This window comes from Trichogramma pretiosum, unplaced genomic scaffold (assembly GCF_000599845.2).
Source record: "Trichogramma pretiosum strain Unisexual culture from Peru unplaced genomic scaffold, Tpre_2.0 scaffold29, whole genome shotgun sequence".
Classification (NCBI taxonomy): Eukaryota; Metazoa; Arthropoda; class Insecta; order Hymenoptera; family Trichogrammatidae; genus Trichogramma; species Trichogramma pretiosum.
In genome coordinates, this window is record NW_019641669.1 from 290,099 (window position 1) to 560,742 (window position 270,644).

Here is a 270,644-nt window from a genome sequence, read left to right on the forward strand (position 1 = left end):
GGTTGCGCGCGCGAGCTCGAGTCATGAAATTCACACTTGAATTGTGTATTTGCGGATAAGGGATATATAGCTGGAGAATGGCCCAAGGAATCCTTTGCTCTCTTTTTCTCACTTTCTCTCTCTTTCTCTCACTCTTGCAACGGGATTGAAGATACTTTGGCTCGAGCTTCTCTTTCTCGCTCCTCTCTTTGGCTGTGTGTGTGTGTGTGCAGCCAGTTCCCTGGCTCTCTCGATATAATATCGCAGTGAAATTATATAAGAGCCCCGGCGATGATTTCTCTCTATGTAACTTTATCTACGACTTTTTGCTTTTTACTATCGCTTAGCTTACGTATTTTTTACACCCAAAGTATCGTAATATACCGACTTTTATACACACGTACACTTTACAGACGTATACACACACGCTCGTACTCACGCGCGCGCACGTATCCACACATTTGAAACATTTATAAGCCATTCGATTCGGCGATTGTATAAGCCATAAATATTTTTGTTACCTCGTATAATTTATGAAATAAACGTCGAAAGATCAGAAGAAAAACTATATATTAGTCTTCACACGGCCGACGTTATCCATCTATACGTACGCCCATAATCTGGATTGTGAGAAAAATATTCGTCGATATCCATTCGGAGATCATAAGAAATTACGAGAAAAAATACTTCATAATTATAACGCGCATATTTTTTAGTTATTTCGATCACTACATTTAATTTCAATATTCACCACACACGTGAATCAGTCCATCACATAATTGTAACTGCTATAATTCATTATAATATAACTACAAATGTTTATTTTTTCATATTTGGAATCGATTGTGACATCTAACGGTTTAATCCGAAACTGCAATAACAGAACTGAAATTACTTGAAATATTGATTCACGGGCAACTTTATCAGGTAAGTTGAGCTTTTGAAAAGTGAGTCTATCACCTGGTTGAAAGTCATGCATTTGTCGCATGACTTGCGATTATTTTATAAAGGGCAGCAATGCATTTAATGAATTATAATAGTGATTTGCAACAGTTTTGTGGACTAAATATTTAACCAAAAAGAAATGTCATTAAAATTATCCAAAAGAATGAGCGATGAGCAGAAGTTAGATTTGAAGTTTTTTGAAACTCTTTTACCAGAAGTCGCCCAAATAAAGTCTGAAGAAAAGTAGAATTTTTTATTGAGGTACAATTCAAGGAACTGTAGATTGATATTTATATACTATTTGGAACATTTTACTTTTGATTTTGCAACACGCCATCTATTAACAGATCCAACAAGGTCAACTTCAGAGATTTATTAATTCTTTTCTTTATGTTGAATATTGCAACTAGTATGTATCAAAAAGTCAAAATTTAACTTACATTTAAATGAGCCCTTTTTTACAACTGATGTGTGTATAAGTATATAGTACTCAGTGTTTAATCCAATCTGTTGTATGTGATGCCTTTAAATTACACGTTATGTATACTATCCAAGGTGCAGGTATTCTGGATCGCATGCATACAAAACAAACTTGTTTATTACATTATCTAATGTTTTATTTTATTGACACTGCTTCTTTGTAAAAGAGAAAAAAATCCTTGCTAAGTATTGTTTAATATTATATGGTTATTTTTACTTATATTCGAAAGTTTTGTGGTAGCTAACGCGCAACTGTATATCAATAAGAATCTTTATACAAAACCGCTGCTGTGACTCGAGGGCCAAGCTCAACAACAAGTTATCCGCGCGTATACAAACTTTCACGATTTAAGTAAAACTGGACAACAGTCCGCGACTAGCGTAGCGCATTTTTTTCATCTTGAAGACGCTAAAATATTAATGCTCTTGCGGCAAAACTTATGTTTTCGATATTGCCTTGAAAAAAAGGCTCTGCTATATCTAAAACGGTAGGTACTGTACTACCGGGTCTTGCGCGCGGGCGAGCTCGAACGAGAAAAAAAGCTCCCAGAGCGTGGCAAAGCTTATGTTCGCGAAAATTCACATATCCTGCTCTCTCTCTCTCTCTCTCTCTCTGCTACTCCTACATATCCTTTTGCCACTCAGTCAATGTTCAAAACGAGGTTTCTTTTAATTAAAGCATCGCGTACAGTTTATACACAAGCCATTACGCATCAGATGCTGAAAAAAAAAGACCGAGCCTGCAGCAACTATCGCTGTATATGTATACTCCGAGAGAGAGAGAGAGAGAGAGAGAGAGAACGTAACAAAATTCGACCCGGTCTATACGGACGTATATGTACGCCGTGTGTGTTATGTGTTATCAGCCTTCAGCAGCAGCAGTAACAGCAGCAGCAGATCTCCTTTCTATTCTCATATCCTTTTTTAGCAAAGCTAACGTGGAATTCTATCTTAATTTTTTTTTTGCTCTTCCTCTTCCACATTTTGGTCGTGTGCGAAATGAACTGAATTAGTATGTGTATGTGTGTATGGTCCATGTGTAGACCCTTCGTTTGGCCAAGGCGCGCACACGCGATATCGGCCTCAAGATTTTGGGCATCGATGCTATGTTTGTGCGTACGTATACGTAGGTACATTTACACACGAAACGCGCGTTGTAGGCAGAGAATGAGAGAGAGAGAGAGAGAGAAAAAAAATCAAGGAGATGCGATAGCCAGAAAAGAGTCTAATTATATGACGATGACGACTCGACTTACCCGCTCGTATAAGAGGAACGATTTTGCTTTCTTTCGCTGCTTACACCCGTATATAGATATGCTCTCGAGAATGTCTGGCTCGTTGTTGTCCTCGTCGTCGTCCTGTATATAGCTCTGCCCCCTGTGCTCCCTATTGCTCGTCGCTTAGCCGCTCCAACGGGTCATCTGAAAATTGATATTGGCATCGTTATGAACGCCTGCTGCAGTAACATTATATCCCAACGTCGTATACGCTCGACGTCGGCTCTCTCTCTCTCTCTCTCTTTCTTTCTCTATCTTCGCGATCCCGATGTCGCATATCGCAGCAAGATGCTGCCCCGCACGCCCTCAACGTGTATACCCCCCAGCTCGTGGTAGTCTCATATTGGTGAACGCGGATATAATTGCAGCTAAAGCGCGGATCCGTTTATATTCGATTTATCGATCATTAATAATAATTTTTTGCAAGCTCTTTGTTAAAATCAATCGAAGGATTTTCGAAATAAGGCCGAAAGATGCACGCGATGAATTATAAGACGTCGAAAATTTTGGAGGAGGAGTCGCAGCTAATTTGGACCGAGCGTGAAATTAGCCGAGGAAAGCCAACTATATATAAGGGATGCTGGAGGCCTGTTAGTGCGGAGTCTTCGACTTGTGCCGTACGTAAGGGCGCAATTGGCAGAGAAATCCGAGTATCCATGCATCACTCGTCTAATCGATGTAAGACGCTAATCTCACGAACGATGTGAACGACGATGTATAAAACGAGCTTTTGAAGCATCCCGACGATCGGATGAAACAAAATCTTTCGTTATTGTAATATAAATACAATTACAACGAGTATGTTGAATTGCGCTCAGCAAATATTTTCCAAAAGTTATATAGATCATATCTTCCAACTGAGCTCACCGAGGAAAAAATAATGCAAAGCTCACGCCGTAATATCGACGCAGAAGCGAAACGAGAGTAAGGCATCAACAGCTTATTACGGGAATTCTTTGTGTAGATGCACAATATTTTCCGAGTTAATTGCGTTTCGGGAGTTAGTGACTGCTACTACTGCTTCTACTACTCGGGGCCAAATGATTATTTTCAAGGCAAAAGTACTATTAAGCGGCAGAAGCTGCTGTGCAGAAACGAGGAGGGAAAAACGACAGAAGTAAGAAGTAAGAAGAAGAAGAAGAAGTAACGGCCGGGCAGGGTCCGGACGCGCGCGCGAGTGTACGACCATTGCAAAAATCTCTCTGTGATCCTTTGGCCGGCTCGGTACATACATACACTGCAGTAGCAATGGGTACTTGGGCGCTCTTTCGCTCGCGTATATATACCGATCTAATACGCGCAAAAGTCACTCGAGCGTACTCACTTAATTCCCGCTTCGAGATGTAATTTGTGTCGCGCTTTGAAGCTGCGCAACTCGGAAGAGAGAAAGAGACGAAAGAGAAAAAGAGATCCTCGCTCTCTCGCGAGCGAGCGCAGAATATAACGAGAGCGACTCTCTCTCTCGTCGCTCGTTTCCAGCAACAGCTTTTCTATACACTGATTTACCTCCTCGTTTACCTCCCCTTCATAGCTTCTTCGTGTTTTCTTGCCTCGCAGCTCATTTCTCTCTCTCTCGCTCGCTCTTTCCTTCTTTCTTTTTTTTTTATTCTTCCTTTCCGACGACCCGCAGCTCTCTTTGCAAACACAACATTAATTGCTTCTTGTACACTGCAGACTAAGTAATTTCAATTGTATTGAACTGCGAGACTTTGTGTACGACTCGAGCTCGTCGCTCTATTTCGTCTTATAAGTTAGCGACCGCGAATTCGTGCAAAGGAAGAAAGTCGAGTTAAAATCAAAGGGATCGTCTGCTGCTGCTGCGGCTAATAAAGCCACTAAAGGTACACAGCCCGATGTTACGAGCGTTAAACATAATTTCCTCTTTCGCGAGAAAGAAATACTTACATATTTATCGATAATTCTTTTACGCGATACACCGCAAAAAAAGCAGGTCAATCGCGTGCCCAATTGGGCGGCAGCAGGAAGAAAAGTAGAGAGAGAGAAAGAAAGGCGAGCAAAGGTCGATCGAACAAATATCGTAGATTATATACATAGCGTGGATTACGAGTAGATTTAGATTTTTTCGACGAATACGTAATATATATAAATACTCTCTGCAGAGAGTAAGAAATCGAGTAGTTGGCTGCGATGCGGCTTTGGGTGGTACTATATATAATATAACTCGCTGTGCACGCGGGCCTTCATATTGATCTCTTCGAGGAATCATCACAATTGCCCTTGCTTTGCTGCGCGCGCGTGCAATATTATTTTTTGCCCAAAGGGCGCAGTTTGTGTGTAACTTGCGAGAGGCGAACACAAAATGACTCGGACTTACGCGCGCGTGCACTCGCGCCGAGCTTTGTCCTCGATTTATCGATGAATAAATTGACGAGACAATTTAAATAATTGCAAACAATCGCGGCGCGGCAATAATACCGAGAAATTCTGCCGTAATTCTCTCGGTAAAATCACGGTACACGTGAGCCCCGTATATAACGATGGGCGAGTGCTCGTGCACCTACACGCGTTGCCAGTCGAAGTTACTCAATAAATCAATTAACATTTAAATTCAAGCCGTGTGAGAAGCAAACGAAAGAAAGAGAGAGAGAGAGTCTCGACGACGCTAATTATTGCTGCCTCTGCGACTCGAAATACCGAGCACTCATATACGCGTACGTGAACGGAGTTGCAATCATTGTAGTGTTCGCTGCTTGCGAATATGCTTTTGACGGTGGACGACGCAATTCGAAAGCAAAAAACTCGGGCCCCGAAAAGAAGAGTGTGCGGAGGAGAGAAGGAGGGCAAGGTGTACGAATATTACAGAAAAAATGTTTCAAAATTCGTTTCATATCCTTGTGAGATTGATCGTAGTCAAAGGTGTCTTATTCGACTATGAGCTTTCTGATTCCACCGATAGATGGAGTATTGTAAACTCGCAAGTGGCAAAAAAATGTCCGATTAGTATAAATTCGAAACTTTTTCATAGACATTAGACATTGTGTACCGTATTTTTGTGTGGCACCAGCTATGCCAACACTGACGATAATCAGCGATACTATTACATCAATTATTATGTATTATGGTATCTAACCGGGCTGCTAAATAATTTCTCAGTTTTTCAGTCTCTCAATTAGGCAGCCCCTCATTGTGCTGCTTTAACTGTAGCTCCATCAATTTGGATTAATTCATTCATCTTTATCTAAGATGTAAGCTTGCAATCTATTCGTTCTGAAATAAGGACCATCAGCTTCTCTTCGATGCTGGCATCACCAACAAGATAAGCGAGATAAATTTAATTATCAAATTTTAATGATAGGAGCAAGTTTTTCTGTGAAAGCTTACACAACTCACCAAGACACCGCCAATTAGCTTACCGCTAAATATGTCAGTGCAATAATCTCTTTAGATTTATCAAATGTTTCGTTTTATTTGTACTGAATCGACAACTTTCGGAATAAAATCAATCGAAACGAAGGTTATTATTGATCTTTTTTTTTCATTCGAAGCAATCACACGAATCAATTTTCTCCTCCTTCGGTATATAAGGACAGTACGACAACGCGGCGCATCCAAAGCGAGAAAGCATACAGCAGCAGCAGCAACGAATGGCTAAAGCATCTCTTCGCGCTGACACTAAGTCGACATTTGCGGGAGCAACAGCAGCAGCTACAACAAAAAGCGCTACGCGCGCTTTTATATACGTGTGGTGCGGTGCGGCGGTATACAACCAAGGTGAAAATGAAGTCGTAAGGCGCTCAGCGAAAGCAATGAAGAGAGAGAGAGAGAGCCGAAAATAAAGAGAACATCAAGAAAAGAAGAAGAGGAGGAGGTGGAGAAGCAGAATTAGGAGGATGGCAAGTAACAGTGTAGTAAGAAGCTATGCTCATTCTCGATGAATTTCCATTGGCTTCCCTTTTTTCGCGGCCCGTTTCGCGGAACCCCTTCCTCCTCCTTCGTCGTATTCGGCTTGGTATCTCTGCATATATGCATAGGGGCTTTACGTTAACCCAGTGGGTAGAATACTACCACGAGGACTGAAGATCAATTTTTAGTCTTGATACTCAATACTATCGTAAAGGGAAAAATTCGCATCATCAAATGGGTATGAAATTTTATGCATGAACATTGTATGATATAATGTATCAAAATCATCCCTGGTAGAAATGCTCAAGATTAATAATAGCCTAATAATAAAAAGTAACATAAAAAATGTTTATAATCATAGTTATATTGATTAGATTATTTCTAGCATATTTTCATAACGAGAAAAATATTAAGCGAATTTGAAATTAATTGATTATGAAAATTTGTGTTCAAAACTGTTTCGAAAAATTTAGATCAGTTTTCTAAGCTATAAAATGTACCACTAAGATCTCCAATAGCTTAAACTTTGTAAATTTGCAAGCGGCTAAGTAAAAATAATTGTAGTAGTCAAAGTACGGTATTGAAAAAATGTAGTGCGTTGAATACGTCAATATTATTTGAAGTCTTCGCCACTAGATGGCGAGTATCTTTATCTATTGGAAACCACAAGTGAAAAGTAAAATTAATTGTACAAGTGCAAAGAACATAATTATAAAAATATGTTCTATTTTCGGAAATATTTTTATTTTCAATCTGTCAGCACATTAATTTAACAATAATTGAATAAACAAATATTGGTGGGTATTTACATAAATGGCAAGTGTTAGAGGATGGGCCAGCGTCTATCTCTTACAAGCTTCAGGTTTATAGGATATTATGTTCATATGTTCAATATTAAAAAAAAAAAAAGAAAAGAAAAGACAGACGGAAGTCATAGGGATAGCCGAGTTGTCGTATTTTCAGGGCTGGAGTCAGCGTTGCCAGTTTCAAGGCGTGCGAGTCGGAATGTTCACCGATTTTTGTTTTTTATTTGAAGAACATGCGATCTCCTTTCAAAATGTTGGAATATGCAAATCACTACGGATCACTTTGTTTGACACGTACCAGGCGTCGTCCATCATGCTATACATTGTATTTTAGATTGAAAGTTTTTTATAACGTCTAAGCTAGATTTGGCAATGGCTCCCCAAAGCTGAATGCCATATGGCCTTATAATAGATTTGTAAATTTGTAAGAAGCCAGTATAATTTTGTAAGTTTGAGGCCGAGCGGTTTCCGTATTGTCTAAATGTGAGTTTTGTACGTGAATCGGCGATCGAGGTGCATCCTCAGTTGTTTAACCTGGTCCGATTGTTGAATTGGTGACTAGTTTAGATTAATTTGCGGGCAGTTTTCTTTTCTCAACGTGAACGTGATCAACACATCTCATTGTAAATTAGAGGTCTGAAATAAATTTACGTTTATAACAAAATAAATACATTTATCTTGTATTTATGCAGACACGTTTGCACAGCTTTCGTAAGCAATAATATGCAACCCCGCTCGTTAGCACGTGAATATTCATAAGAATCATCACTATATCGTCGCTCTCGTGCACACTTCTTTTTGTCGCGGCGATACTTGCGGGGATAGCAGCAGCTATTTCAGACGCAGTCGAAGAGGCTTGTTAAGCTTGTCGCGCGCACGAGCCGATGCGAAAGAAAAATGAAAACAAATAAAACGAGAGAATGCCAAAAGACAAAAGACAAAATGGAATGACACACGCCTCGTTTTCCTAAGAAGCTGCTTGGTCCAATTTTGCTTCTCTCACTCTCATTCTCGGGTGTTTTGTATTATTAAGCGAGTGCGAGTGTGCGGTGCATGTGCGCGCCCAGCGCAGCGGAGAGTCAACTTTTGCCGAGTCCCAACCGCAATTTCGAAGGTATTTTCAACGGAATATCGCCTTTAGCTCATCGTCGTGCTCGTGTTTTGTTTCCGAGCCGATCGTCGCTTCGCCACGGTGGACGGCCAGCGCCGAGGTTGCCAAACGTAAAAACTCGAACTGCAGCGGGGTGATTAATAAAAATGCTCGTAATGACTCCGGGCTCGGAGTTGGATGTATGTATACACATGCAGCCAACTGCCATCATCGAGCTTTCTCGGAACTGCGGGCTTAGCTTGCAGCACGAGGCCTCTCGCTCAGCACGTCGATATGCGGTCGCTTTAGCTATGCAGATTGTGAGCAAAAAAATCCTCGTTTCAAGATGTAAAATACCAACGACTTCTTCTATTTGTCCTGCGCTGTGCGTGCGTGCGATGCTGCCAACAGAGAGGAACAAGGAGAGAAAAAAAACACATTAAACGATCGATTTGACTCTCTCTCTCTGCCCACTATTACTGCTATATATATATAGTTCACAAATGTACACGAGCGTGCGCGCGCGTAAAAAGACATGAAAACGATGCAATTTCGATTTCCTATAGACACAAACAGGCCGAGGTTTTACTAAAAAGAGGGTTTTCAAAACCGCAGAAAGCCCCCGGAGGGACCTACGATATCTGCGGTTATATATATATATTTTTTTCCTTGCACCGACATCAATACGAGTCTCATTGTTCCTCGGCCCGATCCGTTTATCCACGCTTTGATTATATCATTCAAGCTCCGGGGCCCAGTCTGTTATTACCATGAGCTGCATTATGTACATTCCTAAACTTCCGAGAAAATCGATATTCCAAATGTACCTCGGGATCGCTTATTGAGTAGGTAGTTAAATTTACCCGGCACGAGATATTGCCGCGTTTAACGCGAGAAGATACGAAACTGAAAATTTATTTCGACGCGGGGCAGTTTTTCGAATTTCTCGTATTATATATACTTTGTGCCGCGCGGCGGGGGGAGGGAGTTTAATTGACCAGTTTCCAATCGGCTGATTTTCCATCGTCGTTGTCCACGTTGGACAAATCCACACAAAACGAAGCAATCTTGGCGAATACACAACGACGACGAGGATCGACCGAACCGTGTCCGAGGTCCTTAAAGAAATTCAATTAATTCCCTCTATTATGAGATCTGTGTATTTGCCTCGCTGATAATCGTCGTCCGAAACCGCAAGCTTCAGCTCAGACGCTGGTCTCAAGAGCAAACGGAATCGCTCGTCGTTTTATTTGCCAATGTAGCTGCTGCTACAATGTAAAATGCCCGATACTTTTCAGTTAATGTACATATATAGACATCTGTATGTATAGAGAGATAGGAAGAGAGAGATAGAGAGAGAGGGAAAGAGATAGAAGAAGAAAAGCTCATACACGTCCTGAAAATGGAAGCTTCGGACATGTTGACGCTTGTGCCGAAAATAAAGTTTGGTTTTGGGTGGATGGAGAGACAGCAGTGGCAGCAGCGGCTTCGACATCATCGTGAACCGATACAAAAGTGTTTTCTTGCCGTTTCCTCGGAGGCAACCCCCCTTGCGTACATACACGGCATATCTACAGGACTTTTAAAAGTCGTACATAGCTTCGACTCGAAGCTCCTGCTGCTGCTCCCGGGGGAGGGTCTCGCCAAATATTTGGTTAACTGAGAGACGAATGCGGACTCTCGCAGTATACACATACACGCGTGTGCGGCACCGATGTATTGGCGAATCTTCGACGTCACGAATGTGCGACGAGAAAGCGAGAGAGAGAGAGAGAGAGAGACGGAAAGAGGGATGGGGAGTGCGGGAATGAAAAACGTAAAAGTCGGTCGACGGGAATCAAGACTCGAGCGAGCGACGAGAGAGAAGCGAAATGGGGAGGAAAGAGAGAGAAGGACACGCGCCCTCGCAAAGTAAAAAAAAACTCTACGCTACCACGTTTACACACTTGTATGCAATAGACGAACAAATTGTGTTGATGCTTATATATACACACACGCACAGACAGAGACTCGCGCGCTCCCAGGAAAGAGAATGTCGAACATTTTTATTGGTTCCCAGGACCCCCGGTAAGCCACACACACACCGATACACATACAAGGAGCAAAAGCGAAGCTGCTCTATACACTATACGAGCTGCTGCTGCCTAGTATATGTGCTGCTTCGTATTCTGCTGCGCCCGACGACGAGCCTCTCTCCCTGCGTATACGTCGTGCCGGAGAGCGAGAGAAGATTCGCGCGCGCAAAAAGCTTTCTCAAAGGAGCTTTTGCTTGGCTGGCCTCTTGGATCTTGGCCTATACAGCGTAGTACGCCCAGCGCACGGACATATTGCTACGCAGCGAGAAATTTCATTCGTTCGAGAAGATCTTCGCCCCCGAAAAAAAAGGGACTCTCTCCTATCGGCACTCGAAGTTTGACATACACAGACGCTGCAGGATCGTGTACGCGCGCGCGCTCGCCTATATAAAGATTCGCTCGAGCGCTGGGCTGCTTTGCCGAGATAAACGCGGGCACGCGCGCGAATGCCGATGGTGGCATGGGCCAAAGGGATCGCTGTCGTACACTTTGACAGCTCGACTAGCCTTTGATTGTTATTTCGTTTTCGTGGCGGAGTTTAAAGTCCGATGGTGACTATCCCTCGGGACGGTGGAGGAGGAACGATGATAAATAATTAACTATACCCTTGGTGGAATTACAAATATTGAGCGCATTTCAAATGGCAAAATTAGCATGAATTCGAAAAGTAGATATTATTTTTGAACCGCTTGAAATACAACAACACTACTTAAAGTCTTCACCACTAGATGGCGAGTGCCTGTATTGCTGTAAATCTGCAATTGGAAAAATCAAAATAACTGCTTATAAGTCAAAGCTCAGTTTTAAAAAAGTATTATTCCCATTAATACGAGAAACTAAATTTTTAAGTTTATTAGAAAGATCTATAACAAAACAATACAATGAGCGATAATGGGAAAATAATTAGTATAATATGGCACACGAGTATACAATATGATACGAATGGTTAAAAAGAAGTCGGCGAATGAATCGCGAGACGTTGAATGACCCGACGATACGAAAATACATGAATTTCAGCTCAGAGGAGCTACGCTGCGAATATAGCAGCGCAATCCGCGTATATATAATACACATCCTACAGTACGCGCGGCGTGCACGCGTATATAAGATAGCACGAGAACAGCGCCTTGACGCTGATCCTTCGGCCCGGCGCGGATACAATAACATTTTTCTCTCCTCCTTCCGCTTTATATATTTTGTGAGTCAATTCGAAACATGAATCGTATAATAATTCAAGACTGCGAGCCAGAGAAAGAGAGAGAGAGAGAAGAGAAAAAATACACCGCGCACATACACACAAGCGTACCGCGCGCTATATAGCACGGCCATCTCCGCGATATTATATTCGTCTGAGCTGCAGTCTGCAGCAGCAGCAGCAGCAGAGCAGTAGCTCGAATATTTATTCTGCGCCCCGATATATACACACACATAGAACGGTGGTTCCGAAGCGAAATGTATTTTTCAAATTTTCGCTCCGGCGGTATAAGTTTCATTCCGCGATATTATACGCGCGTCTATATCGCGATACGCGCGCTGCTTCATATATCGCGCGTCTTATTATATAAAAACAAAAGCAGCACGAGATATATATAGTGTTAACGTTAATATAAAAGGATATCATTCACTCGGATTTTCAATTCTCTGCTTATAACGATTGTGCATGCGGCGATCTGCAAAAGCGTTTTATAAACGAGTTTTCTTCCAATACCATATAGAGGATAGCGCTATAACGCGCGCGCGAGCGCAGCTTCATTTTCATTTAGTTATAATTAGGAAAACTTTCACAATTATACTTTTAAGGCGCGATTAAGGCTACTTATAAATTTGCAGCGCGCGGCACTTAATGATCATCGCGTTGAAAAGTTTTCGCCGAATCTAGCGAGTATGTAATTCATGCAACCGATAAAATTGTGCGATTTCATTACGAAACGACGAAAAGTCGTGGCTTATTATTGTTGAAGAAAAAAATATTGTCATTCCACGGTTACATCAGTCGCAAATCGCATGTATAATATAAAAATATGCGCGTGCCTAAGTTATTCGCTCGTTTATGATACGCATGTATAATACGGGCATGTGTGCGCAAGACTGCAGCAGCGGTAGACATTACCACGATCATCGTTTCCCTAGAGCAGGAAGCAGCAATTGCACATACAAGCGTGTATGTAAGCCAGCCATTTATCATTAAACGCTCGATTTATTATATCAAGCTAGTGTATGATTTTTACTTCAACACGAATCGTCCGCGTGTATTATACATATTGCGTTGTATTTACTGTTTATATAGCGAGCACCACAACGTGTAAAATATAATCATCGAGAAATATGATCGAGAGAGAGAGAGAGAGAGAGAGAGAGAGAGAAAGAGAAAAAAAACGTTATAATTACGCGTTTTTTCTTTATCTTATGCATCTGCGATAATGAATCGTTTATAATACGTCCGTGTGCGCCCGAAGCGAAAGGTTTCTAAGAAAAATGTTGCGCAGTGCAAAACATCTTGCGAGAGAGAGAGAAATCGCGAGGATTCGTGAGCCGATCTTAGGTACGAATGAGCCAAATAAACGAAAACGTATATCTTTAATTGACTCGTGTGTGTATTTTTAATCGTTGATGACTTTTGATGAAAATTCCAACATTCTTTATCCATGATGAGTTTGATTGTAAATGCCAAGTACATGCCAGATACCGATCCGAGAATATGTAATAGATCGACACGAACGTGGCTTACGTACACCGACGAAAATCGCCCAATGGCTCGGAATAATGGCAACGAGTCATAATACATGCCTCGATCTTTGTTGCGATTCATTTTTTTGGGGGTAAAAAGAAAGGGATAGGTCGATCGAGGCGCCCCGAGACTCCTTCTTTTATATATGCGCTGCTGCAGACATTCATAGAGCAAAGAGCGAGCAGCACAGAGTTCAATGAAATGGAAAACTTTTACGGCTAATTTATGCCCATAGCGTATTGCGCTTGGCATATTATAATACTCTCACGCGAGCACTCAAGCTGTTCCGTATACATTTGATGCAGCTTCGAATTATATAGATGACCTCTGAGTTACGTGCAAATCGAAAATTTCAATTGCGACGGATGAACTTCAAAGACGAAAAAAAATTATCTATTGTTGCTGCGTAGTCTTGGCGATACTAGTAAATATTGATAAAAATCAAGTAGACTCTGGTCTATAATTTTAAAACAAAGTGTTTGACGCAACACGAGTTTTTTGGAGAGATGGGACAAATTAAGCAGCAGTTTGTAATAAATACATGATCGGATTTGAGCGAATTTGAATATTTCCAATCGGAACATAAAATTCTAGTACAACTCATTAATTACATGAATCGATGACGGAAGCTGTTTATTGCACACGTCGTTCAGATCGCAGTCTAAAAAAATTCCTACGCGAGCTTTCGACTATTTCGATAAACGATCCCAGTGATACAAGCAAGTGCAATGCATAATGCACGAAAATAAACGACAGATAAGGGCGTTTTTATTCACGGCGAAAAAAAAATATTAGGGGACTATAATATAATCTGCAGAGAAAGATATACACACAGCTGAGCGAGAAAAGTTTACATAAAGGAAAATAAAGAGAAGATGCGCGTCGTAAGTGTAGCGTGTACTTGCGAACGAAGGCTGTATAAAGGGGCTGTCGAGCCGGCTGACATATATATACGCATTGCTCTCACTGTATCAAGCGAAATGGAGTGCTAGAGCGCATACGTGTTTACTATATTTATACAGAAAAAGGAGACAGACAACTCGGCTCGACGGATGGGGCTGTAGAGAGAGACGACTCCTCGACACCCCCGCGCGAGTATTCGACGTCTGCAGAGACGGCATACGACACATCAAAGGGCAACGCGCTTATAAATTTGAGGGTATGTATAAATCTTTGATGCTCCGTACTTGTATCCGAAAAGCCGCTTACAAAATCATACCGAACGTTTCTTGGTAAAAATTATCAGAATCGCGTTTCAACTTTCATAGCAATCTCATAGCAATTTTTGTATCATCTCATCAGCGTGCTTTGGATAACAAGGATTCGTTTATTTTTCATTTGTTAAAAAGTTTCGTGAGTAAAGCCTTTGACACTTAACGCAGCACTATATTATTATATCAGTATACAATTAAATTTAAAATTATACAAATATTTTGATTAAATTTAAACTTATACAAATATTTTGACTTCGCCACTTGCAGATTTATGTAGAAAATGGTACTCGCTATCTATCGGTGGAGACCTAAAGTTGTGCTATCGTATTGAAATCGCAGTTGATAACTTTTCTACATACAGTTGTCGTGAATTTCAACAAATTTTAAATGATCATTTTTGATCATTAACGTATTATTAATAATGATGAGAACTTCTACGCAGTACAACGCGTGTACGCTTACAAACGAGAAAACGGCGAAAGCTCACATTTGCGCTTGTCTTTCGTTACATTCTACTTGAACCGTGTCTCCGATACAATACAGCCAGATGCAAGGTGCGCGCCGCCTTTGCGAATATACATGCGAAGAAAAAAGAGTGGCAATACTCTTAAGTGGCCCTCGTGTTGCCCAGGAGACAGCTCCGACTCTGTTGCTGCTGCTGCTATACAGTGGCAGTAACAGCAATTCGGTGTCTTATATGCTACAATAGTGTAGTAGATTCTTTGTCGTACGCCGCCGCCGCCGAGTGGTCGAATACGAAAGTCCGATCTCGCTCTGTGCATCCAGCATATATACACTGTATATATGCACATCGAAGTACACACGATCAGTTCGTCTCTCTCTCTCGTCGTCGTGCGACAACGTCTATTTATATACAAGGGCTGAGCTTGCGAATTTCTATGGTGTTTTGTCAAGACGAAATGGAAATATACCCTGCCAATCGAGCTCGTACAGCTCGAAAGCTTTTTTATACGTGGATCCAGAATGTATCTATTTTTTCCGTTCGTTCGTCAATCTGTATTGAGATACGGATCGCGTCGACAACCCTTCGCGTCTCGTGCGCTACAAATTGAAAGTAGAATGGCGCATATAATATATAGATCGCGTATACACCCGAGATGAAAAGTGCATACGGCAATTCTCGAATCGATTAATCTCTCTGGCTGAACAAAATCGAGCGGGCGTAAGAGAGAAAATCTCGCGTCGGGCGCACGGCGCTCGAGACTCCGTGTATATTTATAATACACGCACACACCTGTCGCAATCGTTCAAGCCCGCGCGCGCCTGACGCGAGGCCGAAATTACGTTTCGCGCAAGCTGCAGCTATACGGCCGTGTATTACTTATATACCGTATATAAAAAGCTCGATCGCCGATACGTGCGCCGCGCGCGCAACGGGATCGAAAGGCGATCGATTGATTAAAAATGGAAGCTTATTTTGCTCCCCCATTGAAAAATAGCTTGGCTCGCTCGCGCGCCAATGTATAATGTAAGATGTAGTAGCGCAGCGGCATGAAGGCCTCGAGCGCGCGCGCGTACTCCGTTCCCTGCAACAACCCCCCGTATAACTGGATCAATAATACCACCCACTCGTGCTGTACACCCTTGCACATCCGTGGCCGGTACGCTATATACTGACCGGTCGGTGCTGTTGCGTATGGCGCATGCGCCGCCTCATACATCCCTTCTACTGCTGTATACGCTAACGCGCGTCTATCTTTCATATTCACACGCGAGACAGATCTCCGTGTGTATGTGCTTGTATGTGTGTGCTGGTGTCGTATAATATGCGAGCCTGCCTACAGGATGATAAGTACCGAAAACTTGCCTATATACGTATGGGGTGACGGTAAAAAAGTGTTTTTCAGGCCTCCCATTGTAGTCGCCCAGTGCCCCGAGTCGTTACGGCAGCCTCGAGCCTGATAAATTATGCGTGTAAATGCTCTCTTCTCCCATGTATGTAGATGCTCACGAGGCCAACCAACGCCAAGCCCATACCCAAGCCAAGCGCGACTTTGCGAATGGTCCATGTCGCTTCTCGAGATCCAAATGGGGCATACAGCCAAGAATCCTTATCGTATGCGCGCTTATGTATCCCCTCATTTCTCAACTATACAGTACCCACTCTACGATGACTATACGTCTTTATAATGGAAATAAAAGTTGACACATTTGTTCTCCGTCATGCAGATCGTACATGTAGTGCAATTTCGCAAATTGAATTTTTAATTCGTGTACAAGGAGAGATAATTTTTGACCGCATTCGACGAGACTTGGCTGACGAATAAAGTTTCGACCGAAAAATCAGAAGATATACAACGATTTCGATCGTTGAATCACGTGTGGTAAACCAATGCATCGAAGAATTCGTAATTTCGTGTCTCTATTTCGCGAGATAATACTTATCTGTTTATAAAAAAAAGGAGACGAAGAGGCACTGCGCGCACATGTATGTATCGCACGCGTTTGTGCAATTCAACGTTATGTAAATCTTTTATGCGAGACCTCGGAGTTAAGCTTGTTGATTTCTCTCGCACTTGATCTCTGCGCGTCAATGAGCGTGACTCGTTGAATTCTATCGTCGAAGTGTCTCTAAGAAATAAGCAAGATCATTTACATTGAGTTTACTTGAAAATTACTATTATTTATTAGTTAATGAACTAAAAATAAAGACTTGTGATATTTTCGATAAGAAGTGGCAACATTTTAATATTAAAAAGCGTGATGTGAATTGAAAATAGTAATATTCCCGGACATCATATAGTGTAAACAACATGGCAAGTAAATTGAGAAGTTATTTTGCAAAAAAAGAAACTAGAGATTACTTTATGAGGTGCGTGCTTCATTTAATAAAAGTATTTCAAAAGTTAAACAAACACCACATCATTGATTAAAATTTCATTTAGCACGCACTTTTGGGGTCCTTTTTGTAATTGGACAATACCAATAGCAGCAATATCGGACACACAAAAAGATCCAAAATTCATTAGCGGGACAATGACAACAGGTAAGGTTTGCAAATAAATAAGAAAAATCTAAAGCCGTAATTTAACATTTTAATTGTTTGCAGCTCTTTCGTTTTATTCAATGGCATTCTTGAGATTTTCAGTAAAAGTTCAACCGAAGAATATGCTATTGTTTGCTTGTCACGTTGTGAATCTAAGTGCACAGTTGACACAAGGATTCAGACTTTTGAAGTATAAGTATTCTTTAAAATCGTCGTAGGAAACAAAGAATAACATATTACTTCATTATAAGAATCAAAAAAATACAAAATTGAACGAAACAACAAGGAATCGCATTTGTAACTTATAAAGCATGTTTCTCTCTTAAAAAAATAATGGCATGATTGTGCCATCGAAATAAACATGTTGCAATTGGTCGTGACCATCTTTATGTTGAGAATGAGTTTAAAATTCATAATATTGTAATGTCTTTTTAGTCATTTGCATATTATATGCATATTATATGCAAATGTCATTATAGATTGTGAGTGCAAAGAGCATTGAATAGAGGATATAGTATAAATCGATCATAGGTAAAATTGTTATAATTTTTGGAATTGAGAGCTAGCACGCTTGTAATCACGAATTATAGTCACGCAAATTGCGTTGGAAAGGGCGCATATATTATAAGAATATTAAAATTGATTCAAATCATGTAGTATAGTTGCAATAAATCTTTAAATTAGATTTTTGAACAAATACACTTGATCATACGTTAAGAATCGGATACAATTTAACATAAATGTGATACATTTATCAGGTCGAAATGCGTAAGTGATGCGCCATATCGACATGCTTTTTCAGTTTATTTTTTTTGTGAAAACTTTTTTCCGCATGTATCACATGTATGGGTGATACCTGGATGCGTCGATCGAACATGCCTATTCAGATGAATCTTATAATTAAACGTCTTTTTGCATAGATCACATGCATGTGTCACGCCATTGTGCTTTGCATTTATGTGAACTTTGAGATAACCCTTCTGTACGAATGTCTTTCCACATATTCGACATGCATGGGTCATATCTTAATGCACCGCGTTTTGAGCTTTGAGATTTCCTTTTCGTGAAAATGACTTTCCGCGTTTATCGCACGTGTATTTGGTACCCTTGTGCAACGCATCTATGTGGTACTTGAGGTAGTTCTTATTTGTGAATTTCTTTTGGCATAGATCACATGTATGTTTTATACCCATATGCGACGATTCGATATGCCTTCTGAGATTACCTTTTTGAGTAAATGACTTTCCGCATGTATCACACGTGTATTTGACACCCTTGTGCAACGTATCTATGTGGTACTTGAGGCAGTCCTTATTTGCGAATGACTTTCCGCATAAATCACATGATAGTGTGACACCATCGTGCACTGATTGAATATGCCTTCTGAGTTTACCTTTTTGAGTAAAAGACTTTCCACATGTATCACATGTGTGGGTGATACATTCATGTATTGTCTCGAAGTGGACTTTGAGACTGCATTTGTGTAGGAATATCTTTCCGCAAGTATCACATGTATAGGTGACACCATTGTGCACTGAATCGATGTGAGTGCGGAGTTGACTCTTATATATGAATTTCTTTTGACATAGATCACATGCGTGGGTGATTTTATGATGAACCGAATCGATGTGGGATTTCAGATTGCTCTTCTTCGAGAATTTCTTGTTACATATTTTGCATTCTTTGTCGCTACCACTACGCGTCGTTTCGTTGTGCATTTTGAGTCTATGTTGATCATTAAACTTTGCATCGCTCGCAAATGATTCTAATTTTACTGCTCCGGCAGTTTCTACTTTAATTATATTTTCAGCTTGATGGCCATTTCTATCATCCATACCCTCCAAGTAATTTTGAGGCCAATTTTCAATTTTCATTACTCCTAATAGATCCACATTCAACTTAACGTCTTTGCTTTCAAACTCAATTTCCAAATCGTTGAGTTCACCATTTTCGTCAAATTTTTCCAGCTTATGTAGCTGAATAAGAAATATGCAAAATTTGTTTATGAATACATAATTATCATATGAATAGTATGCAATCATCATATCTTACCGGTTTTTCTTGCGGAGATCCGAAGAATTCAAAAATATCGGGTGTCTTGTCAATTATATTATAATCAATTTCAGTGAGCGACACTTCAACCGGTTCCTCCTTCACTCTGAGTTATTTGAAAAACGATTGAGTATCATGTTTTAAAATTTTCACACTACGATTGAAATAAAATAAAAATTACCTGACAGGACAGTTAAATGTATTACTAGATTCCATCTTACGGGCTTACAGCTTTCGTAACGACTAATTTTTCTGGTATAATCTTACTACACATCGAGTTAACTAACTTTGATAATATTTACAAATGTAATGAAAATTAAGTCAAACTAATGTAAACAGTAAGGCATTACAATGTATTATTGAAGAAATAATATCATCGGAACGGCCTAATGAGCAATAATCATTTTCTCGTAACTAATATTTTATAAGAAAGAAATTTTAAAATGTTTAAAAATGATTATTCGGCTTGCTAAGCTACAGATTGTCCTACTGACTTTAACATCACAAAGTTAGTTTATGATGGATTTATAGAGCTGTGCGATTTCAGTTTGTTGTACACCGCGAAACGTGCGGTATTTTTCTGAAATCAAAATACGCCATAAATTATACTGAAAATCACTTCTTTCCTAACGAATTTTAATATTTATTTATTTAATATTTACTATATTGAGTCTAAGGACCCAAGTCCACCATAGCCCACAGGCAGCTAAGTGTACAAGAGCTAGGCAATGCTACTTGTAAAAAATCACGTCCATGTATAGATTCTTCATTCCTTCACTTTATTCATTCTTAGGTAAATTATTTGTAATCTTTCGAAACATTGGGAAGCTACTATTTAAATTTATTTGAATAAATAAAATTAATATCACTGTGCGATTTATTAGTAAACAAGATCTATATTTATTTTGAAGGTGGTTAATTTTCCACTTTTCCCCCTCAACCGAATAAGTAAGTAATGAAATTTATGGAAATATCATTTTTTCAAACTTCTTTTATCGAGAAAAAATCTTTCTTGAAAAAAAGTATATAAAAACACAGAAAATCCATCCAATTTCTTTTCTGAAAAAATACGCCACACATTATTCCGGACTTTTCTCTGCGGGAACAAGTTTCGAATTCGTACAATTGAAATCAGTGACTTGATTGAACATCTCATTTTCCGCGACGCTACACAGAACAAAAACGTATATATAGCCATGCCCCGCGTACGTACGGTACGCGCGCGCGAGCGAGCGACAACGTAAGTGGAATGAAAAAAAAAAAAACGTGTACGTGCAATCGCAAAAATGTGAGACCAGCCCCCCTGCGAATCCGTGTGTGTGCGTATGCGTTCCGCCTGGCTGACGACATGGCTGGCTTTTTCGAATATAAGGAGGCTGCCGCCACGCAGCGAGCACCCAAGTAGCTTTATTTGCCTTTCCCTATGCTGCTGCCGAGCTATATATGCTGTACTGCTGCTCTCTTGCCTTTTCTTATATTCTTTTACAAATTTTCTTCTACTTTTTTCCTGCTGCGACTGCTCTTTTTTCATTTTTGCCAGTGTAATGGAAAATAACTTTTATTCTGTTTTTTTTTGTTAAAAAAAAGCACACGCGACTCGATTCGAAAATTTTTCGCAAGCAGGCCAAATGGCGAGATTCAGCGCTCTTCGCAAAAGTTCACCTCAAACCCCGTACCGAATTTCCATTAAACCCAAAATGCACTGCCTCGTGTGATTCATCGCGGATGCCTCCCACACATGCTTCACGTCTAGTTTTATTCCGTTTCCATGTATATCGAGTTTGTGCCCTCGCTAGAGCTCAAATGAATGTATAAAAGCGAACGATAATTTAACTTGGGACGTGTGCGCGTGTATATGTGTGTGCGAGCTTTGACACTCGTCACACCAATGCCACTGCCTTCGTCGTCTTTTCCTCAATTAAGGGGAAAAACTGACTGACTTTGGGGATGCTGCTTGGCTGCCGCTGGCGGTGACAGGGTTACTTTATGGGCTCTTTCGCGCGCCGATTCGCATGTGCCTGGATAATTCCTTGGACTGCGACTATATAAGCTAAAGCTCGGCAGAGACACGTCCAATCGCGCACACACACGCATACTACGGACTTCCATGGGGACACAGCTCGATGATTATGCTTATTTTATTTCTGAGAGCCCAGTGCTCGTGAGTTTTACGATATACCACGGCATATATCGTTCGCATTACAATACGTCGCAGTTGTAATATAAACTTTACGACGGTCTTTGCGAGTCGTAGAATTTATCCGCGTATATAATTATAAAACAAATTCGGAACTTTTCTTTATCTTATTCTGGAGCGACAAAAAAAAAGGGCAGAAATAAAAATAAATAAAAGTATTTGCGATGGATAGAAAAGTCATGCAGATGGAAGAAAAGCTTAGGTATATATAGGCAAGCACGTATATATGTAAGTCCGCTGCGCGCGCGCGCGGGTGCACAAAGAAAACGAGAAAGAGAGCGAGCAAAGCGAGAAAGCCTCGAAATCGTATTCCATATTATGCGAAAGCCCAGTGAATACGACGCTCGGAGTTCTCTCGGCCGGCCAAAGCCTCGCAGAGCACATCTAAAAGGGAGAAATAAAGTGGAATACTGCTACGGATCTCCTCCAGCAGCAGCGGCAGCAGCCCAGCACACCCACCCCGCCGCAGGCTCAGACGTTGCTAGCTAGCTATATATATGTATCTTGTGTACTGGACTTGCATATATACATGCTACACACTATAAAAGCCGTCGTCCCCTGGCCGGCGCTGAATATAAATATAAACGACCTTATTAGGCTGGAAGGCGAAACGACGATATACATGTATAGAGGTAGTATATATATGTACGAGGAAAAGAAAATGTCGCAGCTTTGCATTTTTTTTCTACCGCCGCGTTGAGACGAGTAATACGTAAAATCCGCACTTTCCGCGGACGAGATGGAATTGACGTCAGATCGCTCGACGTATCGGTAGTGTATATAAACTTCTGAACTCGAGTATAAGTCCGCAGAAGTATAATGTGTGTAGAGAGCTTATACCAGGCCGCGCGCTCAGATGCATAAAAAGTTGAAATCAAGATAATTCACGAAACGACCGATTACAAGCCTATCCGCGAACGCACGAGATTCTAAAAATAATTCTCAATCTCTCTCTCTCGTTACGCGAATCAATCTCGCCGCGATGTACGCACGACGAGGCCGCAATCATGCAAAATTCAACGATTCCTCGACGCGCCTCTCGCTCGTGTGCAGCCGATCGACCGCTGCGGCTCGACCATACTACGACTACTACCGCAGATAAGCCAATAAGACAAGGTGCATAATTTTTTCCGCGCTCGGTGTGTTTTCTATATATAAAAAGAGGCTGCTGCTGCTGCTACTGCAAACAAGAAAAAAAAGAGGAAGCGAGAGAGAGAGAGACAGAGACGGAGGCAAGCAAGTCCTTCGGGACTGATTTCACAAACAAATGCCGACGATTGAATCCTGGCAAGTAGCAAGATGGATCGCTCTCTTTGAATCGCAGATTACCCGCCCTGCTCGCCTTCGATTTAACCTCCTTTCCTTCTCTTTCTCTGTTTTACGTATATATATATAAAGTGCACACATGCACACGCGCGCAAGGCCTCGCGAGATCGACAATTTGCCACATGCCTCTCTCTCTCTCTCTTTCTCTCAGACTTCGAGTTCTCTCTCTCTCTTTCTCTAAAATTAAGGGGACGCATGTCTCGAAATTTTATCTTTCTTTTCGGTGATACGAGATCTCATTGTGGAGCTTTCCAGACTCTGTTTGTTCAACGTGGGTTTACGTATATCTAAATTGTTCAATATTGACCGTTGCTACCGATACTGTCTATACTTTACAAACTGTTTCGAGCAAATAAAGTCAATATCCCGATTTCTCTAATGTATTATTTCTTCAATTCATTTATTTTTAAACAGAATTGTGGGAGATAACGTAGCTTCGTAAAGAAATTATAAAAAAATCATTATTACAAATCATACATTAACTTCCATTACTAATAAATTGGAACATTTAAAATTACAATCAACAATAATTATAAATATGTCAAACAACAATTGAGAAATTCTGAATAAACGGCGCAAATAACGAAAGCTAAATGAACTGTTAAGAGATACTTTGGACTGTAAAAGTAGGCATATATAGATTCGAGGGTCGTCGCGATTCTTTTTTGGAGTACGTCCCCCAACGTATATGACATACGCGCACAAAATGTAAGAAAAATATTTTCCATTTGCTTCACGATCTTTAAATTAAGTGAACTGGCTTATGACGCCCGTGTAAAGTCACCACGACAGAATTTCTTTTACATGAAGTGAAATGAAGTGAAAACACGCATTGTGGTCGCTTTGAGGGATCTCATACGATAACTTTGTGACCAATTTCATAAGAGAATAAATTTTCAAGATTCCATAGGGTCCGAAAAATGCAAACTCAGATTGGACCCCTTAACATTTTTCAAATGCATGAATGAAAATACATCTCTATGAAAAATATTGGTTTGTAAAATGAACATTTTATTTGGACAGAGCACTAAAATTTTTTGTTTAAAATATTGATGATTATAAGTAAACAATACTTGTGATCAACAGTTTTCGATTCAAGAAGGGATTAGCACAAACTATTGCTTCCTCTATTAAACTGTTTACATGTAAAGAAATTCAATGCATAAAATCTAATTTAATAATCAGCGTGGTTTTAATAAAAAAAAATCTAAGATGAAAATGTTTAAATGATAAAAATATCACTCAAATACTGCCCTTATGTAAATGTTAAAATGCTCTGATAAAATTGTTAAAATATAGAAAAGCTGTAGAGAATTCAATTTTTAATTGAACACAAGTTATTAAAGGGTACAGTGGGAGCGTAATAATAATCAAAAATCTCGCGACAAAGATTAAGTAACATACATCTAGCTAAACTAGGTTGTGGTAGTACTTCAGCTACTTTATCCATCATGTTAACAACCATTTGTAATAAATCTTTATCAATCCTATATTGTCCAGAAATAATTCTATCCCTTAATGGTTCGATTGTACCTAAAAAACCAACTTCTGTAAGATACGTTAATTGCTCAAATTTCATTTTATGAGCCATGAATTCCTGATCTACACCTGGGTACATAAGAGAAGGCCAATCTTCCTCACAAGCAATACATTTGCACACAAAAGCTTCATTACATTGTCTTCTAAATGTTAGAGAGTAATCGTAAAACCAGACAGTGTATGAATCAAAAAGCTGTAAATAAATTTAAGAACATGTACAGATAATTCAAAAAATATTTATAACCATGAATATTAATAAATACCTGTGTTCCACTAGCAATTGGTTCCAAGGCATAATAAACATATTTCATATCATCTGTAATAAATCTTTTAATATTTGGTGCACAACTGTGATTAATCATACTGCTGATAAGTCCTATGCTAGATCCTTTAGTTTTGGTATCTTTTTTAGTTAAGAAAGTATTAGGTTCTGATGGATTGTTTGACACAGGTAAGTTCAAAAACTAATGATTAAAAACAAAAAAATGTAAAAGTAGATTAAAATTTTATATGTAAATAAATTCAATATAAAAAAAATTTTTTTCTTACGGTATGACTATTAACAGCACATATTTTCACCAATCTCAAAAGCAAAGATCCAATAAAAAGAAAATCTTCATTTTTTGAAAAATCATCATGTTGCTTTACTTTTAATATTGTAGAAAAGAAAGACGCAGACTTCACTAGGATAAACAATGATGGACAGGTGTGCATTGTTAACATATCCATTATATTCTTTGGTAATTCATGAGATAAACTCATCAGTTTATTGAATAAAGTAATTATTGGTTTAGCTTCATCATTTACTATTCCAACTGAAAACAATGAAATAAAACCCAGATGAATTGAATTACTTTAGAAAATTTAAATAATATTTTAAGTTATATTTACCTTGATTATTTTTGGAAATTTTAAATTTCGATTTAAGCTTGTCAATCGTTTCATAGTCTTTCATCAACATTATTATAATTTTAAGACTCATGTGAACATATTCGGGAATTCCTGGGTCACATATAATAAGATATGGTGTTATAGAACATTCAATGTGATGATAATCTTTCCAGGCTGTATTTTTACATTTTGAAGAACAAAAAATATAATCATGGCATTTTTCGCATGGAATTCCATTCCATGCAACTTTAAGACAGTGCGAGCAGAATGCATAATTATAAAAATGGGACCCAATTAAACATGATTGTTCTACTAATACTAAATCTCCAGTTTTAAAATCAGTTTTGGCAAACAGGCCTCTGCCCATATTTTTTGCTAATTTTATTTCAACAAAATCAAACGGATCAACTTTTTCTTTCTCTGTAACAATTTTATTGAACTCTTCTTTTTCATGCAATAATTTATCATTGGTTGGTTCATATCGCTTCTTTGATGCAACTTCAGATTTTGTTTTCTCAATAATAATTGATGTGAGGGTTGTATCTTCTATAGATAATTTTGATTTTCTAAAAATTTGATCCATCTGTTCCATTACATCATCTTTTGTCGAGGAGCCAAGCGCAGCAAGGCATTTGACTTTTTGGCAGTACAGTTTCAATTTCATCTTGTCTGAATTTGTCAATTGTAAGGCTCTATCTACGCTACTGATAGCCTCATTATATTTATTGAGATGCATTAAGAAAAATGCTTTATTACTATAAGCATACATCAGTTCTTCAGATTCACTGGGAGCATAAGCTATACTCTTGTTATAAAAATGTGTAATCATTAGATGATCTTCAGTTGTATGCTTTTTCTTGATATAAATGGCATTCCCTTCTTTTCGGGCTCTAATAGATTCTTCTACACTTTTCACTTGATAATTTAATTTTACAGATAAGTTTAGCAAGTGAAACAAAGAATCTTTTATCTTAGGTCGAGACAAAAAGTCAATTATAGCTGTACGTTCAGCTTCCATGATGCAGTTAATCTAAATTAATAAATAAGTGATAAATTCATGAATAACTTGAGGATTATTCAAAATCAATTTTATCTCATCAAGGATGATGAAAACTAGTCTAATTTGAGGGTAAGATATATTAAACCAACTGCCAAGTAGTACACTAGGATGTCCAACACTCACTAATCACTACTTGTCGGGCAACGATCGTATTGTAACAGCTATGCCACCAGAAAGACTTCGTTATATACGCGCATTGACCTGCTCACAGTGATCTCAAACTCGCAGGTTTTCCCGGTAAGAACAGATTCCTTTGTTTGTTCGCGCGCCGCAACTGCAAACAGCAAGTGCCACCGCGGCCCGCGCGCTTTATGCCTTGCGAATGTATTTTTGCGATGCTTTCGTTGGCAATACTTTCGAATGACATAGGTTAACTCACGGACGGTTGCGCGTAAATCGCGTTTTTTCGAGATCTTTTAACGAATAATAACACCATCAATGTTTTAATTCACATGTTTACATGTTTATTATTACGCAATTTTTGTACTGGACACAAAGATCCTCAATCTCGATTTTATAAATTTTATGTTTCAATCAAAATCCCAAGTGTAACATAAATTAGCATTCATACCTATAAAAACAGGAATAATCACATTTCTTCGAGAAAAGTCTTTGACAATGTATTGGCATCAATTTTTTTTCTTTTTATAAAGAAAAGATTAACAGCTTCTCTCATAGGTAGACGAGTGTAACGCGAAGATAAGACGTATCTTCCGAGGCACGCATCACTTTTTGCTTCCTCGTTTCTTTTTTTTTACTATTGGCTGTACGTCCAGCCCCCCGACATCGGAGATTATATTACCGCGTCCACGCAATGCCGGGCGCACTTTTACTATTGGCAATTCCAGTCGAGAGAAGCTGCGATCGTGGATTAAATTCACCCCACTTTGAATTTCTTCCACTTGGATTAAGTATTATTTCGTCCTAAAATATGCACCGGTACCTGTCACGGCTATTCGCTGGACGATGCTTTGATCAGAATTTACGCTTGAAGAGTGTGTAGAGACCTACCCCCCGTATACTATAATGCTCCACGATAAAACCAAGAGGCCAATGAATCAATCCAATGAATTCAAAATCCAACCGCTTGAAAAAAAAAAATAGTTCACGCGAACGTTAAATCTAAATCTTCAACCACTATCCAGATATCTCGCAATCATATTATTACTTTTGTAAAAACAAAGGAAATACACTCGGCCGCTTGAATTTCGCATTCGGAACAATGACAACCACTATACGGGATACTTTATGACCCGTAACGCGCACGCATACAATTTCCTTCATTTTTCGCGTACAATACACATAGCAGCAGCAGCGCACACATTTATTGAGAGAGTCGCTCTCTCTCTCTCTCTCTCTCTATACACCCCCGCATATCGTGTTTACGCGCGCGTGTGCTGCGAAATTCTTTTTCTCCCTACATATAACAGCAAGTTCGATATCGCCTCTGACCGCGCGTCTAATATATTAGGGTTATAGTGCACTGAAAAGTCTATATCCCATGTGCTGTAAGCGTGCGTGTGCGCCTTGGACTATGACCAGTGCCGCGCGGCGCGTTATACGCTGCGTATATGTACGACGAATACTGCATAAATCATCGAGGGTGTGATCTTAAAATTTATACGGTTCTACTAAGAGAAACCATTGGCTCTCTCTCTCGTTCTCGCTCTCCTTTTCTCTCTCTGCATAAGATGTCCTGCTGGGTTGTACTTCAAGTATGAAATTAAATTACATTATTTTCAGACTCGTATCGGCATGTAACTTGCGCTTTTTTTCTATATAATGTATTACTTCTTCTTCCTGTGATGCGTCAATATTATTGTCATGACGGTTTGTTGTTTGATCATTGATTGTTTGATAAAAAAGAATTTCACGTTATTACCTTTGGCCAATTATATTTAAACGTCACTTATAAGATCAAGTTTATACATCATTCAAAGATCAAAAAAAAAAGAAATAGCCTATCGCTGCTAAGTTTCCTCTCCCCCTATACGTTTAGCTTAGCTGGCGCGCGAAGCTTATTTCGTATGAAAAAACTCTGATGCGAAATTCAAGCGGCTATATAAGTTTATCGACATGCAAGCACCACTAGGCTCTTTTCGGACGCTACGTGTATGTGTGCGAGAGGGGAATTGCGCAGTATAAGCCGTATTTGAACTGTCAATTCAAACCGCTCGCTTCTTTTCTCGAATATGAACTGAATAATGGAAGTGTCTGCCGTGTACTACACGAGAGAGAGAGAGAGAGAGAGAGAGAGAAAAAGAGGATGAGATAGAAGTTGCTTTTTGGATATTCACGCGCTCGCGCAGATCGCCGAGGCCCTCTTGAATTTTCCTGTAACAGCAAAGCCGATCTTATACCGAGATAAAAAAGAGGCTTTTTCATCCAAGCGCGGACCTGCTATCTACAATAGCGGCTGCTGCTGCGATGTGTATACGTTATATTTTATATGTAAGCGCGAGAGAGAAAGAGAGGGGTTCCGCGCGATCTATAAGTTTGAAGGATATTTTTTATTCATGTGACCGGTTCGAGGGCGTGGAAGAAAATACATTTCTGCCAATCTTATATACGTATAAGCCCGTCCGTACGTACATATATATGCGGATAGATCGCTCGGGATGCGGTGAATTCATCCGACTGCGAGCATCTCCATTATAGAGATGAGGAAAGAGACGCGCGCGACAACCACGACGATCCTCGGCTCGAGCTTTCAACATTAAAAAAAGAAGATAAAATCCATACTCCCGATTCGCGAAAATATCAAAGTTGAATGCACGCTCGGGTATGTATAGATAAGCGACACAAAGTGTAATTAAATTTCATAACGAAGTTGCGCGCGTGTTGCTTTTGATATGTTTGATCAATCGGTACAAGGAATCACTAAGGACCAAAGGGTGGCGAGCTTTCTTATACTTCGCATGATTATTATTATTATTATTATTATTGTTATTATCAGTTTTACCCAAGTAAAACTTTACCCCTCGCTCGCTCGCCAACGACGACGACGCCATGCACGAGAAAATGTGTGTACGAGAGGCGATAATAATTATTACATATAGAAAAGAATAAACTCTGGCGACTACTGCGTATACTGCTGTGCTGTCGCTTGCGCGCGCCCGCGTGAAGAAAACGGAAAACGCCTGCGAAAGCTGCGCTACTATAGGGAAAGAATCAGCAGCAGCAGCAGCAGCCAAAGGGACAAACAAGCACGTTTTGCAGGCCTTGCAGATCGATATTTTGGCTCTCTTTCTTTCTCCTAGACACGAGAGTATTCGCAGACTCTCGCATGATTTATACTATGTATGCTGAATGTGAAGGAGCCTTGAGTCAAGTTTCATACCAGCAGCAGCGGCAGCTCCACGTGCGAGAGTTAGAGGTGCTGCGCGACACACAAGATTTATACGGGACTTTCAAAAGTTAGATTATTATACTTGCCGAGCTTGTATTGGATTTTCGTCCTCTCTGTGTGTATGTGTGTCTATATGTCTGCACGACGGCAACTTGACTTTTTTTCGAAACTTTATGTCATTATAAAAGTTATTTTATTCTTTCAAGACTCTCACGAGGAAATTTGAACGGATCTTTTATGAATTTTTATTGCAGCTGATTCGAATTATTTTAAGAAGTAAAAAAATGACGCTGAAAATTTTTAAATCGATTCTATGCATCATAATAATTAGACAATTTTTTGGGGTACAGTATTATGTAAAAATTTTCCTATTATTCGGATCTCTACTCAAGTTGCTATGAAGCACAAGATTTTTTTGCTCGATATATCATTGCATCAAATTAAAACAATTATAATTAAATTACAATTATAATTATTCAAAAAGCAATTTTGAATAATTACAATTAATTATTACAATTATAATTTATTAGCAGAGATTCGTTCGACATACGAAATAAGCTTGTAAGGCGCTGTAATCATAGAATGAAAATTTATAAACTAGTTGTATACAGTTGCCAATGTTTTTCGGGTATCAATAACGACAGTGAGTAATCTGCCCAGCCAAAGAGTGTGTTTACCTATTTGGTATTCAAAATATGAAATAAAGAAAGTCGTGCGTAAACAGTAGCTCGTCTTCTCGTGCTCGAGAAGAAAATTAAAAAAAAGTGTAAAATTGCGTGAAAGCTACGCTTACGGACAAGATGGTCAAAGTCGAGAGTGACTCGAAAGAGTTGATGATAAAGACTTACGACAGCTTGAAAAAAGCATGGCTGTCCGATCATCCGACCAAGGGCATCGACCAGGACTTCATCGTCAGGCACATAATCTGGATCCTGAAACGAGCCATAGATCACGACGACTACGACGTGTGTCGCTCCATCATCGTGCAGCAGGTGTCGAGGGTGCGCGCCAGGGACCAGTGGGGCAACACTCCGGTGCACTACGCGGCCCGCGAGAGGAACCCCATGGCCCTGCAGTACCTCTTCCGCATCTACGACGGCGCGCAGAACTTCGAGGGCCAGCGCGAGCTCACCCACTTTCACGCGGCCTGCGCCTCGGGCCAGCATCTCGTGGTGCAGACCTTCGTCCGGCTGGGCGTCGACGTGAACAGGCCGTGCATCGACTTGGAACGATTTCCCATACTGCTGGCGGTCAGATACTACCTGGACTATCTGCCGGACATGGAGAAGGCGGCGGAGCCCCTGGAGATACTGCTGCTGGGCGGCACCAAGAGGCTGCGCAAAAACGCCCTGAAGGTCGTGCAGATACTGATGCAGAACGGCGCGGACCCGAGCGTCAAGGACCACGAGGGCCGCACGCTGCTCTGGAAGTGCATCGTACAGGACTCGCCGGAGCTGCTGAGGGTCTGCCTGCTGCACGGCCTGGATCCGAATCTGCCGGTGGACGAGACCGGGGACTACGGGCTGCATCTGGCGGTGGCGCTCGAGCGCTTCGAGCTGGCCGAGCTGCTCATCAAGCACGGCGCCGACATGTCCGTGTTGTACGGCCGTTTGCCCTTGTACGCGATCTACAAAAACGTCGAGAGAGACAGCGAGGAGTCGAGGCTCGTCGTCGAGTTGATCCTTCGGAGAGGCCACGATCCGAACGTTCACCATCACCAGGGACTGAATCTCGTGCACTGGGCGATCATCAAGCGCAAGCCGCGGATGCTCGAGCTGCTGCTGTCGCTGGGCGCCGACCCGAACTATTCGGCCGCCAACAACATGACTCCTCTGCAGGTGTGCGTTGCGACCGGCCACTACGAACTCATGGAGACTCTGTTGAGCTACAAGGCCGACCCGAACGTGACCAACGTCGACGGGATACCCATACCGATCAGCTTCGCCGTGACCGGTCATATCCAGGTTACCGGCCTGCTGGTCGAGTACAAGGCCGACCTGAACAGACGGGACTTTTTCGACCAGACGGCGCTTCACAGCGTCTTTCGATGCGGCATCAATCTGCCCTACATAATCGGTATGCTGCTCGAGGGTGGCGCCGATCCGAATCTCACCGACGTGTGGGGTAAGACGCCGCTGCATTACGCCGCGGCGCTCGAGCGCCTGGACGCGGTCGAGCTTCTGCTGAGCTACGGCGCCAATCCCGACGTGCTCGACCGCGACAAAAGGACGCCGCTGTATTACGCTTCCGCCGCGAGGAATGGACACGTGGCCGATGCGCTTATTTATCGAGGACGCGCAAATATGTTACTGGGCGAGAGTTTTAAGCGTTGCAGGAGCCCCTCGGACGACGAAGCGAGTGAAGATGAAACGAATGAAAATGAAGTGAATGAAAATAAAGCAAATAAAAATGCAGCTAATGAAAATGCAGCGAATGAAAATGTAGTGAATGGAAATTGAGTGAATGAAAATGAAGAAAATGAAATTCAATGAATTTTCTATGACGAAATTTATCTTTGAAAGAAAGTCGCACTTGAAATTCGTACTTTTTAATCATCGCGGACGATGAGAAATTGTTTGAAAATTATAATAGAAAGTTGTTACGGCAAAAAAATAATCGTATCAAATGCTCGTACATACACTGAGAAAAAAAATCATTGATTCAATGAAAATTTAATTAAATGCAATCTATGAAATAATTCTATTGAAATAATCTTTTTTTATTTCATCCAACAAAATATTTAGTTGTTTTTACCAAAATTTGATGAAACTAAAGAAAAAAAAGATTATTTCAATGAAATTATTTCATATATTGTATGTAATTAAATTTTCATTGAATCAATGAATTTTTTTTTCTCAGTGTATAGCTAACGAACCTTCGATGAAAAGTGCCGCAAAATTAGTTTTTGTGCCACCCCAACCTAAAGTAACATTTTACTCCCGCTGAGCGAAATGAAAATGTTACTTTAGGCTGAGGGACTCACAAAAAATTGTATTTGCATCTATTTAGCGAAAAAAGAAAGTCTCAGAGCACGTGCTTATCAACCTCGGCTTCGCCTCGGATGATAAATTCCAGTTTTTCACTCCCTAGGTGCAAAATATACTATTTATCACTATTGACCACATGATCAATTATCATCAAATTGAAAGAAATTGTATAGCAGTATGAACTGTTAAATTGTACATATGATACCCTTGACCACCGTTAAACAAACATGTAAATAAAAGTATGTCGAGATTACTTTACTATTTTTATACAAAATTTGTATTATTAGTGCTGAATTCATGTTACTTTTGAATCGAATTCATTTTATTTATTTATATTAAATAAAGCATAGAACATAGAAAAAGCTATCTTTTTTTATTCGAGATGCAGGAAACATTCGCCCGAGGGTGTTTTAAAAACAATGAAACAGCCGTAACTGTCTCGTATTTTACAGCTAAAAAAGGCGTGCGACGAGGCCTCGACACGCACACACGACACGACGCGGAGCTTACACGAGAGCTCCGGGCGCAGCAGAAGCTCGATCTTTATTACCGGCCCTCGCAATATACACACGTAGAAGCCGGCTGGCTGCTGGCGTGTCGTCGCGCAGCCTTGATGTCTTATGCTTCGAGTCAGCACGCGCAATTGGTATTCCGAAGCGTCGCGTCAAGTCACGACGGCTTTCAGCACCCTCCGAGCAGCACTAGCAGCAGTAGCAGCAGCAGCATCCCTCTATATTATATATAAAACATCGCATGCATAAGAGCTTGAGCGAAAGAGAATACGTGATTCGGAGCTTCGACCGACGAGCCCAGTATTGTATTATTTTAAAGATGCGCGTCGTGCTCCCTCCCTTCCACTTTCCATCACGCTTCGATGATTCCTCCGTGCGACGTTAACTTTTTTTCTCGCTCGTACGTATTATTTAGTGTACGAAGGATTTTTTCGCGAATTCGATATCTTAGGATATATCAGCGATAGAAATGGCCGTGGAGAAGACGAGCATTGTGTTGTTGACATAGCTGCCCGATGAATTGACACACGAGCACACACATACCGACACATTATACTCGCGCGCGTATTTGATGTTGCCATTGACGTAGTGTATACGAAAATAAGAAACTTTTGACAGCTCAATATAACTATATCTATGAGTGGCCGTATATTTTTTGCTTATATTATTTTTTACAATGTCTATTCTATTAACTTTTTTCTTAAATAAATAGAAATATGCAATGAAGGTACTATCACCGCTTCAACCAGTAACTACTTGTAAAAAAATACTCCTAAATGCACATAACTATTATTAATCTTTAGATTTTAACCCCATTCTACGTCGATTTCTTATGAAACTTACGAGAGAGGCTCGCGTCGCAAATGTGAACTCTGTTTCCGCTTCCGACTTCGTGATTTTCGCTCCGTCAATCTCATTCTTTCTTTTCTTACGCGAATTTCGTACTTTTCTGCTCTCTCTTGCACGAAACTTTTCCATTGTTGATGGATCCCATTGCGAATAAAAAAAAAAGAGAATACGTTTTCTTCGTAAGCGAGTGTTGCTATCAATCTGATTCGTACTGTTGAATTTAATAATTGCATTTCATTATTTTTCATTTATTCAACAACATTTGTCCTAAAGTAATAGTTATGATTCAATAAAACTATAATGTAAATAATTAATATCAAAATTCAAAAAATTCATTTAGGTTTAATTTTTAATCCGTTTTCAATAATAATGGAAATTTGAAAATTTATAAAAAGTTACTGATCAGAGATTTTTACTTCAAAATACAGAAAAATTTTTGAAGAATTATAAAGCATATTCAGAATGGCTAGCAGTATGCCCTCGAAAACAGCAGAAACATTAATCACAGCAACTATTCCTAACGGATTTGTAACACGCAGTCATAACTTTTTTTTAATAACGCGCAGAGCGATAAAAGAATGAAAGTCGAGTTTGAAAGATTTCTTTCCGTCGAGCAAAAAAAAGGGGGAAAAAGACCGAAAAAATCGAAATCTGCTGGCTATGAAATTACACGAGACAATCCCAAGAGAGATGGAAATGCAAACGCGTATATGCGAGAGGGAGAGAGAGAGAGAAAGAGAGAGGAGAAACCGATGACTCTCCGTACGCGTAGGAATATAAATCGTTCCTTTGAGGATTTTTACCCTAGAACGCGCCAAGTTTGCAATTTTCTCGAGCTTTTTGAGGCCTCGAAAAAGTATTACGTGCAAATCGAAGTTAGTTAATCGAGTTCTCTTATCTAAAACCATTTTGATTATATTTTTAATTTAATAATTCCAATTACTGATTACTCTGTAAGAATAATTAATGGCTACTTGTTAGAAAGACTATAATTGATTATAGCTTTTGTTTAATATTTCTAATATGCAGTTTCTCAAAAAAATTGCATAGTATGTTCAAGTCATTGAAGATCGGTTGATCAATTGTTCATTATAGCAACTCATCGCAACAAATTACTAAATAATACGTTTCAAAAAATTTTTTCTAATATAATTATTTTAAAATAATTCGCCTTTGGAACTTTTGAAAATGTGGACATGTGTTACTGTGCAAAGTATTATCAAGTACTATTTTCAAACATTACGCAAAAATTCTATGTAATTAAATATGCAAAGAGTAATAATTTATTTCATCTTGAATTCAGAAAGTTTATGAAAAATTTTTTAAAATTGCGATTAAAAATAATTTCAAATGCAGGGTAAAAACTTTCCCTATGAGGTTTCCCTCTATAAAACTGTAATAGTAGCGACATCCCTAGGTTAACAAGAGAAACAGAACAGTACAGTTTACTGCTTGGGTAACTTAAGTGTAGGTTTAGTATTTGATTAATAAATTGAATCAAATTTTTACTTATTTTACACTTTTTTGTCATCTTGTAAAAATGTATAAGAATATAATATAATAATTGTTTGAATTTTTTCAAATTTCATTTCTTTTACCTTCCAATGATATTCTATTTTAAGAGATCATTCAAAATGTTTATTAACGCGTTACAGCAAGTTATTTGACATATATAAGAGACAGATTTACTCAAAATATAGTGTTATTCACAATTTTAATTCATGCAAACAAAGCCTACTTTGCAATATTCGCTTAAAATTATCAACACATTTTGCTAAGCTCCCCAGTCGATAAAGTTTGATAGATAAAAATAAACTTCATGAAAAGGAAATAAGAATTGCTTTGTTTGATATAATTACTAAATATAAATAAGTTAATGATTATGTTGGAAAATAAAATTTGTTATTTTTTTTTACAGTTCGCTTGTTCCAATGTAGTTCTTGTGTATGAAACAAATACTCAGCAATTTCAAAAATCAATTAATAACAGTTGGTTTCAAAATACCGACCAACGTAGTTTTTGAATTTCGTTATATCATACAATATTAAGGAAAATAAATATTTGGAGTAATTAAAATTCCTTGGTTGCATTTTAATTAAGCTTATAGTTCTATTTTAAAATTGATTGTTGAATGGGTATATTTATGTAATAATTATAAATTTATGATATTTATAAGGACCATTAGAACTGAAAGTATTCTACCCAAAAGTATAACCGGGTTTCCACATTTTATAGCCTTATAATGAAATATAAGTCAATTTTCATTGAATTTGTTACTAAGATTGTAATTGTAATAAAATTGTCGTTGATCCTTACACGTGGAGATAAATCTAACAACGGTGCGTTTCGATGCCTCTTAGCAGCAAAATACTAGTTGACAGAGCAGAGCAGCATCGTGCCAATTTAATTTTTATTCAGTCCAATGCTACTTTGGCTAGCCTTTCAGCTAGATTCTACTTCAGCATTTCGTTCTGCGGAATACTACTTCGACGTGCTGCGTATAAGGAAAAAATGAGAAGAATCGAAGTTATGCTAAAGATTGCTTGTAATTGTGAAGACAATTTTAAACGGCGCCTGTATAATCTCTAAAGAGTAAAACTGGTACCACTAATGAGCTGTTCGAGATAAAAATGTTGGAATAAAACTCGTTCCGATGAAGCTCTAGGATTCAAAGGAGTAATCTGTAAACATTACACCTTTCCTAAAAGTTATTAACGCCGATTTTTTTTTTTCAAAAATAAACCTAAGTAAGGAAAATAGCAATTTATTCAAATTACTTTTTTCGAAAAAGGGTAATCTGCGATCTTAATTTAAATCTTAGCGCTTCGTCGGAAAAAGTTTCATGACAATATTACTCTATAGAGTAGATTCGAATTAATTATTTTAAGTTTGAAGGGTGTAAAGTTTTAAATTCTCTTCGCTAAGGGTAACCTACAGAAAGGTTTCGATTTTTATTATGCAAAGCACCGAAGTAGCATTGTACTGAAAGAAGCTCCGAGATAGCATTTTGTTGAACCAGCATATAACTTTGTATAGCGTTTATTACTTTTTTACTCAAGCAACAACATAAAACGTGCAAGCTCTTGAGTCGCATGTAAAACTACATTTTTTTTGTTTTTCAGTTTCCTGCATTTTACACATGCTAGACAAAGGTAGGCCGAAAAAGTGATTATATAGCCTTAAAGAGCACAAAATTTCCTTTAATTTGGTGTATTAAAAAACCCTCTTAGTCCTCTATAGAAACGAAGATACAGCTATTTGAAGTTTTACTGAACATTAAAGTATCATGTCAACTGGTCTATGAAAATGACAGATTTTATGCTTTAATTCTCAGTGAAACTTCAAACAGCTGTATCTTCGGTTTTAGAGGACTTAGAGACTTTTTACATACGCCAAATTAAAGGTAATTTTGTGTTCTTTAAGTTTATGTACTTATGTTTGAGGTTTGAGTTTGCCTAACATGTGTAACATGTAAAGATCTAAGGCTATACTCTGCTTTAGGGGCCTTTTTGCCCGTTTTTCGACACATATTAGTGTCTCCAGGGCAAACAAAGGCTCAAACCATTATAAAAACTTACAAGGGAGTAGTTGACATGTTGAGGAAGCTTCTTAAATAGTTATAGAAAGGAAAGTCCGGATCATACTTGATTAGATTTTGTGTTTTTTGTTTTTTCTTGGTTATTAATTCTATTGTAAAAGCCTCCAGAGTGCTCAGATCGCTTCGGGACCCATTTTTTCTGAAAATTAGGAAAATTTCCAACAAAAACCTTCCGGGCACTTTTACTTTTGAGTCATTCTACGCTGAGCTAGAGCTTAATGAAATATTTGCGATCTTTGATAAATTACGAAAAAATGCGAAAAAGGCCAACTCTGGAATTCTGAATAAGGGTGATAGAAGGCCCCAATCGCTCTATAAATTTTTTTGTACATTCCTGACATCCCAAATAATGTTTTCATCGTATTAGATATAGAAAAAAAATTTTGACCGGTTGAGTTGTCAGAGAATCTGCCCTATATAAAAAAATCAACCATATTCATTTGAGCACAAAATTATATCATTAAAAAAATCATTATAAACCTTTAAAAATACCTATAAAACCTATAAACAATTCATTATTAACCCTTAAAGAACCCCCCAATTATAAATCCTTAAAGAAATACCTCTCAATAGTAAATAATCGTATGGTACCATCAGAGATACAATTTTTTTCTTGTACATGAAACTAAAAATTTTTGATATTGGACACAGAAACCTCCAAATATCGAACGCTTCAAAGGATGTTCTTTTCGTACACTTAGGTTTCGTAACTTTTTCGCAGCTGTTAGTTTAATAGTATTAGTTAAAATTGTAAGATAGCTAGATGTGAAATTCTTTATTATGAATTTCTGAATTGAACTTGATTAGATTTGAACTTTTATAAAGTTCTATTTGAAATATTTTTTTGGTAAAAGTTCAAACAAGTTTTAGTAAAAAATCTCTTCAGCGATTTTTTCAAGTGCATTGAGCTAGAAATGTCTTGAATATTAAAAATAATCATGAATTTCAGATAAATCGAGTCTGAGTCTCTTAAAAAAGGTCATAGACGGTCCCTAAAATTCTAATGAAATTTGGGAACATATATGACATCGAAACGGCAATTTTTCATGTCAACGGGATAAAAAATTGTATAGTCATTCGACGCCAGTAACAATCCGCCTTGCAAACTTCACAAAATCCAATTGAATAATAAAGAAATGAACAAATATTCATAATGCAATATGTTATTGAAGGCTCATTTATGATTAATTATGAAGTATTTGTTTGGTCGAAACTTCTTCGTCTTGCAAAGACATTCCGTGGTTAATTTATTATAAAAAAAAATTACAACAGATTTGTTTATAGTGAGAAAAGACCCCAAGGCAGAAAGCTCACTCTTTATTTTAATAATGAATTCGCACGATTTAATCTAGAATCGGCCGGGGCCCCAAATATCAATTATCAGTCGAGATGATTGCGTAATGATCAAAAAGAAATGAAAACGATAAATTTTTCAGTCTTGTTAATATCCGTTATTGGTAAATTTTACTTTTTTTCTTTATGTTCGTTATGAAAATTGTATTTTTTCCCATTGAAGTAATATACAATTATAAAACCTGCTAATAAAACTACTTTTAGAGGAGAAATAAAAAATGAGCTACCTAAAAAATAATGATATTCCTGTAACCATGCATGGTTGCATGATCATGCATCATTGCATATTTCAATAATGGATAAGTCACACGAGTGAAAAACATTGAAAATTTTGACATAATAACCATGACGATGAGAAAAATATTTGGCTACGAATATTAACAAAAAATATACAAATCCTAAGAACTCAAATTCATGAAAGCAATGTGGAAAAGATCATTCGATCGTGTGGTTACCAATTTTAATTTCATTAATTTTCAGAATGAGACACAAAGTAGGACCAAACTATATACAACTTAGAAAACTGCAAGGATTCGATTAATTACTTACTTAAAAAAACGACTACACGTTTCTGAGAGTAACAAAGTTTTTAGGCTTTACATTATAATATTTTTAAACGAATATAATATTTCAATCTTCCTCCAAAAGTTTTGTGAAAACGCAGTTGCTACTTCTTTAACAATGATTTATGATTTTTAATGGTTGTATAGAATTGATTTCAATGTCTATAACGAAAGTAGCGACGGAAGCACCGAAGTAAGCTTGTGGCTTTCTTATACTGGTTGTACGTCACATTTTGTGTTCAATTAAAATTCATTCAACATTTTATTTGATGATTTTGAACAGAATATTTTTCATTTACGTAGATATATATTTTTACATATTTTCATGACCAATTTAAAAGTAATTTAAAAGTAGCTCATTCATAGTTTTTTTTTCAAGATTAGAGTACTTTTAAATAATTATAAATTGGTTAACTCCAGATGATTGTAAAATTTTACTCTATGATTATCGCCAAAAATGAAACCTTTTTTTCTAGATAATCATTTGCAAGCGGCTTCCTATTAAATTCTATTAACTCGTAAAAAAATGAGTTACAAATCATTTCATTATGTCACCTTATATCTTTCAAACAAATCTTACAACAAAAGATTTCAATAATTTCATTTTGAAGGTAAACTGAGAACTATACAAATTTTTTGTAAAATCTTCAGCATGAGTTTAAATTTTACATTTAAACTTCTTAGTTATTATTATGATTAGTAATTTAAGTAATTATTGATTGACATTATAACATGAATCATTAACTTAATTTTAATATTATATTATGTTACTTACATGCTATAGGAGCAATTTTAATTCACTTTTTGCATTTACGGATCTTCTTATAATTGAATTTAATCACTGAAATTTAGAACAATTAACTTTGTGATGGTTTTAGCTAAATTTTTGTGTTGAAATAAACGTAAAATAATGAATTTGATTAAACTGATGCTATTCACTCGATTTGTAAAATAATCAGATAAAATAAAAAATATATAACTTCAAACAAATCACTACACACAAACTGATACACATTCACAACTGACGAAGGTCTCTTACGAACAGATAATATGCAAAATGGCAGGTAGTGATTTTAGCTCCACCCATTGAATATTCATTTTAGCTGTATATTAAAAAAACAATTTCAAGTACTACTGTTCATTTGTATCATGTTTACTTAAAGTAACCTTCTTGGTCCATATTATCTCATAATTTATCTCAAAACTGAAATGAATATCTGATATAGACAAAAATGATTTTATTTTTTTTACAAAATGAATAATTATAAACATAAATATAATATTTTTGAATTAAAAAAATCAATATTTATACTTTTTCTGTAAATCTAAAATTAAAATCCAACAATCCAGCAATATTTGAAATAGCAATATTTAAAAAAAATCTAGCTGGAGTTGAACAAAAATATTTAAATTTTGAAGTGAAAATAACTTTTATCTTAATGAATTTTTTATATAAAAAATACAAAAACAAACTTTAACCCTTCTAATTTTTTGTGTAAAATTTCGTTTTTAAATTTCTTGCACTAATAGAAAAATTTTTTCTTATTAATTTAAAAAAAAAAGAATTGTTGACTACAATGTGCAGCTTGTGAAGGCTTAAACATGACTGAATCCTTCTATCCTTTAACTGAGACCTATAGATATAGCTTTAAAGCCTCAGCTTACGATACTCACGGAGAGCTCCTATTGGTTGGTACCATTCCATATAACTACTCTCAGGGTAGCCAGAAAGAGATGCAAGCCTCCCTACTTTGTATTCGTTGGTCCATGTTTTCCTTCCCTCGTTTTATATTTAAATACTTCGAAAAAGGGGTACACCCTGGTTGTACTTATCTGACTTGGAAGAGAAAAAATTGTCACCCTACCCTTTATTTTTTATTTTTCGTTTGCCATTGTGACATGATCGAATCAGGTAAAATTTTTACCGGTTGGTAACAACTGAATTTTTAACAAACAATATAAAATGCGATTTTTAGAATTTGAACAGAATTATTACTATTTTGTATTATTGACCTAGCAATAGTGAATGATCGGACAATAGTTCTACCGTTTCGAAACCCTTTATAGTTGCTTTTTTACGAAAAAGGGGTGAGGCTACCCTTTTTTTATCTGAAAGGGGTGGAGGTTCCCCTTCTCAAAATACATACATACTGTCCTTGCTTTCGGCGTATTTTTTCATTCTCATATACAAAAGTCTGAAACACTTGGCAAAGATTGTCAATAAATTTTCTAAGAAATAACATTAATCATGTATCGTAATATCGTAAAATGCATCTGTTCAATATTTGAGAAATAATAATTTTTGCCTCAAGTATTCAATATTTATTTAAATACAGTATTGAATCAATTGTATCTATAGAGCTGTTCTATTTTATTTTGTACATAATGTATTAAAAAATAATAATAAAAATAAATAAAAATTTTTTAAAAAGCCACTTTCATTATTCACATTAATTAATGTGAATACCTTAATTCATTGTTGATATAATATCCACTGGATCCCAGAAGTATTCATTTATAACACGATATCATTGATGAAATTTTTATTAAATATTTTTCAAATACATATTGGTAAAGTGGAATAATGAAACCTTTCTCATAACTTTATTTTCCCATTTAAAACATTCAAATCTTTTTCAAAACATTTTTATAAATGTATGAAAATTTGTATGACATGTGACATGAGTGCGAGTGTCTTGAATTTGATTGAGACAACCGCTCGTTTCAATTTATGAATAAATTTTTTCATACCCTAATTGTATCCTTAAACTATCCACTTTAAACTCAAAACTTTATTATTGGATTTTTCCTTTCCTTTCCATTGCATTCGTCACAACTGAAGCTATTTTTAAAAAAATATCGTGCAACAAGTGCACGAAGCAGATAACTTAGTCCTATGGATTAGACATTATCCTTGATAACCTATATTGTTTTGCACCGATGCATTTCGGCAGAATGACGATCTTCTTCGACTCTTTATTTCCTTCATTTTAATTTTAAGTTTAACTTTTTATGAACAGGAGTACATTTTGAAGCAATCTATTTATTTTTCTTCACTAGAAAACTGTTGCGCGCAAAAGCATAATAGATGACATAGCAAAAGAATCATTTTAGGAGAGACCTAGGCAAAGTAGGCATTAAGTACGTATATTAATGTAAAATAAATTAAAAATCTAAAAATAAATGCATCGGCCGGGAATCGAACCCGGATCGCCCGCGTGGCAGGCGAGCATTCTACCATTGAACCACCGATGCTGATGATGCCCGAACAGAAACAGCCTCTCAGGCCAAGATCCGGCCCGGATCTTCAAATAAGCGCCCGGATCAGGGTAAAATCAGGGGAATTTTACGGGTGTAATCACTATCTTATCCGGCCCGGACCTTGCCCGGAGTATAGTGTAAACATAACCCTTCGCGACATGATTGTAGCGCCATTAGTTGCTCAAAAGTCTGCATGTTTTGAGCGATCGGATGCAAGTATATACTCGCAATCGAATTGCTTTTCAATTCATACTTATAATATAGTATGAATATTATGAGTAACTTTCAACAATGTATTGAATGTTGTATGATGAATAATTCTTTCAAAGCATTAGCAATCACAGATGAGCGTATTTTATCTACACAGACTTCAACGACATCATTTTCATCAAAACATCATTGAAACTTTCGTCAAGACTATCGCTTTTAATCATTTTTCAAACGATGTATATTCAACTTTTCGTCTATTCTTACTATTACAGAAATTACAGACGGACTACATTAATCAAATTAGACGAAATATATAAATCAAATTAAGTTGTGCTCGTGGTTCATTGCCAACTGACACTGTCAACATGTGCACGGTGTTAAAAAATAATATAATCATGCTAGCTACATTCATAGGATTCAATCGCATAGTGGAGGTTATGTTCACACTATCCTCCGGGCAAGATCCGGGCCGGATGAGAACATGATTACCCCCGCTCTACGGGCCGGATCGCCAGCTTGATACGGGCCGGATGATCAGATCAGGCTTGAGTCAGGCTTTTTCTGATCGGGTGAAATTGACGGATAATTCGAAAAAATTTAAAAATATTTAGTAAATTTCATGCAAGTTTATTTTTCCTGACTTTTTCTGTTTCCCGGGAAAATTTGAGGGAAACCTTTAAAGCCGATTATCTCAAAAACCTACATTTTAAAATTATTTAAAGTAATTTAGATAAAAAAACAGGACATTTTTCATCGATATTGACATTTTTTGAAGGAGCGTTGTAGAATTTTAACGATATTTACGAGAGAAAGAAAAAAAGGTGTGGTTTTCACGCGCTTTATGCCGGCTAATCGGCCAATACTTACAAGTCCTGAAAATTTTTTTCTGGTCTCTTGGTATCTAATAATAAAGCCCCCTATGCTTAGTTTGATCCAATAGGCCTTAGAGCCCATTTTAAAAATCATTTTCTAGTTTATTGAAAAATCTTTGTGATTTTTTAACTCGTAATAGGACATATTAAACGGGAAATTGCACAATGTACAAGTCTTAGAATTAGTCAAAGAATACATTTGAATTTTTTCGGAATTTTCGAGACCTGCTATCACCTATTTTCAAAGGCCCAAATTTAACGCGTTTTTACTTTTTTCTTAAGAATTTCAGAGACCTTTGAAAATAAGTGATAGTAGGTTTCAAAATTTCTGAAAAAATTCAAATGTATTCTTTGACTAATTTTAAGACTTGTACATTTTGCAATTTTTCGTTTAAGATGTTCTGTTACGGGTTAGAAAATCACAATGATTTTTCAATAAATTAGAAAATGATTTTTCTAGTGGGCCCTAAGGCTCATTGGACCAACCTAAGCATAGTGGGCTTCATTATTAGGTACCAAGAGACCAGAAAAAAAATTTCAGGACATTTGGTGACCCGCATCTCATGTGGTCTCCTTGTTAATGAAACTGAAATAAAATTAAAACAAAAAAGTCATGAATTCAATTTTTATACAGATTTAATTTTATTATAACATTCATTGTTAAAGGAAACTTCGGAAGCTGACAGAGACGTGTTACGGACAAAACGAAGTTATCATTGTACCAAAACTAACACATGTATCCAATCTTAAGTTACAAGTAGTTAGTTAAGAATGATTCGATATTGTCCCGGGCGTTGACCTGCACCTTTTGAGATTTTTCGCCGATGACCTCGAAGAATAGCCTTGCCATGGCACAACCTTTGGAGTAACCCTGGCAGATAATGTGCAGAGGAGTCTCTCCTTTATCGTTAGCCGAATTTGGATTTGCGCCTTTTCTTAACAACAATTCGGCCAATTTCATGTTGTTGTTGACCACTGCCGTGTGCAACGGCGTATTACCCACGTTGTCGCAGGCATCAAGCTCCACGTGTCGATTTAATTTGTTAGTGATCTCGAATAACATATAACCCAAACGGTGATTATCTTCCGTTTTGCAAATAATATGCAGAGGAGTCAATCCCATTGCATTGGCTAAATTTGGATCCGCACCGTTTTTCAGCAGCCATTTGGACATCCACAACCTTTGGCGAGCTAAAGCCAAGTGCAACGGTGCGTTGCCCACCTCGTTCCTGGCATTGACCTTCACTTTCAGATTCAATTCTTCGATGATCCCGAAAAATGTATATGCGCAGTTACCCGTCTGGCCAATAACGTGCAGAGGCGTAAATTTGTGCTCACAAGGCGAATTCGGGTCAGCCCCGTTTCTCAGCAGCAACTCGACCACCGCTTCCCGGCCACAATGCAGAGCCAAGTGTAGTGGTGGAACGACCGATTTTCGTCCCAGACAATTGACATCTTGACCCAGCCCGATAAGTTTCTCAACTGCGTCGTAACATCCTACCATGCAGGCTATGTCGAAATAAGTGTAGCCAAACTCGTCGGTGTAATGCACTTCCGATCTGACGTATATTTTAAGGAGGCAATAAATCACGACAGACCATTTATGGAACCTGCGTCTGAGTGCGTAATGCAGTGGTGTGGTGCGACGCAACAATGGCTTGCCGTCTTCTCCAACTTTAGGTTTGTCCTTGTAGCCAGCGAGAGCCACATACGTAATAAAATTTTCTGCTTGATAGGTTTTGTTGTCTCTCAATTTTAAATTTATACAATCAAAGAGAAGTCGTTCGATTACTATGGGGTGTAATACGTCGCAGAGATTTGGAAGTTCGCCTTTCCAATTGTAGATCAGTGTATTAAATTCATGAAGAAATTGATATCGGGACTCTCTGCAATCCCAGTCAATCGAAGCAAGCATATCCTCAAATTCAAAAAAATTGTCACCGTTGAGGTCACGCATGATTTTTTCTTTTTTTGCTCTTTCTATTTCCATCATGAGATCGTTATTACTTTGAGCTGCCTCTGGGTGATCCGTTGATTCATACATAGTTCTGCAAGCTAATATACAAACACAGTATTATTATGCGGCAATATTAAAAACGCTTACAATATAAAATTAGTAGATTTAGTCCGGACGCTGAGGGGGTTTTGGTAGCCGATTGAGGTTCACAAGAACGAACAATGGTTTTCGACGTATTTTGGCCTGTTGAATCCGAATATGTAATCTATAATTATTCGAATATGTGAATTTCACAGATTTTTTAAAAACAATTTTATAAATTATTAACACTAAAATTGTTAATAATTTTTTTTTGCACACGTTTTCGAAAAAAACGAGTTTTATATTTGAATTCAGCAGGCCAAAATACGTTAAAAACCATTGTTCGTTTGTGTGAAGCTAAATCGGCTACGAAAACCTCCTCTGTGTCCGGACTAATTATTGACCGACAGATGATGACAGATTTTGCATAACGATTTTATTATTCATGCCTCTTGAAGTACTTAAAGTATGTCCAGAGACAAGACTAAACCTAAAATTTTATCGTGATCCCATGTAGATATTAATGTACAGGCGTCCTTGTGTTTACAATAAATTAAAGCCTTGAATATTTATTTTTCATACCTTTTTCATAAAATGATGATTTTATAAAATAATTTGAATAAGTGCACATAGTAGCCTCAAGTATACAAGTCTAGGCTAGAAATGTAAAAAAAGTAATTTGAAGATATTCATTTTTTAATTTATGCCGTTGAAAAGTATAAAATTTATTGACGAAAATAGTTGATAAAAAAAATACTGGGATAAGTGCAGGTAGTAGCGCTACCCAATTTAATGCGCTGAAAAGGTGAGCATTTCTCAAAAGTCGTTTTTAGGATAACCATTTCTAAACTTATGCTATTTCTCTGGGAGGTAAGAAACGATGACATAAACTTTTTTGGAAAGATGCATATTTGTGCTTCGTGTTGCTACCATAGTTAGTACCATGAGATAAATAATCATTATTATCATAATTTTCTCATGATACTCTCAGACTTTATTTTGAGTAGCTAGTACCTGTACTTATGCTAATATTTTTTATCAACTATTCTAGTCAATAAATTTCATACTTTTCAAAGGTAAAAGTTAAAAAATGAATATCTTTGAATTACTTCTTTACATGTCGAGCCTAGACCTGTACATTTAAGGCTACTAGGATAAAAGCACCTATTCCTGTGCCTGTCCGTATTACTGGATTTTAATATGTAATCAAATGTCCAGTAATAGGAATATTGAAGATTATGTCTTGGGTACAGTAATAGGTGTTTTTACCCTATCTGCACTTATGCCTTGTTCAAGATAAGCTGGGCTAATACTTTACAATCATTATATGAAAGAGGTATAAGTTAAAAAATAAATATCCAAGCCTTTATTTGTTGCAAATGAGAATGCAGCTAGACATTTTTATCTACATGGGATCACGTTAAAATTTTAGGTTTACTCTTGTCTCTGGACATACTTTGAGTACTCCAAGAAAGGATTGAAAATAATCAATTAAAAAAACGATAAATCATAAATCCAGTTGATTTATGAATTAAAACTATTTTAATTCACGAATAAATTTTAATTTTTGCAGAGCACATGTTCATCGGCTTCGGACGATAAATACACGTGCTCTGAGACTTTCCAGTTTTTCGCTTCCTAAGCACGTAATGTACTAATAATAAAATAAAAATGAATATTAATTACCTTTTTTCGAAAACCACAGTTAATGTAATATTTCCCACTGTATAGCACTGATTTATTGCAATGGACTTTAGCAGTATACGCTATGATTTATAATATATGACACATAAAAACACGTGGGCGAAGCTAATTACTATAGAAGCACATGTAGCTACTTAGGAGCACATCACGTGAATGAACTATTTCGGTTATAATCCTAGCGTGTAAATACTGCTCATACGCATCTAGTACCTTACGATACGAGTGCCATAAGTAACGCTTTTGGTACGGCGTAGTTTAGGACTCGAGCGCAGCGAGGGTTCTAATAGCTGGGCCGAAAAGTGTCCCCATGATACGAGTATCGTACAACATTTTATAGCACTGTGTTAAGGATGTTCCCTCAGACCTAACTGAAAAATTTGGGCATATTTCTAAAAAAAATCTGAAAAAATTCATACGCTTTCCTTGATAAATTCTAAGACTTTTTTGTTCTTTTAAAATTTTTCGTAGAGTTCATGATTATTGAGATAAAAAATCGCAAAGATTCATTGCTTGAAATTGTTTAAATTTGAATCGTTTATAGCTCGTTAACAATCGATTTTAGAGAAAATTTGCAAGAGCACTTTTTTGTTTAAAATGACCCTAAAAACCTTAAAAAGTGGGTTTCAGGTCAAAAAATTTAAATTTTTACTTTTGCAATGTTTTTACATTAACTTTTCTCAAAAACTATTTGGTCAAGTTTTTCCAGGTTTTGAGCCATGTTTTAGTACATACTGAACAATCATCTCCTAGTTTTTGAAAAGATTTTATCGATGCGTTTTTTTATAATCACGCAAAATAGAGTCGTTCTGCAAAGCTGAAAACATTGGGCAACACCGTTCAAAATTTTGCTGAAAAATAGTAGCTAAGATTTATTCAGTCAATTTATATTGACTAAATGCTTTTATTGCCGATACAACACACAAAAAAGCCAATAGAAAGACTTTTTAATTTTAATTCATATTAGCATTGATCGAGTAGAGTCGGTAAGGTAGTTCCATATGGGAATATGGGATAACTTGTCAATTTGTATAAAACTCCTATAAGCATGTTTACGTTCTGCTACGCGAGCGTTTTGCGCTGCAATCAGGAAGCGTTTCAGAATATAATACCGAGCCTAAAGAAATATAAAGCATTGCCACGCGTGTTGTGTGTATTGTATATCAAATGCCAGCGCATGACGTTTTTAAACTTACGTAAGCAAAAATTTATTGCCACGGCTAATGATAGTCAAAGTCAAGTGCGCACCAAGATATAATGTCAGTTTATCGGAGCTTCTCGTTCAATGAGGTTAGTGCTTTATTTTAATAATAGTGGACTTTAACAGCTTTTGGGTAATTCGCACTTTTGCACGTGTGCATCTGACAGTTTAGTTTATAACAAACATAACGAGAATCACAGTTTTTTTTTTATCATTGACATTTATCTCTTGAGCTATTTAGGTTGATACCTTATCTATCTCGCACACTTATCAATACTAACAACTGTTGTGAACATTCTCTGTAACTTATGTTTTGTAGATTGGATTCTCTGTTGAGTAGTGGCATCTTGTAAGTTCAAAACCATGACTGATGAAAATCGTAATATTTTGGTAACGGGCGGTGCTGGTTATATTGGCTCACATACTGTTTTGGAGCTTTTGAATGCTGGTTTCAAGGTGGTAGTTATAGATAATCTATGTAATGCCTTCAAAGGTAAACTATTGTATAATTGCAACATTTGAAATTTCTCAAATTGACTATTATTATTTTGAATAAATTATTAAAGTTAAAATTTAAATTTTCAGGTAAAGACAGTCAAAAACCAGAAAGCATCGTAAGAGTTGAAAAGTTGACTGGTAAACAAGTAACTTTTGTGGATTGTGACATAACAAACAAAGGAGCCTTAACCGAAATATTCAAAAATGTAAATATACAATTTTCATATGCGTCTTTTCTTGTGTTGATTACCATATTCTATAATTTTAATATATTCTAGCATCAATTTTTTTGTGTAATACACTTTGCTGCTCTCAAAGCTGTTGGTGAATCATGCACAATTCCACTTCAGTATTACCAAGTAAATGTTGGAGGAACATTAAACCTCTTAGAAGTCATGAAAGACTACAATGTAGACAAATTTATTTATTCAAGCAGCGCTACTGTATATGGAGTACCTGAAAAATTGCCACTTACTGAAGAAATGAAAACTGGTGACTGTACAAATCCTTATGGTAAGACTAAATTCATGGTAGAAGAAATTTTAAAAGATCTATGCCAAACCAAAAAAGTAAGAAAATCTGATAACTTAAAAATATATTTTGAAACAGATATTTAATACATTTTTTGTTAAATGCAGGATTGGTCTGTAATATCTTTAAGATATTTTAATCCAGTAGGAGCTCATCCTTCTGGTGAAATCGGTGAAGATCCAAATGGTATCCCAAATAACTTGATGCCTTTTATTGCTCAAGTATCTGTTGGAAAGCGTGAAAAACTTTCTGTGTATGGCAATGACTACGACACTCCTGATGGAACTGGTACTATTTTACTTCAATCTCTAACAATTTAAAATTCTCTTTTCAAAGGCACTATTTAAAAAATTTGTTAATATAATTAGGAGTTCGTGATTACATACATATCATGGATTTAGCATCAGGTCATGTAAAAGCATTGGTTTATCAAATTCAAAAAAGTCCTAAGGGTTTTCAACCAATCAATCTTGGAACTGGCAAAGGATTATCTGTGCTACAAATAATAGCTGCATACGAAAAGGCCTCTGGAAAGAAAATACCTTATGAAATTGTAGGCCGTCGACCTGGTGATATAGCATCGAGTTACGCTGATGCTAGTTTAGCTAAAAATTTATTAGACTGGGTAGCAGTTAAAGATATTGATGACATGTGTAAGTTTTATTGTTTGATGATCTATTCATTCTTATCACTATAAATTATTCATGGAAATTTCTTCTCATAGGTGCTGATACCTGGAAATGGCAACAAAATAATCCTAATGGATTTAACAAAGCTTAATTCTGTACTTTTAGTATATGTTATTATTTATTAGTTATTTATTGATGTTATATTATACAGTTGTTGAGCATTTAATTAAAAAATATAATTCTAATTGAAATATTGTTGGTGGTTCATAGTTACCAAAGTTCAACCAAAGCATTCGGAAATGATAACGGAAGAAAATAAAACTTCCATGTTTTCTAAATAAATCAAACTTTCTGTAAAAATATTTCAGTTTGTTAAATTTATTTGAGAGAATGAATATTACTTGTACATTTCATTAATAAAATAATAAAAAAATGAAATTTCAAAACTGGTTGTATAAAATCGATATAATTCTTAAAAATTCAATGAGTTTGATGATTTCTTTAAATCGTGTTTTAATTACTTAAATTGACAGCTCTAATGATACACTTTCTGGAAAATTTGAATTTATATGTGCATTGATGATGCTTCACTGGCATTTTTTACTACAGTATTATAAGATAGTATAATATTGCGAATCGTATGTCGGGTGGCACTCCGCAAGGCGCGTGTTTGTACCGATCGAGCATCATAAAACCGCCCTCTGCAGAGTTCTGAGCAAAATTTTTGTCAAGCAGTAGCTATGCCATTCGTATATTCGTGTGTATTGCTAATATGCTTATATTCCGCGCAAGTTTACATGAATGAAAGGCAAACATGGATTTTGTAAACAATGTACAATTAAGCGTAGTTATGTGAGTGAGTGGGATCATTTCTTCATCCAAGAATAATATTAAAATGAATAGTTTACATCACCATCATTTACGAAGGTAGCACAGCAAAAATGACTCCAAAACGAAAGGTGAGTGCACCATGGTTATTGAGGTTATGTTTTTCAAAACAAGTCCATAAACTATAAAGTATAAATATTTACTTAAAGTAACGAACTGGCCAAATTTGAAAATTTCGAACTTTTTGCAGCATACAAGTTCGGAGTCATCATCTTCTAGTAGCTCTGGCTCATCATCTAGCAGTTCTTCCAGTTCTGGCAGCGAATCTAGTTCTTCAGATTCTGAAAATTCTAGCAGTTCTGCAGCTAGTCAAAAAGCATCTGATTCTGAAAAATCAAAGAAAAAAGTACCAGTTTCTACACCTCGAAATGTCAAAACAAAGACTGATACAACACCATCGACAAATGAAGCAAGGACCAAGGAAAAAATTAACTCTAAATCTAAGTCTGCTGTTTACTCTTCTGAATCTGAAGAATCTCCAGGTAAAACTAAACAATCACCTACTAAACGGAAAGCTCCTGCTAGAGCTAAAGCTACTGCTGCAATTGCTCCGGTTGTAAAACAACAAAAGCCCATCAATAAAATTAGTCCAGTGACTTCAAATAAAAATTCATCGCCACCAAAATCATCTAACAAAACTAATAAACTACCTTGTATGTTGATAATTTCAATACATTTATACATGTTTTATTTATAAGGTATATATTATATGATTTTTTTAATAAAATTTTATTTCAACTTTAGCAACGATAACATCGGCGGCCAAAGCATCAGACAAAAGTAATAAATCATTTGAACCACCTGCAAAAAAATTAAAGAAAAGAAGTATCTTCAGCCCTGAGAATAGTAGTGAAAGTGATTCTGGAAGTCCACAAAAATCTAATGTTAAAACAAATAGCACTGCTACAGCTTCACAAAAATCTCAAGCACAACAAGCCAAAGCAACCCCTGAATCTAAACCACGCGCTCCTGCAGCTACTAGATCTAGTAAGTTTCAATTGCATATAAACGTGCCCATTATAGATTAAATTCTTTGAAATTAATGAATTCAATTAATATCTTCAGGTATAGTCACAAGACAAGTTGCAAAATCTGATAGTTCAGCAAGCTCTAAAAGTTCAGGTTCAGAGTCAGGCTCCTCCGGATCATCAGATAGTAGTTCTGACTCTGATTCATCCGACAGCGAAGATACTTCTTCACCACCTCCAAAAAAGAAAGACATACCACCTACTCCTAAACCTACACCAACTGCAACTCCAAAACGTCCAGCAGCATCAGTTGCTGCAGTAAAACCACAGAAAAATGTTAAAAAACCAAGTAAATATCTTAAAATTGATTCAATTTTTTTATAAACATCGTTACCAAAATTCTAACATTGTAATTTAAATTACAGATACAGTTAAAAATGAAATTAAAAGTGAAGTTAAAAGTGAAATTAAAAGTGAAATTAAGAGTGAAAATGATAGTGAAAATATGGACACAGATAAAGATGCAGAAGAAGAAGGAAAAAGAAAAGCTTCGTTAAAAGAAAAGAAAAAGCCTCCAACAAGAAGAAAATCAAAAGCTCTAATACAGCCTAAAGTAGCAGGAACAGACTCTGAGTCTGATGCAGGTAATATTTGTTTAACTCAATTTATGAGAAAATCAAAAAATAAAAAAAATGAAATCAAGTAACGAAATCTTTTTTATTTTAGCTGATGTTAAAAGACATGCTTCAAAATCTCCTAGTAAACGTCCATCGTTATCCTCTAAACAACTAGGTTTAAGTCGTTCCACATGTAGTAGTAATTTTTCTTTGAAAAGTCACAGCACTACAAGTAGAATGCGCTCTGCCCATGTTATTTCGAAGGAAAGAGAATGTCCGCTTTCGCCAGCTTGCGATTCTCGTGGTCATCTTTCTGGTAAATTTGATGCTCACTTTACTTTAGAAGCATGTCCTTTGTACCACAACACAACTGCACAAGAATGTTTGTAAGTAAAAAATATTCAAAAAATTGTGATTATGCCATAGTTTGACTCTTTGAGATAATACCTATTAAAAATTGTTACTTCAGAGAGTCCTACAAAGAGAAGAAAAAGAAAGATGAAGAAAGAAAACGTATGCTGCAACTTCAAGGCAAAAAGTCCCCGAAAGGTGGTATTCAAACCAATGATCAACGTAACTATCACAATAAAATCAAAGATCTGCGAAGTAAATTCAAAGGATTATCGACGGATGGAAATGAATCTGACAGCAAAGAAATTCAAAACGTTGATAAAACTCGACAACCAGATCTAATTGGTTTGACTCCCGATTATGATTTGAGACTTTTTATGGAAGCTCAAGCTGCGTCCAGCGAGAAAATCGTAATACCCAGTTTATTTTCTATCTTGAAAAATTGTTTATGATAAAAAATTTCCGTCATAAAAATATTTCATACACTTAGGAAAAAGATCTCAAGGACTTGTTGGACAATGATAAAGAGGGTAGTAGGAGCAGCGGCACGCGTTGTATAGAAATGGGAAAATGGGAAATGGAGGTATGGTATCAAAGTCCTTATCCAGAGGAGTTCAGTCGTGCACCAAAACTCTACTTATGTGAATATTGTCTGAGATACGCCAAAAGTCCACAAGTCTCTCGGAGGCACAAAGAAAAATGTGTTTGGAGGCATCCGCCCGGTCACGAAGTTTACCGGTAAATATAACGTTCAATTTTTAATTAACGTAACACGAGAAAGCAAGGATGAAATTTAAAAGCGTCAATTTCTACTAAATATTCGTTTTGTCGCTCTGGGAACATTCATGTTTAATTAAAATTTATAGAAAAATGATTGCTATTATGTCAGTGAACGTGTTCGACAATTTTAATTTTTATCCTTGGTTCAGTGTGTAATCTTTGTCATCCAAGCAGATTATTTTCATTGATAAATATTCAATTACAGGAAAGAAAAAATAGGAGTGTGGGAAGTAGACGGAAAAAGATACAAACTCTACTGTCAAAATCTTTGTCTTTTAGCTAAATTTTTCTTGGACCATAAGACATTGTATTATGACGTGGAACCTTTTCTGTTTTACGTAATGACACTTAATGATTCTGAAGGCTGTCACACTGTTGGTTATTTCAGTAAGGTAAGAATCACATTTATGATAGTATAAAGCGTATTGGGAACACCCCGTAAACATGAGTTTAATGAATAGGCACTGTCAGTATATTTTATTTTTTGATTTATACTTTGATGGAGTATCATAAACATATGAGTAAGAAATAATATCTAAAAAAACAATACTAATGGGCTCTTGATTCCAACACAAACAGTTCCATTCAACGAACAAATTGTAAAAATTAGACAGGTGTTTATTGAATAGTTAGTAAACAGTACTAATCGATTGTTCATCTTATGTTGACATCAATCTATCAAATAAAATAGAATTTTTCATGCGACACGTTTATCGCTCATCACAGTAATTATATCAAATGACTTATTTCCCGTTTCACCGGCCGGTGTCGTGCTTAAATAAATTCTTTTAAACACCATTTTAATTCCAATAAGTCTACGAAATAATCGAGAGGCACATTCGAGAGCCGAACTCGCGATAAGCAAGTCTATATAATATTCGTTCGCACGATTCGGTATAAGGATATGTTGTCGAACGCGAGCGCTGTGTCGCTGGCCTGGCCCCGCATGGAGAAATGTCGCAAGAGCGAACGAGACAGCGAGTTATTTTATGCGGAGAAGTCGCGAGTGGGCAGGTATTGGCTCGAATGTACAATCGCTCCTATATTTCATACGATCGCCCATGTACGTGTGCCGTGGTATTGTTTGAATTTTCCATGTATGCACGTGCGGAATGGTAGCGGCATAGGCTGCGTGTGTACGTCTGTGCAGGTACACGCAGATAGCGTCTGGTTTTTCCAAGCTCGGGCATCGATCGATCCTCTCTCTCTCTTTCTGCATGTATACATAGATATATGTATTTGCAGCACCAACGCTTATACTCGCTCTCTCTCTCGGCTTATCTGAATTCCCATGCAGCCGGGCAGTATAAATGTCCTTGGAGCCCAGTTCGTTAAATCAAATTTATCTATATTTGCATAGATTATATCCGTTCTGCTCGATGCCCGGAGTGTTGCGCAAATTTCCAGCTGAAATAATAAAAATAAAATGAAATAGTACAATGAGGAAAAATAAGCCAACTGGCCCAGCTATGCTTTATCGACGGCAGAGATAATAATAACGAGACGTGTATATACACACACGATAATAAAGCGAATATTGGACGTTATGAATTCAGAGCGGCGGCGCAGATACGAGAGGCGTACGTATGATATGTAAACGCAATTGGCCGTTGAGGCTCGTATATAGCCTCTTCTTGCCTTTAAATATCACAATGCACGAGGCATGTGCACATTCAATGCGCGCCATATACATGCCGTGCGCGTGTATACATAAATGTATATATGCACTCGCACACATACACACTTGTATTGAGACAGTGACAGTAGAGCGGCAAGTCGTTGTCGTTGTCGTCGTCGTGTGAATGGCATTGTAATGTCGCGTCGTTTTAAAGACCATCAGCCGCGCGCATCTCGACTACCGATGCTGATGCTGCACACATTCACGTCTATCTATTATGTACATTAATGTTTACGCTCATGACGATTTGTATACTCTCTGATGCAAGTGTGTATATAGTACCTTAATTCGGTTCTCTCTCAGTCCTCGTCGACTATTATTATTACTACTGCGCGCGGATCTAGTCTCGTGGCACATGTGCTGCACAGCAGCTATACGCGTTAGGTCGTTCGTTGCCACGCTTTCCACTCCGGATCATTGCGATCGGAGTCGTGCGTCAACGCATGCCTGTATATTAAATATGCGGGTGACGTTTTGAGAAAGTTCTCGTCGATGAATGTGCAGAGCTCGCACCGACTAAATAGAAACTAATTTTGCGAAAATGTGGTCGTCATTCGGGCCGTTTATAGTACATAAATAGATGTACGTGTGTATGTGTACATTATCGACAGATTTCAATCTCGTCAATTTGTACTCGTCGAATTATTCGAGCGGTGCATGAATAAATTACATCGTATTTAGCTTATACAGTATATAATACAGAGACGCATCGAGCTCTCCTCTCTGCACTGACGAGTGACTCACTCGCTCTCTCGTGAACTCGCGTTATTTTAATTTCCGCAATTTCGTCGTCCCTCCGCGTGGCTCTGAAAAATTAATAAAATATACTCGGGTTAATCCCGTGCGAACGGCTTCTTCGTGGTTCGTTTTTAATGAATATATCCCATTCGCGTTTTACGATAATACCTCGAGCGTTTGTACGCGTACGACTGTCAAAATCCGCTTGGCGTTTTTCGACCGTAGCCGAGGCCCGATAAATTACTCGTGGATCATGTAAAGTAAGGCTCGATCTCGTTGCACATGCTTGGGCTAAAAGTGTATACGCGTCTCTATCCGTAGCTACATGCAACGGGACGATCGCTGGGTTGGATGGACGCAATATCAATATATAGGGAGAGAGAGAGAGAGAGCGAGGATTTCGAGAGTTGTCATCGAAACGGTCGCGTCGGGCAGCCAAAGCGTGAGATGGTTTTACAAATGCGATTATCGCAATGAACGCAAATTCGCTCGCTCGTTCACGATTCCCTGCAGTTGTATTATATGGTAAAATTAGCAGTGGTAGTGGTACTGCGCCAACGTGCATACATATCCATGCATACGTAATTTTCCTCCTTTTCTGCGTATGCACAGATGCACGTATGTGTATGTATGTATAATGTAGGCAGAGGGTGTACGTCGAAACACACAGACACCTACGCATGTAGCACACACATCGACGAGTGAAAATCCCTCCCAAAATGCGGTATCGGCACAGCGGCCCAGCCAATCAGCCCTGCAGCTTCCCTTTGAACTGCAGCATCTCTCCATCTCTCTCTTCCCTGCATACACACACCCACACCCACATGGACAGTCGTTTCCGAATCGAACGTTTCCAGTCGATCGGACGAAAAATATATATAGATATATACATTTGAAAGGCCAGCGCGACGATACATCGACTCGAGCGGAAGAATAGCCGCAACAGTTCTCTCGCGAAAAATAAGAATCGAAAGAAATATATATACGATATATATGAATGAAAAAAGGAGCCGAGCCGAAGAAAAGAAGAGAAAAGAGATAAATAAAAGAAAAACCACGCAAGAAGATCTACGTTTGTGTATGCGTATGTGTATGTGTGCAGCAGAGTACCTACATATATAAATGGGTGTAATAGAAACGAGCGCGACGCAACGGAAGAAAAAGTATATACGCTATATAGCGCGCAGCGGCGGTGGTAGCGATGGTGGTAGTGGTCGCGGCGACGCTGGTGGTGGTGCTGCTGCTGCTATATATACATATAACGAATCGCGCCGCCGCCGCCGCCGACGGTGGCATTGTCGGCCTCGCAAAATCTTTATCGACGTTCAACGACCCCGACCCTGGCTAGACGCCCAAAAGGGGGTGGCTTGTAGTACGTAGCGGCAGCAGCAGCAGTAGTACTACTACTAGTACCAGTAGTATAGGTATATAATATCTACGGCCCGCACACGATATGGTGGGAAGGATATGCCCGCCCGCCTGCTCAGCAGCAGCAGCAGCGCAGAGCAGAGTCGGCAGGAGAGACAGAGCCTGCGAGAGCAAAAGAGAGAGAGAGAGTTGAACATCATCCCCCTACTGCAGCCTACCACCGTCGCTGTCGCCGCCGCCGCTGCTGCTGCTGTTGACTATATAGCACTGGCAGTAGCAACGCGAGCCGAGGTCGTTGAACTCCTCGTTTACTCTCTCTCTCTGTATATATCTGCTCTGCCTGTGTGTTGTGTATATATATACAGCACATGTACCAGTACGAAGCCGCGGCGCAGTGCGACGTCGACGTCGTCGTCGTTATTATTTCCCACCGCCCCTTATGGTGAGCCTCCTTCTAGCTTCAGCGTACATAGTAATAGCGTATACACATAGATGTATATAATACGAATGTGCTTTCGCGCGCACTGCGCTCTATGCGAAAAACGAGTTCGCATGGAAGCTAGAACAGCAGCAGCAGCAGCAGCAGCAGTGGTGCCGACAAAAGTTCGCTCGAGCTCGAGCTCGATCCCCGTTTATATAATATAAACTGCTTTTGTCGCTCATTTTTGCCGCTGCTTGCCACCGAATTGCCTTCCATACGTATATAGCGAGCGAGAGAGAACGGCGTCGCCCGCGTCGTCAGGACTCGGCAACGCGAGCAGCGAAAGCTCCGGCACGTTATATTATATAATACATCTCGGGGAAAAAGCGAGAGATTTTTCACCAAGATTATTTAATACGCAGCACGAGGCAGGCGAAACTTTATATCGAAGAGATGAGGCGGAAGAGCGCGCAAGATATATAATAATACGACGAAAGTTCGGCCTTCCAAACTATGATTAAAATGAAAATTCCATTCGAGCCGCGTCCACGTCTTTAGCGTGCGGAGTACGCGCGCATAATGTATACCGATATCTGTGCGCGCGTCTGCTGATGGTAAGCAAAGGCTTGAAAGTTTTTTCGCGCTCGTCTCTCTCTCTCTTTATAGCTGCTGCTTGCGCGCAGACACAAAAAGAGGGAAGAGGAGACGTGCAGCAGCAGTAAGTCATAAGCAGAACGAGCATAGCGAGCGAAAGAGAGAGATAATCATTTCAGTTCCACACAATTGAAGCACCATCTCGCGGACTAAAAAGTTGCAAATTACTTGGCCGTTAAAATGAATGAAACGCGCGCTAGCGAGGGAACGAGGGCTGCCGTTGTTGCCCTCGGCTGCCACCGCCGCAGTAGTATGTTTAAGTACTTCAGCTGCGATGTAACGTGGCTTATGCAGCTGTGCCGTTAAAATAGAGAGAGAGAGAGAGAGGAGCTTTTCGCTCTTGGGCTTTTCTTTCTAGGCTCTTTTGCGCTTAATATAATGATAATAATAATATTATAATAAGCGCTGTAAGCGTGAGGTTCTAAAGAAAAACAAAACAAAAATTTTAATGTTCTTCCTTCCTCTCTCTCTCTTTTACGGCGCAGAATGCAAAATTCATCCAAAGTCCTCTCGGCCAGTGTGCTGGAGTATGCGCGCTCGACCATTTGGTCCTGCATAGCGAGAGAGCAAGTGGAAGCTCGAGTGAGAGAGCAAAACCTTGCGAGCTTATACTACTACCTCCCGCGCGCACATTCCATAATTAAAGCTCGCCGCTACAAAAGCATTTACGTGACCCATCCTCGCTCTCTCTCTCTCCCTCACTTTTGTACGTCTATGTGTACGTCTGCGTGCAAGGACGACGACGACGACGACGACGACGACGACGACGATGGCGTCGGCGGCAGCGCCGGCAAGAGAGAGGAAAACTTTTGTTGAAACTCGCGAATATGTATTTATGCATGTGTATATAGCTACAGCGTATGACGTATATAGGTATAGCCAGCGACGACGACGAGTATATAACGTAACAGGAGCAGCAGCAGCAGCAGCAGCGGCGGAGCAACGACCCCTGGAGCCAGAGCATATCCCGGGCTGCCGTTGCTCTGCTACTGCTCCTGCTTTTTCTCTCTCTCTCTCTCTCTCTTTATATCACATACGTAGGCTCGCGTAAAGCACGTATAATGTATATACGTGTGCGTGTCTGTCTGTGTATGCGCGTGTGTGTGTGCTGCGATCCATACAGAGTCACGCGCGCAGGGGGTTCGTGCTGCACGGTGTCCTTACAGCGCGCTGACATTGCCATTTCCCCGCTCGGCTTTTCCAAAGCTCTGTGAACTGGTTTTTCCGACGTCTGGCGAATTGCAGAGAGAGACCCCGCCGCCACCGCCGCTCTAGCCCTCTCCCCCCGATGCCAGTGTGAGTCCCTACATTATACATAGATATATACTCATGTACCATAAGCCGTCTCTGCCGTATAGTGCAATGCTGCAAACGACGACGACGAGAGCGGCAACTGGCGCCCCAGCCAAAGAATCCCCAGGGAACTGACTCTCTCTCACTCTCTGACGCTGCTAACTTCCCCTTGTCTGGCTCGCTGCTGCAGATCGTCCTGCGCGCCACGCTATATACATGTGTACATACTATGTATACGTATAGGAGGCTACAGGGCGCGCGCGCCCGCTATCTCGAGTCACAGAGAATTTTCCTCCCTATATAGTACTAAGTTGATGCCGCCAACGCCGAAATCCTCTTGCGCGCCTGCCTGCCTCTCTGGCTGCGCCTTCCTCCCAGGCTTGCTGGCGTGTCTCGAGCGACTATATAGGTGTACGTACGAGGCAACACAACGCAACGCAACTTGTGCAGAGAGCACAAGTCTCTTTGACGAGCCTAATGAGAGTTGATAATTTTCTCGTATATATATATAGCGCTTTAGTTATATTTGGTTGCGAGGAGCGCCCACCGCACTTTTTTTCTCTCGTACAAAACGAGAGAACGAGGAGGCGAGGAAGGAAGTTTGCGGAGTTTCGGCCGCGAGCTAATTCAAAAATCCTTTGTAATTCTCGGGAACAAAGGACAATTACGTTATATATAATTGCCAAAAAGTCACGGTACTACTATGGCTAGTGGCAGCTCGATGTGCAATTGAACTGCAACGGAGCAAGAGAGAGAAATCGTTTCAGGTGTGTAACTGCCACAGATGTATAAAGGCAAACATGGCGCCGCCGTCGAATTTTCGCGTCTGTGTCCGTGCGTCTGTGTATCCCGCAGCCAATGCTGCGGCGAGCGAGCGGGAGGGCAAGGACCTTTCTGGCGCGTTTCGGGAGCAATGCCACACGCTATATATCGTACGCGTATAGCGGCGCAGCAGCAGAAGCTCCGCTGATATATACCTATATCCTACGCGTTATCTGACTCTGCGCAATGAGGCGCAATCGGTTTGATCGTTCGGCTACTGCCGCTGATGCTGCCGGTATATCCGGTACTGTGTGCACAGGCACAGAGGAGGCCGTGGCGCGCGTTATAAAGCCTATAAAAAAATAAAAGGAAGCTCCGGATAATTCGCTTTGCCAGAAAGCCCTGATGAGAGAGAGAGCGAGCCAGACAGACAGGCAAAGGCTCTGCCGTTTATAAGAGAGCAAAGGAAAAACTCCGGAGTATATAGGCGCCCCCGCCTCGAGAGAGAGAGAAGAGAGACGCGCGGAGACAGGATAGCCGCTTGCGGCGGCGGCGGCGGCGGCTCGCGACGACTATACGATCTCGCGAGCAGCAGCGGGGCTCAGCGTCGGATACGATACTGGTATATACCCCTTAAAATCCGAGAGGATATACGAGAGATAGGCCGCGTGGCGCGTTATATAGGTATATCGTACACGCCGTACGCGTTACGCCGCGCTGCGCCAGGCGAGACCGATAACGATCGTAATACTCTCTCTCTCTCTCTGCTGCGCGCGCTCTGGATGGTCGCCTTTTTTTTCTTCCCTTTTTTTTTAACTTTTAACTTTTTAGTAATATTACCGTTGCGCGTAACGAGATAGTAAGTTGGCCGTTACTATCTCGTGCGCTGCACGAATAAGTCGCTGTATCGAGTGCCGCCTGCTACTGGCAAGGAGAGAGCCAACTCCTGGCACGTTGCGCGCAACGAGAAAGTACACCGTGAATATGTGCTAAATTAAGGGCAACGAGAGTCGGAAACGGGGCCCGGCTCGTTGGAAAATTTGCGAGAATTGAAAACACAAAGATAAAGACGATCGTACAACGTCGCGTCGTATTATATGCATAGCAAATGGCCGCGGGGGCTGCAATAGTAGCTATATATAGGTACGAGCGAGCGAATAAATTCGCGCAGGCAAGAGTAAATAATCAAATAAAGATCGCTCGTAATGACTTTTCCTTCTTATTAATATGTACGCGCGCGGGGGCGTATATATCTGTAGTCGCGCGCAAGCCGACGGAGGGATGCGCCGTTTAATTTCCTCGAAAAGAGGCATCTCGTATACACTGCGTATAATAGTTGGGAAGTATCAGCATTCGACGCGGCGCAACGGGGAAAAAGCGCCAGCTATAGCTCGTTGAGAGCCGACGAATTTCCTCCCAAGATTTCCGCGTTTCTGAGTTCCGTCGTGAGGGCCGCCGCGCCGCGTCTGCAGCGGAGGAGTCTTGGAAGGCCGTCGCCGGCCCCGCGCACACAATATTACACAATGGCGCACGACGAAGAGGGAAACGAAGGCAAAAAAAATGTAAGAGAGAAAAAAATATATCTCATCATATCAGTCTCGCGTCTAACTTTCAAAAATATATATTTATCGCGCGTACGCTCGGATCGGCACGGAGGGTATAAATAAATCCAAGGTAGATGTAATGCAATATGTAGAGCTGTGCAGGGCGAGGAAACTATTTATTTAGGATGGCGCGATGAGTTCCCCGCGATGATGATAATAATGTATTAATGAACTTTAGCGTCGTCGTTTCGTCAGCGCTTTCCGAGTTTCTGCCGTTTCTGCTCCCCGACGACGATATATTGACGAGCTGCCAAAGAAAATGTCTTATATACATCTATAGGGTATATTTGGTTTGGATAGCAAAGCTCCCTGAGAATTCAGGAGACATTTACGCGTTCGAGCTCCACACGCATACACAGACAAATGCATACACACGTATACACCCAAACGCGTTGGCGGACGGTTACCATGGGAAAATTCAAACCTCCGGCTCGACGAGCCCTCGCGCCGCTCGGATCGATTCGACTACTCCGGAGGTTCCTCTCTCTCTGACTCTGCAAACGCGCGCCTCTGTATATGTAGCGGCCTTGCCCTCTCTTCTGCCATATACTCCTGTGCAATCGCAGCCACACGCACACCCACACTCACGCACGCATACAAACGCGTGGATGCATACGTATACGTCAGGCTGGACGGACGGACGCGCGGGGTCGAGGACCGTGAAAATCGCCCAAGAACTTCGACTCTCCTTCTAGCCTCGTGTACGTCGCTCTCGACGCGTATATGTGCGTGCGTGGATATTGTTTTGCTCGACGCCTTGGTAAGCGTTTTCCTTGCAGCGCGCCTTTGTCTCGGACTCGGCAGCCGTTCGCGAATACACGAGGCTTTATCCTATAAATCCATAGAGCCACTCTGACGACTCTAATATCCATCGCGCTGATTAAGATTTCTCGAGTTTTTGTCCTGCAGTTATAGTCCTGGCTGTATATTTATCTATAACAATCGAGTGAGTCACGCAGACTCCCTTTTTATACACCGATAGATGAATATAACGACTCCTAACTTCTCCTCTGCCCCCCTCTGCAACGTTACATCTGGCTTTTCAATGAAAAGAAATTAAATCGATCGTGCGCAGAGCGCCGGTAATTGGAACGCAATGCGAATACTAGTCGAGATCGGTTCTTTCTACCCTTCCGACGCGCTCGAAACACTCGAAAACACGTTTGCGATTAGCGCTACACGCGCTGCAGACGTAAAAAAACGATTCTCTTTGTTTGTTTCCCTGAAAATATTTTTTAATCGACGAAATTCAATTTGTCGCTAATTCTGTCATCTCAGTCTCTCGAAACTATAGAATCGTCGATAGAGAGTCTGTATTATCAACGGGACTTATGATACTATCGGCAAGAACAAAGAACCCGTGGATTCGCCGGATGGAACATGACGTAAAAATCCAAGTGCCTCGTATCTTAGCCACCACCGAATGTGGTCTACAGGCACGGATTGCACATTTCTGATATAAACGAGCGGCTATTTACTCGGTCTCGGCTGCGCTTTGTATCCCTGCATAGACGCATCGCTCGCGTGAATACACGACTAGTAACTGTCCGAATGTCTGGAAAGGAAAGGAGAACGGAGGTGGGGGGTAGATAAGAGGGGGATTCACGCAGGCTAGACTCAGGCATGGATAGAGTTAGGGGTTAAATCTACTCGCCCCCTACCCTTGACCTCGAGGTCGCGCTCGTCTCTCTGTCTCGCTCGTCCGCGTATAGCATAGCAGTCCGCTCCACCCCAGATGTTTAACCCCCTCATCCCCTGCGCGCGAGCGTTTTCAGCTCTCTGCGTTAAATCAGTCACGCGAGCACGACTCTCTAGGATCCCCCCCCCTCCCGCATCGTCGTTGCTTTTCTTTTCCTACTTTAATATGTATACAAATATATAAATATAAAAAATTCGTGCGCTCACGTATTCTTGAGAGTATCGCTCACAACGGGCTCTCTCTATTTCTCTTCGCTTTGTATATCCGACTCCGAGTCTAACTCTCGCTTTTCCGTGAGAAAAGGGCTGTGTATATAGTGTAACGAAATTACCAACGTATATTTCTTGTGTACGTATACATTCGATGCTCTGTACTATAGGCTGAGAGAAAGAGAGAGAAAGAAAGGATAAGATGCGACGCAAGGACGCGACTGTACGAGAAAGGACGACGAAAAAAAGGGAGGCTGGCTGTGGTGGTTGCGGGGCTAGCAGCAGCAGCAGCAGCAGCAGTGCGAAATCCGTATACGATCAGGAAGTGTCTGAAGACGAAGCGGAGAGAAGGGAGCAATATATATACGTAGGAGAAAGAGAGAGAGAGAGAGAAAGCCAAAGAGCTTTCCGTGAAAATGCTTACATATAACTTTGATAGAAGCATTCCGAGCCAGCCAAGTTACAGACTCTGCGTCTGAACTGCCAGCCTACAAGTACGTACATTTGCCGTATAGTTTAGAACCTATTCGCAATATACAAATGTAATTTGTATAATGTACAAATGTACACCGATCGTCGTCGTGCATAATCCGCCCATTATTGCTGGGTATTATTATGATAATAATAATAATAAATAAATTCCTCGTCCCGCATTCGGCAAGTAGACTCCGATTCCATTTTGCCAATTCATACGTTTGACGTTATTCCAAAGTTATTCTACCGAGTATCATAGCTTTCATAAGCCAGTCAGGTGACCGGTTTTGGTACCTCTAGGCCTAGAAATATCTAGCCGACATATTGAAAATTGGCTTGTTTTTGTCGATTTTTATCTCAATTATTTTCAAGATATTAAACACGTTTGGAATGACTTGAAAATAACAACTTAATTTTTTCAAAATTTAGACCAGTTTTCAAGAACTCAAAATACGATAACGCCACTTTGGGTCTCCGACACTAGGTGGCGAATACCTTTATGTGTAAATCTGCAAGTAGGAAAGTTAAAATAATTGTATAAATCCAGATATCACTTGTTCGAGTCCAATATCTCTTGTTAATTTGGGCTTTTTAGTACGCAGTTGACTATTGCCGGAGGATCATCATTCAAAGAATTTTCCGTTTAAAAGAAGATCCCGCCGTTTAAAAGCCTTACCTACCATTCATGCCTACAGTCAGGGTATCGTCGCAGAAGAAGCTAGTTGAACCCCTTTACCCGTTGAAGAACACTGGGCCTCAGTTGAATTATATCAAGGTCTTAGGCCACCGACGGAAATAGCTCGGTACAGCTTGTTCCAATTTTTAGCAGTGGACCATTAATAAATAACTCTTGATGACAAGCCGCAGCCTCGATTGATTACGGCCTTCGACTCCCTACCTGTCAGGTGCTCTAATAATTACATGAAATAGCTTTGACGAAAGCAGACAATTATTTGATCGGATTATAGATTATACGTCAAAGCGTTGATTTGCACGCCCGTGCGACGCTTGAGAGAGAATTAATATCTAATTATCACCGCGCTTCGCTCGATAGCTATCTGACATCTACGACGCTTCTACTGCTCAGTTGCACCTGCCGGAGTTTGCGAAAGGTATCGAAAACAGAGAAATAAACAGGGGAGGTTGTATAGATTAGGTTTTTATGCGAGGAATAGATAGAGATCATTATTTGCGATAGTAACGCTCGATCTTGAATATTTGATGCAATCGGAATGAAAGTTTCTGATTGATCGAATCATTTTTTCGTAGATAGCGTTACATCTGAATATTCTATAGCTCTATGAATTTCGAAGATCAGTGGCGAAATAAAAAAGAAGAACTATTTGAAGTATTTCTTTTACTAATATATCTCCTCGTAATCTGCAGACGAATAATATGCATCGTAACTTTTATCGTAATTGACTTCTTCTGATATCATATATATCAATAATAGGTAGATGACACAGCTCGTACCTTGATGTCTAGGTCGGTCGCGAATGAGAAAGAAAGCAAGGGCGGCAAAAGTAAAAGATCAAGAATCGAGAACAAAAATAAAAAAGTCGAAAAGCAAAAACAACAACAACAACGCCAACAGACCGTAATAAGAGGCTGTGCTGTCACAATGTACGTGTATATATGTGTGTTGAAATCGTGCGAGCAAAGGCAATCACACAGCCAAAGTTCACGCGCGACTGTGTGTGTGCGTGTACGTGTGCGACTATGCTATGTATGTGTATTATATAGCCCGTTCGAGGCCGACGAACCCGAGGCTCGCGAGCGTCGACGGGGTAGACGACGACGACGACGACGACGTCGAGGCATATGCACCCATACCAACGCGAGAGCGAGACAGACAGACAAGAGAGCAGAGCAAGCACGAGGTGTGGTGGTACTGGTGATGGTGGTGGCGACGGTGGTGGGGTTATGCGCAGGCTACAGTAATCGCGCCCTCGTCGATACGATGGGCTACACACGGCATCTACGTGTACGTGTGTCTGTATGTGGCGAGCACACAGACGATCGTTAGGGTAGATTTTCAAACCTGTGTGTACCGCTGTGTGTAATCTCTGCCTATATATGCTTTATCTCTCTCTCTAGCCTTCTCCCCACCATGGGTATACTCCTTTGCCTCTCTCTCGCTCTATGGTGCCACCACCGCCGACGCTGCTGCAGCTGGTAGCTCGTATATATATACGCGCGCCTCGCGATCGATGCCAGACAGTCCTGCCTATGGCCCTTCTCCTCATTTTCTCATTCTCTCTATCTCGCTTCCTTATAGTGGTAGTAGATCCTTTTTCACCCATACCCACATAAAATATATACCTACGCGCGCGTACAGGCACATTTATACCAGAGTGTACCAGCGTACGTATATTTTTTCCCGTTTCTTTTTTTTTTCGGCCATGGCTCAGCTAGCTCCGCTGTGCGCGCAGCTTCCGCCTTTTGCCACTTCTCGCTCGCCGTTTACTTGTCTATATCGGCGCCCGTACAATTTATCAACGGTTATACGCGTCGCGCATATCTATATACTCCACGAAATGCTCTCCAATTATGAAAAGTGTGCGCTGCTACTCGCTTTGAAAGAGTGACACTCTCATTTTTTCCATTCCTCCGTTATTCTATCTCCGTGGATAAAAAATATAAAGTACAATCGACGGTGGGTTCTCGTTGTTCGATCGTAAACAGAACGAAAACCACGAATTTCATTTGTCGTTCGCATGTGTTTGACTTTCGATCCGTGCTCCGAAACACGTAGTCCTGTTGATCAGCACGAGGAAACTTACATACGTAGAACACGTCGAAGTAAAAGGGTCAAAAAGACGGGTGTATATAGATGTAATGAGTACTGCACACAGCGGCACAACGTTAATGATCGTTAATCGCTCGACCAACATACGCACAGCTCCCCGTGCAAACGATCCGAAGAAGCTACGTATAGCATGTACGAATTTACCAGAGGATATGCTCGCGCGCGCATGACCACATCCCCTCGCTGCGCACATGAGAGAGCTCCTGTCGTACTTTTTGATTGTGTGTCTGTGAGTGCGAGTGTATGTATATGAACGGCTAATAAGGAATACAGCCAAGCCGAAGCCACTTCCGAGTCGTGTATACGCGCATTGGTAGCAAAGGATATGTGCAAGTGTAAGCGCAGCCTCGAGAGTCGCCAATGCGTTCGCCTTATATATTATACATAAAATATAAAAATGCCATCGTCGTCGGTGCGTGCGCGCATTTCCGTGTTTCAGTAAAACTTTTCGTACTTCCTTTTTATATTATTATTTATATGCATCGTATATATGTGTGGATGCGCGTAAAAGCGCTGCGTTCCTCTTTCTCTCTTTCTCCATGTATAATGGACATTTTTGCATCCGTAACGACTACTTGTTGCAAATGTATTTTAATACAGTACCGCATACGAGTATGCGAGGAGTCGCAGCGGTACAAAGTGGAACGGCCTTCCCGCGCGGACGGGGGGAAATTTCACTTTTTTGCATTGCTAAAATACGCTCGGATGCGACGACGTGTCCTTTGTTGCAAATGCACATGCGTTAATACATACGACTTTTACGATCGTGGGCAGAGCCGCACAAAGTATGTGCGCGCTGTTAAAAAAAAAAAAAAATCGACAAAATGCAGCGCATTATGCGGAGCCGCGCTTGGCCTAAAGACGCGGTGATGCAGCGCACTCGGTGCAGTGCCATATTATCCTGGCACACTGAGTGTTTAATACAGATGGGTGTTGTATAAGCTTCAAAAAGGCAGCACAGCACACGTGCGGCAAATGCGTCTCTCGCAGTTCACCCTATTGGCAGTTTCGTGCCCGTTAAATTATCATCGTGATTTTACGCGCTTGCATTCCCGCGTGTTTATATGCTACTACGCCAGTATGAGCCATTCTGCAGCATTGCAGCTTTGATGCAAAACCGCACAAAAAGATCGACGAGCTTCTCTGCCATCGTGCATCAAGTACATCAGGGGCCACAGCGGCTTTACAGATCGGCCTGCAATCTATATAATACTCGTTGCCATGTCGAACGCTTTAATGCCAATGAACTCGTGGCTATGCACATACATAGATACTATGTATATATGAAAATCCTGTGGCCGCACTGGAGCGCTGACCCTTTGCCAAAAAGCTCGCGCCACCTGATCATTATTATTGTATACACCGCAGCATCTGATTTTGAAAATTTGATATTTGCGCAAGCCTTAGAAAATATGCCATACATGGCCAAATTCTGGCACGCTGACGCAAGTGTTGGATACATATCATGGTCCAGCTGCGCCACACACGCGGCTTCGCGTGTAATACTACATAAAGTTCCGAAAGATCCACACCCCCGCTGGGGATTTTCCACGTATTTTTGACGCAGGAATTCAGGAGGACATGGAAAAATACGGATAAATGGAAATTTTGCGAGCACACGTTTTCTGATATTTCTAGTGTGTGGATATATTATTTTCTAAAAAAATGTGTCGGTGTCAAAACGAATCCACTGAAATAACTAATGGGTATTTTGTTGATTTCAAACGTCACACCGAAATTCCGTGTAAAAATCCGACTCGCGCCGTGCAGGGTTTTTACAGCTGTAAATCTATCACATCTATCGCGGTTCTTTTGAACCACGTAATAAAGACGATATTAAAAGTTTAAATTCGTCACATTTCGAGGAAAGCTCGAGAAGACATACATGAGCTCTCTTATCAAAGAGACAAGCTACGTTGATTCGATGAGAAGCTATTGATTCCGAATTACGTTACATTGATGAAAATTACGCCCGTTGAAGCGCGCATCCGGAGCGATTTCACACCCCCCTCGAAATTAGTGTCAGTTCAAGCTCCGTTTAAGATTCGACTTAACTCTCTGTGATCGCGGACTTTGAAGCTCCTTGATGCCATCGATTATTGCACTGCTACTGCTACCGCCACCACCACCACCACCACCACCACCACCACGACTACTGTAAGGATAATAAGCGTCGCAGCGGCAGTTTGCGAGCTGCCACTACTGCATACATATTGCCTGGCATAAATGCTCATTTAACTATGAACGCACACTATAACGTGTACACGTCGAGCTGCTGCTGCTGCTGCGGGATTTGCTACGTTGCCGTCCGTCCGTTCGTACATAACGTGTATGTATATACGTGAGCTTGAGTAGCACACATAATACGAGACACGAGTGATTGATCGGAGCATGTGCCCTACGTACGTACATGCTGCACCGCTTATACGTACGTGCATGTATGTGTTCGTGTGTGTGTGTTGTGTGTGCACGAGCAAAACTCGCGAGCTGCAGCTCTCTCTGTCTTGCAGCAGCGGCCAAGCGCGCGTAACGTTCCCCGGAAGTTGACCCTTTCTCTCTCGTTCGGTACATTACATATTATATAGCACGTGTGTATTCACACATATATACGAGTATAGCAGTAGAGGTGTGCGAAGCCCGCATTGTTTCGGCCGCCAAGGCGTAATATAACGTCAACCCCCTTATATACCGCCGCCGCCGCCGTAGTTGCCGTCGCCGTTGTTGCGCAGCTATATATACGACGACGCACACATACACATAGTATAGGCTAGCTATTACCTCGATGCATTGTGCTTATATATCGGACCGGTAGCACTGCTGCAGTGCGCTGCATGAATTGCAACCGGCTCCTGTGTGTAAGCACTGCATACGACCGATACCGCGAGTACGCCTAAACTTCCAGACGTATATAACATGAATCGTACCGAACGCCAATATCGCATCTAATTAATGCACCTACAGTTATGAAAAATTATAAATCATCTTTTCGATATTTACATGAATCGATGTACAGATCGATAAAAATATTTATAACATGTTGAAAATTCTTCGATATAAATTTAACGAGTTGACTCTTTACAAAAAATGTACCTTACTTTCTTTCGCATTTTCGTAAGTTGCAAATCAATTCAAGTCCCATTTGAAACTAGATATAAATGGACCGTGAATGGAATATGAATGGAAAGTCGTTTACGATAAATTTATTATGTTTTTATGGAAAAAACTTTCCACCGATAGAGGAAGATAAATTTTCAAACTATCAATGATGATATTCCCGATAAATCTATAAAATCGCTGTTCTCGATGTACATAGTACCGTTGAAATGCCATTTTTATAAAGCCCAGTCAATTGAATTGATAAATTTCGGTGTGAAGAATTGAAGGGAAGAGTAAGAGCATAATTTTGAGTCGTCACGTCGATATATCGTAACTTCGAAAGCTCTTTTTTATCCTAAAATGTTGGTACTCGGTTTACAAACGTGCAAAAAAACACTAATAAAATTTCGCTCGTTCATGAATTCCTTCTTGTCCACCCTGAAACTTCAAAAGAACAATTTCCCATCGTCTCCACAAAACCTTTGAGACAATTTTTACGCCAAATCATAAGCCTTAAGTTCAGAATGAAAACTGGATTTGCGTACTTGAGCTTTTTATGGTAATATGCAGCTTTTGTCGTGCGCGTATGTGTTCATACTTATACATCGACGGCTTTAAGAATCTTCGATCAAACAACCGCTGCACAGGAATAAACCATATTGTATTTCATATGAAGCGATCATTTTGCCGTACACGTCTCGCTTTGCACTCGAATGATTCCTGCGCTACGAGAGTTCGCGGTTTGATAATTTTTCGTTGTTGAAACCTCCAGATCGATAAAATCGCGAAATTGAACTTTTCGAGAGCAATTTTCGTATAGTATCGCGCTCGATCGATCTCTCTCGAACCTCGCCATTAATTTGCAATTGCATCAGTTTTTCACGCTTTTGTACAGAACCGCATGTAACGATCCCGATTCTCTCTGTCTTTGTGGCAATTTTTTTTCCCATCCTCGCTCTCCCAGTGTGTGGCAACGATTTGCAATATCGTTGAAATCATCGAAAGTTGCGCCTCGCAGCTCGCACCGATAGATTTGAATATAATTACCGCGTCGACATAATGCGCATTGGAAACCATAGACTGACGCTTCGAAATCGAACGGCGCGAAAATAATAACTTGTAAAACGATATGGAGTCTTTAATGCAATAAACTCTACGAAGAGTCGAATCATCGATCGTAAAGGCAGGAATTCGTCGATGTGCGATATAAGGTGACATTATACCGTCGCCGCTAACTCGCGCGCGTCTACCGCTCGTCTTCGACTCTCAATTTATCATGCGCGTATGTGCGTATCATAAAACGCGATATCTCTCTTTCTTTCTCTTCCTTTCTCTCTGCGTATTGTGCGTATACATATATACAGACGCTTTGGCGTGGCTTTGTTTCACGCACACGCGTATTATACATGCAGTAAGCAGAGTCAGATGCCAGAGCTGCTGCTGCTGCTGCGTCAAAGAAAGGTTGAGAGCGCAGAAGGAAAGTCGGTGCATCTAAATATAGCAATGACCGCCGTTGTGCTGCTGCCGCATTCGTCGCTCGACTTCTTCTTTCTCTCTCGTTCTCACTCGTGGCAGCAAGTTTTTATTCATTCGGTGGCTAAGCCAACAGCAGCAGCATGTATATATACTACATAGTGTATAAGTACGTAACATGTGAGAAACACGAGGTCAACGATGATAAAAAAAAAGAAACGAAAAAAAACGAGAGAGGAGATACGTCACTCTCTTCTTTCACTTTTGCTCGTTATATACCGATCGACGACGTGCATCACTACTAGCGCTGTACGTTTTTTTCAAAATTGCATACATTTAATCGACACATTGTGGGCGATGTATTAATTTTCCGTGCGCACTGCTTATAGGCCTGGTATTTCCAAACCGCAAAGTCGATCATTCTCTCCCTCGAGAACAGCGGAGAGCATCATCGACGCGCTTGCGATGCACGTCGAGTCCCATTCGCTGCACGCTCAAGTGCAAGAGCTGATAATTTTATATTTACAGACTCGATATTGTAGTATACGAGCCAGTCATAACACATACAGCTCAGACACATGTCCATGCACGAGAAACGAGATATGTGTCTCGTTGGCATGTTGATGAAGGCGCATCGTCGAGTCGCGAATCCCTTTCTATATGTATCGTTTATTCGTGTGTATAAACCAGCTCGATTTGTGCAGTGCTAAGTACGAGGCTGATGCTATGCTACTTGCGCTGTATAACCTCAATGCGCTCTCGACACATGTGTTCGTCGTACACTTCGATCTGCTCGTTAACCGCCGGCACGAGGCGCTCGAAATCGTTGTAAAATGTTCCTCTTTATTTTTAGCCTTAGACTTTTTTAAATACTCGACGACTCTCGATTCCTCAGCGCGAAAATCGAGTTCTAATCGCCTTGCGAAGGAGAGAGACGGAGCAGCGTGGCTCCGTTCACGATCGTCGCAATATCGTCGAGCCTTCGTTTATGTATGATCCTCTCGTTCATTTGTATTCCATACGAAAGGCCGAGTGTGTATATACCCACTCGCTCCTTCCTTTCTCGTTTGCGCGCCCCCGCGCGTCATCATATACATATAGCCATTTTTCGTCTGGATCTTCCATACTAATTCTCCGTGTCTATAGAGAAACGTGGTTAGAAACTTTGAAAGCGACACTTGGCGGATTCGCACGCGGGGTTTCGTCCTTTCTTTCCTTCTCTCTCTCTCTCTTTCTCTCTCTCTCCTTTTTTTTCTTCGGCCATGTTCCTGAAATATACGTGTCTCTACTGCTGATCGTTTTTCCGCACAGCTCCCAACATAGAGGCTTGTAACTTATATACGCAAGCAAGCAAACGCCATGTCGCAATGCATCATCGCAGCTGGGCTTTTCCAAGTACGAACTTTATGATCAATCGATTGACGTTCGTTGTGATTTTGACTGATGAAACGAGAAAAAATTAACATCAATTACTCGATAACAGATCCCATTTCGTCTGGTCATACCGAAATATTGGAATGATACTACTGTCGAATTATACATTTTCCTTTTTTTATGCTGTAAAGCTTGTAACATCTCCATTAATAATCCAGTCGCAATTTATCAGAGTTAAAATCCAGCTCTCGAAACAATAACTTTGCAATTTTACGATTAACTCGCGATAAAATAACGTGAGCTCGATAAATTCATGTTTTAAGATCATTTTAGAATGTTTTTATGGTCGTTCGGTAAGAGGATTTGGAGCATCACAAAAGTTAGCTATTACACGAGCACCATTTTCTTTGTCCTCGTCCTTTTTCCTCCTTTTCTTCCACGTTTTAAACGATTGCTCGAGCACCAGCAGCAACAGCAAAAAAATACGAGTGTTGAAAATCGTAAGATGTGTATATAAAAAAAACTCGTGTGTGTATGAGTATTCTTCGACAGTGGTGGCGAGAAGAGGCACGGCCATTCGAAGGTCAGCCTGTATATATAAGCTTATACATACGGAGCAAAAAGAAGGAAAAAAGAGCTCGATATATGTGTGAGTGTATATGCGCGCACACACAAAGAGGCTGTCTGCAGCAAACTCGAGAAAAAGAGAGAGAGAAAGAGATGGTTCAAATTAGTCCTCGAACGTGCACGTCGATCTACCGCGGTAGTATATGTGTACCGCCAGTTTGTCCACGAAATAATATAATATGTACCATTTATGTGTGATCGCGTAAGAATTTATGTACACGATCGTACGAATAAAAAATATATAATTCTTACCGCGGCGGTATATGCGTGCGAGCTTTATCCGTAAGGTATCGTTGTTGTAAAATAAAAAAGAGAGAGAAAAAATTAAAAAAGTTCTCCGAATGAAGTGGATGCGTGTGTACATAATAATATTCTCTGAAACTGGCGAAATATACGTCAGAAGCGCAAAAAAAAGGCACAGGCAGTCGTGTGTGCCTTTATATACATGCCAAGACTGTATACGAATATATATAACATATTTATATGTATAAATTTGATAAGTCAAGGCAATCGTTATAAACCGACGTGTAGTCCTCTCTCGAGCCGCGCCGTAGAGTGTAATACCTTTGACTATGCGCGTCGATACACATACACATGACATGGTATGTAGAATGGAGGAAAGAGCAAGCCGCTCTATAACATATACATGCTACACGTGCATTAAAGTGCCAAAGTATAAGGGAGAAAGAAGAGGATGCGTCTTTTGCTCGCGACGATATAGTCTCTCTACTCGGCAGAAGAAGAAGAAGAAGAAGTCGCTCTACGGCGGCCTGCAGTGTATATAACATGCGTTTGTATCTCTCATGTGTGTGTGTTCTTGTGTGTGCGCGCAGACGTCGACTGTCGGAGCTCGACGAGCCGCACAGCCTTGCTAATCGCCACGTGGCGTGCAAACAAATTCCTATTGACTGACGCATTCTTACACTCGTATTCGCATATACACGCAGAGAAAGAGGAAGAGAAAGAGTCGGATATACGAGCGCATGTGTGTGTGTGCGAGCGCGTATATCGAGACGAACACGATCGTTGCCACTGGGCAGCAGCGAGCAAGAAAGCCAATCGACTCTATAATACAAGCGATCCTGCGCGATCGGTTATAATTTTTTACCGTAAAAAAATCAGTGAAATAAGCAGTGTTTGATTTGTAAAATATCTCTCGGTACACGTCGGTTGCAAATTGCTGCAGCGCTGCACTTTACACTGGAACCGTGCTGGCTCGGTTTTTGTCTGTCTTCGTGGATAATAACGGACCGCGCGCGGCCCATTTATATAAATAAAAATATTGAGCGAGAGAGAGCTAAAAGTACAAACTTCAAATGAGCAGAAAACACGCAATCGCACGAAGTAGACAGCAGCAGCAGCAGCAGCAGCCACAGACACACAGCAAAGAAAAAGGAGAGTAAAAAGAGCGCAGGAGCAACGAAAAATCATTAGACAGTTCATAATCGGACTTTTTCAACACAAAAGCGCTTGACGATACACACACCCATATATTGCACTGGGTGCCGGTGTATATAACTCGCGGCACTGCTGCTGCTCTGGCCATATAAATGCGCGCGCCCATCTCGCGCGTTGTCGAAAGCCTCCCTCCATCGTTAGTATAGTTATTTTATGAGTTGCAAGAGAGCGAGCGATAAACAGCTCTCCGCCGAGGATTCCTAGTCTTTAGAAAAGAAAATAAAAAAATAAAAAGAGAGAGAGAGAGAGAGAGAAGGGAACTCGAGGCAGAAGAAGGCACAAACCGCAGGTTCTTTTCTTTCGGCTCGGCCATATATATACTGCTTTTCTCCTGTCTTTCTCTGTCTCTCTCTCTCTTTTACTTCTGGAAATCTGCCCTTTTGCAGCAATTTCCAAAGATTATAATAACAATGCTCTCTGCCGCTGCTGCTGCAAAGGAATGCCAGTCATTCGGTCAACTACTCCTACGTTCCAGGTTCCGAAAGAGAGCAAGAGAGAGAGTCGAACGAGCCGCTGGAATATATGCGTTCAACCTATTCACGCCACCGTATATATACGTACACTTTATGAACTCCGTATTTCTCTCACGCGTTTGTGCGCGTTTTCTGCATACATATAATACGGCACGCGCATATTTATTACGCGTATGAAAATTAACAAAACATAATTTGGCAGTGTGGAATATAATATATCAAGCTGGATATGTTTCCGACTGTTTCGGAGTTGGTATGTAGCGTACATAAAGCTCGTTTTTTTTCGAGCTCTCCGCGCGCGCGGTTTTTTTCTTCTCCCATCTTTTCTTCTTCGTCTTTTTTTTGTGTTAATATAATCAGCGTGTGTATGATGACAGTGAACACGCGAACGCGCCCATAATGAGGACGCATGCTGTTGCCTCGAGAGAGAGAGACAGAGGCCGAGGTGCACACAAGGGAGAGTACCACTACGGCAAATTATATACCATACAGCCCCGCGCGCATACGGTACGCATGTGCCCACCCATTGCTGGCCTGGCTGCGCGCATCTCGCGACTCGAATACATTGTGTTGTCGCACCGGCCGGGATTGCGGCCAGGCCCGCAATTTTCGAGTGCGTTTCCCTGAAAATTTGCCGCAAATCGCCCGTTGACAATGCATGCGTCGACGTATTATATTTTTACGCTGCTTTTGATATAAAAAGGGATTGATAATATAATTGTAAGTAACGCTCGCGCGCATTGAATTATAATAACGCGGGGTGGTCCGCGTTAGCCACGCGCGGAACCGATCGCGGCCTTGTGCCGCATTTGAGACCAAGTCATTTTGTATTGTGTGTATTTAACATTGGCAAAATTTTCAAAAAGCAAAAATTACAGAAACAAAATTGTCCTCGTGATTTACGACAACTGCGACCTTTGCAGACTCGAGTCCCCGACTGAATCTGTGCCCGATCACTTCCCTATATTATACACTTATTAAACGTGACACGATACAAGCCTGTGTGCAAATAGCTTGCTGCCATAAGAGAAGGTGGGGCAGACGGGGCAGTCTGCATTGAATGACAGAAAAAACGTATAATTGACTTAAATTACTTTTTAAAAAATGAAATGATTATATGAGCGTCAAATTATCAACTTTCAGTCGGTAATTCTGTCAAAATAAATAAAATGAGAAAATAATTGATCAAAAACCAAGTCAATCATGTGTAGATTAACTGAGCGTAGTTCACAAATTTTGCAAGATATTCTAAAATAAGCTATATTTTTAAATACTCCTGTGAAATATAATACAATAAAGACAGTTAAAAAACACTTGAATATTAAACGACACTTAATAATTGATTAGATCGACTGACACAGCCAAAATATTTGTCGTATGTGGTCAAACTGGTATGTCTTTGAACAAGTTTAAAACTAATACTTTGTTTTTTTACTGGTATTTTCATTTTCTACTTCATTAGCTGCGATCATTCTCTTCTTTCTTTTTTCATATGTAAGAATTAAGGTAGCATTCTCTAAATTTATTGGTAATATTACCAATAAGCATGAATTCGAGAGTCGCATAAAAAAACAACAAGCTTTTCACGCCATCAGACAAAACAATTTTTTGGGTCATTTGATTTCATTGAGAATTGGTCATATACATCCCAAATATAGAAGTTTATATTTTAAGACAACACACTCTAGTCACTCTCTCGCGTCGTCGCGTACACGACCCTGAATATCACCGCACGCATCATGCGTCGACCCGAAACTGTTACATTATTATACATCGCGAGACTTTATAATGGAAGGTCTGTAGTTGAGATTGCAAAGCCGGCCAGCCTCAACGCAGACGCGTGCGCGAGAATATCCATTCATTATGTGCGAGTAATTTTTTTTTTTGCTCCTCTCGTTTTTTTTTCCTTAATTTTAAAAGTTAACATGTACGCATGATATTGTGTCGTATTCACTTTGCATTAGGCGCCTTCAAAAGAGAAAGGTCGGCGCACAATGTACATTTTGTTGAATACAGGCCGTACAATATTAAAAAGTACGAAAGGAAAAGCTGCGCGCGCGGCACATTGTCACGGCTGCTTGAGCCTTAATGCGCCACCGCGCATACGTACAGCGTTATATGCGGGCCCGTATACATCGTCGGGCGCTTTTATAAAACGATTCGACAGATCCCGAAACATCGCTCTAATTAGCTGCTCTCTTACTTTTGCAGCTAATTTATGCGTGCAAGCCGCGGGGCGACGAGCAGAAAAGCGAAAGTAGCGAAAAATGTTCTACCGCTTGAATTTAGTTAAACATAACGTACAGAGAGAGAAAGAGAAAGAGAGAGAGGCAAAACTTTGTAAATGCTCAACTTGTAAGCTGTGCGCGATCTTAGCGCATCGGTGTGAAGGGCGGAATAAAAAAATCGAGCGTGTTGCCTTTTTATGTGTTAATCAAACAGTATGCACACGTGAACGCGCAAGTACAGAAGCACACGCATGTATGCATCTCTCTACGTGCCTATATAATACGTACTCCTCTCTCTCCCGGCAAAAAAGTACATAAACGCGAACGATTTTATCACATTTTCGATGCGTATACTCACTCGCAGGGTATTTAGTACGTGTGTAATATACTAAGTCATAAATCATTGATGTTACATTTATACACTCTCGTATGTGCACATGTGTGCAATGTAAAAAAAGGGTAAGCAGTCTCAAAATGTGCCGTAATTGAGGAAGTACTTGTCGTCGAAACTTATTGCATTAAAGAGAGAACTTCTGCCTTGCGTTATGTACGTATGGCGGAGCGCCTTTATATTATGCAAATACGATTAGGTACTTAATAGCGAACGAAATGAAAAAATTAATCAAATTTGCACCTGCGCCCATGCGGACAAGAACCAACGATAGCGCATCTACAGACATTTCATTCCGACGAGTTATATACTGCTGTATCGCACGTAGCGAAACGAAATATAATACTCATTGTAAGCTGTTTTTTTCAATCTAATTTTTATATTAAATTCGAGAGGCAAAAAAATACGTCTTGAAAGGTGGCTGAAGAAAAAAAGATGTGTGTCCTTCGAAAAGTGTATAGCTCGGGGATATAATGTAGTCAAGTAGTTAACTATACGTAACGAATCCTTATTAACACACGTGTGTATACGTTTTTTATTTTTGTTTATTTATTTATACCAACAGTTTAGATTTGATATACACTCTGCACCTTCGATTTGTGTATATAAAAGTACATACGTAAAGCGACTTGCCGGAAGTCGTGCGCGTATGTGTCGCGAATGGCAAAACATTTATTAACATAGAACAGAACGAGAGAAAGAGACTGGGGAGAGAGAATGAGATTGTGCAAAAGAAAACACAGTTTTAGCGACTGTAGTTTTCATTGTGAGATACACAGAAATGACGTATTTTGATTATTTCACTACTTCTTTTCTTCGATTAAATTTTAGAAACGAAAAAAATTGTAGATCTGTTCTATTTAAAATATAGCTGTGAATGGATGTGTAATCGATTTTTTTTAAATTCATTTTTTTTTATTTGAAAAGTTTGGAAAAAATTATTGACAAACAAATATTATATAAGTCTTGGTTCATCAGTGGCTCAATGATCATTTCACAGCAAAGAATTGGCAACCGGTAGCTTGTTAACTCCAAAAAATAGCTCTGCATAAGATTATCGCGCGAAATGAAGTTTCATTTCAAAATTGTATATTTTCGGGGATTCCATTCTTTAATGTGGTTTTTGCAAGTAAACATATTTAGTTTTTATTTCATTTTTGACCTGTCAGCTGTTTTCTAGTTTAGCCCACGAATGCACGACATGATAAAAAATTAAAAATATATTAAATTTTACTAACTACGAGTTTAATTTTTGGATACATGCACACCGCTAGTAATCATAAATTTTAAATTTTCAATATCAACAACTATATAATTTTACTCGTTGAGTAATGTATCAAAAATCGAAGCTAAAGTACCGACGAAAATTGAACTACGTTTTCACAAAGAGTTGAATACATTTTTTGTTGTTTGTACTTTTGCAGGAAAAGAGTTCGAACAACAATTACAACGTGTCGTGCATACTCACGCTGCCACCGTACCAAAGGCAGGGCTACGGTCGACTGCTCATCGACTTTAGTAAGTATAATAAATAATAACAATATCCGCGAGTCATTAATTTTCAAGTAGGTATACCGACGTAATAGCGGCTGGAAGGATTACGCGCATTATTGTAATCGTAATGCAGCACCTTGCCCAAATAATTCTGCGCTACGGCTTACGCGCGTGACTGATATAACTTGCGAGCATTATAGGCCGTTACGTGGGTAAAGCACCCGAGTCGTTGGAGCATCACATGCATCAGTATATTTGAACTCAAATTGTTCACGACCAAATCTTCTATCTTGAATCGGATTAATTTGACATAAGATAGGGCAAATCTCATCGGTTTCCGTTGAGCTTGATGAACGTTAACGTAAGTTGAACATTGTTTAAGCGAACGAGTCTCCAAGGATTCTCCGGTGAAATCGGCGCTCTCATTCGATATTTTTTCTCTGTCTTTTTTGTCGGCTTGCTCGTGTGCAAGGCGCGACGACCTTTGGCTCATTAGTCAGCGCGCATGCGTGCGCGTGTGTGTGCACCCATCGCAGACGCATAATAGAACGAAAAACATAAGCATCTTTTCGCACTTTATGTTTAACAAAAAATTACTGCGCACTGCTACACCAAGATAATAACAAAGCACGATGCAGTAACGCTCCCTATCATGCGTCACGTAAAGAAAATAAATCTCTACCAATACATTATCAAAGAATTTCTACTTTAAATTTTGATTATTCCTATTTTTATGTACGAATGTTTTAAAAACCATAAAAACAACAATTTCCGGAAAATTGAAAAAGAAATTATCATTTTAGGATGTTATTTTGTAAAATATTATACAAAATTCTTACGTTTTTCTCAAATCAAAGTTCAAATGCTCCTTTTTCCCGAACACTGGGCAAACACTTCAAAAACTTGAACAAATTTGAGACAATACGTTAAAGTGATTAAATTAAAGTACAGCAGTCCCTCCTTATACGCGGATTTTTTATACGCGGGTTTCGGACTTACGCGGTTTGCTGTTTGAGACATTTCTCCCTTATACGCGCTTTTTGTCCTCTGTATACGCGGATCTAAGTCGAATTCGGAGTTCAATTTTTTTGCAAGACATAACCAATTTTTTTTATTGTTGACATTGAAAAATATTATTGTGCAATAAAATCAAAATCATGGCTCCAAGTGCAAAAAAACCATCAAAACCTAAATCCAGAAAAGTTTTAAACATTGCTGATAAAATTAAAATTTTAAATCTTCTCGACGACGGCGAGAAAGTCGCGGCTGTTGGAAGAAAATTTAATGTTAATGAATCCACAGTTCGAACCATACGAGATAACGCTGCCAATATTCGAAATAGCGCTGCACATTTGGGTAAACATGCTGTACTTACTAAAGTCACTCGGAATCTCAACGTTACAAAAATGGAAGAAATGTTAATGGTGTGGCTTCAAGATCTGTTCCACAAAAGTATTCCTGTCGGTGAACGAGCTATACGAGACGAAGCTCTTGAATTTTATAATTATCTTGAAAACAGCAGCTCAAATCTACGAAGATTTATACAAAGATTATCAAAGAAAAATCAAGCAATCGCGTATAACTGACTTTTTTTCACAATAAAGTATTAAATATACGTTAATTTCATCATTTTTCTGTACATTTTTCCTAAATTTTGAGATTCCTAGGAACGCAACTCCTGAAATCCCATAAGAGCTTGGTTTCAGTATACGCGGTTTCCTCGTACGCGGTGCTTTTTTGGAACGTAACCCCCGCGTATACGGAGGGAATGCTGTATTATGATACTTTTGAAAAATTGCGGTAAAAAAATTGAAAAATGTAGTCAAGCTTGAACTTGATACATTAAATAAACTATTTTTTTTAACCTTCAAACATCTTTGACAAAGTATTTAATTAATTTCTTGTATCAGAGGTCAAGCCTATGAGCCTACGTGCCATTTTGTTAAGTTTACCTTCAAAACCCTTGAAATACTGTTTTCCACGAAAAAATAATGATTTTTCTTTAAAGCCTGCGTATATAGCCCAATCCAGGCCGTTTCGGAAAAAAATTTTTGTAACTCTTCAACTCAAAGGCCGAACAAAAAGTTCAAGGTATTCAAAGGAAAAACTTGTGCTTATGAAGTCCCAAAAGGGACAAGCAAAGGTGTTGATCAAATATGAAATTTATTTGAATGATAGTAAATTCGAGGGAAGATCTTCATTTTCTTTTATGAACAAAAATGAATTTAATAAAAAGGTTTTTTTGTGTATTTATGTCTCCTTTTCCGAATCATAAGTCTTACTTTCTGGTATCCGGGAGTGAGGTTAGCACGCTCTCATCGCAATCACTGCACCAGCACTCGCTGTGCTCGCGCGGTAACCTCACTCCCAGGGGCCAGAAAGAGGCCCGGTAATTATGTGTAAAAATTACCAAGTAAAAACAGATCGTCACTTGCATTCTTTAAAATTTTCACTTGGAAAATAAGCAAAATTTATAACATACATATTAACACAAAACGCAAACAACATTTTTGCTGCTTCTACCACATCTGAATCCATTAAGACTATAACCTAGAAATAAGATTACATTTATTCTTTATTCTGGGCTCTATTTTCGGAATTCAAAAATTCAAAATTAAAAAATTTAACGCATACTGATGTAACCGTCAAAATAACAGTACAAACTGCTGCAAACAATATGAAAAATATTAATGGTCCACTTATATCGCGAATAATATTGAAAAATCTGAAATTCATGCGAATATAAGTTATCAATTTACTACAGCCATTGGTTAGTTGATTAACCATACTTACTCGATACAAATGAGATGCGTTTTAACTAAATTTTCAAGCTGTTCATATATCCATTTGTTTCCTTCGTTTTCAACCAAAATTTTGACTTTGTATTCTTTGTCCATTTTATATAAAATATATCTGTGAAAAAATGATAGATTATAGGAATCTTATTTAACTTCAAGCCATTTTGTTAGCTTTTGTGTACTCTAATATACGAATTTTGCCAATAATGTATGCTACAGCAATACATAGAAAAGAATTCAATGAGCCTATCAATAGACCAAAAATAATTATCGGTGTTGAACATGAATTTTTTATCGTGTCTATTCTAACTTGAAAAGCTTATTCCAAGTATGACTTTTTTTATAATTTCCTCAGTCCAACAAATAAGTTGTTACATTATATATTTTCATTCTAGATTGAATAAGTTACAAGAAAAAAGTTCCATTAACGTCGATTTCTTTATCTAATTAAGTTATAATTTTTGAAAGAAAAGATTTTCATATAATACAAATACGACTTAACAAAAATTTGAAAATAATGAAAATATTTCATGTTAACAGTGCATCCAATAAAATTTCTAATCTTCCTTAATTTTATTATTCAATTAAACGAGATATGAGTTGCATTCTAAAATTATAATAAAATGCTATTTCATTTTCAATATTGTATAAATTTTTGAATATACTACAAATTTTCTCATTTTTTTCTAACGAAAAATCGTTATCTCATCGACCGCCGTCAATTTATTGGCAACGAGTTTTTTCCTCCCAGTATGTTTGTTCTTATGTTTATGCATTATCAGTAATAAAAAAACACGAAAAGGCAGCTAGCCAGATGCGATGTGTAGAAAGAGTACACGAAACATATGGAAATTTGTTGAGAATTCAATTTAGTTTAAAAATGTGCAAGCCAAAATGTCTTATAACTTCTAGATCAAAAACTCTTTTTCGAGCCTCCAGAGCTTCCTCTAAGAGGAAGAAAAAAGCTCTCTAGCTGCCGCACGAATATTGCGAAGATTTTCTACATACTCATCAGTGTACGTATTATACATCTCGATAAACCATAAACGCGTAAATATAACGAAAATAAAAATCGAAGACGAGGAAGAAAATCCACTCGTGATAATAGCGGAGCAGCGCTGGGTTGTTATCGCGCCGCAGGGCCATTAAAAGATTCGCGCGTGAGGTTCGTCGTGCGATATGCAACTGCAGCAGTAGCAGAAACATCAGAGTTTGGTAATTAAACAGAGCTTTTATTTATAGATTGCGGATGTTTCAACGCGTATATATATAGTGATCTTTACTCCTCGAGAAAAGGTACATTACCCCGTATAAGCAGTATTGGCGCGCGCGCGCGCGAACGAGTACCGTATAAAAATCTAATGAATCACATGAAAATAGCTCTCTGCCGAGCTTATACAGAGCCGGAACAATGGAATCTCGGCGTTATTCTCGGTATACGTAGCAGCGGCACTAGGCGCGTCGAGTAGGTATACGCTGTGCTGGCTGGTTGGCGCGCGATCGCGTATATATCTTCGCGTCGTAGATGAAAATCCCGCTGCCACCGCCTGCCGTCGAGATCCGAGAGAGCTTGCACAGAGCCGAGCTAGAGAGAAAGCTTGAGAATCTCTCTCTCTCTATCTATCTCTAGCTCGTTGTAGCATGTCTCGAGTAAGCTCTCGGGGGCCTGGTGCCGAGCTTGCGTACAGCACACGAAAACATACAACGATGTATGTGTGTGTGTGCGAGTCTGTGCGTTTATACGTCGCAAGCTCGCACGAGTACGTGTACGCGTTATCTGCTGCGAGCTATATAGGTGGTAGTAGGAGCAGCAGCAAAGTGCGACGCCCGGCGTCTCGCCGCATCGATCGTTTCGCAGCAGCCCGCCAGCTGTGGTGGTGGTGGTGGTCGTGGCGGCGGCGGCGGCGGCGGTGGTGGTGTTCTGCTGGCACTGGCTGCCTAGGTAGTGGTGGAAAACGTGCAACGTTGCGTTCTTTGCGTTGCTGCTGCTGCTGCTGCTGCTACTCCCGCTGCCGCCGCCGTTAGCACTGCGGCAGTGTTGCTCTCTGCAGAGGCACACGCAGACACACACAAGCGCAGAAAGAGAGAGAGAGACTCCATAGGATCGAGAGGGATGGCGATTATATGACCTCTCGTGAACTCTCTCTTTACTGCTGAGCTGCCGCTGCTACTACCGCTGCTGCCGCCGCTGCTGCTGCTGCTGCTACTCTTGCCAAGATGTCTCTCCCTCTTCTCTCTCTCTCTTTATACATATATCCATGCACCCTTTGTGCTCTCTCTGTGTATACAGAAAGAGAATGAGAGAAAAGTGCATGCCACCTACTGTACCGGATTATAACGCACACACACACACATAGGTTCACAATGAAGAACACAGCGAGGCGATTAGATTAAGGATATGCATATAACATAAAGCCCCGAAGGCTGCATTTACAGTCCTACTTAGACCCGCTTATACACCGACTCGGGCTCGAGAGCCGCGTATATGTAGTTGATAGTTTGATACATCCCCCCTCGCAAGCTCAAGAGCGTCGAGCCGCGAAGATCATCTCGAACTGCAGCACGCGTTGGTGGCTGCGCTACTATGCGTAGTAGTGCGGCTTTTAAAATGTTTCTCGCCTATACTCGCCGCGTATAGCTACCTACTACTCGTATTCGCCTCGCGGAGCTTTTCAAAGACCGCACATGCCTATCGTACTACTACTTCTGCTGCTGCTGCTGCTGTTGCTGCTCGTACCAGGAGGCATCGCGTATCATATATAATTCAGCAGCAGTTGCTCGAGCTCTCTTTCGCCGCACACGACGATGCACATGCTGCCGTCGCTGCCACCGTCGTCGTCGTCGTCGAAAATGTCAATGACCCTTTGACTTTTTTAAGCTCCCGCAGCAGCACAACCTTGAACTTTTGCACACACACACACACACATACACAGAGAATATCGACTAATGGGTAAAGTGTTTCCTACCCAGTTGCGCCATGCGCGCTAGCGGCTCATTTTAATTTGATTGAACTTGCATCTTTTTTTACACTCTCTCTCTCGCGCGCTCCGCACTGCACCCACACTATACTTTTCTCTCGCAGTCATGCTACTACGCACGAGGATTATGAGCGCTTCATTTCTAATTAACAAATTATTTAGCCGTGGCTAACTGTTGAGCGTGTTATATTATGGTACACAGCAGATAGTACAGCGCACCACGTGAAGCTCCGGTGCACTCGGATAAGCGATTATTTCAATTATTTATTCGCGCGCATATCGGTGCGCTGTGCTGCTGCTGCTGTCGATGTGATATCGTTTCGCAAACTCGTCCGTGCGCACGATCGAGCCGATAATTAAATATTTCGCTACGCTTTTGCAGTGGACGTCGCAGATAGTTATCCGACAGAAGCTTTAATTTTTTATTCATTAGAAGCTGGATCGACGATTACCTTATACGTCGTTTTGACTGTTATAATGCCGCGTGAAATACTCTCGATAGCTCCAATTTTAATAATACTGATATATTTCCGGATAATCCTCTCTCTCTCTCTGCAACTTCACAGAGATAGAGAGATGATAATTAACAATCATCATAATCCGAGCCGATGGAAACATACACGCATGCCTGCTGCTGGATATATCGAGGAAGCGCGTCGAACTTATTTCTCTGAAATGTCAGCTTGCAGCAGCTTTAAAATAAGCTCTATTCCCAAGCATATTGTACAGTAGAAATACTATTTATACGCGTACAAGCTCGTACATATATGTGAGCGTGTGTGCCGATGACGTCAGGCAAAGTCCCAAAATGTATGATGCAGACGTACACGCCAACAGCAGCCGCGAAAGAGCAATGTCTCAGGCAGATGACGCGTAAAGCCGGGAGGGATATACGTTGCGCGCAAAACTGTCGTCGTAGTACGTCGTCGCAATCGTCGTCGTAGTCGACGCCGGTGACGCGATATCGTATCGCGTGTTCTGCGCGCATCGTATCATCTTGTGTATAAGGTATATGGTATACACATATATACAGACAAGTTTGAATCCGACGTTCGAAGCGCTCGACTCCTCGAGGCTTCCTCTATATCTGCCTGGAAGGCTTGAAATCGCTCGTCGAGTGTAGCACACACCCACGACTAGGCACATACATCTATACACGATCGTGCCAAGTCTCGATCCGGAAAATTATTCGAGCGAGAGAGAGACTAGAGCCGTTTCTCGCTTTGTTATATTACGGATGACTTTCTATTGTCTACACTTCACTGCGATCACAGGATGTCTATGTGTGTGCGCGCGCGATGGTACATATAGGCATAGCACAGGCAGCAAAGCTCGGTACAAAAGACGACAATCTCTGCGCTGGTGAATGTTTTAATATCTGTCGCAAAAGATATCCTCTCTCTTTATTTCGATTTTTCCAATTCGACGCGGTAAAATCGCGACGTTTTTTTTCTCTCTTTCTCACTCTATAAGACTTATAACGCGGTGCGCAGTATCAAACGAAAAAAATATAAATCTTTGTCCGCCGCGCGCGATTTTTCCTTCATTTCATTTCCATAAATGTATTGATGTATATATATCGCTTATATACAGAGATAGAACGCTAACGAACCTTTTGTGTCCCTTTTGTACTTTTGCCTATATTTTCCATATAATGGACGTTCACCGCGCGCCTGGCCACGAGCGCGAATCGTACACCTTTTCTAAAAGCCGCACGCTTAAAAATATTTTCGAAAAATAAACGAATGTAAAACTGTACCGTGGCGTGAAGGATTATTATCGTTCGTCAAAAAGTCGGGTGCGCCGGCAACGATATAATATCGCGTATGCACAGGCAAACGAACTCGCACCGCGGCTTTTATAAAATTCGAATTTTATCGTTATAACGTCGAAAAAGCAAAAAAAAAAAATTGCTCGAAGTACACAGTGCCAGTGGAATGATCAACAATCGTTGCCAATCGTTTGCCGCACGATGCGAACGTGTATACACAATCATCGCGGAATTGCGATTGCCTCGTCGACGTCGATCCGCGTATGTGCAGTCAGCCAATCTCTATCTCTCGTGGCTATTGTCGCCTATTATACTCGAGTCATTGAAGTGAACATAAAAAAAAAGGAGAAAAAAAAGGGGAAAAAAAATATTACCTAGGCTCGTTGAGCTTTCGGACTAAAAAGTGAATGACGACTGCGAGCTTGCGCGTACTGTATATGCTCGTTGTCAGTACCGGAAGCTCTGTTAATTTCATATAATACGTCACATACTGGAAACGCATACACACAGACACATGGAAGAGATGGCTGAGTAAATCTTGCGCGCAGCATCGCACGCTGAATAGCTATCGATTCTTTTTCCTCTCTCGTCTGTACGTTATACACACATACATACAGTACGAAGCTTCGGGGGTGTGTATGCGTGAGCGCTGCTATATATATATACGTATACGCGCCTATATAGCTTAAAGCTTTGCCTGGCTCGTATATAGCTGCTGCTCTGCGGCCCTCGCGCAATTTGCGAAGCACGTCCCGTTCTGGCGCAGTCTGCAGCGGCTGCTGCTACTGCTGCTGGCTGCCGTGACGGTGTGAGCGGGGGTGGTACAGCGCAGAGCAATACGAAAGTTCGTTGAACTCGACTGAGAGAGACAGAGAGAGACAGAGAAGCGCGGGCCGAGGCTCAGGATCGGTCAGGGGTTGCTACTCTCTCTACTACCACTACTACACTGTGTGACGTATACGTATAAGCGGGTGGCTGGCTGGCTGACGCCGAGTCTCACTCACTCTCTCGAGAGAGAAGAGAAGAGAAGAGAGGAGAAGAGATGCCGAGTAGTAGTACGTAGCAGCGAGCCCACGCACAACAGACAAGCTCGAATGTTTCGTTCGACGCACGGGGCCGTCTTAGTACGGTTATAGAGCACGCGTAATGAGATCTTGACCGACGAGGGTATACTACTTGGGGCTTGGTAGTTTTGCACTCGACGTCTACTCAGCTACGTAAGATTGGGGGATAATTTCGCTTGGCTCTCGACTCCGCAACTACAGCTAGACACAAGCACAACAGTAGCAACAACTACAACAACAACAACAACAACAGCAACTCGTGATCACCGCACTAGACGTATATACGGATCCCATGAAATTTGTTATGTTTTGCGCGTAACGTATATTGTGCTCTGCAGCAGCAGCTCGTCGTCGCGCGTCGAGCTCTATAGTTTCGTGTAATCGAGAACTGCCGCTGTTGTAGCTGTTGCCGCTGTTTCTCTGCTGCACGAGTGCGCGTCCCGCGTGTAATTGAACGATAATACCTGCACTAATCAACATGTCCCAGCTCTCTCTCTCGCTCTCCTCGCGTCCACGTTAAGCTTAGGTTCAATTAGTCACCGAGCGAGAACGAGCTGGCAAATAACCGTTTGTTAACCCCGTGTATATATTGTATGGAGCGCGCAGAGCGAGCTCGCGACGCCGCTGCTCTGCAGCTTCGACGTAATTTCACTCGCGGTTATTTATTGCAAGCTTGCCTCGCTTATATAGCATATATTGTGCATGCAACACGAGCTGCTGCCCTATTCAATTTATGCAGCTCTCGCGTGTGCTATATGAGTACGTACATAGATGTATGTACAGCTTCCCCCCGTCTCTCCTCTTCCTCCTCCATCTCCTTCACCTCCTCTCTTTATGCTGCTACCGCTACTGGTGGTAGTGCAGCACACACACACACACACAGAGCGGTGACATCGCGCCGCGAAGCCATTTGCAGAAATCGATTTTATAAACGCGCCGCGAATGCTATACGTATATATATAATATCGAGTATATGGCGCGAAAAAAAAAATTCATCAACGTTTAAATTAAACGACGCTTTTGTTGTGATCGACGTGCCTCGCAGAGACGCATACGTATACGCATTGAAATCGCGTCAAACGATTGCTGCTGCTGCATCCAGCTATGGCATCGACGTACAGTACGTTAATTGATTTTGGTTCGATTAATAATACGCTGCAGCGCGACATTTGAAATATAACGTCTATATTATTGCAAAACGCCGCGCGAGCATTTGTTCGAAACGAGGCTTTGAAATCTGTTGTATATACATTCGCGAGCTTCGCACGCAGTAGCGTATCAACGCATGCATATCGAATGTGTGCAGCCCGCATAATACACGCGCACGCAATGCGATCGTGCGAAGCTCGCTGCACACTCAGAAGAGAAAGATTCGCCCCGAGGCTCATCGCGCGCGCAAAAAAACCGTGATATATATATTTGTACACACGCAATGCGCGCGATATATTACGTGCTGCCTGCTACCACAATCACGTGTCTAAATTTACAAAGACTCGACGGTGATGAGCACACATATACGAGCGTAGCAGCAGCAATTCGTGAAGCAGATTTGTGTGCCACGCCGAGTGTGTGTGTGTGATATTGTTCGATGTTTAATTTGCCCTCGGCGCAACTGTGCGAGTCGTGCGCAGTCGCGAGTTTCTTTCTTTTATTTTCTTTTTTTCGATTGCTTTGACAGGAATGATTTCCGAGTTCCTGAGCTTCGCTGTCTGATGCATTACACGCGCTTGATCGAGGGAAAAACTAACTTTAATTATAGGTCTACGACGTGGAGCATGTTATTTTTTTTCAAACATTCTGAGTACATGGAAACGATAATGTTTTGCTTTTAATGAAAGTCATATAATTATTCAAATTAATAGTTGATTTCATTAGCAGCAGAAATTTCGACTCAATTATTTATTTATAGTCATGGATCCTTTCAACAGTAACAATAACTTCATTTCAAGCGCAGTTTGGCTTACCGAAACACAAATCATGCTTTAATATTATACTCTGATTTTTGTACCATTACAATGGAAAATGTGCTCAATTATTCAAAAGCTCTTTCATACTTTATTGTAATTAAGCTATCAACGTAAATCCAATTCTGTAATACCAATAAAATATAATCCAGTCGCAGAAAACGTTTCTAAATTAAACGTAAAGCCGTAGTTCTCCTCGTTGAAACGAGTTCATGGTTCTCATGACATTACGTCAAGAACGTTCTTTTAAGCTCGCACTTTTACACGTTAACTCTCAGGGAAATAAATCATCCTCAACGCGTGTCGGCGAGCCCGAGTAGAATGAAGAATGTCCGATAATTCTTCATACTTTTTAGAACAAAATGAATCGTTGAAATAATGAACAAGAAAGCTCGAGCACATATCCAATATGTGAAACTCATACTTAATTGTGATTTTTTTGTTCTCTGTTTCAGGTTACTTACTCACTAGGGTAGAAAGTAAAATAGGTTCACCGGAAAAGCCGCTATCGGATCTCGGTTTAATTTCATACCGCAGCTATTGGAAAGATGTACTACTTCAATATCTCTGCAATTTCGGCGGGAAGGAAATTTCCATTAAAGGTACGTAAACACAACTAAAAATTTCGCGAATCAACAGCAGCATTTTGCGGCTCAGTGCATCTCAGACGATTCTCGACAATTTTATTTATAATAATTTTTTCGTGTTTTTTCGTTCTTTTTCTCGCAGACATCAGCAAGGAAATGGCGATTGATTCCTCCGACATAGTAAGCACGCTGCAAGCCTTAGGAATGATGAAGTACTGGAAGGGCAAGCACATCATACTTAAGAAGCAGGTACGACGAGCCTCTGACGTCATTAATCTCGTTATCACTTATGTCTTTCATATTCGCTTTTATCCAATTTATCATGTTCCTATTGACTCGCGTAGCAGACCCTTGTACTGCCGCCGCCGCCGCCGCCGCTACCTCTGCATAAGCGCGTACGAGGTGCAGCGACATAATCGCGAATAATCCTTTAGTGCATGTGTATGGAATTTATTTTTACGTGACATCGTTTGCTTCAGTTTTTTTTTCACCCTTACTTAAAATAAAAGTTAGCTCGAGCGGACGTTCGAACGCGAAACATCCGTAAACGAGCGTTAAACACTATGGACGATTAAAATTTCTGTTCCCCAGGACGTGATCGAGGACTACAAAGAGAGGGTAAAGCGTCGTGGCACCACATTGAAGGAAATCGATCCAGAGTGCCTGAAGTGGAGTCCCTTTCAAGCGCAAAAAGCTCCCGCCGCCTCGAGCTGAATTTCTGGACAGCAACGACGACGGTGGTGGTTGATAGCGAAGCCTTAAACGGCCATGACACGAGCAAATTTAATGTGTAACACGTTGATGCTGCTGGCGTGGCCGCTGCGGTTTATTATACATATATACATATACCCACACAATATAATGTAGAAGTCTGATGCGCTGCTGCTTCCTCTGCTTCACCATCGGGCTTTGCTATCGAGCAGGCAGGCAAGCAGGCAGGCGACCCGAATCTTTCGCTTCCAAGCTGCGGCCTCGAAGCTCTCGAAAGCCTGCCATCTCGGAGGGGAAAATCTGTACATTTTTTTTAGATACTTTTTTTCAGAAGTACCTATTTGTATAATGAATACAACAGCGTGCTGCGCGAACGATCACGGAGGTGATTTTTGTACAAAAATGTGGAAAAAACAAAACGAAGATAAAATATTTTTGTCCACTCTCGCGCGGGCGTGGACGAGGATATTGTTGACTGAATAAATGTTCAATGTTGATTTTGAATATGAATAGTGATAATTTTTCATTATGTAAGAAATACGTATTATTCAGAATGTATTTGTGCAAGCTCGTGAAAGAACTTTTGGGTTCATATAAATATTTTTTTATTACTTTTTTGTTTCCGATCTTAAAAAAAAATTGTGTAATAACCAGGACCGTATCCCGGTTCGATCACGTTGTCACGCGACAATGGGGCGCACGTGCTCGAGATCCGCGGTACAAAAAATAAAATAAACTTTGTATCATTTGTATGAATGTAATAGTATTTGCTTTAGGCAGATTAAAAATTGTATATACTCAGTAAATGATATTCAGAATATATATAAATATAAATATATATATATAATATAATATGATGTAAATTTATAAATAAGATTTTATCGCAAATATATAGAAAGTAAATCGAGGTTATCGAACAACAAATAATGAATGTACCGATATTTTTTTATCGTTTCCACGTTCGCTTCTATTATTATTTTTTTAATTTTTTTCTGTAAATCAAAAATCCGTAGAGCAAAACATTTGCAAAATCCATTATATTTGAAATTGCGTTCATGTACTGTTCACCTTTCGTTGTTGAATAGCAATATATTTAGATAGAGCGGACACTTTGTGATGCTCAGCAAAGAACTAGCTACGTACCTCTATAACAATTAAGAAAATGGTCTCATTTGTTTTTATTAGTACAAGTTTATTTTTTACGATTTTAACGAAATACACAATTAATTGTTTCTATATGTAAAAACAACCTGTAAGCTATTTTACATTTGATAAAACTTTTTAACGATATATAGATATGATGAATAGATAGCTGAATTTAAAACAAAATAGAAAATGAATGAGTCGTGGTATGTTGGGTTGTGAATAAATATCAAAAGTAAGTCTGGATATATTAAAAGTAAAAGTGTACATATGTATGTGGATATACAGTTATGGAATGATGTTTTTCAAAATTATCTGCATTATGATTGAATCGAACCTGAATCGATGTATTTTAGTTAAGCGAAATTGAATACTCAAGGGAAAAATTATTTCATGTTTGCCATTATAAAAATTTTTTAAATAATTTTAATATTCTATTTTAGAGTTTCTTTAAAATGTACGTAATTATTACCATTGGTCTGAATATTTATTGGATGTGCGAGATTTTCTTTCATTTCGTTGTAATTGATGTTTTTTATTCTTCTGAACACTAAATTATAAATTTGTAAAACTATTTTATTTTCATGAAACTGTTGAAGTGCAGTACCGTTTATAAAATTTGGAGTTCGACTGTCAATTTATGTAACAAATAATTATTTATATAAATATATATATTTGTGTATCCGTATTATTTATCTGATAAATAAAAGTTTTGTATTATAAATAAAATTGACTAATTACTCGATATAAATATTTTAAAATTTCAATACAATTGAATTAATTGATTAGTTATTTTACCTCAACGAAGCGAGAAGATCATCAAAGCCATTTACCAAGGAAAAAGTGATTGCAATATAATCTCCTTGATGAAAAGTAATAGTTGTTTTTTTTTTAATTCAAAACGGTTGATTTACAGTCCGATGGATAATATTTTATACGATGAGTGAAGCCACTATAAGAAGTTGAACAATATTTTTTGAAATTCGAGTTGAATAAACAACAACACGATCGAGTGTACAGCTAATATTTCTGAACAAACATCGATTTCACAATAACAAGTATCAAACACGAGGGTATTTCTATTAAAATAGTTACCAATTTTTCATCAAATTTAGAAAAAAAATTAAGTTAATAGCTCTTTTATCATTTTTCCAATAATAATTTCAAACTTAGAAAAAAGGTATCATGCTACGCAGTAATAAATGTAACTTCAAAAGTAAAATCATTTCACTTTCTAAGTAAAATACCCTCTCCTAGGATTATTGGCTGTCAAAAGAAGCCGAGAGAAACGAATTTCCATAAGTTCCCGTAGAGAACCTATAGAGATGAAACCTGCAGCGAATTTCCAATTTTCTTCTAACAAGTTCCTTATTCTTAAAAAATTGATAATTACAATTCAAATGAAATTTACCATAAACCAAAAAGATTATTCTTGTTTGCGCAAATGGCGCCGAGGAATCTCGAATTTTCTGTTAAAAATTAACTATTAGCAAGTGATCCAACGCGTTGCTCGCTCATGTTAAAATGTTAAACCCCTTTTTTTTCTTTCTTCCATTTTTTTTATTATTTTCGTTTTTCGAACAAGCACTACAACAATTTGCTGGTCTCGTGCACTAGAGCTAAGAGAAGAGTAATTGCGTTTTATGAACTATGTGAAAGCTGCCACTGTGTATGCGGACGGCTCGTCTCTCCTTCTCTGTGGAGTGATATCACGTATGTTTTACTGCTACTCACCCTGCGGCTTTTTTCATTCCCTCTTTCTCCTCCTCTGTTTTATGCACCTTTATGGTTGAGTCACCGTTGCCACGTGACCCCAAAGAGTAATGTCGTTATCTCGTTAGGTCGCTGCTGCTTCTCGGACGTCAGAATTGCAAACGATATTGCAGATTATACTTACTCCCTCGTTATTTCGCACCATGACTCGTTCCTGCATTTTTCTTTCTTTCGCTGTCAGATATTAGTTGAATGGAAACTATATGCATAACTATTAAGACTAATTGTATCTTTAGATACGATCAAATTTCATTTTTTATTTAATCCAGCAACAATGAGCGCAACGTTCTCTGGAATTTAAAAACTCGCGCTCAACGCATCGCACGCCATCTACTTAAATCGAGCGATCTATTGGAATACGGTTATTTCTATGACACAATCAAGCCATCTCTTTTTGAAGAGTAAAAAAATAGAAACGTATTTTGTTAAAATAACGACGCGACTATACTATCTCCTACGATATATTTATATCGGAATAGTTTTAATGACATTCGAGTGCCTAGTCAGGTCGCATGTACACTATATGGCGTACGAACCGAGAAATCACCTCACATTATATATATACGAGTAGTGTGTTCATATCAGTTGCTGGTTAAGAGCTTAAGTCTGAGCAAGTGTTTAAAAGTTAGTGAATTCTAAATACGGCGTGGTTAGTCATTCGAGGTGTTTAACCTCAAAATATTTCATCAGTGCAAATCGTACAAATTTACGGAGATTACTTTGATCAAGCGAGAAATGGAAGGCAGCGAAGGAACAGTTAGGTATGCCATTTTTTCTTCATACCGTGTTATTTTTTTAAGCCATCACTTCATAAAACTTAATTATTCTCCAGGTTAAAGAAAGAATCGAACAATGTAAACGACGATTATATTTTCGATCTGATGGACTCTGGCGAAGCTAAAAACTTTGATACATTCCCGGTCTATAAATCAATAGTGAGTTCAATCATTCAAGTATAATTAGTTTTTTCACTATCCGAAACTGCAACGTCATTTCAATTTTAGGCAAATCACAGAAATGAAGTTATGACGTTACAAGAAAAGTTAGACAAAAAAATATTCATCGATTTCGAGTGTAAAGATTTTAAACCTGAACTGAATTCCTTATCGACAACCAATTACAAAACCGAGTCGAGAACCCATCTACCTATTGTGAAGATAGAAAACCGAATTCAGGCTAGTTACTTGGAAGAAAAAAGTCTAATGATTTTAATAAGAAAAGATTTCGATTATCACAATAATTGTTACTTTCAAGAAAAACCCGGATTTATGCTTAACGAATTGGAAGAGATTTGTCACGCATTGGTTCGACAAAAAAAGAACCTACAATATCATGTAAATATCGTACACAATTGTAGAAAACCCTTCCAGTGTGAAATTTGTCACAAATCATTTAGACAAAATAGTTACCTCAAGCAGCACGTAAGCGTGGTACACAATAAGAGCAAACCTTTTGAATGTGATATTTGTCACAAATCATTTGGCCGCAAGTGCGACCTTAAAGTTCACATAATTACGATACACAATCTTAGTAAACTCTTTGAATGTGACATTTGCCATAAATCATTTGGACAAAAACAACACCTCAAAACTCACTTGAATACAGTCCATGTTCGTAGCAAACCCTTTGAATGTGATATTTGTCGCAATTCATTTGGACGAAAAGGTGACCTCAAACGTCACATCAATGGAGTACATGATCGGAGTAAACCCTTTGAATGTGAGATTTGTCACAAATCATTTGGATACCAGCATCATCTTAAAAGGCACCAGCTGACGGTACATAATCGTAGCAAACCCTTTGAATGTGAGATTTGTCACAAATCATTTAGACAAAAAGTCAACCTCACAAGTCACAGCAACGTAGTACATTATCGTAACAAACCCTTCGAGTGTGAAATTTGTCACAAATCATTTGGACGAAAAGTCAACCTCACAAGTCACAGCAACGTAGTACATTATCGTAACAAACCCTTTGAGTGCGATATTTGTCGCAAATCATTTGGATATCGGAATGTACTCAAAAATCACATAAACACAGTACACGATCGAAGCAAACCCTTTGATTGTGAAATTTGTCAAAAATCATTTGGACAGAAAATTAACCTCAATCAACTCATAATTGCAGTACATAACCGGAGTAAACCTTTTGAATGTGAGATATGTCATAAATCATTTGGACGAAAAGAACATCTTAAAACTCATATTAATACTGTACATGATAGTATCAAGCCCTTCATATGAGAGATTTGTCATAAATCATTTGGATACAAGGGTTATTTCAAGAGCCACATTAATGTAGTACATGATCATAGGAAACCCTTGGATTGTGAGATTTGTCATAAAAAATTTGGACAAAAATGTAACCTGAATACTCACATAAATGTAGTACATATGATTAAAAAATCCTTTGAATGTGAGATTTTTCACAAATAATTTAGACTAAAATATTAAACTTGTGGCTCACACAGCGAAGGTACATGTTCGGAGAAAATCATTAAAATGTGATATCTTACAAATCATATGGACAATAATGCCATCTCATAAATCCCTCCAACGCAGTACATGATCATAGGAAACCCTTCAAGTGTAATATTTGTCATCATTCTAATGGAGATAAGTCAATCTTAATAAGAAACATTAAGGGATTACATAATCGTAGCAAATCCCAGAGGCGTGGGATTTGTTTCGAGGTATAATTCGGGCTTGAAGTACTTATATTTTCACATGTTAATACTATGAACAATAAATTATTTAAAACTGATACTACTTTATTAAGTTTCTCTTTCAAGTGTCGCTGATAAGCCAATTTTTCAATATTCCTATTATAACTTATCACCTTTTCTCAAGTACTCACTTATTGTTAAAAATGTATCATAGTAATTGGGATTTTCTTCAGTGTCCAACGCGGTATTCATAAATTTCTTATAATAAAAAAATATATTATTTAATATTCAATCTCTAAAATACAATCATCTTTCGATATAAAAATAAGATGCATTATAATTTGTAAATAGTATTACATACCTGAGTATATTCATCCCAATGAAATAAAAGAGTCAAGCGAAGGATTTTACTTTTTTCGCTCTGAATGGCCTGAATTATTAAATGCAGGATAAGTTTCCTTCTTAAATTTCAAGCTTTTTTCGGTTGACTCGAACATTTCTGTAATATCCATAGATAAGTTGTAGATCTGTAGATTGTTTGCAATCGCTTTTCACTTTCAAAATACCGAAATAGATTTTTTTACAAATGTTTAAGTTATTTATTGTGTAATCGTAAAGTTTTTCTACACATTCAACCCACACTTTTAGGCCCAGATTCCGAATGAATAATCAATTCGTCGTCAATAAAACCCGTCCGTTTGATTATATAGATAATCAATTTTAAATGACGTTCAAAATCTCCTTGTTACCCTTTTTTCCAGTGATCAACACATCGAAGAAGAAAATCAGTCGAAGAGGCAAATTCATATGAATTGCGCTCCAGCAGGCGCCGGGTTTCTAATTACACCAGAGCACCTGATGAAGTACAATTAACATGTAGCCTCCGTTTCTGCCCTAGGAGCCTATTGTGAATTAATTGTAGATATCGATGCTTCTGCTGACAATTATACACACAAAAATGTGGTTATTTGGTACTTAATGAGAAAAACTTGAATAAACGAAACTCCGTGACAGATGAGTGTCCAGTCGCAGCGCGCGCTACTTCAGGTACCTGACTAATTAAATGTACAGTCTTAAGTACCGGAGTAACGCGAGTTGCAAACTGGTGCGGAAGATTTCTTGACATTACGACTGATTGGTAATTGTTTCTTGAAACTTGATGCTGGAATTCTTCGTTCAAGACCTGAAACATCAACATTTTAAATGATTGGAATGATAAGCTATTTTACTTAATTATTATCCGTAAAAATAAAGAAACGATATTCAATATTAATTGGCAATCAATTTTACCTTCAAACCACCCAAGCTCTTCGTGACTCTAAATCTTTCAAAGTGAGACTGATTACTGTTCCGTTTTGGTGCGGAAATATTTAAATAAAATGAATATGACTCCCCCCCTTAACACATATTAGCGAGATAAAAAGTTAATTTACTGTAATATGCCGTTAATTTATCAAGGATATAACATTAAAAATTTATCTTCGCAGACTAAAATGATAAATCATTTTCAAAGCTGCAACGACTTTTTAAAGAGACGGACTGTCTGGAGATAATCGGGTTCGCTCCGTTAGTATCGGCTGTCGGCTGCGAATGCGCGAAACATGATTTCACCGGGACAGATGCGCACGGTGCCCTTATACAAAGCAGACGTCAGATGAAACGGCGATAAGACTTAATCCAGATTTTAAAAAAATGCATGCTCTAATATGATTGCTATCGATGAGTTGCATCACGATAATGAAATAAAATGTACAGATATAAAGCCTCAATTATGTTGCTCTTTAATTTCAGAGGGCTGTACTTTGAAAAGTCAATAATATAAATGCAATGTAATTCAATCTTTTACTCGACTTTGTAGCGAATTCGTTCAATGGGAAAAATTTGGCAAATCAAAGATCAAATTAACCTTTATATAGCACGGCAAAGGAAGAACGAGGAACAAGTAAAATTGGCAAAAAATCAGAATGCAGAGCACGCCGGGGCTTTATTATAGATATATTTATCGCTCGTCGCACTGCAGCAAAATGAGAGTAGACGCAGCAGCAGCAGCAGCATCCGACAACGATGTTGTCTCTCTTTCTCTGGAAAAGAGCTCACAGAGATACTGTGTGCACGATGGTCTGGTAAGATAAAAAGTGCCAGCGCTGCTTGCCAAATACACGTACTCGCACACACAGACACGAAGGAGCGAAAAAGTCTGCAGTGAAAAAAGCGTAGCTGGCAGAGAGAGACAGAGACGATAAGACGTGACTGCTGCAGTATCACTGCAGCGTGTTAAGCCTTATACGTATATTTAATGAAACTCAAGTATACATAGGTATATAAATAATATATAAAACGAGTGAGTGGGTCGTTTTACGCGAGACAAGTCACTTAGCTTTGGTATCTTAATAGCGCATATATGAATTCAAGTATTCCGTCACGAGTAAGCCCGAGCGCGGGGCTCCGCTAACCAAACGTCATTCGATTGACGACGATCGTGCGCCGTCGTTGAGCGCACGCTTTTGTAGAAATAAAATATCGAATTTCTAAAACGACTACATAACAAAGGAGAGAGAAGGAGTCGAGCTTACGCGTCGATATAATATTCGGACACGTTGTTATAAGAGGGGGAGAAAGATATACATGTATATATTCTTTATATATTCGATCTTTACAGAAGTGTATAGTGTCGTGAGCACCAAAAAATAAGAGCTAGATCCAAGGCTGGTGCGGAGATGGAGCAAATTGTGTGCGTGTGTGCATGTGCGTTTAGGGAGAGAAAAGTACAAGCGGAGCATTCATGCTGTGGCTCGGTTGCTTCGCTGCTCCTAGGTGAAATGGCTATATAGGAACTAAGAGAGAGAGACGGAGAGAAACTCGAAAAAAGGAATGAGAACGAAGCTAGACGGTATATATAGTATAGAGGCATGCAGCAGCACACACACACACACACCGATGTCCGATTGTTCTCCGATCTCACGATTTTCAAGGACGTAGTCTGCAAAACCGGCTCCAAGGCCAGACGTGCCACTCCATTTCTTCATCTCGTCGTCGTCGTCCTTTGCATTCTCTATGCGTGCCTGTGTATATAGCACCCAATATAGACTACTACCACTACTTGCAATGGGCAAACCGCATACTGAGTATTTTAACCCCAGTGTCTCGATCTATATCTGTGTGCTGTATGTGTGTGTGTATTATGCGTGCGAGCGCATATGTAGGGTGGGAAATTAAAGCGGTATTTATACGAGAGAGAAATAGAAGGGGGCGGCGCGACTAGACAGACGACGACGAGGACGATGAGCGATAAAAGGAGAGGAGAATTGCCAGACGTATTAGGATGAAACCAAGTGCTGCTGCTGTTCCTGCTGCTAAGTAAGTAAACCGTATACACGCGCGCGTACATTTGCTATTATGAACGAGCTCGTATACAGGCTTTAAACGACTGCGCACCGAGGCGAATGGCCAAAGATGAACGTACAAAAAAATAAGGAAAGGGAAAATAAAATCTAGTACGATTACGACGATGTCATGCGCGACGGTGAACTCGAGCGCAGAATTATAAGGCGTACAGGTAAGACGGTCGCCAAAACCGCCACCATTATATCCTCGATTGATTATTACTGCAACCGTGTAGTATCTCTCTGTCTTTCTCTTTATTGAGATCTCGCTCTGCAGTCGAGCGTGGGCTCGAGTTGTGAAATACGAACTCGACACGAGAGTATGAAAAAAATGTATATGAAAAATAAATAAATAAATAAAGCCGAGAGTCGACGGCTATCTGGTGAAAAACCGGCGTGTGCACCGATATTTAACGCCTCTCGCGCACCACGCGATTTCCGCTCACTTTGCACTGCACTATGTTCACTATACTAATAACGTATATGTAACGTATCGACGACGACAAGAGTACGTCTCGAGGCGTACGATCGCTCACGGGGATAAATGATTGATACGCTCGTTTTTTGTTTGTCTCTTTCTCCCGCAGTAGCCGAGATAGTATCTGCTATTACTACTACTACTACTATTACCGATCAATTCCGTCACGAGCGAGCGAAGAAAAGAAGTATAAACGCTCCAAGCACGAGTATTATTCGTATACTTGTGTTACCGTACAATATACAGCACAGGCCAGGGCCATATCAGAGGACGTGAGCGAGAGAGAAAAAAAGATTAAAGCAGCTGCACGAGGCGAATTAAAAATTATTAATCCCGCTTGCTGCGGGCGCATGCCGGCATCTGCACGCAAAAATCAAGCGTTAATAATCGCAGTGCGCGCGACCGTATAAGTGTGTGTGTACAGTCGCTGGGGACTTTCTCCGATCGAGTGACATTTTGTGCAGTACTTGAATATTATTATTTTTATTTATGGTGGCTTTGATACCGATGAAGCGTGATAAAGTGATTGCTTGCCAGCATATAATAAACACGGGCGATGCTAACGATTTTACCTAACGAAGTCAAATCACGTGAAATCTTACGAAATCAATTCATTCATTTTTTATTCATTTTTTTTTACAAATTTAAAAAAAACCCAAGTGCGTAAGTAAAATTTAAAGGCCATATAATACACCCACGTACCAAAAGGCCAGGATAAAATCAAGCGATAGATCAAGAGCCTTTTAGGATGAAATAAGGCTCGCTTTGCGGACGCAAAAGCGTGTGGTGCGCAATGCCACAGTGTCTTAGCATAGGAAATTACCTTGTGATCGAGTGAGTCGTCGGATAAATAAATTGTCGGTTGTACGACTACCTATAAGTATTGCGAGTGCATATTCTCTTTTTCTTATTCTTGCAACGCAGCCGCACATTGGCAAAACGTGTGTGTGTGCGGCACTATGGGCGCAGAAATTGCAGATGCCAGACGCGCGGTATATACTCGGCCGCCGCGACATTCCTTGGAAAAACCAAGAAAGACAGAGACGGAGAGACTTTTGCATCAGACCTATATATTGCCCGGCTTTATATCGTCCTGCGCTTGACTTTCATGTGCGCTAGCTACATAGCGTATACCGGCCGGCCGGTGCAGTGTATAACATCATAACGACGATTCGAGGAGGCAAAACCTGCTCGAAAGATCATCCCGCCGATAGCCGAGAGAATGTCTGAAAATGCGCGTAAATAGAAATCACAACTTAATTTTTCAGAGCTGCACACGAAGCGAGAAGGGGGAGGACAAGGACAAAAATTAATAACGCATAATTGTGCTTTACAATATTGTAAAATATATACACGTACACGTAACGGCTGTGCAGCGCAGGCCGAGAAGAAGCCGCGCGCGCCGGTAATTGAATGGAATATGGATAAAACGCGATTGTGCCTCTCTTATACGGGCGCGAGAGTATTAATTTTCAATTCCGATGGGAAATCTCAAACGCGTGTGTGCGCAAGAGTGCAAGATCATTAAGGAGTGCAGCGTCAACGACGTCGATCGATGGAAACGCGTCGCGCGCAGAAACTCGTTCTCGAGGTTAAATAGGTAAGTGTCGAATCTGGACTCTCTGCGGCTGGGTAGTCGTGTGCATTCGACTATAAGCTATATAGGAGGTATCTCGCGCGCGCGTCGACTCCTTCGCTCGTCCGCTCGCGCACATATATGTATATGACAGGGGGGTTCGAAGCGTAAGTACGAGAAACAATTATTTAGGAATGTCAAGTACGAGTACCATTCGGAGAGAGTGAGTCTGAATACAATACAAATTATATATCAATTACTTTACGTTGCTTTTTACGATCGCCTCTCTTGCTCTCTTTCGCCAGCAGCAGCTTGTATAAGCACACACACACGTTACACGCACATTTTCAATGTCAAAGTTTGCCATTTATTCGCCTTATTTTCCAAGAGCCATATAGGCTATAATATAGGCGCAAAATGCAGCAGCGCGGGGATTATTTTTCATTTCTCTCGTTTCCTTTGACAGCTGTAAAAATCGCTGTGTGTGTGTGTTACGATCGATCGACGGCTAGTGGTGGTGCGCGTATACATTATACTACTATCGCGCGCGAGTGGTGGTGCGCTTAAAGAGCGTATTATAAGAGAGCAAACCGCAAGCTACCGAGAAAGCCTTGAATAATTTTTCAAGGAATTCGAGCCCTTCTCCTCGCGCTACTCACTCTCATTATTATATATCGCACGCACGCCTGTATATAACCGTTTAAATATCCCGATCTGTCCATGTGTGTACTTGTAATATGTGTAAGAGCGGTCTTGTGATGCGAGCGAGCTGCGAGCCGAGACATACGTATTGAAAATTGCAAACAGTACGCAGCAGCAGCGCAATATTGCACAGACAAAAGAATTTACGTGCACGCATGTATGTGCTGTATGTATGCATGTGTGTGTGTGTGTGTGTGTGCTCGCACACACGTACGCACTATGCAGATAGGGGCGAATGAACTCATTGGCTGTTTGAAATAAAACGTCTCGTCTCTCGCACGGCTCTCTCTCTCTCTCGCATCCCCCCGTGCCCCCCGTACATACGCTCGCGCGACGTTATTCTTCTTTGCTCTTTCTCGCTCTTTCATGCCGTGCATATGTGTATGTACGAGTGTGTGCGTTTCCAAGCACGATATACATTATCGTCGTCGTCGGGCCAGTGCGGCAGAATACACTTTTTTTGCTGCCTTCTTTCTTTCCTTCTTTTTTTCTGAGACAGAGAGCAGCTCGGACACGAAGACGACGAAGACGACGACAGAACGATGACGTTGACCTTGAATCTTGGGTGTCGCAGCGCGCGAGCGCGGCAAAGCTACACATACGACCGATTATTCGTGTCTCCTCTTTGTCAAAGCTCCTTTTTTTTAATATATTGGCACGCCGACGAGAGACCGATTTTTTTTCTTCACGCCTTTTTTTATTGACTTAATTTATTTAAAACTAAGGAGCGATTTCAAACGAGCTGTGGAAATAATTCACGTCACGCTTCGATTACAATAGTTCGAGCGATTGTTCCACTGGAAAAAAGAATTTATCAGTCTTGCGTCTGAATTCACAAATATTAACTGCCGCACACTTGTTCACTTGCACTAACTATACAGCAATCGAAAAGAAAGAACAGAAAGAAGAAGAAGAAGTAAAAAAAAGAATAAAATATCTCGCACTGAATTATAAACCAGATAAAATTAATGAATAATTCACTGGATGAACTTGAGAAAAACTGCACACACACAGCGAACTAATTGACGAAATTGCTCGGCAACGCGGCACACGACGAATAAGAAAAACCAAAAATTGCGGTACTCCAAACTTGTAGTCTCTGTAGTTTCGTTCGTAGTCGCGATCGCGGCCTTTTGGCCCCGCGTGTTCGAGTGCGACTTCAGGCGCGCGCGCGCGCCGAGCGAAAAGAAGAGTATGTGTACTTTTAAAAGATTACATACGAACGAGAGAGAGAAAAAGAGAAAAAAGCAGGAGCCGCGGCAGTAGCTCCAAGACTGTATAGCAGCGAAAGCTTACACATTATATGCTATAGCAGCAGCAGCAGCTAAAGGAGATCGAGGGCGGGAGAGAAAGAGAATGGACGGACGAGGCGGGGCATTGCTTCATGTTAGAATACGTGTATAACACTCGGGTACTGTATAGACTGGGCCTCAAACGGGCAGGAGGGATAGACACACACAGACAGACAAGGAGTGAGAGAAATAGACGGAGGAAGAGAAAGAGAAAGAGAGAGAGAGAGAAGAGATGAAGAGAAAGGGAAAATGGAAAAAGGGGGAGTGTTTCGCTTGCTAACAGATCACCAAATTGCCCAGAGGCGATGACGACGACGACAACTCTCGCATGCAGTGTCGTTGAGACAAGGCAGAGCTTTTTTAGCTTTCAAATGTGTATAACACACCAAACACGCATTTATTTTATCAAACGAATCTATATACACGATATGAACATTAGCCATCTGCCGATTTATATGAAGCCCAATGTGTTTGGCGTGCGGACTTTGTGGGCCCTTTCGAAGAAGTGGTATTTCATTTTTCGAACGGGTTATAAAATATAAAGCACTGCTGCTCTCGAAAAGTTGCTCCTGGGCGCTTTGCATTCGAGAGAGATAAGCAGTCCAGAGTTAAACGGCCTAATACGACGAATTGGCCTTTTATTATGAGCTCTAAAAAAAGACGTCAGTAAGCAAGTCGACGTGCATACATTATTATATACACGGAGTAAGATCCGATAATAGCGATTCATCGATTCGAACTCAACACGGCTGGGGATCGGTAAGTTGTTCGCGACTCGTCGTTTGTTACGTTTATGCATTTCTTGGTATAATAGGCACGCGAACTCATACGACCAGAAGTAGACAATCAATTTTCATTATTATACGTAGGCAAATCGACGGTGCACAGTGCGCCGCGGCGCAAGTAGAAACGTAAATGCATTATGGCGTGCATTTATCGTCGTCACGGCGTCATAAGCACGGACATCAATTATAATCACTTTGTCAAGAGCGTGTATCACAGCTGCTGCCACGTACGATTAACATATTCGCACACAAGTGCAGGCATGCGCGCCCAAGTGCATCGCCCACGAGAGACAGAGACGGAGAGACTTTTCCGCTCCGCACGCGTGCGTTAAATAGCCTCGTGCCATAGGCTAATTCGTCTTATCGCTCGGGCATACGTATGAAAAATCGACGTTACGATATGTTAAACCGACACGTGCACAGCGCGGCTCTATATTAAAACAGATAAACGCGCATGAGCTCGTGTGTGCGAGTTAATAATTTTTATTTACACACGCACAGAGACACAGAGACATTCTGCTGGACGGCGGATGACGCCGATAAAAGTGCGCGAGAGATCGTATATATATTTTTTATATACAGACGCATAAACGACGAATGTGTAACGATCATATTGCAGTAAAAGAGAAAGAGAGGGAGAGAGCTCGGACGCGTTAATTATATATGCGTTCGTGTATATCATAGGCACGCGAAGGAACACGTTCGACACCAGCGGCACTGGGCGTCATTATCGGCAGCAGCAGCAGCTCAAGGTGGGCGGTCTCAGTTAACGAGAAAAATGTCATCGTCTATGAATGCGGCAATGACGTGTGATATCTGTATATATTCGAGCTAGCGCGCGCGTGTTTAGTATTGCGGCAACGGAACTCGCGGCACGCTAGCGCTCTCTATACATACTACGGGGGCGGGCTTGAGCTGTATCACGAAATGAGTGGCTTTCTCTTTTCGTCTCGGATTCCCGGGTATTCTGGGGTTTCGTAAAACGAAATGTCTCATCGCCGTCCATCGTCGAGGCCACTTTTTTTTCGTCTACAGGCTCCAGAGTCGAAAACGAGCCGTCTATGGTGCCACTCGTATTATAGAGGCAAAAAAAAATTGAAGAAGACGAAAAAAACTTTTTAAACACAAAAAGACGTTGAAAAACCGTCGCGCGTGGCAGTACTTTGCATTTATGATAGTTTTCTATAACATGTGCACCATTTTAACTAATTTAAGCGCATATATACACATGTATTTCATGATTTAAATACCTATTGAACGAGAGAGATAAAAATGAACTTTGCTCAGACATCTTTTGGTATCCATTTTGCTCTCATAAAAAACAAATCGATTCGGACTTTTGAATGTCGTACTGAAAATTTATCTTACGAGTGAAAAATTGAACTCAAAGTACCGATATGTCGCCGTGACGCTATAATACGAGCTTGCGAGGAATCCGATTATCCGACGAAGCCGTCGTCGATAAGCCGCGTCGATGAATATCGAACGAAAAAAGCGTCGAATTTTTTTTTCCAAGCGATAAAAAAAAAGAAGTCAGAAGACCATCCTCGGTGTCTGCCGAATAAAAAGCTAATGGCTCGAAAAAGTACTGCTATACGTAAGCCGCTGCTTTGTAGTGGAATGGGCCCCGACGAGACGCACGCACACACACAGACATTTACTCGCTGCGCACCTGGCAGCTGCTGGAACTTTGCGGCGCGCACTGCGCTGCGCCTATAATGTAGTGACCCCGGATCCGACGACCTGGAGACGCCTAAATATGGCTCGATTCTCGAAACTTAAGAGCGTATACGCACGTCCATGTAGGAGAAAAAGAGCTGACTCGGCAGGCACAAAGGCACATATAGGTACGAAGGGGAAAAGAGAGTGAGATGAAAAGATTTCCGTTGGGATCCTGGCGAGTAGATATATATACGACGGTCGTCGCGCGAATCGAAATATTTTTCTCGGCTCTGGCAGCTAGTAGTTAGTTAGCTTGCAGGTATATATACGGGCGGCTGCACAATGGCTCCTTTTCACTCCGTGTATATATAGCAGATCGTTTATTTAATGCAACTTGCCAGACATACCGTGACAAAATTCGCTCGGTTCAATAATGTATTTTCATTGGGCATGTGTGTGCGTGTGCGTGACGTCTCTCGCAGCTTGAAAATTATCCAGATAAAAATAAGAAAAAATCGTTTCGCCACAGCGACTCAATAGTGTCTATAAGTATACGAGTGCTTCTCGAGTTCTCGGCGCTAATCGCCAATATTATACCCGTCACTGGCTAATCGATGCAGTTCTCGCAGGTGTCTACATAATAAAGTATATAAGCCACCTACGAGAATGGATTTTTGCGCGCACACACGTGTTGGACGCATGACGACAAACTGTCGCGTCGAACTTGCTTATTATATTTTATTATGAACGCCCGACGACGATAAGAGCGCGACGACGAGCCGGACTAAATTTATCGATAGCGCGAAGCGAGCAAGAACACGCGCAATATAAATATTTACCAAACATTTGCGTTACATGGAATTCGTGTCTCGGGTTTCGTCGCGCTATAGAAAAAAAACAGCGGAGAAGTAGAAAAGAAAAATCAAAAAGAACAATCATTGAATCGAGCTGAATTACGCGAAAAATTGCAAACATACGAAGTTTGGTTTTGTTGGGCGGATAGCCGAATTTAATGCACGCACGCACATCGAAATCGCGAGGTATTAGATCGACCGTTGGCACGAGTAAACGAAAAATGAAAAAAATTATATCAATTTGCTACTGCAGCAAAGACTCGTGCAGAAAAAGTCTTACAAAGTCCCTCTCTTTTACTCTGTATCTCCACTTCGTGATACGATGCTATATACATTTATCGAAGATTGCTTCCATTCACGGCCATTACGAAATAACAGACCTGAAAATGTACGCGATGTGTATAAAGGCTAACGAAGCGCCTTTATGACGTTTTATAGTTTAAAGGATGTTCATTGCCAAGCGAGTTAAAGAGAGAGAGAGACTCTTCGTACAAACTGTTTCCAGTTCAGTGGCGTAATAGGCACACGTTCGCGTGTCGATACGACGTCTGACTTTTTATATATTTTATATTTATCGTAAGTTTAAAAAAAAAACATTCTTGCCTCTCGTTGTTATTAGAGTTTTAAACAAAATTCTTGATAAAAATTAATTCAGAACGTTTCGAAATAGCGCGTGAAATATCGTGGCTCGACTTCTTTAATGACTCACGACCTCGAGAGTATCTATAATAAATAATACGCCGAAGCCATCGATCGATCGATACCGAGCATCGCGAATAATCATCGACAAATTTTCATTATATACCGTTAAAAAGACTGGATCTTCGCGTTCGTTTACTTTGCAAAAAAAGAAATAGTAAAAAAAAATCTCGTCGATTGTCGCCGAGAGTGCAATCCATGTGTATATAAGAATGTCGATGATATTGATCGCGAACGACGAGTTTCATCGAACGCGTATACGCAGGAGCAGATCTCGCGAATAGTCGGAGTCGGTAGCGCCGCGCGATCGGTATATATAGCGACAGGAAAAAAACTTGACTCGGGCTATACGAGGCACGAATGTAGAAAAAAAATCATCTATACGCATTCGAGCGAAGCGACGACAACTTTCAGCAGTAACAGCTGGTTATATTTTATACAATTAAAACTCGTTGTACTGGAGGATTAGTCGTTACATCACGACTCGAATCTCCTTTTCCCCCTCCCTCTCGCTCTTTCTCTCTTGTTTAGCTATAAAACGCGATAATATGCACATGAGAGCTCGTTTAGACCGAGTCTATACGATAGTTATCTCTGTATCTATAATAAATGCGTCGAAATCCGCTAATCTGTCGATAGACCTTCGCGCCTCTGGTTTGTCACTTATTTATTAACTAAATATACATGCTACGATAGCATATCATATATTTATGGCTAAATTTAATAATTAATTTATGTTTTAATCGAAAACGTTTGTCAATGCCTAAAATAAAACTATACGGAATGTACGAGGGGATAAAAAAAATTTACATTTCTTTCTCTCTCTCTCTTTGCCTGCGTCAATCGGGGATAAAACCCGCGGTGACGCCCTCCCCAAGAAATGTACATCGGTTTATGTGTGCTTATGACTGTACTTGTACATACATATATAGGTATACATAATGAGTAAAGACGTCCATGCAAGCTATATCTATATTCATGCGTACACACACATAAGTTATACAGCTACATATGCGTGTGTAGGTGTTCGTATGAGTAGTCGGCAGAAATTTCCGTTATGTATGCGCAATGCTTTTAGCGAATTATAAGAAGCGAAGATATATATACGTATAGGCTGAGAGAGACTCAGAAAGAGAATAAAAGAAATAGAAATAAAAATGTATATTACGTTAATCAAGTGGCTACATCCGCTCGGTGCTTTTACTTTTATAACGATATCCGCGTACTGCATATAAATGTACGCGTGTCCACGCCCGGTCAGTGGATTTTCCTTTTGATATTCGAGGTCGTTTTTTTGCTGCTGCATTTGATCTTAAAACACTTCGAGAAAGAGATACGTCGCGATTTATGAAAGTACGAGGAAATCAAATGAAACTCGGGCGAGAAAAATAGTATAACGATTCCGATTTGCAGAGAAAAAAAAGATCGACTCGTTGACCGCAATTACGACCGATTTCCGGGCTAAAATCGGTATAGAGAAGCGTGTCGTGTACTGAAAAACGATCGCTCGAGTTGCACGACTAGGCGAGTTAAAAACCAAAGACTACTGAAATACCAATTGCGTAGCGTCATACACAGGCGGCTACGATACGATAAGAATACATATATTCGCAATACCTTTTATACAGTCGGACTCGCGGCCACTAGCACCGAACCACGTGCGTCAGCTCTCTCGTGCGGTTGGAGGTTAGGATTTTTGCACACATACTGCAATGGAAAGGCCAGCAGCTATTTCTCGCTCTTCTCGGTGCTCTCCCTCTCTGTTCTCCTCGTGTGTGCTCGTTGTGCAGTTTCTTCTCGCTCGTTCTAATATTATAAAGACTTGCCTCTCTCGTGACGCTGCTCCATGCCCGTCGTCGTCGTCGTCTCTCCTCTCGTTAGGATTCATCTCGCCAAAGAAGAATGGAGCTTTCTCTCCTCTTCGCTCTCGAGCCATCACCATTATCATTTACTTCTTTTTTACTTTAATTTATTTGTCACTAGTTTTTCGCGTCAAACGTACGATACTCAAAAGCTTGCCCGTTACTTGAATTTCGTTATTCGAACAATATTGAACGTTATAAAACCACTCGACGATTCATTTAAACTTCCTATGCGGACTTGACGATTTCGGGCGTGTCTCTCTACCCGCGTGCGCTCTCAACTTCGATTATCAACGTTACTACTCAACTTATCATTTACTTTTTTTACATACCACTCTTTGTTCACTCGATTGGACTAGCTTTGCTCTTTCTCTCTTGCTGCTTTTATGAAGGATTGTGCAAGTCGCGCCGATCAACGATTGTCACCCACGTAAAGGAGTTCGAAAATGAACTTGCGGCGATTAGGAAGTTGGGCGTCGAATGCCATGTGTGAACACTGCTTATTATAATACAAGAGAAGATTACGGTGACACCCACAGCCACAGAGACAGAGTCAGCGGAATCAGCGGAAATTTAGCCACGATTAAGGCCGCGAAGCCTTGCAAATTGGTCGGTTGCTCTTTTCGGTATCGACGAAAGGAAAAAGAAGACCGGAAGTGAGCGCATGAGCTTCTGCGAGAGAACGAGAGCGAGTGCGGAAAAAATGGCGGATTGTATGAATAAAAGTCACACACACACACGTCGTTAGTGTGGAATTTTTCTTTCTCTCCGTTCTCTCGCAGGCCCCATTTTCATTTAATCGGCAAAGGAAAAAAATAAGAAATCGGGCAAAGAAATCACACGACGAGTATTATTCCGACACGGGTGTAAAAACGGAACTGAGAGGACGAGGAGGAAAAAAAGGAGTCTCGAACAGCGAGGCGAGTACGTTGCGGTGCAAAAATTTCAAGAGAGAGAAAGAAAGAGTCGGAAAGAGAGAGCTGCTAGTCAAGCGAGGAGGAAAAAGATGTATAATATATAAGTGAGTGCAAGAACCAGAGTGTAATTTGCGCTGTCTCTCTCGCGTGCGATATGCGACGTTCGCATCGGGTTAAAGGCGGCGACGAACTGAACGGTTGCCGGTGCGGCTGATCCGGCGAAGCACTGCTCTGCACAGCACGCCGCAGCTCGACGGCGGCGGCAGCGGTGGCAGCCGAGTCTCCTCGCCCGGTATGCCAAACAGTCCGCCGCACTGTGCAGAAAAGAGAGAGAGAACGAGAGATTTGCGCCGGTCTCCCTAGCCGCCGCTGCCGTCGCCGCCGCCACCACTACTACACAGCCGCTGCCGCTGCTATATTGCGAATACTACTATTGCCGGTGACTGCGCTGCGTACGAGGTATAGAGCGTATACTACACAGCGCGGCGCCTCCGATTTTATAGACACGGCGAGCTTACAACGGACTTTGGCACGACGGTGTGCGTATTATTACACGTTTGCGCGGTGCTGCCTCGCGCGATTCGATCGAGCAGGGCCCCCGGCTTTTTCAGCAGCAGCAGCGCATGAGCAGCGAATTCGCGCCGCGCACCGATAGCACTTGAATTTTCACCATTGATGTTCGGTTCAAGAGATGGTTTTTATTTTTTTAATCGAAATATCAAAGTGATCTACTTGACGAGATGAAATCGAGCAAATGGAAATTGATTCGAGACGCGTATTTGAGAAAATGTTTAATTATTTATTGAATTTAAGTACCCGAGTTGTAGTTTTGATTTTACTTAAAAGATGCAAAAAAAAACTTGACTCATACATTTTGTGTAGACAATTATGCAAAAATGATTATTTCTTATCAAATTTTCTTCATTTTTCTGAACACAAACCTTTATTCAATACAGTGTTATACATAGCGTAAACTTTAAACATTTATAATTAGAAATGAAAATAAACACCAACTCCATGTTTTATAATTTGATTTCTAAGAGATCATAATGACGATTTATAATCGAATAAAAGTTTCCTGAATTATTAAATGCAATGCTAATTTTTAATAAAACATCACTTTATAAAAGTATAGGATATAAATTTTCCGTTTTGTAAGCTGTCAGTACCACTTGTAAGACTTAAAAGTATCTGATTAATTTTACTCCTATCTAATAGTCAAATTTTTCTGACATTCCATTTACTCCATATTGAGTCGTCGATTCTACTGGAAGTGCCTCTAAAACGAATCTACTTAGCACCTACCTATAAAAATAGAAAGCCACCAATCGATGGGGCTCATCAAAGCGTCAGCAGCTACATACATTTGAGGACTAAATTTTTAACTCCGCCTTCCTTTTAACGAGCAATAGAAGAAACGATAGTGAAAGTAGATACGTCTAAGCGAGTGTAAGTGGGCTGTGGCCAATAGAAATGGGTCGTCTCAGCGTAGGCCCATAATAGTGCGTCAACGTACGTGTCATTTTGAAAGTCAAGGCTAATACGCGTTAGACATCGAACCTACCGCAATTATGCCATAACTTTACAATTTATTCGTTTAGATATTATTTATAAATAAGATAAGTTGAATTTGTGGTTGTATACTCAATTTGAAACTTGGTGCTTGGCATGTCAGAAATCTGAATAAATCAGGTGATCAGCGCGCTCGACTGTCGAATTCAACTGGTACACGCGATTTTTATATCTTAACCCATTAACGACCAAAATGCTTGATTTTTTTGTTGGTTTTCGCAACGATTTTTTTTGTAGTTTTAGACCTTAAAAAAATTTCGCAGGGACCTATTTCGATGTAAAATTTAATGCCCTTTCAGATTCTATTTCAGATACAAAAATAATGGCCTGAATTGTCTTTGAAAAGAATTATTGGTCACGTGAATTTTAATGGTGGTGTCTTCATTGAAGTAACAAATTAAAGACAAAACTTAAGTAATACATGAGTTTATATACGACGACAGTAACAACAAAACAAATAACAGTTTAAACTTTTTTATTATTCATCAAAAACTTACAGAATGTTCATATAAAAGATTTCTATCACGTCATAGCGCACTTATGCTAGTGTAGAAGTTATATTGGCTTCAAATATCTGAAAAGCCTTATCATATTTCGTGAATTGCTACCATAATTTTTTTTCTCGTATATTTGATGAGGATACTCTTGTTTGAAAATAATTTGCTGCAAATCTCGCTTTCAAGCTACTCCCGGGCATCACAGAATTGAATGTAAGAGTTTACTGAGATCATGTATTGCATTAATGTGACGTTTGAGGTCACATTTTTGTCCAAATTATTCGTGACAAATTTCATACTCGAATGGTGTGCTATGATTGTGTAATCTTTTCATGTGTTTCTTGAGATAACTTTTATCTTTAAATAATTTGTGACAAATATCGCATTCAAAGGATTTGCTGTGATCATGTACTACATTAATGTGACGCTGAAGGTTCTGTTTTTGTCTATATGATTTGTGACAAATTTCACATTCAAAAGATTTGTTACCATCATGTACCGTCCTTATGTGTCTGCGTAGGTTAAATAAGTGTCGAAATGATTTGCGACAAATATCACATTTGAAGAGTTCGCTCCAATTATGTAGTAAATTTATGTGAATTTTCAGTACATTCTGGTATCCAAATGATTTACGACAAATGCCACATTCGTAGGGTTTGCTGCGATTATGTACTGTATTTATGTGAACTGTGAGGTTAGCTTTTCGTCGAAATGATTTCTGACAAATATCACATTCAATGGATTCGCTCCGATTATGTATAACTGTATTTATGTGTGTATCAAGATGGCTCTTGAATGAAAAAGATTTGTGACAAATCTCACACTCGAAAGATGTGTTCCGATTATGTACTGTATTTATATGTTTTTTGACCTGACTATTGTATCCAAATGATTTGTGACAAATTTCACATTCGAAGGGTTTGCTCCGATTATGTACTCCATTTATGTGAACTTTAAGGTACCTTTTTTGTCCAAATGATTTGCGACAAATTTCACACTCGAAGGGTTTGCTACGTTTATTCCGTTTCGATCGGTCATGTACTTGAAATTCACAATTATTATAATAATCAAAACTTTTTTTTATCAAAATTATGAGTCTTTTTTTATTCGAGTACTTTTTCTGAATTTTTTTTTCTACTTTCACAATAAGTGGATAATTCTGATGTTCAGTTCTTCTAATAGTTGTTGATGCAGCTTTCTTTTCAAGTTTAACATATTTGCACTCAAATTCTATGGATATTTTTTCATCTAACTTTTTCTGTAAAGCCGTAGCCGCATTATTGCGGCTTGCCTAAAATTGAAATTTTGTAACTATTTTTTATAGTGGAAAAATAGAACATGATTTAAATTCTTTTAACTCACTGTTGATTTATGAAATGGTAGTGCTTCAAAGTTTTCGACTTGGCAAGAGTCCACTGAATCGAAATTATAATCATCGCTTTCGTCTGGCCAGATATCGTTCGCTTCTTTCTTTATCCTGGCGAATAATTAAACTCGATGACCCGATCGTTTGAAAAATATCATTACATGCATAATAAAAGTCATACCTGACCGTGTTCCCGTTGTTTGCCATCACTTTCATGATTATAATTGTATTTTTATTAATAAAATAATTGAGGAAATATTTAAAGTTAAACGCCTCGAGACCTCGAATTTACTTATTTGTAAACACTTGCTTACTGAGAAAATGGACTCTCTGCTAGCAACTAACCACTGAACGCACTTGTATATTAGCGAGATGTACCCGCGATAGCTCCTTGGCGATACTTTCCTCCCTCTACCGTAGACTTGCCATCCGGATGAATATCGTCATTAAAATTACGATATAAATGCAATGAAAATTTCATTCATGCAGTTGCACACTTTGTTTAAACATACATGTCATATACGGATATAAACCTTCACAAACAGAAAGATTAGCTCTAAACACACTAATTCTGTGAATATTGATATTACACGCGTGATAAGTTCTAGGAGTCATTAGAACTGCAGGTTGTAGTAAATTAACCGCGGCAGACGCGTGGAAAATTGTTTCGATTAAGAATTCGTATGTTAATGCAAGAGTTCATTATTTTTTAGAATCCAGCTTCAGAATTGAGATAACTGCCGTACCTCGAGAGTTATAAGTAATGGTTTTTGCCTAATTCATAAGTATTTTCTCAAGAAAACCCTCAATAATTACTTATGAGATAAATATCAATACACTATTTGACATAGGTTTTTATCTAACCTTTCCCATGCTTTTTTCAAATATTATTCCTTAATTTTGTTAAAATACAAGTGTTTTTATAAAATGAGTTTTTATTGCTTGAAATTCAGTAAGAGTGCTTCGTTTAATTATTTTAACAAGTTTTTCTCATTCTTTATTACGTTAGAGCTACAAAGTACAAATTTGAGTTCACTTTCTCGGGGTAAAATTTGCGAAACTAAGGTTAAAACTAAGATTGATCCCGAAAGAGTCGTTTCTCAGTTCGTATTAACGCGAAGTATATTTTCACACAATATTTAGATTAGCACCATAGATATTTTTTTACAAAAATTCTATTAATTTTGTTCAAAACTTGGACGAATTAGTCTTCTGAAAAAATGCACAAGATTATAAATAGTCATTTTTTATAAAATTTATACAGCCTGTTTAACTTACATTTTAAACCTTCATTGAGTCATAATGTTCGAGTGATGCACCACATCGATATGCATTCTAAGATTATTCTTTTGTGTGATACTCTTGTGAGTCGAGTTGATTTGGAATTGAAAACTTGTCTGATATTTGAATTTCATTCCTCATGTATGGGTGATACCTTGATGCATCGATCGAACATGCCTATTCAGATTGCTCTTTTGATTAAACGTCTTTTTACATAGATCACATGTATGTGTGACGCCATTGTGCTTTGCATTCATGTGAATCTCAATGTGAGCTTTGAGATAGTCTTTTCGTGAAAATGTTTTTCCGCAAGCATCACATGTATAGATGACACCATTGTGCACATAATCAATGTGAACGCGGAGTTGACTTTTATATGTGAATTTCTTTTGACACATATCGCATGGACGAGTGACACCGTTATGCATTCCGTCAGTGTGAGTTTGGAGACTACTTTTTTTAGTAAATGACTTGCCGCATGTATTGCATGTATGTTTAATAACACCATCATGCGTTGATTCAACATGCCTATCACGATCACTTTTTCGTTTAAATAACTTTTCACGTGTATTGCAAGGATGTGTTGAACCGTTAAAAATTTGGATGTTGAGTTTACCGGTATACTTTTTTGTATCTCTTCTCTTCTTATTTTTCTCTTTGACTTCACTGTGTAAATTAGAATCCATTTCTTGTCTCATTCTTTCCTCACTTTCTCTTTTAATTGTGCTTTGAGTTGTATGATTTTCACTGTACATCGTAAGCTCAGGCTTCTCATCTTTACACTCGAATTTAATGTGTACGTCGTCAAGTTCAGTTTCATGATTTTCATTACATTTTTAAAGCGTCTGTAATAAAAATCAAGATATATTAACGTTTATTTAGATAAAAAATGTTTACTATGCAAATTGTATATGATTGTCAATTCTTATTGAATATTCTCTAATGAATCGAATATTTTTAATGTCGGGCTTCTCGACGATTACTTCCCCATCGTCATTTTCTGTTAGCATCGCATCACAAGGTTCTTTTTTTACTCTAAAATAATTACAGTGAGGTTAAGTATTATGCTACATTATTTTTTTATAATTTCATTTATAAATTGAAAAATACCTGACCGCGCAATTAAATAAATCTTCGCAATCCATCTTTCTCGCTTATAGTTTTGCGAATGATTAATCTTTCCATGATTTCAATTAGCTAACTTGAATTTAATTTGATAATATTTATAAATCATTACACGAAAGTTTAGACCAAGTAATGTAAACTGTACTAGTGCAACATTGAGTATTTACATTATTGAATAAACAACATTATTGTTCTCACTAATGAACAATAATCATTTTTCTGTTAATCATGCTAAATTAAATAGAATATTTAAATGAACAAAAATGATATTATTGTAGTACACTTCAATACTTCAATATTTTACGTATCCTGAAAATAATTGTTGATTTCATTCAGATTTACTTGTTATTCAGTAACCAAGTTTATTTTAATGATTTTGTTCGAATTGTCGTACAAATTCGAACAGCCAAGTTTTACGTTTTTCACTTTTATTGCGGACGTTAGGGGTTTTTTAACTGTATTGTAACATAATTTGTCAGCGAATCTTTATAAATAATGTTATATCACGAATAATTGTAAATTTTGAAAAAACGATTTCGAGGAGAAAGGGACTAAAATATTGTATAATCGGTATGCGATCGCAAAACAGACGTCGAGTCCCACGCGCATTATTATTATCATGGCGTAAACGAGGCAATGTCTATAGGTCGCGCGGCTATACCGTATGCTCGTGATATTGTACGTTATTACATGTTTGTGTAGAGGTTTACGCGCGTGGGTATTAATGATATAAGCGCGGCACAGCATTGACAGACATTGACCCGTTACAAATTGCTGCTGCTACTGCTGCTCTCGAGCTCTCTGGGCGTATGATTCATAGCTTTTTGATAAGCCACCGACGTTACGCTATTAGCGGTGCTGCACATTGCAATATTGTATAGTGAGCCGCGTTGTAGATTGCCGTCATATATAAAGCAATGCAAATTCAAAGATTTGGACTCGTTGTTGCATGTATATTGCAATTAATGATTTTCATCTCGTGGACTACGATCGCGAGCTTGACGAAGCTTTCATCGTCGATAATTTCGAATAAAGATCCTCTAAAAGAGATCGCGCAGTGAATGATGAAGTCATGCCCTATTAGTATAATACGATTGGGCGATACATAAATAATTAAAACTAGCACGCGTAATATCGATGATCTCCGCACGCCAGCTGCGGCTCGTGACAAAGAGCTCATTTCATCACACGTGTCGCAAATTAGATAAGCAAAAAAGTTCATTCTCTTTGGAAAAAAATAAATTAGTCAACGAGTAGAGCTATGCCCAAGGTTCGTATCATAAATCCATGTGTGAATTTTATCGCAAGCTTTGCGCGCGCGCATCGTGGGTAAAAGCTTCGATCGCCGACTCTCAATCGCAGCGGAAAATGTGGGATTTTCCCTTCGACAAAAATGAGGAAATGAGTCAGATTTGATTCTATCGATGATCGAGAGCGGAGACGAGCTGAAAATATACGAGAGAGTTTGATACATTGGGCGTGGCGCGCGCTCAGCTGATCATCTCTGTATAAAGTAATAGTAATCTTACCGAATCGCTGAAATACCTGAGAGATCGCGACACATTATCAGCACACGATCCAGCTGTAAAGTACACGCGGTACAGCGGCAACGCCGGCAAGATGACACCCGAGCACTCGGCCGGCACACGTGTTTTTCACGCAGCTTCGCGAACATCATCGGTATCGGGGCTCGCGAGTAATAAGTGTAAAATTTCTGCAACACAGGGATTATTCCGCTACGTGCGTAGGACGTTCGCATGTATAATACGTACACTACACTGCGGCATTGTTCAGCTGCTGCCGAGGAGGAGGAGGTCCTTCACCCCAGCGTCGACGTATAATGCGCGACGATCCGGCGAAAGAGAGCAGTGTAAGGCGCATATGCATGCGGAGGAGAGTCGGAGAGCGTGAGCGGCCGAACAAAAGGACGGCCAGCTGCTGCACCTACTTACTTCTCGATTATTGCACTGGCTGTATCCTTTCGTTCTTCTCTTTCTCTCTCTCTCTCTCTCTCTCTCTCTCTCTCTCTCTCTCTCTCTCTCTCGACAAATTTCTGACAGCTCGGAGTTATTGATCATTACACGCTGCCTTTAACAGAGACTTGCTCGGATACACACTTTTATTAGCGGGCGAAATACTTTACGGCTGATTCTCAGCTCGAACGATTCGCGCGACCGTACTTGATTCTCAGGGCCATCGCGAGCTATTTATGCCTCGATTCTCGGAGACTCGTTGTGGAACGTCAATGCCCCGTGTTGACAATTCCATTGATTTCATTATAATGTAATATTGTACCATTCGGGCGGGGAGATATGAAATCGACTCACGCAAAAAAGCGTATGTACTTGCGCACGCGAACAACGAGGATATCACGTGGACCTAGCGAGCCATCTGCCGAAAGCCAGGGTGACGAATGAACGAGATGATGCGACCTTTGACATGCCCGAGCTTTGCTTGCGATTGGCCATCGATGGAGAATCCTCAACTAGATTTTTTACTCAAGAAATTAAAAGGTCGTGCCTTGTAACGATTAAAACGATGTTTTTTATGAATGAAATTCGGTTTAATTTAGTTTTTGCCCGTATTCGGCAATTCGTACGGAGCGTCTTTCCCGTAAAAAACAATTCGTCAGTGAGCAAACGATTCCAGTCACATGAGTCAATCACCGCTGTCCATTTGGATTTCCTACACACCGCGTGTCTCAGCGGCGACCCCGTTTTTCGAAAAAAGACCTTGACATAGAAAAGCGAGTATTGACCCAAGTTTCATCGTATTTGAAGCACCTTTACGCAAGCGATAACGTTTTTACAATAATTAAAACTGTGATTTTTTTACCTTGAAACAGGCTATTTATTCATCTCTTTTTGTAAAAAAATATTCACAAAAAATACAATTCACATCACATTCCTCAATATAAATGAATCTCTGTTTAAGTAGAGTTAGAATACACTGGTTTCACAAGTTTCTTTTAGAGATCGGGATGGTCATTGATATACATGATTAAATTGTCACTTGATCAACTTGTTGAACATTTATTTATAAATTACCATCGTGTATTAACAAAAAAGGTAAATACAATTAATATTTACAAAAATATTCTAAGTTTCAGACGAAATATGACTCGATAACGGCTTCAAAAAAGTCGTCCCATTTACAATTAACATGAATGCGTATAAAAAATTATTTGACATCGTTTTATCTAAAAAGTTCATAAAAAAGATATGTTCATTTAAACACCGACTTTAAACCTAACTTACCTACTCCCGGGCATCACAGAATTGAATGTACACGAACAAACAACCTTCATTGTTTGCATTTTTTACAATTCATAATAAGACACGTAAATTTCACAATACTTGCGTTTTCATTTATACACGTCATTTTTTTCTTATTCATTAAACTAAGTCTTATTGCAGAGTCATTTTCAAAATACGAAAATACAATTAATTTGTTGAAACTATTTTCCATAAAAATCAAATTCTGTATCCGAAGTTCAAAAAAAATTTGTCTACTATAGCATTCTCAGATTTGAGAAAAATAGCATTATTCTATAAAATTAACAACTGAAATCTGTAAGTTCATTTTCCCTTTTTTTGGCACAGCCAAAATCAGTGCGGGTTTTTGAGTATTTTTCCTTGTTACTTGTGAAATATAATAGTTTAAAATTTCAGTTTTGAAATTTTGGTGCAAACCTAAATGCATAGGTTTATTTTATCAACGGTATAATCTTGCATATTCTCGTAATTCGACAACTACGTTCTTTGGGCTGTCAGCACTGAAACAAAAAAATTTTAGTTAAATCTCGCTCAAACAGGTTTTATTCATATTTTTTGTAACTCACTTTAATACAGCTCTATGAAATTTCAATAGCTGCTCTTGCGTTGCTGTGATGGTACCCCCCGCATTCTCCTTAGGCATTTGAGTAATTGCTTGTTCCAACCAGGAAGCCATCAACTAAAACATTTAACATCATGTTAAAAAATCAGATTTTCATTTTAAAAAGTTTTTAGATAAAGTATAATAATAAAATATTTTTACGTTTTTATTGTGTAAAGTTATCTCGAACAATACTTCAGAAATGTCTGGAAACATGTATGATGATAGTGTGAAAACAGCAGAGTGTATAAGAGTTATGACAAGATTTTGTCCTTTTTCTTGCAAGATTTGCGTGACCAATTGTCTCTTCATGTCAAAATCGGAACGATCTGTACGATTCTGAAATATATGAATATTTCGATTAAAATCTTAATTATATCTTAATTATAAAATCATGAAAAATTGATTGAATGCTTACTTCGTGACTACGTCCACAATGTAATAAATCACAGAAAAATTTCATCACTGAGGAATTAGCTTCTCGATGGTCTAAGCTAACAGATAGTATTGCACAATCTAATATACTATTTATCATAGATGAATGTAAAAATGGAACTGGACATGTTTGCAAAAATCTGGTGCACAATCTGAACAAATCATCTACAGTATCAGGATGATTTTTAAGACCATCAGTTTCTTGAAGAATTGCAAATGTTGGTCCTAGGAAAGCTTCTAGCATTCCAATAAGACCTGATGTATAATCTAATTCTACACCAAAAATATCAACTAATATGGAACCAACATATAAAAAACAACTATGTTGATGTTTGGAATATACTTGAATGATTAATTTCACCATTGGTTCCAGTAAATGTGCACAATACGTGTTCAGACACCTTACCAAAAATCTCAAACAACGACAACATCTTTCCATAATTCTAGCATCACTTTGATATTTTTCACAAGTCTTAACTAACACTGGCCACATCTAGAAAATTGAAAAATTGATTATTTTTAAAATATATTTTTGAATACATTCAAATACCTAAAGGTATGACGATATTATACTAACATCATTTACTCCTCCATGGCAAGGATGGGTGTCTTGATTTTCAACTGGTGGAGATACATTTCTAAAAATAGTTGCTAATCTATCCAACCATAAGATTGGATCAGTTTTTGTATTTCTAACTATCGGAAGATTTTCTTCAATCAAATGGCATAATGGTCTTGCTTGCAACCAACAGAGTTCTTTTAATGGACCATCAACTTCATTATTTCTCAAAGTTGATATTACTTTCGAAATACCTATAAAATATATTTTTTAATTAATAAAAGATACTCATATTTTTTAAAATATTTTCATAAATACCTTTTATTAAACCATTTGCAGCTTCATTACTTATTTCAAAGGTATCCAATAGAGAGGCAATTTGTAATAAACCTTGCACATTAGAAGCCATCTGTGATGGACATGCTGAGCAAATACTTTGTAAAGCAGTTGAAGCTGCACTTCCCAAATCTTTTTGATTTAAACAAGCCAGTAAAAAGTTCAATATTGGTTCTAAGGAAAGGAAGAATTTTTATGAAATTAAATATGAAAGTTATAAGCGCAATATTGAATGCTATATAAGGGATACTTACCCATGGACTGAGGGTGTTTACTGATCCAGTCACACAACTCGCCAAGCAGCAATATGCTTGTGTAACGTACAGCCACATGTGTGTTTTCAGGCAAATTCAATATTGCTTCAACAACTTTTGGAACAACATCATTTTCATCGCTGAAAAAATTATTTCAATTTAAATTGCATACCAAATTTTGTAGAAATATAATAAAATATAATAATATATAATAAAATAAAATAAAATAGACTAAAATAGACGGAAAAATCTTACGGTAAAATATTTTTAGCAACAGCTTGCATCACAAATAAAGCAGATTCTGTCATATCCCACGATGGAGCGATTTGATTTGGTCCATGAGTACTAGTTAATAGAGTAAACATCTGACGAAAACAGTGACTGCTTCCAATTACAAAAACAGTGTCTTTGATTAATTCAGACACTCTAGCTCGAAAATCTGCAAACTGATCACCTTCATCAATCAATCCTAACTGTAAAAATAATCAGAATTAGGATATCTCAAATTCAAATGAGTGTGAAAAATAGTTTCCGCGGAATGCGAAAAACCCAATTGCGATGAATATGAGGAAGCGTACATCGCAGCTCTCTCTGTCATACTTGCCGGAGGGAGAGCGCAAAGCGTGCTTCTCAATAAGAAAATATAACTCCACTATTATAGATATTATATAAAAGTTATCATAATTATTAACATACATGATCTGGTTCCATTTGACAATGCCTACACAAAGCGGTAATTAGCCTTTCAACATGTGGCTTAAAAGTATTTGTCAAATCTACATTGTTCCTTTGATATAGAAGTTCAGAAAGCCCATACCATAAATTAAATGTTATCTGTGCAACCTGAAATAAAAATAAATTATAATTTATAATTTTAATAAATTATAATTGTTCAAAAATGTTAAAATTGTCATACTTCATAGTCATGATGGCTAACACACATCAGAGCAAAGTCTAAACTTTTAATAGCATAATGCTGTTTCCCATTTAAACAGCTATTTATTATTGTGTCTAAGAAAGTTTCACCCAATTCCGTGAAAATCCGACAATAATTGATTGATCTGAAAAATAAGATTCACATTTATGATAAGTATTTGATTGTAATTAAATTATTATAAAGTAATTTAATTACTGTATAACAATACATAACAATACGTACTTATCCATATCTTCATGAGCCACAGATATATGATAAGGCTGTTCTAACTCCAAAATTCGACTGAAGATATCTAATTGAAATTGCTGTAAAGCCATTACAGGTTCTCCAGTAGTTGGATCTCTTTGTACAGATGTATCTTCTTCCAAGATTTGTAAAACAACAGATACGCAATCAGCAGCAGTTTCATGTAACGATGATCCAGACAAATTATTTTTTAAGACTTCAAATGCTATATTTAAAATGCTTCCAAATAACACTGAAGTTAAAGGTATAGCATGTATCATTACCCAGCTTGTAAAACACCTTAAAACTTTGATACATATTTGCACATCTTCAACTTGTACTACACATTCAGTCTAAAAAAAATAAAATTTGTATTAAACAAGCATATTATTTGAGTGTTGATAAAAGGCAAATACTCACCAAAAATAGCATAATAGCATCTCCATTCGAATGGAAATTATGAATTATTTGCTGTCTACGATTTGCTCCTAGCCTGAGAAATCGAGAATTAACTTCTTCAGGTAATACAATCAATATTTCCAAAAGCGGCCATAAACTTTCTGAATTTTCACCAAATTTTTTCAATAGATCCATAACTGGTTCTTGCCATGTTGCCATCTGCAGTATAAAGTCTGCTAATGCCAACGACAACTAAGAAAAAAATTATCTTTCAATTTATTTGTTTACAATTAAATAAGATTTTATAGCAAGATATATGAACAAAAATATTTACCTGAGTTACTATAATGGGATTCGTGTTTTTATTTATCTGTGATATGTGATCCAGCAAAGAATCTCTTAGAGAAACATGAGATGAAGCAGGAAGTTCATGAAATGAAAGTTGAATTTTGGATCTCATTGTTTGAGCCGCAAAATAACAAGATTCTAAATCTCTTTTCTGTAACAACATTTCATCTGCTATCTTCCAAGCATACACCTGAAAAATATGGCATAATTATTTTCAAGTACACAATTTTTTTTTCAACAAAAAACGAAATGTCAGTTATAACTTTCTAAAATGCATCATAACACAACACACAAATTCAAAATAAGAGCAAAACCAAATATAACCTCTTTGCCCAGTTTCAAAACATTAATCTTAAATTGAATGACTTGAACATGATGCAGTAAGCACTTAATACATTAAAAAATAAACAATGGTACACGTGCAAAATAAATTATTGATGAAATACTAACAGATTTTTGAAGCTGATTGAGCCAATGATTCGCCTTTTCTTTTTCAGTGGGGTTAGGGTTTTGATATAACGTCAAAACCGCTTGATAAACAAGATCTAATGTCGGGGGAGAATCCATCCTGTCAACGTTGATTGTCACGACAATTTGGTCCAAGATACACAAAATTAAATAATTTAAAGGAAATGCCGGGGGTGTAATAATCAGTGGTATGCGTTGTTTTGTTTGAAGCCCGGTAAAGTCAGGGGCTGCTCCTTATTGGAAGCGTTGTCGGTTGCTCGTGCAGTGCGGCACTGCCAGTTATTACCACTATAAAATTCGCGTTTATTTTGTGTGTATAAACGGTGAACCGGTGAGCGCGCCGTCCGCTATTCACTGGGCTCCAACGTCGCTGAGGCGACATCTGAATTGTCAATTATCTTGACGGAATCAGAAGCAATGTTTTGAATTGTGAACGCGCTTTTCGAGCGAAATAGGAAAATTTTGAGGTTTGTGGGAAAATAATCAACAAACATCATTAATGGAGAGCTAAAAAAAACAAATCATTCAGGCGGTTCAGATATTTCATTTAGGGTGCATTTACTGTCTTTTTGACGAGTTAAAATTTTGGGTAGTGCCGCCGCACGTGCGTTCGGTGTCTGACTGGCGACTGGCGAGAGTTGACGTTCAACGTGCCGAAGTAGTGTCTTTGTACACGCTGCTGGCCCTTTTCCCGCCATCTTCGTAAAGTGTGAATATTCGAATTTCATGGTAATTTTACGATTTCCCGACGAGGCGACGAACGAGATGTAATATCGTACGTACCGTTATAATGATAAATCGGTTCACGTACTAACTCGTGCGTTTATAATTATGAACTTTTTTTAAATTATTAATTAGAATGATGTCAGAAAATCCATTATTAATATCGAGGAGTAAAAGATTTTCAAGTACTATTTCTACTATTTTTAAAAACGCTTAACTTATTTAAATTGTTTCTATCAAACAAACATCAAACAATATATTTTTTAATAATTTTTTAAAGCAGTAATTTTTAATTTATCATCGTTGCAACTATTTCAGATACCCGGCTGTTCTCGAAAGCATTATTTAAAATTTTCAAGATACCATAAGCTCTCGAAGTAGCCATTCTTATGCCATGCTCTGAAAATAAACGTATAGGACCAAGGTAAGACTCGCTCGACGCTCCCGACGAAGAGTAGCACGATTCTATTTAAATGAGCACATAAGCGTGGGGAGCGTCGCGCTGATATGTGTGAACGAAATAATTACTTTCGATCTAACTTTGCTTTATTCAACTACGATATTTGAAAATAATTTGTACATATTGAAACGTGGGGACACACTTATCCTCTCGCATTTGAATTATCATATTACGCTTTTTTATTCTTTTACTTTTTTTTATAATGCGGTTGTAACATACAATAGTATTTTAACCACAGTATCTCGCCACCCCAACTTTTCACAATTTCGTACTTTTTTCATGATTACGCCTTTCAATGTTTTATAATTCATTCGTCTTAACTTCAATGCATTCCATCGCCAACAGTTAAATTATTAATGCAGCTTCGATTCTTTCGTCAAATTTATTAAAAATTGATTTGATTAAAAAAGAGAATTCAATTGTAACGTGAAGATTAAAAAATCGTGTGTTTAAATGCATTCGAACTTGGTTTTTGTAGATTACTTTCATCAGTCGCCGATAGTATCGTAATTTAGTCGTGTTAGCTTGTTTAGTAAATGTACTGGGTCAGTATGAAGTTTCCGTTAAAATTGTCTTATTTAAAAAAACTGTCATGCATGAATTTTCGAGTATCAAAAATAAAAAAGGTACGTTTACTTTTATGATATTTCAAGAAGCAGAAGTAGTTTGTTGGGCATTTTCTAGCAGACACGTTGAAATGATTTCTAAATAAAAAAATAAAAAAAAAAAAAAAGTAAAAAACCATTTTCAAGTGCATTGTACGCCAACAGGTACAATAAATTAAAAATAATTAATTTAAAAAAAAACTGAAGTCGATAAATCTTAATAGTTTTTAAATAAATTACGTACGTAATTACGCAAGGTTGATATATTTTCGTTACGTATTAAACAAAAAAATTTATCAAGATTTCATTATCTCAAGTTGCTTAAATAAATATATATAAATCGTAGAAATTCTTTATACTGATTTTATAAACCAATGATCTTGTTTTCGAGAAATTTCATTTTAATACATAATTTCATTTGTCTATAACATAGCTGTTATTTTTTTATACATTGCAGTTCGTCAGAAAATATACATAAGTACATTCTAATCGTCTCTCTCGTTTACTGATGAAATAGGTTATACTCAATCACAATTCACAATACTTAAAGGCGTTTTAGATAATTTAAAAATTCATGGTTTGATGATAAAAATTGGTAATTTTTATTCAACTGTAGTGTAATAGTTGGTTTTGCTGCCATAAATTAACACATATTAATGCGTATAAGTTATTTCAATTTTCCTTGACCCTCTGTTGCATTACAATTTCATTTATGAAACAATTGTTGTTCTCTTTCAATCTCTATACATGTCGTGATTATATATTATGCAATGTTCAAAATTTATACACTAATATAATTAAGCGCGAGCACCGCATTTGTAAAATGTATATTGTATTTGTCATACAGATAGCACGCTCATAAAAATTTCGAAGGTTTTTTTTTTGTAAAAATCATCATTTTATTTATTTGATTAACGTGCACCATACATTTTTTATCTGTCGCAAATGCACCGCTCACAACAAATTCGTTGTTCGCGCGTGTGTCAGAATTTCATTATTTTTTTTATTCACACATCAATACATCGATTAGATCGACATTTGTCAGAAAACGGAAAGAGATGATGAGAACGATTTTGAGATAAGTAAGTTAAATTAATAAAATCTGTCACGCGCACTAAGTGAGAGACATTCTTCGAACTACAGTCGCAAAATTGATTTTAAAAAGTAAAAAAATTCATCACCCACTTAAGTCCATTTTACACTATTTAAATACAATAGAACTTTTTCTTACATCTTAAATAATTTTTGATACAAAATTGTCCTGCATCAAGTCAGGTGGCGGCACGTATCAGATTCGTAAAATCCGATTGAGTGTGACAGTTATCGATTACAAATAAATGATACATCCACCATTGATGTACATTAATCTTGACTGTATTACAGGAAACTAATCGAAAAATTATGTTTGGTGTGATACACAATCTGATGTGTATACATGTGTAGATAGACATACAGTTGATGAAGATTATATGCATTGTTGTTTGTTGCCTCTGCCGTTCATACACAAACTAGAACATTCGCGAACATAACAGTCGTCTATAAAGAGGAATACAAAATTACTCAAACTGTAATTGATTTATTCAATAATGAAAAAACTCTAAGGCTTATTAACAGATTCGCAAGATTCTTGAAGATGAAAAGGCGGCGAACTTAGCATTTTCGTTAATCTAACGGCCTAGCAAGTATTTGGTGGAGGCTAGGGAGAGCTGGAGTCAGAATTGCGTAGGCTCCGAGACGGACGAAAAGAAATGGTTTTTTTCCAAGTTGCTGCCGGGGTGTGCTGACAATGATCTGTTGTGTGTGTGTATGATGATTATTTGTTGCGGTGAACGCAGCAAGGAGTGGGTAGAGGCGATACTGATCACTAATGTGTCGGTCCAACGCAATTCTGACGAGGGGACATTTTTGTTGTTCTCTTAACATCTAAAAGTGGCAGAGATAAAGGAGGATTCGTCCGACAGGCGTCGTCAACAACGCTAGTGCGCTACCAAACCACTCAATATGAGAGTATGTATTAATGAGCTCGAGTATGATGCCGACGAACGACGACGGCTACAACGACGAGGGTTGTGGGCACGCCGACGGCCTCCTCCACCTCTTCTTACATAAAGGTGCTCTGCAGCTCCTTTATTATACGTCTTCTTCCTCATCAGCATCATCTTCTTCATCTTCTGCAAATAAATAATAAAAAACATGAGTTAGAGATGAAAAATATGAGAGCTACCATATTTATCGATGTAATGAAATGGGTTTCGACATTTACCTTCATCTAGGTCATCTTCGCCTTCTGGCACATCTTCCTCGTCTTCCTCTTCCTCGCCGTCGATATCTTCGACTTCCTCATCTTCACCTTCAACATCATCATCACCTTCGTCTTCTTCTACGTCATTTTCTCCATCACCATTCTCCTCCTTCTTCTGCTTCTTTGGCTCGTCATTTTTCTCCTGTAAAATGAAAGAAAAACAAGGCTCATTAGTTATGATAATCAAATAAAGAGCAATAGTATTTAGAAGAGAGAAAGTATAACGAAAGTGCTTTTATATCGATTGTCAAACGAGCTTTTGAAAACATACATAGATAAAAGGCGGATGTTTTCCTATGATATTTTCAACAAGCTCGCTCGATTCGATTTACGCGGGTGTAGAAAAATCGAGCGCGTCAGGTCGCATGCGTGCACAAGCGCGCGCGAAAAAAAGAATATGCCTCTCGCTCTGCTTTGAGGCTCGATGTGCAATGACTGGCTTATGCAACAAAGCAATGCGCTGCATGCGGCGAGATACAATTAGCCGAGAGTGTCATGTCTGTTGCGCGCGGCGAGCATGAAAATCCAGGACAAGGGAGCATCGATCGCACCAGTATCAAGGAAAAGGAGTCGGCGTGTATGCGCGCGCGTGATCGTAAAACGCGCGGCGGTGATCGATCATATATTCCGCTCGAAATGCAACAAACACCCCTCGCGCGTTCGATCCCGTGTAACTGCTCTATTCAACGTGTTTTTTTGTGTGCATAAGTGCGCACACGATGTACGACGCTTGAGTTTTACGATAAACGTTACTCGACATTGGTCGGCATTTTTGCTCTCCGCGACGACGATAATGCCGCTGCCGACGCGTCGAAGAGAGAAAGGAGTCAAAGGGGTTAGATAAACGAGAGTGTGCAGAAGAAGCACATACATATAAGTTGTCGTTACATACGTAAGCGTCAATTCGAGATAAAGACATGAATTTGCGCTCGTCGCTTACACACACATAATATAACTCGAGACGACGACGACGACACGCGCGAGGCGTCGAGAGTTGCTGCCAATAAAGAGGCAGTTTCATGTGTACGCAATTATGCACGCAGCTCTCTCTCTTTCTCTCTCGCGTACATTACTCGCGTCGAGTCGTGCTGCGGCTTCAATCGTTATCGTCGGCGATTGATTAAACTTCGGTGCATATTATTATAATGTATAGCGCGCGAATAACGCGCAGACGTAGGTAGGTAATTAGCGCGTGCGGGCGGGCGCTCCGATCGTTGCGGAGTAAGGCCGACAACACCTGTGGCGCACAGTCATTACGTACAAACGAAAGAATGAAGGAGCAGCGTCCGAGGTGAATATTTTCGCGGCATCGATATCGAATATATTACTCACATAAAAATAGCTATGTGGAATCGGGGGTCGTCGGGCGAGGACGAGTGCATGCCGAGGGGCATAAACGAGAGAGAGCAAGAGAGAACGCGTGCCGCGTCCACGTGACTTGGGCGCGCGCGCGAGCAAGAGAGCAATGATGTTCTTCGCCTCCTCCGCGGGAGTCGGTCGCGCGCGCTTACGTCGATGATGCCTCTCGTCGTCGGGCTTCACGCTGTGCGCGACTCGAGGCAAAGTAGGTAGTACATTACGTACACACCCCCACCGGCGCTCGGCGCAATTTTCAAAAGAAAAGGGTTCGACACAGACAGAAAGAGAGAGAGAGAGGAGAGAGAGAAAGAAGAAGCACAGTGGCAAGGAAAATGGCGGTGTTTGTCCGCGTGCAGAGAATATCTCGAATTCCAGATATATTTCGCGGGGAAAAAGCGTCAAGGCGGCGGAGAAAGGAGCGCGCGCGATATTTTCTCACACGGGTTCGGTATGATACACCTACAAGCCGCTAGTCAATTTGCCTCGTATTATAAATACATACGCGTCTGCGATATCACGTCGGAGTGACGAATGTATTATAAGTAACTACTACTACGCGAGTAATTGATGTGTGGGCTCGTGTGCAGGTATGTTATGTATGCGTCTATATGTATGATATATATAAAACGCGGCGTCACAGGCGCCTCCTCGACCATGTTGAAAAACATAGTGGTAGTAGTTACACATATATAAAAGCATTACAAGAGTCGAACTCGAGCGTCCGTAACTGGCAGGCGTGTGCTGCACACACTGTGTGTACTTTGGAGCAACAAACGGCAGCAGCAGCAGCAGCAGCTCTCGGCTCTCGTGCGGCTTGGTTGGCGCGCGCCGCCGCCGATGCCGAACATGGCGTCTTTCACGGGGTCCCGCGCGCGCTCCGAAATCCCTATATAGGTATATAATAATAATATCGCGTATACGTTACAGCGTGTGCACGAAATTCGGAGTTATTCGTATACGCGCGCGTAACGTCTATTGACGTATACGATGACAATAATAATATACCGGAGAAAGTATCTGTGATGCAATAGAAAAAGGGGAGACCCCGGCGACCCGTTTCGACAGCTTTAAATGTATGTGTGTGTGTGTGTGTGTTTGTGTCTGTGTACTCTTTCGAAGCTTTTCCGTGAAAACGACGTCGACGCGGCGCTTGAGAAATCGATTTTCCGTGTGCCGCCTAAAGACGGACACATCCGTATGGCATTGGCTGACAAATGAGCGAAAATCGACCGATGAGCTCTCTCGCTCTTTCTCTCTCTCGAGTATACTCGCGCAATGTACAACGTCGTCGGTGGGAACATAATTCGGTGTATGTGTACGCGACTTTTCAAAGACTGCTGCCGAGCAGAGCCTCGAGTACATAAGCTGTGCAAAGCGTGCGCTTCGACCGTCCTGTATTATATGCCACTATATACATATAATGTCTATATGTATACATACATATATCGGAGTCGAGTCAAGCGACGCGTCGGCCATAATGGATCGCTGCTTGCGCTGCCGCTCGACGCCGCCAGCGTCGCTGCATCGTACAACTACTACACGATAATGCATGCCCATCTGTCTGTGCGTGTGTGCGTGTGTGTGTGTTTACACACAAGCGCATCTCTCGCTCGGTGCACTCTGCACCTACACAGACACCGGCAATTCGGTGCATAAACGCAAGTATACACAAGCTTTCCGTGGCATTACTATTATGCTATAAGCTCCGACCCGCCGCTTTATCAACTTATTAACGTTGTGAGCATTGGTCGGCAATCTCGGTGGCTCCGCGAAAAGCTTTCCTCTCTCGACTCGACTCGCGCGATTATCGACGCGACCGATAATCTGCCGTAAGAGAGAAAGAGAGAATGACGCGCGCGTTCACTGACAGTCTCTTTCGCTTGCTCTCTCGCAGTGCCGGCCCCGGCTTTATACACATACAGAGAAAGCAGTCCGTGTATGTTTGTGTGTGTATGGGAATAACACGATCACATTCAAGCTGTGTATGTGTGTGCGCGCGCGCGTTCGGAGCCGAAGCAACATGGCGGCGTCCCTTGGACTCGGCCAATGCGTACGCTTAAAAAAGCGGCTTGATTCGTTTGCTTGTTTACATGAGAGAGAGTCGCTTGATGTCGTACGTCAGTCAAAAATATTCAGGTGCAAAATGATGCCTATAACGCGAATACGTTGACGTGGAATATCTGCGAGTTGTTTGTTCCAACTTTGTATAGGACCGAAACTTGATGAGTATTTGAATAATTCAACTCCGTTAACGATGTTTGTTGAGTCAACTTTTAAATTAATTTTGTCTCAGAAATCATGAAATAGTTAATCATACTTATTGAGCGAAAATTAGGATAGACCCATGTTACCGCAAATCAATGGGCTGGCAAAGACGTGTTACAAGCCGGGGAAAAAACGGAGCACATGGCGTAAATATGAGAGACGAGGAGCCGCGCGCGCGCCCCGGCCCGCCCGCTTCATTCATTCATTTCATATCTACCTTGTGTACGAACGACTTTTTCGCTATTACTCTTACTCGTTCTCGATCGCTTGCTTAAGCAGCCGTTCAAGAATTGTATTTTAGAGCCATTAGAAAGGTTTTGCACGCGACGAGCGTGGAGATGGCTCCGAAATTATTTTGGAGCAAATCGAGTATCGCGTATGCATGATTCGCGCGCGCGCGCCTTATAACAGCAGCAAGTAGTAATAATAGTATAGTAAGCATGGCGTCTTGTCGCTCGTACAAGTCGTAACGTTTATGCGCGGGTACAGAGCACTTACACGACAAATCTTTGAGATTTCGCGCTCGCTCCCTCTATATACATTTTACGTGTTTTACGTATAAAAACGAGAGAGGCAGAAACCGAACGAGTGAGAGAGACTTGTAAAAGGAGTCGGGATATATATCTCTCTCTCGCTCTGACCAACGCGCGGTATGTATATACCACGGCGTATAGGTATATACACCAACCGTGCGACTACTCGTGCGCGCATATATAGCGAGCGTATAATATAAAGCACGGCGCGCCATTTTTCACCTATAGCCAGCCAACCGCCGGAGAACCGTCTGCGCGTTATATTTCTCATGATAAAAGTATACACGCATAGACGTATTATTCGTATAACGAGAGATATATGCATTACGCTCGTATGCATTCTCGGGGATGCACACACGCAAGAGCGTGTGTCTCTGTGCGTACACACGATTGTAATTCGCACGTAATGCACTTGAAGCGAGACTAGAGGCGTACCGTAGTATATGTGTGTGTGTGTGCGCGCAGGTCGGTAACAACGAGCGTCGAGGCTCGAGACCGAGAGAGAGGTAAGCGTCTATTAAAAAAGTCGACGTGGTTCTTTCGGCGAGCAAATATATAGACGAAGAAAAATTCGGAGCGAGGAATCGGTGTGTTTTTACTGAACGGAAATATAACGTCGAATCGCGTAAGCTAGCGAGAGAGAGAGATGGCCGCGAGCAATCATTGCAGTGTAGTATACACACACACGTACGGCGGCAGCGAGCAGCAGCAGCAGCATTTACTATATATCGGAGCGCAACGATTGAAGGAAAATGGAGTCGGCGCGCGCGCTCTCGACCGGCCGGCGCAGACGGACGTACACGCACACATACACATACACGCGCAAAATGTATATACAACACACGTAGTATCGTATCGTATAGTACAACAACACATACAGACACATCGAGCACAAGCCGAGAAAAACTTGCATGCCTCGCGCTTACGTGCAAGTTAAGTCTATCCCATCTCCGGAGTCGAGTCTATGTACGCGCGATGAATTTCTGTATACATATATCTATACGTATCGCGCGTAACGTGTGTACGTATCACAATCTCAAACGCGCTCGTCTGTGTATGTGTGTATGCCTCCTCGGTATCGTCCATGTCTCGTACTACACATACTACAAATACTACTACTGTATGCGCGCTGCTCCTACGTTGCACACGTATATTGTAATATGCGCACACGCTTTTGCAGCTATGCCTCGTTCAACGTGAAGATATATGTACTGTACTGCACATGCACGCGCACTGGCACACTCTCTCTCACACACACGCACACAATCAATCACGCACTCGCTCAAATAATACGATTTTTATTTGTATCTAATGCAATAAATCTACGCATGAGGCATAAAGAGTGAGGGAGAGAGAGAGAGAACGAGATGCACACGAGGCGAGACGCCGCCACCGCCGCCGTAACCATTTGCACTGTACTGTGTTATGCTCGTGAGGCGGCTCTACATGCCTATTGCGAAATAGCCGCTGCCAAGTTTAGTTGAGAGAGACGTTTGAGTGAAAAAAAAAATGAAGGAAAAATCGAACGCGCAGCAAAAAGGAGTTGCATCGCGCGCGAAGCATTCGATGGAATTTACAGAAGTTAACAAAAGGTACTAACCTCAGCCGCCCTCTTGATACCCTTGAGCTCGCACTTCGCGTCATTGTTGGGTTTGTCGTTCTCCGACACCTTCTCGACGACGACGTCTCCGCTGTTCTCCTTGGTACTCATGTTTAATTTGTGTTTTGTGTTTTTTTAAGTTAAAAAGTTTAAGAGAGATACACACGCGTGTGCTTCGGGGAGACTCTTAGTGTCAGAAAAAAAGATAGACAGTGAGAGAAGCGTGAAGAGTGTCTTAAGGACGTTCACTGCAGCTCAGCTTAGCGAGAACTGAGACGACTGGCGACTGAGTAGTAGCGAGCCGAACGAAACGGAGCACACGACGGCGTTGGTTTCCGGCGAAATGCGGCCGCCGAGCAGAGCAGAGTAGTATATGCCTATAGCACGCTTATACACAGGCACAGAGCACAGGCTTAAAGTGCGCGCGCGCCACCACCGCCGCCACCGTGCAGCACCACGGGCCGGAGCAGCAGCGGCGGAGCCAGGCATAGGCAGCGCCGCCAACCGGCCTCGTACTTATTATCATTGTTGTTATTATTATTGTTGCTCTGTGTGTGTGTGTGTGTGTGTTTATGCGCTGCAGTGCGCGAAAACGGGACGGAGATATGACCCCCGAGCTGCAGCACTGGTGCGACAGAGATGCGCTTATATTTTATACGTGTGTGTGTATATAATACGGAGTCGCGAGGCTACATATATTTTGCACATCTATATACATGTATATAATGCACACAAGCTGGAGGAGAAAAGGGAGAGCGCAGCACAGCAACCCGAGCGAGGGGGAGGCTGCCGTTTAGTGGCTGGCTGTATGGAGAAGCAGCAGCAGTACAGCAGCGGCGCTTGATACCAATCGGGGGAGAGAGACGGACAGAAAACGGAGAAGGAAAACATGGAGGGGTGTGCTGCTGCTCCGTTTTCGATAGTGCCTCGTTTCCACCGACGACTACCGTAATATTACCGGCTGCCCCTGCCTAGCATGCAATTCCTATGATTCTTCGCGTCGACGACGACGACGTCGATGCCCCGAGCTCCGATGTACGTAGCTCCGAATTATGTCGCGTTTACACCGACGCAGAGGCAGAGTCTATACGCGTTCCTTCTCGTTCTTTCTTTCCCTCTCTCGCTCTTTCTCTCTCTCTCTGTCGGTTCTCATCTTCTCGTAGGCGAGATTCTATACATAAGCGCGCGGACCTCGCCACGCTTTATACTTGTATATATTGACTCTTACTCACTTGCTCGACACTCGTGTAAAGCCTTTTTCCAATCTTTTATCGATGACGATCGACGGCCTGTGCCAATTTACAATCGAGCATTATACTTATTCGTTTGCATTTCGTTTGTTTCAATACGGCGGGCTTGAGCAGTGCGTCGTCGACTTTTCTCAACGCCGTGCAGCAGTTCGCATCGGGACGGTCTCGCGCGCAAGTTCGAGAGCGCTTTTTCACGCGGTCACGACTTTCGATTATTATTTTGTCGAAGGCTCAATGAGTTTTCTGTTTTATTTTTTTGCAGAATCAACGACGTAGTTCGCTCCGAAACGCTGTTGTTTGCGTTTACGTAGTTTGCTTTACGGCGTTCTTCGAGAGTTTTAAATTATGCGCGAGATAGTGGCAGAATGTGGCAAATATAGATATATGGTTTCTTCCTCGCGTTGACTCGTTCGAGGCGCGCGCATATTCGCATTCGCGCCCGCGCTCTTTTAATCCCCTTTTATACTTTTCCCTCTACGGGTCGTCCTGCAGCCTATAAATACAAGTAACGAGTCTACTTTACTGTAATTTCGTTTGTGTCGTACTTATAACTTATTTTCCACTCATTAAAATGACAAGGTTGTTTTAACTGGTAATTGAAAAAATAACGATTTTCAACGGTGGCTAATGATCATCCCCTTAAATACATTTACATCGGTACGTGTATCGAGCTCTCGCCTTCGCGTGCCACCTCGATAGCTATATTTTCCCGTAACGAGACTTATTTTTCTCGAACCTTGAGACAACAAGTACGCGGTCTGGAATTCTCCCACGATGAAAGACTACCACTAAGTAGCGGCAAACGCAGCATCATCATCATCATCATCATATCTCAAAAATAAAATAGCTCATAATTATAATCATCGTCGCATCGTATCTATCGTCTATCTATGGGTGCTCTCTATGTGTATATATAAATATATTTCGAAGGAATCGTCTCGTTGGTCGCGCCTGCTACGCACACGTGCTATTGTTATTATATACGCGCGCACGTTCCAAAACTATATATACGCGACGGTTTATCTGTGGCGCGTTGATCCGCGCCGCAACTTTCCAAACGGTGCAATAATACATAATATAATTTCGAGTCCAGCGAGCTCCAATTTTCGACGAGATAATCGGGCCTCGAGCGCGTGAAATTTCCATTTCGATTCTCCAAAGAAAACGACCGCGACTGCACACGTGTGCGCGTGTGAGTGCAGCGCGTCGGTGAGTTCTACTGCGGTGCATTATTATGAGGCGCAAGCACACGATATACACGTATATATGCACGCACGCACACACGGACGAGTCGTGGTAAACATTTATCGTCAAGATTTTTCCGCTAGACCCTTGCCTGCTGCTACTCCGCGAGTATATCGTTTTCTATTTTTAACCGGCAAGAAGGACATGAGTCACTCTAGCGCGAAGCCAGATATATAGGTATATACTGCATGAATGCGACCGCATGTCGGCAGGCTACTATATATCTTTCTCTCCTTTTCTCTCATATACTCTGCGGATAATAAGTGAAGAAGTAACATTGGCGTCGGACGTGTGCTCGCGCGTATTCGAGGATAGGTGACGTGTGTTTGTATACCTATATACGTGTGCACGATCAACAGCCACAAGCCATAACTGGTGCGAGCGAGATGGAGCGAGAAAAGGGAGAGAGAGAGAGAGAAAGAGAGACGAGGAGTAGGTATATATATAAGCGCAGAATAAAACGGAGAATCACGGATATCCGACATTCTTTCGGTGTGTTGGTGGAGCTGCTGCTACACAAGCATATTGTAGTCGCTGTTTGTGAGAGAGCACCGATGCTATATCTATATGTATTATATTGCCAGCATTGAGTAAAGAAGCGAAATAGACCGAAAGAGAGAGAGAGAGAAAAGCGGCGTTGCCGATCTTACAGATTGTACGAGCTCCGAATATAGTGCAGTATTGCATTTTGTATATGGACGCGCATACGGAGTCGCGCGGATGTTTGTTCGAAACGCGTTGGCGGGATGTTTCGAATTTTCCATGATGCATTCTTGGCCCGCAATATTCTCTGCGTTGTTCTGCAATTCAACTCTAACGATGAAGCTCCATGACTATTAGATATTTCCGTATTTATACCGATCGTTAATAATCGTAAAAAACTCTGTTCAATAAACAATTTTTACCATAAAAATGCATCGTATAATGGATGCAATTTTTAAGGCGTAGCGGCTCGGAACTCCGAAATCGACTCAACGCGCAAGCTCGCAATAATTTTCGTGCTCCAAACGATGATTCCAGAAAAGCCGATCTTTAAAATATTCGCAACGAAGAGGAGAAAAACAACTTTCTCGAAACTCTTGGAGCTTGTGCGCTAATGGCGGAAACAAGCATCGTTGGCAACGCAGCACTGGGCCGCGAATCCGAACGCTCCTGCCCCATCTTTGTTCAACGCGTATATCACGGTGCCGCCGAGTCGGTATACGCTATATAGCGTAGTTTTACACACACTCGTGCGTGTTTCGCTTGTGTGCTGCGTGCTCGAATCGAGCGCGGCGCTGCGCCGTGTGCGGCAGACTCTCGCATCTCTTCCATTCGCCGGTAAGCCGACGTTCGGCAGGTTCTCTCCTTCTTTCTCTCTCGCATATTATTACATGTATACACTGAAAACCTGGGCCATGATTTTTCAAACGCGTGAGTCTACGCGACTCTTGGTAGCGGCGGCGGCGCCGCTTGCAGCAGCAGCAGCAACAAAATATCAACTGCGCCAGCCGTCGTGCAGCTTTCTCGGTACTCGGGTGTCTCTGCGCGCGACACGTTGCATTTATGCATCCACTTCCTCTCTCTCTCGGGCTCGCTTTTATATGGAATTCATTCATACATGTATAAAAACTAACGCGGACTTGTATAGCAGCGGTGTAGTTTTTCAATTATAATGCATAACGATTTTATGTAACTCGGTCGCAGTTTTTGGATACGTTGTACAGAGAGTCGATCGAAAAACATCGTTTCGAGAGAGCTCGATATTCAAATAGTACGTATTTGTTGTGTCAACGTAGCTTTTCTATGTTTTGCTTTGAGACTCTTTCCTTTTTTCTCTTTCTCTTTGGCTACGTCGTCCTTCGTCTAAATATTTTACTACGAGCGTACAACGCGTCTCGCGCGTACATTATATAAATGTGCATGTATATTTCTCGCACGTTATATTCCGCGTTTGCCAGCGCGGCAAAGATTATATTTGAAAGCGACCGCGCGTCAATTTTTTTTTTTTTCGAACGAAAAAAATCTCGATTTCGACAAAGCGATTTGTCCAACGTTTCGAATGATGTAATAATAATAAAAACCGCTCGTCCGCGAGCTCTCAGCCACAAAAATACGCTGCTACACAAAATTATTATAAAATGATATTTCTTTTTTCATTTCGAAGCGTCGCGCGATCTCGCCTGCACGTCTTATACATGTGCGTAATATATAGCGCGTATTACATATACCCATTCGAGCGAGATAAGAATAAACGATAAGGAATGTACGATTTTTATCTCAAGAAAATAATCCATATCTTTGAATTTAAACCCGTTACGCGCCGCGTTGTTTATTCATCTGCTGCGATATATGTGTTATTCGAATCGTGTATTGGAGCATTGGAGATCTCGCGACGGGAATGACACAATTAACTATTCGCGATGTTCATTTTGAGGGGAAAAATACAGAATCGTAAGAGACGAGGTGATATAAAACATACCCCGAGATCGAGCTTATATCCTGTGCCCAAGGAAAGCTTGTACATCCGCGCAATGATAACGGGAACGTTAACAAGAGAGAAAGTAGAATAATTGACAAGGGGTGGATAGTGCAAGTTATATACATGTATAGCTACAGTGAGCGAAGAAACAATGTATACATGCATATAACTCCACAAGTACATGCTCGTATATAAGCTTTGTAAAAAGCTATGGAAGAACCGAGAGCGACAACTCGGCAAGAGAAGAGCGAGCGAGACACAAACACACTCACACACAGAGCTCTTGCTCGAGCTCGCGGCATCGACGAATCGCAGCAGCTTTCCATCTTTGTTTCTCCAACGAAGCTCGCGATGATTTGCCTTTTGACGAGCCATACGCGGCTACTACATACACGCGATTAAGCTTTCAAGCCCGAGCTTACAATGAAACGCTCGATCGAGCAGGAAGACGCAGAAAGGCGCGGGAACTTTTAAACGATCGACGCTCGTAACGATCGTTCGATGCGAAAAATCGAGTTTTTCGCTGGCAGTGGGTTTTTGATACTTGGCCAAGACAGCGTCGATCGAGGCTGGTTCGATGAAAACCATAGAATCGATTGCATTCGGGCTTTAAATCTTTGCCACGTAGTCTCAAGGACATCGTCTTCTGCCGACCGGAAAAAATGGCGACCGGTTGCGCTTGCGCACACGACGAAAGGAGCTTCGTTTCGTATTTAGGACATTATTTAGGTAGCGTATTTGGTGACGATAGCTCGTTTATGCCCACCAAATGGCAATGTTATCGGAGAAAAATAAAAATAGTCCGTTATAGTTGCCTAGAAAACACCGGAAGAACCACCTCGGTAGGTCGTGCTTGCTCGCCTGTGTACGATCATTCTTATAGAAGCATCCTAATACACACACATACTCACACATATTTACACACACACACGAACGAATTGCGCTCTGACACTTGATACGTATTCATTCCGTACAACTTGCGAGCGCAACGAGTATACGCGTATGCGTGGCGGGCGCGTATACGAACGCACTCGCACACGCGCTCACCATCGAAAATGCATGATTGGGTGCGTGTGCATGCGTGCGTAACGTTGTAATACAAATGAAATAAAAAAAAACTGCTAAATCCATATAGAAGTGTACTAATACGTATGTATCTTGTCGCTCTGACTCAATGCGGCACGCATACTACTTTATACATGCGCGAGTTAATTCGATCGGCCAATCGCTGCCTGCTTATGCTCTCGACGCTTATTATATTGAATGTCGCATTAGCAACGCAGCACATACTAATAACGTAATAATATTATACGAAATAATGTCCGCGAATAAATGCGTTGAAAATTTCAATCGACTCTCGGTACCTACGATTATCTTTGATATTTATATACACTGTCTCCGATGCACATATGCGTTTAAAAAGTGCATACACTGCATCGGTTAATTATGCTCGGCCGAGAATCGTACAATTGGAATATGCAAGATACTCGAGAGCATAGGTGTGTGTGTGTGTGAGTGTGCGGAATTGAGCTGGCCGCAGCAGCTGCACACAGATAGCACGTCTAGAAATGTAAGAATACGCGCGCATTATAAAAAATATATGTGTGTGCATTCGGAGGAAACGATATGGCTCACGGTGAGCTGCTTACATGCGAGTGCCTTTAGGAAGGAGTGAAAGACGCGATCGAACCGACAATTTCTATTTCGTGTATGTTTATGGTTGCCGCTGCAGCGAATTATGCCATCAAGGAGCGATTGCGAGAAGCTGTTCAGGTTAAATCAAATCTAATTAGGGCAATGACACCTAGAAGATGGATTTTTCGACAGTTGTCATCTATTTATTTTTGAAACATCTTCCCTGAGCTTCGCACTTTACAATAAATATCATATAAGTATGCAAGTATCGCTAAAGTCGAGCTTGCACTCGGCTCGAACTTCTTCAAGTATTCCGTCGTAAACTTAATTTCAGACAATGTGATCTCATTTCGAGTTATTCATCCTATAAAGCATCGTGCAGCACTATATGCAACAGAGTCACGAGCATGAGAACACTTTGAGAGATTCGATGCGTTTTTGGTCCGACGTTGGTTACTCCTTAGCTGAAAATTACGCGAGCCTACGACACACTGCAATCACACGTATATCGTATTCCAAGACCGAATATTTTTTCCAAGTTCGAAAATAGCATGGTCAAATGTTTTTTTTTCTTCAATCAAATATATTGAATTGTACATCAGCAAGTTCAATCGAGCACAATGATTGATCGATACTTTGCTGCGCATCGTGTATGCATTAGCAACGAAGAGCTATATTCGTTCGTTCTATTTCGTTCATTCGACGATGTATCTAAAATCTGTGAAATAATCGGTGTTTTTCAGGGTGGATGAATTTTTAACAATTGTCTTACAAGCGGATAAACGATAACGACAATCAGTAAAAATATTAATATTTTTTTAAGTACCGACGGTTGGTAATATTTGTTCTATGAGACACTCGATGATGCATGCCAACTTTGAGAAAAATGTGAATATTTATTACAATTCACTTAAATTCTTCTCGTAATTACATTATGTTTGAAAGGCAAATTATAATAATGCAAATTTTAATCATTGAACCAACCAGATCCGATTTTTCTCGATCAATTATTTTCGGTAAATTAACATTTTTTAATATTTATTAAATAAATTTGTTGTTAGAATTAAAAAATTCTGATTATCCTGAAAATCGATCATTTAATAGAGTATTAGTTTATTTTTAAACCATCAAAAAAAGAATTTCCCGCCGAATCAATCGACAGGCCGACGGCGCCTCCTACCTGCGCAGTACATTATTGTAGAGCGTGCCGCCTTTCGCTCGTCGGGCTCGTGGCCGTACTCGAAGTTTCATCTCTTTTACGCATCGCTCTTCTTATAACGAATATACGATGGTAGGCCCACGAATTTTTTTTTAATTAGTGCTATAATAATCTTTAAAAAACGATGCAATCGTATAATTGCACCGTGTGATTATGACTTTCTGCAGTTGTGATAAAATCCATCTCATTGTTGGCAAAAATAGTTATTGTTACTCCGAGTCGATTTCGGCAACGTGTTCGGGGCTTAACCTCCTTGCTTATGTGCAACAAAAAGAGAAATGAGATCTATTCGGTTCATTTTATAAAACGAATCTTTAAAATATTAATATTTATCTTTTAACCAATTATCACAAAAAGGTTTGTCTCTTGAAATATTTACTTATGATTCAACTTTTATTATAGGTGAATGTACCAAAGCAGAGACGCACTTTCTGCCAAAAGTGCAAAGTGCACAAGACCCATAAGGTCACTCAGTACAAGAAGAGCAAGGAGAGGCATGCTAGCCAGGGTCGCAGACGTTACGACCGCAAACAGCAAGGTTTTGGAGGTCAAACTAAGCCCATCTTCAGAAAGAAGGTACACTTTGCTTAACATTACCTTTATCTACTTTGATATAACTTAGATGAGAATGTCCATTTGGATCTCAACTGTTCTTATAACTCTCGTACCACTTGTTAAACTTGGAATGTATCCCATGTCAATATTATTGTAACTTATTTTCATTTTGTTAACTTAATATTTCCATGAAAATTTAATTAATATATTTTTGGATACTTTTTAATCTGAAAATTTCAATTAGATTGTAATCGAGTAACAAAATCAAGTTGTTGATAGATTCATACAAGATCTTTTCTTTACTTGTTACTAATGCATATTTTTAATTTAAAACAGGCTAAGACCACCAAGAAAATTGTTTTGAGGATGGAATGCACTGAGTGCAAGTACAGAAAGCAAGTTCCTCTGAAAAGGTGCAAGCATTTCGAACTTGGAGGCGACAAGAAGAGGAAGGTTAGATCGAATTTCAAAATTCATTTACATTCTTTTTGATTAAAAATCTAAAATGCTAATGACATTTTTATTTTTTTTACAGGGACAAATGATTCAGTTCTAAGAAGTTTTACATCTTTAACTTTAGGAGCTGTATTTATTTAATTTAAATAAAAAATGTGAAAAAATATTAGTAAATTTGTTTTATATTTACTTGAAAAAAGATTTCACATCATTTCCAATCACTCCTCTATCTTTATTGTATTTCTTTATTTTCAACTTTATAATTTCTCTCACACTAAATACAAAAATAGTTATAAAAGATTAATGAAAAATATGTAACAAATCATTCGATTATTGTTCAGAATAACAAAGTTTTAATTTAGTCTAGTACTGATGAATCCAATCCTTCTTGTTCCATTTTGAGTTTAACTGCTGGTTTTGGTACACCAACCTGTACCATCTTGAAGTATTTTGCATATACTGGGTCTAATTTTGTTTTCTGGGTCGAAGATTCATCAATTTTGGAATCCTCTTTAATACTTTCATCTTTTGAGTCTGTATTCTGTTCTTGTGTTTGTGTCGGAGCTTCAGATGTGACATCAACAGAAGCTACATTTTTTTCTTGTTTAATTTCATTTTCAGGTTGAATTGTCGAAAGCTTTAATTTTATACAGTAATTAGAATAATTAAGTATTTCAAAATTTCGTGTTCACTCAATTTGTTACCTTTGTTTCTAGCAGAATCAATGAAGCTTCAACTCTTTGCAACTTATTTTCAAATTCAAATAATTTTTCTTCGCAGCTCAGACTAAATTTATTTAAATATGTCACAACATATGATATAAAATGATTTATAAAAGCTATCGTTCTCTTTTCATTGATTGGTGGAACCTGACCAAAAAGAAATAAAAATATTCAACAGTTTAACAGTTAGTTTAATAAAATGATATTCACTTCTGATGTAGTTAAGTCAACATAGAAAGTAACAAGTATCAAACCTTTGTGTAATCAACTGATGCTTCAATCATCGGAATGTCAAGATCACTCATGTTTTTATGTAAATGATTGATCCTTCAAGTGGTGAAGTATTATTAATCAAATGATCCAAACTATAAAACCATTTATTGCGAGCGGAGTTATCTCTAATCATACACATTTACAAAACTCATTGAGTGTTAAACACTTTCATACATTGTTGTTATGATGTAGCAGAACAAATACTGCATAGCATGTATTCTGCTCTTTTCTTAAACTTCTTTATCGACTTTTATCGACGATGCATACACATTTTTGAAATTTTCATTATTTATTCATGTAATAAATTTTTCTGTTTGTTAAATATTCAAATGAATTATTAAAGTTTTTTATTTGAAAAGTTTTTATTGTACATGTTTGAATTAATATCAAGCTGTAACTAATTATCGTTATTAATTGCCTTGAGATTTCGATTGGTTTTTATATTTATTTTGATAGAAAAAAATAACATTTAATTTAAACTTTATCTTCAAAAAGAAAAGATTCATTTCATGCAACTTTTAGAAGATATAAAAATTGTAGATAAATGTGTATAAATAATTCTCTACAATCTGATTAATAGAAATCTTTTATTGAACAATGATGCTATTTTCTACTTGTTGAACGACATGATCATTAAAATACAGGATATAAAATTCATTCAGTAACAAAAGGTATTAAAATATTATTAAGAGCATATTTCTTTAAAATAGTCAAGTTAATTATCTTTGATTGATGAAAAATTGGACGCATACCTTATTGTTTATAACGTATTTTTTATTTTCGAAAAATATTTCCAAGATTTGATATTTAAAAATTTTACACTGTATAATTTCATTATGCTTTTTACCACGCCATATCCCAAAGTCAGTTGATATAAATTTGATTGAAAAAATGTGAGATTGTGGTATACCTAGTTGAGACGACGAAGCTCTTAGAATGGTGAAAAAGCGCAAATAATTTTCAAAAAATAAAAGTAGTTCGACACGAGCACGATCGCAATTTCTCTTATTGTGTATGAACACGATTTCTTAAAGTGTTTGGGCCCTACCAGGAGTAAATATTATTAAAAATAAAAACGTTTGCTTTAACGCCATATAAATATTTCTTTTTTATTTTAAGCTAATGAGAATGTAATATTCTTTTCACTTCAAAATAAATAATATATTTCGTTATTATATACACTATTTTGGCTAGGTACATTACTTTTATACGATGCATTACAGGTTTCTTTACATTTTGAATGTATTGTTGTATTTTTCATTTATAAATTATGAACTGGATCGTCTGATTTGTCCTTCAATAGAAACCCCTATCTATAAATAGTATAATAAAAAAAATGGTATTACTTTTGCGACTACGAGTCGAATTTAACATTTCCTATTAAAGATTAGTTTATTGTTTTTTCTTATATCATAACAAATATATTTCCACGTGATTGTTGCTGTACAAATTGAGCCTGAGAAATCTAGAGAATCATTATTCTCTAATCTCTTTCCTGAGCTCTTTAAAAGGGTGAGTGGGGAGATTGTTGTTGACATTAATGAGCTTTTTGAATGAAACAAAAAAATATTGACACTTTCTCTAAGACCTTCTCGGCGAGAGTTCATGGCGATCTTCAACTCGAAGCTAGTATGACAGTGGGAACGTCGCCCATGTAGCCGGACACCGTGAGGTCTCTCATTAGATCTAAGAACTCCTTTTCACTGAGTCTCTCGCTGCTGGTATCCTCGTCATCTTCGTCGTCGTCGTCGAGGTAAATAAACTCATCCTCATCATCATCGTCTTCGCCGCTGTCGCTGTCATCGCTGTACTGATAAGGCGGCCCCGAAGGTATTGCCCCGAGCTTTTCAAGCTCAACGGTCAATCGGTCTTCCTGGTGGACCAGTTCGTAGGGTGTCAAGCCGGCCCACGTTTCGGCCTCGATTTCAGCACGAGCCTCCTTGATTAAGTAACGCATAATTTCCACGTGTCCGAATAGGACGGCGTAATGTAGGGCTGTTTGGCCACTGCGCCCGTCTTTGGTTTCGACGTTGGCTCCGGCTTTCACGAGCTCGCGCACGATGTCCAAGTGACCTTTCGAAACTGCCAGGTGTAGACATGTCTCGCCTGAAATTAGAAAAAAAAGCATAATTTATAAATAATTCTAATGACTAAATTATTCATTTATTATAATTATGAAGACACCGTACATTGTTAAATTATGCTAAAATTCAAATAATGAAAATTATCGAATGAAACAAGCGAGGCTTCACTGAGGCATGAATGAATAATCCTGAAAAAGTAAGTTCTGACAAATAATTGCTTTAGATCTGAGTAATTTTCTGCATCCGTTGTTGCATAATTAAATGTCATCTCATGAGATTGTTTTTAACGCCTCGTGTAGGCAGTAAACTAATAACAACGATTTTACTAGGAGGAACGATCAAAGACAATTTGCCGATGCAGTAAGCTTTGCATACATTTTTTTAATGAATGAAAAAAAAGAAAGGAAAAAGGTGTGTCATTGTGGCACATATAAGTATGTGGATCAGAGCAAAATAGTCGTCTGTTCCTTCTTTTCTTCGGAGCTTATATGCACGTGTATGAGTAAGTACATGTGTGCTCATGTGCGCGTGGTTCACGGCCTCAAGTGTACACAACATGCCTTCCCTGCCGTATAAGCCGACCCATACACACACACATACATACGCAATGAGTAAAAGTTTCCGGCTATCCTTCAGCGCGCGGGGGTATTCCCAAGTTCAAGGCATTTTCAATCATCGACGGCTGGGAATATGGATACGTAATTCCTTGGGTATGCCCCTTTGGCCGCTTGTCAAAGCCTGGCATTTTTCCGAACGTTCAAGAGCGGTGTCATTGTTTGGCAAATTACAGAAATCGGCCGATTTTTTGTATGCTACCTAACGCGTATTTACCCGCGTGCAATTAATCAAATATTTACACCTATATTTTTAATTTGAAATTATTCGTCGCGTCGCTGGGAATTGGATTCACCTTGATCAGTGCGAATAGACGTTTTTCTTATTGCGAATAAATGGTTCATTGTCTTGACGAATCGAAACCAAAAACAATTAAATTCGGATCTTTTCGTCTGTAACGAAAAACATTACGACAATAATAAAATATCGAAGCGCATCGAAGAACTCGATCTTATTTCTTCTTTCAATTTCCGTGGCGGTCTGTGCAAACATCGTTGCTCGTGTAATAGTCAGCGCGCGCGGGTATTTCCAAAAACGTATATGCCGCAATGGTATCTGACGAAACTATGAATAGATATCGGTAAATCTCGTAAAATTCATAACTGCTCCGATGCGTATAATACACACGCTGTTTTTTTGATGTACGATAACCGGTGATGCGGTATCGCGTAATTTTCATTTTTCTTATTTATCGCCGTTCCGTGACGTTTTTTAAATTCTATAAACGCTCGGTAGCATAATACCTTGTTTACTTATACGAAACTTCAACACGTGGGGTCGTTATATACGTTTAATGATCATGAATATATACAGTCGCGAGACACAATTCATATATGTCGAGTACCAGGAAATCGATTTTTAAGAAGTAGATGATAATTGATACAGTATCATGTTTATCAAAAAGTTATGCACTTAATAATACTTGTAGATGTAAGATAGTTTAAATATATTTTTAGCTTACCATCATAATTTTTCAGCTCAAGATTTTGAGGAACTGTAACAGGAACAACTTTACTTGATGCAGATTCTTCTGTTACAGACAATGGAGTTACTAAAGCTTTTACACATTCAAAATTTCCACTCAAACATGCTATATGGAGAGCAGTATTTCCTCTATCATTTTCAACATTAAGACAAGCTCCCTCCAGAATCAGCTTTCTTACTATAGTTGGATGGTTTAACCAGGCAGCAAGATGAAGGGCTGTTTGATCATCATTGTTCTTAAAGTCAAGAAGGCAAGGGTGTGGAGCCAGAGAAATGAGGTACCACGCCAAGTTGACAAAATTTTGCATTATAGCCACATGAAGTTTTCTACAAATTTTATATAAACATTGTAATTAATTTAATAACTAAATTTCAAGATCAAAAATGTTATTTACACTTACGTATTTCCTTCATCATCATCTTGAGTATAACATTCTTTCCATGAATCAGAATCATTGTTTGGCAAAATTGTAGATATATCAACGTCTTCAGCATCTTCAACATTACCACTATCATCTAGTTCTTGATAATACTGGTCTAATTTATCATCATCACCAATTGATATATCTAAACTTGGTTCAGAAAAATTGGATAAATTTAATTGTTCATTCTCTGTTATGCTGTCTAATTTATTGGGTTCAACATTTTTGGATTCACAATCTAAACAGCAGGATTCAGAAGAGACACTAGCTTGGGATCTGACAAGATTACCAGATAAAAATCCAGAATCTATTGTTGCTGCAGTTTGGTGTTTATCAGAATCATCAATCTTTTTTTCTCCTTCGTCAGACTGTTTGGTAGAAGTTTGCAATGACATATTGGAAAAATTGCTGTTTGATTCTGCAAAAAAAGGTACATTTTCATTATAATCAATTGGCAGAGTAATTTTAATAGTATATTATTTGTATTTAATATTATTTTGACAAATATGAAATGAGAATAGTTGAAAAAATTAAAAAATAACTCATGGTTAAAGAGCAAATTTGGGTTAATCACTTCAACCATAAGAGAAAGTAATCCTTGTAAATACATTCACATTTAGGAACTTGTTCATCAGAGCGACTGTACTTGGTTGAAAAAAAAAGCAATAAATAACATGTGCTGACAGACGACACGAAAGTTTTAAAGGCACAATGATGCATAGAGAGCCATAGAGAGTCAACATACCTTGGAGGTGAATGTGGACCAGTCAAAAGCAGAATGACTTTTTCGTTGTTGATGTTTTCCTTATTGTTGGTGTAGCTGGATGTTAATAATACTCTCGGGGCGCTCTATACGCATGGATGCACACACAATACACGTATACAACATACACAGATTGCACTTTCGGATGGCTCACTCCTGTTTTTTTTTGCGGACTCTCTTATGTGTGCGTGCGGTGCTGGTTGGTAAAGCCCCAAGCGCTCGATTTATATCGTCGTGTAGTAGCAAGTATCAAAGTTGAACTTTTCGTCGATCGGGTCGTGTGTGGCCAATTTTTATTCTCATTATCACGGGTCGCGACGATTGTTGTGGCGATCAGACGACAAGAGACGACGACGACGACGGGACAGACGTGCAAAAAAGGAACGCCAAGCGGAAGAGCAAAGGAGTTTTTTGCGTGAAATACGTTGGCTTGGCCAGCAGCAGCAGCGAGTGAAAAAGTATACACGATATCTCCTTCTCTTCTACGTTGAGAATAAACTGACCTGACGTATATAATATGCACGTATTTTGCCTGTCTCGCGGGCGCTACACACGGGAACGATAATACATATACAGTGATAGAGGAGAGCTTCGCTAAAACACTGACACATACACAAGCAGTACACACTGGCATACACAGCAGCAGAGTATACAAACGCACACACACACTTACTGGACACAGAGTGGTGCACGCTTCACTGCTGCCTGCGACGCACGGTAAAAGCAAGAAAGAACGCTAAAAATTCTGCACGGGAATATAGGAGCCGAGAGAAACCGAGCCTCCCAAGCCTATATTGCGCTGTGCATGCAGACTCTTAACTGTTGCCGCTACCGCTGGCTGATCGCAAACTCGGGCCTGGCCAGGCAGAAGCAGGCAATATCGGTTTTGCGCTCTCGAGAGGGGAGCTCCAACGACGTCGCGGCGGTGGCTGCTGCTGTGCCAGCCAGCATAGCGTACATACGGCAGCAGATTTGATCGGCTGTGGCGTTGCGTATAATGAACTATCTTGGGTTTTCCCGATATTTTATAGCGTCGCGCCTTGACTCGCGGAGCGCGTGCGACTCGTTGTGACTGTTGTTGTATGTATTATATGCATGCCTCCGCGCGCGTTTATGTATAATAATCGACCTCTTCTTTTTATGAATGCGTGCATTATATTTAATATATGAGAATGCGGAGAAGCAGTTCGATCGCGATTCACATGAAAGGGCTCGTTTAGTGCCATATATTCGAGAGGGAAACCCGTATGACATTAAATATTATTATCCTTTGCCGAACCGAAGATATCTTAGAGATGTTTTTTTTTTTAAGAGATCAACGACATCCCGCGGCTTTATCAAATTTTTTTTCCCATCCCCAGAATGAGGTCATAAATGTTTTGCTTTTTCTATGTTCGAAACCGATGTACGTTTCCCAGGTCTCGTACACACACACCCGATTCGGTGTCGGTGAGACATTTAAATTTTTACAATTTCAACGACGAAAACATATTATCGAGACTAGAAAAATCGGGCAAAAACTTACTCACTATATATATGTATCGGAGTTTTCGCTGCTGCTGCAAATGTGTGCCGATGATTAACAAGAAGTATACAACAAGATCGCGAGTGCAGTCATTGGCGTCGGTCGCTGTTTATTTTGCGCCTCAATAACAATAATTCGGTTTATATACACAGGCGCGCGCGTGGGTATGACCAAGCGAGATATTTACACGTTGGGTTTTTAGGAAGTAAGTAGGACGTTTTCTAATCGTCGCCGCCGCTCGATACATAAAGGGGAAAGCCGTCTCAAATATATTTCTTATAATCGGTATGTGCGTTATATACCCGAGTTTGTGATCGCGCGTGCGAGCGAGCACACACACACACACACGCGGCTCGGTTCGATTTTATCGATCGGATCTCTAGCCGCGCATGCAGGTGCAAATAACATCGTCGCAGGGTTTCTGGCGCTAATCTGATTGATCGACGTTTCGGCGTTATAACATTTATACACGCGACGAAAAGGAATTTTAGAAACTTTTTTCCTTTTATTTATATAAAAAAAATACCGTATCGATGAATGTGTCATTATTAATTATATTTTTCGTGAGCGTGTCATCCGATGCGCTAATTGTACTGCAACGATGCATCAACACGAGCATTATAGGCCGTGAAAAAAGCGTCTATTTTTCGAGTCCGCGGCACGCATATAATTGTGTGCAGTTGGAAGTTGTTGTATGCACAAACGACGCGATGGAAAACTCGAGAGAGAGCCGCGTGTGCTCTTTTTGCGAACAATGTGCACACAAGCGGGAGCGAGCAGTTTTTTTTTTTTTTTTTTTTTTTTTTCGTACCACCTGCAAGAATCGCATTGTCCTGCGAAGTCGGTTTAACCCAAACGTACAATACGTTTATATTCTTCTGTGAAGAAGGAACGTTTTTCACGAACGATCGTTAACTGAAGGTAAAAGCCGCGCACGCATTTAACGGATTGTAATAACTGCCTGGACGTTTTACAAGTTAAACTGCTCTCGCATATATATATATATACATTAAACGGGAGGAATATGCGACGACAAAAATTCGCGAATAATATATAATGTATAATGGCATCTTTCCAAGTTTACGAGTTTACGCGCGCGCGCCCCAGGCATGTCATCGCGTCATTCGCCGTACTACACGACGTCGAGCGAGTTTACGTTATATTCCAGCTGGCAACTTGTTTATGGGCATGCATTAGTCATTAACACACTCTAGAATTCGATCCTACTTGCACTCGACTTCACCTCGAGGCTTCGTTCTCTTTATCGAGGAATCGACTATATTTTTTTTTACAAAAAAAAAAAAAAAAAAACTAGACCTATCCAATACACTTCAAGTAAATAAATTTATTACACGTTTTTTGTGTAAAGATAACATTAGCTCTGTAAGTTGTCTGTATGCTCTTATTAACTCATTATCATATTAATTATGTTTGCTATAAATAATTTAAAAAATGTTCAGTCGTATAAAAATACAATTATTTAATATTTCATATTCATATTAGGTAAATATACCTATCCGGCCACCCAAAGATACTATTAAATTAATAAACTAGATGAATTTCGACACAGTACAATATATTTTCAATTCCATAAATATTATACTTGTAGAGAAAATTAGTAGTTCCCTTGAAAACTATTCAATCTGTTTCCTCGATCAATTTATAATTCGGAATTCTGATCTGGTCGAAAAGTGGGCTCTATTCGGTACAATTATTAGTCCAGTTTTCGACCACCTACAATAATCCTTAACAATTTTTATTCAAAAAATTTTTTTTAATTTGTAGATCAACAATAAGTTTCTCATGCACTTTTAGACACATATTTTTATTTATTATGCTTTTAGACTTCGAAAAAAAAATTTAACCGAGTTTTAAGTTCAGGGTCATTAACGGCTCAGTGGAGTGGTCGAATATAAGACAATTTGCATTTTTTTACTTTAATCATTTTGTTAGTAGTATCACTAGCTTTTTCCTATCGAAAGATATCATTAAAAAATTTTTCAAACGTCATGCACAAGCTTTGTAAATGACCAAAGAAAAAATTTTTCTTAAGTGTCCGAAGTATAGCACATTCACCCTATTTCAATAAATATTCTAGTCCAAAAAGTGATTATTTAATAATGTTTAAAACGCAAATTTAATATGATCAATTTTGCACATTCCCGCTTATTCAAGAACTAATTTCATGACTTATTGTGCAAAAAACCAATAATTAATAGAGGATTTTATACCTGCAGCTTCTGTGTTACCTGAAATACATTTTTTTAAAAGAGAAACAGAAAACAAGCAATAAATACAATAATTCAGGTAAGTTTCATTCGAAATAATTTCAAGTGCTTCGAAATTTGAATTCCTGGCAGCGCGTTGTCGAATGGTCGTGACGGTCTTACGACACATGCGTGCAGCGTGATATCTCTCGACATTAGCTCCTGAGCCCCCTAACGCCTTCTTTTTCATCCCAGACCGCTAAAGTGTATGTGCGCAGCATCGTCTCGTTCTCTTTGCATGGATCGTTCTTGAATAAGGTACGACATGTTGACTTTTTATATTATTTTATAGTTAAGTAAATTAAAAATTAATTGTCTCGAATGTTATTGCATGAGTTGTAGGGTGTAACTCGGCACTTTTTAGTAAAATTATTTATCCAACGCGATTATTACACTTTTTATCGGCTCAACAAATAATTCTAACCTCCCTTCCTCGTTTTTCGCAACGTGTTCCCGTGCGGCCAGTAAGTAATAATGTTGAGCTTGTGTATGAACGGGATGTAATTTATCTACATTTTTAACTGATTTTCATTAGTAGACACTTTTTAGTTTCTCTTGCAAATCTATTTTTCCACTGCGTTGCAGTAATAAAATACATTGTACACGAGGCAATACATTACTACTTATATACAAAGGTTAGTTATTTCCATGTGCTAGTTGAACGCTCTATAACTGTTGAACAAAGATTCTTTTTGTGACAACTGCTTTTCTCATTTTTCTAATTTTTCATTACTTGAAATAGAAAATTGAGATATGTGCAATGAAACCCATTTTGATTAAAAAATTTCATGATTGCTGAGTTACCTGGCAACTCTAAAAATGAAGTTTTATTTCAGTGCATTCTAAGTGTTATAAGTAAATTGTAATTTTTGAAACTTTTCAGGTAAGTATTGTTACGTGTACAATGTATAATTTATTAATCAAAACAAAAATTGTTTTGGTTTTAGTTTATCTTGATAAAGTATCATACTCTTTTTTTCATTTTTAGGGTTGAATAATTAAACTGCCAATATGCCACAGAACGAGTATATCGAACGTCACAGGAAACTTTATGGAAGGAGATTGGATTATGAAGAACGTAAAAGGAAAAGGGAAGCACGTGCTCCACATAAGGATGCTGAGAAAGCTAGGAGTCTTCGTGGTATCAAAGCCAAATTATTCAATAAACAACGCAGAAATGAGAAGATACAGATGAAGAAAAAGATAAAAGCGCATGAAGAGCGCAATATCAAAAAGAAAGATGCACCTGCTCCTGAAGGAGCGTTGCCTCACTACTTGCTTGATCGTGATGTCACCTCACGTGCCAAAGTCTTATCAAACATGATAAAACAGAAGAGGAAAGAAAAGGCTGGCAAATGGGATGTACCTATTCCAAAAGTAAGAGCACAAGCTGACTCTGAAGTATTCAGAGTTCTCAAATCTGGGAAGACAAAGAGGAAGTCCTGGAAGCGCATGGTAACTAAAGTCACATTCGTTGGAGAGAACTTCACAAGAAAGCCACCAAAGTTTGAAAGATTCATTCGTCCCATGGCATTGAGATTTAATAAAGCTCATGTCACCCATCCAGAACTCAAAGCCACATTCTGCTTACCAATAATTGGAGTCAAACGAAATCCCAGTTCTCCTATGTATACTTCATTAGGGGTAATAACAAAAGGAACTGTCATTGAAGTAAATATTTCTGAGTTAGGATTGGTCACACAATCTGGAAAAATTGTGTGGGGTAAATATGCTCAAGTGACCAATAATCCAGAAAATGATGGTTGTATAAATGCTGTACTCTTGGTTTAGTGTAAAATTATTATATTAAAATTGTAATATGATTATTAATAAAATTGTAGTAATTTTTAATAAAGCTGTTTTGTATTTTATTTCAGAATATCAAATCCTTCCTTCCAAATCCACTTGTAATTGTCATGTAATAAATATTATTTATCTGCAACTAACAATTTATTTTTCATTGTCCAGGATCAAAATGCAAATCTTTGTGAAAACACTCACAGGAAAAACCATCACCCTTGAGGTTGATGCGGCTGACAGCATTGAAAATGTCAAGGCCAAAATCCAAGATAAGGAAGGAATTCCTCCAGACCAGCAAAGATTGATCTTCGCCGGAAAACAATTGGAAGATGGACGTACATTGTCCGATTACAATATTCAGAAGGAATCTACCCTTCATTTAGTCCTTCGTCTGCGTGGTGGTGCCAAAAAACGCAAGAAGAAGAACTACAGCACCCCAAAGAAAATCAAGCACAAGAAGAAGAAGGTCAAGCTTTCTGCTTTGAAATACTATAAGGTAAAAATCTCAAGTTCAACTAGATTGATTAAATGTTATGAAGCATATGAACATTATTAAATTTATCTTTATCTTGTGTTACAGGTTGATGACAACGGTAAAATCCACCGTTTGAGAAGAGAGTGCCCCTCTGATCAATGCAGTGCTGGTGTTTTCATGGCTGCCATGGAAGACAGACATTACTGCGGAAAATGCCACTACACTCTAGTTTTCAACAAACCAGAAGAAAAATAAGATCATTCTTCGTTGTATTCACTTACATTTATATGTAATAAATAATTTTTTAGAATACAACACTATATTAATTTAAATTATTTGATTTGATAAAACTAATGCCCTTATGTGACTCAATTACTTGAAAGATCAATATTATAGAATTGAGTATTATTGATACAATGTGATGTTCAATTAACTCAATAATTGGAATTAGCATTTATAATAATTTCTTTAAGATCTAAACTTTGATAGTTATCACAGAAAACGATGAGAAAATTATAATTTGCTAGATACCTTTAAAAATTCTATAAAAATCCAAAAAACTTTTTTCAATTTTTGGAAAAAATCTCTGCTACCGAATAATTTTAGTTAGATTCACCCTTTATATTATTAGTTGTGAACAAAACAAATATTATTGCCTCTGCAAATAATTTGAACCACTCTACCTTTGTAATTGACTGAACAAAATTACAAACGATTTTGTGAATCTCTTTTGAAACTTTAATTAGTATAAATCCATAAATACGTATGATAGCAATAAAAATTTTTAACAAGCTTTTAACATTTCTAGAAAAACGATCTATAAAAACTTAACAATGATTTCAAAATGTAATATTTCCTACAGTATCTCAACGTAACTGGGTATACCCGTACAGTTAATTACAAAGTTAAAAAACTGATCAACGTCAATACATCGGATCAACGTTATTACGTCAATAATAAATATGGTACATTAATATTTTTTTTCTTCATTGTTTTTACTAGAGATTTTTATTTAATTATCATCATTTTTTTATATAATATATAGCAACCAAAATATTTATTATCTCGAAAAAATGATTTGACGTAAGATCTCTGAAGAGTACGACGACCTTGCAAGACAATCTCCTACGTCAAATGAACAACTATTTTCATTTCACGATCAATTTAAGTCGTTAGTGCAATTGAAACAGATTTAATTAATAATCAATATTAAAGATTCAAAGTTAATCTTTCAATCAATAAATTAATATCCCTTTATGTACTTTTACATATTTTTCAAATCAATGCATACAATTTTGAAATAAAAATTCCACATAAGGAAAAAACAATAACTTGCAAATGAAGTAAAACAGATATTCCAAAAAGTGGGTGCGACTGCCTTGCATGAATACGTAATAAATTTAGAGCTTAATTGCTCTTGAATTTTATGATAAATCAATAATGTCATTACCGATGCGTACCAGTAGAGGAATGAAAAATCGAAATCTATTTTTATATCGACTGCCATCGTTACGCGTCTCTCGGAACTTTTAAATTCATTTTACAGAAAACCTTGATTGTTCAGCTGATTGAATCGTTATCGATTTATTCGGGACCGCGAATGCTCCATGATATACAAAAACTTTATTTGAAAGAACAAAATGCTTTCACGTAACCTAATATACTTTATTTATAATAAAAATTAACAATTATATTACTACAGTATTTTTTCTTTAAAATACAACATGTGTTTCGAGTATAAAAGTTATGTACAATTAATTATACATTTAAGACAAAAACAATTATGATAATATCATAAAGTAGAACATTTCGTAAAAATTTTATCACAATCAGATTTTTCATTAGAATGTACAGATTGATTAATATTATTTTCATAAAAATATTCTCATATTGCAACTATTACATTGGTTTATTGACTGAAGAGTAAACGAGTGGGATTTATGAAATCCAACATTTTATAAAGGTCACAATGTCGTACATACCACGGTCATAAAAAGACTTTAAAAATATTCCTATTTATTATCTTTAACTTATGCATATAATATACTTTCAAACATACAAAAATTGCAAATTATTCACTTGATCCTGTATCTCAGTATTTCAAAATCAAAGGCGATAATAAATTTAATTGTATACTTTTTGTAAAAATTTCTCACATATATTGAAATAGTTTAAATGCATATAAAAAAGTTGAAAGATGCAATTCTTAAATTTATTTCATGACATAATTAGTTTAACAAATATGTGTTTATTTCTTGAATGTCTAATTATTATTTTAAAATAATATTTCATCTGGTTCACAGTCCTTAGCAGAATTATCTTTTTGAAATTATTTAAATAATTTATCACCATTTGAGATCGTAACTATGTTCCTATCTATTTTTGCTCTTTAAATGAAATTATCAATTATCATAGCATTATGAAAATATGTGTAATATCTTCAAAAATGTCAATTTTATAGCGGATACAAGTGTAGACTTCTACAGGAATCTTTTTCAATCCTAATTGTTTTCCATTTGAAGTTTTGAACATAAATAAAACTTCGTAATGGCACAAACATAAAATGAACAATTATGTAAAAATTTTTACAACTTTAATTTGATCTTTATTTTATTATCAGCAAATGCTTTCATATTATTCAAAAAATAAAGTTCTCACTTCTTTAGAAGAATAGTCAGGAGCGCGTAAAATTTATAAAAATTTTTGTTCTGAAATTTCCAGTAATTCATTTCAATAAGTCTGAAACTTCTTTAAGTGATGTTTTAATTTTATTCAGTACTGAAAAATTCAAATTTCATTTCATGATGAGATTGTAGACTTTTGAATGAAATTTCATTAATGTATCATTTTTGTCTTGAATTACAACATGAATAAAAATATTTTTTACACCTATCAAAAATCTTAAATATGCAGTATTATTTTTGCATATTATTAAACGATATAGTGGAATATTCAATATTCCTTTACAAATTATTATTAGTTGAAAGACATTATCATTCAGAGAAATTCAAAGTTAAAGTAACTATTTTCTGATACATGAATTTTACTTTTTTTCAAGGCTACTTAAAAGTGGTAAAAAACAATAAAATAAAGGCCCTAATTTAGCTTTCAGCAAAAATTATTCATATGAAATAACCGAATGTGAACTTAGAAATTTAATTCCCTACTTGCTTTAACACGTCCTTCAATTCAGATATGCTTTTAATTACATATCTTCATCATCTCTTCGGGGGTTATACATATTGTTTAAGGTGCAAAGATCATTTATCGTTTTCTCGGTCAATCTTGTCAAGCTATCTTCCATATTTGGTGGTTCATTAGCTGGTACAGAAGGTGGAATATTGATTGGAATAGCCTGCTGTAAAAATACAGAATTTATAAAATATCAATCATGAAAAATATTAAAATTTTAAAATAACATGATACATACTTTTACAATATCTGAAATATTTAAACTGTCGAAATCTACTTCCTCCAATGGCATGCAAGTATTATTGTAATTCATTTGTTCTGGCATATCATCCATAAGGTTACCAATATTAATTGCATGTCCTATAGCATTTGATATTCCATCTGTAATAAATAAATAATAATTTTAATTTCGATTTTCTTGTTATAAAGTTTCTGAATTTTTTAAATAACTTACTATCAGTGTTCATTGATACATCATGGATTGGCTGATTTGGTAGTTCATTTAAATTATCTTGCACTAACATAGGCATAGGAGACAAGGAATTTTCTTGAACTATTGGAAGTAATAAATTTTGGGGATTTACAACATTATAAGGCATTGGTGATGGAGTACGCCTTGGTGATATGGTGTTTGGTCTGTAAAAAGTGATAATTATTGATAAGAACAGAAATAAATACAATGTTTAAGAATTAAAAATGTTTACCTGAGTAAATTTGAAGTAGGTACTTGGAATAGAATTTCAGGCTGCATTGGTGGTATAGGGTCATAATTGGAAGTCAATAACTCTTGTTCTGTTTTTACAAAAGCATGTGGAGGGAAATTGTGTTGGTGTGGCAATACTGAGTTATTAGCTGTATTTATAAATATAAAAAAAAGTTAATTTTTCAACATTTACTTCAAAGTTCATAATATCAGTAAGAAATTTGGATATGAATTATGATAGGTGGTATTTTGAATTGAATATTTTGTTAGAAAGAAAATAGAATTGAGTTAAGTTAGTCTGCAAGAAAATGACTTGTACATAATATTAAAAAGAATATTGGGTATTTCAAGTTCTAAGCAATCACAGCTATATACTGAAATTACCTGCATTTCATAAGTATGAGCATTTGTGGACAGTTTTTTTAATAAGAATCAACTTGAAATAATTTGAAGAGAATCTAATATTATAAAGTTTTTAAACATAAAAATCTGGGTACAAAACAAATTTATATTTTTCTGAGATAGCTGTTACATTTTGATTGTGTATTTATAATCGATCAAATATTAATAATACAACAGTACAACACTTCTAAATATTCACTTATGACTATTTTTAGTGTAGAATTTAACAAAATTTGATACATTTAAAGATTTTCTAGATGCAACAATACTTTACATCATTAAGACTAGACTTTAATTATGTAATAGATCTCAAGAATTCAAATGATTCTAGTGCGCTATGACCATTTTATGACAGTTTTTCTTTGATTCTCTATCAATAAAAAATTTGACTCATTTTATTTGCCACATTAAAATTGTTAATGTATTGTAACATTAACTTTTTTGGCTGCATAAAACATAAGTTAAACTTTTCCATCAAAAATATTTCCTATGTTAACAAATTTGAATCCTGAATTAGTTTATTTGATAAAATTCCAAGAATATGGAAAGCCTTGACTAGATAACGAATAGTATTAAAATGGCTTTGTAAACATTTCATCCTTAAAATCAAACATTTTATATTACTTATGAATACCATAATATATAATAAAGAAATAGTCCCATGTATTATTTTAATGATAAAGCCATTCGAAAAATTAAGGACGATATAAAGTAGTTTAAATGAAAATGAATTACTATGTACACCACCACCTCTACTAACATCACCACTGAGTCGACCACAATGAATGATCCAATGTGAAATGAATAAAAGAAAATAGAAGAATTATATTTAAGAACTTTTCATATACTCACGATCGTTCATTTGGTTACTCAATTCGTTCAAAAATTGGGCGCTTATTTCAGACTTTACTCGTTTCCTTTTTAATGTGTGCTGACCATCTATGGGCGATGAAATTCAACAAATTTAAGTTATTTTGAATATATTATAACATGACTTTAAAAATTATTAATAAAAAGCTGAACATCGTCTACAAATAAAATTTTATCAGTTAAGAACCGCATTTTTGAGCAAACTTCCTAAATACAAGACAGAAAACAACCATGCTCTGATCATTTAACCAGTCTGTTTTGCCTCGAGTAAAATTTTGCCTCCTTCGACCGGACTATAGTAAAATGACATTTCATCGAATTCCGAATCAGTGGCTCGCGGCGCCATGGCCGTATAAAGTGCATAATGTTCTAAATCGGTGAGCTCAGCACCGTATGGCGGAGTTTCGTCTCCGTCGAGTCTGGCCATCGCTCTAACAGGTGGCATACTTTCACAGCGAATAGTGTTATTGGCTATACCGGTTAAACCATTATTTGAATACGAGGCATCTTTTTTGGGTTTGCGCGAAAAGAGTTTGGAAAAGAGACCGGGCTTGGTGACGAGTTTCGGTGAGCTTGGCAAAGTTTTGTTAGGAGCGTAAAACATTTGATTAGTCAGCACCGGCATCGACGGAGTTTTTCTAATGCGTTTCGGTGGTAAGGGCGGTACTTTATTCTCGGCATCGCGTCTTGGCAATGGCGGGGTCGGGGGTGTCTGTTCCTTGTTAAATGGTTCCTGTGAAGGAGCTACTTCTTGATTTACCCAGACTGGATTTTTCATAGCCAACTGTAAGCTAGTATAAGTTTGATCGTCTCGTACGTCAGATTGAATTTCCATGGCTTCGTGCTGGTCGTTCATCAATTTTGCTTGAGTGTCTTCGTAAATTTTGTCAAGCTCGACTACTTGGCTCAAAAGCTCGTCCAAACATTGATCGGCAGCACTATTGCTCAGACTCGCGGTTTCTAGTTCATCGGCGCACGGCAGTTTAACTATCGCTTCTTGGCTCCGTTCGACCCACCGATTTACGTCGTTACAGTCGAGCCACTCGTTCTGGGTTTTATTGAAATCAGGCCCGATTGTGTTTTCGTTATTTAAATTTGTACAGGAAGTTTGCGATGCTCGATTTTCCAAAGTGCATTTTTGAGAGGGTCGCAGCGGCGACAGGCGAACCTTTGATTCGAGATTTATATCCATCAAATATCGATTGACATTGATGTTATTATTAAACGTTACGTCGTCCGATACAGTGTCGTTATTAAAAGACTTGCGAGCCAATGCTCGGCGCAGAGAGTAGAGGTTTCCGGGCCTACCTGAAGGAAGAAAATTGAACTGTATGCTTTCGCTGGTCATTCCATCCGACGGTCGTCTAAGCTGAACATAAGCGTGCACTGTTCGGTCAATCATCGGATCATGGTACGCCGGCGTTCTAAATGATATTCCAACCTGTCAACATTTTCGAATTATCAGTATTTTATAACTAGAATTTTATTTTTGAACAAGTAGTTTATGCAACAAAGAAAATATTATTTACATACCAGTAGCCACGGGGTATGTAAAATCGCATACTGGCCTATTCCGGGAAAAAAGAAAGCCCCAGTGCACGTGTTTACCTTATTTCATGTGCCTTGGGGAATTTTCTATTTTTCCCGGCCTAGGGCAGTAATATACTAATTTTTTATTTTCAATTTTCTGTGCTGTATAAACACTCAAGTAAGTTAATTTCTTTATATTTACCTGTTTGTGAACTTGTGGTGGGGTAAAATCACCCAACCCTTCCCAAATAACTTTACCATTACTTTCTTCATAGAAAACAATTTGAATATCATCCTTGTTAACTCTTTCACACAAAATTATCATTTCAGTTCCACCATGAACAGAGGCAGAGCAATGTGACATTTTGCATATCATAAGGTCCGAGTTGGCTTCTAAAATGTTTGGAAAATTCTACTATAATTTCGAGAATCAAATGAATTTGATTAAATTCAAAGTAAATTGATCGTAATTACTTTTATCATAAATTGGTTCAGAAACTACAGGTGCCAAGCCACGATTGAACTTTCCCTCTTTGTTCATCACAAACACTTGAAAGCACAATCTGATAACATTTAAGTCAATACTACTTGGGTTTTTCTTATGGTCAAATCCAGCTAAAATAATAACATTGAATAAATAACAATAAATATTTGAAAAACATAATAATTCAAAACTCACTTTTAAAAGGGTCAACACGAATCTCTTCTCTCACTCTAAGGGCTTCTTCAATTTCTTTTTTTTTTACGCATTGAACCCCTAGCTTGTCAAAGGTAATTGTCATAGTATCTTGTGGAAATTGTACTGTGCAAACACCTTTCCGGCAATTTTCTTTGCCCACAAGAGAGTGAGGATGAGGTCTGTAAGGTGGATCTTTTGTCACACAAGATACAACACAGATCGCTTTACCTTTATAACCAGCAATCTAAAAAAAGTATTTATTTATGAGTAATAATTTAAATAAAACTAGCATTTCACAAAACAACAATGAGTTTATGTGTAACTTACTCTTATTGTAGGAAATGTTTTGACATCTGGAGTACTGTGTACACCTGGTATGCTGCCAGCAGATCTACCTTCACATTTATATCTGAAACGGAGTGCTTTACTTGCTGGTTGTTCAATTATTTCTACAATACCAGTAGGTATTTTTCCATTATATCCAGGTGGGGTATAATTGTTCATCATATTTTGATTTTGATTTTGACTTGGATATATTAAATTTAAATCTTGGTCAATGTTGTTACTGACTATATTGTTTTCAGGGTCTGCTTGTTTAATTGCTTCCACTAAAATAATCATAAAAAGATTTTTAAATGATTTATACCTAAAGAAAACATATGATATAAGTAAGTGATAAATAACTAATGTTTATAATGTAAAATATAATTTACTTTTCTAATTGTATCCATTGAAGATACAAAAAAAAATATATTGATTAAAATTTTTATAAATGTATCAAAATTTAGACTATTTTTTTTATTTAAACATGAAAAGTACATAATGAGCATAACTTTTTTTTTTTTTTGGTAAAAACATTCTTTATCTATCTTCATTATGTTGATTTTAATTCAGTTCAATTTAGCTTGAACAATAACAATAATAAAAAATTTCTTTTATCTATAATACTATGTGACTTATAAAAGCTATACAATATTATTTTTATGAAAAACAACAGTTATTATTAATCAATTTGTCACAACTATTGCGTCTGTAAAAATTAAATAAATTAAATAAAAGTTATAATAGATACTTACAAACTTCACTAATATTACACTCAGCCATTCTATCCATAATTTAACTTAAAACTTATTACTAAGAAAAATTGAATTTTCCACTGTTAACTGGAACAAAAGAAATGAATAAAAAATTACTAAATAAATTTTGTCTGAAAAATTTTTCAAAAAAAAAGTAAGATAATGTATCTTCAGAGAAAAAAAACTACAAATACAAGTTCAAAAGAGCATAGCTGATTGAGTATTTTAAAATTCGTAGAAAAGCCTTTACTTAGAAATCATTTACTTGCTACCCATTACAAATTGAACAAATTTTACGCATTGAAAATCATTCAAGAAAAATTTTTAATTAATGAAAGTTCAACAAAAACACAAAAATCATAGCATCCATTATTTACAAGTGTGTTATCGATTGTATTGTCAAACAAAAGTATAATTATTTTTTATTCCTTTGTCCCGATTATTCGGTACCACATAGCGAAGAGATCCGAACGCCTCACAACAAGTAGTTCTCTCGCGAGTTGAACTTCACAGGCGTCGTGTAGAAAGGGATTTCTAATCGATACATACACAGAGTCGGTAGTCGTGCGAATAAAAGAGAGCCTTACCAACAATGAGAGAGGCGCCCACACACTAACTACTGGCCTGGAGACACTATTATAATCTCGCCTATAACCTCGAAGTCGAAAAGTTGCAAAAAAATTTCGCCCGTCTTTTTCTGTATCTCACGCGGCCGCATATATATGATATATACGACAACGGCTGTGTGCGGCTGTTGGCTACTGCTGCATTGTTTGTTTTCACAGCTGTTCGCGGCGAGATGTCCTTTTTTCACTTTGTGTATGTATACGGAGCGATACGCGTCTTGGTGTGCGTGTATGTATATTATGCAGATTTATCTGGATGCGAGCACGCGTCGTCGAAATCGCGAAGCCGAAGCAGCAGCCGCCCGTCTCTCACGCAACAAAGTACATATCACAAAAATCACTTGCTCGTCGGGGATCGCGCGCACACACATACACACACACGCGATTTGCACTGGTTGCACCTTTAAAAATACGAAGCGGAGCTATTTGTAACGTAGCCAGGCAGCAGCAACCGCAGCAGAGGCAGAGAACATCGTGCAAGACCGGTTATGGTATTACGAATGCTATAGGTATATACGAATTCAGTTCCAAGCTCGGATTCCCATATAATAAAACCTCGGTATATATCGTTTATACATACGTACCGTACGGTCACCGTAAGTCTTTTAATTAATATGTATATACACCATTTATATAAAAAAAGAAGAGTTAGTTGTTCATAGCGGCGCTCGCGCAGATACTTATCGCATAATATTCAACGCGATTGTCTGTATACAATACAAAGAAAGAAGCGCGTCCGCGAGTTCGCTTGCGTATGTGTGTATAAAATATTTCGGCGCATATGTGCGACAAGTCCCCCGATATTATGGCAATCCGCGCGCAGGTATTATTACATTTGCGTAATACTAATAAGTGTGTGTGTGTCTATATAAAACGACGGACGACGGTCGGACTCGCACGGATCGCAGCACCACACGCACGCACAGACTGCCTGATACGCTGCTGCTACCGCTGGCGAGCTCGACGATCGGACTGCCGCTCGCACGCCTTGCCTTCGCTCTCGATATACGTGTGTGTGTGTGTGTGTGTATGTTACAAAGCCGTGTGCGTATATAAGCCTATTGCAAACTCATGCTGCTGCGACTTTATACGCGAGAGATGTTGCGGCGCTCGCTGCGGCTCGTCTGGTGGATAGGTATATAAATAATAATAATGTGCGCGCGCGCGAGAGCGAGAAGTAAGTTGCGTGCTCGATGATCCAGCGCTCGCGGCAGAGGCCGAGTTCGGAGTCTCGGGATTGGACGCGCGGTGGAGTCGTCTCTGCTCTGACCGGCATGTATTGGCGAACGTCCGCTTTCAGGGGTACATGCGTGTATCTGATGCGCGAGATGCGTAGTATACAATTTTTGGCTGTTTCTAAGACTTTGCCACCACCAACCCATACACACGCACACATCGCGGTTTGTTACATATATATATTTACTGCGTGTTGTATATTTACCCTCGCGCGTCTCTGCCCCGGGGCCACGGTTTCTCCAGTGTAAGGGGGATTCGCGTCACGTTTGCAGTGCAGAAGAAAATCGAAGAATTTTGATGTAAAATCTGGCTTATAAGAGACACCGACCGAACACGATGATGTGAACTGGAACATTAAATGAAACGACGCCTTATCATTTGCAAAGTATTTATCGTCGTCAATTCTGCTCTTTGTTCTGAACATCCAAGAGCTCTATAGGTGTAATTCAATACATTTTGATTAGCGTTGAGCTATTTAAAATAAAAAGACAAATGAAAATAAGAATTAATTAATTTTTTTCAAGTTTCTTTATTTGCATAATATAGAAAATTATAATAAAACATCAAACAAGAGATTTGAAAAAATCCTTTAGACGTTTTAATTTCGTGTTTTCCACCGTTGGGTTTCCGCTGCCAAACAAATATTAAATAAATCCTCGTTCTTTAAGTTTTTGAGGATTTTTTCACAGCAGAGAATCGGTATTTGGTAGCGCGTCAACTCCAAGAAAGGATCCAGTGCCCGGGCTCGGAAAAATCCTCTCGCCATTTTCTCGCTCAGATGCAACTGGCAAGCCACCATGGGCTTGCTGGTCAGCTCCCACAGTTTGTTATTGTACCAGAACTTTAAGTAGTCCGCGTATCTGAGTAGATTTTCCTCCTCTTCGGCTCGTAATCGAAGCAAGTCGTAAAGCGACAACTCCGGATCATTATCTCTTATGGTGATCTTTTTCGCCTCGCTTAAGAACTCGTTGTCCTCGTACCAAGATTCGTCAAGTTTCGCTGACTTTTCGAACAACTCGTTATCGGCAAAAAATTGCATGATCGTCATGGCGTCCCGGCGATATAATTGGTACCCTCTGTCCTCGAGACTTTCGGCAACGGCCAAAGCTCCCGATGATAATCTCAATTTATATGTATCGACACGGAGCCATTTTTTAAAAATCTCGCCAAAATAACTCGCATCAGGGAAAACGAAGGTGGATAGATCGGCACCATGATCTAATAGCATGCTGACCCCGTGTGGTAAAAAATTTGCCACGGCCCATTGAAGCGGTGTGCGGTCCTCGTTGTCCCACTCATTGACCTTTACCACCCGATTGACTTCTTCGTTGACGTTGAAGAATATCTCCGCCAAATCATTATTGTAGTCGCTTTTCATGCAAATAACGTGCAGAGGAGTCAAACCATCGTCGTTGAGCAAATTTGGATTGGCGCCGTTTCTCAGCAGCCATTCAACCATCTGCTTGTTCTGGCAGTCAATAGCCAAGTGCAACGGTGTGTCGCCCAACCTGCCCCCAGCATTGACTCGCACCGGTAGATATCTGTCGTGACTCAGCTCGAGTAAAGTCTTTGGTAAATCCATGTCGCAGCTGTGTTTATTGCAAATTAAATGCAGAGGGCTCGATCCCTCGAAGTTGGTCAAGTTCGGATCACTCCGTTTCTCAGCAGCAATTTGGCCATTTCAACATCGTTCTGGGACAGAGCCAAGTGTAGCGGCGTATCATCTGTTTTTTGCAGCCTGAGATTGGGATCCTCGCCGAATTCGAGAAATTTCTGGACTGCGTGGCAACACTTATACTTAACGGCGATGTGAAAATGCGTATAACCGGACTCGTCTGTGTAGTTTACGTCAAATCGATCGTATATTTGAAATAGCAAACGGTGAAAATCGACGATATTGCATCCATCCGCGCGAAGCAGCAGGGGCGTAGTGCGATACGCGCGCCGCGGCTTGCCTAATTTATAATTAACCTCGGGATCGTCTTTGTAGCCGGTCCGAACCACGAACAAGATGAATTCTCGGACTGAGTGCCATAAGTAATATTCAGAAGTCGAAAGAAGACTTTCGATTTCTTCTTTGCTAAAAATGTCTCGAAGATCTGGCAATCGCGCGACCCAATCGCAGATTATAGGTTCAAGCTGACGAATAAATATGCTTCGCTGATCTTCTCTCTCCAAATTAAACTTCTTTCGTAAGCTCTTCAATTTTTCCAATTTTAATCTTGACTTGAAGAAATTCATGATATTTGTGTAACTATACGAACTCGCGCACAACACACAGTCACTTTGTTATAAATCTGCAATGTATTTTTATTATTTTTTTGTCTCGAAAATTACTCGCTACGATGATTACTGTACAGTTGGCGCTGTATCGTCGTAACGTGTACTGAACTATATTGATCTGGAAAAAGTGAATGTGTGTGCGAATTACGTGTGTGCCGTTCGAGTGAGCCATTCGTACGATTACGCCTACACTCGGTGGGGGCAATACGTGGTGACTCGTCTTTGGATGTCGCTTGGTCGAGTGGACCGCTCCCGTAAACGGCTGAGATTTCGAGACCGTTGGTTCATGTGGTCGAGACGAAAATCTCGCGCAGGCGCGCGAGAAATATGGGTAGCGGAGATTTTTTGTAGTTATCTTTTTAAAAAAATACGGATAATTTTCAAATTTTGTTTTTGAACACCTTTCAATGAACTAATTTGGGCTATTTTAGAGAGAAAGTGCCTCTTAGCAATTTTCTCTAAAATTCATATTTATTAAGTTATCATCGATTTGAATTGAAAAAACGAAAATTTTGCCTTTTTCAATCGCATATAGTAACATGCTATAATGGTATTTTTTACGATGACATATCAATCTAATGATAAGCGATAGACAACAAACGATTTAGCTATAATTGGCTTAGGCTCAAAATTATTTGTGTAGCTGTCATCGGTTTATCATTACATACCTCGAAGAAAACTACGAGACTTGATAAGAGAATTTCTAAAGATTGTTATCAAACGCTGTCAACATCGAAAATATCGGGTTACATGTTGCTAATGCGCTATTAAAATAGAAAAATTGAAAATATGTTTTATTTTCATTTTCAATCGCTTATAACTCGATAAATATGCATTTTGGAGAAAATCATCAAGACATATTTTCTTTTTCAAAACGATCAAATTATCAAGAAAGATATATTTTAAGCCAATCAATGCTAATGTTTGAAGAGAATCTTGCAAAGTATCTCCAGACCCCGTTTTTCGGGTACAGGCGCGGAGTTTTCAATTCAACGCGCGCGAAGAAGTTTCACTTCGGGATAAAGAAAATTGAAAACATTTGCTCTCAACGGACGATTAGTTTCCATCTCCGACGCGCATATACACATACATACACGCGTTGTATCGGTATTTTAAGCACCGAGGGAAAAAGCGACGATCACGAGGGGCGGGTAACGTAGCTATTTTACACGCGCACTTTCCGCGAGCGCATATAATGCTACTACTACTACTACGCGGAGAGGCAAGTGCCTATGGTACACGCACGTATATAAAAGACAACAGCGAGTTAACTCCGAGAGATCTCGAGAATAGGGGAATGCTCGGCCCGGCTAAATTTATTTCCCCGTGCGAAAATGACCGCGAGAATTTCGCGCGCCCACCTATATTTGACTAGCGCGCACACGTGCGCGTTTCACGTTACATTACGCGGGACTGGATTATTACAATATTTTACGCGTACGGCTCGTTTGGTTTGTATATTACGTGTAAAAAGTTTCGAAATTACGTTACCGCTGAATTTCATATCTCGCGTACGCGACAAACTCAATTTAAATATATTCCATTGTTCCGTGACATTGTGAAATAACTATTTTTTGTTATGTTTACTTTTTTAATTTAATCTCAATTATTATATACGCTCAACACTGTGCTAATATAGTGTCAATGAACTTGCATTTCTGAAGAGTCAAATTTTAAGCTGCTTTTATTTACGTCATTTATTTCAACTGCTCGAATGTTTAAGCAAATAATTATGAAATTTACTTCGTCAGATTTTATTTCACTAAAGTACGAGAGATTGGTTTTTCTCTATCCTATTTTTATTATCAAGAGCGAATGAAAAACGAGTCCGGGATTGTTTATATACAGCTAGGCGGTCTCGTTGCCCTCCTCGTCGCAATTAAATTTCTAACCCTAAATACTTTTGCAATTTTCAAAAAACAAACGAGTCGACAAATTGAAAGCATCAGAGTAGCATGGGCTCGTCCGATTAAAAAAGAAAAAAAAAACTGAATCAAAGCTCCCTGTCCTTCAACGTGTGCCATCGCATAATCCGTGAATAATCCAAGTACGACCAAGAGCATCGTCAACATCATCATCGTCGTCGTCGTCGTCGTCATTTTTTACGCGACTAAAAGACAGAAAGAAAATGCCCAGTGGTACGACGGATTTATCACCGACGGCCGTGTCGTCCGAGCCGGTTATCAAGATCAAGGCTTCGGCGGCGGCATCGAGTGCCGATCGACGTCAGAAGAAGGCAGCCACGTCGCGCCTCATCCAGTCGGCCAAGCACGGCTCGAATCCGAACTCGGGTCCGGACAGTCTGTCGCAGAGCGCCCGACGACGCCTGCAGTACAACAACAACAACACGCAACAGCAACATGGATCGTCGTCGCAGTTGCCCGTGCGATCGGCGAGCAAGGGCTCGATTCAAACAGCCGAAAAGGCCAATAAAGCTCAGCAGCAGCAGCAGCCGAAAAGCGCAACGTTGAGAAAAATCGCCGGCAAGCCCAATGCTCAGGACAAGAAAAAGACGAACGCCGCGGTTCCTCGCAAGAGCATGTCTCTGCTGGATTTGTCACCCGCAGCCAGCAAGCTGACACCTGCCACGGGCTTCGAGCTGCGAGGGTAAGCACACTCACCGCCCCGATACTTTAATTTCCATCTATAAAATTTTCGTGATTTTTTTGGATACGCAGCTGCGACAGCGCCCTGAGCGTGGGCGGCCTCGACAGCGCGAGCTACCGCCAGCTCGCCGAGGAGCTGTCCGACAAGGACAGCCTGATCCTGCTGCAGCGCCAGAACAATCCGCACCACAGGCTGAGCAAGCGGCTGGGCTCGGGAATGTCGGGCCTGACGCAGGCCGAGCGCGAGTGGCGGGCCGGCCAGCTCGTGGCCCGGGGCCTGATGCTTCACGCCTGGCGTCAGCGTCGCCGCGAGGTGCGCGAGCTCAAGACCTCCCTCTCGAATCTCGAGCAGCAGAGCCTGCAGATCGTGGTGCTGCGCAGGCTGCTGCACAACGAGAACGCCCGGGTCGCGAGGATGAGCGGCGACCTGCACCGGCTGCGGGCTCACAGCGAGGACATCAACAAGGAGCTTCAGCAGCTCAAAGCAGTAAGCACGAAATCTCGTTTCGTCTATATGCGCCTAATTTTATACGCGCACCCAGGCACGGGAGTCTCGAAATAAGCCTTTTAAAATCTCGAACTTGGAAATATATCGCGCGAGTCGCAAGCCCTCTTTTATATATAATAATACAGCGTGCGGAGAGAGAGTCGAGAGCGCGCGTGTAAGTTCTCGTTTCTCATTATTCATTGCTTGTGTGCCACTTGTGTACTTGTTACAAAAACGTCCAGCACGACGAAAACTTCACGGCGCGCGCGCACACTGCTGCAACCGAAATAAAGCTCTTTTGGCAGCAACAAAAAACAAAAAAAAAAACAAAAAGAAAAAAGAAAAGAGCAAAGCATGTGTCTCTCTCGCTTTCTCTCGTTCTCGCTCTTTTCTTACGTGCTTGCGAACGCGTTATACGCGCGCGCGCGCAAGTTCAAAAGTGCATTACAACGAAGAATGCTGCGAGGGACCGCGACACAAATATACATACGCAAAGCACGCGCGCGCAGTGGTAGTAGGGTGACATCACGTTATGCATCGACTCTCGTAAATATAAATCCTTTTTCTCGTTCTCCCCCTTCGTTCTGTCGCAAAGGAAAAAGAGACGATGCTGAGCGAGGCGCAAAAGCTGAAGGAATTAGCCGAGGAGCGAGCTATAAATGCGGAGAATCTGCGCAACGAGCTCGGCACGGAGCGCGATCGGCTCGCGGCCCTCGACAAGCAGATCGCCAAGGATAGGGACAAGCTGCTCAAGAGCCGCGAAGACAAGAAGTCGCTGCTCGACAAAGTAATGCTTTTAAAGGCTATTATTTACATTATCGCGACACTCGCCGCGTTCACCCTATCGGGCCGCATTTTCGTCTGCTTTCTATGACTACTGCTTTCACCTCGTCGACAACGCTTTTATACGCTCTTTACCTCGAATCTTTGCTATTATTATTTTTAAGCCTTTACCAATCTGTACATTTGAGTATTTTAATTTATATGAACTTATAATTTTTGATAAAGCTTTATTAAACGCAAAGTCCTCGACGAGTACGTTGTGCTCTTTTCATAACATCGAGTCTAGTTTCTTTTTCATTTCACGTAAAATAAGGGGATAGAAATGTAGACTCGTAACTCGTAGCTCGAGCGATATGTGGTTGAAAGTAAAAAAGCTCCCTACGATGACTCATGTATAAGTGACCTGGATCGATCCATCTGCATCGGGCGCAAAAGGTGCATCACGATGGTGTGTCGTGGCGCAAATCGATTTTGAGTCATAAAGTTTCGTGCGAATGTTGCAATGAGATTTTCTATCACACATGCAGAGAGGATATTTCACTAAAGAAAATAGGTGAATCCGAAGTATTTTTTATTTTTATTGCATCCGGGAAGTAAACTGACTACTGCATATAAATGTAAATTTGTAAACTACTTGCAAAACTTCATTTTCTTTTGATTTTTAGGGCAATTTGATTATGCATAAACCATATGTTCCTTCCTTTCCTTGATATAAAAAGTATGAGTGTAACGCATGAATTGTCTCTTCAATATCACTGCATTGAACGCTCGCAAGCTCGCAAGCTGAAAAATCGAGTCAACCTCGAGCTTAGAAACGTTGGAAAATCATTTTGACGAGTATTAGTCGTAGTGCAAGCGGTAAAATTCGATTCTGTGTACTTTGCCAAGGGCTTGCGAGTTTCTAAATGTGATTTTGTCAAGAAACGCCAGAGGGCAAAACGAGACGCGGGTTTGCAAATAGGCTTCCAACCTATATAAAACGTAATAGAGAAAGAGGCTCTTCTTCGCGGGGGGTTGTACGTAAATAAAATGACGACGACGCGGCTAAGACGAAGACGTCGCTCGCATATACGTATAAAAGCGCATATAAAGCTGTGCGGCAAAGAGTCAACGCACTCGAGAGCTTGAGCATGAGTCACGCCTGTCGTTGGCTCTAAATCAATTCGAGTCGCTTAAAAGTGACTCAATGTCACATAATAACTAGTTCGTACCTTTTTTCTCTCTTCCCTTCTTTTATTCCTTTATCCCACCTTGGCGTTTTCAAATTCTCACGAATGAAATTTGACGTAAGTATATTCAAGCATGCATTATTCATCGTAAGAGTAAATCAGTTGCTTCAAAGAAGAAAATATTAATGTCTTTATATGGATTACTTTGATATTCGTATAACTTTACTTTTTGCCAATTGCCAATTAAACTTTTTTTTATAATTAAGTTACTGAACTAAATAGTTTTTAAGGTTGTGAAAAATGAAGGTGAAACCACAAAGTTTAAAGTCGAGTTAATTTCCACTGCTAAGATTTATCTGTGAAATTTTATCATCTAAAGTTTATTAGGTAATTAAAATTAATAAGGGAGAAGTATGCAAATTACAAGTTTGAAATATTTGTGTACTTTATTAAGCACAAGTACATGAAAGTAAGTGAGTGAAATAGGTTTTTTGATGAAATAATGTATTAATTCTAAAATGCATACAAATCACTTCCCATCGTGATCATTCTGTGAATTTATTGTTGAAACTTTTAATGTTTGAATAAAAAATTCAACCAGTGCAAACTTTTTTTTTCTAATTTTCCAAACCATGCGTTGCTCCTAAAAGCCGAAGTTCTCGGCTGAAAATGGCCTAGCGTAAGACAGTCGCATCGTAAATCATAAAATCTTGGCCCAAACGCATTTCTCGCTAGCCTCATCAAAATCATTTTAAATTTAACTCGTATACAGTACATTTCTGATGCAAAAAAACGAATATCAAGGTGGCAGCGTTCGAGGCGTTGATCGAAGAAAAGACCAAAAAAGCCGAATGCGCCGAACGAGCCCGAGAAGAGATGCAGGTTCAATTAGATACTCAGCTGGCCCTGAACGCGTCGTTGCAAGAAGAAATTCAACGATTCGCTGGGTAAAGACTTTTTTATTCTTTGCGTCTCTCGAGTGCAGTCCTCTGACGATTTTTTCCCCTCTTTTCTTCGCTTTGATGAAATGAATTCGCGCGAAATTGACGATTGCAGTCTCGTGAAAGAAAAACAGAAGGAAAGGACCGAGCTGGAAAAAACACTGCGCGAATTGGAAGACGAGAACATGCGATTGGAGGAGCGATTGCAATCGAGCGAGCAATTAGAGCACGAGTTGAGCTTGCAGGCGGCCGACTTCAAATGTCAGCTTCTTCATCAAGACGCCAAAATTCGCCAAATGGACCAGGCGTGCAAAACTTACCGGTAAAAGCAATTTTTACGCCTTCATTCTTTCGTTTTGTCCATGATTATTTTGCCTCACTATCTCGTTATTAACGGCAATTCTTTTCGCATAGGGCTGAAATAATGGAGCTTCAAGCCAGCTTACTCAAATACACGGAAGAGTCTGGATGGAGTAGCAAATTGTTCCGATTCGCCGGTAACGTTGCTCGTTATCCGCATCTGATCATGCGAACTTTGTCATTTTTCTTAACCGGACTGCCATTGGTTTGGAATTAAAGTAAGTTGACTTTGCCAAAAAAAGTACTACAAAGCGCTTGAAAAAAACCTTAGTTAACCCCTTAATTTTTTTCATTTTCAGTTTATAATCGTGAAAGGAACGGACGATAATTTGAGAATTTTTGTATAATTTTTATGCGTATGGGGAGCGAATGTTTTATAGTCATTTTTTTTTCTATAACAAGTGTATATTTTTGTAAGCGCACGATTTTAAAAAAAAAGTGCTTCAGTGACACGAATGAGTTTACGGAGCGATGGATGAATGACCTTAAATCTAAATCTTACTGCAGGACATTGAATAATCCAATACAATTGATTCTGTTTTTTTGATCATATTTATTTCTATAACGATTATATTAACGAGTCATTTAATGACTATTCAATTTAGCAATCGATAGATCACAATGATACAGTCGAATCTAATAGTAACGGACAATGATTAGATAATACAGTATATATTTACATAGCTATGTTTTTGTATTTTATCTCAATAAAAGACCGTTTATTTTGATTAAAGTCGATTTTTTTCATCTATCTTATATATTAATCTCTTCATTACGTTTTTCGACCTTTTTTTACTAGAGAATGATGTCAAGAGATAATTGCAATTAATGTATATAAAGCAATTGATGAGGTTGGCTTTTAAAAGATTGCATAAGCATTGGATTTCAAGTATCTCTATCTAAAATGTTTATATTTTGATTGCCAAGATATCGTAATCCTGACGCCCATTGCAATATAAAAATGATAAATTTTTGTTATGGAAAGTTTCATTTGCTTTTTGGCTCTAACTACTTTGCTAAATTTTGTTTTGATAATTTAATCAAGCATATCTAATGAAGATCAAGTACATTTTCATTATTTGTCCTTGTTCAACTATAAGTTTTTGTTAATATCATAATTATGATAGTAGTTTTAATATATGCATCGATTAAAATAGTAAACAATTATTTCAAAAATAAGATGAGATTTCTTAAAAATTATTCAACAAACTTCTTCACTCAACCGTTCAGCATGACTCATACACAGTATTTACAAGTAGTAGCTTAACAATGATATTTTGTTTTTAACTAGTACAATTGTAATAGGCTTTAAGTAAAATATAAAAAACTTGTCATTTTTCTTTTTGATAGAAACTGATTATTTAACATAGCATTCGTAGAAAACAGAATAAAAATATGTTTCTTTTCTCTATATAACGAAAGCAATAACTGACTAGTATCGGCTGCGTTACATCGATCAAGTGTTCAATAAGTAAAAAAAGTAATCATTATAATAATCGTAAAAGTTAGTAACTTTGACTAGAGGGAATTTATCACTGGCGACAAATCGTTTAAATCATCCCGAAACCTTCTGTACCCTCACTTATGGCTAGAAGCAGCGCTTTTTCGAAATGATCGTAGCATTCGTAGTCAGGTAAGCATAATTGATTGAAACTAGAAAAATAAAATAATTGACATTAATTATATTTAATCAAAACTACAGAGCTGAACAGAAAGTAGATCAAAACTCACCATGTATGCGCCGTTGGAAGATTTTCGAAAGTTGGCGCAGCAGTAATTTGGAATCGTGGACTGAGTTGTTGAAAGCCACCAGGAGGCAATTGCGAGCATCCTGTGGTGAACTGCAGAAGTCGCGCCATTTCCTCCTGGGTAAAGTTGCTCACTGCGGTCCAAAACCAGTCGAGCACTCTTAGGAACTCGGGTGAGCTGCCATTAGCGACGTGGTGAGCTCGAAGATCCGCTACGCTGTATTCTCCGGTTCCACACAATAGCAACTAAAATTACAAGAGATTTTCATATATGCATCAAAATCACCGCGAGCTGCTTTGATTTATTAGATTATTACCTCTAGTTCGTTTTCGTCGAAAATGCCAAGAAGATTATCAGGAATGAGTTCGTTCAAACCTCTCAAAAAGTGATCTACTTCACTGCGTATTGAATTAGCTAGTCTATGTTGTGCTAAGGCATCCAAGTATCGAAGTTTCATGTCGTTTGTTACGCGAATATTTCGACCGCCAGGAATCAATTCGACCAACTGAAAGGACGGCAAGAAGTTGGAATTATTGTCCATTGTTTTCAATTAAAATCAAATGTTTAATTACTTACTTTTACTAATTGACCATCTTTGTCGTACTCTTCTTCTATGAAGAACAGTTCCATTTCTTCGACGTCATTCTCCAGAATGTACTTGACTTTGCTCAAATACAAATCTGGATCGTCTTGCTCGAAATATTTGTAATGCACTCGCAGGCCGATGATCTGAGCCAGGAACGAGCGAGTGAAACGGGCCCGGACGAGCTGTCGATACGAGCCGCCGAGCGCCGACTCGTACAGACATTTCCCGACGATTTTGCCAGCGAACTCGTAGTGTTTCAGCTTCAAGCCTGGAGCTCGTTTGCCGTTCGGATGGACCAGGGCCTGCTGCGACTCTCCGAACGAGCTGAACAGGCCGTTTCCTTGGTCGAACAGCGACGCGCAGATCAGCTCGAACCATTCGCGTCGAACTCCGCCCCAATCCACACCTGCCAGAAAGACACGTGATTTTATTATTATACGAGTCTGAATAATCGGATCGATCGATGTGTTTTCAATTAAATTATTTACCTTGTTCGCCTTGAAATGTGATTTCGAAATTTCGACACCAATCGCTGATCGAAAATCCTTTAGTTGCCTTCATTGACTATAATCGAAAAATAACATCGTTGATCAATCACGTGATTAATTCAGAAGCAACAATATATTAAGTGTTTTAATTTTCCAGTATTTACCGTTTCTAGCAGTCTATCACGTTGAACCTTCATTGACAATTTTTCATGATAATGCTTCTGATGATGTTTTCGAACCTCGTGATAGAAAAAGTCCTGCTTATCGGCAAAAGTTTCGCTGCCGCCTATGTTTTTCAATAAGAATAGTGTAAAAGTAGCCGCTATAATATCACGATAATGCGAGATCAGTTCCACCGGGGGTTGACATCCGTCGTCAATAGTAAAAGAGTCGTAACCTTCGTGCTGATTATTAGGACTATCGAAATGAAACTGAAAACAAAAGTACAGCAATTTAATTAAATATGCAAAACAGTCGGCAGTGTTACACAATACATGAATTTACCTTGGTCGAAGGACAAAGCCTAAAAGTGACCAATCTCTTGGGAATGAATTTCAACAGGTACTCCTTGATCGTCAGCTGCTTCGGAGAGATGAAGCAGAAGACTTTCTTGGGCTTCGAGTACCTCTCGCCCTGTATACCGAGTAACTTGGCCGCGTAGCAAATCGTCGGGTCCTTGGAGGCCACGTTGTTCTGGACGGCTCGGGACACGGCGCTCTCCAGCACGATGATGTCGAACTCGCCGTTGTGCAGCTGCGTGCCGTTGAGGCTCACGGTGGCGTGATAGCAGCCGCCCTTGTCGAAGCTGACCCTCAGACGAATGCGCTGATTGGGCGCGTCGTACTCGAGCGAAGTGTCGCCGCAGTTATCGGGGGACAGCTTGTCGGGCGACGTGCCGATCTGAGTTATGTGGACCTTGTAGCCGTCCACGGGATTCTCGTTGATGCCGAAGATGCAGAGATTGTCGTACTCGTCGCGGGGCTCGATCGTCATCGAGTGCGCTATGCCCGCGGTGCAGACGACGGTCGAGCTGTTACGCACGAAGACCGTCTTGTTTGGATCCTGTTGTCCTGTTGCACGCAAGAAAAAAATAGTATCAATACCATTCGATCGTATAGTTAAGGAAATAGAAGACGAAAAAAAATCGGTTGACTTACCCGGCAGAAACGTCTTCAAGAACGGACTGCCGTGCACGTGATAAGAGCCTATTTGCACGGCTATGCGATACTGACCGGCGTGGCGTACCGTGAACTTGACGACCGCCGTGTTGGCCAGCAGCGGATCGGTGCCGCCGAGCTCGATGAAGGTCGCTATGCTGCTGTTGCCCTGACTCACCTCGACGATGAGATTGTCTTTGTCGCAGATCGGATACGGCTGTCCGTTTCTCTGGTAAAACTGTGCACAGAGAAAACAATGAGTTGTTTTGATTCCGCGTGTTTCAGCGTATACGATCGAGTTATTTTCCTTTTTAATCGCGTATGGAGAGAGCCGAGATGTTACCCGATCGATGTAACAAACGCGCAATCTTTCGAAGATAATGCGCGACAAAAAAAAAAAAAAAGAAAGAAAAAAAAGAGAGAACGGCAATAACGATAAGAAAAAGTTGAAAAATCCGATGGCTCCCTTACGCAATATAAATTCAAATATATAAATTGTCAAGATAGGTTGCGCGCATACCTTGACGTTTAAGGTCATCGTCTCGCCGACGAGCTGGGGCTCCTCCCACTCGAAGTGGACGCGGCAGTTGCCGGGCAGCAGGTACTTGCCGGTGACGTACTGCAGGAGCGAGTGCTTGGCCTCGGGCGCCAGGGCGGGCTGAGTCATCGCCGCCAGTGTGACCAGGCCGGCTACCGACACCGACACCACCAGCATGCCACCTGCGCACAAAAAGTCGAGATATTCACTGCTACTCATGGTGGTGGTGCTGCTGCTGCTGCTGTGGCTGGCTGCTGCGTGCGTTGTGCGACACTCTGCGCCGCTCGCAGTGCATTTTGAACGATATATTTATAAGAAAAACTCGCGCTCTGTTTATTTATATTATTGATAAATGTTTGCACGCTTGTACTTTTTATTTGACTTTGGAAACGCGCGCGATTAAATCTATTCTCGTACGCGTACCTCGAGCGCGCATTTATGTCATTAATTACGCAGTTGTCGAAGCCGAGCGAGCATTTTCGATTTCGCGCTGTGCGTTCGAGTGTACATACGATTATACTCGTGCGACACATATACTTATACGAACGTTTTATACTGTTATAATAACGAAAAATCCCCGATAATGATCCACGCGAATTGCCGATGAAGAACGTATACGACGCACACCGTGTCGCCGCGGAGCGGAGTCGATACACTTTGAAGAATATAAAACGCCGATATACGTACTTGCCTGCGCGAGATCCATGCCTCTTTATTTATTTATTATTCCTTCTTTTTACTCGTGTCTCGTTTTATTTTGTCACTCTCTATATTTATACTTGGCGTCGTGCGCGCTCCACTGGACGCCCGAAGAACGAGTCTCCTCTCTCTCTATCTTTCACGCGGGCACGAGCGCGCGCACGTAAACGAAAGAAAAAGAAAAAGAAGGAGAAGAAAAAAAGGCAGCAGCAGCAGGCGTCGAGCGAACGAACGGCTCGCTGCGGCACTCGACGTTCGCGCTTGTATTGAGTCTCCAACGAACTGATCAAAGACGCGAATACATTCGCATGTATATAATATACATATCCTTCTGCGGTGTTATTTACATTGGAGGCGTCGTACGGCATCGGCGACGTATATTATACAGCCGGCCTTAGCGCCGCCGCCGACACACTCGACGACGATGACGACGTCGACGACGACAATCATACATTGAGAGAAAGAAGAGTAAGAGGGAGCGAGAGAGATAGCCGGCTGCCGATAAGATCTGACATAATGATACGAGTGCATTCGTTTGGTCGGACTTTTGAAACGCCTGTCGTATTACATACGTATGGAAATTTGGGTAGCTAGGCGGTATTTTTCAGGCGCGATTCTATTCGTTATACCGACATCGTAAAAAATGAGCTTACTAATCAAACTCACCCCAGGTCCATGCGTCCTGATGTTGACTGTTCTTCACCACCGAGCTCCAAAGATCGGCCTTGAGCACGTCCAGATCCTCCTTGGAGGTGGGCAGCGTCTGGCGCGCCTGTATCCATCGCGGCAGATCCTTGCCCAGCGCTACGCGCACCGCGTTGTCTTCGACCCAGTAGACGTCCTCCAGCGACAGCACCTCCATTTGCAGCAGTCTGTCGAGCAAACGTGTCCAGATTCACGCACGTGCATTGTAATACTTATGCGTATATCTTACACGATGTTTACCTGCCCGCGGCATTATTATACACACGCGCACTTATCGCGCGAACGAGCATGTAAATATAGGAGAAAAATAAATTGACACAAAATTCCCGAGCTCTCTCGGTATCGCGTGCACGCGCGTAAGACGATCGTACATAGAAGCACAATGGAGCCTCAGAAATATCGGGCATGAGTTGTTCGTATGTGCGGAGGGTAAACACGTCGGTTACCGGACACTTGAGAAATTTTTTACTTTGACCGATTGCGGTCGCTGCTTACTGCATTCACAGAGGTTTAGGAAGTTACCGATTCCTTAGAAGATATACTCTTAGCTTTAAAATAAGTATATGATTACACAGAGTACATTAATCTCGAATTTGTTTTGCAGAACGATTTTATGAAAAAGAAAACCCTAAATGCCTAGGTTTTGGACATTTACAAGCATGTTTCCGGATACTCACAGGGTTATTTATTTAGGATTAATATTTAAGGCTATACTCAAAATAACTTTTCCATGCCATTCGGATAAGTAAATTTAAAAAAAATTGAATCCATTATCTCGTTTGCATTTTAATTATTTTAAATGTATCACGCGGCTACCGTAAATAAATATAGGGCGCCGAACAAAATTAAATGTACTCGTCGCGCGACTATACTTATAATGCATCTTGTTATGCAGAGGTGCATCCTGGAGTAAAAAAAATTTAATTACTATTTTCGTATTTTTTCGAGACCCCAGTTATTAATGAATTTTCGTACTTCTAAAGCTGATTATTATTAATTATTTTTTCTCCATTAAAAGCATTTCTTTTATTGCTCGAAAAATAATAAAGTCCTGCATCGCGGCCGCAGCATAAAACCGTAATATCTTTTGCTCTCTTTTTATTTTGCATTAGGGAAGTTGGCGCCGGCCCAATTGCAGCGCGGAAAGTAGAGGAAAAAAATTTACGGGTTCAATTAAAAAACTGGCGCTATTTCCACTGCTGCGCGCGTGTTCGGGCTGAGACGCGATTGAAGGGCAGAAACGTAATCTCTCGCTTTTCCAAATATCTAATGATAAAAGGCTTCGTTATTTAATGCAAACATATACAAGTCGAAAAGCCCGATATAAAATATTACACAGAGATATTATAAAGAGCGAGTTCATTTACGGTGGCTCACCTTTGATAGTGATTGTGGAGTCCATGGTCGACGAGCCATTGGCGCAAAACGAGCCGCTGCTGAAGCAAACGAGCGGCTCGCTGCAGCCTCTCCTCGTCCTGGGGCGGTAGTTCCGGCAGCGATTCGACCTCGCCGCAACTCGCCAGACTCGAGATACCTGCGACGAGGAAGGAAATCGTTACACGAGAGAAGTTCAGGGCCTAATCAAGCTGTGCGCCCACACACATACACGTTTATTCAAGCACACATATATAAAATAAGTAGAGAGACACACACACAGAGAGGTAGAGGAAGAGAGTTAGGCTTAATCAGTTCGCAGACTCCTCTGCAGTATACGTGTATAATACGCCAAGAAAGCGGCAGAGATTACGAGCAGCTATATACTCTGGCTGCGAATCAACATTTGCCCGTCTCTTCCTCACCTCGTTCTAATATGCACATTTACGTATGAAAACATTGATATATCTTTTAATGTCATTTTCAGCAGTGAAACAAAAAAAACATTTATGCTTGAATTATTCCGCTGTAACGTTGCATTGCTCGTACGCCCGGATGACATGTTATTAAGAATACAAAAAAAAGTTTCAACATGACAAAGTGCACACAGATTATCAAAAAAAAAGTTGCAGAGCGTAGGTAGCACATCTAATAGAGTGCATGAGCGTTGCGCTCGTGTACGCGAGTGAGTGTTTGTGTACAAAAGAATCGCATTTAATTTGAATATATGAGTCAAAATATGCGCTTCGTGCATTCGTACATTGCGCGACATGCAACATTGATCGAGTGCGACACTCGACACGGCGAAAAGCGACACAAACCGACGCCCGAGCGCACAAAATAATAAAGAAGAAAAGAGGAAAGAAAAGAAAAAAGTGATAGCTTTTTTTACGAGATAATAACATTGGTACATTATATCGTGCCTTATATAATAGAATACAGTGATCGAGTGAATGCGAGCGGATGCGTTTTCTTTTCTTTGCAAATCGCACATATTGCGCGGATTATTATATAGGCGTAAAAAAGATGTGTTTTATACATCTGCAGCGATGACAATTAGGGAAATATTGCAGCGATTTTCACGCCGTCGTAATTAATTTTAATTGCACGACGAGGAGGAGAAGAACGACGACGACGACGTCACTTACCCGATGATGCGCTACCACTGGGTCGTACGGACATCCCGATGGACGAGATCTCTTCGCTGAACAAATCATTTTCTCCTCTTGAAAAACGATTTCCCGCAGTATTATCAGGCATGATCGGATAAAATTACAATCGCAGATTTTCGCAAATAACCTCGCTTTACGTTATCATGTTTCTGGAAAAATCGGCTAGATTAGGAGGCTTGCATGATGGAAATTTCACATGTAGTTTATTTTTGAGAGCAGTGCCGACGACAATGAGTAAAAAAATCGATTCGACCCTGACGAGCGAAAGCTCGCATCCATGAATAATTTCGCTTTACGTTCTTATTTTTTTTCTCTCTGCGCGATCATAATTGATTCACTTCCGATCGAATTTAGGTCTACTATTTCATATTTAATTCAAGCTTCAAGACATATACACGAGTCATGGTAGATTTTCTTAATTTTGGTAACGAATGTTTTATAGGGAAAGAGAACTCGATCAAAAATTACATACATACAGAGACATTACTAACTGCTTCGTAGCACATAACTGCAGTAAACATTATCAAAATGCTTTATAAAATGAATTTTCACGTAGTCACTTGCAGATTTGAGGATAAAGGTACTCGCCATCTAGTGTCGGAATAAGTTAATTAATGTTAATGTATTTTAAAATGGTCCTTTTTTGGTCACCGGGTCATTAATAATATTTTGGATTTCTACCACGAAAAAGAAGCAGACAACTAAGGGATAGAGCATTTGATAAAAAAGGTACTAAAAGTGCGATAAAAAGCTCAATAATCAAAATCTTTTTTAACCATTATACCGCCTCAATAGACGAAACAAAGTTAAAGCTATTTTCGATACGAGCGAATTAAAAAAAAAAAGAAAAAATACCATCAGCGGTGCAAACTTTTCCAATTTAAATTCTCTCAAAAGTCACAATTTCACAAAAGTAGAGAGTATTTACCGTGCGGTCACCTGTGGTAGCTATCTCTTCATATATATCTTTAGTAGAATGGCAAAACGACTCAAGTCCACCTTTGGTGCTTTCGAAAAAAACGTGTTTCAAGTTACACGTGAGGGCCAAACTAGACGTGGACGATTTGAGGTTTGAAACTATGGTACATTAAGCTACTACAAAGAGATAACTTTTGACCTATGTACTTATCAATTGGAAAAGCGTATTATAGTTACGATACGGAACAAAAAATACAGTCGTAAGTCTTGCCTTTCTACTAGAGATATAGAATAGTGAATTTACATCAAGAATTTTCATTATAATTAATACTACCAAAAAGTTTCTTATTTATCCGAGCATTACAATTCAAATTATATATGTTTTTAAACCATCATGAATGAAAGGATTCGATAACACGAGGAAAAGTAATTTATACTATTTACTTTATTTTTCGGTGACATTTTCAACTTTTCTTATTAATCAAACAGTTCTCTTGAAATGCAAGTTACTATGTACAAAACATGACTAAATATTAAATTACATGTTACACATGTTATAATTAATATTAGCAATTTAAAAAAATGTAGGTAGTTGAATTTAGAAATGTCTTGTACTCGTTGTGGCTGATGATTCCGTTTTTATTACATGAACTACTTGCTGTATCCCTCTAGTTTGAGTATGGTTTCGAGGTCTTTGAGCCTCTCTTTTCGCGCCTGTCTCAGGCCTTGGAACAATCCCAACTTATCGAAAAGGATATGATTAATTTTGCAGCTCTTACATTGAATAATGATGAAGCCCTTCTCGTATGCTGTCTGATTAATGTTTGTGTGCTTGCGTGTACAGCACTTCTTGCACGTGTAGACTAATCGTAGTTTTTCGATATTTTTTTCTCTCAATCTTTTACTGTCCTTCGTGCTGTCGCGTACCAAGGGGGAATACTCGATCGAGGATGACGCTTCGAACACTTTCAACGTGGGTATCTCGATAGAGACCATAGGGGTTGCCAGACTTCGGCTACTCTTCACGTTTTCTCGCAACAGTGGCAAGGTCGTTCGAGGATTCACACTTAATAATCGTCGCACTACAAACATTTTGGTTTCGCTTGAAATAATTCAATTTTCGGTATGAGTAATTAAAAAGAAAGGTCAACACTTGCTTTGACTCGCGACTCGCGAGACGGGACGAGAATTCTTATATTTTTTATCATAATATCGATTTCCAGAAAAATGGACTTGAGTCGTTCTTTTTTTCCACCACAGATATACAAGCAAAGAGATAGGGATAGAAAATGAGCGAACAAAAAGTTTGTCAGATCCTAATAAAAACCACAACCAAAGCGGAGCTTTTTCAGCTGCGCCAAGCTGAGCTTTTCTGCCTGCTACGTCACGTATATATAAGTATATAAGTATACTGGGCCGGTCGAAACAACTCGACCTCGCTTGTACTCTTGACCTTTTCATTAGACTATTCGAGCCGAGAAGCTATGATAACGTCAGCGAAGTATAAGGCGGCCTAGCGCGTGTCTTCGTATTTCTTTCGGGTCCCGCGCGACAGCGATCTATGACTAATCAAAAATAGTTCCATGGATAGCCTAATAGTTAAACTAATCGTAGCTATTTTTCTTACATCAAAAGCTTCGAATATTCGTTAAGATCCATCCCAACTATGTCATTTATTTCGTTTAAAATTGTTTCGATCGCTCATTAAAGCTTTCCTTTTTCTTTTGAAAATATCTTCATGACGTTTTCTGTTCAAGTTTTTTCGTTTAAGATCGATGTGACTGAATTATAAAACTTTTTTTAGAGTTATAAAGTATGCAAAGATGTACAGTTCAAGTGTAATACTAGTAAATTATACGATATTCAAATTATTCGTCATTTTCTTGTACAAATTTAATATACTTGTTTGAAATTTTCCCTACAACTATTATACATCGTTTCTCTGCAGCGAGCGCATTAGACTCGAGTCTGCGGCTCGATTCGTGTGTGTATAGGAAACAAAACAGGTCAGAAACGTGTACCATTATGAATCAAGGCAGTTGAAAATCGATTACCGTATACGAAGCGGATGCGCGCGTATATAGGAAAAAGTTTAGCTAAATCTACATACATGCACCGTACGAGTTTATCCGCGTAACCATACTTCGATATATTCACTAGGCCAATTTTTTCCTTTGCAGGCGCGCCTGCTATATCCGAGCTTTGGCCTTTGATGTTGCGTGCTTTTGTATTATGTATATAGATGTAGCAAAAAATGAGAGAACCGCGCGCGCGCGCGGATGAAAGTCTGCGGCGCCGAAGGAAAGAGAGGCTGCGAGGGAAATTTTCGAACGAGATACGAGAGATGAATACGTTATGTACTGAAATCGACTCGAAAGTTATCTTTTCGAAGGAATTTCACGCGTGTATGTGTGTGTGTGTTGCGATGTAGGTGAGCTTGCTTCTTTTGTGAGGCTGCTGCTTGTGTTGCATCGCACGCGCGCCTGTGTGTCCGCCCAATGGAAGTGGATTTATAGACTATATCGAATTTCCCTCGATACCGCTGCGGAGCTCACACCTGTGATGCAAAAATTCACTTTGATTACACGCGCTCGACTCTCTGCGATTAAATCTCACGGCTCACATTTGTGCGCAAACTTGTTATTCGTATACAAAGAGACGATAATTGTTGTTTTTTTAGCTTCGATAACAAGGTTAGATATGTTTTGAGCTCGATCGAAATGATTGCGGTTTTATAGTGAAAAATACGTAATTTATATTATAGGACTTTTGGCACGTATGAATTTTCATCGTTGCCTTTTTGTTAAAAGGTGTGATCCGCATCTAATTAAAATCTGATCCGAAAAAGATCTTATATATTTTAAAAGAAAAACGAGGGCGTGCAAGATGATAATTTCGTTAAGTAAAAGTAGCGAAGAAAAACATCGGCTCTTGCACATTGGTCAAGATGTTTTTTCTCAGATTTCAACGTCTCGCTCGAGATCGATACGTGTAAGTATTTTTTTTTCAAATGAAAAGCTAACTCACGACACGAATCAAATTAGGAGGAGTTTTGTCGGATTACGTCGATCTTGCCGCACACAAGGGGGTTTTGAAGATTTACACAAGAGACCGAGTCAATTTTGCGATCGTAACGCGCACTTTAATATATTATGTGTTTACGAGTGGCGTCGATGCAACGACTCGAACGTCATGCGCGCTGTTTATTCGATTTTCCTTATCTTATCTTCCTTTGGGAACCTGCGAGCGCAGCTCGGCTTTTCCGATTGCGGGTGTTTCACGTTGTACATCCGCGTTAAATTAACGAGGGCCACTACTGGCAACTACTACTACAATTACTACTATCGCTACAACGTTCCGCAGGTAATCCTCGATCCACGATTCTGTCGGTATGCACCCCCTCGGCGCTTTATACGTAGGCTTTACTTAATTCGATTTAAACATAGTGCGGCGATCTCGTATGTATACAGCAGAGGTCCAAATTTTCGAGTCTATGAATATTTCAACGGTAAGCCAGCAGCAGCAGCAGCACACGAAGCTCGAAAGCGCATGAATTACGACCAAGTTCGCAGACGGCGAAAAGAACAAATGCGTGATTGCGTTATGCAGTGCGCGTGTTATATATACACGGCACGGACGTGATATTAAAGTAATCAATTAGCAGTATAATCCAGGCAGACGATACGTCGATCGATCGGACTGCGCTGCAACGACAAACACGGACCACGTGCGTTAAAACGTGTGCTCATTTGCGTGTGCATATCTCGCAGGCACATAACGATCGCATTAATACGAGACGGGTATAATGGGTGGTGCACATATAAGTACACACGATGCAGGTGCGAATCAGCGAAATGTTTCGACGCGCGCCACGCGGAGTTTTGATAAATTACAATAAACGTGATATATGTATGCACTGCGCTACATTTACTGTATATATAGTGCAACCGGTGCATGTATATCTCTTACGTTATACTACATGCTCGCAAACATTTGCGCGGAGTTTCGCGCGGAGTATACCGAGAGAAAGAAGAAAATAGACGTGTACGTGTTCATGCTTGGGTGTGTGTAGGTGATAGGCGAGCTCGCTCCGCAGACACGCGATGAATTGCGACGCGCAAGGGCGACGTAGGCATTCTCGTGCGATCGCGCGTCAGGCAACCGCGCGCGTTGCAGTACTTCAGGCAGTATCTATGTACACACACGTATACCATCCTATATATCCTCGGGGAGAACTTGCCAAGGAGTAGTAGCCGCGCGAGCGAGTATAAGTTATTATACGCATACGTGCTCGCTTGCGCTGACATTAGTTCGTGTGTGTAAGTCGGCACACACACACACACACACACACACCCAAGCATGAGCACGTATATGGTTGATTCTTTAGAAATCTACTCGTTACGTGTCGCGTGCTTAGAAATTTTGGACGATTCATTGGAAATTCTCTGTTAAGCTTTTTTTGTCGCTTATTGGTATCAATTTCAGATCCAATTTGGAGCTGTTCGGAATATTTGATTTCGTTTGAAAAGCATCAAAAATGCCACTCTGCAGACAGTAATTCGTGGACAGTTATACAATTATGTTTACTTTGCCACTTGCGGGTTAACCGTTTAAGATACTCGCCACCTAGTGGTAGTATCCGACTCAAAGTTCTTGAAACTGATTTATACTTTTTGCTTAGCCTTTCCATCACTAGGTGGCGTCTACGCGAGCCACCGCATTTCCCGCACGAGGGCAAGTAAGGCCGCTGGCATATAAGCTAGCCCGCCTCACGGTGAATTATAATTGTTCAAACCATGTCAGTATAATTATACCGGCTAATTATAATTGCTAAACCAGGATAAGTTCGACGACAACTTGCTAGGTGGGTTGTTCTGTTCAGCAATTGAAAGGCATGTTTTTGTTCACCTGTTTCAACCTTAAGAGTAAATCATTTGAGATGCAGCACCTACGTCTCTTACACTTCTTTGGAACCCGAATGATTACGATCAAGACCTCGAACGAGACGAGCAGATTCACAGGTTTCTTTACACAATCACTTATGTTCAGTTTGTTTTCAGTTTACGTTTTCTATGGTATCTCTATCGCGTATTTACTGATCGAGAGTGACCCGAGAGTTTGATATCTTGACCGTAACCATTCGCAGGTTCCATAGAAAAATACACGATCCTGGCTCTGATACATCAAACAGTTTGCAATTAGTGAGACGCATTAAATAGCTCTGTAAAAAATAAAAATTTTGGGATTTTCAAAAATGTTATGGAGCAGGGAAGAAAATTGCTCAAGTCATCATCAATCTAGCACTTTCAACAGGGTTTCAAATTTTCTCGTTTTAAATTTTTAAATATAAGCAGAATTCCGGAGAACGAGCCATATAACGCGCGGGACTAATGGCTCATGGGCTAGGTTCGGAAAAATCGATCGTCCGGTATTTATACATTATGCACGTGCAAACATCGTTCCACATAGCATTTCGTTCTATGCTACTGCACACGTTTGTGCCTCGTGCAATTCACAAAGCGACCAATATAAACATCGCGAGACTCGTAAGTGATGATTAGCGGTCTCTTTCGATTTTGTGAACTGGTTTTCCATCGCACACAGTTTTACATATTGTATCAAAGAAGTGAGAGTGGTTCAAGTTAGCTGTGTGCAACAAATATTATCATAATTAGCTTCTGCTTAATCATCATTGTTTATTGCTGTTGTCTGTTAGTTGTGGTATATTAGTATATTTTGCACTTGAAGAGTGAAAAACTGAAGCTTGGTTTTTGCCTTGTTTGACTTTACACGTGCTGTGAGACTTTCTTTTTTCGAAATTTCCTAGTCTAAAGTAATATTGTGATTTCGCACGGCATATCATAGTAAACATAATTATAAAACATTATTTTCAAAAATAGAAACTTGATTGCCCAGTGCTTTTTATGAGTACAGATTCACATCAATAAGAATCGATCGTATTATTTGTATTATTGTATTTTAATCGTTGTTTTTGTACGCAAAACGATAGCGAATTTCAAATAATGCACGCAAAGTGTCTACACAGTATTATTTATTACCGCTCTTTGATTTCCCGATGTACATGCATGCATACAGAGCCGCAGGTATACGCGAGACTCGAGCTTTAAATTGTATACATCGCGCGCGATAAGCGTCGTCGTCGACTCGAGCGAAATGCCAATAACGCGCGCGCGTGGGTGTACCATGTGCATGTGCAACGTGTTTGCAAGCTGCGATCTGTTTCTCTTTCTCTCTCGCGCACCACCAGCAATGCGGCGCCACTATTACGCGATATAGAAGCGAAGAAACACTGGTAAATGGAAGAGAGAGAGAGAGAGAGAGAGAGAGCGTGTAATAATTCATCCTCGAGTAGAAACCAATTTTACTACGCGATCGAGTCCGCGTATGACCAAGATTAGCCCGCAATATATAACGATCCTAATAATTCATCGATATTCATTTGTAATTTCGACCGCGTGTGCGGCTCGACGCCCCCTATTAACTAGCGCAGTGTGTCGCATAATATTCGTGAATTTGCTCTGTATAAGCCACGTCTGTTGTATCCAGACCCTCGGAAAAAATATAAAACTCTTGTGGAATGAGTCGTGCTCGTCGCATCTTCATCGATATGTAGTTTTAATCTTATATACTTGGCAAACGAATGAACGTCAATTCAGTGTTTATTGGTTCCGTCGTAGCTTCGGTAATTTGATAAAGATCCAAAAAAAGAAGCTACACGCGTGTAGCCGGGTTGGCGCGCGCGTCAAATAATTGCGAAGGGTAGCTTCGCGAGTGTGTGTGCACGGTGGCTAAATGTGTGTCGCGCGGCGGCAGTGCGCAGCCTTTCTTTTATGACCAACAAACAAACGATCGTACACAGCGCGCGCGGGTTTTAGTATGATTGTTATTGACCGTAAAAATGTGCAATTAACGCGCTTTATGTTTTTCGCGTGCACGAAGGTTACGTATTCGAGGCGATCTATATTTTGTGCTGGACACAGAGCAAGAGGGTTGTTTTACGCTAAAAGTTGAGAGAGAAAGAAAGATCGATCCTTTTTCACTTCCTGAAAATGACGGAAAAACTATATTCTGGGCGAAGATTTAAACTTGAAACTACTTGCAACTTTTCTGCTAATACTCGTGCACCGCGTAGTTCTACAGGAATGCTGATTTTGGCATAAAAAAAAACAAAAGTTCGCTATTTTTTATTCTATTTTTACGTAAAAAAAACTCCGAAGAAAATTTTAATTATCGAGCTTTTTCACCGCGCACATGTATCGCATGTTCGAATTTCACCTGCGGCGCGGCGTTTTCTGCGTGACTAATTTTAAAATCAAACTAAACCGACGAAACTTACTTCGCCGTCGCTGCCGTGTTCGCGTGCATATACTGCAGATATAGGTATATCGACGCAAGAGCATGTAACGCGACTGAAATCGGCTCGAAAGCTCGGCTCGCCTCTACCCGTTGACTCATACGATATTGCGCGTTTTTCGGTTAAAAATTTCTAACGAGTCGAAAGTAGAATGAAAATAAAAGAGCCCGGACGAGTTGTGTCTTTGATGAATTTACATTACTTGTATAACTGGCTAATAAAATAGTTTTCGCTCGATGTTCGGATAAATAATTCAGCACGAGTGCGGAATAAATTTCACTACAATTAACTGCTATAAATAGTAAACTGAAGTTTACATTTTGTTTCGAAGCGTTTAATGCTATTATATATCGTGAGTACATCGCAGTGTTAGGCAATTTTTATAACATGTATTTTCTTACAGTTTTTAAACATTTTGCATGAAATTTAGATTTCTCATTGAATATTGATCAAAAACTTTGTGATGGATGCAATATCGACTTCTGATGCAAGTTTTATTAATATTTCATAAACCAGATCGGATTTTGGACCACTCAGGTCTGAGGGTAATTGTGTGGAAATGGAAGTTTTTATGCCTTTGAAGGCCGCCGTTATGACTTTGCTGATTTGAAATAATTTCCTATAAAATCTTGTAGAAAAGTATTGATTTTCTCAATTTATGAGACAAAGTGGGCAAAAACTTCAATTTGCTAGAAATCGTTTGCATTCGTGTATTTTAATTTTTAACACAAGCGGAGGAGTTAAAAAACCGCAGCCAATGTATTGGCAAGTAGCTTCCTCATACTTTTTTTTTAACTTAAAAATAATTTGAAAATATTAATATCATCTTTCTAATTACGAAAGCGAAACGAAAGCGCCTCTCAGCTTTATCGGGTATCTCAAACAAACAATGCAAAAAAAAAATTTTTTTCTTAAATAGAAAAAAAACGTTACGTTTATCGATAAATGAATTTTTCTGGCTTCGTCCCTATGTCATAACGAAAAAAATAAGCCCTCCCCCGTCACGATACGTGCTACCGTTATCAAGGAATCACTCTACACAGCCATACAGCCGCATACACCCACATACATTCCAAAATGTGTCAAAAATTCGATCTAGTATATAGAAATATCATTAAACATATCCTACGATAATTATATACGAAAGCCTAAATGTATCCCATCACAAAACTTCCTATATGAGGGAGCAAAAGGAAGAAAATGACAATTTCCCGCAAAAAAAATTTTTCCCGTAAAAAAAAATTTTTAAAAATCGAAAAAAAAATTTTTTTTCTTCGTTTATCGCTAAATACAATTTTCTGGCTTCATCCTTACATCATAACGAACAAAAAAAGCCCTCCCCCGTCACGATACGTGCTACCGTTATCGAGGAATCACTCTACACAGACATACAACCGCACACACACACACACACACACATACACACACACATACATACCAACATGTGTCAGAAATTCGATCTAGTATATAGAAATATCATTAAATATACCCTACGATTACTCTATAAAAAAGCCGAAATGGAGCCCATCACAAAGCTTCCTCTATGAGGAAGCAAAAAACATTAGACATAAAATTGGTCGAAATGAAGGGGGCCTATCATTTTTTAGGAAAAGATATAACAAATTTATTTAATAATTAGAACAAAGTTATACAACAAAGTTATTAAATAATTTATTGGCTTCTAGCGAATTCAAATTTTTGAGGGCTACGTAAAACCTCAAAAAGTCGGCTTACATCTGCAACAATGATTTTTTGAAATTTTACAGAGTGCTTTTGGGCTTTAAATATTCAAGCTTACAGAATCTGTCAGACTTGGAAGGATATTACAAAATGTTTGAAGAGAAGAATGCCTTTATATTACATACTTGGAAAAAGCTCTTTGTAAATTTTTCGACAGTAATTTTTTTTCGGTGAACCAATTTATTAGCAACCTTACATTTTTAAAGTTGGTTCAATTATGATACTGTAACACGAGTAAGCACTAAACAATATTAAAATCAATAAAAATAATCATGGTAAGTTAAAAAAGAAAGTTTAGATAAACAGTAATTTAACTAATATTCGTTCAACCGAGACTGCAAAGTTGAAACAATTTCGAAATTTGAATGATTCATTAGCGCAGAATATATTTCGCCAGCGAAGCAAAAGAATTGAAGTGCCGCGAATCGCAGCGCGCGAAGACTTTGCAACCTTTTATTTTACTACGGGCTCTTTGTGCTCGTTTGCATCATGCATAAAAAATAACCCACAGCCTTCTCGCTGCACACCTAGTCGCACGTCGCAGTGCGCGTACAAAGATCATTATACGCGAATATAAAGCTCCTGTTAGGTATATATATACGGCGTCAGCGTGCATACACTGCAACCGAAGCGCGAGCATCAATGCGCTAAAGGTAATTTGTCGCGCGAGCACACAACCGAGTAATTTTTGCTCATTGTCGTTACACATAAAGCACTGCACACATACAGCCTCTGTGTGGCGAATATGTGCTTTATCATCATTATGCGCGCTCGCTTGGTTCCTCGAGCTTTCGCATTGTTTTGCTCCAAGACAAATGAAAAAAAAGGAGAGTACCAAAAAAAAAAAAAAAAAGAAGAAGAAACGTGTCAAGTGTGAGAGGCGCGCTTACCTGTACGCTACAATGTAAACACACGGTCACACACATACACACGCGGATAGAGTAAATGTTGCACGTCTTTGTGCAGATGTATAATAAGCACACAACAAAGTGGCGCGAACGAATGAAAGCTCCCTTTTACACGCGTTTTGTTGTTATGTATATATAGACGAACGAAGACGTACACAGTGGCAACGACACAGCGCGAGCAGCAGCAGTAGCTGCAACAACAACAACAACAATGCAGATATATACGAACGCGGACAAATGCCTCGTTACTTTAGACTGGCTCCGTTCGTAGGGAGCTTCAGCGCTTGACTGCATCTACGCGAGCAGTGCAGCAGTGGCCTATAGCAAAAGTGTACAGTGCCTTCAGAGCACAGCACTCGCACACACACATACAGACACACATTTTAGCAGCAGTGGCTGACACGCGCGCGCATCGCGCGCCAACCAAACTCACACCGACTCACCCACGCGCTTATACGTAGATGCGACAACTATACGTATACGTACAACCTCCCCACTATATATTCATACAGTCATGAGGCTCTGCTGGGTTCGTGTTTGTGCACGTGAGCATGCAGTATACTGCCCTCTATATCCCAACTGCGATTCTACTACCCTCTATACGTGTATATAACGCTATAATATATATATATCTATATAACATTTTCCAAAGGGGGTGATCTCCCTGGCGAGCGTAACGCACACCCCCGCGCGGACTCGAACTCTATGTGCTGCTTTTACCCAGGTGGCCCCACAAACAACAAACGAAATATAACAACGACGTCGACGTCGACGACGACGAAAACGACGACCGACGCGTCTGACTCGACGTTTTGCGTCAAAAGCTGCCCTTGAGATCCTTGAAAGATATATGCGATACGATTAAACGAGTTCATTTTTCTCCGACTGATTGGAGATCGAAGCGAAGTCGCAGAGGACGTCTGTATACTGTAGTTCGCGATTGCGATCGTCGTCGTGCGACCGAATATATCTCAATTGTTTAATCGAATGTTATGCCCATTATACTTCATAAAGCATACGATGTGCAAGCGATACGCGTAGCTTAGCGTCGGGCTCGCAACGGCGCTGTTGTCGCATGCAGGCCGCAGTAGCGCGAGGCATGAGCGCGGCCAGCATACGAGGCCAGACAGATTGGAGCAGCGAGCCTGAGCGCACGTTGGCTTCTCGACACACCAAGATTGAATAAACTGTTAACTATTTATTTTTATTTAATTCAACCCACTGTGTACTTTATTTTCAAGCTCTCCTATCCTGACGATTATAACACGAACTTTTGTTATACGTTTTATTGTTTCCAAATTTAATCATTGCACGAGCTGATGTAATTGGGTTTTTTTTGTAGATGTTTATTGTTATACGAGCATGACGCTATAATATTTTTAATATAATAATGGAAGAGAAAGTACATTGTTCGAACAAGTATTTTAACCAACAAAATATCTTTGTCCTCGGTTATTAAACGATCTGTCGTTAAAGCGTTTGACGAGGAAATTTCGATGGAAGCTGAAGCTTAATCGTTGCCATCTCAACTTAATGAGCCTGCGATTATACCTCGAAAGCTTCTCTCTCGATGTTGCGTCTATTGTAGACGAAAGAGACAAGTTTACCGCTTATTTTTCCCCGTACGTTCAATATTTAATCGACGAGTTCGTATAAACTTTGTCGTGGCTTTAATCGATATGTCATATACATTTTGAAAAACAGGATTACGCTGATATGAGAGAGAGATTGATAGAGAAAAAGCTCAGAATGTCAGTTGTGACAGATGCAGTTAGGTTCGATTTCCCAACGTCAATTCTGGCAATTTTTTTTTTTTCATTTTTTTTTTCATTATTGTATATCGGCGGTATTGTTGAAATATATAAATGCTATATCTCGATATTGTAAATAGCGAATCTTTTGGTCCATGCTCATATTTCAATTCAAATTTCTTTCTTTCTTTTGTACAGGAATTCTATTTTTAAATTTTTTCTAAAAATCATGCCCGCAAAGCCATTATTTATGTAAGCGAATCGTACCAAAAAATGCAAATACGTACACTACAAAAGCAAAACGAAATTATTCGGGTGGACTGCAGCTTCTTTTGCCAGAGAATTAATCGAGCTGTGAAGCATTTTTCCTTTAGTAATGTACGTAATTATAAGAGGAAAACGGGGACGCATAGCTAATTTTTCGCCGTTGAGTAAAATTTTATTTACCCCTACCAACTTGTACGCTATTCACTTTTTTTGTGCAAAAAAGTGCATTCGAATATGCAGCACAATAACGTGCAGGCTTGCGTCGTGTATACGTATTGGAGAAAAGGGATGAGTTTCGAGTGGATAAATTTCGAGAATGTCAAGAGGGCCCGCCGGCTGTACGGTCATTAAATCTCGACGAGGCTGTGTGTTGCGCCATTACGCACGTGCAGCTTGGCCACCCTCTTATCATTATGAACTCATTCAACGAACCAACTTCTTAAACAATAACGCATACGATGAGTGAGTCACAGAATAGCGAAATGTTTTGAATAAAAGGTCCTCACTGCATAATATCTGATTTGAATGCAACAAACATCGAAACTTTGTTATAATTTTAAAGTGAATCACGCTCCCGTATTTTGAAGCGGTTTGACCTATTCTTCAGTTTTTTAAGTAAATTTAAAATAGAATGGTTTGTATACAATAATTTCAATTTTTTAGTGTTTTCATTTAATTCAGCCCAAGTTATATAATTGGTTGTAATTTAAGAAAGAAAAATATTTTTTTGTACATTTACTTGCAGATTAAAATCTATGAATGTCATTGATGATTTAATTATATAATTTGACTAAAAGAGGTATACTGAACTTTATCACTTCACAGTATTTACATCATAGTTTTGAAGACTGTATGTGAAGAAGTTGGTATGCATGTTAAAATTTTATTAAATTTAAGAAGATTGTAATTAGCTTCAAAATGATAATTGAATTTTTGGTCAATATCTTGTGAGAAATATGAATCAAAATGGAGGAAAATCTTACAAGTGAATTCGTATAAGTCTATGAGAAGTTTAAAATTGAGTTTCACAGAGTTACTGACTAGTTTAATAAAAGTAGAAGATATATCAATGTTTTTATTTTTCTTCATACGTGTATTAAAAATTCTTTTTTAGATAATATGTAAATCTAATTCATTCAATACTAACATACCATGAAATAAAAATATGAATGAATAATTTGAAATTAATAAAATATCTACACTCCTGAACATTAGTATAATATTAGATACCTTTTTGTTTGAATAAAGGTTGGTATTGCTTGAGTCCTATTTCTGATAGCCATCGATCAGCCTCTGTTACATCTTCATTACTTCCAATGTCTGAAGCCAACAGTACAAGTTTACTAAAAGATAGTATCATAGAAAGGGCTAGGAAGCCCCCAGATAGTAATGATGACCATCGAGGCATTATTTCTAAAAAAAAGTAAGTAAAATATCAGTATCAAAAAACCTTTTGTTTAATACTTGCAATTGATGAATTGAAAATGAATTTAAACACACCCAGTCAGAATAAAGTTGACTTATAAACTTAAAAATGTATTACAACAAAATTATAATACAATAGATTTGCAATAGAAATTTGATTTTAAAATATATTGAATTTATAAGTATACAATTTTAATTTAATTAGTTGAATAACTAATTTAACAAGGCACAATAACAGAGTATACTGCTAAAAAATATGATGTGATAAAAGGATTCCAACTTTCACCCAGAAGCACGGAGTGATTACACGGAATGATCAGCAATAGAACAAAATCAAAACAATGAAATTGCGTAAATAAAAATGTTAGGTTAAATACACGCACTCCGTGACGTTCGACTCGCAAGTACGACAACAATTACATTCATTTCTGCATCGAAAAATCTTAATTACAAATTTCACGAGCTACCTCAAGCCTACTGACGTACTTTCGTTCGAAAAAAAAAGAAAAAAAAAGAAAAACAAAAATCATGAATCAAGTTGTATGTATAGTGCGAACCATTGTGCAGTCGGCTGCATCTCCAGCACGTGACGACTAAGTTCGTTCATTTTCACGCTGCTTACGTACAGTCCAAAAACTTTGCACGAGCCACTACAAAATTTCTCGGCAATAACAGCGATTGAATAAGACAACTTGTCATAATAATATATCACTGGCTACTGCGGACGACTCCGAGTCTTCTGCTACTGCCAGAAGTCAACGCGCGGCGGCGAGCTGCTTGTGTGCTCGCTGGTATACCTATAGCGTTGCACGAGGATCGAGGCGATTTATTGACCAACATGATGCTTTTCGGCCTTTGCGTCTCGCCACACACGTAGATACAGGTATACAGGAGCTGCTGCTAACTCGCGAGATTACCCAGTCAACGCGCGTTTGTATAGATATATCGCATGGAGCTTGATTTTCATTATGTACTTGCCTGCACATTTTGGGTCTCTGCGATAAATCGCACGCGACATGCGCATTGCAGCGGCGAAACGCGACGGTCGCGCGCACGAGCGCGGCAATTCCGCTTTGAATTCGAGTCAATTGCTGCTCCAGCTGTTTCCGAAGCTTCGCGGTGCTGCCATTTGGTATAAAGTACGCGTACTCGGTGTGTACGACCGATAAAGTAGTTGCTTTACGCTTCTACAAATCATCTCTTCCTCTCTTTTTCCTCTCTTAAAATAATGATGACCCTAAAAGTGAAGCCAATCTATTCGGCCTCTGATTGGTTGACTGACTTTTGACTCGAGTCGAAACGTAATAAAGTGAAATCTACGGTCAAAATAGCAACTTTTTCGAAACTGACTGAAAAATGTACGCGTGCGAAGCGCGCCTGAAAGTTACTATTAATAAAATTAAAGATGTAACTCATCGCTCAGTGTCGTGAGCTAATAAAGCTCGTCAATAATTTTTCAATTGATATAATTGTGCTCTAGTGTACAAATTATTTTTGTCCTGTCGCCATCCTTTCTTACACAAATAATTCAACGTAGTGCCCACTTTGCCGCAAAAATTTACTGTTGATGAATCAAAGGGGAAAGTAATAAAGGATACGAATTGAATTATTTTAAAGAATGCTTGATTTTTATTGAACAAAGTCACTCGGATATAACGTTATAATGCTAAATAATTTTTATTGAATTTATTATTTGTTATACGCTTGGCACATTAATAATAAAAATAGTAACGCTTGGCCCTTTCCGAATCGGGCCAAGTTCGATGATCTTTGTTGGTCATCTTCGCTGCGCTTATGGTATAATGGATACCATGAGGATCGTTTCCCGACCAATTGCCGACCCAGAAATGACCTTCTGGACGTTTGACCTCTTTTAAGTTTTGTTGGTCATCTTGGTTGCGCTTATAATAAAAATAGTAACGCTTGGCCCTTTCCGAATCCGCCAACTCGGGGGTTCGCTCATCTTCGCTGTGTTTTTGGAATAATGGCTTCCATAAAGATCGTTTGCCGACCCAAAAATGACCTCCTGGGCGTTTGACCTCTTCTAAGTTTTGTTGGTCATCTTGGCTGCGCTTATAATAAAAATAGTAACGCTTGGCCCTTTCCGAATCCGCCAAGTCGGGGGTTCGCTCATCTTCGCTGTGTTTTTGGAATAATGGATTCCATAAGGATCGTTTGCCGACCCAAAAATGACCTCCTGGGCGTTTGACCTCTTCTAAGTTTTGTTGGTCATCTTGGCTGCGCTTATAATAAAAATAGTAACGCTTGGCCTTTTCCAAATTGGCCAAGTCGGGGGTTCGCTCATCTTCAAGTAAATTTCCCGAAGCTGAGCAAAGATCACTCAACATCAAGACCGCTACAGCGGCGAAGCTAAAAAACGAAATTAAATTTTTCTTACTTTAAGTGAATGGCTAATATACAATAGATACAGTTTCATAGTCAACAAATAAACATTTTTCTACAATATCAAAAATAATTTTTTAATTGAAAATAAATCTACCAAAAAAGCAATATTCACAAAAATATTTTTTATTTTTAATTTGAAAGAATATATTACTTACATGAGAGACAGCTTCGACATTGTTTTAATTGTCTTTGTCTCCTTTGCTTTGTTGAACCACTGATGACTGAATGAAGTCTCACATGGGTATTTATACAAAATTATAATGAATTACCACTTCTAATTATTATTTCTTGTTACTGCGTATCAAAAAAGAGTTCCTGTGATAACAGCGAATTGATATATTTTTTTCTTTTAATGGAAGTTTTGCGACGGTTTTAAATGCCAATACAAGTTGTATACATATTTTATAATCACATAATTAAAATTTGAGCCTTCTTTTGACAATTATATAATAAAATCCTTAATGAACTCTGTACGTTAGAGTTTGGAGATTAAATATATTTTGAGATTTAATTAAGTTGTTATGATGCATTACGCGCCAGAATAGGCTGCTTTGATAAACCAGGAAGTTAAAATATCTTTAAATATAATATTTTAAATTTTGATTGTGTTTAATTTTGACAATAAAATTGTAGAGTAAATAACATCGATATTATCATACATTTAAATTAATATCATCGAAACTATTTTTGAAAATAACCAATTTTTCTTTCACGTGATTTTGTTCAGGATATTACTCGCTTCTCTGGAACCAGTAAAATGATTATATCATAAATGAATATCTTTTTGTGCAACATTCATAGATTACCAATTATATGTATAATTTTGGTAGTTAATTTCAAATATATAACTCATTAAAAAAAAAAACAGATGCAATAACGTATACAATAATTTTTACATTATCACTTACAGATTTATAGATAAAGGTACTCACCAACTAGTGGTAGAGTCTTAAAGTGATATCGTTGCATTCTTAAGTTTGAAAACTGGTCAAATTTTTATGATACATATTAAATAGTCATTTAGAACGCGTTTACTATTTGGGTCAAATTTTCTAAAAACTTCTAGCGTCTTGCTCTAAAAGTACCTGAATGAACTGGAAAAAAATAACCATCTAGTGGTTTCTGTAGAAAATTTGGTCATCTTTCCATTGGCGAGGTAATGTTTTCCGGAATTTTCCAATTTTACTTCGGAAAATTGTATTTTGCACCTAGAGAGTGAAAAATATGCTATTTTGTGCCACTCTAACCTAAAGTAACATTTTACTCCCGCTGCGCGAAATGAAAATGTTACTTTAGGCTGGGGGGTTCACAAAAAATTGTATTTACACCTATATAGTGAAAAAAGAAATTCTAAGAGCACGTGATTATCATATGTGATAAATTAGGGTCAACCATCCAGTGAATGAATGGTTTAAAAAAATGCGACACAATAATTTTTTTTTATTTATTTATTTATTTATTTATTTATTTATTTATTTATTTATTTATGAAGTAGTTCTTCACGGCGTTTCGATGAAGAGTGTTTTCCTTCATGGCGTTTAACAAACAGGTTTTGTTTTATAGCACATTTCATTGGGTTTTTTTTTTTCATAAACACCGGCATTATAACGGACTAGTTACCTTTAAAACTGTCATTTATATGGTAAACAATTGCATTTCCAGTGAAAAATGAAGTTTTAATTAGAAAATTTCACTCTTTTCCAACTTTCATTTACTGGTGTAGCGAATAGTTCGCACTTGCCCAGTAAATGAAAGTCGAAGATAAGCATATTTTGATTAGAGTTTTGAACCAATTCTCATCTATGAGGTCTTAAAATGTTTGTAAAATGGTTCTTCCCTACTCAAATGAAATAGATTTTTAAAAAAGATCCCTGAAAAAATCCCAAACTTGTCCGACAACATGAAAAACCATAACATGACCTTGAAATACTTTAATTAAGTCATTTAACACAGATGCCTTATTTTATTCATGACAATATGGCAATAAAGAGGTTGGTTTGGATGATAAATTTATTTTAGTTTCTAATTCAATAAAAAAGGTGATATATTACAGTCTATATTGATTATTAAATCAACGTATGCTTATATTTGTACATTCATTTACTGTATTTCACGGCTTTCATTCACTGAATCGAATGTTTCATTCACTGGTAAAGCACGTTTTTTTTCATGTTCATGAACTTTTATAAATGAAAAACTCAATTGAAAATTCTGTAAAAATTCTAATATAGGTAGAGGAAGGTATGAACTTTGACAAACTATTGGTTCGATTACCTAAAATTGACTAAAAACATTCATCCGAGCTGCTTGAAAGCAGAATTTTTCTAAACCTTTCAATCACTGGTCGAATGACTCTACATCCTTGGCTAGTGATTGATCGAAATGATAGAAAAAAAAATGAAATTTGATGAATTGACACGAGTTTGAATAAATTTTTCATTATTTGGCTATTTTTCAGAACTAAATTTTATTTAAAATGACAACGAGTCAACCGATCGAAAATCCCTTCGATCAATCACGAGTCAGTACCCTTGAGAGGATCTGTGCAAAATTTTAGCTCAATCGGTCGATTCGTTCTCGAGAAATCATACCTACCGCACGAGTAAACAAAGTTTCGAGAAAAACGCGTTTTAAGTTTTTATACCGTGATTTGAACGATTTAAATGATTTGAATTGTATATTATAGCGACTTACATCAAACCTTCGATTCCGGGTCCATATAATAATTCCTTAGCTTCACCTGCAATTTCTAGAGCACCTTTTTGATGTTATCGACGAATAATTCTAGCCTCTTGAGTAGTATCCGAAGCTCTATGCTCAGCGATCAGCACGCGTTTTTCGTCCTCGCTCCGCGCGTACTGTTCTGGCCAAGTTTGATTCCCATACTATACATGATAGTATGGGAAGGCTTCTGTCTCTTGATTAAACATACAAGCAGCAGTGTATGCAGAAATTTAAAATATTTTTGAGCCAGCTGGTAATATTTTTGGTGTAATTTTTCAAATTAGCTGATTATAGCTTTCGTTGTTGTTCTGTGTGAAACCACCTAGACAGCGCTCTAAAAGTTTATTAGATCTCAGCTATTCATAAATTGGTTTGATTGCAGCTAAAATATCATCTGGAATTGGTTTATAATCATGCTTGAATGTCTTCAGAGATTTTTCAGCGGAAGCACGTTGTCTCGAACACCAAGACTCAACCTCTGAGGACACTTTTCATGATGCGGTTGCTCATTGTCAAATTTTTTTTGATTGAATTCTCTATAACTTCAGCAATATTGCTCGGATCAACTTGAAATTTTGTCACAATATTCTTAAAGACATTTACTTTCAAATAGAAGAATAAAAAAAATTTCGATTTTCCGAAAATTACAAAGCTATGTAACCCCTTAACCCATTAACGCGCAAAAGTGCAATTTGGTGCATGAATTTTCCATTGCAAAAAAATTATAGATTTGTAAAGGTTAATTTTAAGGTTAAATTTAAGGTTTTTAAAGAAAGTCTTCGAAAATTGTCGGCTTTTTGTGTTACGACACGAGTTAACTTTTACCTTTTGGAATCATACGGATTTTTCTCACTTTTTACACCCTAGGAACCAGAATCAACGTCTGGAGCGAAGATTGGAACTTGGAAAAAAACGACCGGTCTGATAAGCATAAGGATCTATTTACTCCATGTTTTTTTGTGTCAAATCGATTTTGCCTTTCGGAGCTTGTTTGAAAGTTCTTATTTTCAGAGGACTAAAAAATTTCTCGAATAAATCATCGCCAAGTTAAAATATTAAATTATTTCAAGTATTGTAAGGATAATGTATGAAAAGATAAATAAGTACCTCAGTTGTAAACAATATGATCGCCTCTGGAACACTGATTGTGTTTATAGTAAAAACAAATTAATTTGAATGTCCTTTCCCGATGAAATAAGCTATAACACCTAATGATACATTTTACTCATTCCATTTCCTGAATAGAGGAATCCGTCATTTATTCGAGGCATTAAAATGGGTAAAAGTGAAGAGAAACCCGAGGAAGATATCTTGAAAAATAATTCAAGTGAACACGAAGCTGTGGTTTCACACATCAAACAACACGTCAGTGATATTAGTCAGGAGACATTTACTCTAGAATCAAGAATGATAACAAATCTTGATACAATTCATAAGAAACAAATAGATTACGCATGCGATAAGTGCGATAAGAAATTCGAGTTCCGGAGTCATTTGAGTAGACACCAAATATTAGAACACAAACGCTTGAAAGATTTTGCATGTGACAGATGTGAGAAGAAATTTGTGAAAAAATTATGTTTGTTTACGCACCAGAAAATAGTACACAAAGATCGCCAAGATTTCACGTGCAACAAATGTAAGAGAAAATTTGAAAACAAATCCACTTTACTTAAGCACAAAAAAATATTCCACGAAGTTTTCAAAGATTATTTATGTGAAAAGTGCGCAAAGAGGTTTGGAAATAAACATAGTTTGCTCATGCATATAAAGACAGTACACAAGGGTCGCCAAAATTTGGCATGCGACAAATGCGATAAGAAATTCGAGTTCAGAAGTCATTTGAGTAGACACCAAACATCAGAACACAAAGGCTTCAAAGATTTTGCATATGACAGGAGCGAGAAAAAATTTGAGAAAAAATCGACTTTGCCTACTCACCGTAAACTAGTACCCAAAGATCGCAAAGAATTTATATGTAACAAGTGCAAGGGGAAACTTGAAAGTAAATCCACTTTACTCGAACATGAAAAGATATTCCACGAAGTTTTCAAAGACTACTTATGTGAAAAGTGCCCGAAAAATTTTGAAAATAAACATAATTTACTCTTGCACGTACTAAAAGTCCATGAGAGTCGCAAAGATTACGCTTGTGACAAGTGTGAGAAGAAATTTACATACAAACATATTTTGCTTTCCCATCAAAAGATAGTACATGAAAGTCGTAAAGATTTCTCTTGTGACAAGTGCGAGCAAAAGTTTGGACTTAGAGGGAATCTGTTCAAGCACGTTAAGACAGTACATGAAGGTCGGAAAGATTTTGCATGTGACAAGTGTGAGAAGAAATTTACACACAAACATAATTTGCTTTCCCATCAAAAGATAGTACATGAAAGTCGCAAAGATTTCTCTTGTGACAAATGCGAGAAGAAATTTGGACGTAAAGATTTTTTGCTTCTACACCAAAAAACAGTTCATGAAGGTCGGAAAGATTTCGCTTGTGACAAGTGTGAGAAAAAATTTACTTACAAATATAATTTGCTTTCCCATCAAAAGATAGTACATGAAAGTCGTAAAGATTACGTATGCGACAAGTGCGAGCAAAAGTTTGGACTTAGAGGGAATCTGCTCAAGCACATTAAGACAGCACATGAAGGTCGGAAAGATTAAGTATGCGACAAGTGCGAGCAAAAGTTTGGACATAAAGGGAATCTGCTCACCCACATTGAGACAGTACATGAAGGTTGCAAAGATTTCGTATGCGACATGTGTAAAAAAAAATGTGGACTAAAAACAGATTTGTTGAATCATCAAAAGACAGTCCATGAAGGTCGCAAAGATTACGCATGCGACAAGTGCGAAAAAAATTTGGATAAAAGTCAACTTTACTTATGCATCAAAAGATAATACACAAAAGTTTGAAAGATTTCGTATGTGACAAGTATATGAGAAGAAATTTAAATGAAAATCAGATTTGCTCAGACACCAAAGGAAAATACACGAAGGTTTCACAGATTACGTAAGCGACAATTGCAAATATGCATACTCATATGCGTACGTTTTTCTAAAATTATAATAAAAATTGTGCTGAAATAATTGGGTATTACCTGAACCTTGGTTATTAACTATCATTGCACCTTCGTACACTGACGTTGTGATGTTTTTAGATTTATAGCACTGTATGGCATAAGTTCACATTTATGGCACGCTTTTCTATGGCATAAGTCGCACATTCTGGCACCGCTGCGTTCGCATCACACTCGCAAACGTTCGTGCGCTAACCTCACTTCGCGCTACCAGAAGTGCGACTCACGACTCGGAAAAGGGGGCATTAATGTGAACGTTGCACAGTATTATAAAATGTTGTTCGATACTCGGGCCATAGGGGACACTTTTCGGCCCAGCTATTAGGCTCCACGCTGCGCTCGGGCCCTAAACTACGCCGTGCCAAAAAGTGTTACTTATGGCCCTTGTATCGAAAACTACTAATATTGTATGTATCTCTCATACCTCTCATATCTCTCATTGTTTTTGAATTGAGTGAACGCCAAATGAAAGTTTGCGTATAGGCGTCACTTTTTCTAATTCGTTACTGCATACGAAACATTCTACAATTTTTTTTTGTGTCGCCTTAAGTTGGTTGAAAAATTATAAATACATTGAAATGTTTAGCTAGATTGGTGAATGAATTGTACTCTCAGTTGTGTAGTGTATTTCACGAAACGGCCGATTTTACTTCACTGGATCAAACCAAAGACATAAAGCTCACACGCAAAGTGTAGATTTTTTGCAAGGCATTATATAAAAGCAGGACGCGTGAAACGCCAATAATGGAAAACGCTGATCTCCGATGTGCAAAGTAGCGAGAAAACGAAAGAGGAACAAAAGTTGAGTAAATAAAGCCTCCGCTTAAAAACGATAGTAATAGTAGTAGTCGATCTTTACGCGCGTCACAGAGATATCCACGCATCGGTGTGGATGTGTCCACTCAGCTGCCAGCTTTAACGGTCCAACGCTCATAGCATCCTCATTAAAACGTCAAACTGCAGACTCGCTTGTAGTATATAAGCTACGCATTATTATATTGGTTTTTCTTTTACGCACTTCTCAAACTGCACCTATATAATTATGCGTTTAGAAGCTCCGAGAGAAAACTCATATAACACGATAACCGATCTTTCAATTACTTACTTCTCGAGCATACCCAAAAACGATCAGCTAAAAATGATTTTTAAAACAATGTCTCCTAGGATAATTTACTTAGTCTGTACGTGTACAATGTGCGTAGCGTATTATGTAGAAATTTTATTTTCTTGCTTTTTTTCATGTTTTACGGGGTTGGAGGTTTTGTGAAATATTTTAAATGAAAATTGCTGAGATTTGTAACATATCTAAGAAGTTGAGCACAAAAATGAAACAATTTCTTATTTGAATACAGAAATTTTTGTCAATGTTTTGGCAGCAATCTTTTTTCTTTTGCTATGTTGAATTTTATGCCTCGCATTTTCAATTGAGCCGCATTAAAATTGTAATATCGATAAGATAAGGAAGTTGTGAGATTTCCTTGTGATATTGGTTAGACATTTTCTGTATTCAAGAACTATTCGTGCCCAATTATCGTTGTGTGGTTAAAAAAAAAAGAAAAAATCGAGAGCAGCAGAACGGTCGAGTTCACGCTACGCGATCGCATCGGTAGCTTAAATCGTCGCGACTCGTCACGGATTTATAACATCAACGATCATAAATAGCCATTCATTGTACAGTAAATACGATTAGATGTAGGTATTGTATACAGTCGCGCACTCGCACACATTAAAATCGGTCGGTGCACCGGCAGCCGACGCGTATAGGTAAGGGGCACACGTACACTATGCGGACACATATCTATCTTTCGGTTTCTTGCGCGCATAAATTGCTTCATCCGAGCCGCGAGCGAGGCCGCGCGCTATTATTCTTCCTTTATCGTAACGGACGAAAGTCGCGCACGTGTGTGCGTCAGATTGCGTACGATGCCCGCACCCGCGCGTGCACTAAAAAAAGAAAAGAAACGAAGTCGCTAATAGATCCGCGCGGTGTGATCCCGCGTGCCGCATATTTCGAATCAAAAGATTTGTGCGTCTGTGTGTGTGGTGCAGTGTGCGAAGTTGCACCAAGACGAACGTGGATGTGCCGAATGCTGTACGTTATATAGTATATAAAAGCAGTTCGCAAACAGCATAGAGAACGGTACTAAATAGCCAAGTCACCTACTTCCGACCAACGTCGCGCTGCCCTCTCGCAGTTCGCACGCAGTTGCAGCTACAGCACTGCACTATATGCGCACGCAACAGCAGCTCGTCTTCTTCTTTCTCTTTCTTTGTCAATTGTGCAATTTTGTAATTGTTTCGTGCTGCCTCGCAAACGGCCCTTGTTGTGATAGTGAACAACGCGACTCAAAAGTAATAAAGCTATACAAAAATCTGTTTCAATCATTGTTTCTGATTTGATGCTCTATTGGCCTGTACTTTTTTGCGAGTACAATCATATGTGATTTTATATGAACACAACACTAAGCACAAAAATTACTTTGCAGTAAATGAATGGTATAACGGATTACTAATATGGTCAGGATTTTTGAAATTAAAATTAAATGAAACGAGAATTAAACACATATTTACCTGATAAGTGTTGCGGAAATGGAAAATAGATAATATTAGAAAGAAACACTTACTGAACTGTTCAAAATAGCTGAAAATAAAAATAGATAAAACAAGAAACAAACACTTACTTACCTGATCAATGTCACTGAAAACAATATAGTTCAAATTAGACACGAACACTCACTGAACTGACTGGTATATTAAAAATGACCCCTTACCGTACTAACTAATGAGTGATTAAACAAAATGTGCGTAAAATCATTGATTTCGAAGATTTCGAACGAGCGTGGAGTGACGCTGCTCTCGTCTGCCATAAAATACTTGCCATTCGGAGCGCGACACGCGCTCCTCGAAATTCTGCACTCTCTGGATGTAGCGAAAGTGACCGAAGAAACAATTGCACTTTGTGCCCGAGAGGAAGGAGGAATCAGCTATCTCCTCGTCCCATATTAGTCGCTATCGTCGTAATTATCTCTATACTTATCCAAAATGATAATTATCATTTTTAGCCAGATACATAATTGTCCAATTAATTTGCCGCGTGGCTGAGTGGGTCACTCAGTCAGTAAGAGGGATGACAATAAAATGTTACTTATGGCCCCTGTATTATTATAGCTTGGTGTGGTATGAGTGATTTCTATTTGGAGCTTTTATTTAACATTAAAAATGCTAGAAGTAGTCGATTATAACAAAAGCTATATCCTCATGTTGAAAATTACTTTTTTCAACTTTTTATAATTGTTTGTACATAAAATGAACATGGTTTTTTATATACAAAATATGATTTTTAAATAAGGCTATATAGCCTCCTGCAGGCCTTCTCAAGAAGGAATTATAGAGATGGAAAAAAAATAAAACGAAATTCTTGGAGAGAGCTAATCGTCATTGCATCGATAGCAATTTTTTTCTTTGCAACATCGCATCGAAAGCAGATGTTTATTGAAAAAGTAAATGAAATCATGGCCCTGCGATGTTGATGGAAGTAACTTATACGCGCATTGTTCGACTGACTCAAATTTACAACGTATCTTTGTATAAGTCGCGAGGCTCAATCCGCACGATTATTCGCTTCTTTGTCAGCAATCCTATACGATACGCGGCGTCGACTTTCTCACTGCTTGTACAAGCGCGCACACACTCGATCGCGTCTGTGGTCTCTCTTTCTTTCTCTCTAAAGCAGTTTCTCCCTACGTATACTTGGCACGTGCATTTGTCCGCAAGTGCGTGTGCGCGGCCACGCTGCTATCATTATTTCGTGCATATAGACATGCCATTCGGTTTCTCTCGTTTGAGTTTTATCTTTGATGCATATTCAAATGACTGTATGGCAAATGAAGGTATACACAGTCTCCCGGGCTATGGTTGCATACGCACACATGCCACATGTAGCATACATAAACGTGCATGTGCATGTGTACGCGCGCGCTATGGCCTTGGACTTGCCTTTTAACCCACTGACCTGGAAATGGGAAAGTCCGCGCGGCGGCGCATATATATACGCTGTATAACAGGCTCACAGTGTTCTCCTCGCCAGTGCCGCAGTAGCTGCAGCACAGGCGCAAAGCAGCAACAGCAACTTCGTATTCATCCGTCCGCGGAGGCAAATAATAATACGACTTGCAATTTCATAATAATTATCACCTCAATTATGCCTGGCTTGAGGGCTTGCTCCAGAGCGATCCACAATTAGAAAATTGTATGCTTCCGCTCGCCCCGTCTTCCTCTTTCTCTCTTTCTCTTTTATATGGGCAATTATCGCGATCGTGCGTGCGATGCGCGTGATTAAAAGTGTCGTATCAGTAGTTAATGGCGAGAGGAATTGGAAAGTGGCTGTTTTACTAAATTCCTAAATTAATGCTTTTTATTATTGAAATTTTAAAGATTCCTTGTCCTGGTCTATTCCTGGGTAAGCGGCCAATTGTAAATAATCTACAGACTACTTTTTAACACTGCAATGAAGCATTTTGAATTTTTTAGTGTGATGAAAGTTGAATCGAATCTAATATTAGATTGGAATTATATGTTGATAATCAGCTACCAAAATACTCAAGCTTCATTATGGATTACATTTTTTCTATCTGAAAACGTGTACCAACTGAATTCGAATCTAAATAATACTCATCGTATCGTCGAAAAAACATTTTTGGTCCATACAATTGGACAAAGAATCGGCAATATGCGAGCACAACGTATAGGCATAAAAGATTTACATACGCATTATGTATGTAATCAATTTCACTGCAAATGAGGTTGGCTACTCGCAAGTCGCGAACGCACTCGCCGATTCGCCGCTGCCGCTCGAGTGGCAATTTTTCATTCGGCGCTCGGCGGTACATTGATTTAATTGCACTCATCATCGTATACTATATTATACGTACACGTGTATAGATTTGCCGAGGCTGTACCCGCGCAAGATCGGTCCGTCGCGATATCATCAATCATCGAGTCATTATTTCATTTGTTTTGCATTCCATTAGAACGAAAGTTTACTCGTGAAACTGATATGTGGAATAGATAATCTCATTAATCATCGCCGCTCATCTGAGTGCGCGCGCCTGTGTGTACGCGTGCAAGTAGTAAATCGCATACACGCGCGCGCATTTAAAGGAATATCCCCGCGTGCGTATACGCATACATACGTTAAGTCGATTAATAAATACTCGCAGAACAGCTTGAGCGTGTAAAAATAATAATAAGAGGGAGAGAGAGCAGAGCGGAGCATTTTTTTCCTCGTTTCATTAATAAAAGAAAAACTCTCGGTGTTGCCGCGCTGCGCGGATGATCCTCTCATTTTTCCGCGTGACAAAGGAGGAGATGATAATTCAGAGCTCTCGGCGTGCGCGCGGCCAGAGAGCTGTTAATCCGATACGTATAATACGTACAACTCGAGAGAGTTGCATTAATAACTCGAAGCTCGAGCAGCGGCGGCCGCGAGCTTCATCTTCTCACGAGCAGCTTCAGCTGATCCAGGGGCATACCTATATACTACCAATTGCGCGCGAAAAGTTGGCGCGCATTTCCGGCACATCGGATATACCAAGGTGGCAGCAACCACTTCTCAGTCGCATGATATAAAAAATGAGCGGCCCTTACAGCTTCGACGATACCGTACCTAGCATCGTCGTATACTAAATCATAAAGCGCGGCAGGGAAAAGTCAGCGACGAAAGTCTAACGTTATAACGTATAGTTACGCGCGACTAATGCTTCGTACAAAAGGCGCGTGTCTATATAGCGGACAGCAGCAACAGCGGCTTCGGCGTCGCGGTGATAATTTTTAATTAGCGATCTCGAGCTTGCAGTATATACGCGTCGTCTTTCGAGTGCAGCGGCACCAGTCCGAGAGAAATTATTTATCGCCCGATACATAGCTCTCGAACAGCAGCAGCAGCTTGGGTTATCTATTGGCGTCAATTAAAGCATACATCTACGTGCATTGTATATATAGCAGCAGTTACTTTTGCTTGTACGTATGCGTGCTCGGCTATATTTAGATCATCATAATCTGGACGAGCGAATCGCAAGGAAAGTAGTTCGAGATTTGGATTAAAACGAGCTTGTGTAGAGCCACATGTACAGAGGCAGGTTCTGTGCAATTTTCACTTGTGGCTCGCGGAGCAGGTTTTCGGGACGCAAATTATACTTACACACCGTACCTCACCGTATATAGCTCTCGCGAGGGGCGAAAGATGTTTTATACTTATAAATATGTGTGCGTGGCATTTCTATTTGATCGAATATAGCTCCTAGCCGCAACGAGAGATCGCGCGAAGCTTGACGTACAACGAAATCTCTACATGCAGCAGCAGCGACTTTAACTGCACACGTGTGTGTACGAGTACTCATAGTTGTAGCAGATTGAGTTCAATCTCGCGAAAATTTCTCTCTTTCTCTCGACGTCTCTCTGTCATACGCGTGTGCGCGCGCGCGATAAAATACCATAAACATCTTATTACTAAATATTATATATTTGCCATATATTATTGCCAAGTTGCTTGGCGACGAAAAAGACGAGCGAGAGAAGAACATAAAGTCGAGAACCAGTTGTACCGATATGTGTGCAGTATGCGTGCACGAAGAACTCATATTCGCGACGAGTCGCGTGTGCGATACATGGAAAAAGAGAATGAAAGTCGAAGGAAAGTAAATGTACTATAAAATAAAATGTACATTATTAAATTGAATTTTTCCATATAATGATTCGCTATTCCACGTCTATACGCGCGATTGAAAAATATATTAAAGTAAAAAATATGAAATTTCACTTCGCATGAGCGGCGTGTAGTATAGCAGCAGCAGCAGCACGATATTTGTGCCGTGCTGATTGCAGCTCGAAAGCATTAGAAAATGTGCAATTGCTCCGGCACACATATAAGTACACGCGCGATTCGCGTCTCTCGAGCTGTGCAGCGTATCTCGATTAGTTCGCAATATTCGCGAAGAATACAACAAAAACACAATACAATTATATTGCGTGTATAATGGCACAATGGCAAGATAAATCTGCGCCGCATCGCGCGCCGATACGTTAAAGACACACACACATACGTGTCTAATAGCTAGCCCGCGATCGCACCTTTTCCGCAACTGAACATTTGAGCTATACGTACGGAGTCCTACTTACTGCGATAAAGTCATTCTCTTCCGCTTATTTATACTTTTCTTCTTTGTTTTCTTCTCTTTGGATCGTTCGATCGGTCGCGAACGAAAGAAAAAAAAATTCTCTGAATAGTAATTACATGGATACTTGTACGTACATCCTTTCTCTCTTGAGCAAATTTAATATTTTCACCGGCTAACACTACAAGAGATGAGCAAGAGTGTGTGTATACACGTGTCGCAGAGAGAGAGAGAGAGAGAGAGAAGCCCGTGCCAAGTGCGTTAAAATAATACATTGCAGCGTAGTCGTAAATATGTCCATTTAAACCTACTATACATATACGTACATAAACACGAGACGCCGCGACGACTTATTACCGCGAGAGTCGGGGCAGTGCCTTGAGGCCCCATCGCGACGAGCACGTATAGAGTCCCCGCACACATATACGCGCGCGAAAGTGAGTAAATACACGCATGTGTACAATGAGTCAAATCTGCTTAAAGTATGCAAGTGTGCGGGCGCGTGTCGTGTTTGTCCCTTTAACACACTTAAATCAACGTGATTGACAACTCCGCGTGTAGCTGCAGCAGCGACCAGTACATTACGGATAGTAAATGTGGTTAATACGCCATGATGTGCGAATGGAGTTGTGTGTAGGTACGGTGTACATATGAAGGATTCTTCACGAAACCGACTCGACAAAAAATATTTTCTACAAAAACGAAAATATCGTTGATTTTGATAAAAATATGCTCCCAATTTTATGGCTAGATTTTCAAGTGCTATTAGACTACCGTAGCAAGTTTTGCTTGCGACCTTGCAACTTATACTATTATTTTAACTCTGTCCCTTGCAGATTAGCAAAAGAAAGTATTCGCCATCTAGTGTTGGAGACTCAAAATAATATTATTGTGTTGAAGAGGTTGGAAACTACTCTAAATTTTTCGAAACGATCAAATTGCTATTTTCTGGAAAATGCGATTTTAAAAGACGATTAAAGTTATTATTAATTCAGATAACAAAAAAGATAGATAAATACTTTTTAAATGAAAATGATTGAGTTTAGAGTAAATGTTTCTAGGACTAAAAAGTCTTGGAATTTATCGAAGAACATTCATAATACTGCCGAACTTTTCAGAGATAATGTATTTTTCAAAAATTGAAAAATCGTCTCCACTTAACGGGATGATAGTTGTAACATAATTTTACCATAATATCCCCCAAAAATGCCAACTTTTTCACGCGAACGGAAAATAGTTCGTCAACCATTCGATTCCAAAGAGAATCAACCATATATACTGCACCATCGGTTTTCTCCTTTGCAACTTTTTACTCGGTGGCGCGCACTCGAGTCAAGTGCAACAAGGCGTGTGCGCGCGGAACACGAGTGAAAATGCAGAATCGCACGACAAAGTGGACTCGTCCCGTACATACGCACATTTGGAGCCTGCACTCGATCTTGTACATAGTTGCTGCGGTACACGGGTAGCTGTTTCCAAGACGCGCTTCTTGTTGCTGCCCGTGCATCCGTGCATCGATGGCGAGTACGTACAAACTCGAAATACTTTCACCTGCGGTGCACCGCTGCCCGCGCCGCCGCCGATCCATTTCTTCCACGCTGCAGACTTTAACATGCAAACGCGTCTTGCGCGCGGAGATCACGCATACGTACACGAGTAAAGGCGCGACACCCGTGCAAATACAGCTCTCCTGCGAAAAGTAGGGTAATGGACGTAGCGACAGATTTCGTGCCGCTGCTGCAGCCACCCACGCAACAACGTTGTATTAGCTTCGACCGATGCTGCTGCTGCTGCTGCTTCCGACGATCGTTGTAGCGAGCGAAAGGGCTACTATAGACTGGATCGAGGCCGATTCGAATACGCAAACTCCCAATGGTACACACCTGCATGCGAGATCGGCGAGCGAGCCTACACTCGAAAGCCGCTGCTACTATGTATACCTACACGCTAAACCCAAAAGTAGGAAATATGTTGCTGGAAAGAATAATCTGCGCAGGTTATACTTTTAAAAAGTGTAACCAGCGTAGATTATACTTTTTGTAACATCGTCCATCACAGAAAAGAGTAATCTGCGTGGATTATACTTTTGAAAAGAGTAACCTGCATGAATTATACTTTTTCGAAAAGTGTACTTCATCCTAAAGTATAATCGTCACGAATTATACTTTTAAAAAGTTGAAACTGCGTAGATTATACTTTTTCTAAAATCGTCGTTTTCAAAAAAGTGTAATCTGCGCGGATTATACTTTTTTGAAAAGTATAATTCATCCCAAAGTAAAATCGTCACAAATTGTACTTTTCAAAAGTTTTTTCAGCCGAGATTATACTTTGGCGCAAATTGTACTTTGTGAAAAAGTAAAATCTACGCAGGTTACTCTTTTTCAGTACCGACCCATTAAAAATATCTTTGTGCATCAAGGTTGCCTATTCAGTGTACCAGATATGAATGTATTCCTGGCGACAACTGTTCCCTATAAACTCGAGGTTTTTTATTCATACTTAAATTTCATTGTAATAGACTTAAAATTCCGATTATGAAATTTGAAAATGGAAAATCGCATTTTTACCATTACAACAAGAACTTACATCTTCTTGATACAAGATAAGTTTTCTTTGTAGAGATTTGAAAATTTACTAGTTTGTGTAAAGTTGTTTGTTGGACTTCGTACTACAATTTTATGATAATAGTGACAATCCAGGTTTAACTTTGAAAATGGAAAATTTGATTTTTTATTTTTACGAGAAGAAATTGTACTTTTTGTTGAAAAATAAAATGTTTTCATTGTAAGAGTCTGAAATTTCATAAGCTTGTGTAGTGTGGTTTTTTGGAATTCATGCTAACATTTCATCATTATGGATTGAAAATTTTGGATTTCTTATAAAATAACCAAAATCGTGGTAATTCTTTTATCAAAATATTATGAAGCAGCAAGTATGGCAGTCTGATNTCTCTCTCTCTCTCTCTCTCTCTCTCTCTCTCTCTCTCTCTCTCTCTCTCTCTCTCTCTCTCTCTCTCTCTCTCTCTCTCTCTCTCTCTCTCTCTCTCTCTCTCTCTCTCTCTCTCTCTCTCTCTCTCTCTCTCTCTCTCTCTCTCTCTCTCTCTCTCTCTCTCTCTCTCTCTCTCTCTCTCTCTCTCTCTCTCTCTCTCTCTCTCTCTCTCTCTCTCTCTCTCTCTCTCTCTCTCTCTCTCTCTCTCTCTCTCTCTCTCTCTCTCTCTCTCTCTCTCTCTCTCTCTCTCTCTCTCTCTCTCTCTCTCTCTCTCTCTCTCTCTCTCTCTCTCTCTCTCTCTCTCTCTCTCTCTCTCTCTCTCTCTCTCTCTCTCTCTCTCTCTCTCTCTCTCTCTCTCTCTCTCTCTCTCTCTCTCTCTCTCTCTCTCTCTCTCTCTCTCTCTCTCATTTATGATATTTCTAATGTCAAACCGTCAATGATCAATTACTTAGCTATGATAGTAATGAAATCAAATACATTCCGACAAGTTTTCAAGCAAACTAAAATTTTTTTCCCTCAAAATATAAATCTAAGGTTTGTGATAAAATGATTCAATAATTAATTATATGATTGTTAACATTAATTCAATAATAAATCATGTAGTGGTGAAATGATACTCTCGACCATGCAAAGGCAATAGTGATTTGTAAAAAAACTTTACTTATGACTCTACTTGCCCGGATCAGACTGCCATACTTGCTGCTTCATAATATTTTGATAAAAGAATTACCACGATTTTGGTTATTTTATAAGAAATCCAAAATTTTCAATCCATAATGATGAAATGTTAGCATGAATTCCAAAAAACCACACTACACAAGCTTATGAAATTTCAGACTCTTACAATGAAAACATTTTATTTTTCAACAAAAAGTACAATTTCTTCTCGTAAAAATAAAAAATCAAATTTTCCATTTTCAAATTTAAACCTGGATTGTCACTATTATCATAAAATTGTAGTACGAAGTCCAACAAACAACTTTACACAAACTAGTAAATTTTCAAATCTCTACAAAGAAAACTTATCTTGTATCAAGAAGATGTAAGTTCTTGTTGTAATGGTAAAAATGCGATTTTCCATTTTCAAATTTCATAATCGGAATTTTAAGTCTATTACAATGAAATTTAAGTATGAATAAAAAACCTCGAGTTTATAGGGAACAGTTGTCGCCAGGAATACATTCATATCTGGTACACTGAATAGGCAACCTTGATGCACAAAGATATTTTTAATGGGTCGGTACTGAAAAAGAGTAACCTGCGTAGATTTTACTTTTTCACAAAGTACAATTTGCGCCAAAGTATAATCTCGGCTGAAAAAACTTTTGAAAAGTACAATTTGTGACGATTTTACTTTGGGATGAATTATACTTTTCAAAAAAGTATAATCCGCGCAGATTACACTTTTTTGAAAACGACGATTTTAGAAAAAGTATAATCTACGCAGTTTCAACTTTTCAAAAGTATAATTCGTGACGATTATACTTTGGGATGAATTATACTTTTCAAAAAAGTATAATCCGCGCAGATTACACTTTTTTGAAAACGACGATTTTAGAAAAAGTATAATCTACGCAGTTTCAACTTTTTAAAAGTATAATTCGTGACGATTATACTTTAGGATGAAGTACACTTTTCGAAAAAGTATAATTCACGCAGGTTACTCTTTTCAAAAGTATAATCCACGCAGATTACTCTTTTCTGTGATGGACGATGTTACAAAAAGTATAATCTACGCTGGTTACACTTTTTAAAAGTATAACCTGCGCAGATTATTCTTTCCAGCAACATATTTCCTACTTTTGGGTTCAGCGTGTATGTGTACTATATATGTACGTATGCGATACGTACGTGTATTTACATCCGATTGCCGCGATTGCACATAACCGCGCCACACACTTTCTATGGGGCATTTTTGGCATCTCGCCGCGTGCGAGCGAGCCACCGAGTGCTACAAACTATAATGGAGAAAGGAGTGTATGGACAGAAGTAGAGAGAGAGATAGACAGACGGACGGGTATATACGCGAGAAAAACGACTTTTTTTCTGCGTCGACCCATAGAATTGGAAATTGCAGTGTACGGACTCTGTGTGTATAGGTCAAAAGCACCGATAATACCTGTGTTTACGTTCTCACACTCCTTCGAGTCGAGAGAGAAATGTGCGTTGGTATACGTACACACGTTTTAGAGATGCCAATACAGATGCCATGGGTGTATTACACGGACTTTTTTTTCGCTATCGCTTCGCTGCGATGTTCTATTCTTTTCACTGCTGCTGATTTTCGAAACTGTTAAGCTCGAGTCAAAAGTTTGTGAATTTCCAAAAGATTTCGTTCGCTGCAACTGATGTTGGCGCAGAGAGAACGAACGGATGACAGTTTCATGTAAACTCATTCATAATCGTTCAAGGCCGGCCTTTTGACAAACAAATGAAAACCCACGACGCATAACTATTGCCGCGATCTCTATTTTTCCACTGCGCTTGTGTACAAATAAAATTATAGGAGTAAGCTAAAATGCTCGAACCTATGTCGCTTGAGTACACACTATTATTCAAATGCGGCGTAAAAGGTTAATTAAAGAGTCCGAGACGATTATTAAAAAAAGGCTTGCGCGTGTTTGTTTACCTTCTCTACTAAGCTTGTTTGTATACGCGTATAGCTGATTAAATATCTTTTCAACGCCGTAAAGAATTTTAGTGTCATTCCAGATGTTTCCTGCTCGAAATTCGAGCCACAAATATAAGTATTACTATACGATGAGAGCGTGCAGTCCGCACGCTATTTGATTTTTCGTGCTATAAATGAGATATGTAGCGTTTACTGCGCGGACTTGTGCGGCTCATTATAAAGATTTAAAAAAATGCACTTGATGCGTGCTCGCGCGGAGTCGTCGCCGTCGTAGCGCGTAAAAACCTGTTATTTTTTACGCACGAACACGCGCGCGCAGCGCGATTTTTCGATGTTCAAATTGCCGTAAAACCGCACACCATACGAGTACGTACGGCATACGCACGCCACCGTCCTCTGATTGCATAATGGTTATTATGTTTCGCGTAAACGAAAATTAAGCCCTCCGACACATAAACAAGATGTATGAGTCACACGCGCGCGAGCCTGGAGAGGCAAAAAAACATAAAGAAAAATAAGAAGATCGTATTTGTATCGGCAGGAAAGTGTATACAGTTATGCTGGATGCGTGAGAAAATTAGCGAACCCATATACGACTGTTTTTTTCCTCTGAACATTTTGCTTTTGTTTATGCACGTACGAAGGCTCGATGAAAATTACCAACAATTCAGACACGTTTGGAACGACGTATTAACGAAAGCTTGGAATTATAAGTGTGAAGTTTTACAATAACCTTAACGTATGTTTTCGACTGTGGAAGCATAACTTACTATGCAAATTAAATTTTGGATATTTATAAAGTACTATATGATCTATGGTTATAGATATCCCTGAATCAACCCCAAAATCCAGGAATTGAGCTTTTGCGATTAACCTATTTCGGTTAATTTGTCTCTTCAGGATATTAAACGTGATATTGGCAATTTGGGATTTAAAACAAATTGCATCTGTTGTCTAAACGCCAGGACATGTGACATGGATTATATTCGCATGCTACTATACAGCCTATAAGGCAACGTTGCGGTCAGTGAAAGCCTTTGTTACAAGGAAGAAGGTTTTTTTCAAATAGTTGGTAATTATTTACGTTTGACGTTGAACATTGAGATTGCTTATCGCCCCGGCTAACTTTTAAGCTGGTGCATGCGCACTTGCTACGAGATAATGGTTCATTTCAAATTTTGCAACGCGATAGCATTGTTTCTATATCGAGTGCACAACGTTTGATCACGTGTGATAACGACTAAATTACCTGAGTGAAATCGGTAAATGCCCAATCGATCGAATTATCTATTTGTGGTATGTGAACCGAACGTATACCAATTTTTACGTATTATATCCGTATGCTTATTATACTTAAGGCTATTTGAAATAATGTAGCTGTCAAGTCATGGTTGACAAGAATAAAAAATAAAAAGAGTCAACAAAAGTAGACGAGCTGTGTTTACGATCGAGACCGAATGAACTTGACTGTCAACATTTCAAACGACAAGTCGATCGTTAATTACGAAGCAAAAAGCTCAATCAACGCGCGGATAAATCGTCCAAGATAGTGCTAACTAAGTTAATCCTAATACCGTAGATTGGCTATACAGCAGGAGACAGTATATTGACAAAAAAAAAGAAGTTTGTCGGTGCGTTCGTCAGTTTAAGTGACATTCGCCCACAAAATAAGAGAAACGATTATTATTACGACGTATATATCTATGTTTGCGCGCTGCTGCCTAGGCTCTAGTGCGAGAGAGTTATTAAAGAGACTCTGGCGAATACTACAGCCTAGCCTCCTTTGAAGCTCTCCTGCCTCGTCAGGATATATCTAGGCCAAGAACCTATACTGCATGTGTATGATCGCACGCAGCTAATTCCATGTTCACATATCGCGCGCGATATCCCGCAGAAGCGGACTCGACGTCTTCCTATTGCTTCTTATCCTTTTTTTTCTCTCTCTCTCTCTTTTTAATCAAGTGGCGTTTCTCCAGCCGATAATTGGCAGAGCACACATTTTTCACAGTGTTTAATGCTTGTTACACGTTAATATACACGCTGAATATCGTACTGATTGCAGGTGTAGGCGGAAGCTTATGAGAGGACGCCTCCAGCAGTGTTCCATATTTCATGCAAGGAAAGAGAAAGGGATTTTTTTCTCTCTCTCTATCTACCTCTCTATCTTTCTTTTTCTAATCATTTTGGAATAGATTTATTATTTTTACAAGCAATAAGATTATATGTTTACCTACTTGTACACGATGCACTCAACAACGAGTCAACAAATTAACGATTCTATTAAAATAATTTTTGTACCCAGGAAATCGATCGAAAAAAAATTACGTCTGTCTCATGTTATATTTCGAGTTGCAGAAGAAAAAGAAGCAGAAAAGAAGCCTGGCACTTGTGGTGATGTAACGTTATATAGATCGAAGGAAGAGAGAAAGAGAGAGAGAGAGAAAAAAAAGCGCATAGTCACATCAAACTGTACATCGAATCAATCGTGTTTCCAGGTCACTTTGTTAAATTGAATTTTTATATACCCGTCGCCCGTTAAGCCGTCTTTTCGCTCCGATACTTTTTTGACCAATTTCTTCCTCTATATTTCCCCGATCGATTCCAAAATTCGCTCGTCCGCCTCTCTCGCAGTACAGCGATCGCATTCACTTCGAAACGATCGGTCGTGTCAGGGTATCAGAGGGACCGCCGACGCCGACACTACTACGACGTGAACGATTTACCGATCAGTTTCGACAAATATTCAATTAATATTTTGCGCGCAGTGAGAAAATAACCACGAGCGGGATCATCGCACTTGGACGTGCACACCAGATCCATATCCAATATCCGATATTATACACCGATATATTATTACATTTTTAACCCGGTACGTACAAGCTCGGGCAATTTTTCGCCTGGTTTGTCAATAAAATGTGCTTTATGCACTGCTCGCGTGTGTAACGGTGAATACTGCGTGCGCATCGCACTCGTCGCATTCATTATTTTTTAAGGGACCATTTTGCAGTGAAAAGACACTCGGAGAGTTGGTGAAAAAAAAATGTTGTTCCAAAAATAACAGCTCATTTTTATCTCCTATGCAAGATGTATGGATTTGTGCCGCGAGTGCTTCATGTCAAATAATAACAAGCTTACACGGAGAGAAAATTTGAAAATTATTGTCAAAAGTTTCTAATTATTTCAAATGGAGGCTGAGAAACGTCATACTTTCGAACGAGCGAAGAACATCCTTGCAAATAAATCTTTTGAAGTTTTTGTTCGTTTTCTCGTCCCTACTTGACTATTGTACAAGCTAAGAATCTTGAAGCGTCGTTGAAGTAGCGTATAACTCGTATACTTACCTTTTTGAAGTAATCAAGTGCTCGTGTAGACTAGCAGCCATGTGGACATTTCGCGACACATGTGTACAATTACATTATCGTATACAAATTCTGATTTAGTCTTTCTCTCTTTCTCTTTCTTTGCCAGTGTAAAAAGACACATATAGTACGATCGCCAAGTGGAAATGAGAGCATGCACGACGACAGTTTGCATTGTGTGTGACCATTATACATACTGTATATGTATTTACTGCTTTACTGCCGCGCGTATGTGTGTCTGTGTGTTTGTATCGACATGATCGCTGCATTTCAGCGGGGAGTGTGTCTATAGAAAGTACACAGAAGAGAGAGAGAGAGAGAGAGAGAGCACACAGGCGTGTAAGAGAGAGATAGATAGAAAGAGAGGAGTAAGGGAAGCATTGGCAGCAGCCAGGCAGAAACAGCAGCAGCAGCAGCAGCAGCAGCAGTAGCAGCCGCACAGCAACAGCGGGGCGGGTGTGCGAGAGAGTGTGCCCGTATAGACAGAGTCAGCCGGCAAGCAGACCGGCCGCCCGAACATATCTCAGTCGTTCGTGGACCTCGAAGGACGCAGGAGGTCGTAGAGCGAGGGCCTTGTGCGCGCCGACTTTTCGACGAAAAAAAAAATCAAACTGCCCAAGCTCTGAGCTTTAAACTCTTTTCTCTCTCTTCCCACCGTGTGCAGTGTACCTTTTTCTCTCTCTCTCTTTCTCTCTCCTCTGTCTGCTCTATTTTTTCCATCTCTCTTTCTCTCCTCTCTTTACCTCTACTTTTTTTTTTCTAAGCCTTATCAGTGCTCTTCTCTTTTAACGCTGTTAACGCCGATTTTCAAAGCTCTCTCGGGCGTTAGTCGGCCGTCGAGCGGTTACTGCCTTTTTCTTCCTCTCTCTCTCTCTTTTTCACTCTTTCTTCCTTTCTTTCTCTCTTCCTATCTCTCAGTCTGTCGGCCGAAGTTACGTAGTCGCGCGCGATCGTCAAGCTCCTATAAACCGAGAGAATCGGTCACTTCCGGACGTCGCTCGAGTCGAGAGTCCCGGCGTCGACGGTCTACACACACACGCGCGCACACGCTATATAGTCGGCGGGGCACCCGCAGTGACCTTATTATTATCGTTGCAATAATAATAAAATAATAATCGTGCTGATATCGCCGAAAATTCTCGGTGGCTCGACGGAATAGCGAACGGCGCGCTGCGCGGCTCGCTTGATCTACTCCGCTACACGTTTCTATCCCACGGAAGGATAAACGAAATCGACAAGATGCGTCACTACATGCTGATCGGCTTGCTCGTGCTTTGCTGCATCGAAGGTGAGTTTTTGCACACGTTGTCAACATTTTCCATTTCTATAAAAAAAAAGAAGAAAGAAGTTCAAATCGAAATCGAGATGAGCTTCGCGTACGCGAAATTCCGGAGCTTGTATTATCCCCCGAAAGTTGACTGAACTCCGGGCGTCGAGCTGCATCGCGCGTAGCGAGCTTGTCAAAGAAATATGATCAATACACCTCGAGAGGCAACGATGATTGACGGCTCTGCGCTTACTCTCTCTCTCGGCACATGGGTAATCGTCATCGTGAAAGAGCTTTGAATGCATTCCAACGTTAATTCGTGCATGCTGAGTGTGTGTGCGTATACGTGTGTGTGTATGTGTCTATAAGTGCGTCTGCCGGTGCAGCAGCAGCTCGAGCCTCGGAGCTTGCGATGATTTATTAATATTTAAAATTGACACCGAAACGCGTAACTCTCCCTCTCTCTCTCTCTCTTCTCGCGTATTCAATCACACCGACATAAGTACCTCGTGTACTCAATCGTTTAATAACTGCGTTGACACTTTGAGGTCTAGGCACTTGATGATCTATCGACTATTCTAAAAAAAAAGGTTCCGGTTGAAAGTTTACTTTCTTAACAGAAGCTCGCGCGAGCCCTCGAGACAAAATAAACGACACGGCGGGAATGATTTGTGCTTGCGATCGTGCATCACGAAAACGAAGTAAGAGAGATATACGTATTTTCAATTGAAACGTGAACCAGCGCTGCGCTTATAAATTCGTCGATCTCTGAAACGGGTTACGCGAGCTCACGTGCGTATACGTTTTCTATTTTGAATCTTCCGCCTCGTTAAGGCGCAATTACTCAAGGAATAAAATTGCGCAGCGCCGATCGACGTATCTGATCTCGTAGCACACAGGATGAAGATCGGTAAATAGTTCTATATATTATGCGCGAATGAGCGTTCGAGACGCGGCTTACAAGGCGTTTTGCCAGCTCTTTACATCCTCGACTTTTTTTTTGCCCCGTTCTTTTTGTTTTCTTCTACTTCAAAACAAGTGCGCGCACAGGATGTGTGTGTGTGTGTGTGCAGATAGTTGCCAATGTACACTTTGCGCATTCTGTGATTATGCCTAGTAAAAAAAATATTCTTATAGACTCGAGAGTTGTATTTATGCAGAGAGATAGGATATGTACGCGGGCTCTTTCACTCGAGTGCCAACTTAAAACGCGATCATTCGGCTTTTATATCGCAATAACTAGGGTATAATTTCTGCCAGCTGATCGTTCGAACTCGATGTGTATAATGCACACACACAAGTGCATTACGCGCGTATACGTACTCCAATTTCCGCAGGCTGCTTTCCGATACGTTCAAGCAGTAGCAAATTGTGTTGCCCTCTTAAAATGTAAACGTTAAAATTTGCGCGTGGCGAGTAATAATTATCTCATCGTGAATAATTTTTCTAACGGTCACTAAACGATCGCTAAATTATAGATATCGATACGTATATAATATATAGCCATATGAAAAACACGAGCTTACGTGGAAATCGTATGGTACATAGGCGCGCGATTCGAAATTTCGTTTCGCTACACTCGAAGCCTACTCGAACGCATTCATTGAATTAGCGCAGCAGCAGCACTCGAATCTCTTCTTTTCGACCCCCACATATACTGCATACACGCAATCTCTCGCTCTTACGCGTAATCTACGCCGCAGATGAAGGGTTCAAGAGGCGCGCAATGCGCTCGTATCAGAGAGAAAAAGGGGGATGCACTTGGATGGAAAAGGATTCGAAGGGGGTCAAAAAAGGACAAGAAAGAGAGAGACAGAGCGAGAGATCTCGCCAGCCCGTATACATGCACGTTATATAGAAGAGCGCATACATATCGTAGAGAACAGAGGGGTATGGGATGCATAAATATTTAATTATACATATTCGTATTCGAGGTCTTTGTTCTTTAGTAATACGTGTACGTCGACGCTGCGCTGCTAGTACATATTATAGCGTTCTATTCTCGACGTAATCTCGTCTTGCTTTTTCCTCTTAATTCTCTCTCTCTCTCCGAATCCTGAAGCTCTCGTTGGGCGCGCGATCGACGTGTGAAGTGTTTAATCCAAGTAACGCATTTGGTACACAACAGCAGTATAGTAGCGCGTGAAACAAATCGAGTGTCGAGAGCCGAAGAAAAATTGGCGAAGGTACTAATACCAGTTCATTATCATACACAAGAAATATATGATCGGCAATCGGTGTGCGTGGGTGTGTGCGGCCACCCGCTAATACAATGAGATTATATCATTGCGGAGAGTCCGCGCGCCGATAATAATTTACCTAATGTACTCGAGCATCTGCCTCGATTAACCTCGAAGGAAAGGGGGGGTCGTGCATTAACACGTACGTAAGGGACTGTACTGGAGTGTGTGCGCGCAACGATGCCCACATATAGTATAATCAGAGTGGACATTACGTATACGTGTTGCCTATATACGTTCGCACGAGGACGTCCTGCACAGTCGGTATATAGAGGTCCTTGCCCCGAGCGACACTGCTTGCGCGCCTGGCGCAAATGAATTCATGTCACGACGTTCGCGGACTAATCGAAGAAAACAAAGAGCCGAGATCTCTCTCGACTGTTGCTTCTGCTTCTCTACTGTGTTGCATTCGAGTATCAGAGCTAGAGTAACAACTGCACACGCCACAGCTGTATGTAACGGTATACACTTGGGAGTCGAGCTGGAGCTTGTATATCGTATATAGCCTGGCTCGTTGGCAATGTACATATATATATCTCATGCGGTAACAATTAACGCAGTCGTCTTATGTGCATGTGTGTGTGTATATTATGTGGCGTTAAAGGATTTTGTCAAATATTTGTCGTTGCTGTTACACAGCTGTATTCGAAAAGCAATGCAAGTCTGAGCCACACAGAAGCTCGTAATACTCTATAGCCTGTCTAAAAGCTTTTATATTTACATTACGTTCGCATGCATAAGCGTCGAGACATAAAATTAGTCAATAAAATTTACGAGCGCGAGTCAATAGTCGCGAAGACAGACGGATAATGAAAGACTCCATTGTCTTGGTTTTTCCCAGCTTTGCGATCAATTGCGCCAAGGTGGACTATAAGTCAGTCGATCGTTAAACCGGACGTATACGTCAACGCGTGCGTCTATCAAGCAACTTCATCCATGATTGGTAATAAATAGGAATAAACGCTAAATCATCTAGCGCGGCGAGTTTCGCGTATTCGCGCTCAACACTGTCGGTGCGAGAGCATTCGGCGTACGCGTGATTCTCACTTTATACATCGCGGCCTGTATACGTGTGTGTGTCTACGCGCCAATGCATATAATATAGATTGTACTTCTGTATACGTCTAGCCACGCGTATACACAACTGAGAGCTCCTATATATATTGTGTTATAGATGTATACCTGCGGAAGTAACCCGGCTGCAGCAGCAGCGCGCCATTAATTATTACGGCGCCGGGGCATTAATTGCATCGTAAAGAACTCGACGTGTGCATATATACACACACACGCACATACATTGTCCGTTCGGTGCATATATAGAGGCTTGTCCAAGCTCGAGCAGACATATTGTAATGTATACAGACTGCGCACTGTATAACAGAGCCGTAACGCTTCATAATACGTCGGAGCTTCCGTACGTGTATACTTTGAGAACGATCGCGATCTGTCACGTGGGCATGTGTTGCGCGCTCTCGATTAAACAGCGATCGCATTCTCGACTGCGCACGTGTGAAAGATACTGCGTCGTCCGTGCACGCACGCTGACAGTTTGAATAATTTGTACGTCAAGCAGCACTGTGAGCGTCCATCAATTATTGATGCGCGCTCGATGCGACTCTCGAAACTTGAACTTGTCAGCTGCTGGCAGCTGCTGTTCGGTAAGCGATCCTCGCGATCTGCGCGAGGCGGCCTTGATTACATGTGTGTGTGTGTGTACTCGGTGCACTTGAGAATGGCATCAATTGCATCATCGTCGTGGCTCACACGGCCCGTACATAGTACATGTGTATCCCATGCGGCTTAACCGCTATATGCCGTGTTTTTATACATGTATATCTGTTGGCGCTCGTAAATCAAATCGCTCTATATTCCACCTGTATTATACTTATATGTTTTCGAGCTACTGTTATGTGACGCGTCGCGTGCGAGCGAGCGAGCTTCAAGCTCACGGATCGGCAAATCCGAGTTTACAATTGGAATATGTGTGTGTACGCGAGGTGACTTTTTATTAGCCATATAGCGTGCAGATACGTCGTGTGTGCGAGAGAAAAGATACTCAGACTCGATTAATAACATTACAAAGAAACCGCGATCGAGTCTAGGGTTAACGATTATTATCATCGTCGTCATCGTAGTCGACCGGCGTTGAATTACATTTGCTGTACATTTGCTGTATATTTAGTTGTAAGTCGTTGCAAAAAGGCGACGAAAAAATTCGTAAGCTCTCGGGGACACTTTGTCCAATGAATCTCGTTTCAATTCGTACCTCACTCGCGCAATATGCGTCTCCGCGCAGCGCACTTACACGTTATACGCACACGTGTACGCGGTGTACCGCTTTGGACATTAAAGCGGTAAAAGTCGCCTGGACGCGAAAAGCGGGCAAACATATAGTGCTGCACTCGTCTGCGCAGCGCTCTATATAAGCTCGCGACCACGCGTCAGCCTTTTTTGCATTGTGACTATTTTATTAGTTACAAAAAAAGATACCGTCCGCAGGGTCAAAATTCTCAGCACATTTACGCGAGAATCGCGTATACAATGCATGGATGCACCAATCAGATTTAATTCAAATTGAATCGAAACTCTTTACGCTCGAGCTTGCGTGATAAATGTATCGGACACAGTCGCCCTCCGAGCCAACGATCTCCCACGGCGCACAGCTGATATACATGTATAAATTTTGTCACTCCATATAATACGCGCATACGGCCTTACTACCGGATCGTCTCCGATTTTCATGGATTTTCCTTCTTTCAAGAGGTCGACGCGCGAGATCTATAATTTATTGCGATCGCCGCGCACATACGCAGTACAGCTCCAATTAAATGCGTAACCCTCTATTGGTCTCACTTCCTATTATAAATACACTTATCGCGCGGTATATAAAACGGCTCGACTGTTCGGATGACACAGAAAATTTATGGCAACCGAGATATGCGGTGAATTTGAACTTTTTTTCCCCACTTGGCGAGCAGCACCAACTGCATATTATACCTATACATCATTCACGTGACGTGACTTCGCGTCTCTGTAAGTTATTTTCGTGAGTGGCCACCACCGCCATCACCACCACTACAAGGCATATTATAACGGCGGTACAGTCGAATTTCAAGAATATAAAAAAAAATGAATAATTTTTAACTCTGAAGAAATGTGCGTGCGTAATAAAAATAGTCGTTCGAGACGTGCCTGCGTGGGTCCCCGTTTGCGATATGCTGCAGTGCGTCCTTTATGGACGTATCGATAATAATTATATACATCGTATAACCTATATTTGGGCTGACCTGAAAGCGATCGCAAAAGTGTCCCGAGCATAATGATGATTTTCGGCTGCGACGTTTATCTCGCGAGGTATTTACGCTCGACGAAAATGACAAGGTTTGTGCACCGACCGTTTTACGCGTCTTCAGCCCGTGTACTCGTAACGCGTTATAATTACACTCGATCGTCTTGTTTTCCTTTTATTTTTTTGTCTTTTGCGCGCGCGTGCGTGGCCATTGGCTTGTTCGGCTTTGGCCCGCTAAACTTGAGCTATAGATAATTGATTTCAACGAGTCAAAATTTTCGGCTTTTATTACCGATTTCGTTATTATTGTTGTGTTGTTGGTGGTGGTGGTTCAAATTACGACTCTGCTCGCATGGAGGTACGTACGAATGAAAAGCTCCAAAATTTTATTGTACACCGTCGAACAAAAATGCTGTTGTTCACTTTTACGATGCTCACAGTTGGCTTCGTGCGCAGCTATACACGATCGCTCTCCGTTGGTACTGCGGTAGGGCTCGGAGCTATACTCCACGTCCTCCTCTTCTCGCTACACATAAGAATGCAGTTGCATATCCGCAACATTATAATAGCCAAGCTTCGAGTCGAGTACGTTCGTATATAGGCTACTTCTGCACGCAATAGCTATATACACGATCTGCTCAGCCTTTCTCTCACTTTCTCTGTCTCTCTTTCTTTCTCTCTCTCTGTACGTATATACATCTGTCTCTCGCGTTCGTCACGCAGCATCTCATATCTCTGTCGGTCGATCGGCTGCAGCAGCAGCGACTCGTCGAGACTCGAGAGCTTTCGCATCGCATGCGGCTAGCTAGGAGGCAAGATCCGCGCGTGTAATCGACGCATACAGCTCTCGACTACTCGCAACAGCTCTCGCTTCTCTCGCTGGTTTACATTTTACTGCGCAAAGTAGCCAATGATCCGCACCTACTGCACTAGTGAACTGCCAGTCCGCAAAAGCGTGTTTATATGCGTGCACGTTTATGTAGCAGGCCGGTTAATTTCGATTTTGCTAAGACGACGACGACGACGACGGCGACGATGATGATGATGAGCTTTCACTTTCTCAAGAGCCAACATGTGTGCGATGCGGTTATACGTGTGGCGGGATAGATCTTTGCGAGGCAATTCCGACGTACGCACTAGTGCAGTATTTTATATGTGCGTCTACGTACATAAGTAGACAGCCTATGCTACTACTTTTCACGGTCTCGGACGGCGGGCGGCTGCTTTTGTGCACTGCTCAGACGTCTTTCTCTTTCTCTATATATATATATATATTTATTTATATGTATAAATAAAAGTTTGATTTGTGGCCAGCGATGGAAGCTGCGGCTAAATGGGCCGATGAAACTCTGCTTGGCAAAACCAGGCCCCGGTTTGATTTTTGCTTTCTCTTCGGCATAGGTGCGCATATAAAACACACAAGTGCACTTGCATTGGTACACCCGAGCAATGTGATCTTACAAGTATGCCCACCGTGTATATAAGACTCGATTATGATCCCTCCGCATAAATCTCAAACTATAGCAGGTATGAGTATTGTACGTATTCGATTCTTTCTTCTTTTTTGAACTTTACGATGTCGATCGATTGGTCTGAGATATTACAAACGACAATGGTATGTTTTTGCCTGTCAAAAAAAATTGATTCAAAACACTCCAAATTGAATGAGTGCAAAGTTCAATCGAGCACAAGAGCTTAGATTTTCTCGAGCTTTTCTACTCATTATTGATAAAAAATTCTATCGAAACAATTCCCACCGAGCCTGATCTAATATTTATAAGATTTAAAAGAACAATCACAGCTTCCTGAGCTCTCGCGCGTCTCGAAAGTATATCGCCGAAGCGATACGATCAGGGCCTCGCGCAACGACAAAACTACAAAAAGTGCATGCTCGGTGCGCGCTCAAAGTGAAGAAAAAGATGGAATCAAAATTCTAGCCCGCGCAGCTACAATAGAACAAACGCGTCGAGTAAGCTGGTGCAAAGAAAAAAAAATCACAGATGTAAAAGAAAAAAACTTTGGCGCTGCTCGCGCAAGACTTTTACATGTTACAATAGTCGGCTTTGGCGTATCCTTACTGCGGTATACTGAACTTGCATTCCTTGCATAGATGTTCCGAACGTATTGTGTTCTGCTAGATATGTATCGAAGCGATCCACGTAGTCTTTTTGTTTATACGTTTATGTGAGTAAAAAATGTACGTACAATTTTTTTCGTTATCTTTATGTAGCAATGACGTATTCCAAACGATTTTTGATGTACAGTAACCTTCGAAATCTGCTGCTAAGTTATACAATTACGATTACTTTGTCACTTAGAGATTTACAGATAGAGGCAATCGCCACCTAGTGGTGAAAGGTTAAAATAGTATTATTGTATTTGAGATGGTCAAAAATTGGTCTAAATTTTTTGAATTATCATTTTTAGGTCATTTAAAATGTGATTCATTTTTGCTATATAATTGTAACATAAAAATCGCCCAACATATGCTAATTAATGGTAACATATGTTGAAACATTTTAAATTGTCATTTTTTAGTCATAACATATAATTGACATGGAGAATTTTTACCACAAGCTTTTTAGTATTCTTAATTTTTTTTATCAATGATTTTTTTATTAATGGTAAATTTAATGGTTTGAATTTTGACAAACGACCTAACGATACAAACTGTCTGAAATTTAACAGTTTTAGAATGAAATCAGAATTTTTTTTCAAGCAAATTTTCTTAACCAAGTTCAATCTCATCTCGCGTCTGATCTCTGCGAACTCAAAAACGAGTGCTCCGATACTCGGCCGCGCAGCATACATCCACGACATCGGAACTCTACAATACACACATATATATGCCCTCGAGTGTACGTACAATATGTATGTGGGCCAGAACAATAAGTTGCATTACATTCTTATCTGAACTTCGCCACATACATACATACATACATTAAACTACATTTTTGCGTGTATACGCGAACTGTGTGTCGAGTATTATATTGCTTGCGTGTCCCGCGCGTGTAAATGAATTTATAACTTTGCCCTATAGGCAGTTTCTGTATCGCGATCTGCATATAACGCGAAGATGAACTACTTCGATGCGCGCGCATGGAGGTAAAATATAATACCCTGTACGAGCGTCAAATTTAATTTATCCGACGAAGCTCGAATCTCGGAACAAAACGAAAACCACAGCACGAGGTATACAGGAAAATCCTACAGCAGCGGTCGATCAAACGACGGATATAATTATCGAGATAGCTTAATGAACTGTTTCGTAATTTTTCTCGGCCGAGTTGATGCGTGCATAGCGAGCAAAACTTTCTCCTCGGCGTGTGTAACCCAATAGCCCACAAGTGTTGTTGCATATACGCGCGCATTCGCACTCCGGCGGCTCTCGCTGCTGCTGCTGCAGAAGTACTCCAGAGTCGTTCACACTTCGATCCAACAAACAGGCAATTATTTTATCACTACGATTTATTGACCAATCGGGCATAACGCGCCTGGACTATTCTTGTATTATTGTTACGAGATATGCACGTACTATAGACGAGTCGAGTCTCCTTTAAAGTACTTCGAGTCGGCGCGTATTTTAATGTATAGGCTGTTTTTCACGCTTCGTTTCCTCGACGCGCGCTTGAATCGTCTCGAAGCTTCATAACTTCAGTTATTTATATTGTTTATTATTTATGTCGCGATGCGCATGAATCGTGAGCAATAAACGCGTCTACGCACGAAGGCGCGTTAGGGAAAAGACTGTCTTTTATCTGGACTCAAGTATACTTTTGAAACAAAATTTTCATATCCAACAACACTTCTATCATTACATTTGACAGATTCAACTGATCTTTCATTCTTATAGTCTTTTGGTATTAATACTTATTGGGATTTGAGATTGGTTCGACGCCACCTACCGGTATAATTAAATTTTAGGCTTTACCCTTAAATCGTATATCGAGTAATCTTGAAATTAGATTAAAATTATTGAAAACATTTTGCTATTTGCGTTTATCATTATTCTTCTGTATGATTTATTTCTAGAGGGTGTCGAGTCCTTTGAGGCTTGCATAAAAAGGCAGTCATCATCCTTCGTCCCATTAAGATATTTCCCAGTATAGATCCTAAATAGTATGAAGAAGCATTCAAAAAGACCGCACTTTTAAGCCTGTACAAAATCTCTTGACATCGTCAAAAATTTTAAGTAAACCTCGTGTCATTTAGATTAAGCACTGCGAAAAGAGCAATATCGGTATCGCGAGAGTCTGCAAAAAAAAAAAAATATGTACTACTAAAAATAAGCGACTCGAGATCGTGGCGGGATAATCTCAACAATTCGAATCGAGCTTTGTTGCATTAATTGATAAAATAGTTTGGGCTTGGCTTATGGGCTAGTGCATACGATTGCCTAATTAGGATTATAAATGGACGCAAAAAAGTGATTCACTCCGTAAGTGGTGTATGTATTATCGCATTTATATATACAGCCATATACTGGAACTGGAACTGAAAATGAAGCAATTATCTACGCCTGCGAGTCGGTAGCCGCACGTAAGATTACATTTTTATTGTACGTGCATTATATAGGTACATCCGCGCAGCGCAGCGCACACAGATATGTAAGCGCTCGTGTGTACATATAAAATCTCGTCTTATTTTTCTCGTGCTATACGCGCAAAAGATCGCCGCGCTGCGATGCCGGAGCGCGCAGCTCGCCCGCATTACGTATATATGTGTATTCGCCAAAGCCATAACGGTATCGAATGCACGTGTATAAATACCAACAAGCGTGTGCATGTGCGCGCAGAGCTATGCTGCTGCTGCTTGGACGCGCGAGAAAGAAAAAAAAAAGAGAGAAGAAGAGGAAGAGAAAAAAAATGATGTCGAGCGATACGGAGTCGAAGAAGTGCGCACGAGCTTTAAAAGGTAACGCGTATACGCGCGTGACGAAGAAAAATAAATCCTAGTCCTGCGCAGCTCGTCCGTATCGCACATAACGCATATTATATACATGCCACGTGCGTGTCGAGGGTAAGAAGTGTGTACTCGAGCGAATTGCATTTACGCATCCCTTCGCGCAATTTAATTAAAAAAACAGCCTCGCGGTCGATACTTTTCGCTCTTTTCTTTTGCAAATCGGACGAGAGTACGAGCGTAACGTCGTTTTAACATTGATTTCGAGTAAACGATTCAATGGTACTCGACGTGTCGGTGTGTGGCTCTTTTTATTTCGCGATCGTTTCTTCCGCATATATCGTGCCTCCTGCTGTGCAAACACTCGCGCTGCGCAGGGATATATATATAATCATCGACGTCGAGGGCAATCGCGTTCATAATAGCCTGCCAATCGGACAGCGATCGGTGAGGCGCGCGCGCGATGTGTCTTGTTTTGTTGCTCTTGGGAGCTGTGTAAACACACGACGACGACGACGATGCGGACTCGTTACGCGAGTTTACATCCCGACGATCGACGCTCAAAGCTGATTTCTCTATTGCCAGGATCGATCGCGGCTTCCACTCTATATACCGATGTACAAGCGCACGAATACACACAGATACAGATACACGCGTGCGTCTTTTTTTTTTATTCTATGTTGACTCAGGCTCAGGCTCTTCGCAAGGCAATCCTTATAAGTTTGCAGTGGAGATGGTCGCGTTGATTGGCCCATCGGGAATCATGCTTGATCTAATTAATCCATGCTCGGTGCGACGATCATCACCCGCAGCAGATGCTGCTACCGCTCTGCAAGTGCAATTGGTTTCCGAATGAGCGGCGCGCCGCTATGAGAAGCAATTATGCTTTCGTTTGCACGGTCTTGTTGAGGTGATACTGTTAATTTATCGTGGAACAAAGATGCCATGAAAAAATACTTCCTTGAAAATCGCACTTTGACTTATACAATTATTTTGACTTTGCCACTTGCAGGTATACGTATAGATAAAGGTACTCGCCATCTAGTGTCGAAAGCTCCAACTCGTGTTGTCGAATTTGTAAACTGCATTACATTTTTTGAACCGTTTAAATTTTCATTTTCAGGTCATTCGAAATGCGCTTATTATTGGCAACTGTAATAGAAAAATCGTCCAATAGAAGTCAATTAACAATACCACATTTAAAAGCATTTAGAACGGTCAATCTTTTGGTAATTTGGCCGTTATTAATGTCGAGCATTTCTACTATAGGGTTATGATATATAAATAATTTTGCCTGCCCGATATACAGTTGGAAACGCGGCGCACTCGCGACTCGCGCTCGCGAAAGCACGTCGTCGCGCGCCAGGAGAGGAGGCAAACAAAAACGACAGTGCGGACGATAATAACAATTTCTCCCGACGCCGTCAGTCACGCGAGTCTTTGGTTTTTCTGGCTATGCACAATATATACGTGCGGTAGATGTATACATACATCTCGACGCGCGTTTAACAAAGTCGTCTCGTATACGTCACGTATGCGCGCCTGGCCACGGCGTTTGGCTTACTTATACACTGACCTGGAGACCCAGTAATTGTGCGCGATATCTTTAAATGAATTCTGTAGCAGCAGCAGCGGCAGGTGATAATTGCCGAGCCGAGAACGATCGCCCTTTATATCTCGAATCGCACGCGTATATGCGTGATCGACAAGGCAATTATATACAAAGCAATCGCATACACCAAACAAAAGTGCAAGTTCAATTTAACGCGCGTTTAACTCGCGCGCACAATTGCCCGCGGTATCTCCGAAGTTGTACCTACCCGACGATATGGTATCTTCGCGCGGGAGCAGCGGAATAAAATTTTGTACCGACAGCCGCGTAAGGAAAGTATAACGATCGCAAGATTAATGCATTTCTCTTTCGAAGCGCCGTTAAATATATATATCGCGCGCTCGAGCGAGCTTTTTTAGGTCACAACTTGTTTAGTGGTCGCGCGCGCGCGTAAACAGTACGTGCGTGCATGCGTGTGTGTGTGCATCTTTTGCCTCTGCCATTGCCGGCTCGAAATAATAATCGTTCGAAGAGTCTCGCGATGCAATTATATAGAGAGACGCTCGTGCGACGATCGTCAGCTGTCACATATTTTTCCCCCCCATTTTATTTCTTCTTTCGTTTTCGAAGCTCGCGCGATCGAAACTTGATTTCTCTTTTCAATTCGCAAATCGCTCCTCGACGCTACTCGGCGTCGTTATAGATGGGAACGACGTTTTCAAGGTCTTTGTATTCCACGTGCGCCGGACCGCTGCGTCACGTCCGAGATTTTCTGTAAAAGTCAAAGTATAATAACGAACGAGCCTGACTCTTCTGGCGGCTCGTATAAACACGAAACATCGATACGTGTGTGTATGTATATCTATATTTATGTTAACTCGTTAACAGGGAAACCATCGGTGGAGACTTTCTTCAGATTTTCTCGCGATTTCACCGTTTTGCGATCGCGTCGCCCGGTGCGGTAGCAGTCTTAGCATAGCCTCGCACTTACACGAGCAATTCTACAAATCGTCAGCAAAATTCGAGGCTTGATCACGATCGATATTTTCGATCGATATTGGGTGCGCTCAATGGACATTCATGGAGGTCTCGGAAACACGGGGAAATGCGTGAAATGGGAATTTTTTTACGCATTTTTTGTATAACTTTGTTTTTATCCTTTTGTTTTCAGGATACCTATAGAAAATAAACTTTTCAAAAAATTTTAGGATTTCGAAAATTGCACTTGATTTTAAAAAAGCATAAAAGTTTAACAAATATTCTAAAAAACTCATGTGTAATATATAAATGATTTTAAAAAAATCAATAGATTAATTTCATGTTATTTCTTTAAATCTTAATGAATTATTCTTTAGCTACTCCATGTCCCAAAGACAATAGAAGAGTAAAAGATTAAATGATTTAATCCCTTTATGCCCATTTAAAGTCAACAATAAACGAGCATTGTTATGGATATTTTTTGCAAAATCATCCGGCATAAAGTACGAAAAACAAAGCAACCCGCGTGCCATAACTGCAAGTGCGTATGGACGCTGTCGACAGAAGAGGGGGATAGTTTTACCGAGGAGCCATCTCAGTCGCGGTAGCATGATCACCTCGTAAACATACAGGACTGATATATTCACTCGTTAGTGTAAAATTGACTTTCAGGACGAGTGAGTGTTTACAAATTATACTCGTGAAAGAGATAAATTTCATGCGTACAATTGATCTGTACAATGTTGGCTATTTAAGGTATATAACCTCAAATATTTTCATCGTAAACATAATCGTAAAAATTCACAGTGAGAACATACAATTAAGAAAATGATGGAAGAAAACTGCCTCGTAATTAGGTATTACTCTTTTAAAGTTATAATGCAATAAAGAAATTTCGGATGATCCTTTAAACAATTCTATTATTTGGTAGCGTAAAAGAAGAACCAGCTGAAGACATTTGGCCAAATGCAGACGGTGATTGTAATTTCGATTCGATGGACTCTTGCGGAGCCCAAAACTTTTCACAATTCCCATTTTATAAATCAGTAGTGAGTTTTATAATATAATTGATGTTCCATTGTCCTACTATCAAAAACTATTACACGATTTAAATTTTAGACAAATCGCATAAATGAGACTATTGCATTGCCCGAAGAGTTGAATGAATATTCAACCATCGATTTCAAATGCAAAGATTTTATACCCGAGCTGAAGTCTTTATCGACGAACATCTGCAAAACTGAGTATCAAACTTATCCATCTATTGTGAAAATAGAAAACGAAAACCAAACTAATCACATTAATGAAAATATTATATTCATTGATTTTGAGTGCAAGGATATTAAACCTGAAATAATGAAGTCTTCATCAACAAGTATTGTAAAAATTGAGAACTCTCCGGCATTCAAGGATGTGAAAGTATTGAAAAAAATCTCTCAAATGATAAATGTGAACAATGGGTGTGAGGTGAGAGAAACTTATCAGGAAAAAGTGAATCTGAAAAAGCATACAGATTATAATTATAAGAGCCTTAATCCGTATGAATGTGATATTTGTCACAAATCGTTTGGACGAAAAAGTAACCTCAAACGTCACATTAATGCAGTACATATCAGCAGCAAACCCTTCGAGTGTGACATTTGTCACAAATCATTTCGACAAAAAAGTGACCTCAAACGTCACGTTAATGTAATACATGATCTTTGTAAACCCTTTGAATGTGAGTTTTGTCACCAATCATTTGGACAAAAAATTCACCTTAAACGTCACATAATTGTTGTTCATGATCATAGCAAGCCCTTCGAATGTGATATTTGTTGCAAACCATTTGGACTAAAAAAGAACTTCAAAACTCACGTTGATTCAGTACATAATCGAAGCAAACCCTTTGATTGTGACATTTGTCACAAATCATTTGGACGAAAAGAACATCTCAAAACTCACAAAAAAGTAGTACATGATTGCAGCAAACCCTTTGAGTGCGATATTTGTCGCAAATCATTTGGATATCGGAATGTACTCAAAAATCACATAAACACAGTACATGATCGAAGCAAACCCTTTGATTGTGAAATTTGTCACAAATCATTTGGACAGAAAACTAACCTCAATCAACACATAGTTGCAGTACATAACCGGAGTAAACCTTTTGAATGTGAGATATGTCATAAATCATTTGGACGAAAAGGTCACCTGAAAGAGCACGTAAATGCAGTACATGGTCGTAACAAAATCTTCTAGTGCGAAATTTGTTTAAATTATCGTCTGGCATGAGTAATCTGAACACATAGGATTGAACAAGATCAGAGCAAATTCACATATTCTTGTTGGAAATGTTATTTCAAAAACCTTTATAATAATATGTCTAGATGCGGTAGCAAATATCTATATCTATAAAATATCTATAAAATTAAATCGTTCCCGAGAATTTTATCTCACATGAGTAATGTAATGCTCAACAAACGTTCGTATAAATATCCTTTCATTGAAAAAACTTATTAATTTGAGCAAAATCGTGCAAGTTTTTTCACCCGTACACAGGTAGATATATATTAAAGAATACGATGTAATTTTCAATTTGTTTGTTTTGTTATGAAATTGAAACCGATAAGATAGAACCGATAGAAGTAAACATTTCATTCGTCCGTTTACTTTTCTAATTACTACTTATCGTTGTGATGATTGAAAATCCCTTCAATCAAACTCCAAAATCAAAAAGTATAATCATTGTCGTATTTAAGTGAAACCCTAATATTTCATTTTAACAAAGATATAAGAAAATAAATAAAAACATTTTTTTATTCAGGCATTTTTCCATGTTTTCAATACACTTGCATAAACGCAAGGAATAATGCTTGAATTGCATCCTCGCGCACCAACGTGACTGACTAATGTTTCTCGACTCGACGCTTATTTGCACTGTGCATTTAAGCAAATACCGGGCGATCTTGACTGGGCGTCCAACTTTCTCCGCGCGGCGTATCATACTCAGTGGCGGTTGAGTCAAACTATTTGCCGTATACTTCAGAAATGCGTCGGTGTGTATGTGTGTGTACGTGTACGTCGCGCTATGCACACATATAGTGAACAAACACTCGTGGTCATACGCTTTATTTGAAACACGTGTACAATACATGGGTATAACATGTAATATACAAAGTCTTTCAATAAGTAGGTATGGAGGTGACACGGTCGAGGTCGAGGTCGTACACCAGTGCACACATTATTATACACCAACACATGGAATCGTGTCCAGCATGTGTACATAGCAGCTAAGAGTGTAATAATAATAATATAATTCACATGCAGCATGAGATGCGCGACCAGTCGTTGTTTACCCGCATACAACATCATCTCTCGCGTAAAATTTTTCCCCCGAAAAAAGAAATTTGCACTCACAGACGCCGCAATTGCCGCCGATGCGCCACGCAGCATCTCGTACGCGGCAAATTTATATGTTTATGAAACGCTTTCTCTCTCTCTCTCTCTCTCTTTCTTTACTTTTACTTTGAGCTTTTTTACTTTTGAGCCGAGGAGCAATTACTCGACTCTCAGTCATGTTCGAGCCGCAATAACTATTGATGGCCTATGGGTAGTTTAGAAATTAACATAGCTACATAGCTACGTATACAGAGCAAGCCGTAAATTACTTTTCTCATCCAAACACTTGTCCACATAAAGAGCCAAGTCGTTACGTACGCGAGTCGCAGTTGTATCTCGATTAGTCCGTATCGGTATATAATTCATAACGTTCGGTATATATATTAAGCTAGTCGCATACGCGTAATCTGTAAATAAGACAGTTACGCGCGCGCTCCGAGTCTCGCAGGTGATAACTATAATAATCGATCATCGGCGCGATCCTTCGCGCGTTATACATGCGTATTACATTATACGATCGGTTGCGACCGGCGCGCAAAACGATTATTACATTTATTAATGCGTGGCGCGTTTAATACGTGTCCAGTCCGGTCTCGCGTACGTTTGATGAATGTTACACGGCTACCGCCGTACGACTAAAGCCTTTTAGTTTCGACGGGTCGCTTTGTCATCGACTGCGCCTAAAGAATATTTATCGTTCGAGGAGGTACATGTCGATTATGACTTTATGCAACTGTCCGAGCTTACAATGTATCGTGACAAATCGACTTTTCCGGTACATTAATAATAACTCGCGATTGAGTGAAACTTGTGAGTAGTGTAGCAAAGTCGAATAATAGGACTAAACCAGGTGATTTTTTTCATTATTGAGTTTCATGTATGGATAAAGCTCGTATAAATCTGTCAACTTCAGTTAGATTTTACGAGCCGATCCATTGTTACATACACATGGTGAAACAGTAGCAGTAGCAAAAGTGTTTCTCTTGGCTACCAGATTGCGTTCCTCTCTATGAGTGAAAAAACTGCTGCAATTCCAGGGATCTGTGCAATTAAACTTTGCAAATCTACTACCTCCCCCGCAACTGTCATCCTGCACGCGGCTACGAATTGACATAACTGATTCGGCTGACTCGATGCAAAGAACCAAACGAAGCTTTTTAGCAGCAACATGTTACATATATAGCTACTGCAGTATACACCGTTTTGCAGCTCTTTTCATTAGAAACGTATGGTGTCTAGTTTTTCTGGCTCATATAGACACGACGAGCTTTGTTATCCAACACAAAGAAAGCATCGAGGATCATGGCAATCAAAAATATTTTTCACCGGCACTATACTCCCCTCCTTCCAGAGCTTTTTCACTCGTTTCGGACATTTAACGAATGATGCTCCAAAACTCTCGCGTTTCAAGCTTGCTCGCGACTATTCACGTATAAATTTCGAGCTTTATAACGTCAAGCTTGCAATGTCGAACAACTCGAGCTATTGGAACTCGTGGCACGTTCGAGTTCATCGATCCGTATTCCAGTATTTGCTTCCTGTCGACGATGAACAAGATAATCGCGATGTTTTTTCATTGTTTGCACGTGTGGCCGGTTACACGTTGAAACATTACTATGCTAGTCATCTACCGTGGAGGGAACAAAATTAGTTTCTTTACGCTGTCGGAGAATACACGAGTTTTTTCATATGAATATTCGGTACAGTCACGAAAATGAATTTTGAAATTCAAATCAAGTTACTCATATTTATCCTCGCTATAACGTTCGTACGATCGGAAAAACTAATTGACACAATCGTACAAAGTTTAAAGGTAGATACGAAAATCACGTCATTTCAGATTTTAGTCAGAACGTCTATCGGAACGTCTTCGATTCTCGATAGCATACAGTGACGATTGCTTCAAGAGTTTCCACTGTATTGCATCGCTTACGAGTCGAGTCATAATTTTATAAAACAAAAATTGACCAGCGAGCAGCTATCATCGATTCAACAAGTTTCATTGACGATTGCTCTGATCGATCCCGAAGTACTCGCATCCGCTGGCAAGGATCTGTTTGACATAATTTACCACCTGTGCTCGACCATCGCCAATCCTCGCAGCGCTCATCCGCCCTGTCTCGTTCTGTCGTGCGCGCCGATCGTCAAAGACATCGTGAGAACCGCCCTCGAGCTCATGTGGTCGAAAAAATACTTGCACGTCACGCTCGTGGACTTGAGCGAATTGGCAATGACAAAATCTAACGTTTACCTCGTTTACCATTACGTGCCGTTCACCGACACTCTCGTCAGTTCCAATCGGCTCGAAAGCTCGCGCGAGCTTTTTCCAATCGAACTGAATAACTTTCACGGCTATCCATTGCGCACCCAGTGCTACGAGAATCTGCCCTTCGTCATGCTCGGGCCGCCCGGCAACGGCGACAAAAGCTCGATCTACGATCGGCTGTACGGCACCGACATCTATCTCGCCCGGAGTCTGGCTCGGACGCTGAACTTCAGCCTCGCCGTCGCGAACTACTCGTCGCGATTCAACGAGACGCTCAAACACGTGCTCGCGGACGACTTGGTGCGGGGCGAGCTCGACTTTTACATCAATCTGTACGTGATCAAGGGCCGGCTCGAGGCCAACGTGGTCATGTGCCAGACGCTGTTCTTCTTCGGTGGCGATCACCTGACCATCAAGCAAAAAGCTCACTACGAGCTCGAGGTGTCGTGGAACGTGGCCGTGGCCTGTCTGTCCTTCGTCGCCGCTATCTCGATCGTCGTGCAGTTCGCGCGTCTCGCGGGCTATCGTCGGTCCATTTGGACGATCTACAACGTCGCCACGCAGTCGTCGAGCTCGTCGTCACGCGACGCATCCACCAGCGAAAAGCTCCTCTGGCTCAGCGCGGTCGTCGTCTCGTCGTGCTTCAGCCTGACGCTGCTCGATCAGCTCTTCAACGTGGTCACGAGCAAGCCGAAATTCTACGATTTCGCGAGACTGGCCGACGTTCTCGAGTCGGGCCTGAAGCTGATCGTCGACGAGGGTATCGAGCAGAAGCTCCTGGGCTACCGCGACCAGCTGGACGACACCCTGGAGCGGATTCTCGCCCGAGCCAGGGTCGTCAAGCTGACCAAGCACCACCAGGCGTGCTTTCTCGCGTTGCACGACGACACCGTGAACGCCTGCGTCTTTCGCTACTACTTCGCCAACTGGCTCAAGCTCGGATTCGCGCGACTCGGCCGTAAGGACATGACGCTGAGCTACGTCGAGGAGCCGCTCCAGCCGGTGCGCACGGCCATGATCCTCGGCAAGAACTCGCCCTTCCTCGCGGCCTTCGATCTGGCCACGCTGCGGATCGTCGAGGCCGGCTTGATCCAGCACTACTACGACAAAGCCACGAGGACGTGGCTCGAGCTGCTGCCCGAGGCCAGGCGCAGGGATTTCTCCTCTTACAACGAGGTCGCGGCGCAGAAGAACAGAGTACCGAACAAGGTGCAGTCCAAGCTGAGCATCTTCAGAATTCTGTCGATAGCCTATTCCATGTCGGGCTGTCTTCTTATTATAGAAATTTTATGGACATACTGTATGAAAAAGATAATGTTCGATTTGATTCAAGGGCCAAGAGTAGACTCGCTTGAATAGTAAAAATGTTTTATGTATAACAATAAAAATAATCAATGGGGCCATTATTAATTATGTATAACTTTTTCGTCCTATCCTCAAGTATCAAATCAAATAGCTGATATTAAGAATTACTATAAACCCTTACAGCTCCGCGATGCACCTTATGGCGTAAGGTTAATGGCCTTCAAATATTTGATATTAGTTTAATTAAATGATATACGTATGACTGAATACATGTTTGACTTTTCATTAAAATTTTTTTTTTCAAATCCCTGAAACGCCGATCCGCTAAGAGTTAACAAGCTTCAATTTTCTCTTTGCGCGTATTTTTCATTTAAGTTCAATATTTATGTAATAAATAACAAATAAATCGCGTAATATTCATTCACATTGTAATAATACACCTTCAATTAGGATAATTGAAGTTCCGCATACAAAGTGTACGTATACGGTCGTGCGCACTGCCCGTACGTATTGGGCCTCATGTACGAAGATGAATTGCGCAAATTAGCACGATGATCCACGTTACGCCCTGAAGCAGTAATGCGGTAGCAGTATCCGAATACATAAATGACCGTGTGAGTTGGCATACGCGCAGGTGGAGGTATACACGCCGCTTACACGTCAATCTCAGCGATTCTCACTCCGAGATAAGACACATTTTTTCTATGTGCGCGTGTGTCTTGGCTTAATACCCGGGATGCTATTTTAATGAAGACACCTTGCGTCCTCGGGCTCGCGCGGCCCACACCGAGTATAATACGTAAAATCGTTGGAAGCGCGATACGTGCGATTTATCGATGCTTATCGGCCCGTATAATATATAATACGGCCACACGTGCTTCATACTGGCACGTTAAATGGCGCGCGGTCATTAGCGCCCGCTGCTGTAAGCGATGCGCGCCGCGACTTATCGATGCTTCTCGATCGCTGCCTGTAACGTACATGCATTGCTGGAGGGACAGCTGACACTTTTCACGAAATAAATTGACGTAGTGATATAAAAGCGGTTTTTTAATCGGAGAACAGATCTCGATCGAGCGATTTATCAACTAATTGCAATCGCAGTAATTTTCACCCTCCTTGAGCACTTGATGTCATTTTGATATATTATATTATAATAAATTTTACGACTAACTTGCAAGCTCCTCTTTTTTAATTGCTTGAAATAATCTACTTCTGACGGCTCGATCCTTTAATATTGTAAATAAAAGATGAAATGAAAATTTCGCTAAATTTTTACTACTTGTAAAGCTTTTTTTATCGACTATTGATGTTTGTGAAGTTTTTCGCACGTATAAGGGAATCAGTTGAAGGCAAGGATTTTTTACATTCGTACTGATAGGAAGTAGGTATTTGAGAATTATTGTTTATATTTTGTTTGATGTATGAAAGGCGCAAGAAAGGTTTTTCACAATCATCACGTCAGTAATAGCATATTGAAATACTTTATTATTCTTTACACAATTAAACATATTTGGATAAAAAATATTTTTTACATAGCGTACTCATGTGAATGTAAAAGTATTCGAATAAATCTCAAGTTTCTATGGTATGCTTCGATGTACAATAATTAAATGTTTATTTAGATTATTTTTGAATGAAAATGACTTGTGACAAATATCACAATCGTGTGATTTTGCTACGATCATGTTCTACATTTACGTGAGATTTGACGTTACTTTTTTGTCCAAACGTTTTGTGACAAATCTCACATTCAAAGGGTTTGCTCAGTTCGTGAATTGTATTTACGTGACTTTTAAGATTACCCTTTTCTCCAAATGATTTGTGACAAATGTCACACTCGAAGGGTTTGATCCGATTATGTACTGCATTTATGTGCCTTTTTAAATTCCGGTGGTATCTATATGATTTGTGACAAATGTCACAGTCAAAGGGTTTGCTGCGATCATGTGCTGCATTTATGTGCTCTTTAAGGGCTTCCTTTCGTCCATATGACTTGTGACACATGTCACATTTCAAGGGCTTATTACAATCGTGTATTGTCTTTATATGAGTTTTGAGGTGTTGTTTTTGTCCAAATGATTTGTGACAAATGTCACACTCGAAGGGCTTCTTACAATCGTGTACTGTCTTTATATGAGTTTTGAGGTATTGTTTTTGTCCAAATGATTTGTGACAAACCTCACATTCAAAGGGTTTCCTACGATCATGGACTGTATTTTGATGAGTTTCGAGATGACATTTTCGACCAAATGATTTACGACAAATGTCACACTCGAAGGGTTTGCTACGATCATGTACTCCATTCACATGACGTTTCAGGATATTTTTTTTGTCCAAATGATTTGTGACAAATCTCACATTCAAAGGGTTTGCTCAGCTCGTGAATTGTCTTCACGTGACTTTTAAGATTACCCTTTTCTCCAAATGATTTGTGACAAATTTTACATTCATGTAGTTTATTGCTCTTATGTGTCGTATTGATTATATGTGTTTTTAAACTTTCTTCTCTTTTGTATGCTTTTTTATCTAAATGACTCTTTTCAAATATTTTTACCTCCTTGGATTCTTCAAATTTCAATCTGGAGTTTACTTGAAAATGACAATTCTTTTCGTAATTGAATTCTTTTTTTATTAAAACTATTAGCCTTATTTTACTCAAGTATTTTTGATGATATCGGTTTTCTATTTTCACAATGGGTGGGAAACTTTGATATTCTGTTTTACTGATAGTTGTGGATAAAAATGTCGATTCAGGTTTAACATTTTTACACTCTAAATCTATGAATATTTTTTCATCTACATCAATGGTTTGATATTCGTTTTCTATTTTCACAGTAAGTAGATATGTTTGATACTCAGTTTTGCAATTAGTAGTTGTCGATAAAGACTTCAGCTCGGGTATAAAATTTTTGCCCTTTAATTCTATCCATATATTTTTATCCAACTCTTCGGGCAATGCAATAGCCTCAATTATATGATTTGCCTAAAATTAAAATCGTTTAATAGTTTTTCATAATAGGATATTGGAACATGATTAATATTATTAAACTCACTACTGATTTATAAAATGGGAATTTTGAAAAGGTATGGGCCCCACAAGAGTCCACTGAATCGAAATTACAATCATCGTCTGCATTTGGCCAAATATCTTCAGCTGGTTCTTCTTTTACGCTAGAGAATAAGCATGTTTGATGAAACGATCGCTACTAATAATATCATGTCAAGAAAAAAATAATACCAAACTGTATCGCCGCTGCTTTCCATCGCTCGCTTGATAACAGTTGTACTTTCTTGTAAATTTTGACAAATTGCACAGATGAAATATTTAAGGTTAATGGCCAACACTGTACCTAGAAATCAGCAATTTATAAACACTTGTATAAGAGCTTAGCTTTTAGTGAACGCACTACTCACATTCATTAGCGAGATAAAGCCGCTCCTTGGCAATAATTTCCCCCTCTACTACTAAAATAGCCATACGCTATTGAATAAGGATGCATATAGAGTCCCTCAAACTTACACTTACATGTGATACAGCGAAAGAATATTTACTCTACGAAGAAATGTATCACTAAATCCAGGTTGATACAATGCATAATGATACTGTATTTATGATATTAGAAGTAAAATGTATTTCAGTTAATTGCAGTGATTGGAGCTGTATAATGATTTTGTCGTGTCATCTGAGTAAACGTGAAGTGTTTCGTCGTTGAATTAGATATCGAGCACAAGTTTTTAAATTGTTGATAACGTAATCGAGTACGGATGGTTTGTGCGCGCGCATTGCGCTCAGAGGTGCTATGTATGCATATATATAGTTGAGGCTTTGTGGTGGCTTACGCGGCAGAGACAAGAGAGTTCACATTGCAAATCGGACAGCAGCAGGACTTTTAGTTCGACGACCTTCGTATATAGCATTTGCTTATATCTATCTGCTGAACGTCTGTGTCGTAGTGTGGATGTGTATATATGTGTGTAGAAAGGGAGCCAAGTAAAGAGCGAGACAGAGAGAAGAGAGAAGATGTGTAGCCCATAGGTCGCGATTCACGACCGTCGAGATGCACGCGCGCAGAGCAAGGCAAAGCAAACAGCCACTGGACGATATGTGTGCAGCAGCTCTCTTTTGTAGTGTATATTATAATGTAGTCACGGAGAGCATAGAGAGAGAGAAAGAGAAAGAGATAGAAACGATTCGAAGACGGGTGTATTATTCGATTTGCATTGTTCTATATATATCATGTGCACTTCGGAGTTCTTTGGACTTTCGTCCTGCAGTCGAAAAGTCAGCACATTACGGCATCTTTATTACATTTGAATATTTTATTACTTTAGCGAAGATGTTATTCGTGATGCTTTATATGTTTACATTATATTAATTTTAATTGATTAGGATACAACATTAATTTTTGCACGCACGACCGTGGATTGTTGCATTAATATCATTTATAAATTACAACCTATGAACGATTCCGTGGGAGTGACGGAAACACCTCGCTGACAATCGTTTGCTACTCGTCCTGTTTTTTTTTTCTATACAAGTCGATCGTCCGATCGGTATATACCTATAATAGGCATTAATAGTCGGATCGCGAGCGGCGCAGTCTCGCGAGCTACAAAGAAAAGGACAAAACTATTCGAGGCCTCGAGATGTACCGATATACCGTTGCGCTTGAGTAATGGTCCATCGAGTCATTTTCATTAGGCCGCTTCGATCCTCGTCCTCGTCGAGATTCGAGTTGTTATATATATATAACAACTATATGTATAAAGCAGCTCACGATCGGACGTGTCTATCCATCCGTGCTACAGTCGCAGCTATATATGTTATTGTTTTTCTACGATACTCTGTGTGGTACTTGTGCACGCTCGAGTAGCGTCTCAACAGTAGTCTTTGAAAACGATCGGGCTGCGAGTAAGATTTTACGAGCAATTTTTCGCACTTTGTTTTATCATTCCGTGGCTTTTGCTTGACGATTCACAGCTGCTTTATATAATGCTTTATACAATAATGCAATTGTTATAGTATTTTCAATACCTTGGATTTATTCACGCATCAAGTTCCGATTCACCATCGACATTTTTACTAAAACTTAACATTAATGAAAAAATTTTGTACGACAATTATATGCAATTATGTTTACTTTGTCACTAGCAGATTTACAGATATAGATACTCGCCATCTAGTGTTAGAGGCTTAAAGTGGTATTACCGTATTGGTACCATTTTAATTGTCATTTCAGGTCGTTTAAAATGCCCTTAATATTTATAACGAAAAGTTATCAGTAAAATGGCTAAAAAATCCAATTACTTAGTTTTTTATTAAGGGATCGATTCAAACAATGTCTCCGCAACCAGACTATCAAATTTTACTAATGATATCGGTAATTCTAGGTGTCAGTAGCCCACGTGTTTATAGTTATTTAATTAACACTAAACTATGCATAGGTGCTGTTGACCCGGAATTCACCAGACCGTGACGACGATACACAAACCAATCACGTACTATTTTCCCTGAATCCGACGAGCTATATGTAAGCTCTAAGTACCTGAAATGATCGGTAAAATACACACACACAAAATCGATACCTGCACGCGTGTACATGATTCCTCGGTCGAGCACGTCGCGATGAAAAGTCTCGATCGCAGCCCGGTGAGCGCGGAAGCGATCAACGCGAATCGATCGAATCGATGCTTTCTAAAAATAAACTTTTCATAACAACCGTTGAAGCAAGGACGGGTGTCGAGCCCTTGAACTATCGTCTAGGCTGCTGCTGCATATGGACGCGCGCACATCGTAGCTCGCTCTTCGGATAGCGATCATTTGTTCCCTGTATCGGCTCGAGTACCCGTGGCACTTAACTGTGTAACCGAGCGAATGCACGTGAATTCGTGCTAGAGGTAGCATGGAAAATTCTTCATCGAGAGCATGTTGGCACCCCATCGCTACCGAATTGATCGACTTGGTGTATTACACGCATGGGTTTTTTGGGGGGTAAATAAATCGTCTCAACACACGATTGCTAAATAAATAAATTTAAAAAACATTAGTAAATCCCTCGTAAGTTGCATTGCAAACAAAGTATTTATGAACTAACTTCGTTATATTTCCATTCGAGTCTCGTAATAAAATATGTAAAAGGTCCACACACGATCCGCATCTCGAGATCACGAGGTGAAAAAAAATATCGCTAAAAGTCACGCAAATTGGGTAACTTATACAGGAGCCTAACGTAAAGAGGTGCCTGCGAACACGCGATCGGCGCGGCTCCTGTTTCAGCTCGCGCGCCGCAAGTGTGTATACAAATGGTTGATTCTTGGCCATATTTTTACGAATCGCTGCGTTACGCACAGCGGCGTAACGTCTGCTGCTGCTGGTACGTAAATTGCAGCGAAAAAAAAGCATCTCGGGCTTTTAATCAACGCTTACGCAAAGCTGAATAAATTCTGTTTTATCGGAAATTAATTGTGCAGCCGTATCGCGTGCATACAGTCTGTTGAACTTGCGCACGAGAAAAGTCGCTGGCTTGAAACATTGCCGCGTGCGATTGAGTTATATACGGGAATTGGTAAAAGTTGACGATGTACACGTATATCTAAACATCGAAGTGGATTTCATAGCATCTATACATGTAAGCGCTCCGTTGGGTAGCTCTCGTGACTAATGGCCGTTTCTGGTATGTCCTCAGGCTACGTAAACGGCAGCTCGTGTCCGCGCATCTGTCAAGCTGGCGGCGATCCGGTATGCGGCAGCGACGGCGTCATCTACGCCTCGTCCTGCGAGATGCGCAAGAAGACCTGCGGCAAAGGTGAGCATCGCATCCGTTGCACGGAACTCCGATGACCGAAGCATTCAGTCTCTGCATCGATGTGATTTCTTTTTTTTTTTTGTCCAAACAGGCGTGTCGGTGGCCCAGGAGAAGACGGCGTGCATGCGCTCGTCGGGGGCCAAGTGCGAGCACCGCTGCCCCGGCGACCAGGACCCCGTGTGCGGCACCGACGGCCGCACCTATCTCAACAAGTGCATGCTGAGGGTGGAGATCTGCCGGGTCGGCATCGAGCTGTCGCATCTCGGGCCGTGCAACAACATCTCGGCCCACCGCGAGAACTGCCCGGTGTCGTGCGAGTACGCGCCCCTCGACGGACCGGTTTGCGGCAGCGACGGCAACGTCTACAAGTCCACCTGTCAAATGAAGCTGCTAACTTGTGGGTACGTATTTATATACCAATGCTAACCAGAGACATGCAGCTATGCGTGCGTGTATTATCGTCGCGAGCGCAGGGCCGTTTTTACCCGATAATCCATGCGCGCGTCGTCGTGGTAGAGAAGTAAGTCATAATGTGCTTGGAGCGCCGTGGCGCCAAAGATAAGAGGATTACAGGGAATGCGTGCGCTCCATTATAATACCTGAGTATACATACACGTAACAATTCCACTCGAGAAGGCGTACTTTTCCTACTTGTCCAAAGATTTTATAATTAATTTTACATCTGTATATACAGAGCGAAGGGATACAGCATTTACAATGTTTCGTGTGGTAAGTCGTCCCCGCGCCTGTGGAATGCCACTTAAATCCGCAGAAATCCTACTCTCGTAGGATGACATTTGTCGTATATATATAGCTCGCGGCTTTATATACTCACAGATTCATTTATCACACATCGACCGATATAGATATACGTTGAAAATGGTCCAAGTACGCAAGTCGGAAACTTCATCGAAAACTGCTCTCTCTCTCTCTCTCTGCGGGCTTTTCCGCAATGAAATCGACGTACATACATCTATACAAATTATCCCTAGATTATACGGGCGCGCGCTCGACCGAGCCAATCGTAATAAATAACACAACTGCCGTACGGATGCAGAGAGACGAGATACAAACAAAAGGAAAAACACTAGAGTCTCGGAGCTTGCGACGCGACTGCGATTTATCGATTCTAATACATTCATATGTTATACGCGCTCGAGTGGCGCTACACACACGTACTTGCATGTACGTATACGTATGCATATCGAGCTGTTTCTCTCTCTTTTCTCGCGTTACACATCGGGCCGATCGGAATTAAATTTTTCATGCGTCGCGCGCGGATGTTCATATACGTGCGTGTTTATACGTATATGTATTTTCACAGGCAGGGAGTGGTGAGGACGAACAAGAAGCACTGCCAGACGACGAGACACTGCCGAGAGTCCTGCTGGCGCGGCGCCAAGCCAGCCTGCGGCAGCGACGGCATCCTCTACGCCAACACCTGCAAAATGCGAGCGAAGAATTGCGGGTGAGTACATATAACTATATATATGTGTAACATTCGCGAGTAATATACGTGCGGTCGACCAACGCGACAACTCGACTTTTCATTTATAATTTATCCATTTTCTACACGCGTGTGACGTGTATATCGTCCTCTCTGGAGCTTATGCAATGGCCATTCTCTTCGTCGCCGGCGACGTTTTTTATTGTCCCGTAAAATGTTACATTTTTCATTTTTAACTCGCCTCGTTGCGGTATCCATATAAGAACGAATCATTTTTATATCCGATTATCGCGTACTTTTATATGCGTTTGATTCAAGTTTTTACTTTTACTCTACCTGGGTAATACCTTATATTGAAATGTTAATCTCTCGATTGAATTATTATCAAGCTGAAAAACATACATCGCCATGTTTTCGTTTTGTAATTGCAGAAAGCACGTATTCGAGGTGCCCATGTCGTTCTGCGTGTCTCAGCAGAGAACCTCGAGCAGCAACGTCGTCGCCTGTCCACTCGACTGCAAGAACGAGCCGGAAGTGCCAGTTTGCGCCTCGGACGGCGGTATCTACCGGAGTCAATGCGAAATGGAGATGCTTAATTGCGGGTGAGCACAAGATCTCTATTACCGAATACGTATCAAAATGGCCCTTTATGGCGTACGCTCTGTTGCTTGTCTCAATAGCCCATGCTGCATACAGTACATGCGTCAGCTTTTGATTCGGGCGCAGAGCTCGAGCCATACAAATTGACATTGTATAGTTGTCCTTTCAACGGTCCTTTGCAATTCGTATGTACGTGACTCGAGCAGGACCAAAGCGATCGTTTTGACGAGCAGAGATTTTTGACATTTGAATCGCCCATAATGTTGAGTTAATGTGTAAAATTATACGCTATAATTGCAGCAACACCAGGAGAAAAGTGACAGTGGTGGAGTTTGAGAAATGCCGATCGCGACTGAACAAGTGCACGAAGCAGAAGCAGCTGTGCGCCAACGATCTGGACCCGGTCTGCGGCAGCGACGCCAGCACCTATCCGAACCAGTGCCACCTGAATGTCGCCGTTTGCTTGTAAGTACATGGCACATTATCAGGTACACCGAGCTTTTTCCGCTAATTGATTTAGCTCGATGTGCCCAGTAATACGCAACGCGTTAGTTCGAGTTAGCGTTAGCTCATTTTGCGCCGCGCTAATAGCGAGTGTTGCGAGTACGAAAGAAGGAAACGGCCCATTTTCGCTCGTGCGTATGCGAGTACTCGACGACACCTCGTAAGCGACGCGTCGTAAATGTCACGATCGTTAAATAGATGCTCCGTCCACGTAAACAGACGTTGTCGCGTGCGACGCGCAGATATTTAGCCGGCTACTGCTGCTTCCGCTGCCGCGTGCCCACACCTATACGTTGTTTATCATAATCAGACTCAACGACGAGTCGTATTATTGCGTACGCGAAATGCCCCATTATTGATATACATTGCACCAACCACCGAGAAAGAGCTTGTCTAAATTAACAAACGTTTTATCGCCACTGCAGAAAAGGCATTCAATTGGCTCACGTGGGTGCTTGCACGACCTTGAAGGAGCTGGAGCATTGTCCGGACGACTGCAACGACATACCCGAGGAACCTGTTTGCGGCAGCGATGGAAACGTCTACAGGTAATATAAGCTTTGCATTATACTCTTCCGTCACATTATAAGAATCCTAAAAAAATTAATTCTTGGTTTAATCTAACAGCTCAAATATTTCTATAGAATATGCCTCAAACTATTGTTGTAAAGAGGTCATTAGTATCAAAAAAGGCCAATCAAAAAAATTTTATTTTGCTTTCGAACTTATATATTATATTTATTTTTACACTTGCAGATTTATACATATAGGTACTCGACATCTAGTGGTGGAAGCTTAAAGTAGTATTATCGTACATACAATGTTTGAAAATTGATCTAAATTTCTTGAAGCAATTAAATTTTCATTTTAAGGTCGTTTAAAATTGGTTCAATAAACTGAATAGAAAAGTATAATAAATTACATTTTAAAACACTTTAGTGGCCATTTTTTGATCATTCATGGTCAAAGATGTTTATATATCATCTTAAATGGAATAAGATTATCAGGCACTGTTATAAGTATAGACTCGTTTTCGGCGAAATTGTTACACGTTACTCGTCGTCTTATACGAAAAAATGCGCATACATAGCACGGATTTTATAGCTTTTCCTCCGTTGTTTCTGTTCATACAGATCATTATGCCAGCTGCGCAAAGAGACGTGCGGTCAGCGCGTGGTGCAGGTGCCGGCCCAGCACTGCCGCACGACGGCCCTCTGCAACCAGATCTGCAGCGGCGAGAGGCAGTTCGTCTGCGGCTCCGACAACAAGCTCTATCGCAACGAGTGCGAGATGAAGAGGGACAACTGCGGGTAAGTTTCGATAATCATACGATTGTCTATCATATGCTACAACGTTTCGGAAAAATGACCCATTTTTTGTTCTTTCGTCAGGAAACACGTCTACGTGGTGCCGATGAAGCGATGCGTGCAGGGCTTTCTGTTCCGCGGCTGCCAGAAAATCTGCCCGCCCTACTACGACCCGGTTTGCGGCACGGACGGCATGACCTACAGCAACGAGTGCTTCCTCGAGATCGAGACCTGCCGCACGAGGAACCACGTGATCAAGAAGTACCACGGCGTCTGCGGCCAGCCCACCGAGGATCCCAAGAATTATCTCTATTAGAATGGGTGACATACAATACGAACGAATTGCAGACGTATTCAAATGCATAATGTATCTCTTTTCGAATCGAGATAATCCGAGAAATTGTCGAATAATCTAGCGGATCGCGTTATCGATTAACTTCCATTTTCAGCGTGAATAATCGATCCCTCGATATTTTCTCCCAGCCCCTCGTGAATTAACGTGTGATCGAGTATAGTTGATGAGGTCATGCAATGGCAAAAATCGGCTCTCGAGACACTCGAATGACGCTAATTTATGAAAAAGAAAAAAAATAAAAATACAAAAATAAAAAAAAACAGACTCCCACGAGGAGAAAAGCTCGAACGTAAAAAATCGTAATATGTGCAATTGAATCATACATAAGCTTCGCGGTCATTTTTAAAAATATGCAAAAAATCTTATCGCGTAAACTTAGTTTATAAATAACGATTTTTTATATTCACTGACTAATTTGTACAATGTAGTTTCGTATAAGCCGATTAAACATTATTCTACGATGCGAATAATGCGAATAGCTGTCGTTACGTGTAAGTAAATAGAGAAAAAATTTGTTTAAAAAAAAAGGTGGAAATCCGAATATGGAACTTGTCAGAGGTGGCTCGCCGATTGCCCCCAGCCAAATTATCAGTCCTCCCAAACGAATTGGACAAAGCCTAACGAATTAAGGCTTTTTTTTGTCGAGCGAAAGTTGACCTATCGAATTATATAGGGCGCTCGTTAACGATTGATTATAATTCTATGACATATGTAAAATCTCGCATACCAGTATAGAAGACAGCTGAAATCATTCGACTGCTTTCTTTTTACTGCTTTCGAGCAGAAATTGAAAATACCTACAGTAATTTTACATTATAAATATAAAAAATACATATAAACGTATATTGTACTCATAAATTACATGTGATGCGTGTTTATATGATAAAGGAAAGCTTAATATACTGTATATCATTTTTTCTCATTATATTATTTGTAATATTTTGTATTTTATAACTCATTTGCTCATCTCATGAAAGTTTTATTTACTCTCATTACCATCTTATTATATTTATTATCACACGATCATCGTTATTAATTATTAAGAATCATCCATACTGTACTCATTTATTTGTATAACTACCGATAAACTTATATTTTATATTACAACGAGTTGGTTGCGCCAAGTATCATTTAATCCTGCCTTATCCTAGTTAACTGGAATTTTAAGTCTGACTTGGATATACGTTTTTTTATTGGCATCTACAATGATTTTTTCATAGTCTAAAATCTGGCGTATTTTTGCATTAAAATCAGATGATTCTTACACCTTCACATAAAAATTTGCTCCACTTTGTACCAATTTGTTTGTATTTAGCAAGATTTAAAGTTTTCGGTAAATTTTTTGCTGCAGTCAATGAAGAATAGTCTTAAAATTCACATTGATGCGCTGTACCTAATGATAGCAAACATTCTTGTGATAAATAAAAACAAAAATGGGATATATGCGGCCAGACACTCGCAAGAAAGCATTATCTTCAAAACCATATCGTATCGGAAAGAAATTCTTCCACAAAAGCAGTATCAAAATCTACATGGATGCAGAGGTATCACACATGTAGGTGATATATTCGGAAATACTCAAAGACAATCAGTTTTAACTCACATTGACATGGTTCATAATATGTAATTTGCAAGAATAAATATGCAAGTAAAGATTTATATCAAAAAGCACATTGATTCGGTACATCACTATATATAACACACTCAAATTTAATAAAATGCATAAAATTTAATGTATTTGTTCTAATTTAAAAATTGTCAAATGCAATTATATCCCGATTTCCTCCGATGTTATCACGTTACATAAATTTTTGAAGGAAAATGAAGCTTCTGAATCAATTTTTCTCTAAAATTTATTCTTGTTGCCAACATGATAATCAAAATTTTGCAAGCGGATATTTGGCAATTAGGCATTAAATTTAAGTTTTAACATTACTTAATTTTTATGTTTTTTAATAATAAATTTTACGTGTAATATGAAATTATATTTTTAAAGAATTGAAGAAGAATTATTTATTTCTTATAATTTTTTAAGATTACAATTTTTTTTTAGTTGTAAATATATAATATTTTTACACGTAAATTTTAATTTAAGAAAATAATATATTTTATATACAATTTTATATATACAATTATGAAAATACTCTTTACCGAGTACAGTAACAGCTCAAGGTTCCATTGAGATTACATTTTCACATAGCATCATTATTTTTAATGATCAGATTTTCAATTTTTTCAGATGTTTGGTGCAAAGATTCTCCTGTACTTTTTATTCTTTTTAAAGCCAACCTTTTTGAGTATCCTAAATTTTGTAAAAAAGAAAAAATATTAAATATTAAATATAATATTTAAAATACTTGCATGCCAAATTATATTCAACATACTTATTGTTGATGTTTCTGAAGTTCGAGTAATACTTTGTAAGTTATCTAAATGATGCTCTATTCGCTTTAGAACTCTATGATTTTCAGTATATTCGTCTTTATAAGAAAAATAAGCATAAAAGAGACTTAATAAACAAACAAGCAATGCTGTTTTTCTAATGAGCCATACATAATATACTATATTAATTTTATCATCGTTCATATGACTTGGAATATTATCATAATGCTGGATCAACATTCTCTCTAATATAACATTAACACTATGTGTTGTAAATAATACAATTCTTGCATTAGATGTTTTTTTTGAAGAAGTAAATAATGCTGATAATATGCAGCTGACTGAATAGTATAATATTGATTGACACCACGACACTTCGCTAATGATCCAGTTCTGAAATGCCTCAAGATTGGAAAATATTTGAAATAATAGTTCTTTTTGATCATTTACTGATTCTCTGAAAATAATATTGATAGTTTTTATTTAATTCATAATTCTTGCCTTTATGTTATTAAAATGTTTGTAATAGGTATGTATATAATATTAATACTTGAAACTGTAAACCATATCCATTACAGATTTTGAAGAATTTTGTATGACGCTTTCCAATTCTTTTCCATTATCCAAAAGCTGATTTTGAATTTTTAAACCTTCTCTCTGACTCTCTAACATCTCACCTTGCATTTGAGATGCTTCTAAAAGTTGTTTCTTCATGAGTGAAGAGGCTTCATATAAGCTATAATAAATATTATAAAATGTAATTTCATAGAGTAACATTAAAATTCTATGTTTAAAGTGAATCTTACTTTTTTATAGTATTATGAGTTTCCGCTTGCCAAAGTTCATGGTTCAAGAAGGTACAAATGTGAGAAGAATAAATATAAAATTCATTGTAGACTCCAAAGGCCCTATCTGTCATTGTGTTGATACATTGTCTACATAGTGCATATAAAAATAAATTATACAGAATCAAATTCAAATTTCATACGCTCACTTACCTCCTTTCTTTTTCACTATCTTTCAAGTGACATGAATACACATCATGTCCTGAATCTTCTAAAAAACAATTTGCTAAATGCAGAGCTAAAATTGAATGCTCATTGTCGTTGAGCTTGTCACAACTAGTTTTGATAGCTCTCAATGCATTGTGCCAGCACTCTCCATGATTCGACAATTCTGCTTTTTCTAAGAATATTTAGTGGTAAGCAAATAATCGCACCACGTGTTCTAATATAAAAATATAAAAACAAGTCAATTATTTACCTTTAATTCTTTGCAATTCTTTTTCTCCCAGGCTTCGAAGCTCCGCTTCATCGCGAAAGCCTTGTGTTGACGCAATTAAAACATTAATTAGAAAGAAACTCCTCACTACTTTAATCCGTACAAATTGGGAAAACATTTCATTGCGTTTGTACTCGATTTCATTATCAACCCGGAAGAGCGAGAACAGCTCTTATTAATAGTTTTTTAGCTTTGCGGTGTCCAAGTAGTTACAACTGTCAAACGTATTTATAGTAGCGGTGACGGTTGCGATTCATTCGGACTTTGGAGTTTGGAGTCGCGTCTTCTTGGAGCAATGTTGCCAATACATGACTGTCATTCAAGAATTAAAATATTCATAATAACAAATAAAAATGTCTAAACTAAAAGTGAAATTTAAGAAAAGTATTGTTGGATAAGTTCAATACATTCATCTTGTTCCGTTTGTTGTAGATTAGGAATTTATTTTTAAACCGCAGTTATATTTTAACTTGATAATGTTGGCTACGAAGGCCTACTGCAAGGTAGTAAACGGCGGTAAAATCAAAAATGACACAGAAAGTGAACAGACGCGCGAAAATTATCATCAAGTGTAAGTTCTTTGATAGTCCTTGATTAAAAACATATGATATTATAATACAAAACATGTTCGTTCTCAACATAAAGGGAATTATTATTTGGAATTGACAGGAAGATTCGATGCAAAATACAATTTTTTTATAATGACTTATTCTTACTTTTATTGGAATGACGTAATCGTATTTAAGAACGGATAATATAAACATTTTAGGTTTTTCGAAGAATAGTATTTAAATAATTGATATTGAAACACAATGATCGTAATAAACTGTGAAACCGCCCGATCGCTATGTTACATTCTCGTCCCGTACTCTCATATTATACACATATATTATGATTCATTCTCTAAAATTCTGATATAAATGTACACAAAAACGAATTATCACTCAATCAGTCGATTCATACAAAAAAGCATTCGTAGAAGAGAAATTCTAAAAAATTTGTATGCCCTTTGCCAAAAATTTTTAATCATAATTATCATCATTATAGAATATATCAGTCTCATTGGGCATATTTTATTATTATATATTATATATATAAATATTTATATCATTTCAACAAAAATCTACATAAATTATGTAGTGACTTTGTTATAGCCCATACAAATTTTTATATTTTTGCTTTTTAAATAAATAATACTCATACATTGTACAGCTGTTTGCATTTTTACGACTTGATTTAACAATACGTAAAATTATAACCGGCACTGGTTTTTATAATTAAAAAAAGTTCAGTATTCTTAACTTTCGACTTTATTATTACACATTATATTCATAAAATTGTATTATCCATTTACAAAAGACGAGGTCGTTTTCGTTATATTCATATATAATATATAATATAATTCTGTTGCTTTGCATTTACTGATGAAACGATTCACTAATAACATATTTATGACATACTTATTCGACAATAATGATGTTTTTTACTGATTCTTGCAGTTTGTAAGCAAAAAAAATATTGCTGAAGATTCGCTCGTAAATACTTAATTATAATTAGTTTTTTTATTGCTGCTAGACGATGGTACTGTTGCTTTCGGCCGGACTCACGACTCTTAAATTAGCTCCCACTTGATTCATTCCAGGCTGTAAAAGTAAATTAGATTGATTAATCAAGAAAACAAGAACGATTAAATTATTAATCGATTTTACCGTTTAATTTAATCAGGCCTGACATTTTTTGTTGTAATATTTTAATTTCATAAGTAAATATTGAAGTAAAGTTATTTTTGTTTTTTCTTACATCATAGTGTATAAAGTCAATTAAATTGTACAAACGTTACCCTTTTTCACTAGAACATAGTAGTAACGTAGTAATACAGTGACTAAATATTGTGTAAAATCTGGGGTGCAAAAAGATTTTCGACAACTTTCATAGTCAATAAATAATGAATGATTCATCAATTAAAATCGTTTGTAGCAATTAATTAAAAATATATTGTTACATGGAACGATTTGACATTGTACTTAAAAATAGTACATCACGTTTTCAAGGTACTATTTTTATATTTTTCAAGATATGTATGTGTCATTTAGTTATTAAATTCCAACATTTTACTATTAACTGAAGTAAAGGAAATATTTCTTAATATTCATAAAGCTTAATATTCATAAAACTCACACAATAAATTAAGATTGACCAAAAACCGATTCAAGTCATATTGTTAAATAAGATACTATTACATGTTTAAAAATAACGTAAGAATGCAAGTTCAAGCAGATAGTAACATTTTTCAATGAAAATTTTATTTTACTTTTTAATCAAGATAAGTAATAAATGTAAATAAATGGTTGAACGTTTTTTTATTATGGTACTAATTATTTTTTAATAACTAGATTTTTCACTTACTATATTACCAATAGATCTTATTTTTTTTGTAATAAGCTAGATAATTTTATTATCTCTTAACAAAATATTTGAAACGGAAAGATCAGCTTATTAATTTAAAAACACTGTTTCAATTAAATTATTTTTAAGAATTCGTAAAAAGTAAATCAATGTGTGCATTTGTAAAAAAAATTTTTTTAATTTATTTTTTATGTAGAAATTTCATTCTGGAAGTTTTAATTAAAAACATAAATAACAAATTGTAATATATAATGGTTTTTTGTACTTTTGCAATCATTAATAAACTAATATAAATTATTTATTGTTCATTTTGAAAACATAAATAACAAAAATTGTAAATTATGTGTTTGGAAACATCTAGTATTTTACTTTACTCCACTTCCAATCAACACAAATTCACAAAAAGTGCTATGCCTCATTATAAAGTTATATTCAGTTTTAAGCCACAATTTAAATTACTACTGATTTTGAAGCTGTGTAGTGTCCATGAATTATATCATATTTGTTAAAATAGTTAAAATAAGTTTAACTATGGAATAATGAGAGATACACTAATATATGTATATTGCACTGCAATAGTTTCTAAACACTAAATACTTTTTAACTATCTTATTCAAAAGAACGTTCAACGGTTATCTTCTAACTTTAATTGGAAAAAATTTATTTTCTAAAAAAATCAATTTTTTTATTTGAAATTCTGTTAATAAAATAAAGTTGATATTAAGAATGTTATCTATTCTGAGCGTTGAGTTAAAAAGTGTAATTCACATAATTTTTCATGAAATTTACTGTTAGGGGGGAATTAAACCTAATTTTTTTTTTTATATTAGTATGTGATGTAGTTGGTTTTTTTCAAAATTAGTTAAATATTTTGGGTTCTGAGTCTATTACATGTGCAGTATATGTGTATGATTTTAGTGAACTTCACCAACAATTTTTTTAATTTCAAGGAACATAAATTGAAAAAAAATTTTATTTAGCAAATTATATAAAAATATATTTATAGTACACAAATGAACTATTTTTCATCTACATTTAATAATAAAAATTGGCAAAAAATCAATATTGGTAACAATAAATGTCAGTGCATCAGAGATCATTCTGCTGTGTAGAGTTACTATCAGTGTGTGGTCTGTGTAGGGTTGTATTTATGGTAAGAGGACCTACCATATGACCAGGTCTTGCCCAAGTATACACGTATCCATCTTGACAAGCTGTTACAAAGCAATCTTCTCTAAAAACTAATTCAGTCAGTCTTTCATGAGCCAGTTTTTTACACACTAAAGGTTCTAGCACAGGACACTCATCAAACCTAGGACATCTGGCAGTCCCAATGAGTTTCATGGGATCATCCATCACAGAACTAACTTTCTTGCTTGTACCTAAACTTCCACTGACACTGTTTATATTACTTCCATTTGTACTTCCTACAATTTTATCAGTTACACTGTTTTGTTGTACCAAAGTATTATTAGTAGAAACTCCACTTCCTCTCATAGTCAAACTAAAGTTCCTCCTCTGGTTGTCACCACCTTTTTTATCTCCAAAACCAAGCCCAGCTAGCCTTTGAGTAAGAGAGTTCACTGTTGATACAGCAACATTGCTGGAATTGTTGCTGATATCGTTGTTAGTGCTTGTAGTCTCTTTAAGACTAATATTATTAGAATTTACATGTTTGCTGTTATTGCCAACATGGTTTGCCATAGCACCATTTCCACTATTAAATGTTCCAGATGATGAAAATGCTCCAGAACTAGCTGCAGAAATTGATAATCTTTGTTTCTGACAAACTGGATGTCTGAGAACATCTTCAGTGATATCCCATAAACATAACTGAGTGTCTTGTGATACACTGCCGAGTCTGTAGCATGTACCACCGGGTACTCTAAGCTCAGAACTACAAGAATTTCTGTTAGAATGGCCACTTTGAGATGTTGTTGACAATCTTTTGGCCTTTTCGTGAATATGATTATGGTTTACATGTGGCACTGATATTTCATCATCTGATCCACTAAAGTCTGCATCATGATCTCCATAAAATGTAGTATAAGGATCAAAAGCAACAACACTGACCCAACTATGATGACCTTGACCTCTGGCAACAACTCTTTTCTCATGAAAACTCCAAATGGTTACAAGATCGTCTTCACCACCAACGACAACATATCTTCCATCCGGTGACCAACAAACACATAAAAAGCCTCCAAAATAACTTCTAGCTGAGCCCACTAATTCCATGGTATCATATTGAAAAACTCTGAGAAAACCATCTTGTGAAACGACAGCCAAATTAGAGCCATCTGGACTGAAGGCAAACTCGTTTATACAACAACCTTCTGCTCCAATGACCCATCTGTACAGAGGATTTCTTGTGGATTTAGTTTTACATGTGTGTATAGCATAGCCTTCCCCAGATTTGAAAGGTTGATAATGCGGTGGAGTAGTACCACACATAAGTTCTTCATTATACAGATACAACTGACCTGAACTGTATGATACTAGGAACAGGTTACTTGAGCCAGGTACCCATTTTATACAAGTTACTTTCGATTTGTCTATCAACCTCTGCAATAAAATTATTAATTATATACTAAAAAAATTATGAAATTTGAAACATTCAAGTTCAATTTCTTAAAATTATGCTTTTTGTGAATATTAAAATTATATTTCAAGCATGTGAAATACTCTTATTAACTTAACTTTACTCCACATGTTAAAATATAAGTTTTATGTTTTTTCATATAAAATATTAATTTTATCATACTTTTCTAATGAAAATTGTTTGTAAAAGTTACAAATTTTGAGGTTAACATTTGCAAGTCGTTTTTTTAACACATATTTAATTCCTGTATATAAAAGGTTCATTTATAGTTGTTTCAAGAAGATTTTTATATTTTAGTACAGTACACATAGAAATTTAAAAAGTATACAAAAAGTATTTATGTACAAGTTAACTATGTAAATAATCTTTTACAGGTTGTCCTAGAGACATAGAATGTTGCAAAAGAGTTACATAATTTTATTCAGTTGTTCTTAATTAGTTGATTGAGTTATAATTGTATTTAATTAGAATCTTTCAAGTCTAGACAGACAAACAAATTTTTGTTAGATATTGAACATCAATGTATATTCAATGTCACGATAATCAAAGAAAACAAGGTTTTTGCAAATTAAAACGTTTATCATGTTTCAACAAGATAAGGTAATCACATAAAAAACCTGCATTAATGTGGGTTGCAGTAGATACACAGAAACTTTTAGACAAAATAAAATTATACAATTTAAAAAAAATTGTATCAAAGATATAATCAATATGTTTAATAAAAAATATGAAGACTATTTAAAGATTAATAAACCATCATAGAAATAATAAATTTTGCTAGTTGCCAATTATAAACTTATTTTGTCTAAAATAAACCATAAAATTTTGTTATAACTCACAAATTCCATTCAAGAAAGTATTATTTTCAATATATGTACTAAAAAATTATTTAATAAAGTTAAAAATTATTTACCTCTTCATTATATAATTTACTGAGCTCTTTTTTAATAGGATCTATCAACTGTATCAAACCAGTTGAAAAACCAATTAATAATGGTGCACTTTCTGCTGTTGCTGTATGCTGATTAAAGTTATGACATGTAGGATTGGTTCCTTTGTACAATTTTTTATCTACAGGTTTGTTCAAGTCCACAGCCTGAAAAAGTTAATTTTAAAAATAAAATATTGAAAATCATACGATTGGAGTTTTTAAAAATAGAAATAAATAATTATGTCACATAAATATATTCAATGTAAACCAAGATTGATTTACCTTTTTGACACCTTTGTAGACATAAACAAATAGTTCCTTGCCAAAATTGAAACACATCCGGTCACCAAGCCCCAGGTTACCAGATGGATCAACAGGATCGGGCAGCGTTACAAAAGATACCCTGACGGAGGCGCTTCCCTGGCTATTGGTATATCCAACCCTATTTGGCCTCGAATACTCCGACAGGGTCATAAGCTTGTATGTCCCTTCGCGTGTGACAAATTGTGTTTTTAAGTCGTCCTTTCCTCCTCCATCCAGCTGTACAGCCATCTTACTGCTAGTTGTAATACAACCAGGGAGAGCATTAGATACTCTCAAGACTTCTTAAAATGAATCTATAAATGAAGTTCTGAAAATTTACCCTAGATTAGAAACTTGTTAAAACTATTATGTAAATTATATGAATAAAAAATAATTCAAGCACTCAAGCTACCCAATTTGCTCTAATCTTTCTATAAAATATGTCAGTCATGAAAAAGTTTAATTCACAAAAGTGAGAGTCTAATGAAACTATTACAACATGGAAACTAAAAAATCTAATGATTACATTTTTCATTTTATCTCTTATCTCAAGTATATCACGGTCTAACCTCGCACAACGAAGAGGCACATTGAAGCAAATTAGTTTGTAGTAAAAAAAGAAATGGCATTGAGCATACGAATTCACAATAGACAAAAAAGTGACTTTTCGTCATCAAAAGTAATTTCAGTAGTCATGAGACGCGCAGACGAGCATTACTTATTACTGGCGTTGCAATCAGCCGAACAGACAGATACATATCGTAAACAACGAAATATACATGCTACATATATATATTATAAGTGTAAGTTGTTTCATTTCCAGGAAGCCACACACACTTATGCCTAATGGCAATGTGTATGTACACACGTCATTCGCGCTCAACCGCGTTACATTATTTTCTATCTCCTCTTTCGCACTAACATTATACAAGTTGAGATAAAACGAAAAAAATGTATATACATTTATGTGTGGATATTTGTATGTATAGACACTTCGGTCGTCATCGTCGTCGTCGGTGTCTATCAGTTATGCTAGATGAGTAGATGCACTAGAGGAAAAAATGGTATTGGTAATCACAAAAAAGAAAGAAAGAGAGAGACAGAGAGAGGCAAGTATAGCATGCGGCAATTAATGTCATTATGTATTATACCCGGTTTCAACGAGCGACATCGAAGTCAACAACTATTATAATGATCTTTATTATCCGTGTCAAGCTCACTATATATCGTAGGCGTGTATTAACCGGGGAGGGCACAACATTTGCAGGCCCTTTATAGCGAGCTTATATACGGACCTACATAATGTAACACAGGAGGGGTCCTTTTCGCAGCCGCTCGCAAAAAAATGCACTTTTATGACGTACTCCACATAAAGCTTAGGAGTAGTGGTAGCAGCAGCGGCAGCAGAAGAAGCAATTTTTACATTATACAGCACTCGCAGACGACGACGAGGACGGTCGACGATCGCGACGAGACATCTATGAGATTGAGAGCCGTCGCGAGAGTCAAAGTAACATCATAATGAGGCGATGCAACAATTGCCGTGGACACTATTTTTCACTTTATAATGGAGCAAGCACGAGAAATTGATTGAAAGGCAACGCACCGCTACTAGACTTGTCACCAGACGAGCCGCTCGCTCGCGGGTTAACCGTCAGTTGTCGTCTTGTGCGATGTAAATGATTATTACAGGTTAATCAGCGACGTTCTATGTTGTGTGTGTGTGTGTGTGAGTGTGCGTATATGTGTATATATATATAGGTATATGTCAATGCACTGCACTATAATCGAGGGCTGCGACTTTGCCGTCGTGCTGCACGCAGGCCGCTGCAGCTCGAGCGAGAGAGAAAACAGCCGAGTGCCGACGACGAGGACGGAGGAAAACTAGACGAGAAGCGGAGGAGGAGCATCTCCGTTCCTGATAATATACATGTATATATACATGTAATACAGTTTAAAATTCGTCGTTTTCGACGGCGCGTGTCTCGGACAAAACTAGATGACGACCGGCGCTGCTCTTGTTAACACATCTACTCCCTTCTTTCTATGCCCGATGTGCGTCTTTTTTTTTATCAAAAAAGCAAGGAAAAAATTGCTAAAATTCATTTAGCTCGCCTATCGAGAGAGCCTGAAGTATGAAGGTAGGTGCTCGATTGTTGACACATTAAAAAAAAGTTCGGGTATTACACGTACGTATTATGCAGGCCTCGCTCGTTCGCTCGTCGTTGGGATATTATTATACGTTCGTTACGATTCGCACCAGCACTACATCGTCGTTGATAAAGCGTGATTATGATAACGTACGAACACTGCTGCATTCGAAGCTATGTGCAATTTATCATATGCACAAATTACAAACCGTGATCTTTTTTTTCTATTTCTTTTTTTATTCGCGCTGTATTAGCACTTCTCACGCTTCTCCTATTGCTATTGTATGACTGCGCGTGCGATAGTAGTGTATGCCTGTAGAATCCGGTCACCTCCTCCGCTGCTGCTCCTCTCACTCTCTCTCTCTCTCTTTCTCTCTCGCGCGAATCGCGAACTATACTATAGTTTTTGCTATATACACGTACGAGTGTCACATGAAGTATCTCGCGTAAAGAGTCGCTAGTAAACGTAATGGTTTTTTTGTTTACAAATATAGTAAAAATTAGACACGTGGATGGACGTCACTCGTCATTACTCATCTCCTGTCATGTTTTCGAGTGATAAAATAACTTCTGCTAATGCATACTTCAAAGTTCGAACCTTCGTAAAATGCAGACAACTATTGCACGTGGATTTATCATTAATTCAAAAGATGTTTCACATCAACATAAAAATTTGTTGATTAAACTAGGGTTGTGTGGGTACATGGAATATTTGGGTGGAGTCGATTTTTTTACTCGGATTCGGGTCGGGGTTTTTTGATCGATTTTGGGCCTACCTGAAACTTGGATAAACCCAAATATCTTGGGAAAAACCTGAAATCAAAACTTGGGAGCACGAGCCCCATAAATCAATGAACATCATATCCAAATGTAATAGTTTAAGTTATTTTTCTGAGGTAATTATTCTAAACAAATCACCTTTTGCCCGACTTTTTCTAAACGTACTTCTAAAAATATATGTAAATTTATAGATCAACTAATTAATTGCATTCTTCGATAGTTAAAAATTTAACTTAAATAAATATTAACATTATAAATCCGAAGCAAGTCGCTATTTTACATTGATGTATCTGTGGTAGTCTGGAAGGCATTTATTATCGAAAAATATATAGATATAAACTAGAATAGCCTCTCAAAAACATTATGAGTTAGAGAGGTGAATTCACATGTACATTTTTTTCTAGGCGAACGAAAATAAACGCCCGAATTTACAAATTAGAGTTTTTCTTACGAATTAATGAGTTTCTTCAAGAGGAAATCAAATGTTTACGAGTAAGGGAGGTGCTATAAAGTAGAATGATACAACTATTCAGTTTTTTTTTAAATATGAAAATATTGTTTTATTGCACAAAGTTATCAATTATAAAAACGGCTGTATTGACAGGAAATATATGTACAATAATTATCACACTATTAAAACCAATCATAAGAATTAAAATATTTCAATTCAAATTAATATAAATGGATTAAAGCATGTTTATTCGAAAAAAGAGAATGAAAGGCTCATGAAGTATTGTGGTATAGTAGTTGGTGCTGCTGGTAGCCGTGGCAGTGGCACCTTTCATAATCCGCTAGCACGGCCATCATAACACGTGGCATAGCTGTAACGGTTACAACTTAACCATCGGTGACTGGCAAACGATCAACGGAAAACCATTTGCTGTTTCGATTATCTCGTACGTAAACTTGCGACGTTTTCCATGTACAAGAAACGTAAAATATATATACTTAAAAGTAGTTATTAAAATATCTCTCGGTTGTCTTGCTGCTTTTTTTTTTAACACAGACGTCTTCGCTTTGGCATTGGCAATATTGTGTGTTCTAGTTTCTCTTCGTCCGTTTCTTCACACAAACGAATTAGTTCCTCGTCGCACATGTGTTTAGCAATTGTACGACAAGGAACGTATGGCAGGTTTAATTTACAGTATTCCATCGTGAATAGATCTGCTACGAACAATTCCAACTGTAGTCTTATCAAAGTATTTTCTGGTTGTACACCAACGAGAATGGATTCGTTTTTAACTTTAATCAAATATTTGATCATATTGAGTCGGATTCTCATTTTCAGTTCGTAGCCATGTGACTGCAATAATTGCATCACCTTCATTACGTTCGAAGTTATAGGATAGCTCTTCAATTCTTCTTCACGGAAATTCACAACAAACAGTTTGTTCGCGTCTAAACTACTCAGGTTTGCACCGTGTTTCAATAGCGAACGTGTAAGCTCTACTTTGAAGCGAGACACTGCTATCTGTAACGGTCGATCTCCGTAGGCATTGCGAACTTCGATATTTGCTCCATACTTCACAAGCATGTCAACTATCTCACCGACTGGTTTTTTTTCTTCACAGGAATAACAATCATGCTCGCATAGACAGCGAGGAATTGCTAGCCAAAACAATGGTGTCGACTGCACACTGCTTCCTTGATGATTCGGATTGGCTCCATTTTCCAATAAAATTTTAATGATTTCTGTGTTCTTAAACTGGACAGCGATGTGCAATGGCGAGTACTCGTAGGTGTCGAGAGCAATATCTACTCCTTGACTTANTCGCTTCATAAGTCAAGGAGTAGATATTGCTCTCGACACCTACGAGTACTCGCCATTGCACATCGCTGTCCAGTTTAAGAACACAGAAATCATTAAAATTTTATTGGAAAATGGAGCCAATCCGAATCATCAAGGAAGCAGTGTGCAGTCGACACCATTGTTTTGGCTAGCAATTCCTCGCTGTCTATGCGAGCATGATTGTTATTCCTGTGAAGAAAAAAAACCAGTCGGTGAGATAGTTGACATGCTTGTGAAGTATGGAGCAAATATCGAAGTTCGCAATGCCTACGGAGATCGACCGTTACAGATAGCAGTGTCTCGCTTCAAAGTAGAGCTTACACGTTCGCTATTGAAACACGGTGCAAACCTGAGTAGTTTAGACGCGAACAAACTGTTTGTTGTGAATTTCCGTGAAGAAGAATTGAAGAGCTATCCTATAACTTCGAACGTAATGAAGGTGATGCAATTATTGCAGTCACATGGCTACGAACTGAAAATGAGAATCCGACTCAATATGATCAAATATTTGATTAAAGTTAAAAACGAATCCATTCTCGTTGGTGTACAACCAGAAAATACTTTGATAAGACTACAGTTGGAATTGTTCGTAGCAGATCTATTCACGATGGAATACTGTAAATTAAACCTGCCATACGTTCCTTGTCGTACAATTGCTAAACACATGTGCGACGAGGAACTAATTCGTTTGTGTGAAGAAACGGACGAAGAGAAACTAGAACACACAATATTGCCAATGCCAAAGCGAAGACGTCTGTGTTAAAAAAAAAAGCAGCAAGACAACCGAGAGATATTTTAATAACTACTTTTAAGTATATATATTTTACGTTTCTTGTACATGGAAAACGTCGCAAGTTTACGTACGAGATAATCGAAACAGCAAATGGTTTTCCGTTGATCGTTTGCCAGTCACCGATGGTTAAGTTGTAACCGTTACAGCTATGCCACGTGTTATGATGGCCGTGCTAGCGGATTATGAAAGGTGCCACTGCCACGGCTACCAGCAGCACCAACTACTATACCACAATACTTCATGAGCCTTTCATTCTCTTTTTTCGAATAAACATGCTTTAATCCATTTATATTAATTTGAATTGAAATATTTTA

The 270,644-nt window shown here is 39.1% G+C and overlaps 21 protein-coding genes and 1 non-coding gene across 44 annotated transcripts; 10 read left to right on the top strand and 12 right to left on the bottom strand.

Moving 5' to 3' along the window:
- Nucleotides 1-17,013: 17,013 nt before the first annotated feature.
- On the top strand, nucleotides 17,014-17,709 carry LOC106652333 (mitochondrial pyruvate carrier 1-like). Its single transcript, XM_014371234.2, has 3 exons — nucleotides 17,014-17,291; nucleotides 17,365-17,465; nucleotides 17,529-17,709. The coding sequence occupies exons 1-3, from the start codon at nucleotides 17,233-17,235 to the stop codon at nucleotides 17,681-17,683; spliced, it is 315 nt and encodes a 104-aa protein (XP_014226720.1). The 5' UTR covers nucleotides 17,014-17,232; the 3' UTR covers nucleotides 17,684-17,709.
- Nucleotides 17,710-18,471: 762 nt separating this feature from the next.
- LOC106652332 (gastrula zinc finger protein XlCGF52.1-like) lies at nucleotides 18,472-20,703 on the bottom strand. 3 transcript variants are annotated; one of them, XM_014371233.2, is made up of 4 exons: nucleotides 20,180-20,703; nucleotides 19,699-20,097; nucleotides 19,518-19,623; nucleotides 18,472-19,441 (listed from the first exon to the last, which is right to left on the bottom strand). In XM_014371233.2, the coding sequence occupies exons 2-4, from the start codon at nucleotides 19,731-19,733 to the stop codon at nucleotides 18,491-18,493; spliced, it is 1,092 nt and encodes a 363-aa protein (XP_014226719.1). In that variant the 5' UTR covers nucleotides 19,734-20,097; nucleotides 20,180-20,703; the 3' UTR covers nucleotides 18,472-18,490. The 3 variants fall into 3 exon arrangements, with proteins under 3 accessions (XP_014226719.1, XP_023316146.1, XP_014226718.1); XM_023460378.1 differs by having other exon boundaries at nucleotides 18,472-18,716; nucleotides 18,801-19,441; nucleotides 19,699-20,703; XM_014371232.2 differs by having other exon boundaries at nucleotides 19,699-20,703.
- Nucleotides 20,704-30,679: 9,976 nt separating this feature from the next.
- On the top strand, nucleotides 30,680-32,338 carry LOC106652146 (serine/threonine-protein phosphatase 6 regulatory ankyrin repeat subunit B-like). The gene has a single exon (XM_014370941.2). It carries the CDS (start codon nucleotides 30,680-30,682, stop codon nucleotides 32,336-32,338), a length of 1,659 nt encoding a protein of 552 aa, XP_014226427.1.
- A 10,587-nt stretch (nucleotides 32,339-42,925) lies between these two features.
- Nucleotides 42,926-42,996, bottom strand: Trnag-gcc. The gene has a single exon. It is a non-coding gene; the product is annotated as a tRNA-Gly (tRNA).
- Nucleotides 42,997-44,832: 1,836 nt separating this feature from the next.
- LOC106652145 (tankyrase-2-like) lies at nucleotides 44,833-47,960 on the bottom strand. Its single transcript, XM_014370940.2, has 2 exons — nucleotides 47,809-47,960; nucleotides 44,833-46,139 (listed from the first exon to the last, which is right to left on the bottom strand). The coding sequence occupies exon 2, from the start codon at nucleotides 46,126-46,128 to the stop codon at nucleotides 44,836-44,838; it is 1,293 nt and encodes a 430-aa protein (XP_014226426.1). The 5' UTR covers nucleotides 46,129-46,139; nucleotides 47,809-47,960; the 3' UTR covers nucleotides 44,833-44,835.
- Nucleotides 47,961-48,904: 944 nt separating this feature from the next.
- On the top strand, nucleotides 48,905-51,044 carry LOC106652240 (UDP-glucose 4-epimerase-like). Of its 3 annotated transcripts, none has more exons than XM_014371072.2 (7): nucleotides 48,905-49,113; nucleotides 49,344-49,517; nucleotides 49,610-49,728; nucleotides 49,801-50,091; nucleotides 50,161-50,341; nucleotides 50,422-50,706; nucleotides 50,778-51,044. In XM_014371072.2, the coding sequence occupies exons 2-7, from the start codon at nucleotides 49,388-49,390 to the stop codon at nucleotides 50,831-50,833; spliced, it is 1,062 nt and encodes a 353-aa protein (XP_014226558.1). In that variant the 5' UTR covers nucleotides 48,905-49,113; nucleotides 49,344-49,387; the 3' UTR covers nucleotides 50,834-51,044. The 3 variants fall into 3 exon arrangements, with proteins under 3 accessions (XP_014226558.1, XP_014226560.1, XP_014226559.1); XM_014371074.2 differs by having other exon boundaries at nucleotides 49,104-49,157; XM_014371073.1 differs by lacking the exon at nucleotides 48,905-49,113 and adding an exon at nucleotides 49,164-49,265.
- Nucleotides 51,045-51,434: 390 nt separating this feature from the next.
- Nucleotides 51,435-94,296, top strand: LOC106652197 (histone acetyltransferase KAT7). Of its 3 annotated transcripts, none has more exons than XM_014371000.2 (13): nucleotides 51,436-51,641; nucleotides 51,761-52,223; nucleotides 52,315-52,557; nucleotides 52,636-52,887; nucleotides 52,964-53,182; nucleotides 53,265-53,541; nucleotides 53,625-53,916; nucleotides 53,997-54,244; nucleotides 54,492-54,678; nucleotides 80,540-80,633; nucleotides 91,640-91,786; nucleotides 91,914-92,020; nucleotides 92,363-94,296. In XM_014371000.2, the coding sequence occupies exons 1-13, from the start codon at nucleotides 51,624-51,626 to the stop codon at nucleotides 92,483-92,485; spliced, it is 2,670 nt and encodes an 889-aa protein (XP_014226486.1). In that variant the 5' UTR covers nucleotides 51,436-51,623; the 3' UTR covers nucleotides 92,486-94,296. The 3 variants fall into 3 exon arrangements, with proteins under 3 accessions (XP_014226488.1, XP_014226486.1, XP_014226487.1); XM_014371001.2 differs by having other exon boundaries at nucleotides 51,761-52,052; nucleotides 92,363-92,485; XM_014371002.2 differs by lacking the exons at nucleotides 80,540-80,633; nucleotides 91,914-92,020; nucleotides 92,363-94,296 and having other exon boundaries at nucleotides 51,435-51,641; nucleotides 91,640-91,746.
- Nucleotides 94,297-95,800: 1,504 nt separating this feature from the next.
- On the top strand, nucleotides 95,801-98,069 carry LOC106652256 (zinc finger protein OZF-like). Its single transcript, XM_014371096.1, has 3 exons — nucleotides 95,801-96,159; nucleotides 96,231-96,333; nucleotides 96,403-98,069. The coding sequence occupies exons 1-3, from the start codon at nucleotides 96,134-96,136 to the stop codon at nucleotides 97,639-97,641; spliced, it is 1,368 nt and encodes a 455-aa protein (XP_014226582.1). The 5' UTR covers nucleotides 95,801-96,133; the 3' UTR covers nucleotides 97,642-98,069.
- Nucleotides 98,070-114,472: 16,403 nt separating this feature from the next.
- On the bottom strand, nucleotides 114,473-116,035 carry LOC111693995 (zinc finger protein 714-like). Its single transcript, XM_023460410.1, has 3 exons — nucleotides 115,890-116,035; nucleotides 115,705-115,819; nucleotides 114,473-115,633 (listed from the first exon to the last, which is right to left on the bottom strand). Exons 1-3 carry the CDS (start codon nucleotides 115,922-115,924, stop codon nucleotides 114,620-114,622), a joined length of 1,164 nt encoding a protein of 387 aa, XP_023316178.1. The 5' UTR covers nucleotides 115,925-116,035; the 3' UTR covers nucleotides 114,473-114,619.
- Nucleotides 116,036-121,114: 5,079 nt separating this feature from the next.
- On the bottom strand, nucleotides 121,115-126,316 carry LOC106652225 (transportin-3). Its single transcript, XM_014371050.2, has 14 exons — nucleotides 125,934-126,316; nucleotides 125,470-125,673; nucleotides 125,157-125,387; nucleotides 124,734-125,089; nucleotides 124,491-124,635; nucleotides 124,271-124,417; nucleotides 123,830-124,047; nucleotides 123,575-123,714; nucleotides 123,303-123,494; nucleotides 123,003-123,238; nucleotides 122,409-122,918; nucleotides 122,153-122,329; nucleotides 121,956-122,068; nucleotides 121,115-121,889 (listed from the first exon to the last, which is right to left on the bottom strand). The coding sequence occupies exons 1-14, from the start codon at nucleotides 126,048-126,050 to the stop codon at nucleotides 121,829-121,831; spliced, it is 2,847 nt and encodes a 948-aa protein (XP_014226536.1). The 5' UTR covers nucleotides 126,051-126,316; the 3' UTR covers nucleotides 121,115-121,828.
- A 1,424-nt stretch (nucleotides 126,317-127,740) lies between these two features.
- Nucleotides 127,741-136,161, bottom strand: LOC106652226 (acidic leucine-rich nuclear phosphoprotein 32 family member B-like). The gene is made up of 3 exons (XM_014371051.2): nucleotides 135,799-136,161; nucleotides 130,003-130,183; nucleotides 127,741-129,910 (listed from the first exon to the last, which is right to left on the bottom strand). The coding sequence occupies exons 1-3, from the start codon at nucleotides 135,907-135,909 to the stop codon at nucleotides 129,870-129,872; spliced, it is 333 nt and encodes a 110-aa protein (XP_014226537.1). The 5' UTR covers nucleotides 135,910-136,161; the 3' UTR covers nucleotides 127,741-129,869.
- Nucleotides 136,162-143,596: 7,435 nt separating this feature from the next.
- LOC106652286 (60S ribosomal protein L44) lies at nucleotides 143,597-144,788 on the top strand. The gene is made up of 4 exons (XM_014371149.1): nucleotides 143,597-143,680; nucleotides 144,011-144,184; nucleotides 144,500-144,616; nucleotides 144,699-144,788. The coding sequence occupies exons 1-4, from the start codon at nucleotides 143,678-143,680 to the stop codon at nucleotides 144,717-144,719; spliced, it is 315 nt and encodes a 104-aa protein (XP_014226635.1). The 5' UTR covers nucleotides 143,597-143,677; the 3' UTR covers nucleotides 144,720-144,788.
- An 88-nt stretch (nucleotides 144,789-144,876) lies between these two features.
- Nucleotides 144,877-145,909, bottom strand: LOC106652284 (WASH complex subunit 3). The gene is made up of 3 exons (XM_014371147.2): nucleotides 145,596-145,909; nucleotides 145,324-145,488; nucleotides 144,877-145,256 (listed from the first exon to the last, which is right to left on the bottom strand). Exons 1-3 carry the CDS (start codon nucleotides 145,644-145,646, stop codon nucleotides 144,978-144,980), a joined length of 495 nt encoding a protein of 164 aa, XP_014226633.1. The 5' UTR covers nucleotides 145,647-145,909; the 3' UTR covers nucleotides 144,877-144,977.
- A 275-nt stretch (nucleotides 145,910-146,184) lies between these two features.
- LOC106652282 (NF-kappa-B inhibitor cactus-like) lies at nucleotides 146,185-151,411 on the bottom strand. The gene is made up of 4 exons (XM_014371143.2): nucleotides 150,465-151,411; nucleotides 149,699-150,137; nucleotides 149,275-149,624; nucleotides 146,185-147,720 (listed from the first exon to the last, which is right to left on the bottom strand). Exons 2-4 carry the CDS (start codon nucleotides 150,112-150,114, stop codon nucleotides 147,230-147,232), a joined length of 1,257 nt encoding a protein of 418 aa, XP_014226629.1. The 5' UTR covers nucleotides 150,115-150,137; nucleotides 150,465-151,411; the 3' UTR covers nucleotides 146,185-147,229.
- A 3,033-nt stretch (nucleotides 151,412-154,444) lies between these two features.
- On the top strand, nucleotides 154,445-156,869 carry LOC106652285 (ubiquitin-40S ribosomal protein S27a-like). The gene is made up of 3 exons (XM_014371148.2): nucleotides 154,445-154,532; nucleotides 156,243-156,570; nucleotides 156,655-156,869. Exons 2-3 carry the CDS (start codon nucleotides 156,250-156,252, stop codon nucleotides 156,802-156,804), a joined length of 471 nt encoding a protein of 156 aa, XP_014226634.1. The 5' UTR covers nucleotides 154,445-154,532; nucleotides 156,243-156,249; the 3' UTR covers nucleotides 156,805-156,869.
- Nucleotides 154,453-156,129, top strand: LOC106652283 (ribosome biogenesis protein NSA2 homolog). 2 transcript variants are annotated; one of them, XM_014371145.2, is made up of 2 exons: nucleotides 154,453-154,532; nucleotides 155,263-156,129. In XM_014371145.2, the coding sequence occupies exon 2, from the start codon at nucleotides 155,286-155,288 to the stop codon at nucleotides 156,063-156,065; it is 780 nt and encodes a 259-aa protein (XP_014226631.1). In that variant the 5' UTR covers nucleotides 154,453-154,532; nucleotides 155,263-155,285; the 3' UTR covers nucleotides 156,066-156,129. The 2 variants fall into 2 exon arrangements, with proteins under 2 accessions (XP_014226631.1, XP_014226632.1); XM_014371146.1 differs by lacking the exon at nucleotides 154,453-154,532 and adding an exon at nucleotides 154,542-154,738.
- Nucleotides 156,870-158,193: 1,324 nt separating the features above from the next.
- LOC106652281 (putative transcription factor p65 homolog) lies at nucleotides 158,194-166,584 on the bottom strand. Of its 3 annotated transcripts, none has more exons than XM_023460421.1 (12): nucleotides 165,589-166,584; nucleotides 165,002-165,088; nucleotides 164,253-164,533; nucleotides 163,926-164,169; nucleotides 163,721-163,861; nucleotides 163,449-163,639; nucleotides 163,025-163,157; nucleotides 161,699-161,785; nucleotides 160,446-160,593; nucleotides 160,196-160,377; nucleotides 159,980-160,122; nucleotides 158,194-159,904 (listed from the first exon to the last, which is right to left on the bottom strand). In XM_023460421.1, the coding sequence occupies exons 2-12, from the start codon at nucleotides 165,036-165,038 to the stop codon at nucleotides 159,755-159,757; spliced, it is 1,737 nt and encodes a 578-aa protein (XP_023316189.1). In that variant the 5' UTR covers nucleotides 165,039-165,088; nucleotides 165,589-166,584; the 3' UTR covers nucleotides 158,194-159,754. The 3 variants fall into 3 exon arrangements, with proteins under 3 accessions (XP_023316189.1, XP_014226628.1, XP_023316188.1); XM_014371142.2 differs by having other exon boundaries at nucleotides 158,194-159,907; XM_023460420.1 differs by having other exon boundaries at nucleotides 158,194-159,907; nucleotides 165,551-166,584.
- Nucleotides 166,585-171,274: 4,690 nt separating this feature from the next.
- LOC106652143 (golgin subfamily A member 6-like protein 2) lies at nucleotides 171,275-175,968 on the top strand. Its single transcript, XM_014370939.2, has 7 exons — nucleotides 171,275-171,753; nucleotides 171,825-172,239; nucleotides 172,835-173,026; nucleotides 174,996-175,138; nucleotides 175,248-175,454; nucleotides 175,547-175,710; nucleotides 175,792-175,968. The coding sequence occupies exons 1-6, from the start codon at nucleotides 171,275-171,277 to the stop codon at nucleotides 175,707-175,709; spliced, it is 1,599 nt and encodes a 532-aa protein (XP_014226425.1). The 3' UTR covers nucleotide 175,710; nucleotides 175,792-175,968.
- Nucleotides 175,969-176,025: 57 nt separating this feature from the next.
- On the bottom strand, nucleotides 176,026-199,103 carry LOC106652195 (apoptosis-resistant E3 ubiquitin protein ligase 1). 4 transcript variants are annotated; one of them, XM_014370989.2, is made up of 13 exons: nucleotides 198,902-199,103; nucleotides 198,150-198,332; nucleotides 182,792-182,948; nucleotides 181,376-181,581; nucleotides 179,993-180,192; nucleotides 179,473-179,710; nucleotides 178,820-179,385; nucleotides 178,480-178,746; nucleotides 178,316-178,391; nucleotides 177,818-178,233; nucleotides 177,558-177,746; nucleotides 177,224-177,486; nucleotides 176,026-177,145 (listed from the first exon to the last, which is right to left on the bottom strand). In XM_014370989.2, the coding sequence occupies exons 2-13, from the start codon at nucleotides 198,325-198,327 to the stop codon at nucleotides 177,043-177,045; spliced, it is 2,859 nt and encodes a 952-aa protein (XP_014226475.1). In that variant the 5' UTR covers nucleotides 198,328-198,332; nucleotides 198,902-199,103; the 3' UTR covers nucleotides 176,026-177,042. The 4 variants fall into 4 exon arrangements, with proteins under 4 accessions (XP_014226475.1, XP_014226476.1, XP_014226481.1 ...); XM_014370990.2 differs by lacking the exon at nucleotides 198,902-199,103 and adding an exon at nucleotides 198,420-198,523; XM_014370995.1 differs by lacking the exon at nucleotides 198,902-199,103 and adding an exon at nucleotides 183,937-184,109 and having other exon boundaries at nucleotides 198,150-198,236.
- Nucleotides 199,104-223,206: 24,103 nt separating this feature from the next.
- On the top strand, nucleotides 223,207-255,871 carry LOC106652231 (agrin). The gene is made up of 9 exons (XM_014371060.2): nucleotides 223,207-223,999; nucleotides 250,581-250,700; nucleotides 250,792-251,101; nucleotides 252,025-252,168; nucleotides 252,579-252,749; nucleotides 253,048-253,212; nucleotides 253,677-253,799; nucleotides 254,385-254,561; nucleotides 254,643-255,871. The coding sequence occupies exons 1-9, from the start codon at nucleotides 223,951-223,953 to the stop codon at nucleotides 254,872-254,874; spliced, it is 1,491 nt and encodes a 496-aa protein (XP_014226546.1). The 5' UTR covers nucleotides 223,207-223,950; the 3' UTR covers nucleotides 254,875-255,871.
- Nucleotides 255,872-257,002: 1,131 nt separating this feature from the next.
- On the bottom strand, nucleotides 257,003-258,809 carry LOC106652263. The gene is made up of 6 exons (XM_014371110.2): nucleotides 258,559-258,809; nucleotides 258,294-258,480; nucleotides 258,102-258,230; nucleotides 257,846-258,031; nucleotides 257,298-257,752; nucleotides 257,003-257,215 (listed from the first exon to the last, which is right to left on the bottom strand). The coding sequence occupies exons 1-6, from the start codon at nucleotides 258,692-258,694 to the stop codon at nucleotides 257,106-257,108; spliced, it is 1,203 nt and encodes a 400-aa protein (XP_014226596.1). The 5' UTR covers nucleotides 258,695-258,809; the 3' UTR covers nucleotides 257,003-257,105.
- Nucleotides 258,810-259,870: 1,061 nt separating this feature from the next.
- LOC106652215 (WD repeat-containing protein 20) lies at nucleotides 259,871-267,171 on the bottom strand. 11 transcript variants are annotated; one of them, XM_014371036.2, is made up of 5 exons: nucleotides 265,345-265,530; nucleotides 264,798-265,146; nucleotides 264,498-264,680; nucleotides 262,150-263,547; nucleotides 259,871-260,219 (listed from the first exon to the last, which is right to left on the bottom strand). In XM_014371036.2, exons 2-5 carry the CDS (start codon nucleotides 265,065-265,067, stop codon nucleotides 260,148-260,150), a joined length of 1,923 nt encoding a protein of 640 aa, XP_014226522.1. In that variant the 5' UTR covers nucleotides 265,068-265,146; nucleotides 265,345-265,530; the 3' UTR covers nucleotides 259,871-260,147. The 11 variants fall into 11 exon arrangements, with proteins under 11 accessions (XP_014226522.1, XP_014226518.1, XP_014226519.1 ...); XM_014371032.2 differs by lacking the exons at nucleotides 259,871-260,219; nucleotides 265,345-265,530 and adding an exon at nucleotides 267,012-267,171 and having other exon boundaries at nucleotides 261,997-263,547; XM_014371033.2 differs by lacking the exons at nucleotides 259,871-260,219; nucleotides 265,345-265,530 and adding an exon at nucleotides 266,425-266,935 and having other exon boundaries at nucleotides 261,997-263,547.
- Between the last annotated feature and the right edge of the window lie 3,473 nt (nucleotides 267,172-270,644).

Excerpts from the sequence above, each read along its gene's own strand:
- LOC106652256 (XM_014371096.1), top strand. The coding sequence starts at position 96,134 with ATGGAAGGCAGCGAAGGAACAGTTAG. Across the intron at positions 96,160-96,230 it reads GGCAGCGAAGGAACAGTTAG|GTTAAAGAAAGAATCGAACA; the intron begins GTATGCCATTTT and ends ATTATTCTCCAG. Across the intron at positions 96,334-96,402 it reads TCCCGGTCTATAAATCAATA|GCAAATCACAGAAATGAAGT; the intron begins GTGAGTTCAATC and ends TTTCAATTTTAG.
- LOC106652240 (XM_014371072.2), top strand. The coding sequence starts at position 49,388 with ATGACTGATGAAAATCGTAATATTTTGGTAACGGGCGGTGCTGGTTAT. Across the intron at positions 49,518-49,609 it reads TCTATGTAATGCCTTCAAAG|GTAAAGACAGTCAAAAACCA; the intron begins GTAAACTATTGT and ends TTAAATTTTCAG. Across the intron at positions 50,342-50,421 it reads CGACACTCCTGATGGAACTG|GAGTTCGTGATTACATACAT; the intron begins GTACTATTTTAC and ends TAATATAATTAG.
- LOC106652281 (XM_014371142.2), bottom strand. The coding sequence starts at position 165,038 with ATGGATAGAATGGCTGAGTGTAATATTAGTGAAGTTT. Across the intron at positions 160,378-160,445 it reads CCTACTTCAAATTTACTCAG|ACCAAACACCATATCACCAA; the intron begins GTAAACATTTTT and ends CACTTTTTACAG. Across the intron at positions 159,908-159,979 it reads ATATTTCAGATATTGTAAAA|CAGGCTATTCCAATCAATAT; the intron begins GTATGTATCATG and ends GTATTTTTACAG.
- LOC106652143 (XM_014370939.2), top strand. The coding sequence starts at position 171,275 with ATGCCCAGTGGTACGACGGATTTATCACCGACGGCCGTGTCGTCCGAG. Across the intron at positions 172,240-172,834 it reads AGCTTCAGCAGCTCAAAGCA|GAAAAAGAGACGATGCTGAG; the intron begins GTAAGCACGAAA and ends TCTGTCGCAAAG. Across the intron at positions 173,027-174,995 it reads AGAAGTCGCTGCTCGACAAA|GTGGCAGCGTTCGAGGCGTT; the intron begins GTAATGCTTTTA and ends ACGAATATCAAG.
- LOC106652332 (XM_014371233.2), bottom strand. The coding sequence starts at position 19,733 with ATGGAATCTAGTAATACATTTAACTGTCCTGTCAG. Across the intron at positions 19,624-19,698 it reads ACATTTAACTGTCCTGTCAG|AGTGAAGGAGGAACCGGTTG; the intron begins GTAATTTTTATT and ends CAAATAACTCAG. Across the intron at positions 19,442-19,517 it reads GATCTCCGCAAGAAAAACCG|CTACATAAGCTGGAAAAATT; the intron begins GTAAGATATGAT and ends TTTCTTATTCAG.
- LOC106652283 (XM_014371145.2), top strand. The coding sequence starts at position 155,286 with ATGCCACAGAACGAGTATATCGAACGTCACAGGAAACTTTATGGAAGG.
- LOC106652285 (XM_014371148.2), top strand. The coding sequence starts at position 156,250 with ATGCAAATCTTTGTGAAAACACTCACAGGAAAAACCATCACCCTTGAG. Across the intron at positions 156,571-156,654 it reads CTGCTTTGAAATACTATAAG|GTTGATGACAACGGTAAAAT; the intron begins GTAAAAATCTCA and ends CTTGTGTTACAG.
- LOC106652195 (XM_014370989.2), bottom strand. The coding sequence starts at position 198,327 with ATGCCTCGATGGTCATCATTACTATCTGGGGGCTTCCTAGCCCTTTCT. Across the intron at positions 182,949-198,149 it reads ACCTTTATTCAAACAAAAAG|GTATCTCGAGTCTGGCGAGT; the intron begins GTATCTAATATT and ends TCCTCGTCGCAG. Across the intron at positions 179,711-179,992 it reads CGATGACCTTAAACGTCAAG|TTTTACCAGAGAAACGGACA; the intron begins GTATGCGCGCAA and ends CTCTGTGCACAG.
- LOC106652225 (XM_014371050.2), bottom strand. The coding sequence starts at position 126,050 with ATGGATTCTCCCCCGACATTAGATCTTGTTTATCAAGCGGTTTTGACG. Across the intron at positions 122,919-123,002 it reads GCCATGGAGGAGTAAATGAT|ATGTGGCCAGTGTTAGTTAA; the intron begins GTTAGTATAATA and ends TCAATTTTCTAG. Across the intron at positions 122,069-122,152 it reads TAACTTTACACAATAAAAAC|TTGATGGCTTCCTGGTTGGA; the intron begins GTAAAAATATTT and ends TAAATGTTTTAG.
- LOC106652286 (XM_014371149.1), top strand. Across the intron at positions 144,185-144,499 it reads AGCCCATCTTCAGAAAGAAG|GCTAAGACCACCAAGAAAAT; the intron begins GTACACTTTGCT and ends AATTTAAAACAG. Across the intron at positions 144,617-144,698 it reads GAGGCGACAAGAAGAGGAAG|GGACAAATGATTCAGTTCTA; the intron begins GTTAGATCGAAT and ends TTTTTTTTACAG.
- LOC106652284 (XM_014371147.2), bottom strand. The coding sequence starts at position 145,646 with ATGAGTGATCTTGACATTCCGATGATTGAAGCATCAGTTGATTACACA. Across the intron at positions 145,489-145,595 it reads CATCAGTTGATTACACAAAG|GTTCCACCAATCAATGAAAA; the intron begins GTTTGATACTTG and ends CTTTTTGGTCAG. Across the intron at positions 145,257-145,323 it reads TGATTCTGCTAGAAACAAAG|CTTTCGACAATTCAACCTGA; the intron begins GTAACAAATTGA and ends ATAAAATTAAAG.
- LOC106652263 (XM_014371110.2), bottom strand. The coding sequence starts at position 258,694 with ATGTTTTCCCAATTTGTACGGATTAAAGTAGTGAGGAGTTTCTTTCTA. Across the intron at positions 258,481-258,558 it reads AGAATTGCAAAGAATTAAAG|AAAAAGCAGAATTGTCGAAT; the intron begins GTAAATAATTGA and ends AAATATTCTTAG. Across the intron at positions 258,032-258,101 it reads ACTCATAATACTATAAAAAA|CTTATATGAAGCCTCTTCAC; the intron begins GTAAGATTCACT and ends TATTTATTATAG.
- LOC106652146 (XM_014370941.2), top strand. The coding sequence starts at position 30,680 with ATGGTCAAAGTCGAGAGTGACTCGAAAGAGTTGATGATAAAGACTTAC.
- LOC106652215 (XM_014371032.2), bottom strand. The coding sequence starts at position 265,067 with ATGGCTGTACAGCTGGATGGAGGAGGAAAGGACGACTTAAAAACACAA. Across the intron at positions 264,681-264,797 it reads TCTACAAAGGTGTCAAAAAG|GCTGTGGACTTGAACAAACC; the intron begins GTAAATCAATCT and ends TAACTTTTTCAG. Across the intron at positions 263,548-264,497 it reads GTAAATTATATAATGAAGAG|AGGTTGATAGACAAATCGAA; the intron begins GTAAATAATTTT and ends ATTTTATTGCAG.
- LOC111693995 (XM_023460410.1), bottom strand. The coding sequence starts at position 115,924 with ATGAAAGTGATGGCAAACAACGGGAACACGGTCAG. Across the intron at positions 115,820-115,889 it reads AACAACGGGAACACGGTCAG|GATAAAGAAAGAAGCGAACG; the intron begins GTATGACTTTTA and ends ATTATTCGCCAG. Across the intron at positions 115,634-115,704 it reads TACCATTTCATAAATCAACA|GCAAGCCGCAATAATGCGGC; the intron begins GTGAGTTAAAAG and ends TTTCAATTTTAG.
- LOC106652231 (XM_014371060.2), top strand. The coding sequence starts at position 223,951 with ATGCGTCACTACATGCTGATCGGCTTGCTCGTGCTTTGCTGCATCGAA. Across the intron at positions 251,102-252,024 it reads ATGAAGCTGCTAACTTGTGG|GCAGGGAGTGGTGAGGACGA; the intron begins GTACGTATTTAT and ends GTATTTTCACAG. Across the intron at positions 252,750-253,047 it reads ATGGAGATGCTTAATTGCGG|CAACACCAGGAGAAAAGTGA; the intron begins GTGAGCACAAGA and ends CTATAATTGCAG.
- LOC106652282 (XM_014371143.2), bottom strand. The coding sequence starts at position 150,114 with ATGTCATTGCAAACTTCTACCAAACAGTCTGACGAAGGAGAAAAAAAG. Across the intron at positions 149,625-149,698 it reads GATGATGATGAAGGAAATAC|AAAACTTCATGTGGCTATAA; the intron begins GTAAGTGTAAAT and ends TAAAATTTGTAG. Across the intron at positions 147,721-149,274 it reads TGAGCTGAAAAATTATGATG|GCGAGACATGTCTACACCTG; the intron begins GTAAGCTAAAAA and ends TTCTAATTTCAG.
- LOC106652333 (XM_014371234.2), top strand. The coding sequence starts at position 17,233 with ATGGCAAGTAAATTGAGAAGTTATTTTGCAAAAAAAGAAACTAGAGAT. Across the intron at positions 17,292-17,364 it reads ACTAGAGATTACTTTATGAG|CACGCACTTTTGGGGTCCTT; the intron begins GTGCGTGCTTCA and ends AATTTCATTTAG. Across the intron at positions 17,466-17,528 it reads TAGCGGGACAATGACAACAG|CTCTTTCGTTTTATTCAATG; the intron begins GTAAGGTTTGCA and ends AATTGTTTGCAG.
- LOC106652226 (XM_014371051.2), bottom strand. The coding sequence starts at position 135,909 with ATGAGTACCAAGGAGAACAGCGGAGACGTCGTCGTCGAGAAGGTGTCG. Across the intron at positions 130,184-135,798 it reads GTATCAAGAGGGCGGCTGAG|GAGAAAAATGACGAGCCAAA; the intron begins GTTAGTACCTTT and ends TTCATTTTACAG. Across the intron at positions 129,911-130,002 it reads CGAAGATGACCTAGATGAAG|AAGATGAAGAAGATGATGCT; the intron begins GTAAATGTCGAA and ends ATTTATTTGCAG.
- LOC106652197 (XM_014371000.2), top strand. Across the intron at positions 52,888-52,963 it reads GAAAAATGTTAAAAAACCAA|ATACAGTTAAAAATGAAATT; the intron begins GTAAATATCTTA and ends TTTAAATTACAG. Across the intron at positions 53,542-53,624 it reads ACAACTGCACAAGAATGTTT|AGAGTCCTACAAAGAGAAGA; the intron begins GTAAGTAAAAAA and ends TTGTTACTTCAG.
- LOC106652145 (XM_014370940.2), bottom strand. The coding sequence starts at position 46,128 with ATGTATGAATCAACGGATCACCCAGAGGCAGCTCAAAGTAATAACGAT.